At 30.4% G+C, this 263,946-nt stretch overlaps 6 protein-coding genes and 1 long non-coding RNA gene across 10 annotated transcripts; 3 read left to right on the plus strand and 4 right to left on the minus strand.

Moving 5' to 3' along the window:
• Positions 1-32,354: 32,354 nt before the first annotated feature.
• On the plus strand, positions 32,355-95,846 carry LOC114122071 (lutropin-choriogonadotropic hormone receptor-like). Of its 2 annotated transcripts, none has more exons than XM_050207812.1 (16): positions 32,355-33,104; positions 49,764-49,976; positions 54,333-54,407; positions 54,503-54,577; positions 54,668-54,745; positions 55,326-55,400; positions 55,477-55,542; positions 57,943-58,011; positions 58,135-58,206; positions 58,789-58,906; positions 59,008-59,100; positions 59,877-60,067; positions 60,833-61,128; positions 62,940-63,165; positions 69,114-69,497; positions 89,351-90,203. In XM_050207812.1, the coding sequence occupies exons 1-16, from the start codon at positions 32,968-32,970 to the stop codon at positions 89,472-89,474; spliced, it is 2,292 nt and encodes a 763-aa protein (XP_050063769.1). In that variant the 5' UTR covers positions 32,355-32,967; the 3' UTR covers positions 89,475-90,203. The 2 variants fall into 2 exon arrangements, with proteins under 2 accessions (XP_050063769.1, XP_027840425.2); XM_027984624.2 differs by lacking the exon at positions 89,351-90,203 and adding an exon at positions 95,486-95,846 and having other exon boundaries at positions 32,358-33,104.
• On the minus strand, positions 92,224-112,332 carry LOC114122073 (probable tubulin polyglutamylase ttll-15). 2 transcript variants are annotated; one of them, XM_027984626.2, is made up of 11 exons: positions 112,190-112,332; positions 100,055-100,525; positions 99,520-99,980; positions 98,729-98,896; positions 97,505-97,624; positions 96,754-96,983; positions 94,502-94,665; positions 94,247-94,422; positions 94,027-94,136; positions 92,867-93,077; positions 92,224-92,515 (listed from the first exon to the last, which is right to left on the minus strand). In XM_027984626.2, exons 3-11 carry the CDS (start codon positions 99,742-99,744, stop codon positions 92,405-92,407), a joined length of 1,515 nt encoding a protein of 504 aa, XP_027840427.1. In that variant the 5' UTR covers positions 99,745-99,980; positions 100,055-100,525; positions 112,190-112,332; the 3' UTR covers positions 92,224-92,404. The 2 variants fall into 2 exon arrangements, with proteins under 2 accessions (XP_027840427.1, XP_027840428.1); XM_027984627.2 differs by lacking the exon at positions 112,190-112,332 and adding an exon at positions 111,922-112,133.
• Positions 112,333-112,400: 68 nt separating this feature from the next.
• Positions 112,401-116,658, plus strand: LOC114122070 (neurochondrin homolog). 2 transcript variants are annotated; one of them, XM_027984622.2, is made up of 3 exons: positions 112,401-112,968; positions 113,044-113,997; positions 115,178-116,658. In XM_027984622.2, the coding sequence occupies exons 2-3, from the start codon at positions 113,044-113,046 to the stop codon at positions 116,453-116,455; spliced, it is 2,232 nt and encodes a 743-aa protein (XP_027840423.2). In that variant the 5' UTR covers positions 112,401-112,968; the 3' UTR covers positions 116,456-116,658. The 2 variants fall into 2 exon arrangements, with proteins under 2 accessions (XP_027840423.2, XP_027840424.2); XM_027984623.2 differs by having other exon boundaries at positions 112,401-112,958.
• A 1,928-nt stretch (positions 116,659-118,586) lies between these two features.
• On the minus strand, positions 118,587-126,231 carry LOC114122075 (nuclear receptor coactivator 6-like). Its single transcript, XM_027984630.2, has 3 exons — positions 125,519-126,231; positions 121,509-122,388; positions 118,587-120,383 (listed from the first exon to the last, which is right to left on the minus strand). Exons 1-3 carry the CDS (start codon positions 125,600-125,602, stop codon positions 119,794-119,796), a joined length of 1,554 nt encoding a protein of 517 aa, XP_027840431.2. The 5' UTR covers positions 125,603-126,231; the 3' UTR covers positions 118,587-119,793.
• A 1,288-nt stretch (positions 126,232-127,519) lies between these two features.
• LOC114122079 (uncharacterized) lies at positions 127,520-131,707 on the plus strand. The gene is made up of 2 exons (XM_027984634.2): positions 127,520-127,687; positions 130,878-131,707. The coding sequence occupies exons 1-2, from the start codon at positions 127,625-127,627 to the stop codon at positions 131,409-131,411; spliced, it is 597 nt and encodes a 198-aa protein (XP_027840435.1). The 5' UTR covers positions 127,520-127,624; the 3' UTR covers positions 131,412-131,707.
• A 7,056-nt stretch (positions 131,708-138,763) lies between these two features.
• LOC114122069 (unc-112-related protein-like) lies at positions 138,764-228,822 on the minus strand. The gene is given in 11 exon segments (XM_027984621.2): positions 138,764-140,996; positions 141,078-141,121; positions 141,124-141,316; positions 142,222-142,440; positions 142,520-142,757; positions 142,822-143,000; positions 143,205-143,415; positions 143,493-143,677; positions 143,784-144,019; positions 144,109-144,342; positions 228,217-228,822. Coding segments are annotated over 11 exon segments (2,085 nt in total). The 5' UTR covers positions 228,362-228,822; the 3' UTR covers positions 138,764-140,795.
• Positions 228,823-249,417: 20,595 nt separating this feature from the next.
• Positions 249,418-250,024, minus strand: LOC126551952 (uncharacterized). The gene is made up of 2 exons (XR_007605808.1): positions 249,866-250,024; positions 249,418-249,503 (listed from the first exon to the last, which is right to left on the minus strand). It is a non-coding gene; the product is annotated as an uncharacterized LOC126551952 (long non-coding RNA).
• Positions 250,025-263,946: the final 13,922 nt, after the last annotated feature.

A 263,946-nucleotide genomic window follows, 5' to 3' on the forward strand; every position in this document is an offset into this window, starting at 1 on the left:
TTGCATTGAATATTACATTCTTAGTAGGTAAGTATCTAATACAATTAATTGGATAAATACGATTTATTGGTTTTTATTTAATTTAAAATATCATATTAATTTGTCTCAGGGACGCCTGGAAAGGGGGGCTAGTGGGGGCCATGACCATTGCCGCCTGAGATTTTTCGTGTCAGTTATAAAATTGGAAGTATTTTACATAAAGCTAGTCTTGGGTATTTAAAAATAGTCGATCTCATTTATTAATGAATAATGATAATGATAATAATATTTATATTATATAATATTAATCGTGCATGAAAAACATAATGATAAAATCAAAATACTTAGAAAGCATACAAGATTATAAATTTACAATTTACAAAGTAACCAATTTTTAAATTAAAATAATTAAAAATTTTGTCGAGACTTGTAAATATGGATTTAGTTCTTAAAAAAAATTCTTAAACATTTTTTAATCAACAAATTGATAATTTGATAATTTAATTAATTTATTTGCTTCAAACAAAATGAGATTGTCTTTACTTTTTGAATAAAATAATAAAATATGAAGTAATATGTAAATTAAATCAAATAAAGTTGTTTTTTGTTTTAACTTTATTATGTTTTTCTTATAAATATTAAAACTAATTTAATGTGTAAAGTTATATTAACTTGAATAAGTTTTTAAAAAAAAATTAATGATACTATTACATAGTATGAGTAGATGAAAGATGTAGCGGTAAATCTTCCCATAAGTATTTAAATACTTGCAATTCTTTTGTCCCTCCTGAGCAAAATTTCTGCGGGCGTCCTTGGCTTATTGGCATTAGACAGTATTATACAAGGTACCTGAATAAAATATTATCGTTTATAATATTATTATGATATAATAAATACAAAATTAAACACGTCGTTTCCGTCCGATTTGAGCGACAAAATACACCGCACGTCATACGATTCTGGCCGCCGCACCGTTGGGATGATATTACTCCTATTATTAAATCTACTACAGTTTATACTGGAAACCGGTATTTTTATTCGAGATTCACAATGTCGCACAAGCTGCGGCGTTGCATAAGCGTAAATATGTATCCATAACAAAGCCGTGTAATAAAACCACGAGTACGTAACGATAAATTAGTTATCGTTTATAAATAATTTTTAAACTTACGAAACTAAACGTGATCTACTGAGCGTAAATGTTCGAGCGAACGTACACCTACGACTTTAAAATATTATAATACGCCTCACCGCCGACCGACACACACACACACACACACACACACACACAAGCAGACACAATGTACCTGTGAATTTTATTATTGTTATTTGTGTTTAATTTTTATCTGTTCCGTGTATTATATAACAATGTGCCAATTATTATTATGATATTTATTATGATCTCTAACGACGTCGCCGCGCTGGCCAGGCGAGCTTATCGTTAACACGGCCGCCGTGATACTTCTGTCTCTCTCCGCCCGTCGTCGCAGTTACTCCGTCGTGCATAATCGCCTATACCAATACGATTTTGGTTGATATTAATATTGTAATATTATATTATACTTATACAGTTCGCTGTTTTATATTATTATTGTAATTCGTGATGGCGCTAATCGCAATTTTTATGCCCTTTTTTTTTTTATATCTACGTGTGTGCAAATCGCCGCGTCATTGTTCGATTATTATTATATTTTATTCCGTGTTGGAATTTGTCGCCATCTATTTATTTATTTATTTTATTGTAATTATGTATTTTGTCGTTTGTGGATTTGATGAGTGTATAGGTAGGTAGGTAGCAGCTGGCCAGCAGTGCTCCGTCAATCTGTGAGTTTTATTTATTTATTTTTTCTATTTATTATTATCGTTACCTGTTTATCTGTATCATTACGTATCTTCTGTTGTGCCACACGGGCTTGTATACATTTATAATTATTTTGTAGTGCCATAAGGGCCGCCTTTTGTATTAATATTAAAGCTTTACAGCTACAGCTCCAATAGCTGACATATATTATATTATACTTATACTATTGTATACCAGATATAGCTATAATAGCTGCTTATAATATTATTTATCTTGTTCAGCCATAAGGGCTTTGATTTATTAATTATTATATTTGTATACGATTATAATTGTGTTGCTGAGATTTTTATATATTTGTTGATTTATTATTGATATCGTGTATTGTACAGCAATTGATTATTTCCCTGCAACGTGTTACCATTTTAATATTATTTAGTTGTAAGCACACACATACACACGAAACACCCATAGATATTATACACCTTCACACATTCACCACACACTAGCACTTTCTGGTCTTGCTCGGCGACCCCGTCCACCTCCTTTGAGTCGCTATGCATACATCACACACATAGGTCGGTTGGTGAACAGCGGTGTACCGTGTACCTATAACGCGCGAAGTATTTCGGTGAACGGAAGTCGAGTATTATTATTGTTATTATTGTACGCACCCGTCCCGTACAGTAATTAATTTGCCATGTTATACGAGTTTGTAAGACGGAGACAACACATGCAGGTGTTGCGGAATCTTAAAAGATCAATAATATATATATAATATATATATATATAACTGGTTTTGCGTAAAAATTGCCGTTTTTCCGTCATTTTTTTTTTGTTTTTCTCGATTTTTTTGAAAACTGTTGGAAAATGTTAACTTTTTACCTCTATAATGCACCAAGGATATTCACTTTTACATCGGAAACCACCCCCATAGTTTGAAATTGGAGCATTATTTCGACTAGTTATGCTGTACGCAGACACAAAAAAAAAAAAAAAAAACACACATCATTGTAAAATCAATACATTCATCACTTCGTTCAGAATCTAAAACCAAGCGAAAATGATACCTTTGGTATCAGGCGACCATACGAACTAAGTTAAGATGCGTTTACGCGCTATCAACTATATAAATACAATATAGAAATATGTTTATTTTATTCCATATCGATTTATAGAGTACCAGTAGCAAGCGATATGAGCAGTTGGTAAAAATGAGCTGTCTAGTATATATTTACTGTTATTTTTACACGATTGTAATATGTATAATTTAATAAAAAAAAAAAATTATAAATCTGTTTCAATTTATTGATATTAAATTAAATTTACTAATTAATTATACAAATAGTGTTGTGGCAATATATGAAATCTATTTCCCATGCATAATAATGCCGATCGAACGGAGGTGCATATTATGTAAATATTTAATAAAATTGTTAGGTAACTTAAATACAACAACATTATCAAAAAAGTATGTACTGTTATTAAACTGTACATGAAATTAATAAATTACATACGAATTGTGTTATAAAATATATACATGTTTAATATTACTTAGGTATCTAATTTATTAACATAATAGGAACGCGTTTAATTTCAAAATTATAATATAGGTATTAAAATTATAACACACAATTTTCATTTGTTACGAATGTGTCCATTACGTGTTCAGTTGATGATAACAGTACCTATACCGAATATTATCGTGAATTTTTGTGGACTGTAAACCTAGGTAAAATCTATGGACGATGATTAAATTGTTAAGTTGTCTATACTTAATCTATGCAACCATGATTCATAAAATCGTGCATTACCTATAATATAATAAATATCAATATTATATAATCATAATAAAAAAAAAACAATAATAATTAATAGATTACACCATTTTTATTCAACAAAAATAACTTTATTTTACAACATAGCAAATTTTACTTTCACAACAATTTATTTTAATCTTTAATATTTTAAATAGGCACTATTTAATTTTACTTTCTAACAATTTCAAAATAATAAATAATTCATCATCTTATTAGATTTTTACAGTAATCGTAACTTAACCTAGTACCAAAATATCATAATCGAGAAAAAAATATAATAATTGGAAATGTGAATAAAAAGTACAACACTTAAATAATACTACCATATACAGTAAAGTATTTTAAGAAATACTAAAAAAAATTAATAGGTTCATGTTATGGAGAATACTCGATACATATAATACATAAGTATTACGTATAAAATTGAATAAAAAGAAAAACAACATACTCGTTAATAATTCAACAATTTATTTACAAGACTTACAAATAATAAAATGTTTAAAAATTTGATGATAATAATATATATATATACGAGTATGTTGTTTTTCTTTTTATTCAATTTTGAAAAATAATGCTCCAATTTCAAACTATGGGGGTGGTTTCCGATGTAAAAGTGAATATCCTTGGTGCATTATAGAGGTAAAAAGTTAACATTTTCCAACAGTTCAAAAAAATCGAGAAAAACAAAAAAAAAATGACGGAAAAACGGCAATTTTTACGCAAAACCAGTTTTCGACCAAATCGATTTTTTTTTATAGTTGTAATTCAAAAACTAATCACTGAAAATACTTGAAATTTTCACCAAATGTTAATGTCAGTGATATCCGTATATAGTTAAATTTTCAAACAATTTTGACTTTTTTTGAGTTATTTATAGACCACTGAAATTTTCGATTTTTTTGAGAATTTTTTTTTAAAGTGTCGATAAAAAATTTTTGGATGACCAAAAAGTTTTGAAAATTTAATACAAGGTTCTCCATACATTTTTCTTCAAATATCTGTAAAAAAAACTCTACCGGATTCAGACAACAAATTTTTATGAGTGTTTGAAATTTAAATTTTTACAAAACCGCGTTAAATAACAGTTTAACCTCAAACGATTTTTGATATTTGTTATTATTCAAAAAGTATAAGTCGTAGATACTTGAAAATTTTACCAGTTATTATGATTCGCGTTTTCTTTACGTGATTTAAATTTCAAAATATTTTGACTTTTTTTGATCTATTTATAGACAACTGAAATTTTCAATTTTTCTGAAAATTGTTTTTTTATGTGTCGATAAAATCTTTTTGGCCCTATCAAAATACTTGAAAATTTAATACAAAGTTCCTCATAAGTTATTCTTATAGTGATTAAAAAATTATAAGAATACATAGGCACAATTTTTTTTTATTAGCATTTGAAGTTCAAATATTTACAAAAATTCGTCAAAAGCATGAATATTTGCATATTATTTGAAGTTGAAAAATCATAAAATTTTTCGTGTTTATAACTAAGGATTAAAAATACAACACTAAGTTTTCCATAAGTTTACCTTCAAGTATCTATAGAGAAAACTCGAAGCATCATTATAGGAAAAATTTTAAGTGCGTTTGAATTTTAAATTTTAACGAAATCGCGTAACGATAACGATTTATCCTCAAACGATTTTAAATATTTGTTATTATTCAAAAAGTATAAGTCGTAGATACTTGAAAATTTTACCAGTTATTAAGATTAGCGTTTTCTTTACGTGATTTAATTTTCAAAATATTTTGACTTTTTTTGAGCTATTTATAGACAACTGAAATTTTCAATTTTTCTGAAAATTGTTTTTTTATATGTCGATAAAATCTTTTTGGCCCTATCAAAATACTTGAAAATTTAATGCAAAGTTCCTCATAAGTTATTACTATAGTGATTAAAAAATTATAAGAATACATAATCACAATTTTTTTTTATTAGCATTTGAAGTTCAAATATTGACAAAAATTCGTCAAAACTATGAATACTTGCAAATTATTTTGTAGGTATATTTCATAAAAATTGTTGTATAAGTAGCTAAGAGTTGAAAATTTAATACAAGGTTTTTCATAAGTTAAGCTTACAATTATTATAAAAGAACTTAAATTTTGTTGTATTCAGGCCATTAAAACATAAACCACCTTTTTCACCAACCACTAGAAATTATATCCTAGGCTGACAAATCATCTTCGTTCAGAATCGTTTTTCGTATACAATGATAACTATCATTGGATTCAAATTTAACACTCCTATAATATATAATAATGATCCATACGGCACCTAATGTACAGCAGAGCGGTACTCACTTGCCCGCTTTTTTTTTCTTCAAATTTTTAAATTTTTAACGGTTTCCGAGTGCTAAAATGAATTGAACCGGTTAGGTAAGTAAGTTGTAAGTATATATTATATTAACAGTTAAAGTTCAGTTTCAAACATTTTTTTGCAATAATAATATAAATTAAATACCTATTAATACAATATTAAAAAAAGAACCACTTGAAAAAAATGACTGTATAAACTAAATACAAATACCTACATAATATGTATGTATCACGATTCATGAATATTAATTTTTAAAGTTATAAAATGAATAGGTATTATATTATATTTTATATTTATTAATTATTATATTTTTAATATAAAATTATGTGGTGGCCGTGAGAACGGCCGTTTTTCGCGAGCGGGTTTTCTTCTCGTATCAATTAGTTAATTTGTCTGACGTTTTTCGCGTCTTCCAGCCATTTCATGATGTACTTGTGTTTTTCGTCCATCTATCGATTTTCATCTTCCTTCTCTGTGCGATCCATGGTGATGAACTGAAAAACATTAAATTAAATAATAGATTATTTGCATTAAGAGTTTTTTAAACATTGCTATATAATTATTATTAAAATAATCATGTATTAATCCTATGTAATTTTTGTTTAGGTTTTACAATATAACATACTATTCTTCATAAAAAATTGAAGCAAGTGCCATTAAATTCAAAGAAAATTACAAGGTATAGGTATTAGGTAGATAAAAGACGTTAGGTCGCATATACAACTATATACATTACAATTGCCTATATATGTAGGATTAGATAGATTATAATCTATTATATCAAAATAATATAATAATTACCGATTATATCGTAATTCCAGAATGTGTATCAACACAAAATTGTTTTGAGATAGACAAGGTTTAAGTCTTAACTCTATTCATACCCGTCATTATTCACCTTCTTGAAAATAAACAATAATAATAGTTTTGCAGATTAGTATCTATATCTGAATGTGCTAGTATATTTATTTTATGTTAGGTAAATAATATACGGACAATATTAAGCGATATTTAGCTTAGAAATACACCCATACACGTTATGATACAAACAAAATAGTGAAAATTCAGACATTTTAACACACCATGAATTCCAATTTATATTATATATATTATATTATTATAATATAATATTTTTATTTTTATTTATTTTTCGGAGTGAGTGTTTAGTTTTATTAGTCTGTCCTGGAAACGTGTTAAATTTAAATATGTTCAATATAATATTATATAATATTATAATAAAAATCCAACTGCAGGCAAGTGTACGGTCTTCGAGGGAGTAACTAATATATCAACTATATAAGACCACAGAATAGATTAAATCGATTAGATTTAGATTTTTAATCTATTTTAATCTAACATTAATTCTACCATTATCCTGAGTTGAAAAAAATAATAATATACAAGATTTTCAAGAAAAAGAATTCGATGCGTATCGACTTGGAATAGTTATACGTACCGACTCCGGTGCAAACGAATTGCGTCCCAAGATCCCTTTTTCATACGAATTGCGTCCCAGTAAAATTTAACAACTATACTAATTGCGTCCCAATAATATTTAACAATTATACTAATTGCGTCCGATGTAAATACATTATTTTCCTTCCCATTTAATACAGACTTAGGACTGTCAATAGCAATATTATAAATAGGGAACGGAATTAAATGTTTTAAAATATAAGAAAAATGTCCTAAAAAATACGACCTAATGCATTAAAAAACATTAAATTTTTTATTTAATTCGATGAAAACACAATTTTGAACAGTCATGTGTACCTATGTATAATATGGTTATAACTTAAAACTTATAAAAATTGTACATATGCACGTAATCGACATTGTTATAATTGGACACCAATTAGTGTTATATCTCGTATCGTAACGGACATAACGTTATCGAGATTATTTGATGGGAATTACGCCCAGCCGTATAGATAGATATACAATCAGTTGGTCTTCGTAAAAATAACTAATGTATATGAGACAAAATGAAACATTTAAAACAATTTACAAATATATATAAAAATGGAAAAAAACTCTAAAAATGTCAAAAAATGCTTTAAAAATCTAAAAAAAATTGAAAAAATGCAAAATAAAAGTTTTATTTTAAAATTTTCTAATGTATGAATTGAGTTATATACAATTGGCCTATGCTACTCACTAAAAAATGTATTTTGCATCAAAGTCCGTTTCCTAATTATAAATATTAAATTGCTAAAGGTAGGTTAAAAACTTAAAGATATTGTTTTTTATCGTTTCGTAATTATGTACATCAAAAATATTGTTTTCGTCGTTAAATATAAAAATAAAAAAATAAGTAAAAAAAATAGTAATATGTATAAGATATAATATTATTTATGGGATGGTAAAAATTTGAACGATACAGTTTTGACAAAATCAAAACGTGTTATTTCGTTCACGTCGTATTTAATCATTTCTTTTCTTAAAAATTCTTGTTTTTGACATATTTCACGTCTTATTTTCTTTTTATGACTACTACTGCGAATTTTTATGTAAGTATCTTTTTGTACGTTTTTAAGTACATCAATAAACTTGTAGATATTTGGATGAGCAGAATAAAACATACCGTTAAATTTTGAATGGAAAGCTTCACAGCTATTTGTTGTCCGTGTGATAATTGAACTTGAATACATTGCCCATAAAGAAGGAGGATAGTCACAATCGGGGGTTATATATGTATTTAAAATATAATCAGTAAATGCTTCTACTTTTTCATTTCGTGGTAAAATTAATACTATATCATCGGTAAAACAGTTTACTACATCTTCAGGTTTCAAAAAAGGGAGACCAAAAAATATTTTTAGGTAATTACTTATTTCTGAATTTAGCTTATATTCATTACTTAAACCTAGAGCTTGGATTTTTCTCCACCAACTCTGGCCTAAATGGAATCTGCATCAACAAAATTTAAAACCGTTTATAAAAATCAATGTTTTATTTTTTTCACTTGTCATTACCTTACTCACAATTAAGCTCATATTTTTAAATAGAAAAGCGCACAATTTTGTCAACGAGACGGAATCGAAAGACATACTAACCGATTACATTTATTTCATAAGTATCTACTCATATCGATTATTGATTGAGATTATCAGAGTATATCAGATTGCGTTGGGACGCAATTAGTATAGTGGTATAGAAAACCCGGGACGCAATTAGTATGTCACAAATCGCAATTTTTATATCGGGGACGCAATTCGTATGCAGCCATTTAACGTGTATCTTCTTGAACATTCAAATTTAACTCGATGCACATCAATTTCTTCCTTAAAAATCTTGAATATTACATTTTAAATCTAATAATCTTATTTTTTTTTAAAACGTTACATTTTTAATTCTACAATAATATTATAATAACATTAGGTAATCAAATTAATATAACGTTATTTTGAAAATATTCTTTAAATGATTTTTATAATTATAGTTATAATATTGTAAATATAACCAATTCAAAACATACAAAGAATATTTTCAAAATAATATTTAAAAATTTTAAAATAATAAATAAAAAATATAATATAATAAATAATAAATAAATTTTAAAATAATATTATTTGAAGTTGATTACTCTTATGCTTATTATAATATTATTCTGGAATTAGAATTTTAATATTATAAAAAAAAACATAAAGAGCATATTTAAGGAATATTTAAATTTTAATGTTACTTTTATAAGATCAGAATAATGTTGTAATAATGTTAAAAATATAATATTTATTATTTAATTATGTTTTAAAGTTATCATAATATTGATGTTAAAGAATTGCTGTATGGGTATAACAATTTTTATTTTTCTAGGTATAAAAAATTCAGTATTCATCCACACATTTGAAAAAATTCCATTAGAATAAGATATAAATGGATAATTAATATAATATTATCGGGATTGGTAAATTGGGTCCCGGAAAAAAAAAAAGGTATTAGGTAAGTTGAGTCTCGGAAAAAAATACATAAATTAAAACACATGTGGTTTTTATAATATTATGTTCTAAATAAATAATTTATGATATAAATGATAAATTAAAAAAATTTCAATAATAATGTTAATGGTATAAAATATTCTAAATAAATAATATATGGTATAAATGATTAATTAAAAAAATTTCAATAATAATGTTAATGGTATAAAATATTCTTAATAAATAATATATGGTATAAATGATTAATTAAAAAAATTTCAATAATAATGTTAATGGTATAAAATATTCTAAATAAATAATATATGGTATAAATGATTAATTTCAGTATCAACACCATTATAAGTTTTAGAAAAACACTTACATGTACTTTTACAGTAGGTCCATCTCTGTACTTCATTTTTCAACATTTTATGAAACCTAAACTTATGACCATGTTTTATAATAATAGTTTTCTTTTTTTTCGCTAGCCATTACTTCCATTTTCAAAATTTATAAAAAAAACAATAACTGTAAAATTGTGTAACTGTATAGCTGTAAGACACGATATAGTCACAAGTTGACGTTCAGCAAGCTACTAAAAATATAATGAAATAGCCCAGATATCGTACGTATATCTGTATGTAATCATCATCAAAATCGATGATAACTACTAATTGATATAAAAAAAGACAGACAAATAATACTAACACTTGTATACGCTCGTATTTCGTATACTCGTATATATATCTTAATTAGGTTTAATCAAAGTTACGACTTTACGGTATCTCATTTTTGGAGAAAAGTGGCTACGGCCAGTGTAATAAAATCCGCGATAAGAATACCTGTCTAATGTCTATACTCACATTAACATTATGCGTAGAATTAATTGGTGTCCAGGCGGTGTACCGCTGTATGCAATATGACATATTATTGCAACAGAATTATTCAAAAGTAAATTATATAAATATGAAATATTAAAGTTTTAAGTTTTTAATATTTTAGACATAATTGCGAATATGATTTATAGCCGGACCCAACTTATCTATTACCTTTTTATACCCGGGACTCAACTTACCGCTTTCAAAACGAACCAAAATTATCGCGGACCCAATTCACCTAGCTCCAATATTTTATCATAAATAATATTTTTTCATGAGATTTTTAAAAATTGAAAAACATTTTTCCCACATTCAACTCTTCACATCTTATCTTTAAATTAAATTTTAAAATGTAAAAACCAATTAATAACTTATAACAGTTGTTGTACTTTATTTGTAGAGAAATTTATTTGATCGATTTTAAGTTAACATTACTATGAAACAGACGAATACCTACTATCTACAACTTATAAATTATACCTTATACTTTAACAATACACACGTGAATGCTCTCTTTAAAAATGCTTATATTAAGTAGGTAAAATATACAGTAGAGAGCGCCACTGAATGTATACAAAATGTTATTAAGTAATAATTATGAATGAAAGGGTTTCTGTACTGACGTATTTTATTAAAGAGAAATCAATTAGACAACCAGTCTTCAGATAATAAAACATAGAACCTAATGGATTAAACGGATTTTATAAATTATTTAGCTCACTTGTCACACAACACATCTATAATTCACAGTGAAATTGTCTATAAAAATCCATTATATTAAATTGAATGTACTATAAAGACTTGCGAATTTCATCAACGACGATCAAAAAAATGATTTATTATAAATGTTTAAAACGGATTAAAATATGTTATAAAGTTATCTATATATTATCTATTTTTCCATTTCTTAAAATTAAATTTTAAAATCACAATTTGTAATAATTTTTTTAGTATTTTATACAAAGTAGTTAATAAAATAATAAAATAAAATTGAAAAAAAGATGATGATAAGATTTAAAGACGTAGGTACATAGGCGTAAACGGGGGGGGGCAAGAAGGGGCAACTGCTTCCCTTTATATTTTGTAAAATGTATTTATTAGATATATTTAGTCATTAAGTATCTTTAAGTGTATGATATATCGACATAAAATAAAGTTTTCCCCCAATTAAAAAGATTGCCCAAGTTATGCCCATGAAGATGTAACATACAATTATACAAAGAAGACTTAAGTGAGAAGTCAAATATATTTTCATAATTGTTTTTAGTTCATGCCATATCTATGGAACTTATTAAGTTTTTAGATTCTGAACGGAGTGATGAATGTATTGATTTTACAATGATGTACCTATGTTTTTTTGTTTTTTGTTTTTGTGTCTGTGTACAGCATAACTAGTCGAAATAATGCTTCAATTTCAAACTTCGGGGGTGGTTTCCGATGGAAAAGTGAATATCCTTGGTGCATTATAGAGGTAAAAAGTAAACATTTTCCAACAGTTTTCAAAAAAATCGAGAATAACAAAAAAAAAAAAATGACGGAAAAACGGCAATTTTTACGCAAAACCAGTTTTCGACCGAATCAATTTTTTTATATTTTGGTTGTAATACAAAAACTAATCACTGTAAATACTTGAAATTTTTACCAAATGTTTATGTTAGTGTCATCTATATACAGTTAAATTTTCAAAAATTTTGACTTTTTTGAGTTTTTTATAGACCACTGAAATTTTCGATTTTTATGCGAATTTTTTTTTTGAAATGTCGGTAAAAAAATTTTGGATGACCAAAAACACTTAAAAATTTAATACAAGGTTCCTTATGAGTTTTTCTTATTGTAGCTAAAAAAAATTAAAAATCGTTAGTCACAATTTTTTTTTATAAGTGTTTATAGTTCAAATTTTTACGAAATCTGTCGAAAACGCGAACATTTGCAAGTAATTTTGTAGTTGAAAAATCATAAAATTTTTTGTGTTAATAACTAAGAATTGAAAATACAACACCAAGTTTTTCATAAGTTTTCCTTCAAGTATCTATATAGAAAACTCGAAGCATCATTATAAGAAAAATTTTAAGTGCGTTTGAATTTTAAATTTTTACGATAACGATTTATCCTCAAACGATTTTAAATATTTGTTATTATTCAAAAAATATAAGTCGTAGATACTTGAAAATTTTACCAGTTATTTAGATTGGCATTTTCTTTACATGATTTAATTTTCAAAATATTTTGAGTTTTTTTGAGCTATTTATAGACAACTGAAATTTTCAATTTTTCTGAAAATTTTTTTTTGAAGTGTCGATAAAATTTTTTTGGCCCAATCAAAATACTTGAAAATTTTATACAAAGTTCCTCATATGTTATTCTTATAGTGATTAAAAAATTATAAGAATACATAGGCGCAATTTTTTTTTATTAGCATTTGAAGTTCTAATTTTGACGAAAATTCGTCAAAATTATGAATATTTGCAAATTATTTTGTAGGTATAATTCATAAAAATGTTTGTATAGGTAGCTAAGAGTTGAAAATTTAATACAAGATTTTTCATGAGTTTAGCTTACAATAATTATAAAAGAACTTAAATTTTGGTGTATTCAGGTCTTTAAAACATAAACCACCTTTTTCAGTAACCACTGGAAATTATATCCTATAGGCTGACAAATCATCTTCGTTCAGAATCATTTTTCGTATACAATGATACCTATCATTGCATTCAAATTTAACCTACTCTACTCCGAGGTCCACCCCACCCCCTAATGTGTACAGCAGAACGGTACCCACTTGCCCGCTTTTTTTGCTTCAAAGTGTAAAAAGAGCAAGGTCTCTTAAATAAAATAAAAATATTTTAAATTAAATCTTAAATAATTCGAAATTTCAAAATTTGATCAAGATATGACCATAAATTATATTATATATTATTGTGTCTGGATTAAATTAATATTGATTGTTATTTATAACTTTAAAAATGTCGAAGGAAAATATTAAATTTTGTTGTTTTTATGTAAGTGAATTTTGAGATACTTTTAGCTAATGATGTAGGTGATGAACTGTGTATATTGATATAAAAATTTATTCACATAGTTTAATATGATGTATGGGTATTGCGTTTTTTAATTTTATATACTTGATATATTTGTCGGCCGATTGTCAATTATTATGAATGATTATAACTTATAAGCATATTGAATATTGATACGTAAATTTATGTGGTTTAATAATTTAGATAATATTGATAATTTTTAATAATTTTAGATTCTTAATATTACGATAAATGTATTTATTTTACAATGCACTGCCATTACATTTTAAGCTATAGTAAAAATTGTTTGATTTTCAACTTTGTGTTTAGTTTCTAGTTGTAATATTTGTTATATGGTTTAATTGGTTAAGAGTTTATGCTTGTATTTTTTAAAACAACAAGGAACACAAAAATCCGAAACGAGTAAAATTTTGTTTCTTTGGCATAACTTAAAAACAAAATAATTTATTGACATAATTGTATAGGTAATATATTAATGTAGGTAAGATATATTTTTTTTCAACTTTGAAATTCTCACTAAATGTTTAAGTATTTAATATTTTAACTCTTTTTAAGCAATTTATGGACATTTTCAATTTTCAATTTCAGGTTCTGAACGAAGTTATGAATGTATTGATTTTATAATGATGTATGTTTTTTTGTGGCTGTGTACAGCATAACTTGTCAAAATAAAGCTTCAATTTCAAATTTCGAGGGTAGTTTCCGATTGAAAAGTGATTATCTTTGACGCATTATAGAAGTCAAAAGTAAAAAGTTTCCAGTAATTTTCAAAAAAATCGGGAAAAATAAAAAAAAAAAAGTGACGGAAAACGGGAACAGTATTGCGCAAAACCGGATTTTGATAATAACTAATCACTGAAATACTTAAAATTTTCACTAAATGTTTATATTAGCGTTATCTATATACAGTTAAATTTTCAAAATTTTATAGATTTTTTTTTTTGAAATGTTTATTAACAACTGAATTTTTCGATTTAACTAAATATTTTTTTTTTTTTTTGAAGTGTCAATAAAAAAATTTTAGAGCTTGAAAAAACTTGAAAATTTAATACAACGTTCTTTATAAGTAATTCTTATAGGAAGTGATTAACAAATCATAAGAATACATAGGCACAATTTTTTGTTTATTAGAGTTTAATTGAAGTTCAAATATTAACGAATCATCTCCATGCAGAATCATTTTTCGTATACAATGATAGTTGATACCTATTATTAGATTCAAATTAACATTTCTATATACCTAATAATAGTGATCCACACAGCACTTAATGTATAGCAGATCGGTATCCACTTGCCACGCTTTTATATTAGTTTTTTCCTAAATTTTATAACAATTTTAAAATGTTGTTTTTGAGGAAAAACGTATTCAATCTACCGTATCACCATAATAATGAAATATAATATTACTTTAACAGTGAAACAAATATAATAAATAATAGGTATAAGATAATCGATTATCTTCGCTTAAAAAGATTTTTCGTATGAAATAATTCATCCTTATTTAAAATTATAAGGATAGTGGATACATACTACTGTAAAGTGACTTTCAATTATGACTTCTGTACAGAAGAACGATTATCTATAGTTTCCCCCATTATCCCATTTTTCTATTCAACTATTAATCTAATATTTATTACTTATTAGTATTATTAGTATCATCCTTATCAATAGGTAAAATTAATTAAAATTTTTTATGAAATAATATGGTTTACATTCATAAAAATATATTTTAGTCATTTGGAATTTTTAAAAATGGTTAATATTTTAATGCATCAAATATATATTTATTTTAAGTTTTTTTAATATTCAAAACATTTTTTTTATTATTATGAATTTATAAAACCAATTATGAACTACTATGGAGGGAAAATTCCATACAAAGTTTTAACCAATTATAGTAACTATTTTGAGATTATCATGTTTGTACCTATTGTAATAATAAATACATAAAGTTTAAACTTATAATGGCATTATATAATATTTAAACATTGCTTTTTATGCATTTTACAATACCTACATATATAAACACATATACATAGTGATTAAGTGTTTTATTAAAATAAAAAACGTAGCAACCACCTGTCAGTTGTCACATTATTTCAGTTTAGCGTGATCGTATTCGGAAAAAATGTACTTACTTGATTTTTTATAGAATTCAATTTAAACGTATTGGTTTCGGTTTCTATTTGTTCCTGGATTATATTAAACAGTTGCAAAGTAAAATAAATGTGAAACAAAACTCCAACAAATAGTCAAATCGACGCATAATTTTGGTTATATTAAAACTAAAAAATTTTGAGGTGGAGTCGTTGAGTTAACAATAATACTATTATGAGAATCTACCAATGGTCCGCTGCAGACGGACAGTGGCTTCGACCAGATCACCGGGTTGTTGTACCAGATAAAGGACCCGGGACACTAGGTCCAACGTGCACGACTTGGTGGTGAAATTGACGTCCGGTGAGCCGAACAACCGCGGAAGTCAGACTACTTGCGGTTGCTCGAAAACGCGTTGAAAAGCGACGACGGCCGATTCGGCGTCCGGGAACCGTTCACCAGCGCTGCGTCCGTCGATCTGCTGTCGGACCCGATATCGGTTGGCTGTCGTAGTCGTCGGTCGTAGATCGCGAGTGCGAACAGAGATACGAGACCGGCAACAGTAATAAATAATATATAATATTATGATTGATTTTTAATATTTAGACGATAATAATAATTATATATTGTTCATAGCTGACGAGATTTTCCATTAGTCTACCTCGAACACTATACGCAAAAAAATTATACGTATAATATATGTACTCGTATAAAATCAAATTAATAATTTGTATACAAAGTGTAATAAAACGTAGGTATATTGCTATAAAAACATACGTCATATTATAATATGGATAGTATGGACTAATATGATGTACTCGTATACGGAGTTTCAATTTGAAAACTTTCAACAAATTATTTTCGTCTATAATTATATACCTAAACGAAATAACACAAATCTTATATTATTATAAGTCAGTAGCGTATTTAGGGGGGCGACAAGCCGGGCAATTTCCCTGGCAACACTTATTTGGGGGGCAGTAAATGTAACAGGAAAGTTTTGTTTTTAAACTGATTTAAATGGTTGTAAAAAAAAAAATGTCTACTCAGGGCAGCAAAATCCTAAATACGCCTCTGCCATTCGTTCCATTTAAAACGGGATTGTCCTTTTTTCGTGCATCATGTCCTTTTGTGCCGTTTTAATCCCGTTATCTCCATATTATTATATTATTTAAATATGTTATGTGTACACTATACACGAAGCGAATACAAAACAATATTTTTTTAAATTTTATATTGAATATTGTTGAAATTTGTTGAAATTTGCAAAGTTATTAGTTCCTATATATAGTGGAGTTAAGACGAACAATTATTAGCGATACATGCATAACATACTTGAATGGCGTATTGCATAGTGTATGCCCACGACTGTAACCCTTTACAACAATAAACTTCATCTAATAGGTAAACTTATTATCTCAAAAATATCTTTGAAAACATACAAATTATTGAAAGATTGGTTTTTTAAAGTTTGAGAATCCGTATTTTTTTTATTTTTTTTTTGTATACATAAATATAGTTTAACTTAATAGCTTATACTAATTAAAATTAATTAATTAATTATGTCTTAAATGAGTTCTGTAGAATTTAAATTTATTATAATTTATAAGTTTATTCATATTATTAATAAATAATAAGTGCATTTTTAGATTATTACAATTTTGCCAAACATAAAAAAACGCTATTACAGTAATCCGTTAATCAAGAAAAGTTGAGTTGCCAATTAAAACATTTTATCTTAAGTTTAAATTTATGTAAAATCCAAATTTCATGCGTAAAATACCAAATAGTTTTAGATTTTTGTTATAGTTAAAATGTATTAGTCGTAAAAACTTGAAACATTTACCATCACCAGTTGTTTAAATTGGCATTTTCTGTAGATGATTTAATTTTAAGGTATTTAGGTTATTTAAACATAAACCACCTTTTTCATAATCCAGTGGAAAATATAATATATCCTATAGACTGACGAATCATTTCCGTTCAGAATCGTTTATCGTATACAATGATACCTCATACTTACCTTTCATGCATTCAAATTTAACACATTCATTATAGAGACCTACTCTACTATGTCTGAGGTCCATTCTATACCTATACTGTACAGCGGAGCGTTACCCACTTGACCAACTTTTTTTATTTAAATTGGTACACTTTATACTTAGTGGACTTAATTTGAGGAAAATAGTAAAATACTCATTGTATGTTTAAAATATAGTTACGTAATAACAGGGTAAGTATATTGCTCTCTTTGGTTAATATGTCAAAGCCTTGAATCTAGGGTCAATTTATTATTGCACAATCCTGGTACCTACCCTAACATTATTGATTTAAATTAATTATTTTTTTGAAAAAATACGATTTTTCTACTAGATATTTCATAAATATAAATAATAATAAAATATTTTTAAGCATGGTGTAATTATGCTATTTTTATTAAAAATAACATTTAATATAGTATTATAATTAGGTACTTATTAATCTATATGTAATCAATAAGTATTTTTTTTAATACTTAACCTACCAAACTTTAATGAAAAATAATAAATGATTTAGCCGTGAATCGTGATGGAACAAACAAATTATACTTTCACACGTTTAAAAAAAATAAAAAATAGTAAAATTATACATTTTTTTAAATATTATTTTGTAAAGACTATAGAATATGTAACATAAATATTTTCAAAACCGACTGACTTATAAGTTATAAATTATAATTTATAAATGAACTGATTATAATTTACAATTGTAAAGATACTTCAGATTTATATCCTAATTATGTTATATAATTTAATACTTATATACCTACTTATTTTGGTACTAATAAGAATAGTCATACAGGCTAAAGGTTGTTAATTAGTTATTTAGCAAAGTATTCATTATTGTCCACCTTATTCATATTATAACTATTATATTAATTTTAATAATATAATCGTAAATACAACAAATTATAGTTTTGAAATAATAGTTTCAGAAACATATTAATATATGTATTACACTGTTTTTCCTGCAAGCAGGCTATACCCAAAATAATATAAACGAGTGACTTTGACATTTTGACACTTTATGAGTCCTACTTTGACGTCACATCTAGTCTGGCACATAATCTTCGAAGAACATGTCATCATCTCAGCTCGGGGGTGATTTAGATTTGTTTAGTAACTATACAGAACTCTATATAAATACATAATAAAATGCTTGCTTACGAACTGCGCCGCGATAATGGTTGGTTGTAGATTCGCGTCTGACATTTTGTCACACTACCAAAAACCAATAACTTGTACCTATAATATTAATATTATATTATACATTTATCCACACTCGTCGAAATTCGAGAAAACGATTGTAGACCAATTATAAAATTGATCGATGGATAATATTCCTTCATCTCGAGTACACCGTGAACAATACTTCGTGCTTCCTGTATATCGTGACCTATAATTGGATTTAAAACCTCACTTGACTTTATTGGTAAGATTTTTAGCAACAATTTCCTGAATGTGTCTGTCTGTGAATTGTTTTATACTCTTAAGTAAGGGTCTATAAATTTGTAATCCTTTGTATACATCGGCAACTGCGAACTAAGCTCGACGCGGTATAGAGACCGCCATCCAAATTGATAACCACATTTATGAATATCGATAATACAAGTTAGGCGGTGTTTTCAGTATCTTATTTTGTATTGTATTAGATATAGGTTTACGTATTTATAAAGATAGACGTCAAAGGCACATCTATGGTTTTTTAAGGTACATCACGTCAATTCAAGTTTTCATTTTTGTATGAAACTTTTACAAGATTTTGTCACCATTTAGTTATACAATCTAACAACAATAACTTCTAGTAACTTTTTAGGAAATTCATAATTCCAATTTTGAATACTGAGTGATGATATGATGTCAGTATAATAGGTACTCTGGTACCATTTTTTTAATTTTAAATCTTTAAATCATTTTGTAACCGGTTTATAACCAAATATAAATCAAAATTCAAAATGTCTTGCTTCACTGAAATTCCATAAAATCTTTTTATTAAAAAAATACTGCATACCTACCTCTATAATTGTATTTATGGTGTATAATCATTAATTTATGGTTACTGTGGTCATCATACATGATTAAATTCGGTTGAATGGTTTGGAAATTATGTAAATTTATAGGGACATCAAACTATAGAGATGGTTAAAGTTATATTGTGTTCGAGAAAATTTGACTTCATATTATAATTATTAAATTCGTCATAATAATAAAATTATTATAATGCTTGAGCTATTGACTATTAATGTTAATTTGAAAAATAATTAATTCATCAAAATTGAAGTGAGTGTTAAATAATATTTGTTTTAGTTTATGATTTCTAATTTTGCAGAATTAATTCTAAAATCTAATATTTTGTAGTATTCAATTATAAAGTTAATTCTATATCGATTAGTATATTACATGTTACATTTTTTTTTTGTTAATGAACTGAATATACGCTGCTTGAACACAGTCATGAGATACACGAGTTTCGAATACATGCAATTGGAATAGATACTTATTGTATTAATTATTGATAACAGCTATATAAATATATTTAATAAATTATATTATATTGTAATATATATCTATTTTATTGCATATGAATATTTGAAAAATCTGTGTCTGAATTACTGAAAATATGAATAAAAATATTATTTTCTGATTGTAAATTTGAAGTACCAATATGATTATTTATTTCTTGCAATGAGTACCGAAGATTGACAAGACAAAATGTTTCTGAGGAATTTAGTTATTGAGAGACTATATAATTGATATTACAATCCAATTTAATATATGATATAGCTGCCTTTATAAGAATTATATATGTTTTTAATAAAAGAAGAAAATAGTTTAAATGTTGGACATATATAGATACCAAAACATTAGGTTTTCTGAATATTAGCATATAGATTTTTACAAAATTGAGTAATGATAAGTGATAACGATTTTAAATATTCGTTATTATTCAAAAAGTATAAGTTGATAAGTCGTAGATACTTTAAATTTTAACCAGTTATTTAGATTGGTATTTTGTTTACATTGTCTTTACAATTTAATACAAAATTCTTCATAAGTTAGTCATGTAGTGATTTAAAAATTATACACGAGGGATACACGAGCACAATTTTTTTTTTTTTATTAGCGTTTGAAGTTAAAATATTGACAAAAATTCTTCAAAATCATGAATATTTGCTAGTTATTTTGTAGTTAAAAATTTAGTAATTTTTTTTGTATATTTTGCTAATATATATATTATGTGAATTTGAGTTAGTTAAAGGTAACATTTGAAACAAAACAACTAGAACCTTATTAATAACGCATCATTTTCTCATTAGTCATTACCAACGTTTGTTGAGCAACAGTGTTTACTGGTATTATAATATATAATAATATAATATTATATATGCTACATAAATATTTATTTTATATTTGATTTATTGTATTTTGAATTATAATAAGTGGTTTAAGAAATTAAAACATTTAAAACTATTGTTTTGGCGAAACTGTTCAAAAAATTCATTGAGACCTTTAAAGGTAACATTTTTAGGACAACATATTTTATTACCGTGTTTTCTGGATATGCAGGATTCACCACCACCAAGACCATCAAGACAGGGTGAGATATAATATACCTATAAACATTTTTTTTTCATATTTTTAGATATCTAGAAAATATAATGTATTATACGTCTATAATGTTAAATATTATACAAATAAATAGCTAAAGCATTTTAATGATAGCTTGAAAAATTAATGTCTTTAAAAATAAACTAATGCTGGATTAGAATTTATATCATTATATTTTTGGGATGGTTTAAAAATGTATTTGATCTTTCATCATTCACGGGGACTCTAAAAATGTTAATCATGAATTTCCCAGAAAATAAAAAATATTTACATAACAGGTTTAGGTAGTAGAATGAATTTCATTTTTAATGCCGCCCGAATAATTGCTTTTGAAAATATTTTAACGTCATGATAATAGTTCCGAAGAGTTAAAATTATCCAATGGGCAATGAATTCTGAATTACAATTGCAGAGGTGAACATTGGTAAAAAAAATGTGAATTATTTGTCCATTCTGCGTTTTCCCCTCCGTTGTATTATTCCGTTGTGCGACATACATTTTTTCAAGCTTTAAAGTTAGACCAGGTATCTTTAAAATGCACTAACATCCAGACTCAAATTCCATTTTCTGAGTTCTGCTGTAGACTAAATAGCAGTAAAATACTGTTATTAAATTTAATAATATTTACTAAAAAATGATAATTTAAAATAAAAATAAACAAAAGTAGTTTTTGTAAAACATAAAAATAATGTTACTATAAGGTAGATATTAATAATGATTTCATCTCCAACAAGCAATAGTTCGCTTTAAATTACATAAAATTCAAATGTTTACGTTGGAATTACAAATAAAATTATCTTAAAATGTGTTAGTTTTTCAACCCATTTATTCTTTTTTTTAATATATACCTACTCTCGTATGGAGCGTCATATCTTTTATAAGCGTAAAATTATTTCTATAATTATTTAAAAAAAAAAAAATTAACACAATACTCGCTAATAATTAAAATATAATTTGATTTTAACTTCTTATTTATCTACTTCATGGAATTGGTAATACCAACCATAATGCATAATTCTAGTACAAGATAATCAATATAATATCTCCAACTTCAAGTTGTTATATGCATTTTTGATTTTTAGATACCAATAATAACAGTACAGCATAGTGGTACCACCTTCTTTTTATTGCATATAAATAATAGTTAATATAATATGTTTTATGGAAATTAAGGGCTATCGAACGATTGAGAACAATTAAAATTAACAAAGAATTTACTATGCTGGTCGCAAAAAACTCCAAAAAATAATACAATTGTAAACGTTGCCGTATAATTTATTTGGCTATTGAGAGATTTAGTAATATATTATAAGTAATAAATATTCTTTGAAAAAAAAGTCAAAAATTAATAATTATGAACTTATAAAAAAAATATGTACTATAGGTATTTGGTAGTATATATAAAAATGTAAAATACTTAAATACCTATATAATATTTTCTCGCAGTGCATTTATTATTTGAACACTTTCATTTCATCTGCGTGTCTTTGCGTTTACGTATAAAACGATATTTATTACTATCTTATAATACTTGGTCTTCACCTCGTTAACATATAATTTTAAATTCGTTATTATCCATTAATTGACGATTATAGAATTATATTACTACATAATATATATTATATAGACTGACGAATACTTCGTTGACGTTAGTGCGACGACTGCAACGATAAATCGTTATTCTCTCGCGCCAATCTTACCTGATACCTAAATTAATAATAACATCTGGTTAATCTCAACAGATCATTATACTGAAATATTATCGTTCGATAACAATTTGGCAACATTGGAAAAAAATCAAGCATTCTCGTATTTTACGTGTTTTTATTTTATCGTATTTTACGCAAATTAAGTTGTAAGAAAACGTATAGTTTATATCATTGTAATTATTAAACTATTAATTGTAAACCACAAAAAAAAAATCGATTTTCCCATTATCACTAAGTAATGAAAATTGTACACACTGTACGTCTGTTATTTAGTTCTAAACGATCATAACAATATTTCAGGTTACAATTAATCATAAAAAAGTGGGCAAGTGGGTACCGTTCTGCTGTACACATTAGGGGGTGGGGTGGACCTCGGAGTAGGGTAGGTTAAATTTGAATGCAATGATAGGTATCATTGTATACGAAAAATGATTCTGAACGAAGATGATTTGTCAGCCTATAGGATATAATTTCCAGTGGTTACTGAAAAAGGTGGTTTATGTTTTAAAGACCTGAATACACCAAAATTTAAGTTCTTTTATAATTATTGTAAGCTAAACTCATGAAAAATCTTGTATTAAATTTTCAACTCTTAGCTACCTATACAAACATTTTTATGAATTATACCTACAAAATAATTTGCAAATATTCATAATTTTGACGAATTTTCGTCAAAATTTGAACTTCAAATGCTAATAAAAAAAAATTGTGCCTATGTATTCTTATAATTTTTTAATCACTATAAGAATAACATATGAGAAACTTTGTATAAAATTTTCAAGTATTTTGATTGGGCCAAAAAAATTTTATCGACACTTCAAAAAATATTTTTCAGAAAAATTGAAAATTTCAGTTGTCTATAAATAGCTCAAAAAAACTCAAAATATTTTGAAAATTAAATCATGTAAAGAAAATGCCAATCTAAATAACTGGTAAAATTTTCAAGTATCTACGACTTATACTTTTTGAATAATAACAAATATTTAAAATCGTTTGAGGATAAATCGTTATCGTAAAAATTTAAAATTCAAACGCACTTAAAATTTTTCTTATAATGATGCTTCGAGTTTTCTATATAGATACTTGAAGGAAAACTTATGAAAAACTTGGTGTTGTATTTTCAATTCTTAGTTATTAACACAAAAAATTTTATGATTTTTCAACTACAAAATTACTTGCAAATTTTCGCGTTTTCGACAGATTTCGTAAAAATTTGAACTATAAACACTTATAAAAAAAAATTGTGACTAACGATTTTTAATTTGTTTTTAGCTACAATAAGAACAACTCATAAGGAACCTTGTATTAAATTTTCAAGTGTTTTTGGTCATCCAAAATTTTGTTACCGACATTTGGTGAAAATTTCAAGTATTTACAGTGATTAGTTTTTGTATTACAACCAAAATATAAAAAAATCGATTCGGTCGAAAACTGGTTTTGCGTAAAAATTGCCGTTTTTCCGTCATTTTTTTTTTTGTTATTCTCGATTTTTTTGAAAACTGTTGGAAAATGTTTACTTTTTACCTCTATAATGCACCAAGGATATTCACTTTTCCATCGGAAACCGCCCCCGAAGTTTGAATTTAAAGCATTATTTCGACTAGTTATGCTGTAAGTACACAGACACAAAAACAAAAAAACAAAAAAACAAAAAAAACATACATCATTGTAAAATCAATACATTCATCACTCTGTTCAGAATCTAAAATCAGTAAATCACGTATACCATATTTTCAATATTATTTTATTATTATTTTTGCAGAATGCTGACAACAGTATAAATTGAATAAGTCACAAATTTGGCTGGTCGAAATACCACGAATATAGTATGTTTTAGTCATTACATAACGATGTGTCAGTGTACACACATGCATCAGTCTATATTATAATAAATGAATAAAATTCAAAATAAATGGATTTCGAGAATACAATTTTTTCTACTTAATATAATATTAAAAAATCACCATCCATTTGACAGCAGCATAGATATGTCACTTAAGGTTGTTGAAAACAGACCGTTTTTAAGGCGTTGAGTATAAGCAATAACTATATCCACTGGGAATTGCTATGAAAGTTTGTGAGTAGTGACTGATCGTCATTGTTACGTTTATCAGTGAAACAGTTTACCAATAACTTTATTATCGTTACGGCGAGCCACTCAGTGCATTGACAAAACAAGTAATACAACATAGTATTTACTTTATGTACAAAATTTTATTCATATACATATTTATCATACTATAAACATTTAATGAGTAAACAATAATTTATTAGTAATCAACAAAATAGCAAAGCAAATTATTGCTACACAAATATACATTAATTAAAGCTTCTTTTTTGGTGTGCAGGGCGTTATTGGTAGTTCTCGATGAAATCTTGAGTCAGTTAATTCAGACCGTAAAGAATTAATGTAAAATTTAACGATGTTCAATTTTTGAAGTCCAAAATTCATATCTTTGTATTATTTTGTCTATAAAACCTAAAATAAATATATTTAAACTCGAGCGTATATAAATTATAACATTTTAGATTGTACGAACACAACTTTTATATACTATTATAGCTATTAGTTTTCTTGCATTTCGGAGTCCATACAACAAAATAACATTAAGTTCATTTCTGTATTGTTTAGCTGTGCTTGTACTTAATAATAATAATTATAAGTTTTTTTAAAAAATAACGTTTACCATCGGATATTCATATGTATTATGTACTTAACTATTATTTTTTTTTATCAATTGACACTTCTGGAATATATTCTTTTATGTTTGAAAGACATTTTATCTCCAAGATACTCTCTTTATCTTTTAACCCGTCAGGAATCGCTATGAGATGTGTTTATTCTTATGAATAATCAATCCCGCTGGTTTCATTTTCTCTCTTATGGTTTTTTGGGACGCATTTCGGGTTACTGGTTCGTTTTCAATACGATACTTTAGTAGAAATCAGTGGCATATTTAAGGGGGTGCTCTAGGGGTACTGGACTCCCTCTAGAGGAAAAAAAAACGATACATAGTCCTGCAATATAGTTAAGTAATACCTACGTGTAGAAATTGGTATTCTGTGTATTCAGACGACGGTTTCCAAGTTACGGCTAAGTATAATGTGTGATACAGGCAATAGGTATATAGTTATCATAGTTTATACAAATTATTTAATTTTGTGTAAGCTGTGGACCCCCCCGAGAAAAATTTTGAAATTATGCCACTGGTAGAAATAATAACTATAATAAATTATATAAAAATAATAATTTGTACATGTATATTATAATACTTATTGTAATAAAATAAATGAAATATAAATAGACCACAAACTTAGTACTTATTAGTAGAAGAACTTCTTGAAACGTATCATGCAAAATATATTTTATGGAATTTGCTCGCGTGGTGGCGAGTCTTAATTTACACACTTTTATTAAACTCGCTCTTTTATTGACAATGAATCACTGCATGCTAATGCCTAATAATACTATATTGCTGTTGTATTACGGATATTACAGTGTAATTTTTAGTGTCAGTGTGTGTTATACAGTTGACAAAACTAGACACATAGGTTAGGTTAGGTACATCCTGTAATACAATGACCCAGATATACTTAATTTGTTACTGTCTATAAAAAGTAATTATTAAACAATAATTATTTTACTATAAAATCGTCTTTTTAAATAAAACTAAATGCTCACCATTGTATAAAGGTACATATATTATCAATCAACTATTTTAGAGTGACTAGTCACAAATAATGTATTTTAATTACACTTATGTATGTTTAATCGTTAATCATTATTGTCACATTTATAAAACATTCCTCTATTGTTATGAATTTCTTCTAAAAAACATCTAGATATTGATATTCAATTTAAAGGTCAATAAAGGGGAGAGTTATTTCATATAACTTCAAAATAATATTATAGTATCAAAATAAGTTAAATATATATTCAAAATGCATTGGTGTCTATAAGTCTAAAATTATTAGTTATTACTATGAAGGCAAGAAAAGAGTGACTTTCTATCCCCTAACTATCACTAATTACTAATTACTATTATTACTTTGTATGATGTCCAGTACTCCAGTATCGTCAGTCCTTTATCAAAATGTCATAAATTGGGAACAACTATAATATAAACATAAACATCAATAAGGCGCTATATAGTAACTTATAACTTTTAAGTATTTTCAAAATACTAATATGAAATATAATTTGTTTAAAAATATACGAGTGTCAAGTTTAATTATAAATTATTAGAGAGTTTTTTTTCATTTAAACATTTTTTGGATAAACTAAAAATAATATTTACATTCAATTGAAATTAAAAATATCGGTGCATAATAGTATTACAAATGTCCTATTACAAAATTGATTTTAAACAATTAAAATTTAAAAAAAAATTCAAAATTAAATATTTGGGTTAAATTGCTTGAAAATGTAATGTGAGATTTTTCATAAGTAAATCATACTGTAAAAAAAAATATAAACACATTTTTTTTCTAAAGATATTTTAAATCAATATTCTGTTAAATTTAATTAAACATTTAAACAACAAATAAAGATTTTGTTATTTTGTTGTAGTTTAAAAATATTCCGTGTGCACTTAAAACTTTTAACGGTGTTTATTATTAATATTTTTTATACACACAATGATATATTTTTTAAATGTACTGTTTTCGGCAAAATTTAATTCAATCTACCGTATTAATATAGTGAAATAAATTATTTTAATAGTAATTTAAATATATATCATATAAAATATATTTAATAATATAAGCCAAGTGTTCGTATTCGATTAAAATTGTTTCTTAGATGCAATGATTTGTCTTTAAATTCATATTTAGCAAAAAATATATTATTACAGGCATGTACCGGCATATTATATTATAATTTGTCAAAAGAGTAAATTATAAAATTATAGGTAGTAAACAATTTAGATACATTATATTAATATTTCATATTGTATTGTGTATAATTATGTTTTGTAATAATTACTAGAAGATTTTATAAAATCTAATCTGTCAATAGTTTTATTTGTATACATTATATATATATATTTATCTCCCTTATTTTACGGATTGGTATTATAATCGTGTATATAATAATATATGTGAGGGCATCTCATATAATCGGATGAGAGCAACTGATACATTTTTAAAATTCCGAAAATAACCGTTAAGGGGAATAATTGGTCAACACTCATTATTACAGCTAGTGACTAACTAAAATCACGAGATACTCTACTATACTGCAGATTGATTACCTACCACTTTTACTTATCTATTGTTCTTAATGAAATTATTTTTATAAGTTTTGATATACAGGCATTACAAGAGTATACTCACCATAAATTAATTACAATAACAATGTAAAGATTTAATAAAAAATGAGTGTTGTTTATTTAATATTATAATTTTATACACATAATAGTATATATATTGATGGAGATGAGAATACATTTTTTAACTAAATTATTGACTGCTGAAAAACCTTTTAAAATGTCAATATAATTATTTTACAGTACCAAATTTATATATATATATATAAAAAATAATTTATTGTACATTTTATATTATGACTTTGAATAAGCATCAATAGAATACTTTAAAAAATAAAATACAATTATACAATTTCGTAAAACAAAATCATAAAAAAAAAATATTTAATTTTATTAGATATTTTTGTAAAAATAAATACTGTTGCATTTGTTTTAAAATTAAATTTTATTGGTACAACTTTACAAAAAGTATATTATATTTATTATTATACTCGAATATTGTATTCGAGATTTTAAAAATTAATTTATTTTAAATAAAGTAAAATATTATTTGATTTGATTTTACTATACATGGAGCTTTTTCTACTAAATTCAAAAAATAACTTATATAGCTATAAATTAAAATATTGTTTCAAGATGAATACAAAATATTAATTGAATAGATTAAATAAAATAAATTATACCAATACTAATTGTCTATAGGTTGTTTTTGAGTATTATATTTATTTTTTAAAATGCTGAGAGAATTTATAATTTTGACTAACCAGGCATGTATATAACATAGGGAAATTAATTATTTTTTTTTTATTTTGAAATTGAAAATAGTAATTTTTAATGTTCGTTTTAATTATTATTAAAGTTGTCTACTCTAAATTTTTATACAGATATTTTTGTACATGTTATATTACAGGTATTTATTATTTACATTTTTCAATTATTATCCATTTAACAAGAACAAAAAATGCAAACATTAAACATGTATAAAAGGTACAGTTTTACGTAAAATATATAGCTTGCATAATTTTATAATACAAATAAAATAATATATTATTATAAATTACCAATTTTAAAATGCAATTGATTTATAATTGGTAAGTTTTAAATAAAAATAAAGAATACTTAATGTGTATTTTATATGTTACTTAACATTAAGTACTGTCTATATTATATAAAAATATTTATTTGGAATAATTTGATATCTATTTAATGTGATTTTAGATATTATTTTAAATAAACTTTGTTTTATAATAAAATATTATCAACACACAATGCGTTAAAATCAAAGCGGTTTTAATTAATTCATTCTTATTTATATATTGGTGTGTATACACTATATATAATATTATATACGCCTGCTGGCGTTTTGCTATCTGTTATTGAAATATTTAAAAAAAATAAAAAAATATGTGAATCAACAATTAATATATAATAATATTATACAGATAAATTTTACTTTTAAGCTTTGGAGCATAACCCCTAAAGTTAAAACGTTTTGGTAAATTAAGTTTTTATTTTACCTTTGTATAATATTTAGAGTAGAACTATAATTAGAAACTTGATGGTCTATTTAAATATAACTATTTTCGAGATATTTTTAGAAATTCATACTTATTACTAACTTGTTATAGAAATTAAATTGTATACACAGGTATTATAGTTTAATAAATATACGATTTTCTTTATAGAACTGGTCACAAATTAAAACTTTTAAACGCGTTTTATAATTATTAATTCGTGTATTATCTTTAGTACCTAAATAGTATAATACCTATAAATTGATTATCAATAATCATGGTTAACAGTTTACCACGTACATACAAACATTTTATGCAGGGCAGTTTATTAGGGAGTACTATATGAATATTTTTAAATAGATTTTAGACCATTTTCCCTTATATAGTCATATTTGAAAATTTAAAATAGTCAGTCAACTCCCAGTCAGCATTTAGTTTACTTCTAGTCATTGTTAATAATTAGTATCAAGGAACAATAAATTGAATTTATTCATGGATATTTCTCTCTTTACTAATAATGAACTGAAGTAAAAACCCAATAAAAATTTAAAATTTCTTAAAATTTGAAAAGGGGATTCTTTTTTAAAATTTAAAAATACTAATGAGAAATATATGTTTCTTAATAATCGTAGAAGTCATTAGATATATATAATAATATGTGTAGGTACTGTACAGGGATATTATATATATTTGTAGTCGATACATTGTATTCGACAGGGGTGACGAACTTTTTTCATAATAAGGGCTATAATATTCTGTAATCAAAGTTTAAAAAAAGTGCCAGTAATATGTTCGCATCTGCAAACTTTTTTTCTGGTTTACTGGTAAGTTGTGAGACTAAGATTTGCTGAAAAATGTATACAAATAAAGTATTTAAGAAAGTTTTCATATTATTTTTAAATGTGAGTTTCAAATAACTTTCTGAATTTTATAATTAGTACTTAACTATATTATTTATAAATAATAAATATATTTTTTTCAAAAGTATTTTTCATTAAACGCATGATTTAACAATGAATTGAAAATATTTTGTGTGCCATTTAAATTCAGCTACACCGTGCCATAGGTTCATCATCCTTTGTATTATATAGCGTATAGTAACTATATATAACCTCAGTAATCTAGACGATTTCGATTAATAGTTATATAAGTATGTCATCGCTCATCAGTTCTTATAAGACGAACCATAATTTATGAGAATAATAATAATAATAATAATAATATTAACTTTGCACCTTTTGTATACTAAGTATTATTAATATTCACACGCTGCAGGTATCTGGTAGGTATCTAACATAATATAATCAAAAAATATTATTTTTTTATAAAATAAAGTTAATAAATATTATTTGTAATTATTATAATATTAATATGAATAATAAATATTAGTTAAATAGATAAAATGTTAGTGTTGAATACACTATTTTTGGATTTAAATAGGGATCAAAATATATGAATACAATTTTATAAAAACATCTAGAAAAAACTACAATTCACCTGTACACGATCGTCAATCAATATCAATACATTAATTTCAGATCACTCAATAGTAATAATACCATTAGATAAATGGTCAGTTTGACGTTTAAAGAGACATTAGTGCCGCGAATCGCGATCTCTTAATAATATTATATTAACTTATTGAATAACTAATAATTAATTTTGTTTGCTGGGTCTATTTGGAAGGTCTCATTTTTTATTGATTAATCTCGTACGTTTTATTTTTATTATCTATTTTTTTGTTTTTACGTACCTATAGATATTATTTTATCGAATTTACCAATAATAATATACGATGGATCGTAAATATTCAGTTAAAAATAAACCGATTTTTAACGAAGTCAAGTTATTTTTTTTTTCCGTTTAACTCGTGACTTTTACCTTTAACTCACATTTTCCGCATAAACTCGGCTCGACGAGAAACAGAAATGAAAAAATAAAAATATTACCTAGTAGTCGACTTGCCCAGCCTTGAATGTAATAATATTATATAATAACAAATAATTGTCGCATATAATATATTATTGATAACGGTGGAATGTATAATGACGCGTAATGTTACGCCGAATGTTTATCTCGGATTAACTGCGAGCAAACACGCGACACGTGAGCCTAGGATAATATCGTACAGGTAGAACAGGTAGGTATCTATGAAAATGTAGGTAGGCACGGTAACCCGTTCGCGATATGGCTCGCACTCGATAATACATCTATGTACGCTTGTTACGTACCACGGTAAATAAAAAAAAAAACCATACGCACAAGTACCATTAACCAGATTAAAATATTATTATTGTCGTGGATACTCGAGAAGACGGCGGCGACGACGACACCGCCGCCTGCAGTCTTCAACCCGTTTCGCGCGCGCACACTCCGAAAAATATTATTATTATTGTTGTGTTCACAATATTGTCTACAGGTATGATTTAATATCGCGATTATTAGTATATATATACCAATATATCATATATTATTATTATTATTATTATTATTATCATCATCACCATCGTCATTTTAATTTATTATCGTTGACGTGTGAGCTGTTTCGCCGCCGGCGCTCGGTACCGAAACGTTTTATTTATTATTAATATCATATTATTTTTACGTTGGGGTGCGAAAATCAAAACTCATCGTCTCCGTACTAATAATAACTACATCGTGATAACATAAAATAATAATATTATTTTTCGTGCGCGTAATCTGTGCGAAAGTTACGCGCATTACGTACAAACAGTATAATATAATATTATTATTATTAATATTATGCCGTTCGGTCCGTTTCGCACGGCGCGTCGCGCGTCGTCGGACCTAAACGCCGAGTACTCCCGCCCCGGCCCCCGCCCCCACAGGCATCGCGCCGCCGTCGAACGCCATCGTCGGCGGCGGTGACTGACGGCGCGTCGCGGAGGAGGTCCACACTCATCTATTTAAACGCACCGGACGCGTTGCTCGCCGTTTTGTCGCATCGCACACGCCATGTCGCGCACTGTCAGCCGCGATTTTTCGCGGTCGAACGACGACGAAAACGTGACCACAGTATTGTTGGTCGCAGCCAACGGCAGACGAAAATCCGTCGTCGTCAACCTGCGCCGGCACGGTTCCTCGTCCAACAGGTATGTAAAATACGAACTTCCACCGATTCATAATAAATATCTATAAGAAATTGTGTACGTAATAATAGAATGACGATCTCATAACGATCTATGTACGTACCGAGACGTGATTTGATAATATACCTAATATTATCAAACTAATTATTATTAATAATAATTAGCTGGTTATAGGTAAGCGGGTACCTATATATATTAAAAACACTAAAAACAGTAGTTTATAATATTATGCCATGAGTTAAGATAGTTATGGATAAGTTGGTTAGTCGTAGGCATATACTAGGATAGGTACATATTATATTAAAAATAGTTTATAAGGACAAAATGATTTATAATATTTAATATAAATATCGTAACGGTTGACCATGCACGATTAATGGTATTCAAGTGTACTTATAAGTTTTTTCCGCGATTTTCCTCTCTTGTCGCAATCGTTATTGTTATAATGCGATTTGATTTTTGATTCGTTTAATTTTTTGTATGTACTACAGTGGATTTCGTAATTTTTGTAGTGTTCCGTGTCGGATTTGATGAAAAATATACAATTATTTCACTAAAATGTTAGTATATTAAATTAATAACTACTTACAATACTGTTTTATTAGCATATTTAACATACAATTTTTTATTTAAATGATATATTTTACAGTAGGCTAAATTAGAATAAAATTGAATGAATAAAAACGATGTATTATTATATTGTTTGAATATTTTATATAGGTATTTAAGCATTTTTATTTTAATATTTTTTTTTATTTTTTATTTAAATTATTTAAAATTAATTTAAACGTGTTTATACCCCTGTTTATACTATGAGCCAAAATTGGATCACGACCAACTATCTTAGACACACTAATTGATTCATTTATCGAAAAACATTTAATATTCAAAATATATTAACATTTAAAAAAAAAGAATATTTTTATTCGTTATTATTATTTAAGTTTTTTACATTTTTGTATGATGACATACATTTTAAATTTTATTTTTCAAAACAGAATATTTATTGGAGTATCTTGAAAATCATACGAGTAATTTACGAGTATGAGTTATAAGTATTTAAAGTTTAGTTGAGTGGACTGGTAAGGTATGAAGACGCCCCGTAAAATGGTGATCTACTACTCCGCTTAACATAACTTTTAATACTTATAACTCATAAACTACTAGTCCGAATTTCGATTTTTATGTATTGAAATGTGTACTTAAAATAATATTCTGTATCGGAATATAAAATTAAAAATATTTGTTGTCATTCAAAAAAATAAAAATCTTAAAAAATTATAACAATAAAAAGTATTTAAAAAATGTCTAATTATATCGACTGAAAATTAAGTGAAATTTTTTTTAAAAACAACAGTTTTTGAAACATTGAGTGTTCTTCGATAAAAGAATATAAATTCAGATAATAAACTCATATTGGTATATAATATAATAATTTATAATATTTATGCACCTATGTCGCTGGGTAATTGCTTAGCAAACGAATAAAATAAAAGAAATATACGCCAACAATATGGGTGAAAAAAATTCCTGTAAGACTCGCCGAAACCAAACCAGCGTGTACCACGTTTGAATGAAACACCAATAAAAGGAAATTTCCTAAAAATTTTATAATAATATTAAAATATATAAACTGTGCGCTTTCTAGAGTATAATTTAAATTATATTAATTGGGTTGAGCGTTTTTTTTTATGTTATGAGTACGAGTATATCTACTTCTCAGGGCAATAAATTAAGAAAATGTTTTGTGGTAAATATTATAGGTACTTATAATAAGCTGACCTATAGCATTGTTTTGTTAACATACCATGAATTTACGCCTATCTTTCTAGTTTTCTACAAACTATCGTCTTAACATATTGTAAGTTTCACGTATTGTATCAGTATTAAATTAGTTTTGATACGCATTATGAATTTTTTTTTACTAGGCCATTTTTCAACCGATTTCAATATATTTTATGTAGCTATACTTGCATTTTAAATAAAAAATAATACAATGTAAATTTTACTCCAAAAATTATTCATCGAAAATGAAATGATTTTTCATGAATTCATTCTGTTACTCAGCAAATGTGCACGTATATTAAATCCATTTATTTATTTTTTATGTAACTGTTCGTTTTTATCGACAAAAATAATAAGGTTATATCATTATTTTTTGATAAAATATTTCGTTAATTGAATTTGAAAAAATGATTTCCTGTCACGTGTTCATTGAAAACCAAAATCTAATATCTTTAGGTATCTATGTTTTTTTAAACATCCCTCGAGGAGCCACTTATAAATCATACTCTTGATTCGTTCTCAGATCAACTGATACAATAAAGCATCTATAATCTAATTTAAAATAAATCTGTCTCCTATTATTTCTTATTCCTAATTCAGCGCATCCTGCAAATCTATATTTTATTTATTTTGTTAGTGTGGTTATTTAGCATCATGTTACCACCGACATTTACTTAAAAACTTATAAATATAATATTAGAAAACATGGGAGAATGAAGTTTCACAATCTTTTAAACACCAAAAGAAGCTTAAATCGTAGCGTTAATGATGTCCACCATGCATAAATATTATTTCTATTGGTATTATAAGGAGAAAAAATATATTATTATATTTATCTAAGTTATACAACGATACAACTGTAAAAAATAACTAATATACTTCAATACCTGCACTTATAATCAATAGTTAAACATTAAATTAAAAGTTTGGACGACAGTAGCATTTTATGGTAATAGGTCTATTATACTTAAAACTACCATTACCTATAAAAATTAAGAACAATTTAATCAATAATAATGAGTTAACTATAAAATTTAAATTATATCTAAATGTTAGTAATTTTCTTTTCAAAATGTATGAACGTCATAGACATCTAAAATACTACTGTGTATCTAATTCGACATGAACCTACTTCTCAAGATGATCCATAACTAGTACTTATTGTAACTTTTAGTGTACATTATACTCTTTATTATAAATAGAGAAAAGACTTTTATGCACAAAATATCGACTAATATAGATTCAATACTATGTACGTATGCAACAAAAAATTAAAAATAACTTTAAAAAAATTATTCACCCGCATATATTACACTAAAAAATTCATTTTTCTTTCTATATTTTCTTTATTTTACTTAATTCGATTTTTTATATGTATATAAAAAAACAATAATATCTAGAGCCATAAGCCAATATAGACTGAATTTAATCTACCCACTGACCATTCAGATAAAAATATTAGTCTCTTTCGTCTTTATGATAAATTTAGTTTAGTATAGATTATTGACCTTGATTCATGAAAAATATTTACTTAAGTGCTTGATTTTCGATAAACTATCAAAAATATGCACTCAACACTTAAAATATGTTCTTATAATCAAAAATATATCCTTTAAATCTAAAAATGTTAAAATATTAAAAAATATGCATTAAAAACTTTCAGTGTTTGATCATAATAAAGTTGTAAAATGTATTGTGTACTTACTAAGCATACAATAAAGTTAACTAGTAAAAATATTTAAATGCATGGAAATCCTTGCTTTAAATTTATAAATAATGTACAATTAAATACACGATATTGCATGAGAGCACTATAATTTATTTCAATTACACAGTTAACCAAAATCAAAATGACATTTAAATGTTGTTGGGATTTTTATGATATTTTAGCCCCAAAAAATTGACATTTTATTATTTTTGACAAATTTGTCACAAACAAATTTTTACTATAGTAGATTATAGTTGTTTTTGTTATTTAGACTATCAATCATAATAAAAATATGTAAAAACAAAAACAATTTATTGATTGATCATTATAATATTGTATTGAATTGTGAATGTATAATATTAAATTAATTTTGTGAATGTTTTTAATTTGTTTTATTTTATTTGGTTTCACTAAAGAATGAAGTTAAACATTATAGTAGTATTAAATTATCAGATTATTTCCTTTAGAATTTAAATTTTAGAGTTTTAACTTGTTTGGTCTAAACATATTATAATTAATAACTTAAATGAAGCATTATACTTGAATAGTTGAGTTTGCTAAAAAAAAATCAGTATTATGATATGTGTGTAATTTAAAATGTATTATACTATTTAAATTACTGTAACTTATAAGATATTATTTTATTGAAATTAATTAATTCGGATCAGAGGTTTCTATAATATTTATTATAATTATACTTAAGTTATAAATTATATTTCATTTAACTTGACTTTTATAAATATAATATTTATATGTAAGAACATAAAATGTATCAAATAATTATATCTCTTAATAATTATTGATATTATACTGAAAAATAATCAACCATACAATTCAACAATTGTAATAAAATAATATTAAGTAAATTTTTATTTAACATAATTTGTGAAATTAATCTATTTTCTATTTTCTATTTATATACTCAACTAAAATAAAATATTTTTGTATGTACACTGTATAAATTTAAATATTGTAATAATGCATTCTACAGATGTATAAAACATTTTTATTGAATCCACAAACTAATATGATATCTATAAGCTTAAATGTTTCAATCGGTATTATTATAAATATGATTTATAATATTATATATTATGATGGATCTTAAATACTATATACTTAATTAAGTAAACGCATTATTAAAAATAACATTATACAATTTTGTCCATAATTCTATTGGTATAAACTATAAATATTGTTTTGTGTAAACGACAGTATACAATATTTACTTGAAAATAATAAGATTATACACTAAAAAGTAAACAGTAAATATAAATCAATAATTACTGAAGTATTTCTACATTGGTTTATTGTGAAAAAAGTTATGTGATTTAGATATATAAGATATAAAGTCATGAAATAAAAATTAAGCAAAACACATTATTATGAATACTATAATTAAATGTGTAGTCGTGTCGATATGCATTAAATTAATAATAAAATTTTTAAATTGTATAATACTTGAAAATAATTTCAGACATTTTTTAAACATGATACTGAGAATTTCATACTGTCATCAACATTTCAACTTAATATAGTACACACTACACATGATAAAATATACATTATATAATATATATACTATCGAAAATATAGTAAAATTGCTTCACATATATTTTGCATATTATGATTAAAAGGTTATAATTAAAATATTATGGAAATTACTGAAGCAAATCAAATGTTTGTTTAAGTAAGAACTAAAGTAGGTTTTAAAAATTTGATTTTTATAGTAACAGTGACTAAAAAGTTTCATAATATAAGTCCTTAATAATTTAATTACTAAAAACAACTTATGTTAAGAAGTAGTAATTTAAAATACTAACAATATCTTTATAAATGTGATATAATTCATGTGGTAATATGGGGATAGGTTTTGCTATTTTATTGACTGAGTCATTGTAACAAACTATTGTTAACATCTCAACGAGCTTATATATTTTAAATGAAATACCGCGAGATAAGTTGTTCTGCCGTAAGTAGGGTTTGAGTATAACTTGTTATTGAAAAAGCGGCTTATTAAAAGGAAATATTATATTTCGATTCAATGAGAAAATTATTGTTAACACAAATTAATTGTTTTATTATTATAAATAGTATAATAATGATTATATAATATTTTTTTCAAAGCACTTACATAACATATTATATTATAATCATTACATTATAGTAATTTACTTATAAGATAACATACTGCATACCGTAGAACGGTATGAGTTGTAATTTTGAGGTATAAATAACTTAAATTGAATCTAAACATCTTGGAAATGTCTTAATGTATAAACAATAAAAGTTTAAATCTCTAAATTTTTGTTAGTCCCTAAGATTAATATTTTTTGAATAACAATAAAATAACTAAAACCATTTTACGAAAAATCGTTATATCTTGTTTGAATATCTAGTTTTGCCAAAAAATAATTTTCAAAATTAACTAAAAAATGTCAATAATATATATTGTTATATTTTTAGTATATTTTATGAAAAACTTGTATTTTCAACTTGAGTTATTAAAATAAAAAAAATTATGAAATTTTAATTACTAAATACTTTGTAAATTTTGGTTGATTCTTACGATTTTTTTCATCTTAAATGTTATACGCTTTTACAAAAAATAAGTATATTTTTTAATTAAATTGTTAACCTTTGACTTGCATAATTTTCTTTGATCGAGCCAAATTATTTTTCTGGACATATAATATTCAAAAAATAAAATAAAAATGTTTCAAAGAATTTAAAATGTCTATAAATAATTTAAAACAGCTCAAACGTTTTAAAAATTATATCATATCTAGACAGTATTAATATTAACGTTTTTCTATAATTTCACGTTCCTATCTACGGTTCTCATTTTTGTAACAGTTTTTTACAAACAATTTTTAATATCAATTACAAAAGTAATTTGAAAGTTTTTGATATAATATTTGAAACTTCAGTAATTTGTAATTTTGATTAAACAATATAGCTTTAGTTAAATGCTAAAAATACTTTCTATGGACGGGTTTATTATATTTTCAATAATGGATGTTTACATTAATAATAAATATAAGATGTTATAGAAATATACTAAATAAACTTAATAAACATTGAATTTTAAGTTCAGATGACTAAATTAAGGTTGTAAGAGTAGGTGCCTATTTAGAAAATTTGTGGTGTTAATTTTGTATAATATAGGATCATTTAATACTGTGTTAAATTGGCCATTTCTATTATATATATTTATAGCCATATAGGTATATTCAAATTTACAAACATACTATTTACTTATTTATGCATAATGCATCTCTACTATATAGATAACGCTTTTGGTTTCCTGTAATTTCAACTCATTAAACTTATATATGTTATGTTCTTTATGTCATTCGATAGGATAGTATCTGCACATTGTAACAAATTAAATAAATACTAAGTTTAAATTAAAAAATAAATTAATGAATATTTCAGATATTATTATATATTATTATCTTGTTAAAAAATACAATTGGTTATTTGATATTCTAATACATTAGTGATATTATTCTGCATTGGTAAAACACCTTTTTACCTATACTTGACATTTTTTTTAACGTTCTTATCATTTAAAATGTTCGTCATATTTTATTTTATTGTTGCCAAAAAATAATTAGATGAGGAAATTCTCTAAGCGCAGCTTGAGTTAGACTTAGCTTCTATTCCAAAATTAAAACACTTCACTGATAAATTATCGACAGACTATTGGTTATACATATATACATTTATACCATTATATATATTTGTAAACGTCAATTTAATTTTCTTATGAATAGGTAAATAGGTTAATGCATTGGATAAATGATGACACAGTATTTTAAAAGAAGAGTGCCCAATAAAACATTTTAAATTCTTCATAACTAAATTCCCATGGATATCGTTCCAATTTTTAATATTAAATTTTTTAAATATAATTGATTTTTACTATACTTAAATTAATACTAATTCTAAACTTTTAAGATACTTATTAATTATTGAACTATTAGTTTTTATAAAGTTAACTTTTTGTTATTTATTTAGTGATTTATAATATTCCTACATAAGTATTACTCCAAAATAATAAGTATTATTCACTATTAAATTATTTATTATAACTTACGAAACAGAATATTGTTTATTATATTTTTCAAGCTAAGAAAATATTTACAATATACATTCAAAAGATATTATTGAAAATAATTAAATTTCGAGGAATTATATATATTTTGTGACAATGAAATGATACAAATATAAATAACATAATATACTTTATTGATTTTTAAATACTTATTAAAATAATTTTAGAATAATATAGACACACTCAGAGTTTATATAAAAGAAATTTTATGCTAAAAAAAAAATTAAAAGAATATTAAAATACAATGTTTTATTTAATATTAAAAAAAAAAAAAAAAATTAAAAGTACCTAATGAAGAATTGAAAATATAAAAATAAACAATACATTTACTTCGATAATTCACAGATAAATTGTTATAAAACAGTGAATGTATTGTAAATGTAAGAAGCTTATTAAATAATTCAATATTTGTCTATATCCTAGTGAGTTAATATCTTCTAAATTATTTGAAATTATAAGATATCATATTGTTCATTAATACAATTAAATTAATTTTACACCATTTATTTAGTATAATAATATGCCAACATGGTATGTCTTTTAAATTATGAATAAATTATACTTTGATTAAATAATTTTTGTTGAATTTGAGTCTTCTTATTGTATAACATTAAATATAACTATTTACATTTTGATGTATTGAAACAATATAATACGATTCATTAAGGTACAAAAGTTGTAAACTATAACAATAGTTATACGTAGTATAAATAATTAACTTTTCAACACATAATATTAAAGAGTAGGTATAATGGTATCTACCTTACCTACCTTAGAGCACAATAATATATATTTTGATCGTCTGTTGCTGTTAATAGGGTTTTTATTTTTTTAAGAAAAATGTATCTATGTAAATCGGTGTTTCTCAACCTGGAGGTGTTACCTGAGGGACGTCTACACATTACCGGGGTGGCGCAAGCTGTCATCTCGAAGTAAAATTTGTATTTATTTAATTATATATTATATATTATTATGTTAAATTTTTTCATTTTACAAGAGGGGTACTTTTAGAAATTTCTAAATCTTCAAAGGGGGCGTAGAATATAATAGGTCGGGAACTACTAATGTAAATAATCAATTGTATTTCATAGAATCTACGACTACAATTGTAACTTTATAAAGACAAATAGATTAGCTTAAAAATTAAGCAAACTGAGCTAAAATAAGTACGCATAGGATAAAAGTTCAATAGTGATATAAAATTAAAAATATGCAGAAACTTTTAATGGCTAATGGCTATTAACTAATATTTTGTTAATTTCACATGAATGCATACTAAACTATAGTTATAACAAGGACAAACATAGCGTAAAAAAATATATAATCTGTTATATGCATGTATAAAATATTAGCTAACCTAGCTTTAGAGTAATAATTTATTAATATTAATATAAGTGTTTAATATAAAAACATAAATTCGTTCAAAAATATTAAGTTGCATTTCTAGGCTTTTGATTTCATAATATTATACTTTAATTTAAAAAAAAAAAAAACATTAATTAATAATTAAAGTTCTTTATTCTGATATAATTTTCCTGGTATAAGTAAAAGAATATTATACACTCTTATAATATTTGTTAATTTAATTGTTTTAAATTTATTGGTTACTATAATTTTATTCTTGATAATTTTGGTGTAAACCTGCAATTTTTAATACATTTAAAGTTAAATTCTTTTAATTTAAAATTTTTTATTTCTAATTACTTTCTATTTTAAAGTAAAAATAAACTCTAAAATCACTAATATTAGTTATTTTTTCCTAAATATTAATTATATTGATAGAAAAATATACATGATTAATCCTTGTTATGCCAAAGATCTTTGTGAGCTTTGAAATATGGTAAAATATACCTTAAAAATTGTGTTGAAAATAAAAATTTGGTTTTCATTATTTTTTGATAATAGAAAAAGCATTTAACTAAATACATTTAACATTTTAACATAATATTGTTTTATTTTCTTAGTATTCCTCTTTTTAGTATTCCAGTCTTCTTTTTAGATTTTAGACTTCTAGCTTAAATTGAAAACAATATTTTTTTAACGCACGTGGTCTAAAATAGATCAATAAATCTAAAAATATTTTGTTGAAAAGATATCTCATTTCTCAATATAAACAAATGGTAGGTATTTGAATATTTTTAGTTAAGTCTAATAAAATATATTAGAATTTAAATTTTTATACAAGATTTATAATTTTATATTGTATTTTATAATATTGAGTAGCAATTAATAAATTAGCAAAACGTTGAAATCCCTTTATTCAAGTACATTTTTTATAGAATACAACTTTGAGCGAAGAAAAAAAATCTTAAAAGAGTTTATTACTTTATATTAAATTGAATTATATAAATGACAAATCTTTTATTATGTAATAAATATAATAAAACGCAACTTTATATTCACAGAAATTTCTTTAATATCTAAAGTAAAATGTAATGCGAAATTTTACTCAATAATTAAAAGTTAATCTAAGAAATAGAAATTATTGTAATTTTAAAATTATCAATGTCAATAATATTAAACAGTGAAGTTCTATAATTTTAACGATTTATATTCTTTTAATATTACGAACTTTAGATGTTTATTATGTTTACACTACCTATTGGATAATATGTATATTATTCAGGGTATTGTGATATAAAGCTACGATTCACTACTTAGTTATCTCTATCATAACTATATACAGTCATGTATTTTATTCTTTTATTCTTTTCATTCTTATAAGATATATATCTGAACTTTTATTAAAAAAAATAAGTATTTATATAGGCTGTAATAATAATATAACTACTAGCTTAAGAATATAATTTAATTATTTTTATTCAGGACGATATAATAATTTTTTTAAACCTTTAGGTTCAAGTATTACATGATTATTAAATCTAATATATTATTATAAAGACCTACTAATATTATTGTACAAGCTTGTTTCATTATTATTTTTATTTGATTATATATTTAAATATATAATTTAATATAAGAATTTTAAAAGTCTTTAAGTTTTTTTTATAGGTTATATAACTCAATTTGACCAAATTCTGTCTAATAAAAAAAAAAAAAAATACTTACTTTCACTTTTACTAAAATTTACTTTAATGCTCTTCATTGTATGTTGACAAGATTTAAGTGCACGTTAGTGAACATGTGTGACATCCCATTTTAGAAATTCTCATTTACCGTTTATTATGAATCGAAGCCAAGACGGCGATAATAGAAAAATGTGTATAAATTTAGTTCGACTATATTGTTAAATATAGTTAAATATTGAAATCAAGCGACTTTCTTAGAGACGGTTACTATACTTGATATGGATACTGTAATTTGGGGAAAATACAATGTTACGAGGAGGCTATGAGGGTTTTAACCAACCTCCTTCGATAATTTATAAAATATTATTTCTTATATTTATTAGTTAATTTAATAACCGGTGTAAATACTTAAGGTAAAGACTTACAGGTGTAATACTTAATATCTCTAGCATAGTGTGTATATTATGATCTAATACGTGGGAAGAATATAGGTGAGAACTGATCAGTATAGGAAGAGTTTCGCTTTAAAAAAAAAATTGGAATTATTATTAGTATTAATTAATTTATATATATTAATATAATAAATATACATATTAATTTTATTAATATAAATTATGATATTGATTTGATTTGTTAATATTATATAAATAATGAGTTGTGTAAACAAATTCTTCAGTTTCTAAGCCTATATTTGCGTCGAAATATCATCTGTGCAAAAAATACATTTTTCAATGTATTACTAATTTAATTAATTTAAAACTTTAAGTTACGAGTATATATAATATATATATATATATATATATGAAGTAGGATTTTGATACCCTCTTTCATTTCAAACAACACCATTCAGCCCATTAAATTATTATAATTATAAAAAAAATATTTGTACATATTCCATTTTATTTTTGTGCATAAAATACTTAAATTCGTGCATATATTTTTTAATAAGCAAAAAAAAAAAATACGAGATCAAGTGAATGGTATATTGGTATGTAAATAATTTCAAAATATTATGTAGGTTGGATTCTGGTGTAAAAAAGTTAAGAACCGCTGCTTTAATAGTATTAGCAAATAGCAATACTTATATTATGTTTATAGTTTTTTACATTTATAAGCTGCGAGTATTTTATTTATTTTCATTTGCATGACCGGATGTAGATATGTAGGTTATATGGCTTCTGGACCCACATTTTTAGATACAGGCCCATTTTTAATATTTAATTTTCTAAAATTAGTTCTATAGCACCTATGCATAACGCGTTTATGTAACACGTTCTTGAATTAGTTTTTTAGCGAGACTGTAAAAGCTAAATCGTATTCTATTTTTTAAGACTCTTTATAAGGGGTATATAAAAAACAATTTATATATTATAGAACTTTTTATAAAAATAATACACATATTATTATACTATACGTTGGCTCCTAAAACCGCACACTAAAGATAAATACAGGAAAAAACCACACACTTTGGTAGATTAAAACTACACAATTTTAAAAATTGTTGTATCCAATAAGCGCACACTTTTGATTTCAACCCTAAAAAGGTTGATAGTTAAAAATCGCATACTTTTAATGATGTATACTTAATAATTTATAATTTATTCAAAAAAAAAAAGTATAATATATGAGTATTCAAATTAAAAAAAATGTACTCTAAATTTTCTGTACTTAAAATTGTCAAGTGATAAACATTTGCCATCGAATATCGATAATTTTAAAATCCATCATACCTAATTAAAAATATTTGAATAAAAATTCAAAAAATTATTTACGTTTTAAACACTATATTATTAGGTATAATACTCAAGACCGGACCGACTAATAATGAATGGTGACTCTTAAAACGTATTGTCGTGATTATTACAGTATATCTTATAATCTTATCTTATCCGATAGTTAGCTCTAAAATAGTGTGCGATTTTAACCACTAAAAGTTTGGGATATTTTTTTATACAATAAAGTGTACGATTTTTGTTTATCGACCTTTTTCAGCCCGAAATCAAAAGTGTGCGGTTTTCAGACTCGACCATGCTATAGAGTACTTGGATTTCAGGAAAAAATATTATAATATTCATATTGCACTGTCGCACTGACTATATGTTTTACACTTAGAAAATATAACTAGTTATTATATTAGTAAATACAATAAAAAAAAAAACTTATGGAGATAACAGAACAATAAATAATGTAAACGTTTAATAATAATAATAATGTTTATGGACTAACTTAACACTTCTAAAATTAAACAAATAAATAGGTACCTACTTATAATTGAAATAATTTTTGTATATTACTTTATACCAAAAATAGGGAGATTGTTGTCCCTTGTCGTACATTAGCTAGGTGAAAACTTTCGATATGCTATATCATGCTTTATGTCACTGTAATGTATGTGTTAAATTTGAATTCAATGGTAAGTCATTACAATTGAAAACATTTTCTTAGCGAAGTTAGGTTTTAGACTAAATTATTTATTAAGTATATATTTTTATGATATATTTATATTGTTGTTAATAATAAAATAAATTTCTTTAATACTAGTAATATGGTAGGTTGAATTAATTTTAGTCGTTAATATATGTATATAATTTAATTATATTAATAATATTTTAAAAGTTTTAAGTACCCTCGGACCCTCCAATACCATTTTTAAACTACAATAAATTCTAAAATCGTTATTCTTCATTACCTTAATACGTATTTAATAATGCCATCCAAATTTGAACTTAAATGTTCATGGAAAAAAAAACTAATTGGGATATTTTACAAAATTGTTAAATAGAAAATTATTTGTAAATGTTCGTGAATTTTGTCAAAATTTAAACTTCATATACTTACAAAAAGAATTTTTAATACTTTTAAATACTTAAAAAAAGTTTATAATGAACCTTTCAAAAATTAAATTTTTTATTTTTCAACTGAGCGAACATTTTTTCATCGTCATTTTTTGGAAAAAAGTGAGAAATTAGTTTAACGTTCGGCTGTTTAACTAAGAATTAAGTGTAGCTTATCATAGAGTAGGCCACTATATAAGTATGTGTTAAATTGAATTTAATGATAAAACGTTGTATACAATTAACGGTTCTGATCAAATTTTTGTGATTTGGGTTAAATTTATAGCATTTGAAATTCAAATGCTTATAAAACAAAATCGTGCTTACGTATTTTGCATTTTTTTACTGACTATAATAAAAAGTTATGAGAAATTTTAAAATAAGCATTTAAGTTTTTGAAAATATTATTTATCAGTATTTATGAAAAAGTTAAAATTTCATGTGTTTATAATAAAAGCTCAAATTGCTTAAAGAATATTAAAAGATTTGGAAAATTAAAAAAATATACTATGTTCAAGAAATGATAATAATATAATCAGTTAGAATATTAAAATTTAGATTACCTATCTATAGTTATTCATTTTTGAACTACAACTAAGTAAGAAAACTGTTTGATGAGAAACTGTTATTATACTCGTAAACATCTAATTTCGTCAAAATTTAAATTGCAGAAAGCAGAAGCTTATAAAAAATATTTGTGGAATTACGCTCAAATTTTATTTTTAATTTTAATACTCAATATCAACGAGAAATCTGCTTGTATTAAATTCTCAAATCTTAGATAATGAATATTAAAGGTTTCATATATTATATACAAAATAATTTGCTAATATTCGTGATTTTCACGAATTTTGTTAAGATTCTAACTTTAGACACGTATAATAAGTTATATAAAATTGTGAGCATGTATTAGTACGTTAAATAATCAAAAGTTCTACTCAATTTAAATGTTTATTAGTTATTTTTGTAATCGGGTCTCTATAGTTTTTAAATGTATAATATTTATATGTGAATAAGATTCTCTAGCAATGAAGTTGTACTATGTGAGTTCTCGGGTTTTTTTTATTTGAATCTTTAATTAGATTAAGTAAACATTATTCAAATATTTAAATAAATACATTAAACTCTTAGTATAAATTACTTTATTACCATTACTCTTTACTATACATTTATAAATAATTTTTAATATTTGGTTGATGATGCTTTCAAATACTATAAATAATGATGATACTTGTATTATTTCATATCTACACTTTGAAATTGTTTACCTAATATTATAATATTATAATGTATGATAATAATATATATTGCTATAATATTAGACAAGAGATCTAATTTTAATTCTGACCCCATAAAATTTAATACATTGTTTGACGAAAACTTTATTCCTTGGTATATTATATTAGATACTTTAAAGTTTGAGCTATTAATCTAAAACCTTAATAATTACCTACATATTTTACAAGTAGGTACCTAAACAATATTTAATCATAGCTAGTATATAAAAATCAATTTTTTTGGGTTAATAGCCTTACATATGACATCACGGATATTGATAATTTGTTAGTACCTATCTTTAAAAATAAGTATTAACAAATTATATAGATCTTAAGTATTACATAAACTCATCATTGTTTACTACCCATAAAAATACAATTGAAAATATTTTAAAACATAAAATATTATGTTATAATGATTCCATAATGATGTGCGATTTTTGTGTTTGTGTGTTATAGACTTTTGAAGCTGTAAAATTCCTACATTTTCAACTACAATATATTTTTTTTGGGAAAAGTTAATCTAGTTGGTACTTAATAATTTCAAAAAAACAATATGGAATAATGTTTGTTTTTATACAAAACCAGCTTTTGATAAAAACCGATTTTTGTAATAATAAAAAAAAAATAATAACCATAAATACTTGCCATTTTTATAATATTTTCAACACATGTTATAATTTTTAAGATATATATTATATCTTATAGATCTTTTTAAGCTATTTATAGACATTTATTTAAAATATTATTTTTTTTGTCTATAAAATTAATAAATTAATATTAATGTCGATAAAATTTTGAAATTGTACCCATATAAATGAGCAAAAATATTTTGAATGTTTTTCCATGTTTAGATAATGATAAAAATAAATATTTGGTGTTCGAAAAAGCATTGAGAATATCCTATTTTTAAATATTAGATTCTGAGAGAAACGTTTATGAATGTATTGATTTTTTATTGTGATATGAGTTTTTCAGTCTGTCATTACCTTTACGTGCATTAGAAATACTTCGTGGATATTTAAAACTTTTAACACCTTTTTTAAAGTTAAATACATTTTTATGTCATTAAGAATAAATATGAGTTTTTAATTAAATTAATTTTTTTTTTAATTGATCTTATATTAACATCAGCAGCAGCGCCTATTAGTTATTAGTTATTATATCAATTACAGTTTTTTACTAATGAATAAAGTTTGTTAAATTCAAATTCAAATTTAATTGTAAGAGTTTGTATTATTAACATCTTTGTAGGAACTTAAATATTATATTATTTTTCTCTATGTATAAGAATTAAAATACACAATTTTTTATTATTTTATAGTTAGGTACTTATAACCAGTTAATTTCAGTTCATCTTGGTACTCAGAAAGCGTTAAGACTTTTTTTTTTTTAAAAAAAGCAGTAGTTTGAAAACTATAATTTAAATAAATCATATTATATCATTTTTTGCCATAATTTAAGATTAAAGAGTTAACATGTGCATTTTTTTTATTTGCTTAAGGTTACATTATCATTTACTTTTAAGGAACTTAAATTTGCTCTATTATAAATACCTACCTAATAGGAATGTTTTGTTTATTAATACCAGAGCTTGAAAGTTTTATCATTTTTATGTAATACATGCTTGATAAATAATAGAATATCTAGTCAGTGTCTCGAGTAAGACACATTTTCGTTGATTCCCCCTTCTATCTTATTATATGAACTGTTTTTCGCATTTATAGTTTCGAGTGTTATTTTGTTAATATTCAATCTTATTTTCTATTTTTAAATTTATTCTAATGTTTGAAAATTATACACGTTTAAGCTGATTATTATTATAGTACTTTAATAAATAATATCCAATAAATGTGATTTTTTTTTTTTAATTTATTTTTATTAATTCCTATACATTTTTATGTTACAGTTGGATCTCAATGTGGTCGATTTTCGACTTTTTGATGATTTTGTGCGTTTGCATTGTGCAGCTATCAGCGAAAGGTACAGTTATGAACACACCGTGTCCTACTATTGATGACTGCTGTGTTCGCAACATGACCAATTTTTGGAAACATAAAACTGAGTTGCATTGTTCGGGGATTCAATACATACCGGTTGTTAATGAGATAATACACGTGCTGTGAGTAACATATTTTACACCAATTTTATAGGGTTTTATTTTTATTGGGAATGGGACATTTCGGTGCGGCCAATTTGGCGCCGCTGTTTCGGCGTGAAGAGATACTTCAGTGAAAGTAATGTCGAAGCGAGGTTATTTCGGTACAAAGTTTTACTCTTTAAATACAAACAGATATGCATGAATTTATAGATTGAAAATAAATAATTATAATAAACTATATTAGTACCTATATTAGTATAATTTAATAATATAATTGTTTATACTTTAAAAATACCTATAATCACGCTATAAAAAAACATTTGACTATAATATTATAAAGATAAGTACCTATAAAATAGAAAAAAAATGAATTTAACAATTAATAATAAAATAAAAATTATTGCAGTTTTATTTTAATGAAATATTATGTGAGATTTCCTTTAAATAATCAATTATGTTACGATTATTGTAATTACGCATAGTTTTATGCAATCGATGATTAAATTCTATGTGTTTACAAATTACAACGAATAACAACTGGTAATAATCTGTGAGATTATATTATATTGACCAACTGTTTTATCTCTTAGTGATTTATCTTAATTGCTTTACCTAGAGTATTCGATATCTCTTTGATAATGTTAATGGATAAGAAAATAGAATATCCGATGACAATATAATAATTAATAGGCCAAGTTGAAACGACGGCGCCAAATTGGCTGCATCGATATTATGACCATGACGATCTTTTGTCTTGGACCCATTTTTATTATCTTAATAACACATTTTACTGTACTTACTTTTTTTTTTAAATATTAATAAAAATTATTATCAATATTTTTAAAATGTACCTATTCTAACCTTATACGATCTAAGATTCTAACACATGTACAAAAAGTCAACTTGCTATTTTTATTTTTTGAACTACAACAAAATAATCTTAATAATATTTTTATCATGAAAAAATAGTAAATACTCATTCATAATATATATAGGTTAGGTTAGGTTAGGTTAATGCAAATAAATATCATGATTTTTATTTATTTTTTTTACAATTTTTCGGTAACTGTTACAATATATTATTCTATCGTACAAGTATTCATTACAACTATTAATAGCTGTAAATTTTATTTAGGAGTTTAAATTTGAACAAAATAATTAAGCGTGTTGGTTTTAAAAAGAGTTTGTTCATAAATCATTTTTTGTTAAAATAATAAAAGGAGTTAATTAGTTCTATTAACTAATATAATTTAAAAATTCACCTTTAAACCAAAATATTTTAATATTTATAAATCAGCTGAAAAACAACTACATATACGATGAGGATAATTTACTCGTATTTTACTCTTATTTAACTAATATAACACCAAGAATAAATAAATGCTGCAAGAAGAATACGTCAGATATTATTGAATAACTGTTATTCATTACATCAATGTATATAGTGACACAAGTAAATGGGATGGATAAAGGCAGTTTTGTTATTATTAGAGAACATTTCGAAATGCCATAAAAATGAAAACGCCACTTGTAATAACATTTCGATACAACTTTTATGTTAAGCCATAACTATACTTCACGCATTCGATCAATATCTACTTTATTTCAAACATTAATGAGTTTTTAACTATATTATATAAATTAACTTAAAAATAAATATCAGTTTTAAGTATTGTCATGGTCTTAAACATTATCTTCATTTAATATTTTTATAATATTTGTTCAACTTTTGATTACAGAAAAGTCCGAATATCAGTACAATATTTTCATTAGCAACCTTAACTAATTATTTAATTTGGGTTAACATCATATAATATAATGAACCTCATCAATATTTAATTTTTTTTATTTTGAATCTTAAAACTAAAAATTTTAAGTGATTCAGTGACGTATATAATGTATATTTATATTTTAATATAACGGTTGAGAAGTGTTAGTGCAAAAAAAAAACTTAACCTATGCATAAAAAAATGGCTTTTTAAAGTATTCATAATGCCTTTAAAAAAGTTCATTATTAATGTAGAAAAATAATAATTTTAGGTAAGACTAACCACCACCAAATTCAAAGGTCTTAATACGCCTATATTTATGTACATGATTTATTGTCATGATTGTAAACTATCGCGTTTTATTATCATCGTGTGGAACTGGCTACTGATCACAGATTACTTATAGACTATAGTACTTATATAATAAAATAATAACTAATATAACTAATATACAAAAATACAAAAGAGTAAATTACCATAAATAATAATATAAATTGTGATGTTAAGATTAAAAATATGTAAATACACCGTTAAGTTTTAATACAAACTGTCTGGGTTTTAAATTAACAGTGATCAAGTAATATGTATTTGGTAACTTATATAATTTAATTATTTATACGATAAGCTGTATGCAAATTAAAAATTCAACTATACCTACCAATGCTATGTAAAAAAAAAAAAAAAATCAAAGGTTAGTAATAATTATTATTATCGTTGTGTATAAGTGTAACAATATACAAATTTCTATTCATTAAATTTTCAATAATATAATTCATGAGTTATCTTATTAATATTACAAAACACTTTAAATATACTATGATGTTGATGTATGATGTACCTATTATTGTACTGTACATTTATGTACATTTATAATCTATACGCTACATATCTATCAATAAACTAACATAATTAACTTTAATTAAGGTAGGTATGTACTATGTATAATAAAATAATTATATTGTTGAACACATTATACAATATTGAATCAATTATAAAATTATATAGTTGTAATCTTATGTTCATAGTTGTATACACACTTGCATTAAATAATTTCATAATTGAACATTGATAAATGCTTTTTATGATTAACATTAAAAGTTTCTATCTCAAAATAGTACAATATATTACGTTTATCTAGTCATTGTATGAACTTACCTACCTAAATATTTAACAATATTGGGTTGTAATAATAATGTAGTAAAAACTTTCTTTGAACTTGAAACGATTCAAGTAATTGAGCGTCAGCAAAAAAAAAAAAAAACGTTATTAATCTGGTTTAACATCGTTTTGTTATAAGTTTCTTATTCATAATACTAATTTTATATTTGCTCAAGCCCAACTAATATTTTTATGAAGTGTATAGAATTTACAATTTTGACATACATAAAATATTATATAAATTTAATTTTCAGCTGATAAAACGGCTATGATACTCACGTACCACGAATGTTTTTGAATATCTACAACTTGTCTCATTAAGGGATTTATACAATTTATACAACCACTTTAAGCATAACAACTTCATCATGTTATAATAATATTTTTACAATAACTATTAATATGAAAACATTTTTTTTCAAACTTATTTTTGTGACTTATAAAACATTTGAGGATAGGTGAAATAAAGTAAATAGAAATATATGGTATAAAAGAATAGTTAAATTAATTTTTAGTATGATGTGTTTTATGAACTGATTTGATACAAAAAATTGATTTTCATTTATAAAAATTTTAGAGAAAAAAATGCAATTTATAATAAAATTGTAAAATAATTTATATACATATATATATAAAAAAAAGAAGGAAATAAAAGGTAACCGTTCTGCCGTACAAAGATAGTCGAGTGAATCGCGTATTGAATACGTATTATAGGTGTTGTAGTGGATGACTTATTAAATTTGAATTAAATTATAAATCATTGTATACGATGAATAATGATTCTGAGCAAAGACGGATTAACAATTTGGTAACTAATGTTACTAAATAATTGAGTTAATAATAATTAATATTATAATTTCGGCTTTCAAAAAGTATCAACTAATATTAAATTTTCAACAAAACATCTTCATAGAAATTTTGAAATTGATTATCTGAGTATTTTTCTAATGGATAATGTATTTTCAGGCACAAAATAAAAATAAAACTTACATCATTGAAAATTTCTACGTTCAGAATCTAAAATAATATAATGTTTTATAAAATACACAAATACAAAAATCAATAAGTTTAATAAAAAAAAAAAAAAAAATGTAGAAAACTTAATAAATACAGAAATAGTTGAAAGGATTATCTGCAGCTTCTTTTTCAAATTGTTGTACATTAATTTTTAATTTTTTCCCCTCGTTATCTATTAAATATTTTTATTTTTCAGAAATATCAGGTAAATAAATATTTTATCTAAATAATATGAAAATTGTACTTATATTGTATGTAAATAGATAACATATATTATTAAAATTAGGTAGTAGGAGTTTAATTAACTTTTAGCTTATAGGTTGATACACGTATATGCATAATAACTCAATAATATACAAATGTATGAAGCATAGACTAATAGAATAAACATTGTCTTGCGAAATATTAATGAGTTTGATTATTTTGATTTTAGAACTATTGATGATTCAGACGATATTAAAGAATTATCAGAAAAATCGATTAGTCCATATAATAATCTTACAGATATGTAAGTAAAACAATACTATAAAATAATACGTAACTAATTATCTATCACCACTCTTTATTTCTTAAAATAAATAAATAATTTTTTTTTTTTTATAGAATATTAAACAACTTGAAAAACCTAGAACATTTGGATTCGTCAACTTTCAAAAATTTAAATAAATTGCAGTCATTGTACGTTATTCTATAATAATGACCAATTATATTTAAATATATATATTATATTTGAACCATTAATGATTAGTATTTTGATTATATTTCTAGATATATATTGCGAGCTAGTGTTTTGAAAGAACTACCTCCCGATATCTTTCATGGTCTTTCAAAAACGTTTTTAGTACTGTGAGTTTATAAAATACATAAGCTCAAAAATATACAAGATGTAGAGATGTAGTAAAAGATTTAATGAATAATTTTAAAATAATATTATTTGTATACACTACATTTCTATTGACGTATTTGACAATTATTAATTTATTATCATTTGTATTTTTTCGTCAATATTCAACAACAAGATAAATAATGTAGGTATTATGCCAGTCGTACGTTGTACAGATGTTTAAATCTATGATTTGATTAAAACAATAATTATACAGTAAATTTATTTAAGTCTTCTAATTGATTATCGTGTATATATACATATTATTTTTTTTATTGCGCCTAAGTGTAATACGTTTTAATTACTTAACAATAGTATAATCAAATATTTTTGATTAATATCTTCAATTTTCAATTTTTATTTTATCAATAAAACGTGTATTCTTATTAATCCTATCATTAATTGTGTTGTGTTGAAGAAAAATTAAAAATGATATAAAATTGTTTTTTTTTTTAGTACATTTTGAACATAAAATCTAAATTACTTAATGGTTTTATAATTCTTCGTAAAGAAAATGTAATATTTATAATATTTCCTTTATAGTCGTATAAGTAAAGCGAATCTTAAGGCCATTCCTGATCTTTCAGACCTTGGAACTCCGACTGCGATGCACATAATGTAATTTAAAATTATTGACATTTTATAAGATAAATTATAACAGTCAACAAAATCTTTACATTTAATTTATTTTTAGTGAATTTGAAGGAAATCAATTGGACACATTACCAACGAATGGAATTAAAACTCGAGCAGAACAGTTGTAAGTACTATTATTTATTAAGTATAAGTTGTTTAATTAAATAGAAAATTATGAATCAAAATCTATTATTACATTTTCTAACATTTTTGATTAATTTTTATAATTTCATTTTCATGATATATTATTCGTAAGGAATATAATAGTTATTTATATTCTGAGTGTTAATACAAATTGTGACTTTTTCTGATTTTTCAAGTTTTATACATTGTATTTTGTATTAATTTCATTTTAATCTAAGACCTGAAATATATAGTATATTATTATATTATAATATTACAAATAATATAATGAAAATATATTAAATTATTTATTTTATTTACATAGTATATTTTTAATTTAAAATATTACAACAGAATATTTAAAATTATAATTGACGCCTACTATAATAGTATAAAATGTAGACAACTTTAGACTTTAATAATTAAATTTAGAATATAATATAATGTAATTTATGATTATATTATTATTTACCTATTGTTTAAACTGCATTAATTGTCCCCGTGATTGTTTTTGTAAAATAATACTTAGCATTTTAATCAAGATATAGCAAGCACGAATGATAATAATATTAATACTTTTACTTTACACCATTTATAATTTTTGCGAAAAAAAAAAAATTACAATGTATAATAATCGAGTATTATTATCATTTTGTGTGCATTTTACTTTATAATTTTTATTATACTTTATTGTTGGGTGCTTTAGTATAAGTACAGTTATGTTATTGACGAGGATTTAGATGTCAGATATGTTGACGAGGCTACATTGTTATTGGATCAATTCAAATGACATACCACTTTAAGAATAGTGTCAATTCTTAAATGGTTTTGATGTGTAAAAATGATAATTTATTCTGTCCAATATTAGTACGGTAACAATATGAAACAATGAAATAGTGATATTTTAATAAAAATGTATCGGTTGTAATTTTTAAGTGTCTAATGTAGTAATACAATACTTTCATTTGATTAGCGTGTATTCGATAGATCCTGGTTTAATAGAAACGAAAGAGTATACCATAATAATGAAATCAACACATTATGATATTAATGTCTTTGATTATGAACTTAAAAACCTTTTAATTGATAATATAATAATACATCATCATACAAATTACGTAATTATAATATGTTGTATCATTATTAGTGGACGTTGTCGTAAATTTAATTAACGAAGAAATACAGCTTCAATTATTTTTTTCTCTTGTAAGAGAGATATAAGTTAATAATTTATTGAAAAATATAAGATAATAATATTATTTGTACATACATAATCTAAAATATATAACATTTAAAAATAATTAAATTTTTTTTTTCACAAAAATTAAAATAGTCAATATTCATTAATTTATCATTTCATATATAAGATAATTTATTATATGAATTCAACTTTTATATTTTTAACAATAATATTTAAAATTAATATTATTTCAATAAATAAATCAACATTTATGTATTTTAATTCAACTAATCGTAAAATAAAAATAATAGATTAAGAAATCGCGCTTTAAAAAAATTATTATCGTCAAAATATTTGATAAATTTTCAAATTATTTTCTCGAAACAGTCCTTACAATGATTTTTTATGATATTTTGGATAATAAACATAGAATATAATTAAATTATAATATTGGAGAATATTTTAAATTAAATGTCAAGTCTTAAAATCCAAAATAACACATTTTGTCAAAATAAATTAATTCTTAATTATATCAACATAATCAAAATAAATTTAGTTATATGGCTTCGATATAAATTGCTTTATTTATATCATCAGTTTTTCGTTGGTTTTCTGAAAATTACTAAGCAATATAAATAAGTGTTATCGTAAGTAACTTTTTGCTTAATTTATACAAAAAAATATTAGCTAAGTACTCAAACTTTATAAAATATTTAAAGTATCTATACTTGTTCAATCTAAAAATATAATAACAAAGAACGAAGATCATTATAAACAGTTAATTCGTTATTGATTTCTAAGATGTTTTTTTTTTGTTTTCTACAAAAAACCTTTTTGTAGAATTGTTAAGAAAATAAACGTTACCTAATATGCTTTATAAATATTATTTATTTTTTGTACTTTTCTCTTTGTTGAAAAAAATATCAATAACAGAAAATATAATTTAATTTAACATTGAACTTGTTACATAAATTATACTTTACAGTTTATGTTTTTAAAACCGTAAAAACTAAAAAGTTTTCATTTTATTACCTGAAATATAATTCATTTTTGGTATATTATTTCTTATAAACGAGTTTATGAGTAAATAAATAAACGAGTATAGGTACAATGTACATAATACTCCGTACCTATGCTTAATATTATATGATATTTTTAAAAATATATTTTTTTTTAAAGATTTGAATAAAAATATGTATATTTTTTTGTTTAAATTTTTAGATTATTGGAATATAATAAAATAAGTGTGGTAGAAAATTGGGCATTCAATGGTTCTGAAATAGCAAAACTGTAAGTAATTGAAAAATTATAAAATGGATTTTTTTTTTTTAATATTTTAAGATTAAGCTTAGAATTTTATATTAATTATTTTATTATTACAATCACCATCAAATTGTATTAAATTTGTTACAGGAGTTTGAGAGGAAATTATTTAGACTTTTTGTCTGAACACAGTTTTGATGGAATTTTAAACTTACGGACGCTGTAAGTTATTTAAAAACACGAGTTACCCGCGCAAATAAAAATGATCATCATAACTTTTTTTTTAAGTAATAAAAAAAATTTAAACTTTTAACTGTAAAGGCCTAGGATTTTCTTAAGAATATCACTTTATTTTTTCAATATTTTTGAAAACTAAAATCATCTAATAAGTACTTTACTTCAGGTACTTTTAAAGTAACATTACTATTAAACTACAAACAATAGATAATTTGCATAAAATAATTTTTTTATAACTTTAAAAAAATCATTATGTGCTCAGAATTTCATAAAAAATTAATTTATTTTCCTAATTTATAAATGATCAATTAGTTGGGTTTAAAAAACTACTTTTATCTGCACATGTAATTTTTGTTGTTTTTTATCTACTAAAATTGTAGCGCTCTTAATTTATAATTAATAAACATTTTTATAATCAGTATGGTGTGTATTTTTAGAACTGATTATTATATTAGCATTATATACATGTTTTTATTACGTAATTATTTAATTGTTTAGTGTAATTATATTTATATAGTTAATAGTCATTTGGTTTTAGAATTCATGTTATTAATTATTGTATTCTAGAGATTTATCACATTCCTCAATGAAAGTATTACCGACATCGGGATTGAAAAGCTTAGAGGTTCTTCGCATAGAAAATGCTCCTTTTATGACTGTGATTCCTTCAGTTTATTTATTTGGTGTATGTACCAACTATAACATTATTTTATACTTTTGGAGTTAAAATTCATTTATTGTCATATAATAAATTAATAATAAATAGATATTTTTTGTGGTTTTCAGAATTTAAAAGAAGCTTATCTCACTTACTCATTCCACTGTTGCAGTTTTCAGTTTCCAGCTAAACATGATTATTCATCATATGAGTTTCATAAAGTAGGTGTTAATTTATTCCTGATGCTTAAAAACATATTTTGATTAAACTTTTTTAAAATAGCTTGGTACTTACAAAAAAATACCTTTTAAAATTTTGTTAACAAAATTTTCTAAATATTTTCGTTTATTATCACTGTTCAGATTAAATTGTCTTTATTTTTATTTATTCAAAATCATTTACAATGTAAATTTTTCATGGAGGTACTTGAAACATTACTTATTACAAAATTGGGTAGTATAGTAATAGTATTATTATTTATTATTATTATACAACAGCATTTTTCAATAAAAAATTTAGGTCACTATACTAGTTATTTTCATAAAGATGTTTTGTGCTTGTGGATTATAAAAAAATATCGATTCTATAACTTTATATTATGATACAAATAATACTCGTGATAAACATTACGTGAAGTATATATGAGTGAAAAATAAAATTTGAAGTTACATTCATAGCATAGTCTAGTTTTTTGATGTCAACTATATACTCTGTAGACATTTGCAAAATACTTATATAACTGTCTCTGTCTCTCAGAATTTTATCATAGTAAAAACAATCATCAAATATATATATTATATATATATGTATCGATCTAATTTGTACGTTTAGTGTTTGAAGTAAGTAAACGTGAATTTTTGTGTATACTCATTTATTTTTAAAAATTGATCGAGGATCATAACGGATTTGTTTTAAGATAAACTTCTTATAATTATTACTATTATTATTTTTTAATCACTTTATTTCTAAGTATAGTTTTCCTTACATAATATTATAGGAAGATTCACAAACTCCGAGTGAATGCGTTCAGACAAAACAAAATTACGACTTTCAAGTGGTATCAAATGATTTTATTGAAAACGGTTATATAGATTATGCAAACGATAGCGAAGAAGAATTTTTTAACGAGCCAGCCATTACAAATAGAACCCAGGACATTATATGTGGAAATATTACTCCACCTAACATGTAAGTATAGCGTTGTAGCACGTATAATGTTCTCATAGTTTCTCTAAGAATTGTGCCACTATAACAGTTTAAACTCAAAATATGTGTGCTTTTGATAACCATTCATCGAGTTTATTTATTATTTTATAGGTCATATAAAATAAATATATAAATATTTTTATATTAATATATAAATAATATATAAATATATAGAATTTGCGTTTTAATGAAATGGAGATAAAAATTTTGACAGAAGATACGTACGTAGGTGCGGACGTTTGGACGTTGTAGCCGATTACAATAATGTTGTTTTTATGTTATTTGCATTTTAAATTAAAGTTATTCAAGTCTATTGTGGTTAAGTTAGGTTAGGTAATAAACCCGAAATAAATCGTTCATGACAACCACCAAATTCGTTTTGCGCTTCATCCAATTTAAACTGTACCTTTAAATAGTGATAGACGTATAGGTAGGTACTAAATATATTTTCTTAAACAAGTTCCAATTAGAGTTTCAAATTTTATTGTTAATAATAAAAACGTATATTTAATTACATTTAACTATCTAAACCCATAAATGTTGAACTTAATTTTTTTTTAATATTTAAAATCATAATGAACTCCACGAACTGTAATATAATTTTAATGCATCGTTCACTACGTATGGACATAATGAATATTATATTATAATTTATATTCATATATTATACTTAAAAATCCAATTTTCGTCCAATACATTAACACCTAACCAAACTTTGATTGACTTTAGAGTGACGTTCTGTTCTAGGGAATCCGATGTCAAATGTTGGCCACAACCAAACGCCTTGAATCCATGCGAAGATATAATGGGTTTCTATTGGCTTAGAGTGTGCGTTTGGCTAGTGGGAATCGCAGCGTTACTGGCAAACGTAGTTGTACTGTTGGTGGTTTTCCGTAAAAAGTTTAATTACTCCGTGCCCAGATTTCTGATGAGTAATTTGGCTTTCGCCGACTTTTGTACGGCCATTTATTTGTTGCTATTGGCTTACGAGGATTTGGTGTCCAGTGAAAAATATTTCAACTACGCTTACACATGGCAAAACGGTAATTATTGCGCGTCAAATACTTTTTCTTTAAACGCATATACGCAGATAGTGCGAACAACATTTACGACATTTTTGTGGACTTGAGCACTCATACCGGCTTATCGATGTATAGTATATTTTATCTACTATATGTTATTTATGTATAGGTATAAATATATATATATATTAAATGTACGCCCTGATTTATTTGTTACGTCATATGAATACATGTATAGGTTTATGTAAATGGTAGAGTGAACAAAGGTACAAGATAGTCCCTTTCTTAGAATTTATAAAAAAAAAATAATCTCTACGCATGTTTTCAGATGCTCCACAGTTTTGGATGAGCCACAAAAGAGAATGCGTTTCAGTATTAAATTTGTTAGTAATTTTTTTTTCGAACAGATTTCCATTAGTTTTTACATGTACGTGGTTTCTCAAAACTTTTATAAATATAAATTCTGCTTATTTTCTGACTTTTGATATTTTTACCAAGAATAATACTACTATCAGTCTTACATCCGAATATCAAGTCATAATTCCTAAAATTACATATTACATCTAAAAACAATGTGTTCATGAAAAGTTAACATACATTTTATAGTTTAAATAATAAACGTTATTCAAATATTTCATAAAATGATTTAAAATGTTATTTTGTGAAGTAAAGTTATCATAAGTATAGGTTCAGATTAGTTTGTCTCCTTCCGATTTAAACTTGAGGTGAAACTTTTTCTCAATCACACCAAAATATTTTCAACTAAAATTGTTATGCATTTTTGGTACATATGTTTAAAGTTTGTATTTTATAAGTATTTCTTGTTTTCATACTAAATTCTAGATTTTATATAATATTTATGTACAAACTACTATCATATGTGAGTTTTAAAAAATGTTTATGACTTGTGACTTATTGTTACAATATTAATCCGCTTGTTATTGCTGAATGACTAAATATGTCTTATTATAAGAATTACGTCATGTTGTAGGGTTCGATGAATATATTATTGAAGAATACATTATTATTTAAAACATCAAACTATTCATATTTCATATAAAACTAATTACGTTTTTATTGAGTATTCCAATTTTCATCAGCTATTTTACTATATTTTAGTTTATTATATTAATTTTAAATAGAATGTACCTATCTAATAATTTTATTATTTTTAGTTACTATAATATGCTCATATACTATACACAGCAGTGTAATAAAGAGTATAAGTATATGCGCACTTACATTTTTTTTTTTTTTTGAAAATCGCATGCAACAATACACTAAACATAGATAGGTATACGCACTATAATTATTATTCATAATTCGACCAAATTAAAAAAGTAATAACCTATTTCAATCAAGATGCTTTTGCGTCAACTGAAATAAAACAAATCATTAAAGACATTATGTGTTTACATTGATAACAAACCATACGTATAATATGGACCATCATTAATGTCATTTCGTATTATAACAATTATAATAATTGGTTTAATTACGCATATTATGTAATATATTAATTATAAATATCTAATAAAGTTCAAATTTTTTGTGCAATTTCCTGCGGAGTTATTATGTGTGATAAATAATATTATTATAATAATTTGACTAAGAAACGTGTATTGGCTTATAAAAAAATAAAAAATTATATAATATAATCAATAATAACAGCAATATAACGATTAAATATTTAATAGAAGTATATCTATTATTATACATAGTGTAATGTGCACGTAATATTATTGTGTATCACTGAATATAATTATATATTATATCCATTAATAGCTATACTATACGCTAAATTATAGAGGATTTATGATATTTTTACATAGGCGTTGGATGCAAAATCGGAGGTTTCTTGACGGTTTTTTCGTCTCAACTATCGGTTTTCGCGTTATGCTTGTTAACGCTTGAACGGTGGTACTCAATACGCAGGGCACTATACACAAACAAAATGACGTTCGCTTCAACTGTGAGAATAATGGCTTTTGGTTGGGTGTATTCAATTGTAATGGCAACCATGCCGTTATTGGGCATTTCGAGTTATTCTACTACCAGGTAAACATAAGGCGCTCTATCGAAATCGTACGTTAATTGAAAATAAATATATTGTTATAAATAGTTATATGAGTAAGCAAATACGTTTTGAGATTTTGAATAAAATAAAATACGAATCTCTGAGAATACCGTATGTATATTATAATATACGTGTGCGTACTAGTAAGAGAAAAACGCTATTATTATTTAACTAAATCGATCATGTTACAAGACGTCGTTTTAAAAATATTATAACAGGATTTTCCCGTACACGTATAGTTATATATTCTATATATAAGTCAATGCAAACAGTTTTAGTAACGCTATCCTTTTAAACATGCTAATATTATATTACGATGAATTTGTGAAAGTAGTATATTAAATATCATATAACTGACAAAGCGACCCAAAATGCCAAAATTAAAATCGTAAATATTTAAAAGCGGATTGTTTTCAATTTTCGTAAGGATTATAATTTTATAATTTATTCAAAATAAATTTTAGTTCGTGATTTTCAAAACGTGATTTGAATACGAGTATGAAAATAATGACACGTGCCAATGGGTTTGACGTAAACGGCAATTCAAGCCATTGTAATATAGTTAGACATAATCTTAAAAGTTAGGTCAATTTGTGTTATAGTATGCTACATACAATATCTATACAATTTAAAATATGTAATAGTTTCGTAATGGTGTTAAACATAAAATATTTCTTAAATTATTTATAAGAAATAAAAATAATAGTTGAAATTAAAAGTTATTTATATGAAGGCGTATTAAATAAAAACAAATCAGTTAACATTTTAGACAACCTAAGCCTTTAGGAGCTTAATGCAATGAATGATAATCATTACATTTTTTTTTGTAATTTTATGCTTGTAAAATGGTTCATACAAATTAACATTAAAAAAAAGTACAACGAGAAAAATTATTATAATTATTTTGTTGTTATTAAATGAAAAATACGATGAATATACCTAAATTATAACCTAACCTAACCCACTTTAAATGATGTTAAGATCAATATGATGTATTATATTTATGTAATATATGATTAATTATCATAATAATCATAATTATGATTCAAATTTTAATTATTTAGTGACCATTGACGTCCATAAATTAAAAAATATCCGATGTTTTAAAATGAAACATTTTTCACGTATTAGATATATTATGACAATATGTTGGACGATTCTCAAAACAAAGTACCAAATTATTTATTACAATTTCATATTAATTATCATCTATCATGTATTTATGCATAAATAATTGTAAAATCTGTATAATATTTTTTATAGATAGATCAAGTACAACTTACTATTTTAGCATAAATAGTTTAAATTTTAAATTCTAATAAAAAAAATTAATACCCAGTACTCACTAATATTATAAACGTAAGAAAACATGTTTGAAAATTATTGATTAAGTCTTATAAATAATAATAAAAAAAAGTCTTATAATATGATAATACATGTATTTGAAATTATAAAAGACTATCGTGTTCGAAATGTTGTTATAATAAATATTAATTTTTAATTAAACATCTAAAAGATCAGTCAAAACGTTTATTTATTGTAAAATACAAACTAAATTTATAGGTACAATAAAAAACGTTGTTATGAACTGTAAAATAATTAGACGAGTAATTTTCGATACCACGCCAATATTATAGTATGAAAATTAAAAAAAAAAAATGTTTATAAATAAAAATCATGAGACGATAAAAAAAAAATAACTCCGAAAATGGTTTATATTATATTATATTCTCGTCTAGTACTAGTACAGCACTGTGTAGTTATATTCATGCTAGTATTATCATTGCACGTGTCCCATATAATATCTGAGTGGCAAATGCCTAAAATATTACATTGTTAGAATTTGGTTTTATAGGTATAACAATAATATTAACAATGAATAATTCGTGAAATTATAAATGTTTAGTACATATTTTATGTACATACAATAAACTCAAAAGCACTGGGCGTTAAGTATATACACACCGTGTATATAGTGTATACGTCTTATAGTTAACTAAAAGTACTACATTCAGCGCCGACCTTAGTTTTATATTATTATTAATATTATTATACGCCCTACACGCTCATATCCGCCATCGATCACATACGTAACAATAACAGTAACGATATCAACAACAATATTGCTATTGCCGATATGTCGTACGATGTAACAATGATGTATTGGGTATTTAAAACACTATATTATAGTCTGTAGTACGATGGGTAAAATAATAATACCTCATCGAGTATCTGTGCACCTATTTAGTATAACACTGTATGTAGGTGCATCGCATAAATAAATATTATACATATAAGTATAATATTCAAACGCATAATATGTTTAATGTATTTATAGGCGCTTCGGAATAGTGTATTGTTTCCGGTATTGGTGGAATTCGTCATTAGTGACTTTTGCAAGTTGATTGGAGGGATTTTCGGAGTTAAGAGAGGGTTGGGATTGATGATGGTTAGTTTTTCGGAGAAAACTACGGCGACGTTTAAACGTCTGCGGTTAAACGTCTGCGGTCTAACGTCTGCGATCCAACCGAACGGTCTGCGGTATAGCAAGTCGTTAGTATAATGTTTTGTATGTATGTATATATGCATGTATGTATGTATGTATACATATAGGTGTATACGATAATATAATATAATGTTGTTGTTGTTGTTGCTGCTGTTGCTTCTGCTGTTGCAAGGGTGTTGATTATCATAATACCATGAATGTAAGAGGACTCATCGATAGAATCCATCATTCTTTCAGCGAAAAATTAAAAAAAAACTAAAATCTTTGTGCAATGAGTCTCATCCAGTTATCCAAGTGCAGATAGTTTTAAAATAACCTATCCATTCCGTCACTTGCCATATTTTTTGTTATACTGCAGGTTTCTTCTACATTTTATTATTTAATCGAAAAATAAGTTTACAGTCCGAATAGTTTTAGGTATGTATTTATTGAATAATACTATATTTTTTTTCTGCTGCTGCTGTTATTGTGATGAAATTTATGTACTTTTCTGCTTTTTCATTGATCTTCTATATAGCTTTTCTTTTAACTCGGTTATATATAATTTTTCTATCAATCACTTTTTCATCACACTTTTCATGATTATGTTCAATAAAATTTTACAAAATTACATTATTGAGGGATTAAATGAAAAAACCACTTACACGGCGACGAGAACAATAAGTTCACCGAGTTGAAGTTAAATTTATTGCCATTTTTATAAAAATTGATTTTATTTTTCATTTAACATATAATATTATAGTACTCTTTGGTTTTACTTTCGTATCTGTGTGTCGTGTGTTCAGTGTTCACGTATTCGACACAACTGTTACGCATATGCCACCGAGCCTATATTTATCAGTCGGTATCCTCTCCGTACACGACCATTGACCAGCATTGACGAAAATACCTTACTGCAGAGTATTGAACGCCGTGTTCAAGGTCATCATCAATCAATAACCTTACACACATTCAAATATCTTATCTACGAGCCAACTCAAACATATTACAGAAAATACACACCGTATACGCTTTTTAAAATTAAAATTAATTTGTGACTATGGGTGAAGGGAGGTAAGATAGCTGCAGCCCTCTATAAAATTTCAGGAAAGTTTAAAAATACTTTCTATGTATTATGTTTTTTGAACATAATATTACGAGACAATACGAGTAGATACGTAACATAATTTAATTATATGTTATAGGGGTTGTATTATAATTGTAGATCTGGGAATGCGATTATCACTATAACGGGTTATAGGACACTATTTATACGGTCACCCACAAAAAATGAAAACCGCGGACAGTTTGTACTATTTCAGAAAGTAATAAAATATACATGGCGGACAGTTTGTAATTTTTCAGGTAAAAAAAAATGTTGAGACATTAATATTACAAAACCCAAATATATAGTATATGCATATATATATATTTATTTTATAGTTAAAATATATAAATAATAATAATGATAGTTATAGCAATAAATTCGTCAATTTGTGTTTTGTATTTTTAAAACATTCACTGTCAGTTATAAGTCATAAATCATAATATATACTCGTATTATATTTAAAAATTAAAAGTATGGCAAATTATTTCAAGTAATTGTAGGTATATTTGTTATTATTTTATTTTTATGCTATACACAGGCTTCGTGAATTCTGTTTTGTGTATTTTGGTTTTTTTCTTATGTTTTTGTTTAAATAACTAGCAGTGCTAGTCTAGCAAATTCGTCCAATTGCAAAGATCGCAAAACACTCCAGAAACTTGGATAAACCGATCCAACCAATTTATTGAATGAACTGTTTCATACTTCAGTAAATTATTTGTCTTATGTGAATTGTTAATTTTTTGGTGTCTGACATTCCAAATTTGAAGAGGGAATCTAGGTGTACCATTATTTCCATTAATATAAGTTCATAAAGGTTTGTAGTAACATTCCCCGTACACGTAACTTTTGAACACTTTCAATAAATATTTCTTAAAATGGTATATACGAGTTCATACCAGTTTTTAAAAATGTTTGGATTTAGTTTGGTAGCTTGTTTTTGTTCATTTTATATTATTTTAGAGTGAATAATAGGTTAATATTTAATACTTTTAATACTGTGACACCAAACTCATGTCTCATACTGATCACGATCATGATTCGCAATCTAAAGTTTTGAGCAATTTAATTTTATCTCATCTTTTAAAATATATTTCCCGGTTTATTTATACCTTACATTAGGTCCGTGATCAAATTTTACCAATTTATTATCACCTTACAATGTGTCCATGAAATCCAACTCAAACAATAGATAATACAAACTGTCCGTTTACCCTATAATGAGTTATTATTTAGTACAATTTACCTATTCAATATTGTTAAACTTACACACACGCGCACACACAGACCAGTTACTAACGCATTTAAATATTTTAAACAACATATTAGAAGTAAACAACTGTACATGTGTACATGTTAAATTTGAATTGAACGATAAGATATTGTTTACGAAAAACGATTTTGAGTGAATAATAAACTATCTGTTAATCTAATAATCTATATTACTATAATTACTTATATTTTATGCCAGAAATTTATTTTATACTATTAATCCCACAGTAGGTAGTTTGAATTGTTGTCGAAAACATTGCATTTATAAATTCCATTGTGTATGTATATAAAATAAGCCTAGCTTTGATGTTCAATCCTTAGATATAAAAATTGAACATTTTATAAATTTTTTTGATTTTAATGAATTTTAGAAAAATTTAAATTTAAAATGCCTTAATATTTTTAAATGGTTGTAATAAAAACTTATTAAACTTATTAAACTTTCGAGATTTTTGAATCATCGAAAAAATTTGAGTCAACATATTATACTTATACCTATAAAACTTTTTTTCAAATTTCATATGTCTATAAATAGCTCTAACCTCTAAGAGTCATAATAATTATACCATGTTTAAAACATTCAGTGAATATTTCAAATATCTAAAGGTTATTTGTATTTTATTTACAGAAAAAAAAAACAAAATTGATTTTTTTTTTAACACTATTTTTGTCTAAAAATAAAGTGCTCGCAGCAATCACCTAAAACACAAACACACATCATAACATCACTCCGGTCGAAATCTAAAATTTTATAAGAATCATAAGCATTATGCATTAATTTTGACACGAAAAATTAATCAGAAAAATATCTATGATGGTGGTTGACATGAGTGGTTATTATACGATCGTTGATTATGGGCTAGTGTGAATTTTTTTTGTCTCCATTAGGTATATGATTGTGTTCATTATACATAATCATGTTTAATATACAGGTATATACAAACACTATAGGTACCATAATAAACATATATTATAAAAATCATCATCATAATAATAATACAATATAGTCATTTATGTTGTAGTCATTATAATATTATAATATTGTGTGATGATTTTCCCGCGCACAGCATCTGCCTGCCCATGGACACGGCTCGCGCGAGCGGCATGTGCTACGTGTTCACTCTGTTGACGTTCGCCGCTGCCGCATTTCTGCTGATGCTGTTCTGTTACGTGCAGATCTACATGTCGCTGAGCTACGAGACCCGTCACGCGGCCAAGGGGGAGGCGTCCGTGGCCCGCAAGATTTCGGTGCTGATCGGCACGAACTTCGCGTGCACCGCGCCCGTCATTTTCTTCGGCTTCACAGCGCTGCTCGGCTACCCGCTCATCGACGTCACCAAGTCGAAAATACTGCTCGTCTTCTTCTATCCCATCAATTCGTGCGCCAATCCGTTCCTCTACACCATACTCACGGCAAGTTTCAGACGCGAAGCCTTCTCCACCGTCACCAAGTGAGCACGATAGTCATGATATTATTATTATTATTAATATTTTATTACGTATACATAGTAAGTACCTTACACCGTATGGTTATACTTACTCGCTATTATTAACTATTATAACATACGGGACTATCCAAATCGATTCATCCGCAGTTGCGAACGCTTATACGGTTTTTAGTTTTTAGGTTTCCCGGTTTAGTGAAACGCAACAATACTTCGATTCGATTTAAATTCGTGCATAATCTGTTTTATAATTTTTAATTTTGTATGCGTCACTTCTTCGGGTCTCACGAACAGTCGACATTCCATAATAACAATATGCATATTCGTTGTTGTGATTTATACACTGACACTGTGGTCAATGAAAATGGTCACGATCACGTGACCTATAGGGATAGAGCATCGAGTGATTAATTTTAAATAACCCTGTATTTATGTGCGTGTATAAATACGATATATTGTATTGGTTAGCAAACAGTTGGGTAAAGATTCGGAATATTTTTTTAAAATATATTGTATCCCAAATTTAAAAGGCTTTGTATTATATATATAAATATATAGGTATATTATATACATAATATACAATGTAATATTTTAACATTTACTGTGATTTAAAATTTTAGCTAAATAATATACACACAATAAAAACAATTTTAAAAGTATTTGGAATACGTTTGTAGTATTTTAAATACTTTATTCTGAATTCTATTTTCGTGGAATATTGTAATACATATTTGGAATAGTGTGTTTCATAAATATTTTGAAATAAATACCAAAAGCCTTTCAAAAGTATTTTCCATTTTTACTCTGCCCGTTAGCAGTATAGCATCTATTCTGTAATCGCTTGAGATGTTTCCCAGAAAAAAAACATATAACAACTGAACTAATAATTATATATAACTAATGTTTTTTTTCGTTTTGAGTGACTTAGCACGTAGGTATAGTGTTTTTATACTTATGGAATTCCTTTTAAACAGTGTTAATGATATTTTTAGAGACTGCAATATATTTATAACAATAATACTATTTATTCAAGCTAGGTTATTTAAAAGTAATCTATGGCTTGTAATCTCGCTAATCAAGTAGGTATTCCTACAAAAAAAAAAAATACCACTTTACCAAAGACATATTATAATATGACAGTATTTATTGTAGTGGTGTAGCATTTATTTATCTTATATCACAAAAATAAAAATGTTTTAAAAAATAAATATAATTATTTTAATCATGTAATTTTGTATATCATCTAATTCTAAAAAAAAATTACAAAATATTATATAAAATACTTGTATATATATAATATAATACCTTATAAATGTATAAATATGTATTATAAATGTATAAAATACGTAGGTATAATAACAAAGACGTTAGATACGAAATGACTGTTCGTGCCATGCAGATTTTATTAATCAACACTCAATAGTCAATACAATATAAAGAAATATGAATTTAGGAATGAGGTAGTTAATTTCTATTTTAAAAGCCATAATGTTAGTCAAACGCATATCTACGCTCTATCCAAATTATGTCGCTGTTAATTAGTATTTTTAATATTATTACTTATTACTTAAATATTACAGGTCGTTATTGATTACCCACTCTGTATGATTATCAACTACTGTACTCTCACCTTTTCTGAGCCATATTTTAAATTTTCATGTATAATACAAATTAATCCTTGTCATTTAGCCTATCATAGTAAGTGTTTACTGGTATTTCCTCCATCTAATAACTCTTTATATAATTTTTTACCCGTTTATAGGTAATGTGATTTTTTTATAATTTGTTGCATTCATAAAACTTATATAATACAATAATAAAATGATTTTAATAATACTTAAAAACTTAATAATATGATATAATATTGTATAATATAATAACATAATATATTTTTAATTTAAAGATAACTATAAGATATAAGTGATAGTTAAAAAAATAAACATTTTTTCACTAGTAAAAACTGTAGCGCAAATTTTTGTACTACCGTCAAATACGGCTCCGCAGAGTGCTGCGTTTGGGGATTTGTAAATATGAAACCAAACAAACGAAATTATAAAAACTGACATTAACAATAAGTCGTGTATACCTATTTATATATATATTTATACATGTATAGTAAATCTTTTATTATTTCACTCTGTTATTTTTCGTCTTTTCCAAGAGCCGACAAAGCGGACAAAACCCACTTTTTGTCCACAGTTAGTCGGTAACGTTGAGACTATTTAATTGTGTATGTTTGTCAAACGCCGGAGGAGATATGATTTTTCGATTGCGTTATGGTGTAAAAGTAGTGCGTATTTACGTTGCAAATAATTTTTTTGTCGCTCTACTACATAATACGATGTATGAACGATCAAATACTAAATATATGTATAAATATATTTATATGATCGAAATTGTCCCAATATCAGTTGCTAGGTATTTGATTTCGTTGTACTCCATCCATCTGTTTTGTTGCACAAAATACTCTCCAAACCTGCAGAACTATATAAAACAAATTAATATATTATTATAGGTCAACATATTATGACGTTATACTCGTACGTTATTTGTGTAATAGAAATTCGCATATGAATATAATGATTTTATAAATATAGAAAATACTCATCATCCCACAACCCTGCCAATCCCAAAAAGAAAATAATACATTTTTACTATGTAAACATGTATATGTATACCCATATAGAATCCTGTAGGTTAGACGAATAGTCGTCAATCGTCTTGTCACAATCCCACACCTACATAATCGTCTGCACGCGAGCACGCTAAATCTACATGGCTCATCTTCCCTCGGGCGGTAGTACATAGTAAAATTTGTTGACGGTAAATAAACTATAAATTCAGGGTTTGGATTGTTTAAATAATTTTATCACTGAAAAAAAATCGGTGCGCGTGTGTAATAAAGAATAATAAAATACTCAAATTGATTTTTCGCTTTTCAAAGCACGGGTATAATATTATTTCATAACAGTAGAATTGCCAAAAATCACTCGACGGTAGAAAAATATAAAAATTATTGAACCGCCACCGTCTACTGCCCTACAACCTTGAAATGAAAAATGTATAATCTCTATATTCCACTTACGTATTTCGTATGAAAAAGTCTTTTGAAAAAAGTATCGGCGGAGCGTACATAACATTCCTAGTGGAATTTTATACTGATGAGTAGTAAGCGGGGATGCGTATCTATATTACCGTTCAGCCGAATTTTGACCAATGACCACTATTCCCTGACCAATTATTTGCACAAAATACAAACACAAGTCGTTAGTGACTCTAATACGTGGTATATAATTTTATTCAAACCAGAAATAAAGCATAAGTATAAGATAAAAAATTTGACTTTCTGAAAGGTCATAGTTGCTCAACAGGAGGTTCTTCATGCTGTGAATCATATCTTTTTTGTTCATACACGCACTATGTCATCACAAAAATTAGTTTTTGTTCGATTTATTATTTATGAATAGAAGGAACTTTAAAAATAAATTCTTAAGCTAAAATCGTAATAACTTTCATAATTTAACTTTACTCTGATAATATATATGATATAAAACAGTCGAGTTTATAGTTTATTAAGTTTATTTGAATAGAAAAACACAATTAAACTTGTTATGTTCAGTATGCGGGTTACAATAAAATAAAGAACATTTGAAGGGACGTTATTTTTACTCAAAAACATGATTTATAGGAAAACCGCCCATGCCTTATCATAGAACGACCCATTTTCAAAATTCTATTTTCAAACCAAATAATATGACTCTATATATGACCAATTTTTACAATTTTAGATTCTAAGCTGAGTGATTAATGTGCTTATTTTACAATGATATTTTCTTATTGTGTCGTATAAGTATTAAGTACACGATATGTTGTCAAGAAAATGCTTTGATTTTCAACGTCGAGGGTGTTATTTTATAGGAAATTGGATCTAGTTTGTACTTAAGATAATAATTAAAAATTACTAGTAATTTTATTTATAGTCGAGAAAAACAAACAATAAATTAAGTAAAATATGGAAATTGTATGCTAAATCAGAAATTGTCTAAATTTATTTCTTTATATTTCTTATAATTCAAAAACTATAATAGCACAAAAATTGAAATTTTCACCAATTGTTTATGTTATATATTTATTTTCTATGTATGGTATGTTTTGCATGCCAAATTTCCAATTTTTCAGTTTTTTTTATATAATAATATCGATGAAATAATATTGATTTTACAAAATTCTTGTAAATTTAATTTAAGATTCCACACGATTTGTGATAATAAAAATCTAAAAAAATATTTTACTTGTTACAAAATTTTTTTTGAACATTTATTAGAAGTTAAAATTTTGATAAAATTCGACAAAATCGCCAAAAAACTGTAAACTATTTTGTAGTTGAAATTTATAAAAACTTTTGGTTTTGTATCTATTTTGAAATTTTAACACAAGATTTTTTATAAATAGATCATACCGGAGACATAACATTTAAAAAACAAAGTAAAAAGAAAATTATTATACCATTTAGAGTTTTATAGATTTTAAATTCACATTTGTATAAATGTCCTTATTTAAACGATAAATAACGATATTAATTATTTCGTTGTTATTTTAAACACATTAATCATGGGAACTTAAAACTTAAACGTATATTATGTTATTATTTGTTTTATTATATACATTTTGATTTATTTTACGATATTATCATTTTACATCTTGAACATGTGAATATGTTTTACTTTTTTTGGTATCTATAGAAAAATGTTATTCAATTTTGAGTTACCTATATAAATCGATATATAATAATATGGTAAAAATATATACTATTAAATAGTAATCAAATGCTAATAATGTAATGGGTACATAATTTCCGGGGAAAAATGTATATCATTAGAAAAAAAAAACATTCATGAAATATAATTTGTGACACATGCTGACCGCTTAGAATTGTTTTTCATATACAATGATATTATATCTATAATTGAATTAAAATTTAAAACACACAATGTACTGCAGAGCGGTATCCACTTGCCCACTTTATTATTATTATTTTAAGCAAAATAATCAAGAACCAAAGTACAATGTATTCTGTGGAAAATTATCCTGTTTCTAGCAATAACAACAAAAATAAATAACGAAATGAGACCACAAATACTACAACGCGCGAGAGTAAACATTTTCTGTAAACCTTCGTTTTCTTGTTTTGAGCAAAAAATCTTGTTCTTCATTTTTGATCGGCTATAGTGCCGTTGACATGTGCTCGTCTGCAGCGCGTGCGCAGATATCCGTGTACCCGTATAATAATAACACAACCGCATTCGCGTTAATTATACCATTGACGACCAACACAAAGGCCACGGGCAGTGCCGACGACGACGAGATTGCATATTATTGTCCCTTATTAAATATACGCGAGCAGGACCCTTAATTTTCTAATTAATTAATATTCTCTAAAACTGTACACTAATATAGTGCACATTCGCGGCACGTGCATCGTTCGCGGTGTGTTTTCGCCATCTTCTTTCGAGCGGTTTAATGTTTTTTGTTTGATTTTAATTTCGCATAGTCATCAATTACACGCGCCATAGCCGAACCGTCGCGAAACCACCGCCGACGACACTATCGAAAATATACGGAAATATGATAAACGCCATCGTTACGTTTTAATGCGGTTGTCGATGGTGTCGACCGAAATCAAACACTCTGCGCTCTTACATTTTATAACTAAAGTACTATCTATTTTATCCTCCGTACGTCGTCGTTTGAATATTTTAATAACGGTGCACGAGCACCGCAAAACGTTCAAAAAACCACGATAGTATAATACACACACCTTGGTATGTAATATATGTGTATGTAGTGTTCGAAAAATAATTTACGTACGAGAGTAATATTTCAAAAACGTATTCAATTTCGTATATTTGTAGACATGTTTCTCCATTGTTCGTAAAAAGTTTTTATTGTTCATATAGTTTTCAAACATAATTGAGTTGAAAGAACATATATTATATTCGTAATATTAATATAGGTAAAAATGTAATTGAAATCTTTAATATTCCCTGAAAATTTTTCATCGATATATTTGAATTTACGAACATGAATTTAATTGTTTATATTTATTTAATTAAAATTTTATTAAGAACATTTTGAAATTATCGGTGAATATCTCCCTATTTTTTTTTTAGCGTACAAGTGCATATATATTTATAATAGTTTTTTAGTTTTTAGTTTTTTTTACTACAGTATTTTTTATAAACTATATTATCAGTATGCACTGCTGAAAAAAATAGATTACATAAATACAAAAATATAGGGATTATAAATTTATAAGATGCTAATATTTAATTTTTGCTTTCAATACTTAATTAGAGTATTAAAAAATACAACGGACATTACTTGAAGAATGAAGAGTATAAATAATACATAATTACAATAAAACCAATCTAATAAATAATATACACAGATATAGTAAAAATATAAATCAATTATTATTATTTGTACAAATAGGTAATAATAATGATCAAAGTACTTTCTACGTATATAAATAATTGATAGGTTATTAAAAAATAACAATTAATAACTACATATTTGATTATGAATTATGATTATTTGATTTATGTAATTTAAAATTCATATAATTTCAATAGGTATTACGCGATTTAATTACGAAATTTGAATACTTTCATGAATAATAACGATTTTATCATTATAGTTCAAAAACCATACGTCATCCAATATTTTGTTTAGGGTTTCAAAGATTGAATTTTTGAATTTTTAAATTTATATTTTTTACGATAGTGTTGTTTTTTGATATTTCTTTTAAATAGATTTTTAAATTAAGTTTCTTAAATTTTAGATTTTAATAACTTATATTAGTTGTATAAAAATATTCGGTAATTATAATGTATATTATTATATAAGTAGTATTAAATATAGTCTTGAAATATCAATTATATTATTATTATAGTAGTTAGATAATAGATAGTTAAAAAACTTTTAACTTCTATAAATACTAATAAGTAAGTCGATTTTTATCCCGAATAAGTTCGATTTTCGATCATATACATATTATATTATGTAATATCAATCATACACCAATAAAAAAATTATAATATTATTAATTACTATCACTTCTCTGCACTAAAATAATAGCGAAGATACATGAATGCTTATTATGTTCACTATTTTCCTTTAAACTCTCTACTATTTTATCTATCCTATGGAATATATATTATTTTTTTCTTAATACATTTCAGTATTACTTAAAGTCGTACGAAATAAATGCATGAAATAAATGAAATGTTTAAAATCGGTAAATATAACTAATGCGATTTACGTATGTTTGGTTTTTATTTAAAAAATTTATTATTAAATAAATATTAAATTTATCCAAAATAATGGCTCAATTATTATACATTAAGATCACAAAACAGAACTTTGGTTTCAGGCATTATTTCATACATAGCATCTATTTTTCTTCCATTACATGTTATAATGCATGTATTTTATTTGTTTTAGAAAACATTTTTCTCCATTCTACTTCTTTGGAAATTTTTTCCCTTACATTTAAGCAAAAAACAAACAGTGTGAGAAAATCGACAACACACATTCAGAATCGCCAAGTCAGTAAATATACTACCCGTGGAAATATTTCTTTTGAATTCCTGATCTAATTTTGCGAAAATAAATTCAATACTTTAGTACGATTTATGTTTCAAATATATTTTTTCTTTTAATGTGTTCAAGAGTTGAACATTCTTTTTTATAAAAACTTTAAATCGTGATAAAAGTCAACAAAAGTAAAGCATTGTTGATTTTTGTATTTAAAAAAACCATTCGCCTTTGTTGGTACTGTTTCACATATTTCATTAATTTAATAGTTTAAATAAAACTGTTCTAATTGGTGTTGTAAAAATTTGTAAATGTTGTGTTGATTCGTAAAAAAACGAAACTAATGGTTGTATTTTTAACGATTTTAGAAAATTATTATTAAAGTCTAAATAAATGTAGCGTATAGCATCTTACTTAGGTAAGTATGCAGAATTACAGTATCGACATTTGTATTTGACTTTCGTTAAAAAAATTTAAAACTAGCACGATGAAACAAATAAATTTAATTGGGCTATAATATCGTTTTATTTTCAACATAATATGTAATGGTTCGCATATGGTTATTCGATATTATCACATAAGTAACAGTATTTTAGTGTGATAAATAAAATGTGATGCATAAATATTAATATTTAATTATTTTTTCCACAACAAGTGTTAGGTAAATTTCCCTAGCACCACAATGTTCGAAAATCCACTTTTTTTTTGCCATTAACATTATGATTTGTACCAATTTGTACTATCTATTTGAGAATTTATACCAATCAATTTCCTCTTCGGGTGCCAGGAAAACGTTTTTCCGGCACCCGGAATCACACAAACATTCGAATCACACTTTTCTAAGGTTTTTCTGCACCATTAATTGTTTACAAACAACACTTAAAAGTAAATCAACACTCAAGTATCGTAATATCAGAACTGTGAACTTGCAGGATGACATAAAGTATCTATATTAATAGTGAACATGATATTACTTAATATAATATACTGTGCTTTCATACTGTGACTTATTATAATATTGTTATCTGTGATAAAAGTGATGTAAATCTAATTGGTCGGCAACCCACAACAGATTTATAGCTTTATAAGTTAATTATATTTTATATATTTGCAGTCATAATTACATCTCCACCACTAGTTTACAATATGGTTTTATTATTGTCTTTTATTTTTATTAAAATTAGTTGTTGACTAAGACTTTGTGTACACATTAGGTAGGTGCCTTCGGAGTAGTTGTTGATAAACACGATTTGGTTAAATACTAGGAATTGTCAAACACCTCCGTAAAATAACACAAATTGGTCTCCCACGCTTTAATGAAAATCCTCGCCATAATGATAGTTTAGATGGAAAATGTTTAAAAAGTGTTGTAATAAATAGATGTCTATTGTTTTTTATAATAATTATTAAATTTTTATGCCGTTAAATATGATTTAATTAGTAATTAATGGAATTTGTTATTGATATTTTAAAATAAATAAATCCTTTAATTATAAATTTAACTGCAGTATTATATTTATGGCAATTAAAAAAAATATATGATTATTTTTAATGTTTGAATTCAAGACAAAAACCTCGAGGGTGCTCGACTATACTACGAATTTTCATGGTTTAAATATTTTAGGTCGTCTTTGTTAACAACGTTTTACAGGCCAACGTTTTTAGGCCACGTTTTATATGGAAAATATTATGTCATTATATTCATTTTATACTTACCTAGTATCATTTTAGTACACCATAAATTCCGAAGAATTTTTCACAAGGAATTAGTAGTTTGTTTTATTCTTCTGTAAATTTACACACATAATTATAATAATATATTTTATTTAATAAATATTCTATGACCCATAATTTAAGCTCTTTTAGGGCAATTTTAGAGTAGAAAAAAATATGCAATCTAAAATGTATTGTTAGGTGATATTAAAAAATTTAAATGCACTATTTGTCAGTTATGGAAATAGCTTTTTTTTAAAAACTTTTTTCTAAAGCAGGTTCAAACTAATGTGAAATGTAAATAAGTTTTAAACTATGTATTATAAATAATAAAAATATGTACATATATTTATTTAGTTTAATCGAGTAAATTGACAATACGACGTAGTATTTCTACACTAGTTTGGCAAAATACGTTTGTCTCTTATAAAATAATTAAATACCTATAATGATGAGTGTCTGGTTAAAAAAAATCTATTCATCGTATTGCACTCTCAGAATATATTATTAATATTGGTCCTCGAATCAGTTTAATGACTCATGTAATAATAATAATAGGTATTATTATGTTCTCGTATTTGAAATATTCCTCAAAGGTTGTTATTTTGTTGTCGGACGATAATGATAATAACAAGCTTCTAAAATTTTAGCTGGGCAGGTTTAATAGTTGACTGATGGAACTAAACTTATTTTATATACATCGTAATAATATTATGATATATACATGTCTAGCTCGACTCATTTATTAAAATTAGATGCGAACACTTTCCAATTATGTTTAAGGAAAAGCATTTGAATTTTCAATGGTTTCCATACCTATTTACATGTTTATTTGAAAAATAAAAACACACTTTTTAGTACTATGGCGTTTCCTCGATCGAGTCTGTGTATTATGATCACACTAAGGAATTGTACTAAGACGTAAATATAAATTAAACGAAAACTGTTTTTCTTCAGCTTGGGTCATCGTCCCTTCAAATGGATTGAGTTTAATTAACCGTTATTTAGTAGTATAAGAAACATTTATTTGAAAACACCATTGAAATGTTATATTATATTCTAAAATTCATTAAATGTAATATAATGTTTTATGTTTAACATTATTAAAAAGAAAAACTATGGTTTTTATTAGAATAAAACGTATCAAGTTCCATACAATTTAGGTAATTTTTATTTACGTATTTTAATTTAAACACACACAGTTTTATTTAATAATAATAAAAAAAAAACAAGCAAACAAAAAATATTATTATTTCAAATGTCTGTTATTTATTTATTTTTTTACAACCTTAAAATAATTCAATTTCTATTTATTTAATTAGGTATAATATAAACAATATAATATTTATTTTAAATCTGAAATAATAATTTGTTGGCAATACATTTTACACTGCAGAATATAATTTAATATTAATAAAATTACAACAGTTAATTATTAGTCCTACATTCTGTTGATTCTCTGTTGATATGCAAAATAGGTTTATTATAAGGTTTCTTATTTAATTAAATTATTATATCCTTATAGCTATTAATATTATTGATAAATTTAAACATGCGCATTTCGCATGAAAATAGACTTATTAAATTAAAAACTATAAGCTTATATATATTTTTTTTTGTAAATTCTAAATACAGCCACACTCTAACAACCAAAATGGAGTGTTATAACAATGGTTGACAAAATTATTTTTCAATGACATCATATTATATATTATAATTAAAACTTTTCGAAATAAAGATACTTCAATGATTTGCCTTGTTTTATAAGATGTTACTTTGATAGGCTAAAAAGCCTCATATAATACAAATATAATACATATTAATAATTATAATATCTTTTAGAAACACAAATTTTGGGTCGTTGCTTTACTACACTATCACTGCGTCAACCGTATATAAGACACGCGATATCAAATTGTACACATATATCACATGTACCAACTGTTTGAACAACCGTTTGACTGTTGGAAAACATTTGTTGGGTAGCCAGCGGGTTCAATGATGACGGTGGAAACAATGATAATAATAATAATAATAATTACAATATGTCCTGCCATAAGACGGATTTAAACAATAATAACAATTCCTTTAAGTCCCTTCGACTGTTATTTTTCGGGACTTGATGGTGCACTTGAATTTAACGTTATAGTAGCAAATACGACCGTTATGATCAACGAACTGTGGACTAGGTTATGATAATATACACATTTAATGGCAGAACGTTTCGTGAAAGGAGCCAATTTCTCTCGAGAAATAAGTGTACAACTCGTTGTCCGGCCACACTTGAAATAATATTATGTGATACATTTAACAATTTGTAGGCATACGGTATAAAAGTATAATATATAATAATGACACTTTCGTTTTCTGTGCCACAAGTACCATCGGTCGTTGTAAAGGATTTAGGCGCTTGGTATATATTATTTTTTGTGATGGCATAGTTTGTCCAAACTAAACGATTCCTGTGTTGCTATTGGAAAAAATAGATAACTACATAAATCAGAGATTCCCATGGGTCGTGACACAAAATTGGACCACCGCTGATAAGTAATAACAATGGGAATATAATAAATTGATTTAAATTTTAAAATTATCTTTTTATTTAACCATATAGAATTTATTATTTATTATTATTCAATATTGAAAATTGTATTATTCTATTGAAATAACTAAATGATAAAACTACTTGTAGTAAAATTTAATTTATTATTTTTTGTTTGAGCAGAGATAAGAGAACAACTTACAGAAAAGAGATGAAATTTATGATCAGTCTGTACGACAAACCCGCATATCTGTTTATTTCTATAAAAGCTCTCTTATTTGTTATAGTTTGCTATCAATGCCTATGGTTTTGCTGTTGGTTTTATTAAAGATCTTTGCGATACTTCAAAATGACATTCTTTGTTTTTATTTTAAAACGGGAAGATGACATTATTTTTGTGAAAGTTCATCGGTCACTCTCAGCAATAACATATTATATTCTAGATGGTTAACTGTGGTAATTATTTTGTATAGTACTTATAACGTGTACACTATCCTTTAATTAAAAACTTGAACCGCGGTAATTAGTTTGTATAGTACTTATTATAAGTACACTATCCCTTAATCAAGCGTAATACAATTTAAGCATATATTATATTAACGTATAGCGTAAATTCTCTTATTTGTTTATCAATCTAAATTGTAATTTTGTTCTAAAAAATTTAAATCATCGTTGATTATTAAATTATTATTGGTCATATAAGATTACATATTTTGTTTGTTATGAGATTCAAATACTACTTAAAAACATAAAAACTAATAATTATTATTTATTATTATTATTATTATTATTAATTATAATTTGCATTTTACTTACATACGTACTTATTTTTCTATACGGTGCTTCTAAAATATTGAAAAAACATCACTCATGACCGCCAAGTACCTATATTGCCTATTCATAACGCCGTGTGATCACAATTTCATAAAATTTGTATTAAACGTATAAAAAAGTAAATATAAACAAAAACAATGTTTTTTGATGTTATCAAATAACTTGGATCACAAATGATTTTTTATTTAATTAAACATATTTGTAATTTTACGAGTTTTGAATTATTAGTTGCACCTCTTCGTATATTATACAAATATTCTCCCTGCATGCGCAGCCCTATTTAATGCTCGCCTGACAATCATATATATATAAAATAGCCATTTTACAATAAATTCAACATGTGGTGCACAAATTACCTAAATTCAAAATTATTACTCTACTAATTTAAGAATTATTTTTAATTATAATACACTAAATCTCAAAAGATAATAATATGTAAGATTATTAATGCATTTTTAATTGTTTTATTTTTATATGTTTTGAACTAGGCCTCTTTTTTACTAAGTAAAATTACCTTAATAATATTATGAAACAACTTATGTGATTTCACATAAATACTACCTAAAATAAACTAAAAAAAAAAAATTGATAACTCACTCTACTATTTTAAATGAACTTTGATCATATCACTGAAATTAAGGTGTTTAAATTTAATTTATTGGTATTACTTTTTAAAAAAGTGAAAAATTAAAATGTATACGAATAGCTTAAAAATAATCTATATATTTCATATTCTGATATACCTACCTAATACAGGAAAATAAATATTTTATGAAAATTTCAAGTAATTACGGTTATACCTTATTGTTGAGATAATTGCAAAAAATCTAAATCAATTTTGTCATAAACTACAAGTGATGAGTAAATATTTTCATTTTAACTTGGTTTTATTTTTATTACAATGGGAAAAGTGATAAAAATTTATGATTTTGGCAACCCAGAGTACTAGGTATACAATGTTCTAATTTAACCTACTTCTAATATAGTTTGAGGATTGAAGCAAATTTTCACCTCAAACACGCAAAAAATAGACACACACACACACACACACACATACACATATTAATACAAATCACAACAACTATGACCATATAAGCTTTAATATTCATCGTAATGACACTATCAACATTCAACACATATTTGATATAATAATATATATACACATCTAACTTGATTTATTGGTTAAAATACTACGCGATCACTTTCCAATCATAGAAAAACATTTGAATCTTCTGTGGTTTCCATACCTATTTATTTATTTGTTAAAAATAAACATTCTTGACATTACGGCCGATCGAGTCTGTGTATCATTATTACTGGTTCGTTATTGTACTACGATGTAAACAAATGAAAATTAAATGAAAACTGTTTTGGGTCGGCTCGGGTCATTGTCCCTTCAATTGGTTTAATGAAAAAGGGAGACGGGCACGCTTAGTCAATCATTCTGCGTATAATATACTCGTATATATATCGTCTCCGTTACGGATCTTTATATCGATATCACATTATTATCGAATCTGCGTGGTGAGACAACGAGTTATTCCGACTTGGAACGCGAATTGACATTCTTCGTCTCGGGGAAACAGCACGCTTGATCGGCTGCTGTTGTTCAAGAACGCGTATTGTGTCTACATTATAACACCATTATTTCCACTCGCGTGCAATTACACAGCCCGGCGCTATAGTCGTCTGTTGCACAAGGGTTGTACAAAATATATAATATTATATTGCCCACAACGTGATTCTTTTTATAACAGACCACTTGATTTTTTTTTTCTGAAATAAAAACCGTTTCGAGAAAAAATTGTTCTCGTATTCATTGGCCAAAATATAATTATACTTTTTTATAGTTATTATAAATTTTATAAGTTTTCTACTATTTTGAATGGAGGTGTACATTTTTTTTATTTCACACACCGAAGTGTTGAATATTTTTCGGAGCATTTCAATACAATCTTTATTCATAATGGTTTGCGTTTAAAATAAGATCGAACGCAGTCCACTGGCTGCAGACGTACAATCGAAACGACCTAGTTGTAAAACTAATAATATATAGTTATTGTAGCAGATACGTCGCAAAATCTTCTAATTTTGTTTTCGATATTCTACTTTAATAATATAACATATAGGTTAAGTACATATAGGTATGTCAAAAATTTCTGGAAATTACGTTTTCTCTTATTATGCCATTTCCATCGAAGAACGATTTATCATTCTTAAAAAACTGAATCGTCTCGAAAACCAAAAATCGCACCTGTACCGCAGTAATTTCTCCGTGTGGAATGACCTTACTATAACATAAACATATTATATATATTATAATAAAAGACTTTCTGAAAATTTAAGTTAAACATCTGCACAATGGTTATACGATCGATTCAGATACGTAGGCGAAGAGTCGTTTTCACAATAATATTCACCTACTGCAGTCGTATATAATATACTCAATATAATATAATATGCCCACATCGATAAAAAAAAACAAAGTTTCAGATAGATCAATCGGTTCTTATTACAAAACCACAGCATGCATTATATATTCAAAAAAACAATAACAGCTGCTTGAACAGTATTATTTTAATGCCATATTTCTATTTCCTAACGTTGAAATTATCAAACATTCATTGAAATTCCCTCGAAATAACCTGTAGATAACCTGTGCACGTACGTTCATTACATTTGTTTAATATTTTTCTTTTGCGGGCCGTCATTTTAGCGGACAATATTATCTTCTAGCGAGCGAGCTATCCAATATAATAAAAACCGAATGATTAAAATTATCAAGGTATATAATATATATATCGGAAAATTATATTAGACTTGTTCTTCTAATATTTTATTGGATATAATTCAAAATTACAGATTTGACATATTTCGATTGAAATACACGATTCGTAGTTGTTTAGTTCGATCAGTATTTTTTAATAATACAATACACACTATAGTGGGTTGAAATTAAATTTAAAAATGCTCATCATATCATTTTATTTTAGAAGTATGACATGTAACGGGCCACCTACGTTAGCTGGTCGCGACTTGGGCATTCCGCTGTTATATAATAATATAATATACTGATTTTATTGTTTTCTAGAAAAAAAAACTCTAGACGCTTCTTTTTTGAGTTCTGCGAAAAAATCCTAATAAAACGTCAGGTACAATAATTTGAACGATCGTGTATCGAATTACACTGCACATCAAAACGCAGACGAGTCCGAGCATAATAAAATATAATATTGTTGAGTGGAACACCGTCGTGTTCATTAAAATGACATCGCAGAGATATTGAAGGATGTCTGCCGGTCGAAATTTAGGTACCGTGTTTTAGTTACCTACTTGAATATTCTGTTTTTTATTTTTATACGCCTATAGTCGCCTTGTCTTTTTTAACGCGGTTAATAAAAAATACGGTACACCACTGTAGTTGAACAAAACACGTGATATTCACCTCAAGTTTTGTAATAATAATTTTAATCTAAAATTTTATATTTTACTTGAATTTTTATTAAGATACGGTTTTTTTCTTTTCGAGAAACACTAAAAGATACTTTCGAGAAACTCTAAAAGACATAGTTCGAAGTGTTATATAACGCTATATTATTAATGTCGGTGTACAACTGTACCGTCTGTACCCATTCGAAAAAATAAATATCGGAAATATAATTATATTATATTATATGAGTATATCTAGTTTTAACGTAAAACATTTCAATGGCTTTAAGGAGCTCGCGTGACTGCTTCGTAGAACTATTACAATTATAATAACTTGTACGAAATATTTATAACAATAATAGGTACATTGTATTTTATCAATTTTTACCTTTATTTATATGAAATAAATTTTTAATTAAATCAAAAATTTCATCCAACACGATCAAATCACATTTATTTTTTGTTCATAAAATCATTTTCATAAAATTTTCATATAATTTTCATAAAATCGTCGAGACACGTGTATTAATTGCGTTTTATAAAATAGCAATTGAACTTCAATACACCGTCACGAGTCAGTGACCTATAGTGGTAAACACTTTTGATGATGTAGTACGGAATCGGTCTGGAAAATGTTTAGCTATATGTCCTACAGGTATGACTTTTGGCCTGTTGACTTGTAGTGGAACGACATTTTAAGACGACGTAATAGCCGTTAAAATAGTATATCATCAACACAGCTTTTTAAATTTTTATGCTAAACGATCAAATTGATCAATATTTAAATTTTAACAGTGTTAATTTTTCATTAGACTATAATAACTTGTAAGCATATACTAACGGTAATTTAATTAATTTTAATTTGTACATACTGTTATTACTTATTATTGATGTTAAAAATTAAAAGTGACATTGAACTTTAAAGTTTAAATAAATAAATAACAACACTGTGCAATTCAGTCGTATAATATTTTAGATAGTCAATACGAAACGATATCTACTAATGCTTTTCTCAAATTTCCCAGTTCAAATAATTCAACAAACGCGTTACGCATCAGTTTAATGATTGTGTAAAGGTTTTAAGCAATATTTACTCTCTTCGTTTGTGTAACCGAACTCATACCGTAAGTTTTCATACCGATATTTATATTTAAAGTATACCACAAGTATGTGTGACATCATTTTCCGCGTTTTGCATTTTCATAATTATTATTATGACTAAGGATCCGTAAATAGCTGCAGGTACACTTTTCCGTATATAGTTATTACTATATTTATATTGACCAAACGTTATTTAATTTTATTACACGTGTCCCACACGCGTAAGTTAATTTATTCGAGTGCGCACATACGGCACAATTAATCTATTTAGCAAAATGTAATATGTTTTGAGATAATTGCATGCTCGTAAATGCCGTCCTCGATGTTGTTTTTCGTACCGCCGATTTGTTATCGGAATCATTTTTGCGTACGTATGTGTAGACGTCTGGGGAACGGATTTTTCCGTTTTTAAATCGTATATAATAATATATAGTATAGAAAATTATTATCAATCGTAATATTATATATAATTCTACAATCTTATTCAAGTTTCGATGCTCGACTTTGCTCAACTCTCTAAGAAATTAACTCGACGCACAAAACAAAACTTATAATCTGTGGGTGGGCGGGATACGAACAAAGACCTCTATATACCATTACAGACGCTCTCGTCAGACTCCTCTCAGAGTTCTTATCTGCTTTTTATTTTGTAAATAATACGAGTCGCAACACGCCGTTGTTTTAACTCTCAAAACGATCAGCTATTCCAATATTTTCGTATCCTCGGAATTATAACATCTTACCTATATTATATACTCTAAACTCAGAGCCAATCGATTTTTGTGCACATATGCATACGTAATAGTGCGTTTAAAAAGAACATATTATTATTTATTTTTTCAAGATTTTACGATAATAATATAATAATAAAGGACACGTGTCTATATATATTTTGTACATTTCAAGGAACTCTTATTGAGTGCCACGTTATTATTCCTATACATCTTTTCTCTGCTATAATGAATAATTAAAACCGTAATTTCTAATATACTATCGAGTAAAATAACCTCTACTACAAAAGGATTCGAACAATTTTTCTCGTAGGACGTGACCCATAAAATATTTGAAAGTTAGATTGCATAAATATCATATATTATAAATGGAGTGTGTAATAATATCGTAATATATATATTATTATTATATTGTGTGTGTGTGTGTGTGTGTAACTATCAAATTACCCGAGAGAGAGAGACTGTCCTAAATTTCTGGATAAATTACACATAATATGGTGGAATCAATCCGGGTACGATATTTTCGAAGAATTCATAAAATAATGCGATATCGATTTTATTCGTTGTCTGAGCTAGTGTCGCCACTCGCCTGCACGCGGTGCATAAGCTTTTTACAAATAATCATTCATTGTCAATGCGGTTTATAATATCGTCGTAAATTATGCATTGTTTTTAAATGCGTTCGTTGTGTACGTGCGACTCGTGCAAAGTTCGGTAAATACGCGGGATTTTGTGTTAAACGAGTAACTCATTATTAAATAGACACGGCAGATCATATATAATATTGTAATCCAACAACTCGTCGGTACACAGTGACTCGAATATTCGATTGTTACAACTTGAGAAATTTCGATTTATTTCACCATAAATTTTAAGAATAGTAATTTGCCCCGGTCGTTTGCGGTCGTATATATATATATACGACGCGAATCACGCGAATATATAAAGTTTTAAAAACTATATATATATATATATATATAGTGTCTTGAAAAATTCTTTCTGCCATCTTTCACCCCGTCCTGTTTACCAAGCAGGTATTACCTATATAATAATAATAATCTTGCTTTCGACGCGTATGACCACCGACGGTAGACGTCAAATTCTTATACTTGTTCGAATGTCATAAAACTATCTAAAGTTTCGGTCGCTGAGCTCGACGACGAATTATTTATTATATAACAGTCGAACGACGATGGCATAAACGTCATGCGATTTGGTGTTTTATATTATAATACCGAGTGAGTATTCATTGATTCATGGTATTTACGGTTTATACCCACGCTATGTAACAATGGTACTATTTAATATTGAAATAATTTTAAAAAAATAACAATAAACACATATTTTATGCGGTATTATAAGAAAATCTGACCGCATTCGCTCGTTGTACAATTCGAAACCCCGCAAAACTCCCACTAAACACGCCAATGCTCCGAACCTGCATAATACAATATTTTTCGCCATTCAGCTGCATTATTCATACTTACGGGCGCGTACTTGCATGCCGTTTTTTTGTCCTTCTTTGGGAATCGTCAGTGAAACGTTTATTATAACGTGATATTGCTCGTATGACTTAACTGCCTTCTTAACTTAGCTATAATATTATGTATTTATGTATACATTATTACTACAATAGTAATTAAACATAAGATATGTACAGAGCCGTGTCTAGTAATTCAGCGCCCCGGGGCAGAATTTCATTTGGGGCCATAGCGGTAGCGTATTAAGCGCAAATAAAGACGCCCCCTTACTTTTACAAAATTAAGGCGCCTGGGGGCAATTTTAACCCCCCTTAACACGGCTCTGGATATGTAAGACTTGCACGTTACAATAAGTTTTTTATTGTTTTATGATATTTATTATACCTCTGTTGTGTTTTGTTTCTGTTTTTTCTGTTTTCCACTCCACTATAGGTTCGGTCTTTGTTTGGAGAATGAGAAAGAATATAAAGTGATTTATTCAACGCAAACCAACAACACCCAACGCTTAACTCCGGTACACAAACACACATTGTCGTTGACGTTGCCTCAGCCCTGAATGAAAAAAAAACATTCGACAATATAATCTACTCTACTATTATTATTAATTTTTTTTCGTCATAATTATTATTATTATTATTATTTATTATTTATTATTATTATTTGCAGTTGCCATATAGTACGTATTGTATATTGTAAAGCTTATTATTACTGCGATCGTCGGCCTCGATTAAACAGCACGAATGGTATGATAATATAATATTATATTATGTGTGACGTGTGAACGGGCGACTATCAGAGTCGTCGCTGGCGATCGGTCCACAAATAATAACTCTAAACGCGTAATTATCTGAATCGTCTAAAATCTCCGGTAAACGTATAGTATAACATTAATATCAATAAATCAATAGGTACCTACAAAAAACATATTATTTATATTTACGCCTTTAGATTCCAGTCTCGCATAAAATGCATTTTTTTTAGCCATGTGCAGTATAAAAAACATTATTGCGTCCCACACTCTGAGAATTATCCACTACCTATCCGCATTATCCGGCGAGTCTTAAAATTATTTTTGCACTCCGTCAAAACCTTGACATATTAATTGAGCGTTATTATTATCATGTTATTATCGATTTTTCGACTCTTATTTTTCCCGTTTTCTATCGATCATATAATAACATTTTTATGTTTTATTACTCGCACCCACTCTTTCAATATATTATATATTGCTTATGTATATTATATATAGTTAATAGATCTGCTTCCCTCCACCATCCCCCTTATGGGGGGTTGTGTTTATACACACGCGGTCTGACACCGGGTCTTTTATCTCTCGATAAAACACGTGACGCGTACGACATAATATTATTATTATGACGTGTTCCACAGAATTCATCATAATAATAATATACACCGGGCGATTCGACAAAAAACAAACAAAAACATATTCATAAAAACTTCGGCTAGTAATTTTCGATGAAATTCCCAAACGATGCAAACTCGATTATAAAATACACGACGTATCTATATTATTACTAAAATTCTACTATCGTCATATTCTTATTCTTCTTATTACTTTTATTATTGCCTATTAATTTTATTTATTATTATTTGTTTTATAGCAACGTCGTCGTCATCGGAACCACAGCGACGCTGTATTATGTTATTACATTTTTTTTTTTCGTTTTTCTTATTCCTTTATCGAGATTAAACAACAATCGAAAATCTTCACGAGATATCAACGCCAACGATTCGTTACGGTCTATCGCCAAACTCGATTCGTCAAAGCAAAGATCGATCTATAAAACGAATCGAAAACGCGCGATATTGCGACGCGCGTTTAAGCCTTATACGACAATAATGTATAATATATTAGGTATATAATATTATATAATAACGATCAGTGGCGTGCTTAGAATTCTCCCTCTCACCCCGTCCCGTTGACACTAGATAATTAACCGAATTTTGAATTCATCGTATGGCCTGTTTATCGTACAATAATATGATACCAGCACTAAATATGTATATTTTATTGGACGAATAAGACGGTGACGAGCCATCTATAGTGATATCTATATTGGACATCGAAAGCTGTCCACAGATTACCTATATACAGTCGATTCGGAAGTAGACATTTTATAGAATATCAGTATAACTATACTATCGGATATCCATATCCGACGTAGGTACTTACTATACGCGCAATTTTTCGACACATTTCGTTTGGTCGTGATCAACCTGCACCGTCCGTCGCAAACTGCAATCAATTGTAGATATAATCGTTTATAAACCCCGAAATTCGTCAAACGGATCCCTAACGCGAGGATTACGCCACTGATAGAGCAACATCGCAATAATATTATATTATATAATAATATCATACAAAACGTCGTATGACGTGGTAGAATAAGCTGTTAGAGCTAATACTTATAGGTACTTATAATATTAAATGATCTGAAACTACTTAGTCGGACACGATACATTGTCGAGACTACGGTTTTTGATTTTGTTATTGTTCTATAGTTGACGAAATACATCGACCGTCTTCGAATCCATTAAACGGTGTGATTGTTCACTTCGTTCGGTCTTAAACTTATATTATTAAAATATAATATATTATCAAAACGTTCTTCTTTCTCGCGGTTGTATTACCAATAAAGACATACTATATTTACTTATATTTAACTCGGTTATCCGTCCACGCGATGGACTCTATAAAATAATCGGAAAACCATAGTTCCATGCGCCAGAAATGTACGTTTCAAATCTTTGAAATATTTCCGTGGCCGTAAACGCGATTATATTGTATAAGTTGTCGGACGAATTCGATCCTCGACACGTTTATATAACAAATCACTATTACGTTTAATTATTCATTATAATATATTATATTATATTCTCGATTATTATTAATAAAGGGTCTTAGACTTGTGTTAGTGTACTATTATTCAAGATATTGATGTTTTTAAATATTATATAAAATAATATATGTCATTATAAAATAAAATTGATTTTAAAACTACATTATAATTTTATGTGCGTTACCACACGCACACTTATATATATAGGTTGCGAGTGATATAGTTTATGTTTGTAGAGGCTTACAAATTCCTAGAATTATTTTAGCTTAGGTCTACCTCCATATCTTTGTATTATGATATTATAGTTTTAAAGTTTATAATATCGACTGCTGTCGCGTAACATATAACTATATTATAAATTCCTTAATCGCGCATATTAAACATTTTATGACAATGCAGGTCTGGATTTAAGTAAAGCAATTTCACTCAGTAAAATCAACTAGGTCACGTAAATAAATTAACTTTTTGTAAATTTAAATTTAAATATTACATAATATAAAAACAATACAAAAATATATAAATAAATAAATAAATATGGCTTTCGTTTTGATTAAAAGTATAACTATATGACTGGCCTCTTTTCGCGGTTTCTAGGGAAACACTTTTTTACTTTTTTTTTGAATTATTAACACCATTCTGTGTCTGCGATACATTTTCCCTTGAACCATTTGTACATCAAACGCGTGTTCAGACTATAACCGCTGAGATCTACAGAGTTGTTCAAAAAGTTCGGATTCTGAAACAAAAATTAGTTTTTCGTTTATTAATCAATCTAAACGATATACAGGCTATAGTCTTATATATTATAAATAATACACATTTTCGACACTCGATTTCAACATAGCTCTCTATGGCTACCTTTTCGTTTTTTTTATGCGCTGTGTTTTGGTTTTCTCTATTTTATAATTTTTTTTACACGTAGTCTGTGAATCTTTAACTTATGCAATTTCATTGAACACCGTTTGGCGTAAATTCAAAATGTATAATAATATATATATTAGTAGTCGTCGGCGATGCAACAAATCTACTATACAATTCATTAATCCTATTCATAACATATATTATTATTATTATCGTGATAACTTACAAATTTCGGCGGGAATACTCTTTTGCAGTCATGTCTGTCGATATATTCCCGATAAGCGTTTGTTAATTGAACTTTCGTGTACTCGTCCATGCAAGGACTGCACAGTAGACAGTCTTCCGAATCGCACGAATTGCAATTCATTTTAGCGCACGTTTCCGGGTATGCCACGATATTTTTCGTGGACACTGCCATACTAATACTCTTTTCTCTTCTAAACATACAAACCGTACATAAAATATATTAGAAAACGTGTTAAGTAGAAAAGCAGCTAAGCCGATAAAATTAAAAACAGTAATTAAAATTATATCATTTAAACATATTATATATAATAAACAGTGGAAAATTCATAAACCGCACTCGACGACAAACCCAAAAAAAAAATTTCTTTATAATTTATTAAAAAATATCAGGTACTACTATATAATAACGACGATACTTGCCTTAACATTGTACTCCAATTATTAATATTTTACTCTCTTGGTTATACCGATTTACATCACTAAAGGTGTTTAATGTATAGTATTTATATTATTTACGTGTAATAATAGTTAGATACTTATTCAAATTTAAATACAAATCATAAATCATAATATACAAAATTCAATAATAATTTCATCGTTCTTTATAATTTATTAAGTACGTAAAACGAAAATGATACCACATTTTATTTATTCTAAAACTTTCCTAGGAATAAATGTGTTCAACCATTTATTATTAAAATACTTCCAATTAAGTAACGCGTAAGCAAGCATTGCTCTTGTTTACGGTCTCTATAATAACAGTTCCTCTAATTATTTAACCTAACCGTCTTGTAATAATTAAGACTTGAGACATTCTACAGGTACATCATCAATGTGCCAGTCCACTTAATAATTATGTAATATCATTTTTACTACTATTATCAAGTCGTATTTATTTCATATTTTCTTTAAGTATTTAAAAATGTTTATTATTTCTAAATGCCTTATTAAAATTTGCTCTAAAACAGACTTGCTCACATTTTTACAATTGTTTAGTTATAATTGTTCTAAATAACCGTGACAATTGTATACCTAATACATGATTTAAAAATTCACTGTACTAATAGAAACTTTTAGGGTTATTAATGAGTATAGTTATATCGGTACTATATAATAACAGAAGCAAATATACATTATTACCGTTCAAAATGAGTCAGGCCAACAATAGCAAATAAATTGAATAACACTTGTTCGTAAAGTAAACGGTTTGGTCGGTAATGAGCCGATGACAAATTTGGCGACATGTTGACCTGAAAACAAATTTTACAATTAAAATTTAACATAATTATAGTCATATTTATTTGAATTTCACAAAAAAAAAAATTATCATTAGATTAACTTGAATCCGCGATTAACTCACCTCCATTATGTACACCTTTAGATCGTCATCTACAACAAAATCAAAACGTGCCATTTCGAAAAAATTCGTTTTCGACTTATAATTTTTCATTAGATTTCTTATCTTTGATTCTTTTTCTAAACATACAACCCGTATGGCGTCTTCCAATTGGTCCCAAATTTTCGTGGCATCTCTTCCTTTAAACAGGAAAAAGCGATATTTCAATTATCAGTCCAATTCAACCGTATATTAGTTCCGCGGAACGATGATGGTCACCTTGAGCTTTCAAATGAGCTTCGACAGAAGCTTTCATCGAAGCGCCTTGGTCAACGTAATATTTTTTTAGAGACGGAACTTCCCACGTTGGCAAATAGTCATCTCCTATTACGTATTTATCTATGTTGTCGGGATTGAACGGATGATATTTTTCTGGGCAAAATCTAGAAATACGTTTAAAAATATAAATATTAAAACGAACTGCGTTACGTTCTACACACTTATAGTTACATTTTTTTCTCGCAATCAAAACGAAACATATACCTACTCATAAATAATATTATTATAAACATAAAATAGAAAGTAATCGAGTTAAGGAAGTCGTCACATTAATAAGTTTTTTTAAAATTATATTATTTTAGTGCGTCTTAACGCCATCATCGTCCGTTATTAAATGACATTATAGAATTCTTAAAAATTAGTAAAATTTTGTTTAACCAACCTTGAAAATGACCACACGTGATCTGTATTTTTTAAGACATCATACTTAGTTTGCCATAACTTACCTAAAATATCGTAGAATATTCGAACACAGAAACTAATTAAGGCATAAAAGGACTAATTACGGTTGTTCTCCGAGATATCAGGATAAAAAATAATATATAAACCATAAATAGTAAACTGATCTTAATTAATTTTAATAAAACAGTTTATAATCACTTTAAAAACTGACACGTGTAGGTATTGACCTCATATACGTATAATGCGTATTATCGAGGAAATTTACTTATTTCGCCTTATACAATATTATTATAATAATTATTAAGCCTACGATTTCACAGTATAGAATTGAATATTGTTTTTATTTTATATAAAAATAAATTATAAATTACTCAGAATTCTATTCTGTTGTGTGATGATTAATGACAACTATATAATACGTATAATATAATATAGTTTATAGTGAATGTTGTTTATATTTTAATAGAATATTTTATTTGTATCAGCCATTTATTTTATATTATTGCTTTATTATAACTCTAGGGTAACGGCTGAGTATGTATAAAATGAGACTGAGCATCAGTTCAAATCAGAGATTGTATTTTGAACAGAAAACATCGACCGATCAAATAGTCTATATTATCTACGTAGTATTACTATTAAGTTTATAAAATTATTTATATTATTAGAATATTTTATTTTAAGTTACATTTATGTTTGTTTGACAGTTTAAAATATATAATACCTACTCATAGTTTATTTTTTATTTATATTGTAGATTTTAGTCTAAGTTTATTATTTAATTATACATAGTATAATATTATGTTATTTATTTGATGCTTTAAATATTTTATTGTAGTTGAATCTATTAAAAGTTTACTCATTGGAAAAAAAAAATTAAATACCTACATTTAATTTAATAAAATTATAAATGTGTTATTATATTACATAAAATATAAACTTCAAAAAAAAAAAAAAAAAATGATAAATTTCCTAATGAAAGACGGTAAGTATAATACAATATTAATTAAACGTAATTTGATCATATTAAATTATTATATTATTATATTATTATGTTACTGAAATAATATCGTAAAAACTAAAATTAAATTAAAATATTTTAATATTAATTATGTGAACATGATCACTTCATTATATTTATATAAAAAAGTTAATTAGTTTCATTAAATACTTAAAATGCACAAACTTTCTTAATTTTTTTATGTAGTTTTTTTTCTAAATAGTTTGTATTTTTTCAGTAGTTAAATAAAATGTATGAAATAACTTTATTAACTTGATTAATCAAAAAAAAAAATCTTCGTAACATTATAATATAACAGTCACACTCAACTTGTGATCCAAAGTTTTTTTTTTTTTTTTTATTGAGAAAAAAAGAAAATTGAACCCGATTTAAAATATATGATTAATTATCAGAAAACCAACAATTTTTTAGTATTATGAAATTATAATTTCAATTTCAATCATTTTCTTTCTTATTTGTAACCTCAACCCTTATACCGTTCCCTCTAAATAACACGACAAAATCAACAAAATAATGTGTTTGTTATAGTCAAAGAAAAAATATTATGGCATGTACCTACGATCGAATACTATAAAAGTTAATACTCATATCATACACTAATAAATTTCGTGTAAACAAACATTTTACGAAACGAACGCGACGCATACGTACAGGTATGTATACAGATAATAAATGAACACATTTTATGTGTAAGTTCGACCAAAAAGTAGTGTATACATTATTATATAGTTATAAATGAAACCACCTGAAAAACAATAATATTATGTACCTGAATAATATGTCCCCGTTGTATATGTAAACCCTAAGAGGATCTATGGAAGTAATAATTGTGTATACTCCGATATCAAATTTATATCCATCAATCAACAGAGGATTATCAATATACTCCTGGATAAACGTCCCAGTTGAATTGAAGTCCAATTCTTTAATTGATTTAATTTTTATACCTCGATGGTTGTTCTGTTTTTGAACGAACAGTTTATGAGGATATTGTTTGGCCTGAAACAATAACATCCCAACGTATTATAAAACAATAAAATTATTGAGCTTAATTATTATCGAAGCCAATAGCGCTTATTAACAAGCATTAAATATATTATGTAACGCTATAGTTATTTAACGTAAATGTATAAGTGCAGCAGAGAAATCAATAATTGTGCCCTGCTTTTTGGTTGATATCACAAATTATTAATTTTTTTTTTTTTTTTGTATATAAATATACATTTTTTTAAACATTTTTAGATCATAGAACATGTTTTCTGTGAATTTAATATTATTATTTTCTTGTAATCGTGTATGTATTAACCATGTTAGTTGAAAAATGCATTCAAACAAAAGTGCCAGTAAAACTTTAGTTCTTAGAAGTTAATTTCAAACAAAAAATGTTAATTGTATATGTAGTACATTCTAAAAGTTTTTGGTATTATTATAAATATTTTCTATCAAAGTATTATAACGTTATGGTGCACATAAATGTTTAATGGATCCATTTATATTCGAAGATCTGAAATATAACTTACAAATGTGAAAAATTTTGATTTTTCTAGCGGCATGTGAAAAGCTGGAGGTACGTATTTTATGTCCGATGTCGCCAAATCAATTTTATTGGTAATAAAACCTACGCCAGGGAAATGGTTGACCTTTAACAAAACAAATAAACATTTTAAATATACGTATTAACTAAAATTATACTAGCGATTAATGTATTATTTAAGACTTAATTTTAGTTTTAGAAGTACCTATTATCATACAATAACAATAATTATTTATGATGTTATTATCTAAAAACTATAAAGAAAAGCGTAAAAATATCAAAGATTTCCCATAAAACAATGAGATATGATATTCAAAAGTGTTAAAAAAATGTTTGTTATTAATTTTTCATTACACATTTATTTTTAATAACAATTCATAATTTGTTATTAGTATCTTAAAACTCTTTTTTACTACTCGGGTAAAGTACTTAAGTGATTAAAAATATATTTTAAAATCCAAATGTAAGTATACAAAGATATATTAAAAAGAATTATAACGTAAAAAAACACGTAATGATATGAATAAATAATTTCGCACATATTATATTGATAATGATTTACAGAACTTATATGAAACTCAAAACTCGTTTCAAAATAAATATTGATGGAACAGATTAATAAACTGATTATATCATATTATAGATAAGAACCAATCTCTCGATGACGAAAAAATAATATATACCTACCTATAGGGCTATAATGCTAAATATATACCTAATGAAAATATTTTGAGAAAATATATTATAATAAATAAAAATGTTGTACATTTTTATAATATGATAATAATGAGTGCATATTATTATTGTTAATACTATTGATAATTAATATAATATTATGTTGATACAATATAATTATTACAGAAAACTAAAATAATATTGCCCACGTTTTAAATATGAAAAAATATAATTTACTCGTCCCGTCAAATAAAAAAAAAAGTTTACTATAATAAAATCATTTGCCCATATTCTCGCGATGACGGCCAATGGGTACATAATATATGATATTTGAGGTCGATAACGCGTATATCTGAATAAAAAATTACCGTGTATAATAAGTGATAACATTACTGAGCGTGTAAACACGGCGTGTAGAAAGTTTGAACGTATACACACTTCGCGTCATTTGTATTTAATGAGAGATTGTTTTTGGCAGATATACGCGGGCAATATAATATTATAATAAAACGTTGAACATCCACTGATATCTTACTTTTTGGTGAGGTTTCAAATCGGAAAACGTGATCTTGTCGGCGTACGTTTTGAACGGATATTCGTGAGCCCATATAACGTCCCAGTCCACTTTTTTATCGAACGGTCTTCTAGTGTACCCGTAAACGTTGAACACGTCGAAAACGTGCGTCAAATGTCCAGCATCGGCCTGAAAAACGATCACAAAATCACACTTCTGACAGACACTCACACAATATATACATGACAAATGTGACGATTGTAACGTTGAAATCGTATACATAAACAATAATACTCGGCGATTGTAGCACGAATGAACCGAAAAATATCTTGGAAAATAAAAGGAACTAAATCTGTTGATTTTTATCTCGAAAAGATATAACAATACCGATATAGTGCGTATATTAAAGTACGTTTGAATGAAATCTTACACGTCGCCGTACATTTTCCGAGACTGTCGTGACGGTCATTATCGGTTCGCGCGGTATAAAAACACCGGACATGTAATGTGATTTTTTATTAATCGTCTTCTACGCGATTGTTAATAATCGTGAAAAAAAAGAATCCTACGCGCAATCCGTAAAAAGTTTTGTACCCGGCACCGTCGCCGGATATCGCGTTTAAGTCGAGTACTGAAACGGTAGGATTCTTTTTTTTTAGAAATATGCGATTTAATCGAAAAACCGAACACGACGATGAACACGTGGAAAGCGCATACGGTAAACGCGCGGGTCGTACACAGACATTCGATAATCTAGGTAAACCTATTATAAAATTATGATATTATACGCGTGGGAGGGCGAAATGTCTCACGTTTTTCGCCAGGACTATGTACGAGGGCCTTTTCGCCGCGTCCGCGTGCCACTGAGACGGCGGCGGCGGCGGAGGCTGTACCGCAAACGGCTCTCGTCCGTGATGGAACTTGTTGTGCTCGTACTGGATCCAGTTGAGTTCGAAAAAGTTGACGGCCAACAGGACGACGCACAGCAGCAGCATGAAGCCGACGGCCAGCGGCATGGAAAACCATCGGAGCCTCATCCTGACCGCCGAATCAGCCGGCGAAAATCGGAAAATCCGTCCGAGTCGTCCGGCGAATCGAATGTCACACACACGCACCACAGCGCACACGTCCGTCACATCGCACAGTCGTAATAGGTATGTGTCCACCGCCTACCTGTTGACTGCGGTTAGCGACGCGCGATCCACGTGGACCGGAGAAAGTAGGCCGACGACCGACGACCCGACGACCGCGCTCATCCTTTCACTCTCGTCGACTGCAAGTAATACATTATATACGTACATTGTATATATATATATATATTAACATAATAATATTATTATCACGAACGCGAGTGTGTGCAGGTTATTCGTATTCCGAGTGCAGTGCGCGCTGCTGAGTTTCGTATAATATGTAAAATTACTATTATACGGACGCGCGACGACGTCCGGTCTGAAACGTATTATTACTGTTTTACGATGCGATGACGTCCGCGTCGGGCAGGTGAGTTGGCCGTGAACGGCGACGGTCAAAACCGTATTCGGGATGGCATAAAACGCGAAAATCGTAAACGATTTTTTTTTATTCCGCGCACACCTACGGACGAGTTGGTGGGAACTGGGAAGTGGTACCGCGTTTGCAGGTTGATTCGTCTGCGAGTGCGAGTGATGTACTTTCGTGGCGGTCGACATCATTCCACTCGTCTGCTCCGGAGGTATATCGTTTATTATAATATTATCGACTCTCTCAAAACGAAGTTTCGTGCACGAGCGTTTATTCGTTCGTCGTCGATAGAAATCAGGAATTAGACGTAGTTGAAATCTATAAAATAAACATCGTATTATATTATATTATACGTTTAACGTTCTATAGTATCATTATCAAGCTTGTTTCCCCTTTATTGTTATATTCACAGTCTGTGCTTCAAGGGTACAATATAAGAGCATTGGTTAAAATAAATTAAAATACACGAATAAGCTCGATAAAAGCAGCCACCCAGTGATGACACTTTTAAGTGAATTTAAACATTAATTTTACATATTATATCTCTACACCAGTTGCGTTTTAAGCGCCTCGAAGGATTACCCGGAATAACATTTGATGAATAAGCTTTAATTAGAGGATTGGAATGAGTTTCGAGCCGATTATGGAATCTTTTATAACATAAGTTACTGCTTCTTCTTTTTAAGCTTAAAAGTCAAAACCTCCTAAAAAAATCACATGCCTGTAGTTATAAATGTGGTTATAATGTAACGATGTAACGGTATAATACATGACATATAATATATATTATATACATTGATATTCATACTAGGTTATACGATAATATGACGCACATTTAGTCTGTATAACGTATACGTCGTATTGTGTACTATATAATCATATTATATTATTATACTACTAATGCACATTGTGGGTAGATATTACAGAAAATAACTCGGCATACTATTGTGTTCGTTTCGTAGACATTCCAGTAGTCCTGCCCAAAGGTGTATAAATAAATAAATAACTGGAGGATATCCACATAGTCGGTTTCTCCGTATACAAACCCCAAGGCCCGTCTATAAACACAGATGCGGATTTTAATTGTACCTATACTATTTATACAATGGCAACAAAGGCCCAGGGCTGGAATAACCGCGGTATAGAAATAATAAGCTCGCCGTCTACAAGGTCTACAGTGAGAAATAACCAGGACTACGACTCACAATGGGAGACGGCGCATGTACCCGGCCAAATCTTCATATTTGGTGTTTCTGCAAGTTTAAAACCAAAAAAAAAACACGCTGATTGCTGCGGTATAACGAAAATCTCCGATTTTGACATCGAGAGGCTTGCGAAGTGTACGCTTTATTGATTTAGTCTCGTGATTTTCATACAGCTATATATTTAATACGTTTAACTATATATTATAATGGACGAAATAATGAACGAAAAAACAAATGTTTCTAATATTTAACATTTAGAAACTATGAATGACAGTCAGCTGAGAGTGCCAAAATCGAAACATGATAAAAATCGTTCCTACATAATATATGAAAACCGTAAGTCGACAGTACAATAATAAGCGATGCGCGAAGTGTTATTGCCAAAAGGATACACGTGCGAATTCCTGCAACAAAACATATTAATTATTAGTTCATAGTATAAAAACTATACAATCTGAACTATTATTATTATTTTTTTTTTTTATTAAATAAATATTAAGAATTTAAAAAAAGAAAAATTAGATCAAAACTAATAATTCGTAAAGTAATTATTAAAATTATTTATTTATTAATTTTTTTTTTTATTATATTAACACCTTTGCTACTGAATAAAACCATATATTGTTTTTGGTATTACGAGAACGATAAAATAATATGCTCGCGGTATGTCATTTATTAAATATTTAAACAGTCTCGACGCTATAATATTACAGCAGTGTGTGTAGAATATTATTTTATTTTAGAAGTGTACGAATTTGGTTTGCCCGTTACGGTGCCACTACATGTCAGCAGTGACCATATTATAATACCTACGCGTAGTCGGTATAGACGGTAGCTGTTTACATTTAAACATTCTATTTATTTCAAACGTAATTTATTAAATTATATTGTTACTGCATGGCGGAAATAACGAACGGTTTTTTTTTATCTCTAATGTATATATTGTATATGAATACAGATGAACACATAAATATTTGTGTAAAAAACCCTCGAGAAAAATAGTGCAGGCTTTTTATAAGTCAAACTCGAATGGTTTTATTAACGACTTAAGAATATTATCGTATACATGTTATACTATTGAATTCATAATATTGTATTATTTTACGGACATAATACGAATATCGTTTATTCTGTATAGTATTTGGCGATATAGCGAATGTTGATTAACGTTTGCGGTAATCATCGAATATCGATCGTTATTATTGATTAGTATTTTGATTTCACGTACAATCATCGTTCACACGTGCGTATCAATGTATAATTACCATGAAACATAAAGGCTTGGACTCTTTACAAAGGTTTATTATATGCAAATTATTTAATGCGTATTTTACACGTAGGTCGGGTACCTCTCAAAATCCACAATACGATATAATATATAGTTCAGTTTTCACTCACACTATTTACGTTTACAAAACTAGCACAATAACGTGAACAGCGGGGCACTCAATATACCAAACCCATGAATACGATCGTTTAAAAAGACGTTTTAATCAATACCTATACTTTGTCTAAACATATCAAATTTTAACAAAGATGTATCGAATTTGAACACATTCGAAAAAATGAATTTTATTATTTTCACGTTATATATAATATATATAATGTATACGCTTTATAAAAATATATACTGCGACTGCAACGGATTAAAGTTATTGAGTCCGATATTTTATACGAACGCTATGTATTCCTAAATCGAATCATGGTATACAGCGTGTCAAATTAGAGTAATATTTATTTTAATAAACTTGAGTGTTTATAGTTTCCATTAGTTAATCAAACAGTTATAATAAGAGTCTTAAAGACGTTTAAACAGGAAACGATACAAGTAAAATATTGTATTGACTATTGTCGTGTGACCATTAGCTGTGCAGGTTTTACGCCGATGGTTGCAGAATTCCTGATGGAACTCTCCGTTTGTAGATTTTTCTACAAACGAGATAGTATTTTTGTTGTATCGCATACTTCAGCTGAAGTTAGCCGCAAATGAGTTTTCGTCGATACGAGAAAGAATAAAAGGAGAGGACGTATATCGATGATGCCATACTGCAGTATAATGATGTAAATACCTAAGCGCTCGGAGGAAATATAATCTCATCGAACACGAATAATCTCCTTTCTCGTTGTACGCTCCGTTCCGCGATGTTCACGAGTTTACGTGCTCGTCACGAAATGTTACATATGTACTATGTTTTATGACTATCGCTACTTCGGTATTGTTAAAAACCACGGTGTGTTATACGCGTATTACGTGTCACTTCAGATATATATACATATAAAATACCGAACGAGCATAAAATAATATAAAGATTGCTGTGTGGTGTGTTTTAAGTATCTACCGAGCATAAAATTTGTCACTAAACCGAGTCCCCTATATATATATATATATATATATATATGCACTTAACATTAATGATCTAAATGAATGTGCCAGATTAACTAGCCTGCAGCTCGACTGGACAGATAATTCCGTAAATATAACGCACAAGGCGTTGCACTAGTGCAATTCAGCAGCATACACATATACTAAACGACAGAACCTTTAAAAATTGTTTCGTTAAGTTCGAGCAAAAAAATACGAAGAACATATTATTACTGATCAAAACGAATGCGTCATATCATTTTTTGTTTGTTTTTCGATTTTTCCTACGCACTTTAAAAGTGCTTTATGGTACCGAACTGTTGATTACAAGGCAATTTTGTAGTGATTTTCAAATTCGTATTGACTTATATTTTATAATAGCCAACTACAATCAAAGTCTAAATTCAATTCAAAAAGGATTCCAATAAGTAACGCAAGTACTATACGCAAGTGTATTATATTGGTACACACTGCACACTCAGAATTTTTGTTTGTGGCAATGGTAACTATTATAAAAAGCTCACTCATTTTTTTTAACTTTAAGTCTAACTAAACCTATGATCTATAACTTTTCTTGATTTTATTTTCACAGCGGACGCCACAACAAAAACCTTTCTAATAGATTTTTTATAACTACATTGCATATTTATTAGAATGCATACGTGTATTACATAATATATAGGTACCACAATAATACGTAAAATATATAAATACCTTTAATTTTTTTACGAAGATTATTTAATCCTTAGAAATTGTTTTAGTTCTATATTATTATATGTTTATAAATGTATGTATACATTTAAATTAAATACACTTTTTCTTGTATTTAACGATAAATAATGACATAACTATAAGAGCCTTGAACGACAGCCTACTCATCAGCCCTCGACTATAAATCCGGACCAATTCAAGAATATGGCATGTAATAGAGTATAAAAATTTTTAACGTATCTAAAAATGTTCAGTAAGAAGAAAACATTTATCGCCCACTCTTCACAAACAAATTAATTTATAAAAAGAAAATGGTAATCAGTCAAAAATGTAAACTAAACAAAGTTCTCGATTATAAAAAGATTATTGAATATACAGTAATTAAATTCATATTATTTTACATTGGGCACATAACATACACTCTTGAACTCTTCAAAATAATTGAACACAAAAATATATAATTATTAATTAATTTATAAGCAATCAAAACACAATAAATGCAGTCGATTTAACTTTGATTAGGTAACTGGTCATAAATAAATTGATTTTAAACATCCCTAAAAATGATTTTGGCTTTCTATAAATATAATAACAATACAACGTTTTTTTTAAGTAAAAACAATAAGGCTAAAAGGTTCCATTTAACTTTTGACGTTTGGAGGTAAAGTTTTAAAAATATCAAAGGTTACATTATAGTTATAATATTATATAGGCCTATTGCTCTTGTTATATAATCGTGGTCATGAGTCTAATCTTTCATTAATCATGACCCATGGTAATGTACTACATACATTTTTGTTAGGTTTCGAAATGATTCTTTTTCATATAATGGACAATACTCGTTTCAATGCTATCAAAACATTCGAAAATATAGTTTTTCTTTGTAAATGTATAAAAAAATAACTACATTATATTCAATTTATAAGATTGGTCAACATTTATTTAGAAAATTAAATTTAATAAATATTGTAATAACAAAATGTGATAGATAATTAAGTAGATCTCGTGTTACCTACAAACCTTTGTAAAGTAATATTTAAAAAAAAACAAATAATTTATCAATCAACAGATCTTACTAACATTAAACGTCACGTATAAAACAAAATAATTTATTACTTAATAGTTATTACATATAGTATACGTACATATTTAAAATAAGAATTTGTTTTTATAATATTTCATCACTTGCTTTTTTTTTTTTTTAAATAAAGATAGAAATAATGTATAATATTGTTTTGTTATATTATTTTTTTTAGCTTATGAGAATAATTTTTATTATTTCGTTTTGTTTAGTAAATGGGCATAGCACTTTGCAACATTAAAATTATTTATAACTTTTGAATTTAATTATAACTTGGGTTCACGTGTCATGTATTACACAATATGCTCCGGTACTCGTACGCCATATAATATACTTATATACCTACAGGGTCGGAGAGTTTTTTATATACACATACATGCAATATACAAATACCTATAAACACAATAAAATAATTAAAATAAATTATAAAATTTTCAAATGTATACGTCATAAGTGTACTATTTTTATTATTTATTTTTTTTTTGTGAGCGAACTAATGATTATTAAAAGTTAAAACGACAGTAATTTTCTAGAGAAAACACTTGCAGTATTTTTAGATTTATTTATGTTTTCATTAAATGGACCTCGTAATCGTCAAAGAAACCTTGTCCCGTTTTTGCGAATTTACACTAAAACATTATAATGTCCTCTCACATCTCCGTCGACCACCGTGTAGGATGTCTTTTGATGGTCTTTTGATGTGCATCGCCACAGTATGTCATATATGTACACACACACACGACACTCACACAATTATATCACACTTAATACATTATGTATGTTATATCGTATATGATAGGTTAAATTTAATTAACTTAGTATTTATTGATTATATTTGATTCGTTAAATATTTTTTATATTTTTATACTATATAAATATATAAAATATAATATATATTTACTAAATATTAACCTTTAATAGTATACGTTTAGCAGTATTACGATAATATATTTATATATTTGTTTTTAAGTTTTACTAGGTATAGGTAATTATTAAATTGCAATTCTTAGTTTATTGTGCAGTGTTGAATTTAACCTAATTAAATTAAATTTTACTCATTTAATAATGAAAATGTATTTTTTAATAGGCATTGCATTTTAATGTTTAAAAGTATAATTTAAAAGCTACTTCAACAGAGAGCATCGAATAACATATTTATTATTAAGTACCTAATAGCTAAGCGTAATAAGTATATGGAATATTTTAATAATTTAATTTATTTATAATTAAAATTGAATTAAAGGTAAATAGAATAAGTTAAGTTAACCTAACCTAATCTATATCATATATAATGTATTCAATGTAGCAAATATTATTATTTTAAATTAAGTTGATGGATATACTGATTGATATGCTTACAGGAGTCAAGGGAGCAAAAGCATGGCAAGCATATTTCAAACCCTAGCTGCAAAGTATTTAAACAATGACCCACCTACTACCCACCTACAAAATATAATATATAATTTAAAACTGTATGTTAATTTAAAATTTTTATTATAGGACATAGGTCATCATCAATTTAATACTAAAAAAATACTATACGATAATTAATTATACATTAATCCACACAAATTTTAATTTTAAAGTTCAAGATAAATTTCTAGAGCTAAGCAATTGCATTAGGTACACGTCGTTCACCGTGTAGTCATTACAAAGGAGTATAAGGATCGGTATGACAATTATTATTTTAAATTAAAATAATTACCATAACTATACCTACTAAACAACAAATTCAAGTCACACGTTGGAATTAAATTAAACAATTTAAATAAAAGTAAATTGGTCTATGGGTAAATTATCCAAATAATATTACATTAATTTAAATCCAATTTTTGATAAGAATACAAGATTAATATTACTAGGAGTCCCTTAAGGCCTTAACCGAGCAATTCAATTTTAAATTAAAATAAATACCTATCTGCCCATTACACAACAAATTAGTATTCACTATTCAGTATTCAGATTTATTTAAGATCCTTCATAAAACGTATTAACTAAATATTAAAAGAAACCACTTTAAAAAAAAAGAAAAAAAGAAGTAAAAAGATAATTGATGGTATTGATCTATGGATTATGATCTATACTTATCTATAACCTATTGATTCAACGCACAATATTTTGTTTTCTCTCTGAATCACATGCAATGTACCTAACAAATTTGCATTTGGCTGAACAGAATTTGTGTGTTATTTAATATTACAGTAAATTGACATTAAGCTACTACTTATGTATTTATGTTAAAACAAAGAAAATAATTTATATTTTATAAGTTGGATATTTTACAATATTTAAATTGTTATTAAAATTAAATGAATATGTAAAATATTACAATTTGTAAATGCTCACTAAATCGCTCACTAAAAAATTGGAATAGGTACTGTGAAAAAACTCAATTAGTTTTTTAACTTTAAGTTTGACGATAAGCAAACTCACTTTAAATATAAATAAAGCTGATAATCTAACCTAATCTACTTTGAAAGCTTTTTTGGAGAGGCGTATCTATACAAATTTAATTATATTGTATAAAATGTATTTTTATTTTTATTGACACTCTGTTGTACGGTGAAATAAATATATTACTATTATTATTTTTATTATTAACACGATATTCGTTATTCAGCTATTCTGAACGCTAATTCGCCATGTCAATTGTTGTTTGTGTGTGGGTCGAAGAGAGAAAACCAATAGTTCGCTTACATCTGCATAATATAGGTAAATAAAAAGTGATTGAACGTCGATACGCAATAATATCCGCATTGACGTTTATTATTAAATTATTATTATTATTTTTTTTTTTTTGATTTGAACTATGTAATACACTATCAATATAATATATATAATATATAAATACTATTTCTTAATAATATTAATTGTTTGAAAATTTGTTATTGTTACTTATGTTTTGTTACAGATGATTGTGTGATGGTGTAATAATCCCTTTGCACTTAATACCTATCCCTATTCGGACAAGCCTGAATATAATTATTTTTATTTTTATTTCAACAGAATAATGGAAATTTATGGAATGAATTCCACTAAATATGCTCAAGTGTGATTTATTTACCCAACAAATGTTTTTTAATATTCATTTAATATTTACATAAATCTCGATAAACATTAAACATATACTACAAACATAAAAATACCTAAATGAAACACAACGATTAAAATTAAAATCGCGATTATATTTTCATAAAGTCCGCAGTTTGTTGCATTAACCATTTATTACTATTTAGGCATACTAGCTTATAGTTTACTAATTTCGGATTTCTACGGGGAAATAATAAACACGTCGAATATGAATGGTATCCACTACGATAGGGAGTAAAAATCTTGCACGATTTAAGAATTTTTAAAACCTTAAGCGTATCGCTAAAAAAAAAAAAAACCTCCGACAAAATTTACAAATTACCTATAACATTCAACGTTCAATTGGAACTTCAAAATATAAAATAATAATAATTACCTATAATATTTTCCAAAGTTTTTTCATATTAAATAACGGTTTCTTACAGTCGTACTCTTTTCATTTCTATGTTTATATAAAGCCACTAATATAGTAATATCTTACAATATAGGTACTTACTACTTACACTTATCGTAAAAAATATTTTCTAATATTGTGTATTGAAAAAATAGTATTATATTTAATAATTATAGTTGGGTAGTAAAAATGCAATTTATTGTAATGAATATTGTATACCTCTATGCAATGAACATATTATAACAATTTATGTAAATTAGGTAAGTAGGTAACTAAGTATTAATATGAACAATATAAATCAAGTAAACTGTACTTTGGATAAGCCAGTCATAATTTCAGTTCAAATTTGGATATTTTAGGGGCTAACTATGTACTGTAAGTGTACCTATAGGTATAGGCACATATCCAACAATATAATTCAAGTAAACTGTACTAGGTAAAATAATCAGAATGAAAAAAAATTATCAATATACCTGGGAGTTTAGGTAATAAAAATACTATTAATTATTTTATTTATTCAAATATTATATTACAGAACATTCATGATAAATGGTACTCACGAGTGAAATTTTATATCCGTGGGTATTTTTTACGATCATCGTCTTAAGCCGATAACATTATTCTAAATAAGTGGTGTACTTGTTATACATTTGTACAGACTTTTTCCTAGTAAAAAAAATATAATAATATAAAATCACGTCAAGGCTGGCCGGTGCTTCGTTTTTGTAACATTGATTATGGCAACAATCGTGTTTTAACGGAAGTACGCTAGGAGCATTCCTACTACTAGGTACCTACTTTTTTTCCGAAAATATTATCAGTAGGTGAGTTGCGTCCCGCAAAAAAAGATTCAAAAAGGGACCTAGCCTATTTGGGCGAATGTAAGTTCCTACACGATAAAATAAGGTACATATGTAAGTTCCTACACAGTAAAAAGCAGGTACATATGTAAGTTCCTACACAGTAAAAAACAGGTACATATGTAAGTTCCTACACTAAGTATATTATAAGTTATCAATTTAATATCAGTTATATCATATTATAATACTGTCATACATTTTAACCCTTTATTCTATATAATAAATAATTCTTTATAATATTTAATAATTTACCTAATAATAATTCATCATTTATTGTAAAGAAAAATATAAGTAGTGCATTTTATATAATATTTAATAATTTTAAAAATAATAATTGTAATATAATAATAATTCATCATTTATTGTAAAAAATATAAAGCAGTGCATTCTATACAATATTTAATAATTAACCTAATAAATATTATCAATTTAATAATTTTAATATAATAAAACAATAAAAAAAAAATATATATTATATTTTATGAGGTTTATTTCTGAAGCTTATAGCTTTAACGTAGTCATATTGATTAATTTGTTTAGTTGAATATTCTTTTATTTTTTTATTTATAAAATTTTTTTTCGGCATGTTTTTGACTTATTTTAATTACTAAATTACTCTCAGTTTTTCTTATTTTTATGTATGTATTAACTTGAAATAATTTGAGAATTTCGATAATTTTAAAAATATGCGGATGTTGATGATAAAAATTTGAATTAAAATCCGAATGAAAACTTTCGTATGCGTTTGTCGTGTGTATTCTATCAGAAGATTATTTAACCCATATTTTCGGTGGAAAAATACTATTATTTGTAATATAATTATCAATTAAATAATCACAAAATTCTGTGATTGCTGAATTGTCAGGTTTATCTGCCATAAAATTATCTGTAAAACAATCCTTCACTTCCTCTGGATTTAGAAAAGAATGTCCAAAAATATGTATCAACCATTTTCCTATATCGTAAACTGAATTAAATTGTGATGCATAATCTATATTTTGTATTTTACGAATCCAAGCTTGGCCAAAATGAAATCTACGGCCAAACACCTCTGTTTTAAAAACTCTATGTTTGTGTTATATGAAAAAATAATTATTTCACTTATATTTTTTTTTACAATTATTATATTGTTATATTACAATTATTATTTTTTAAATTATTAAATTAAATTAGATAGATAGCTAATAAATTATATTATATTATACAGAATAAAGGGTTAAAATGTATGACAGTATTTTATAGACGTGGATTGATAGCTTATAATATACTTAGTGTAGGAACTGACACGTGTACCTTTTTTTTACCCTGTAGGAACTTACACATATACCTGTCTTCCATCGTATAGGAACTTACGATTCCCCGCCCCTTTGCGTCCCAGTACCTATACCTTTATTTTATAACCTAATTTCGTGATATAATTGGCGTTCTGAAAATATCGATATTAATATGTTCATAAAAAAACACATTGATATTTATTTTAATTTAGGTATAATACAAAAGTTTCATAACATCATATTGTCATCATAGATATGAAATACATAGTGTAAGCAAGTTGTCATATTGTAATAATAGTTAAAAGTTCAATTCAAATATGGTATACATTTAAATGAAAAGTTTATTATAAAATTTAATGGGGAAATTTCGGTTTTTTTAACTCGATTTGTTTTTTTAAGAATTCTAATTTTAAATGCTTTTTTTATAATATTAATGCTAATTAATTAAGACATGAATATATCATAATGTATACAAAATTTAATTAATACGATAAATCACGATTGGTATAGACTATAGAGTATAGATTATAGATAAATATAAATTGTATCAATAAACCGAACTTTCTCTATCCCACAAATAGTGAGGTTTATTATAGAATAGTTTATGAACTATAGATTTTAGTGATTTAAGTAGATGGGTAATATCTATAATAACTTTACTATACAGCCGACTTGCGTCCCCAAAACGGAACGCAAGTTACCAGTCAAATTTTACTATACCTGAAAAATATAAGTACCTTTTTTTGGTACGCAAGTAACATGCATCCGGTACGCCAACAGCAAACGGTTTACTAAAATGTTTGCTCCTATAGCTAGCCTATAGGCTTTTTCGACGGTTTTGTGTTTCTGGTTTTCATTATATTAAATCACTTTTCGGACGCATCAAACGCCGCCATATCGGTAAACAGTTAACAATTTTACAATAATAAATAATAATAAAACTTCACGAAACTCACATTTCAATATTTTAAATCGTTACCAACCATATTATAATAACCGTCTTACCGAAAGTATTAGGTATGCGCCGTCGTCGGGTCTCTGATTTTCGTCCCGCCGCCGCGCTCGCGCCACTCGAGATAACAGCCGGTCGGCGGCCTACATCGTTGATAAGTGATAACACGGTGTTATCAGCCGCGTTTGTGTTGTGGACGCGCACGTGCGCACCGGCACCACAACATTGTAAATTTGTAATTCGTAATATTAAATAATAATATCGCGAGCTCTCGGGCCAGACGTTTTCCGAGGAAAATATAGTAAATAATATATTCGGCCGGTTTCGGTTGCAAGGCGTAACGGGCAAGACCGACGAAGACGACGATCTCATCGTCGTTGGCCTGCGCTCAAGTCTAAGCACCAATAGGCAATGATGACGATAATAATAACGACGACGCGTACACGTGCCGACCGTCTCCATCATTCTCTCGCGATTCACAAGTGTTCGCCGCCCGTTGTTTGGCCACCGGCCAGTTCGTCGTGAGATCCGTAGCGTCTTTTTTTTTATTATTATCGTTAAATTTTTTTTATAGCTTAACAGGACCCGATCGGATCCGAGTGGAGAGGAACTACTGCTGCCGCCGCTTTATATTATTATTAGCCGTTATGTAATATTGTTCGAAACCTGGCACGGTTCCCGGCATAGCTGCTGCCGCCGAGCGGTGGTAAACTTCCGAACAGCTAAATATAGAAGTAGTCGACTGAAGAGTCGCACCGACTTGCTCTCCGCTTCGGAAATTCAATACAATCGCTGTCGTCTCCCGAGTGTGTGCGTCCGGCAGTGCGTCAGAGTATTTATAATACATCGTAGATACCTATACAATTATTTTCTGTTCGTTTTTTTAATTAACTTTTCGTTTCAAAAGATGAGCGACGAAGTGCTGGAGTCGGTCAAGAAATGCGTGGGCGTTATAAAAGGTGCAAAGACGGACACTGAAAAATTCGCCGCACTGTTTATGGTCACTAAGACAGTGAAGGCCGAGAAATGCAACCCTCGCTCCAAGCTTGCCCTGTTCGAAGCCATCGAGTTCAAATTCATCAAGCGTTTGTTGCTCAGCGACGAAGTGCCAGCCGGCTGCCCGCCGTTTGTCTACAAGTCTGTGGCGATGAGCATACTCACAGCGCTGTGCAGTGTCCAAGAGGTTGCCACTCATCAAGAAATATTACAGAATGTTGACGTGTTTCTAGATATTGTACTCGGCGAAGGCGATGAAGACGAGGACGAAGCAGACGAGGACAATCTCATGCTGGTTAATGAGGCTTACAAGTGTTTAAATTTTATTGCAACATTTGAACAGGGCTTAAAAGCACTGTTTGATGTCGACACGGTAGGAAAAATGTGTAAGGTGTATTCACAAAAAAGCTTTCAGACAGATGAAGCATTGTCATTGCTTGTGACTATCGTTGAAAAGTTTGGTCCACCTTCCTGGGAAAACAATGTCGAAAACTTTAACACACTGATGAACATCTTGGCTGTAGATTTTGAAACTGACCACAGCGAACGAAAATTTAAACTATGTTCAATACTTTCGCCTTTATTAGGCAATTGCCCAGTAGAAATTGTACAAAATTCACAAAACACTTGCGATAATGAAATATGGCCTTCCAAATTATTCTTAGGACTACGAGACATATTAACTAGTAAGCTTGTTAAAGCACAACGAGATCCAGCCATCAAGTTAGCATCACAGATGCTTACAACATTTGGTGCTGAATGGTCTCTACAAGATGAAGCCAAACCAAAAGTATTTTTCTTGATGTTAATACATTTGGCTTCGATTGAAATACGTATGCAGTTAGAAGATAAAAAATTTGAACAGGTACTTTTACTAATTATTATTTATTTATTACGTTTTATTATATTTTAAGTATAAATTGTTAGGCGTATACTTAATTACATTCATGATTACATTTTAGTTTAAAAAAATTAATTTGGTTTCTAAAATGTATGATATGTTTTTTAAATACCTAGGTACTTTTTTACATTAGTACATTAACTATTCATGTACAATAATGTTTTAATAATTGATTTAAGTTTTTCATAACTAATTTATGGTATTCAAGTATGAATAATATTTTAAACATTAATTGGATAAAATAATCTATTCAGTAATATAACTATCTAATTATAACAATTAAAAAAGATTTTTTGTAAAAAAAACTAACTGGCAAATGTTTACTTTTTATTTATTTTTTCTAAAATAATTGAAAAAAATCTCTATGAACCCATAACATTTTACATTGGATGTATTCCAATAAAGTATCAGTGCTGTGTAAAATACTGTAAATACAATTTATTACTATGTATTTTTGTGAAATTAATTTTATTTTTTTCTAATTTTAATACCTAAATATAAAATATAAAAGGGAAAATTAATGTATGGGTGAATTAATAACTAAAAACATTTTGTTAAATATATTGTTTATTATGCTTACCTATATATTTTTATGTATTAATTAATTTTAACTAAAAATAATTATTTATTTATTTTCAACCATACTTAAATTCTTTGTTTAAACTTTCTATTGTAAACTAAATCATATGTGTATTTACAGGGGTATTTAACAATGTCATAATAATTTTTGTTCTAAGTGCTTATAAAAATATAAAATACTTACTGTTTGGCTAATGTTTAGTATTTATATGGCCTATAATTCAACTGTAATATTTTATGAATTAATTTTATTAAATTCTTCAAGGTTAGAATATAAAATGGTTATTATGTTTTTAAGTAGATATTCAATATCTATAGACAGCATTATCATAATAATAATATATAATATTCATTGATGAATTGATATAGAATTTTTATTATGTTTGCCTACAATTTTAAAATAAATATTAATTTAGATAGTTAAGTGCTTATCATATTTAAAGCTTTGCCAGTATATTTGTTTTGTTTTTATATCAATATAATTTTAATTAATAATAAATTTATGAAAAAAAAAATGTACAAAATGTACAACCATATTTTAATAAATAAATTTTATTTTTTTTAGGTGTTGGCTGCAGAAAATTTACTTGGTTCATGTTTCACAATTCTAGAAATATCAATTGCTTTTCTATCGGCAGACACTTTAGATTTAGAACAAAAAGAAAAACAGCAAACATATACGGCACTTAAAGGAGCATTTACAGCAGTATTAAACGTTCTAAAAACATTGTCTGTATCTAAAAAACCCTTAGAAACCAAAGAAAAATGTTTTGTATGTTTAATGCTCATGTCACTTTCTGCGTGGTTGACATTAGAAACATCTGCAATGAAACCTGCTGTAAACAATATTTTGCCATTTGCTTTACAGATTGCCAATGAATCGTTTTTTGCATATCGAGCACGTTACATATCTGAAAATGTCAAATCTGAAGATAAACCAGTAACATATGATCCTTTGAGTTCCGTAGATGTATTGAGAGCATTTTTACCAGCGTTATGTCATATAACAGTAGATGACAAGGGCCGTGCTGTATTGTTAAAAATTAAACAAGAAGAGGTATTGCAAGAATGTTTGGCTTTTCATTGGTCAATTGCTCATTACAAAAAACCATTGATACCAAAATCTGAAAGATGTAAACCCAGAGGACCAGAACCCGAAATCCCAGCTGAACGTCTGAAAAAAATGGCTGACTCTAGAGGAGCAATTATTAGTATATGTAATACATTTATGAATATTTGTGTTCTAGAAGTAGATCATGTGAAAGATAGTCCATTATTTTTTACCCTTATGAAATTTGTGTTTGATAATCTACCTGAGTTAAAGAACAATCATGACAACCTCGTTGTATATGGCAACATGGCCGTTTTGGGTTTATTACTTCTGAAATTGAAGACTGCGTACATTAAGAAAAATGACTTCTCTATTTGCCGTTATATACAGTCAACCATTCGATTTTTATGGGATGCATATACAGTTGATGAAAACAGCAATAATTCACGATTTGCATTAGGCCAGTTGGTTGTGACTATGACTTATAAAGAATCGTGGATGGAGTTGCAAGAGTTGTGGTTTTTAGGCATGCAAAATCTTAGTGGCATCTTAACTCTTGTTCCATGGATATCAGAATTTGCAATCGAAAGTGGTTGGGCAGAAGGTATCATAGACATGTTAGTGAAAATTAAGCCGGGCTCTCTTCCAACCAATGTAAAATATGCTTATGAAGATTTACTATGCCGCCTCATTGATGCAAACAGTGATTTGGTAGCCACGCTCAAGAAAAAAGATGCTATTACTGCTTGCCGGGGTCATAAATTTATGGAATTAGGTAAAAAATTATTTTGAGAATAATTATATTGTAAAACCATTTGTATTTTATTTTCTATAGCATTTATACTTTTAAACATTTTCATTTTATTGTAAACAAAAAAAAACAATTAATTATATACTATAGTACTTGAGTCAAAAAGCATATTCAATTAAAGACTAATATTATTGATAAGGATAAATATTTAAAAATATATTTTTAATTTTATGAAATTATGAAACGATTATCATTTTTTATTTCTGTGTTTATTAAATTATGGCCTATACATCACTTCAAACGGTAATCTTTAATTAACTATTATTCCAGGTTAAAAATAGTTTTCTTTATGAAAATGTTTAGTATATATTTTTGAAAGTATTAGATATATTTAGTTTATAATATTATTATTATTATTATTACTATTTTTTTTGGAAAAAACATTTGTAATGACTGATATTATGTTTTTGTTATTTCATTCAAATGAATACAATTACATGAAACCAAGTTGCATTTCTATGTCAATTTGTACGGTGTTATTATTATATTTATGTCGCTGTACAACATACGTACCAAATAACTATAACTCATTATTGATTCTAGTCATTAATAATATTCTTACCATTTTTTGGTTAATTTTTACTCGTTAGACATATTATTATTATGCAGTTTATATTTTACTTACCTTATCCATTCAATATTGTAATCCAATTGTTGTAAAAATACCTGTGTAAATCGGTATATGAATAGCAAATATGAGTAACATTTATGAATCCATAACACTTGCTTTTTGAGTAATAAAAAAATTTGATGTTGAAACAATTTGATTACTAAACTTAGCCATTTATAATGATTATTAACAAACAATGGATTGAATAGTAATTCATCATAATAAATGTAGTATTAATATTTTTAACACATTGAAACAGCTGTCACACACAGATATTTAATACATTTATAGATTCACATAATAGATTAATAACAGTATTTTATTCACATTTGGCCAATGACATTTCTTCACTCTTTTTTTTTTGTATATACATTAGTATACTGTTTCTAAGTTATTTATATTGATAAATATAATTTTATTTTGAATTATATAATTTAAACACAACACTTCACACACAAACAACAACATACAGTCAAAGTACAGGCAATACAAATTATTCCTTTTTAATCACTTATCATTGTGCAATGTGCATATAATTTCGCTACAAAAATATGAAATACACACATCACACATGTTTACGAATAATTTGTCTAACAATATAAGACATTTTATCAATATTAATTAATTTATTTATTTTTATAAATCAATTATATTATTGCCTATATTAATTACAGCATTATGATACTTGGTTGTATAGTGCATAATATTAATAATATATACATACATCGTTTTGATGAGAATCTAATGTTTCTTATGTATATGTTACCTACTATATTAAAATAGGTATTATATTTATTTTTATGTTGTATAATTTACTGGTATCTATGGGTTTTTTTAAAAAAAATATATTTTGAAAAATTACTGAAATTCTAAATTTATCTTTTGAATTAAGGAACCCATAATTTTATTGAGTTGTTTTTTTTCTTTTACGTCGGTAGGTATTAATCTGTACTTATTTATTTATCCACGCATTTTCTTATAAAAGGTACGAATACTTCAAAATTTGTAACTTATTAATTAGAAAAGAAATTTCATCTATTTGGTAAGATGTACTCAAAAGTTCATCATTATTTGACTGGTTTCCACAAGCCCTATACTTTTCAACCTAAATCTACCTAATTTGAATATTTTTATACGTTTTTAAATTTTTATTTCAAAGTGTTAAACCGTCGGTCAACATGACAACAGCGTTCAACACTTCCAATGTAGGCAGGTACTATTAATATAATATGATTGCACATGTCTTGTTAGTGTACACTGTAATCTGGGTAGTTACCATAAACTGAAATATAAATCGTACAGGTCATTTAAATCGTACCTATATTATGCGGACACCAGATTAACAATAATAATATTATTATACTCGGTAACTTTCTTCTAAAATCTATAGACAATCGCGGTGCAATAAAAATGTGCTCTCCCAAAGTCCTCTTATGTTTTCGAATAAACTATTTTTAATATTATTTAGGTACTACGAATTAATAAATATTTAATGCACGCCATAGTAACTACGTGATATGCTTTATATTATACTTATAGTTAGGTACATATATTATTATAAATGTGTTATGGGTGTATTATTATTATCTTATAAACACTAATTAATACTAATAACATTTGGACGCGCAATACACCCACCTTTGACGTGTTTGTGATTAGGTATACAGTATAGTTTAACCAAGCTAAACGTGCAGTTAATTCATAAAAAGAGAACTTATATTAATTTTACGATTCGTTTTTTACTCAAACAGTTGAAAAAGAAAAAATGCAAAAATAGAGGTATTTCAATTGACAACATCATAGCGTTATTGGAATATAGAGATGCATAAGCTACTGATTTGATGGTCTGCTGCTGCTGTAGGTAGACAATAATGTATATTATGTACATATCTATGTATCTATGTATTATATTTTAATTTTATATCGGAAACGATTGCTTGTGCGGTGGGCACCATTGCGCGCGTTAACTAACTACCTACGAAAATATAACAATAATATTAAAAATACACTATAAAATACAAATAACAGGTGCCTATCTAAATATAGGACCATAATATAATCGCGCGTATAATATTATGTACCTACAATGATATGATTAGGGCTGAGATTTTGATACAACGTAATTTGTTTCTCTAGTGTTTTAAAACTTACCTAAGTAGCTTTTAAAGTATTAATGTGAAGCGGTTTATTTAAATTTTGCTTTTTCGACCAACTCATTGATAAAATTTAACTTTTAAGGTAATTTTTTAATAAACAATCCTACACAATGTTTTGTTTCATCAAAGTAAACGATAGACTACCTATAGACATGCGCAACACTCGTCGACCACCGTTCTTGTATCTACAAATTGTTAAAGAGACTGTAAAAACAATATTATTTTAATTTATTTTTTTTCTTCATATTTTCTATTATCGTCTATCTGTATGTATTGTTATATAAATAATATAATATGTATACTTTTTTTTACTTCCTAAACTCAAATAAGAATTACGCACTCTTTGAATATAATATTATCATGTCTTTTTATGCTTATTTATTTATTTTAAGGCATTTTAAAATCCCAGCCCTAATATATAACAATGTATTGTTGTATAATATATAGTAATAGGTGATGTATACGAGAGGAATACGGAAAAAGAATGAAAATGCGGAGGACCGGTGATTTGAGCCACCAATATAGCACTCCAAGACGACACTGCAGAACGTCCTTAGTTAGGAGGTTGGCCGTATTGGACGATTGCCTGCGGTGGGTTGACGGGATAGGTCATGCCGGAGTTTTGCATATTCTCATCCTGTGACCCGTACTCGGCGTTCATCTGCGAACCGGTGTGCTGCACTGGCAACTGACCGTTATTGTTGCCACTCGCATACTGCGCTGCACCCGCGTGATGTTGCATATTATTATAGCCCGGTACACCATAGTTAGGGGATGGCGCATAAGGGTTATAGAGGTAATTTTGAGGCTGCATGTTCTGCTGCATCAAATACCCGCCGCCACTCGAGTTGGGTAGAGTTCTTAAGGTTCCCGGCAACAAAAATCTCCGTCCTAAGTTAATGATCGAAGTGGTTCCGTTCAAGCCTACTCCAAAGGCTGTTTTTGCCCCCGCTTCGGTTTCGTCAAGTATTGTGCCAACTACACCCTTCAACGCGGTGCCCACGCCCTCCCTTACTCCCTGGGTGTACCTGCCAAGCTTGTCAACCGTGTTGAATAGCATGTCCATCGGCTTCTGTGCAAACTGCATTGTATTCGACGGCATCAAATGATTCAACATATTCGTGGGCTGCTGCAACATATCTCCTGTAAACAACGAGTGCAGTTTAGTATAATAATAAATTATCATACTACCCTTCTAGACAGAGGTTCTTTAACTTTTTTAGGCGCTACCTTAGGGCACTTATTATTTTTGACAAATCTCGCGGGGCTTGTTTATAATAAACAAGTGTAATATTAAATTTGGTAAAAAAAATGTTTATTAAAATATAGGTAGATACGTATAAAAATGCATTCGTAGGTTCCAAATAAAGATAAGACGGTCCGTTGGTTGAAGACCGTTCGGTAGAATAATATTGCTCTAAAATTGTTATAGTCGATACATGACAATCACAAATATGATGTTTCATTGGACTCTATCCGTTTAAATAAATATAAATATACAATGCTCCACTCTGAAGAAAAATGTATACCCACAAAAAATTCTATGAAAGTACTATCTGCGTAAACTACGTGTGATGCGACATGTTCATATGTCGAATGAGTTATCGGCCGATTGTGAGTAATTGTATGCATTAGACAATTATATAATACGAAAGTTCCACTTTGCATAGTTTCAATGGCGTATAGTGATTTAAAGTTTCCACACTGCAGAAAAATAAAAAAATTGTTTGAAAAAATTATAAATTTTTTTTAAATTCTTCGTATACCTAGAACCTATATCAACAATAAATGCCTATATATTTACTATTAACTGTACTTATAAGTGACTATGTGTAGTTCAGAAATTACATTGAAAAATAATTCTTTCTAGTTGATAGACATTTAGAACGGATTTATATTAATATAGTGGGCAAACATTTTAATTTGGTACCTACCATAATATTCCAAGACCACATACAATTTATATGAATGATAAAACTAGATAATTCCGTTCTTAGTAAAGGGAGAGGCAGTTCTAATACACATAATATGAATACTAAAACAACTAATGTTTCTAAGTCACATAAAAAAAAAAAATTATTTATTACTTGGAAGTACTTAACTTTCTTAAAGTTTCACGTAATTATCTACTATTAGTATTATTAATAATCATGAGCATCGCAAATTCTAAGGACAACCCCGTTTGTATAGGTGTCAGATACAGAATTGACTTAATTTGTCAACGAATTACTGTTCAGGATAATTGAAATTATAATTGTAGATACCTACCTATGTTAAAGTTTGAAGTCGACTGGTCTGGATAAACTGGTGAATTACTTAACGTTTGGCCCTCATATCCGTTATCAGCGTTGCCGTTTGGATAATATGGATGCGGGTATAGTCTATGCACTTGTTGATCCATGGGCAGCTTTCCGGGAGCTAAATAGTTCGGTGGTAATCGGGGGAAATGTTGCAATATCGGCAAGCCTTGTCTTTGTGGCATTTGTGATGAATATTGAGTATAAGGAGGATTTAGCGCGCTATTCATAGAGTTTTGCTGGTTACTCAAAGGAAGTTGTGGGTTAATCGTCTGTTTGTTCATCTGTAGAAGAGGTCTTCGTCCATTTTGGCCTGGTGGTGGTAGCATTAATGGTGTGTTTGGGTTAACCTCTTTAGGTAGGTTAGTTTCAGCAAAATTTGGTGCCCGTGGCGGACCATCAGTCTGCATAGTTGGAGGTTGTTGAGAATTAGTTACCATAGGTAAACTTCCAGAAAACATTGGTACTCGACCATCACCCGGAATGTTTAATTGACCTGCACCATTCCTTAGCTGTTGTTGTAGATTCGATCCACCAAATTCAGCATTCATGGTTGTTTCGGCCATATCCTTTAAACCTGGTGGCAATTCATTTTCAATTCTATTCATCGGACCCATCACCGTTCCTAGTAATTGTGGTTTTTGTTGTTGTTGTTGTTGTGGTGGTGGTGGTGGTGGTAGTGATGGTAGCTGTTCTGGTGGCAGTAGCTGTTGTGGTGGTCTTGGTTGCTGATCTTGTTGTTGTTGCTGTTGTTGCAGTTGTTGTTGCAGTTTTTGCTGTTGCAGTTGTGCATCTTGTTGTAATTGTTGTGCGCGTTGTAGCTCTTCTTCTTCTTCACAATATACACAATTCTAAAATATGAAATTAATTATGTTACTAATAGAACTCGAAATAAAATATTTAACTTCGCTTATGTTTAGATATTTGTAAATATTATAACATGATTGGTTATTACTAACACTAACATTCAAATATCCAATAAATTATAAAAGTATAAAAACCTGTCATACACAATTTACGCTACACAATTATAATACTATATATTGTACATATTTAATTTAAGTTTTTCCTAATTAGAATTAAAATTTACTCGAACAAATCTTTAAATCATTTATATCATTTATTTTAAACGGCTAAGTATGGTAGGTACCTATTAAGAAAAATACACTATAAAAGCATATAATATTATTAATAGGTAATAGGTATTTCAATACATATCAACTTTACCATTTTTAAATTAAAATATTTTAATTATAATGATTATTGAATAATAATATAACATTATGTAGTTTTGATCACAGCCGTGGCCAGCACACTAGCGGATGACGCGCTATACAATATCAAAATTATATTTCAAAATAGAATATAGTACTAGAAAAAAATAATAACATTTGATACACAATAAATATTTTAGTCTTATGCAAAAGAGCCTTATATGTTTATTAAAAAAAAAAAAAAAAAATATTTTATTGAAATATACTATGACATTTTCAAACTTTAATAGTAACACTTCACCCGTTAATACGCCTATATGGTTTGCTTTAAAATTAAGTTTGTTTCAAAATAAATCTGAATTTAAAAATTGTTAGTATTTATTTTAATTATTTTTCCACGGAGCAAAATAATTAATTAAACATTAATATTGTAGTGCGGACGATCGTGAGAATGATATATAACTTCAAGGAGCCACGAGAATATTAAAAATTGTATTTCCCTTGAGTTAATCATTAGCACGTTGATCATAAGTGATAAATATAGTATCGATCCTTTGGATTTTTGAGTGAAATATTAATAACAACAATACGCTATAACTTATTATTATTAATGTAATTTATATCCTATTTACTTGTAAAAAGTTATTTAAAAATTGTATAGATTATTTCACATAAATGATAAAAAATAAATACATATTTATTAGTTTATTACCTATTACATTTAATTATGAATATTTTTGTAATTAAATAAAAGCGTGCTAAAAAAGTAATAACATCAATACAATGTAGTTAATACATAAATATTACTAGCAGTAAATCGAAAAAACCTACCTACCTAATTATTCAATTAAAATAATTTAGTTTTCAAATGTTACAATAAGTTATGTTTGTCGCATTAACAATCGTCGTATATTAAGTTAAATTAAAATGAAAATTGGGAACTCGTTCTGTTGCATTTCTGCTGTCATTGAGAGCGGGTCACTATACAGTATACATAAATTCTGAACAGACGAAGCGAGTGAATCAGCCACATACAATATTTCTAAAGATAATTTATGTTACATTATCATACAGACTGCAAAGAGTGACAATATATTATATATTTATAATTGATGGTTAAGTACGGATAGGTACAGGAAAAAGTGAGTTATAAGTCGAATTAAAAACTAGGTAATTAATATATTTTTCACAACTTTGATAAGTTGAAAATTAATGGATAAAACAATTGACTAAGTAAAGAAAAAGATTTCATGTTTTTAATCGGTAAGAAAAATTAAATACCTACTTACTGACTAGAATGATTAGCACCAGATGAATTTGGATATTTTTAATGCTAGAAGTTGTGTGTCCTACCTTTGGGGAGCATACGAGTATTTTCTATTTCCGGATATAAAATACTTATAAGTCAATGCACTGAATGATAATTATTATAATACATAACCTTTAAATAACTTATTTATGAAATGAAAAAAAAAAACTCATTTTACTTATTTCTTTTACACAATAATATACTCAATAGCGATTTTTCTTAGTGATAACTGATAATTATAATTATAATTGATTGTACAAAATAACAACTAGGTATATTAAAAAGAGAGATTTATGTATAGATAAATTGCTGTTATTTCGTGAGATTTTATACACATATATAATTTGATATATTTTGTGGTGTCAGTGCAGGTGTCATAATGATTTACCGATTAGAAAGACAAAAAATATGTAATACAAAAACATATGTGTGTATAAGATTAGTCTATATATTATTACATCCCGGATATTATATTTTAATTTAATACCGACAATCCTTAAAGTGACCGACGCCCACCTACACAACATGTCAAACTCAAACTGGTTTAATGGTTACACATTATATGACTTGTACGAGAATTTATCGTATAATATAATTTAGACATTTTTATGATTTTATTTAAATATTTATCTGAAGTATATGAGTAATAATTTAAATAATTTGAGAGCCAACCCCAACATCCTACTATCCGACGGTATAACGAAAATAAAAAATATATTATTCCTTAAAGTTTAAACTACAAATTTTACCACTGTATAGCAATACAACAATAACAGCCACGACACCAACGACTATTATAATAATATTATGATTAATAATAAACCGATATTTCTACATATAATACCGTAGTCGACACGAAAAAACCTCATAATATGTGTCGTATTTACGATGTTGAAGTCCCTGGAATCAGAAAAAATTAAGTTATAATTTTATAGCATAATATCCGATATCGCTAATGTACTCGTCGTAGAATTAATGAAAAATAATGAATAAAACCACGTGTGTGTGTTTCACCTGCTATTGATTTACATACAGATAGATCGATTACGAAATACTTAATTTTTCGTGCGATTATAAAATTTATAAAACGATTCCGACACTGTCGTTCAAGAAAATCTTGGCAAAAAATATGACCTATATAAATATATTATACGATAAAACCACCAACATGGCAAGACATCGTTACCACATAAATAAACTTTAAAAAAGTAAATATTGAATTTTAACAGCAATTTTTCTCCACGCATAAATAGGTTCAAAATTAGCTTTAAAATTTCTCTCTGTAAGATGACAGACTGTTTTTTTTTTCAAAACGATTATTCGCGCGTCTTAACGGAGGCTTTTCCGTGTCGTCGACTTATAATAATATACTACATTATTATCGAGGTGCTCGGGCGCCCTCGCGAGTGCACGACATAACGCGTAGTCTTTAATATTTTTATATATAGGTACACCGACCTGATTTGCGAAGATCGCGACGAGCAGCCAGAGGCAGGTCGCAGCGGCGAGCCGGCCTGAAGCTTTTTTACCGTCGACGGCCATCGTCGTCGTCGTCGTCGTTTCAGTGACAATTGCTCGACTTGACGCTTATTAACTGCGACGGCGAAGAAACGAAAAAAAAAATGTACCGAAATAGAAATGTCTTTGGGTGAAGTATTGTGCGACACCGGTGCAGTGCTGGTACGTTATCGACGACACTCGATCGGTATCGTTTTTATATAGGCCCGAGCTTCGCCGATCGTCGAGGATGGCGTGTTGTCGGAGCGGATCTTTTGTGTTCCGCCAAACCGCCTAGCAGATGTGACAGATCGCGTGCTCGTGACGCGTTTGTTTTTTGCGGCAATAATAAAATAACAACAATGTGTGTGTGTGTGTGTGTGTGTGTGTGTGGGTGAACGAATTATAAAAAAATATTATTTGAAGCGTATATCGTACATTACTGTATTATTATTATTAATATTATCGTCGCATCGTTATCGAACGACCGAAGACGGTCTCGACCGTGTACACGATTTTGGGAGGGGGTTAAGACGGTGCCAAACCTAACTTATTAGACTTACGACACGGACGGGCTCTCGACGAGAGACGAATCGAGAGAGGTTAGGGCTTTATCGGCGTGATCGACGATTCAACGGGCGCACAACGGTCGTTCGACTTAACAGCGTCATCGGGATAGCGCGTATAATAGTACCTGTCGGAGCGAGAAAAACAAACACGCGACGTGATTTGCCCGCCCGTCGACGTCGGGCGGGCCGCGTGTGTTGTTGACGCAACGTACATACGAGCCGACCCATTCGTGTACACATTATTGCTACAAATTATTGTTGTAATACGAATTATTATTATTATTATGACGATGGAAATTTGACAGGTGTCGTTTACCGGTGGCAACGGCGGCCGTGCGACGAGGTTACAATATTATACTACCTCCACCGCCTCCTTGTTGGCGTGTAATGATTTCGCGAATAATGTCGAGTACCAAATACTTATATATTATTATGTCACGGACAGAGTAGACATTTGGACAATTTTTAGATTGTACTGCCCATTTATGGTGGGCGATTTAGTTAAAATCATATACTGCCCGAGCTGTATAGAATTGCAGGCATGCAGTTTGAAAATTTCAAATCAATCAAATCGTTTTGAAGGGTATCAGGATGACGGGGTGACATCACGCTAGCACCCCGAATTAGAGTTTGAAATTCTGAACTTCCTTGTAAGTTGCAAAAAGTTTTCGCGCTGTTACATTTCGTTACGTAATGATTACATAATCTTGTGAAATGTTGGTGTAAAAGTTTACGATTTGGGGTACTGGAGTGACGGACCTTATCGTCAAGTATTAACTATTTACTTTTACAATTATGATGTTATAATCTTGAAACGACAGTAATTGACGAAATAATAATAAGTTAATGGCGTAAGTTACAATGTCCGATTTACTACACGCAAAGTATACTTGGACCGGTCAAAGAATACCTAACTCTGAGTGGCCAAAATGATGCATTTTCGTGTATTTTTCACGTACATTAAAGTATTCATATAGACCGGGCAATCTAAACATTGCCCGAAAGTCTACTTTGCCCGTAACATATATATAATATTATGGTACAATATGACATACCGTCGTGTGCACGCGTGATGGTAAAAAAAACAAATAAACACTCAAAAATATATTATAACGTATAATGGGTATATAATATATGGATGGCGTACAAATAATATACACGCCATCGACGTTTTTTCGAATTTTTTCGGCGAAAAAAAGTGTATAAATAATAAAAACGACACTTATACCGCGGCCTCCCAATTATAATAATTGTTGCTGTTTTTTTTGCCTTTTCCACATTTTTGAAAGGTAATTTTCTTTTTTATGCACCTTTGTTTCCATTGTATAATAACCCGTCATTAAAATAATCATTCCATACAATTTTCGTCACAAAGGGGGCGCGCGTCGAGTATAAATTGCTAGATCTCCCAAGCATTATAGTCGTTTTCTGAATCAATGCATTTTTTTTAACGAAAAATACACTTATTTATCTTTTATAGAATTCGATTTCCAGAAAAATGAAGAGCTATTCCGTAATCACCGTGTCAATCGTTTTGGCCTTTTTTGCGGCCAACACGTCTGTGAGTATAATACATTAAGCTAGTGTTTAACAAATGATATAATATCCTAAAAATTTGCATTTTTCCCTCCGTCATAAGACATAATAATAAGCCATTAACGTTTTAATCATTCCAATATTGTGCCTTGCGATCGTACATATTTAACCATTATAGTTTGTCCTTAAATGACAAAATGTTGATTCGTAAAACTCATAAAAATATAGGCAAGAACGATCATATTTTTTGTCAAATTAGTCATAAAATTGAAATATTAAGCAACGTGTACTTGACTTCCAAAATTAAGGAGCCCCACCAACCTATAAACCTATAATTTTTTTGATTTTTAGTGGAACAATATTAATATTATGCAGAACATTAATTAATTAAAAATTAAAGATTGAAAATTTAACAGAAGGTTTTCCGTAAGTTTTTATATCCCATTTAAAATATCCAATGAACATATTATAGTGACAATACATTTTTATAAGCGTTTATAAATTTTAAATATTTATGAAACTCATCAAAATCACAAATATTCTCAAATTATTTTGTAGCTCATACTCTATGACGTTTTTAAAACTTAAATCTTGAAAATTTAATTCAAGATCTTTCAAAAGTTATAACGATCCTAATGATTTCAAAAGTACATAAACTCCAATAAAAATTTCGCTGGAATTGAGTCTTCAAATGAAAAATAATGATTTATTTATTTTGTTCTAATCCCAAACATATTTTTCGTACTAAAAACTTTTCACTCTTACCTACGTGGCTACGTATATTTATATTGTTATTTTTAGTGTTTAATTTAAGCAATACTATATTTAAAATATTTAAACTAATTTTAAGATATTTATACCACGAACCAATTCATATCGGTTTTAGTTTACGTCGTATTGACGACTTAAAACTTTATGAGACTATAACTAGTAATATTTTATGAAATAAGATGATGATGCATGAATTTGTTTTGATAAAAATGTATTTAATCTAACGTATTACTAATGGAATTAGATATTATTTTATAATATCAATATAAATACAAAATAATATATCTTTAGAAATATAGGCTGATAGATCATCTCTGCTCATAATCGTTTTTTTGTTTACACGAGACTATTAATATTCCAATGAATCAAAATTTAACAACACATTCATTGCAGTGATCTAATCAACGACGAGGTATTCTCGAAACTTACCATGATATAGCATAGCGAGTCACTGACTTTTCAAAAATAGGTTTATTGGCTTTTATATAATTATTTGCATTTTGCATAAATATTATAAACAATAGTTACCTCTAAATAGTACAGACCGCAAAACCTTTATACATTTATAATTAATTTGATATTATCTTCAATGCCTAACAATATTCTTTTTCTATTTTTTATATGGTAATTATGCATTATTATGTATTTATGTATACAATTATAATATGTACATATCTTAATAAAATATTATGTTTTCGTGTGAGTGGAGTGTCAAAAATAACAATAATTGTCTGAGTCATTTTAATACAACAATTTAAATACATCACAATCAGCAGAGTTTAATCAACACTTTATATATACGTACGTTTTATATTGCTCTATTTTTAATTAAAAAGTATGGTAACTATAACTAATGGTATCAAATTCTTGAGTTATGCACGTATCTCTACAATGAGTAAAATACAGTGTATACCCAATATGTGCGAAACTTTAGTGAGTTTTTACGATTTATTAAATAATTATTATTGTTTTTAATATAGTGATAATAATACGTACTTAAGGTATATACTTTCTATTACGATTCAATATTAATTTACAATGCCTTATATATTTCATTTAAGTATTTGTTTAGTGAAGGATTAAATAAAAGACAATAATTAATGTTTTACGGTATACATGTCATTAACTATAGTATAGAAGATAATTATTATGTCAGCTGTCAAAAGACTGAGAATCATCACTCATCAGATTTAGTATAATTAAATCAAACCTTTGCACAATTGATTGGAACGGTGGAATAATATTATAATTTATAACAGCTTTTTGGCCTTAGTTTATAAGCCCTAAATGGGCCCCATACCTATGTTTTATTAGAAAGTTAAAATTAAAAAAAAATAAATACACATATTTCTTTGAACAGTATTTTATAACTTTACCATTTACAAATCTGCTGTATATTTAGTTTTATTTTTTTATGATTTTTATTTTTATTTATTTATTAGCAATGTCAATGCTCAAAGAAAATTTAATAATTGCTGTACTTCTTTTGTTTACTAAGTATAAATTGAAATGTTAGATTCAATACTCAACATCACGAGTTATGACAAGTAGGGTTTTATATTTTTAATTTTTGTTTTAAATAATCGTTTTTATCCCTAGACAAAATTGCCTAATTAACAATTGTTGTTGATTAAATAAAACCTATCTTAATTTGTATAATTTGTATTTAAACGTGTATGTCTTATACTTAAGTATTAATTTATCGCTATTAAATAAAAGCGATTAACAGGCTAACGTGATTAGAAAATCTTTTATCATATTATAATGTTTAATCGTTGAAATCGTATCACAAAAAAAAAAAAAATCATTAATAATCTGTTACTGATTGCATAGCAATAGGTAAAGAAATTTCAAATATATTTTAGTAATCATTATATAAATCTAAATGTACACTGCTTTTGATCAATGTGTGTTGACGTGATGTAAATATTGTATCGAGTGACACTTGCCTAAGTATTAATCATAGAAATATTGTAAACGAAATTCCCTTTCATAAAGAGACTTTGACTATACGTTGTAGTATTTTATCCTACCAAAAAGAGCCACTACTGACTTAAGAACAAATAAATAATTTCGAGTAATATGCATAATTACCTATCTCGTGTTGTTCAAATGATTATACATAATTTAATTTTTCATTTATTTTTTATGAAATAAGAAAAAAACTACTATTAAATATTATAAGCACTTTTATCGCAATATTTATAATACATTAAGAGACGATATGTAGACGGGTAAAATCATTCCGTTGTACTTTTTAACAGTTTCTCGTTATTACGTTTCGTTGATTATAATACCTACCTACCTAATGTGCAATTAAAATATTAATCGCGTAACGACACAACGGGTCAAATTTGCACATTTGTGACGTAAATCGGTTGATTAAATATTATTATTATTGTTATTATGTTTCTCCTTCATTCATTTCTTTTATCGATTTTCAGGCACACAATTCGTTCCTCGGACAAGACAGTTGTGACATAAAGTATCACTTTCACGAAAATTTGGCTTCGATCCTCGAGAACGACGTAGGCATAGCAGCAATCAATGAAGTGCGACAGAACTTAAAAGATATTTGCTTGGACCCGAAAGCCCACAATGCAATCGTTTCCCTAACCGACGCGATCACCGACGTGACGACGAACACCAATGTCTCGCAAACTCTGGGAAATGTATTCTACTGGGCCAGGAAGGTCATGAAGGACCCTAACTTCCGTATCGTTTGGCACGAGTCAATGAAGGGCGTAAACATGTGTTTTGATAAACTCCCGTTCACCAAGCAGATAACAGACGTGGTATTAAATAACTTTAATTTATTGTTGACACATCCCAAATTCGACACCGAATTTGAAACGGTGATCAAGAATATATCCAAGCTGATCAACTTCCGCAAAAACTTCATGTTCAAAGCTGCAACTGCTTTCCTTCCCAAAGGCCGACCGATGAGACGTTCAAACTCCAGAAATGGTCAACAATAATTGCAATAGAGTTGTATGTGTCCACGCTGCACCGAAAAAAAATATAATAAATTTAAAAAAAGAATAACGAAGCGATAACATATATAAGCATACAAGTAAAATTAAAAATAACTTAAAAAAAATTGTATTCCAAAATGTTTTCCATTTATATAAAACAAATAATTATTGTAAACCACGTTTGCTCCATTATTTGTAACCATAAAATTATTGTACATAAAATTTAATAGGATCCACACCATCACACGACTGTAATACGAATTATAAGACAATAAAATTACAGTCGAATTTCTCGTTAACCGATTTAATAATTTGCGCATTACAACAGATAAAGTAAATCATAAATTAGATAATATTTTATCGTACTTTTATATGTTTTACGACTGGGTTGGGGTCGTCTGAAAATAATAGGGAAAATAACGATTGAATCCATTGACCAAATAATATTATAATGATCGGTACGATTATTATTTGAATTTCAATAACAGAAGACGCACTAAATAGCGCTTAAGTCAGTTTAACGTTACTATATTCGATCGTCTGCCAGAACTCTTTTCTGATCGATATTTTCGTTTGAGGTGTTTCTCAACGTCTTCCAAAAATATCGGTCGTAAATCGATAATGCATAATAATATAATAATGAGTTAACCGGCCAGTGCGTATTGGACTTGACGTTGCGTATCATAAACGTAAATAACAATAAAATTGTTGTCGAACCGATCGCGGTCAGCGGTGGTGCCGGGGCAACATCGGATAACGTGCCCCTCCCCCCCCCCTAAAAAAAAAAAGCAAATCATTGAAGATTTCGCTAATTTTGAGTAGCGTTTTAAATTCTGGACCGCGTGCGATACGAAACACAAATGTTATATTATGTTCATCAATAATTATAGGTACCTTCATCTCTACCAGGTACATTATAATATTATATGTGTTGCGTCGTGTGTTATCGTGTTAAAAAATAATATGTTTACGTACAATGCGCACTGCATTATATTATCGTTTATCGGTATTCTAATCGGCTAACGCTTATTTTAATATACGTTTGAAAGTAGGTCGTCGCCGGTTATGTGTGTTATAGTTATGCTGTTCAGGTACCCATCGTCTATTTACAAGAGTATGGAGTATGGCAAAACACATGTCGATAATGACGCGGTTGTGTTAATATTACAATGTTGACATTTGACGCGAAGTCGAATCGTCGAATGTAATAAATGGTTTTACGCATACCTATTAGGCGCGTGCACATGTATCATTCGTGGTTTTAGTCGAATACGATGTGCGAAAAAAAAATTTTTTAAAAAAAAAAAACAAGGTGGCAAAACAATATTGTAATTAATTTTAATTTACATTAAAGTTCACTACGGGTTTACAAAGATAAACTATGTATTGTATACGTTTTAGCGCAGAATTAATTTCGTAGTAAAAACATAAATTTACTACACACGTTATTATTATATTTTTGCACGCACATGTCGCCGCCGCCAGAAGTCGTCGCACTATACAATAATAATAGAACCTAAATTTATATTATATTATATACTGCACACTATCTACTTTGATACCTGACTCGTACAATACTTTTTATGGGTATATGCGATTGTCAATCGACTATGCGAGTTATTATAATATATAATAACGAGATCTCATTTGATCCCGAACTGTGATCATTCGGTTTTTTTTCAGACGGCTATAATATTATAATTATCGGTATTTTATTATATTTCACTTATGCGTTTCGAATATACATAACGTATATTATACATACCTTAGTTTAGAGGTTTCCAATGAGGGTGTCGCGAACGTCTTGAGCGCTGTGAAATTATTTCAAATATAAAACGACATGTACGTCATATATTTTTTGATAATTCGGAAAAAATAATTTTATGAAAGATAAAACTTGTTTTTATTATTGTTAATATTGTTGTTTAAATATACTCCTCAACTTCTAAGGTTATTAAGGTTTCTGAAATGTATTACGTTATTCAAAGTTTATACAAAATATTTTAATAATGATACATGATAAAGAGCTTGAGTATATAGTTTTAATTACACGTGATATAATCTATATATAATATGTGTCATATTTTCCGGATCAGTTTCATCTCTTTGAGGGATTAATGAAGAATTGATGTCTTCTGGTTGGGTGCTAGTATTTCACATAGGTTATAGGGCAGGGATGGCAAACCTGTGGCACGCGAAGATTTTTACTATAATATATTATATAATATTATAGGTAATAGGTTAACATATTTAAAAAAAATTATTTACAATATTGAATATAATATTCAATATTATAGCAATATAATAATATAATATTTTTCATGGCACGCTCTAAAAAAAAAAAGGTAAATTTTTGGCACGTAGTGTTTAAAAGGTTTGCCACCCCTGTTATAGGAGGACATCAGTCTATCTTTGGAATCTTTCGTCAGGAGACGTTCGATTAGTAGCAGTAGTGTATTTAGGGGGCATGGGTGGCAATTGCTTCAGGCAGCACTTGTTTGGGGGGCAGTAAATGTAACCTAGAAGGTTTACAAAACAGATTTAAACATTTGTAAAAAAAAAAATGTGTACCCAGGCCAGCAAAATCCTAAACACGTCTCTGATTAGTAGTCGTTAACTGTTCTGATAAGGTTTGTGTGTTTATTGGTAATATTAATTTTTAATTTTTTCTTACAAAATATACAATTATATATTATGTGCACACGCGTGTGCATAATCTGTTTAGTTATATATAGTGGGCTAGCTAAAGAAAACCAAAGTTTCGAAATATAAATTTAAACACACGATGTACTATAATATGATAATAGTGTATAGCAAAGGTTTCCAAACTTTTTTAGTCATTTTCTAAAAATCCGGAGGCACCCTATGGACTACTTCGGTTTTATTTAGCAGTGCATAAGTATAAACAAAATCAGTGAGACATAGCTACCTGTATAATATATACAATATACATATATTATATTTTATAAAACAAATTCTATTACATTGAAAATTAACTATATATTTTTATTTTTAATTATAATTGACTAATATTATTTGATAAATAGGATTAATTAAAAATTTCACGGAACCCTAAATAAAGTTTGCGACACCCTGATAGGGAATTTCTGTTGTATATAGAGTACCTTGGGATTTTTAGAAGTCGCCTTTTGCGCCGAGAGTCAAAAAAGAACGGAAACCTCTGTCTTAGGTAATTATACTATTCGTCTATTCATATGTATATGTAGTTCCAAGTATGTTTTTCTAGTGATTAATACTCGAACACATTTTTATATCGTTATATTTAAATTGCATATATTATAATATATTATATTTTATGTTAATCATTTTGTTCTAGTGGTTGCGCTGCGGAAGATTGGGCGTATAATTATAACGTATGTAGCTAGTGCATTCGTCTGAAAATGTTCACTGAACGCGTTAGCCATATTACAATGTTATTATTTAAATAATATGACGTTTTATAAATTCAAACGCCAAAATATTAATTAAACAACACAGTAAAATATTAAGTCCATTCACCATTCACCTGTTCGTTTGTTTAGTTTGTACAAACAATTTAAATAAATTTGATACGGTGTGACCGTCTAGTGGTAGGCATATAATAATTATATGTATGCGAATAATTGGAATATCAAGAGAGGTGGCGGAATGTACAGTAAAACATCGACGAACACGAATTTTCTCAACAATTTTGAGTTATTACAATTTATTATAATAATAATTATATAAGTCAAATTATACAATACAATGTAGAATATATAATAATATATATATATTATGTAGAATATACTTTAGATTGTTGAAAACAAAATATTTTATTTGTCGATGGCAATTGTTATTGACACGCGCTTCGTCAGAGAGAACATATAATATACCTAACAATGGTAGGTATACTGTTCATATGAACATAATATATACATATATATTGATAAATATAGATATATAAGTATACGTGTAATAAACAACTCTGCTACTGGTGCCCAAAATGAAAACGAAAACAACATTGACGCGTGCGTGTCAAAATTTGATATTTATATAATATAAATACTTTATTTTACCGAATACAATAAAACAATATGACTAAACAAATAATTACCGACATCAGTAGCAGCGTATATTATAGCTGTATGTCAATTATTTGCACCTTATTTTTTATATTCATCTGTTATTATTATTGTTGTTGTATAGACTTGATTGACGTCGATACGATATGCGTTATAATAGTACCTACCTATGTATTATATGCTATATAAGTGTGGTTATTTTAAATAAATAATGATTTCAAAACATCTGTACACAAATATCTGCAGTACGAGTCGTATAAGTCTCAAACTCTCGACATAAAGTTTTGATGATTCGAGGAGATCTAAATCGCAATAACGACACTAAAAAGCCTTTCAAATATAATTTACATTATTATTTATTATTATAAATTATACATAGGTCATAATATAGACTATGTAGTTAAATGTGTACTGTGATTATTAAATCGATCGAATACATTATTCCATATACCTATTATACTTATATACCTACTTTATAAATATATAAGAAATATTATAATATATTAATCATTCTAGATAAAGGTACAGAGCATGAAATGGTCTTGGCAACAAAAAAAACCACAAGGCAAACATATAAGTAAATAGTAACCTGTTGTTTACTTATATGTATCTATACATTATAATTTGAAGCGTTTTGTGCAATCAGTTGACATCACTAGTTGAGAGAATTCGATACCACCCATTTTTAAAGAGTTAAATATAGGTAGTTTTTAAGTGCATAAATTCGTGAAGTGTGAATTGTAGTAATTATATTATAGTACTCATTATAGTGTATGTGAGTATGACTATAGTGTAAACGATATTGGGTGTACATCCACTGTTCACAGGCTTGTCACGATTTGCGGGTCACTAATCTGTGAAAGGCGAGAATTATATTTTTCACCAAAAAGATATATTTTTAACTTTGCCCATCGTACTTAAAAAATTACTAACGTGACAGTAAGTCTGAAAACTTTTTATATTTGTTGTGGAGTTTACAGTTTACATGAAGATTATCATCACACTTTTTTCAGTTCTGTATAGGTAGTAAGTAATAATTAAAAGTACCTAGTAGTTAAATAGTTAGCGCTTTAAAAATTGTTCACCTTTTAAATTTTTAAGCCAAATATATCTAAGGAAAAGATAATAATCGAAAGTTAAAAAGTGGAATAATTGATCACGAGTAAATTGTATAACAAATTCAAAAATGCATACTCATTTTTTTATCTCTAGTTTATTCAGTTGCGATGGACAAGAATAGTTAGTCAAAAAAATCTGATTTTAACATAATATAAATATGAATGAATTTTGTTTTGTAAATAGTACGTCATATTCTCAAAATGCCTTCTTTTTTTATTGTTAAAGAAGTTGATAAAAATGAAAAATAACAAGTTACCTACTGAATATAATTTTTTATTGAAGGATCAGGTATAAAAGAGTACATTTTAATAATGTAACTTTTATGAAATAATACTTTAGTTTAAAACAGATATGTCAATTTTCAGCTATTATATAAATGTTGTAAAATGTACCTACTTATTGTATTTTTTTTTTTTTTTTTTGTAGGCATATAAGTAATTGAAATTGATAAGTTAGGTAAGTTTTAAATTAAAGATAAATATTTTGTTTGAATAATAATTTATGGATAATATACATGGTACCCCAACTCTAAACAGAAAAGGAGAAAAGGGAGAATTGATCTATTTTTAAGTATAAAATATCTATATTTTACGATTTTAAAAGTTGAGAATCATTTTTTATTGATAAAAATGTTTGCTCCAGTATAATATAATTTAAATTATTTTAATAGTTTAATTAAAAAATTGAAATTATGAATAGGTTATAAATATTTTTAAAAAATAACTTCAAATATTTAATAGTCGCTGGTACATCAGTGTCTTGTATCAATGGACAATGAGTATACAAATTAAACAATGCATTTTTCATTCTCATCGGTGCTGTATCTAACAGAAAATTAAGTTTTATAATGTCCAAAAAAATTTCATATATTACTTTTATTTTTTAAAAAAAATCGTTAAATTTGGATGATTAAAAACTAAAATTTTTGATGGATAAAAATGAAATAAAATATAAACGATTTTTTTTATCATACAATGATAAAATATACACTTTAAAAACCTGCCTGTTAAAAATTTGTTAACAATTTTACCTTGTTTTTCATTACAATTCTATGCCCTAATATATAATTATAAAAAAATGTATATTGTAAACAAAATTTCATAATTATACAAAAAATAAAATATTGTTTAATGATTATGTGTATCTTTATTATAATCTATTTTAATTTAGTTTTATCCATCTCTATGTTTCTGATTGAAAATATTATTTTTTGTAAAAATAAATAATCTAATTTGTATTTTTGGTATAAGTCAAAAATAATTCGAAATTCTGTAAGTTGTAACTCTATATTTTCGCCTCAAGCGTAGCTTTTAAAAGGTTGATAATTCATGTTTATAATATATAACTTGTATATTTATTTTAAATTAAAAATAATTGATATAAATCTCATAAACTACTTAAACGTTTTAAAATGTTTTAAAATCAATGTGATATATCTTAATATCTATTTATTTTCAATATATTATATACCTAAAGTAAAAGGTCGTAACATTTGAAGAATAACTAAAATAAAGAAATTAATATTAGAACAGATTAACTATTATGACTATTATTATTATATGTATGTATATCTTGTCACATTCTATGTACCTATAATAAACTGATAATTATATTATTTCTGTCAATTTATCGGTACAGTCGTTTATAAAATTATTAATTGTTATCTATGGCAAAATTATATAAATAGTAACTAAATAGGTACCTGTGTTACATTTATTACCTAACAATTTCACAACATTCATTTTAGTGTTACACATGATTAACATTTGTGAATAACATTGTGCACTTGGTCAATACAAGTATTATATTAAATTTAAATTTAAAAAAAAAACAATTTTCATTTAGTAGTTAAGTTTTTAAAAAGCACAAAAGTTGTTCCAATTAAACAGTTTGCATTTTTTACAAAGCGCCTTTTGAAAAAAAAAACAAAAACATACTCAATACAGAAAAAACTGACAACAATTACTGTACTCATTCAATTGTACCATATGTGCATATGCGATGATATTCATATATATTATGTTGATTTACAAAAACATTCAAATATATATGACAATATCATCGTAGAGCGTATCATCAAATTTTTGTAACTCGTAAGTGTACGAGTTACAGATCATGAACGCTTATGAATTTAATCTCAAGTTTTGAATAAATCAATAATTACAATCATCATTTATTTAAACCGTTGAACTATATTTTGTGAATTAAAGCATATACAATATACATTATACATTATATATATTACAATACACATTTTGTTAATTTATGTTCTGCTAATTTATTAAATCATAGAAAAGTATATAATATGATGGTTTTTCATTAATCGACTTAGCAGTTCAATTAAGTTCCGTTTACACGGTACATATATTTTTTTTTTTTAAGTAAATAAATTATTTGCTAACTTACTATCTAAACATTATCGGGACTTCAAGCCCACTAGCTCGGTGAACAGTAAAATATAGTGAACTAACTATTGCGAAATCGATCATCACCTATTCTGATTAAAAAGTATTGTTTTATACAACCAAACAATATGGTGAGCAATAATGAATTGCGATTTAATTTTAGTTATTAATGAACGATTTGGACATTAAATCTTGAAAATAAAACGCGTGATTAAAAGAAGACTTTTACTTGCGTTAATTTATTTTCCTTTTTAATAGAAGTTTTCCAACATAATATTATAAAATAATATATATTATATATATTATAGCCTATATACATAAAAAAAAAAAATTCACAAATTAAAACAAAATTAGGACAACAACAATATTATTAAGTTACAATGTTATAACAGTGTTATATAAAGACAATTTTGGTATAAAGCACCGTTGTAATTATAAATTTATGTTTATTTTTTTTAACTAAAAATAAAATATTATATTTGAATTATATAATAGTAAAATCTATAGAGAAAAAAATAACTTTTAATCTATTATTGTATGTACGTATGAATATACAAACATATATAAATATATTATATATATTTGATAATAAAATATAATATAAATATAACAAACCATTATAATATATATTATATATATTATATAATATATAAACATACAATAACAGGCGAGTGTATTTATGAAACTATACTATATAAGTACTACCGTTAAATTAAATCGGATGAATAAATTTAATGTTTTTAACAATCGATAAACCCGCGTATGACTGTGGTTTTGTCGTAAAAATATAAAACAGAAATATTATAATATTATATAAGGTATCGATCCCTGTTAGTAAACGTCTGACTTAAAATCGTAATAAAAATATATAAGTTGATCACTTTACACGATAAAACGAACTAATCTTTCCGCATTGTAACGTAGTATAACGTCGGACCTGCGTTGTATTATAATATTACTGTAACATAATAGACATTGTTTTTTGACAATACATATTATTTACACACTGATAATAATAAGATAATACAACAGCGGTTGCAGAATGTTGTAAATTTGTTGTTATTATTCTTAAACGATAGTATTACTATTTAGTTATTAGTAAGAACACAGAAGCCAAACGAACAGAAGAAACGTTTCGTGTCGGCGCCAACCCTATTTAGCATCTGCGTACATTTTACATAACAACATACATAATATTATTATTAACCTATTATTAGCATTTTATAATATAATAATTATTATAATATTATAAATATTGTATATATTACATAAAACATGATAACTATATTTCGCCTACACGCTAAGAATTGTATAGTAGTAATTTTAGACATAATAATAATATTATTGTTTTATAACTATTCTTACTATACTAAGTGTTTTAATACTTTTTTTAATATTACGCAACGAAAATAAACAATATTTAATATTATGTAATCGTTTAAAACATGTTATATCAATAAACGGGCAAACAACATATTATTAACGCAATCTGTTATAATATATATTATATAATAATTTACAGATAAAAAAAAAAATGTAAACAAGGAAACAAACGAACCTCCCCTCTTTGTCACCCTTAAAACTTGCCGCTACACGTTTCGATGTAGCCGGCCAAATTCGAGGGAAAATAAATAAATATTATATATATTATGCGCAATATATGTACATCGTTTTCGATTTCCATCCGTATCTCGTTTGTTCGTTTATTTCGTACGAGGATATAGGCACCGGCGAGACGAATAATAATATTATAATATCATTATCTCGTCCTACGCCGGCCGACGCCATACCGGTCCACGTTATGACCAGCCACCGGTCAATTTGTGGAACAGCTCCTCGTTCAGCGTTTGATTCACCTCCTTGGAACGCATCGACAAAAATATGTAACCGCCGATGAATTCGTGTATGACTTTGCAGTCGGCCGACTGGCAGGCGAATATTATGTTTCCCTCTTCGAACTGCACCATCATGTGTTTGACTTCCCAGTTGATGTTCCACGCCTGCGACAAAACGAACGGTGGCGTTAAAGCGACGACGACTTTTGTGATCGAAAACACAATATTTATTATCGCTAAACTCACCTTCATCGTGTTGTATCTCCATGTTTTTATGTGATCGCCGGTCCGATGTCCATGCGCATCAGACGGTTGTACGCTATGCCCAGCAGCTCTTCTTTCTTGTGGCCCATGAACTTGACGACGAACAGTGAGATGCCGAACTCGGGTAACGACTGCCACGCTTTGATGTAGTTCATCTTGGCCTCCATCAAAGTCAATTCCTTGAGGTTAGCGTGCGCTTCGAGTATGCGCTGCTGGACCATCTACGCGAAAAATTATATTACAATATGGTGGCGATATTTTTTTTAATGACAAAATTAACTTTGGTCAGCCGTTACTTGTTCAGTTAAGTCGTCGACGTTTAGTAAGAAGTTAATATAGCTAACAGATAAAATAATATGTATTCGACTTTGAGAGAGTTCAATTATTAGTATGGAGTTGTCAAAATATTCTTTTTTACTGACTATAATAATATATTTTTACCCAATTCAGTCGAAAAAAAGTTGATACATTGTTATAAATATTTACGACGTAAGTCATCATATGATACAGTGATTGTGAAACTTTTAAACAATAATAACTCAACATAACGTTAAAAATTCATTCTAATTTATAGTTAGGTACTTGTTATAGTTGTTACATACTTTAGAGTAATAGTTGTTTAGAAAATTACACGTTTTTACTAAATTATTTGACTAATACATTAATATTGTTTGTTTATTTGTAAAGGTATTTGAAATTAAATAAAAAACATCTAATTAATCAGTTTTAACTATAAATATAGAGATCTTGACTTAATGTATTTTTTTTTTTTTTTTTTTTTTAATACACCTGCGGCAACTTAGGCCATTGGGGATGGATTAGGTTTTTAATCGGTTATTACTGTAAGGTTGGGAACGGTAGGGAGAAACACGTGTGTGTGTTGTGGCAGAATTTCTAATGGGGCACCCGTAGGTTTCTGCCATGCCCCGGGGTGGGGGATGGCGCTTAATGTATTATTATGCAATTTAACTGAAAAAGTCGAGTTATTGCACTTTTAACTAGATAATAGTAGTTAAAACTATGAAGTTGAAAAATAACTTTATTATTTAATGCCCCCCCCCCTATGTTTATAGGTAGGTATTTTTATGACCAAGTGTCATGCGTGACCACCGACTGTAGTGCTTACTTTTCCCTTGAGTTTTCTGGAAAACTTGTGTGGTATGTAATCTTCGACTGTGATGTCCAACGAAGAAGGGCTAATGACTGGTGACTGAATGATCGATGGATGTTGCATCTCGAGGAACGCTTTGATCGATTTGACTTCGGACTCGTAAGAGTGATCGGACAACGGGCGTCCTTTTGCTGCCAGTCTACAAGCAGCCATCCATTTTGCATACTGCTCCTCCTATACGAGTACGGTGAAGAGTGATTACACGGTCAGTTATTATCGCACTAAATATATTTAGTAGCAGCTAAGCACTTACGCTATCGCATTTAATACACATCTCGGTCATGCCATCGGAACTGGGCACTTCCAACTTAATGCCGAACTTGTTCTGCGAAATATTCACATCGGGTGTCACCTCGCATCCCTTCAGACTGACACTGTGCACGGGAAGTGCGCCGACTTCAGCGTCTTCCGCCGTTTTGTACATCCGCAAATGCAAATCTCGGCATGTGAACCAATACCGTTTAAACGCTTTCAGTGTAAACTTTTTGGGCCTATACAGGGAATCACGAGTTAGAATAATGCTGGTTTATGTCAAACCAGTCGAAGTGTACTCACTTTAAAAATCTCAAGTAATCAGATAATTCTGGCGCATGGATCAAATTGCTGACATTGCCCTGCGGCTGGAACCCTTCAAGCGTAATCTGAAGATCTGACAAAGCAGCATCAATATCGTCGTCTCCGCCTGACGTTTCTATAAGTGGTTGTGGTACACTGGCTTTTAGATTTATTTGGACCTGAAATCCAAAAGTAACATTAGATTTATACGCGGTATATCAACAAAAATTTTCATTGTGACCAGTGAAAATTTGTGAAAAACACTAATAAGTATTTAGGCCATTAATGATGGTTAACAATAATACACAGTAGACAACTGCTATAAGAGTACTTGGATATTATATGTATAGATATCATTTTAATATATTTTAATCGTGACGTACTTGTAGGGCTGCAAACATCAAAGCTTCTTCTTCGGTACAATCGATTTCACCACTCAACAAACTCCATTTTGCTTGTTCGTATATTTGGTTTATGCGTACAGAATCCAACCTGGGATTCAAATCGTAGAAAGAATAGAATTTAAACCGTAATTTTAGCAAATCGTATTCTCTGACACCTTGCTCCATGATCGACAGTGACGAATCCAACCAGCTGTATATAAAAAATAAACTTTTTAAGTAACTTTCGACGTTACTATGATATATTATATGCTTTAAAATACTACTCACGCCACGTTCATTCTAGCTTTCTCTACCAGTGATTTTGGTTTCAAGACTTTGTTTCGCACCTCTTGATTTAGCGAAAGTGGGCTGTTGGCCAAAGACGTATCGAGGGAGCCGTTTAACATTTCCAGTGACGTTACGTTGCCGTTCATTTCCGGTTTGCTGTATCCTTTCTTCCAAGTGCCATTTTGCTGTGGAATGAGTAAAAAGAGTAAAAAAAACCGTAAAATACGTACGCACAGATATATCTCGTTTATAGCTTTTCGATATTCTACTCAACATAGTTATGGTACTCACAGACACGGGCGAACTGATCGGCGTAGAATGATGTTTCAGTGGAGCGCATATGAACGGCGAAGACGACATGTCGAGGCTTCCGGTAGAGCCGGATGGGCTGTGGCTGTTGACAGCGAACGAGTTGGTGTCAGCCGATGGCGTTTGGCCACCGTTGTATTGCATTTCTTTCATGTTGTGCTTCAGGTGATACGGTTCCAGTGGCTTGCTCAGGGACAATTCTTCCGGGTGTCTGATATCTGATGGCGAAACGAAAAATACATTTTTGTAAATAAATAAATATTCACTGCACCATAAGTAGTAGGTAAAATAGAAATCAGATACTCACTCAGCTCTTTGCATATCTGTATGACGGCGTTGAACGTTTTTATAGAGAAGTCCACGCGCATGTCCACGTACCGGAGGTCGGGCAACTGGATGCGTGCAGTTTTGTGCATTCTGGTGAATTGCAGCTTGGCGTCAGCTTGCACTCCATACTGATCTAATGTCGACCGGGTCCTGGTAAGCCACGAGTTACGGTTGGGCCACCAGAGAGCGTGATCCGACCAGTCCATGGCTATATCTGTGCGGAAAAAAAATCAGTTTTATTAATATATAGTTTTGCAACTTGTTAGTTGGCCTAAAAAATATTGTATTCATGTTGTCGTATTGAGCGTCTTTCGTGTTTATTTGTAAAACCAAACGATTCACTATGTATATATGTACCTATGTGTAATCAGTGGTCACCCGGTTCCTGCAATATCTGGTTTCGTAATTATATATTATTATAAACGTTTACTGCAGTTATTCGCTAATTGAACAAATATATATGTATACATACAGTGTACACCTATAAATACATATTATTTTCTATCTAATTTGTATTGGTTACGACATAAATAGTTTAGATTTATTATATATACATATAAACATTGGATTTTGATACTATAAAAGCACATAATACGTGGTCATTTATGTACGAAATACGTATATTATACCTTTTCCTTTTATGGGTTGTGTTTGAGTTTAGTTATATATCACACATAATAGAGATAATATTGCACTGCAGTTTAAGAGTCGACACAAACGAATTCAATTAATATCTTGTAAACAATAGGGTTATAAAATACATTCGCAGCTGCGTGTAACTCAATGCCTAATCAATTGTAAACGTTTGAATTCTATACGGCGATATTCTAATACATAGGAATAAATTTGTTTACGCGCAAATCAATAAACTTATTTCAAAACAAATTGATCGACGATTAATTGCGTGGCGTGCTCAAAACAATATATAGGCGTAATAATAATAACGTTCATTGCTATCATGTGCACCGAGGTCATCGTTTTTACGATAGGTGAGAATCCAAGATTTTTATTTTTGTGCTTAATGACCCATCACGTTAAACATTTATGAGTAATACGCTCCATATGTTTCGAGTCTTCTCTCGACTGAATATATCATACGTCGATTGTGAGACTGTCATAAACAGCCCAACATTCCGAGCAATACTCATTAAAATGTATTTTATCTCCGTGGAATGTACGCGTTAGATTCTTTTTGAGTCGAACTCGGTAGGTACATACCGTTTTCCAGTTGAACGTAATTAAACAATCCTCAATAACAATAATATAAAAAAAACGAATTTAATATTGTTTTTGTTTCTACTCGGAACATCGTACACGCTCGTATAGTTCGATTGGACCGAAAAGACACTTAATTGTAGCAGTACTTTTTTTCACTTTTATTTGGAATTCGATCGAAACGTTTATTTTTTTTTTTCGAAATTCAGTTCTTTGCGAATACTCGAGACGCCACGGCGTATAAAATAATAATATAGGTTTTTACCCGTACAATGTATACATATTGTACATAAATAAACTACGATAACCTAATTAAACACATCGCGCGCGCGTAGGTATGTATATTGTATTATACGACGGTCGTGTCGACTTTCAAACCGATAGACGGAATAACAAATAGGGCAGATGGTATGTGGTTGTTTTTTAGTGTACAACACACAATAATATAATCGGAGATTTTATACAGCGCAGCGGTGTGTACGATTATCATTGTTTATTATATCTACTCGAGTTTGATCGGGCGCGTTCGGTATCGTCGGGAAATTTTTAAAATCAGACGCCCCGAGAAGTCGTGACCCGCAGAACAGAACTCGAGTTTTTTCAGAACACCGCCGGCGGTAATCCGAGAGGAGGAACACACGACGAGGGACTGCGGTCCGACATGTCGAGACGACCGCGTCGGTCGCATTGCGACAATATGCGGTTTTGCGGTCTCGTCGCCGCCGCTGCAGGCGCCGCAGACGGCACGCAATATTTAATGGCACACCGTGAAAACGACGGCGTGAGGACCTAAGACCGTCTGTATCGCTCGCGAAAAACCGCGCAAGTCGTCGTGAAAGGCTGCCTCGCAACTGCACGCGGGGATGCGATATGCGTGCAGTGCGATGGCGGCATTATAATAATAATATTTTATCGCGACACGTCGACACTAATACAACAACAATACATAATATTATTATATATAATGCGTCATCCTCATTAGGTCTCGTGTCGTCGACTCGTATAGGTATACGAAAATAATAATAATGTGTTTTATCGCGTCAGCTGCGGCGGCGGCGTATATACTTACGTTTCGCTTTGGAGATATATATATATATATTGCAGGTACCTACCTCCTATATATACATAATATCGTACGAAGGAAAAAAAACCTGCCGCGTGACACGGAATAAAATACGTCTTTGGTCCGGCAAGGTTATAATAATAATATTGTATGTACGCCTTATAACAATTTACACACACATGGTCGCGCGCGCGAGGCTGCCGTTGCCGCCGATTTTACCGTAAGCAAACGCCATGTATGGAAACTGAATTCTTCGTTCGTTCGGCCGACCGACCGACCGACCGACCGACCGCCGCCGCTCGGCGCGAGCAGCATAGCTACGGCGAGCCGCCACCGCGGACTTTCTCTGCGTTTCGTGGCGGTTTCGCGCGTCTTCTCCGCCCGTCGCCGTCGCGGTATAGTGCATATTATTATTATATTATTACCATTGTAATGTATGTCTGCAGTGGTGAATATTGGCCGGACGGTCAAACCGAAACTACGCTACATTCCGAGATTATAAACCTAGGTAATAATTATATACCCGCGGAGTAATAATTATCGCGTGGTCCGAGACGTCTATAAGTATTAAACCGATCACTGTAATAGTCCTGCGTTTTTCGATTCATTCACGATAATGGATTTCCTTCAAATTTTGATTGTCGAATCGTTTTTAAACGTATTCGCTAATGATATACGACCAAACCTATATAGGAAACGCTCTGTGGAAGTGTCCAGAGGGGTGGATTGTACTCGATCGAACCGTCATCATATTTTATTTCGATTTTTGCACCCGGCCGACCAGACCTAATATATAAACTATAAAATATATAATTATATCGTCCATATTTATAATACCTTTCTTTTAAACGCATATGACGAGTTTGACATTTTTCGATATTTTATTTTACTATTATAAAACATCAGATAATCAGATTATCTGAATGCGATAACATATTTGGACAAACTAAAAATTAGACGCACTACTCGCGCGATCGACCCAAAAGTCTCAAGTCGGAGAGAAAAACAACAAGCTTACTTATAGGCTACTTATACAGGCGCATCTGGCAAATTCTAATAACTATAATTTATAAGAGATTCTATGTAGGATTCCGGATCGAAAGAAGACAAACAGAAATAATACTATAATATTGTACATATATACGAAAAAACTAAAATTTACGGACGTCAACGCTGAATCATATGAAATAATATTATTATATGAATTTATATTTGTGTAAACGATGCGCTACAGATGTGCTCCGCGATTTACGTTGGCGTGACTAGGTCAAATCGAAGGCGAAACCTGACGTTTTTGCTCGCACATAACCATAAAAGCCAAACTTCTCGCCTTCGGCCCGGCTTTTGACCGTCACCAAACCAACCCGTGAATAGTATGCAATATACAGACATATCGCTGGCGAGTATTAAGGTTTCCCGCGAGAGACGTAGTTATTGTCCGGAATATTATACATATTCGCGTAATATAATAAATCGCGATGGTTTCTTTCTTTCTTTTTTTGTCTTCTGCAGCGTTCCGAGGACTCGAACGTGTTATAATAATCGTCATCGTCGCGAGAGAGCGCGATCCGGCCAATGGGAAAGCTGCCCGGAGACCGGCCTTATATGGGAGTCAATCCGGCGGTTTCGCAGCCGCGTTGTCCTTGCCGGCGTACTATTATTTAATATTATACGATGTATTATATATATTATAAGTTGTGATTTTTTTATTTTTATTAAATTATAAAGGGAAAAAACCCAACGAACATCGTCGTCCTCTCGCGCGACCACAGCCTTGGTAAAGTACATACCTAGCTACTCTTTATAAATTCACAAAATATAATATACACACGTCACATGCAATGATATATACACATGGGAATAGGTATTGTACAGTATACACGTATACGATATATCGCATACTGCCACGCCATCGCGAAACGCGTTTTATGCACATCGACCGAGGTTAGGAGGAGTTTTTAAGACGCGTTCGCGGACCTAGGTATAGGTATATATACCATACGTAATACTGTAATATTATTATAGCATTGACTTGCATTGCATTTATATAGATCGGACGACGATGTGTCGCTCCGCTTCGGCGAAAAAATGTGTACTCGACGATATAACTCGATCGATAATATAATATATAATACATCATATATAGGTATAGGAAATTTATAATAATAACGATGACAGTATACGATTTGCGCGCCGTCGGCCTTGAACGAATCATACGCGATTTACGACCGGAACCGAATTCGTCATTTGGCCGATTGGTTTATAAATGTAAATGTATACCGCGGTGTTGCCGGACGTCCGACTAGCGCTCCCCATCGCGGGCTATAATCTGTGCGATTGATTCACGACGTCTGTAAACGCATTTTATTATACGGGGTGTTCGATAAAGCGCGAACGACGACCGCCCGGTTCCAAAACGGTAAATTACGTATTAAAGTATATTATAACTTTTCGGTCACAAAAAAGCGATATGTGTCCTCAAAAGTCCCATATGGTTCACCTCAAGCAGGTGGTTAAGGAGAGGTCACCACATCGACCTCGCAGGACGAGACGGAGCGCGGTGGTTTTTTTTGGAGACTCGTTCTCTCTGCTGCTATAACGGCTCGTATTTTCAACAAGTCGCGGCAGAGGTGCGGAAAAAACTACCTATAGGTACTATTGAGATCCAAATCTGCGGATCTGCCATGATTTTCACCCTGTATACGATTATTTCGAACCGTACCGACGGAAACGACCGCGGACACGAGGGACTGTCGCCGGTGACGGTCCTCGCGAGATATATTATCCGATCGTCAGAGGGACGAGTGCGCTGTATAAATAAACATCGTCGCGAGTCGCCCGGCTGCAGCGACAGGCCCGTAGTGATTCGTCGTACTTGTCGGCTGTGGAAACGAATGAATGTAGGACGCTTATAGGAATAGTGTCGCACAAAGGTCCGGAAAAGGGATGATAAAATATGTGTTGCGCGGGGAGACGCGTTATACACACACACGCGCGCGTAATAAATAGAATCGAACGCAGTTATAATAATATTATATATATATATATACGGCGATAATCAACGGAATAGAGCGTAATAACACGCACACGCCCCGAAAAACGGGACCGTTTGTGGGTTATATTTTCTACCCGCTCGCGATTTCTTTAAGGGACCGTATACAGGACAGACATTATATTATTATTAGACGCGATGTGTGTTATTATGCGTCATTATTGTTAGATACTATTATATTGTTATAAATTACGTGTGTACGAGTATATATAATATATAATATAGACCGTTAAAAAAAAAAAAAAAACCTTTCGATAATGACACAGTAACGAACTACGATTTTCTTTGCAATCGCAGCCGTGTGTGTGTGTGCGTCTGTGAAACGCCTTTATACGATACGTATATTTTGCTCGTACTACTGAACCGGAACGCCGTTGCGGTTTCAGACCGAATCCCTGCGCGTTTCCGAAAAATGTCAATACGCTCTTAATTATATCGACGCCGTTCGTTTTCGGGCGTTGTATATATATAATAATACATATTATACGAAATCATATTTGTGTATAGGTAGGTGGAACTCGAACGAGTTTCGTGTTGTAATTTCGTTTTTCACTATGGTTTTATCACAATGGACCAACTAATAATACTTCATATACCCCCTATTATTACATATATATATATGACGCGTAATATACGACTTCGATGCGTAGTCACACGCGTTCAACGGAACGGGTATGCCCCGGTACGATGTGGGTACCAAGTCGGAGGTCGGAAACGATTTAGAGACGAAAAGCGCGTTGGGTTCCCGAATCGTTTCAACCGTCACTACAGGTACGAAAAAGTATATACAATATTCGTTATGTATCGTGTACGTTATTATTGTTGTTGTTGTTGTTGTTATTTATCGCGACAATAACTGCAGCAGCAGTCGTTTTAATATATTTTTATTATTATTCATTCCACAGTCGGTACGCATACACCTCCTAGCTATCTCGTCTCGGTTCTCCGCTGGCGGTCGCCCATTGTTTTTTTTTTTACGGTTTAAGTCAAATTTACTTCTATATACATAATTTACAGCGATGAGGTACTTGTGTACGCGTCAGCCGTACAGCAATAAAGTCGGATCTGCGCCGCGTCCACACGATAATAGGTATATAATATTATAATATTATTATTGTGACCGGTCTAAACATTTCTACGGCAATATCATATTATATACGCGATATTCCCACGAAAAGGTCAGGAACCCGCGGGGGTGCCCGGTTATCTTGATTTCGGATTTACCATGAATGGGCCTGGCGAGATTCACCGCGGCCGATTTCTATACGGTCGCGGCGACGTTTTCGTATGCAAAACCGTCAGCGGCGACTTCACAGGAGCGCACACAGTATGGTAGTTCGTGAACGTCTTGCATGATAATATTGCACTCGTATTATACGTTTTCGGCCATGTCAAAATATCACGTAGTACTACGATTGAATGTAAAGTGCAATGTGCATTGTGTATTATGTATAGTTGTATAATATAATATGTCGGACACACTGCCAAAAAGTTTTACGCGTTGTTATTTTGCCGTTTTTTATATTTTGATTATTATTTTTTATCGACAGTTCCGCCGGAAACGCAATAATATTTAATGTTTTTATTATACTGCAGTTGTAGTGCGTCTCAAATTTCAATTTCTTTCCGTCTACTGTCATAACAGTAGGTGTACCTATACCTATACTTTATATCCGTCGTAGATGCTATGTCATACTGCTGGCGAATAGTAATTATTCGGAATATTACTCGAAGATTATCGTAGATGTATTTAAAAGCGTTTAAAAAATTATGTGCGAATGGTAAAAACGCATTACTCATTATTTAATAATACAATTTATACGTCCTCGAAATTATTTATTACTTGCAAAAAAAAAAATAAAAAAAATAACGTCATATCAGAGTATTACATCACGATAAATTGGTTGTGGCAATGAAAGGCTATTGAGTAAAAATAACATGCATACATTCATACATATACACTTATGATGTATATATATATATGTACAATTAACAAACTAATTATATACTGCAACGAAGCCGTTTAATTTGTACACAAATATTGTGTAAGACAGGCTTGAGGAACGATTTATGCGCCGATGAAAAATCGGTCGAATAAAAAATTACATCTACTGCAAAATAGTATATATCGTAAAGTATGCGAGTTAAAAACGCGACGTGTATACGACGCTTGTTGTGGAAAATGATGATTATTTTTTTTTTTTTTTATCAAACCCGTTCGAAGAATGACATCTTATTGTATATATTTTAATATTATAATGGCAAAAGAATAAAACGCATTAAAAACAAAATAAAAACTCGAGCGAGTAGGTGGCAGCAGGGTTGTAAGCATATTATAAAGTATGATGCTGCAACAGTACAATATGGTCGTGTTGTTTTGAGTACGTATTATATTATATCGACTGTGTGCGTTCATTATTATTTCGTTAATACTATGGTTTTTATTTTTTATGATTACGCACGTCGCGTGTACACCCATTAATCATCCCTCGAATCACGTTATTGTTCTCAATGGATAAATCGTATATTGTTGACGCGTGTACTGTGTATAGGTATTTGATAACTCGAATGGAATCGTATTATAACGACACACACACGTTACGATAAATCATGTGCGCACAGAAACGAGATTATACTTATTTTCGTTTGAAATCCGACTAACCCACTCGTCGGACCGAAATCCGATAAACGGCGTTTCGATCGGGATATTTTCTCGTTACAAATGATTTATTGCCCTACATATACAATACACATAATAATTCCGTCTTACAAGCTCGCGTTTACGGTATACGCGGTATACCGCCGGTACACATTACGCAGTTGTAGACGCACTACAGAGATATACGACGACGACGACGACGATGATAATGTCAGGAACGTTTGTGTACGCCGCAATTACGTCATTTCGATAACGATTTATAGTTTTTTTTTTTTTTTTTAATAATATTCGTGAGGTCTCGTGAACACAGCTCGCGACTCGGAAACGAAAATAATCCTATTCGTGGCGCGTGCGGATAGACAATTGCATACGCGTACCTATATTATTTTTTAAATCATTTGCAAACTATACGGCCTATACGCTGCGCCTAACGCTTCATTGTGGACTTTTTTCGAGGCGTATAAACACACCGGCCGCATTCTACGCATATATATCGAATAATAACAAGAATAATGTACGTTAAGGTATATATTATACGTCGTCGTCGCCATGGCATTAAAATAATAATAATATACGTACACACACGCTGCAGTGTTACCGGTTTCAGCCGCGGAGACCCTGTGCGCGTGCGATTGTCATATATTATTATTATTGAGATCGTCCTATTGTTCGCGGGAAAAGTCTTTTTTTCTCTTTTTCCTTCTTAAGCCCCACACACACACACACACACACCGCCGACCGCCTTGTACTGCAGGACTCTGGCCGACGGTCGGTCTTTCGGTTTATATCATGATATTATAATATATAATAACAATAATAATATATTATGCAAACATATAATAACAATAATATACGAACGTTTAGAGTCTCAATATACCTGCGCTCATATAAATAATAAATATATATCATTATTATTATATGTATATATATACATGATATTATATGGACCCGACGTACTCGGTCTCGATCTTCGGTCGCTGCAGCCACCCACGGCGACGACGGTGTTTAAACGCGCCGCTTGTGACGGGAGAGTCCTCGCCCGCGGAACGGGCGGCGGGTGACGGTCGACGGATAAACAAAGTGGTTTTTTTTTTCTGTCGAGGGCGGATGGAGGTAGGCCTGTCGGCTAGAGACGAGTGAAACTGCAGTGCGCATAATACGATATTATATTATAGGTAGTATATGATAATAATAATGATATAATGACGGGTCACCGCCGCTAATAGATAATAATAATATAATATCATAATAATTACGGCCCGGCATTATTTATAAATATAACAATATAACGTGTTGTAGGTGTATATTATTATTATTATTATATCACGAGGCGCGAGCGGCGGCGATGCGATTATCTTCGGATTTAACTACGTCCACCATATACGCGTATAATATAGGTACATAATAAAAAATAATAAGCGCGAGCGACCAGCCGAAACGGTGTTTGTTTCGCGTGCGATAAACGACAAAATATTTTCCGGCCAGTCGTCCGACGAACCGAACACTATAATATATATATAATATAATAATAACAACAACAAACAACATTAATAATAAATCATCACTGCAGTGTGCAGCGCAGCATTGTTACAGGTAATAATAGGTGTACTTATTATTGCGAAACGCGTTTTTTTTCTTTCTTTTTCTTTGATTTTTTGCCTCCGAACGCGCGCGCGTCATCCGATTATTAATATAACACGCGGCCGTCCGACGAAAATGTAGTTACAATTTTTTTTTTTATTTTGTCCATCATACCTGACATTCGCAGACGATAAAAACTAAAATAAAAAGTACATATTATATAATTGTTCGTACACGTGTATATCCTCGTTCGTTAAACGAATATAAAAGTATAAATTATTATAATATTATTTTATTACATGTTGTACACGAGGTGCTGGCCAAATCAATTAATAGTGCTGCTGCACCTCTACAGACTAATATCATACATAATAAAGTAACGCGCATCCATCACCGGTTATAATTTATTTTTCTCGTTTTACTGGAAATCGTACGTAATAAAATATGTATATTATATGCATTATTGCGTACATAATGAGAATATTATATGCATTGCACAACTATATATTATAATATATAGTGTTTAAATCACAAGACTCGTACTTATAAACGATAAAATGTAAAAAGACTTCAATTAGAGTCGAGAAGAAATCGACTGAAGAACAATACTACTATAATGGATTACGATGATAAACGTATAGAGTTATGTTTTCTCTATTATTCTTAAATTGAGGGACGATTAATCAGTTGAAGTGATCGGTCATATAGAAATCACCGAGTCGAGATTAACGACAGACCGTGATTGAGCTCTAAATAATAGTTTGTTCGTTTACTCGTACGAGGAGAAATTATTGTTCATGTACACTGTACACCGAACTATGAATATAGTGGCTGCTGTGTCTTCATAATTCGGGACGGAAATCGCTTCCCTTCTCGAAAATATATAACTACGACGGGACGAAAGGACATCTGCAGCAAGAGACGAGATCAATGAGACGTCATTCATATTATTAGGTATATGTGTGTGTACTTAATAAAATAATATTACGGTCCTGTCGTTTAATATAGGCGCATTACCCTATTACTACGTCGAAAAATCATTACCTAGCCGACTTATTTAATACGCTTATATTACGCTAACAAATTGATTGTAAGTGAATCAACAGAACGTCGTTTGTTTCATCGCATATACGAGATCCACGACCGTCGTAGGTTTCTTAAATAATAGAATGACTACAACAATACGCAGTTTAATCATTTTGATTAGGATTAATTCTCTAGCCGAACACAGTCGTCTTCACTGTGTACGCGGTTTCTATGTCGCGTATATATATAATCACGTGTTCCATGTTTCTACGCATATGCACTATACGTCACAGCCGTAGAAATACTTGACGACAGCAAGTCTGAGTAAAATGTCCGGAGAGGGAGAAATCTATAAAGACGACATCCGGTTAAACGTGGAAAAAAATTCTTAAAACGTTTTCATTTTTTAACAATATCTCTACACACGGCTTATACAAATAGAATCTCATATTTAGTTATTAACTAACTCTCCATTAATATAATATAAAATTATTATACACCATTATCGTCCTGCGTGTAAGACTATTCTGGTTGGCCAAATATGAAATTAATCACATGCATCACTGCACTTGCAGCAACCCGTCAGTTATTACCACCATATAATATAGCACGCGAGATTTATCTGATCAGTGTCGCATCTTTTTTTTATACGCAATATTTTTGTACTGTACACAACCATGGTGTCGGATGCACCGGAAACTCAAGGCTGAGGTCGTTTTAAAGACCTCGGTATATGATGTCCTAGTTTTTTCTAATCTCTGTAAGAAAATCAACTATTGACCATGTAGAAATGGCGGTCGCGAGCAAAAATTAATTTTAAGAAATATTACTCTATCGTTTATTCTAGATCGCTATAGACTCAGTTTTTTCGCTACTCGCGGCTCGATTTAAAGAAACCCGCGAGCCATGTGCGATACCCGATTGAAATGTTTTCTTTTTTAAATCTTCGAACACCTCGAACAATGCGAAAAACATACAATATTGATACATCATAATCGCCGGGACTTCACCGATGGATTACTTTGAATATTCCGCGAGTTCAAATCGTCGGACGAAACAGAACACGAAACATCGTTGTTTTATACGTTATATTTAACGGGAAATATTCAATATAATTCGCATTTTTACAAACCGCACCTGCTTGTCGTATATACCGTGTGCCTAACCGCAATATAGAGAAGCGAGGTACTTATAACACCGGCTCTGAAGCATAATATAAACGATTAAAAAATATAATAATATTATAATAATAAGCGTTACATTTTCGTGTCCGCGCCGACGTACACATCACACGCGCATTATTACAGTATAATAATAATAATAATAATAATATGATAATATTATGTACGTCGGCGTCGTCCACCGCACATCGCGGCGTGTGTGTATTATTCTCGTTTAGCATTTTCTGTATGGCCTCATTACGGCGCTAAATACATGGTCGTAACAAGCCGGATAGTTATTCGGATAGCTGCTGCCGGTTGCGGAATCCCATTGACCCGGTGCATAATAATGACGTCGGCGGCACGCGGTCGTCCGCAAACAAATCACGACGATTACACGAGCCGTCCCGCGACCGTATGCGTTATTATATACGATTTATACTCGATTTTTGTGAGATTTCGTCCCCGACGTCTTCGCTACGTACATTCAAAAAAAATTAAATTAAATTATTTTCTTTTTAAACTGCGCAGTTAAAACGCGAAAACGGTTCGGCCTAAAACGTAATGTTATGCGACACTACGACTGTCGCGAGATCGCGTTTAAGCATATATTATAATATTATATAGCCCGCAAAACGGCGGTGTACGTATATTATACATATTATAATAATAATATATGATACATAATACTATTCGCATAACAGCATATAACGCGTGTTATATAATATCGTTTTCGTGACGTGGACGGCGCTGCGTTTGTTAATATCGTATAATATAATATTGTTATAATATTATGCATATATTATACGATGTGACACGGAGTTGCCTAAGCCGCGCCGGCGCTAAGTATAAAGTTTAAACGCCACACTATAGGATTATTATAAACAGCGTACATTATAAGACGTATAAGGATATAAGGAGAATAAATTTATGATAATCGTTGCTCACTGGAATCGCGTATTATTATTTCGAATTTCAAACGGAACGATAATGCTAATAATAAGCCGTTGGAATATACGTATAATAATATTTTACTGTCTGCACACACGTCGAGTTCTGTGCGCATTACGTTATAATATATTATAGACGCGATTTCGTCTACAGCGACCGGCGCATGTAGATACGTACGTCATAAACACCGCTCGCGACCTCGTACGAGATCGTGCGGGGGGAAAAAAAACGAAAAATATTGGCAACGAGTTTCGCAAGTAATCGTCGCGATTTTGAACGTTTCCGACGCCACTGACCGACCACTCGTCGGCGGCGGGAGAGGGAATAAAAATCTGCACATCGACTGCGCTCGGCAATAACCATCGCATCGCACGAGCAATAATATTATATTATTACACGATAATATAATAACGATATTTTAAATATAAACCCGCGACAGATGTGCCGCCGATATTGAACGGTCGCCAATAATGTTATTATATATACAAATTTCGAACAAACAAAATTCATATGCGCTTTCTAAAACTGGGTTATTACCTTCGCGGACAGATGTATAATGTAATACGTTGGCGAGTACATAATAATATTATTATTATTGTCGTCGTATATATGAGCACACATCGCACGCACACACACACGACTTGTTGTTTGCTCGACGCCGTTTGTGCATGAATATTATTAGGTATTGTATTTTTACTCTAGCGCGAGCATACACGACGAGCGTGCATGAAAAAAATAAAAAAACGATTCGAAACGCAAAAAGAAGAAAAAAAAATTGTAATATTTGCGGTGGCGAGAGAAAAAAACCGTACGTCCGCACGACCTTGGAGATAATTAATGTCATTACCGACAACGGAGCGGTTATGAGCTGCAGTGTATACCTAATATACACACACACGCGATATGTATACGCCGAAGCAGTGTTCTCGCAGTACACCGCGGATTGTTGTAAAAAATATTAATTACCATAATTATTATTATACGATATATGGCTGGCGGTCGAATCGTTCGCCGTCGGTACACGACGTGTTTATATAAGTTTAAATATAATATTATTATCGTTATTATTATTATTATTTTGTTTTATTCCGTCACGTGCCTCCAATATATATAACGGTCTTGTAACTTACAAACACGACGATATAATATAATGAGACGTTGATTGATACGGAAAATCGCCGTGCGCAGAAACGCGTATACACAATATTATTGTTATCCTTAATGTACGAAGAATATATAGGCTCGTGCGCTCGCAAACTCTACGGCCGTACGATGATAATTAGGTATATACGTGTGTATCACACACAATGGCCCGCAGGACACGCGCCGCAGCGTTTTTTACGATGTATACCGCAGACCGATTTTTCGTCCTGCGATTTTTGTTGCTCGTCGAATGTAATTCTAGAATGACTTTTCCGTCGGCAGGTATATTATTATTGATTGAGTTGAGTTTCAGTGTGAAATGTCCGAAACGTTTGTACGCCGATCTCAAGCTTTATTATATATTTGTTCACTGTACAACATACGCACGGTAGGTACGTCGGGATTTACTTGAACTGCAAGTAGTTGTACGCGGTGGTTATTTTTAGAATACGTTTTAAGCAGGCTATGCGCCAAAACCGACAAAAAAATTATTCACAGTCGTGGGCAGTGGAACCCTCCTCCCGGGTGGCCCTCACAACCCCAAATCCGATCGTCCTGGGTATAAGTGTGGTTTAAAATAATTCGTTACTGCGCCTATATAGAAACATAAAGGTACGCGATGGAAATCTAACGATTTTATTTCACTACCCGCTTCAAGCTGACGAGTACACGTTTTACCGCGTTCAATCCTCCCGCAGCAGACGATCGGACTTGAATCAACCCCTAAAATAGTTTACCACAATGGTCCCTGTATGAATGATAATGTTATAATATGATAATGACAATAATATTTTAATAATATAATAATTTATGCGATGACAAAATACGCAGTATAATACAATTATATAATAACGTATTGTGCGGGCGGCGACTGTTGAGTGTACACATACGTATAATAGTGAGTTGTATACCGTCGTAGTGTATGGGTTTTTAGACGTGTGACGGTCCGTCTTTCTGTTCGCCGTAGTGTTAAAAAAACGTCGATCGCGGGACGATTTAAGGATGATTGATAACGGCGCGCGCGCTGAACTCGACTATACACCTATAGTGTACTACCCTTCTCCACCCTTCAGGCAACGACAATAAGACTATTGTATATATATATATATATACTCTCACACATCTTATTCGTACCTACTTATATGTACATATACTAGCTATATAGACACAAAACGGAAGAGCGTGACGAGAGATTGACACGACGTCCTTGACTCTCGTTCGATAAAAAGGAAATTGATAACGCTATTATATATATTGTTATTATTATTATTATTATTATTATTATATTATAGACAACAATCGGGCTCGAACGAATCGCATTGTTATCATATTGTCGTTTATACATAATAATAATAATATATATATAATATTACCTATATAGATCTACGCGGCAAAAAGTGTCGTAAAAAATAATATTTTTTAAGCCATTGTCGACGAGCAAATTGATATTATTATTATATCATCATTATTTTCACGTTTTACTAGCCGGCTTCGGATGTATATGTAATAATATTATGTGAACATAATGTGTGATAATAATGTAATCTGACTGTACCTGCGAGACACATAATATACGTATTATATAGTTACGCGAAATACAGATATTATAATACATTATAATATATTCTCCTATATTACCCATATATAGGTACATGGCGGCCACGACACCAAGAATACCAGACAGCGTTTTGGAGTTAATAAAATATGTGCATAGGTATGGATTATTATTCATTTTTAAACGCGCAGTTTGTGAAAAATGCAAATCCAATGAACGTGTTTTAGAGGGTACCGTATTTTTTTTCTTTAGTCCGACACGAAAAAATAATGATATATCGCCCGCCGTCTTCGCGACTTTTTTTTCGATGTCACATATACAACGCGTTAATTAATGCAAATTAAGTATAATATAATATGTTGAATATTTTAATATACACAACAGCGGGGAGGTACGTCAGTTAGACGCTTTGGAGTAGGTTTTTTTTTTTTGACTAATGCGACAAGTATGTTGTATAATATTCGGGTAACCTTATCAAAATACAATTTTTTTTTTTTGTTTAATATATTGAAAAATTGTTGTATGTTTGCAATAAAATTAAACGACAAAAATTATTGAGACAACGACGCTATGGCCCCCCACTAGTCAATTCAGAGTTTAATGTAGGGTATTTTGAAAATCGATAGGTTTATCTCACTCCAGCCGTCATAAAAATAACGCTTCGGTAATAAACTATAGTAAAATAATAAAAAAAACAATAATTTAGGCGAGTGTTATACGTAACGTATCGTTATTATAATGCATGCGGTTGAAAACCGATTTAACACTCCAAATCGTTTATATACACTTATTACGACTTAATATACGGATCACTCGAATTTGCGTACGCATTTCATCATATATATAATACATAATAATAATATATATGTATATAACGACGTCTCTATTACATTATTTATGTTTTATCGTTTTGTCTTTGTTATATTACGACACAAAACGTATAATATATTATAAAGACCGCCCCGCGTAGAATATCGTCGAAATCTTAAATCTCTTCGAGTGTCACCGCCGCGTGTATAATATATAATATATACACAACATAAGTACCTATACGTATAATAACACAACGCACGTCAACACTCGAGCCACATAATTGCGCATAACATAATATATTATCTCACATTATTATTACGACTTTGGTGTCGAGCCGTAATGGATAATAAGGCCGACGATAAAACGACAATTGAGAACGGTCAAAAGTTTCAATAAAAACACCGTACACAAAATACTCGAGTATCATCATCGTATAGTCGCGTGTATCGAGCGCATTCACGCCTAACCCGACCAGCAGTGTCGTAGTAAGCCTATAATTTACCTACGTGAGGCCAAAAATACTAGTCCGCTGCTTTTTCTATTCTTCGATAATATTATAAGCGCAGTTATTCGAATATCGATTTTTTAGAGCTTTTATTGAGCACGCTCGTTGACTATATTATTATACTCTCAAATACACATATACGATCATTTGTATTACACAAAAGGAGTATCCCTGCCGCAGTGAAGATAGATACATCGAACTTTTATGAGTTTTTATCACCACTGCAGCAGAACTTTCGTTGGGCAGTATACGTTTGTATACGTTTGTAATTTTTGGGATTGTTTAATCCCAAACATTTAAAAATACCTACACTAAGTCATTAAGTATACGTTTAAAAATTCCGAAAATCAGATTTTAAATAAATTTCATCGTTAATTTTTTTTTTAAACTGCGGGTATGAGCGTGCTCGGTGAATCACCCTATTATATGGTGTATATATAATGTTGCAATACGCACAATGACATTTTATATACATTCAAATGTGGTGATATGATGTCGCTTATTGCGGCCGACAAGACGTACGTAACGAGTACCTACCTACTGTTTATACATATTATAATCGCGTTCTGAAGACATCAGCCGACGTTCGATGTCGTATATATTATATTGCAGCGCGACGATTGACGGAACTTGTGCGTCGTTGCGATATATAAAGGCGCAGCACGTCGCGTTTGACCTACATTAAAAAGTCTAAGCGATTTCAAACAAAAGGGCCTACATCGCGGCGTAAAGGGCGAGGTCCCGTGCAACGAGTTAAACGAAAGTGACTTAAAATTATTCGGCGCGTGCGGTGTGTATAATATATTGTGCAGGCGCGGGTAATCGTTATTGATGGACTTACGCGCGAATTATGATTATATATATATATTGCAATACTATTATAATAATACGTACGACCCATTGCGAGTTCGGCAGAGTCGTCGTGGCGACGGTATTATTATATAGGTATACTGCAGTAGTCCGGTCCGCAGGCTTATTCAGTTTTTACCAAATGCGCGAATTTGTAACGCAAACGACTACAATAACTACGAACGCGGAGCGGCGTTTTAGAGGCAGAATATTATTATAATTTCGGTGATTAGCCATGACTTCTCGGAAAAGGGTAGTCGGTCGGTCGTTTTCAAATGCCAAGCGTTTTAAATGTCAGATGTTTGATGTGTAAACTGTTCGTTAAAAAATCTATCGTGAAAATATAATAAAATAACTATATACGTTATTATAATGGTATACACGCGCGCGTTGCAGCCGTTGCACCAGTTATCTTTTTATAATGTACCTACATTTTATTGTTTATTATTACTATCTACAGCTATAAATCGAACATAAAAGTACACCGCAGTGGCGCGTATCAGGAGGGATATGACTGTTGGTTGGTATATGAACAAGCATCTAATTGTCTCTTTAATTTTAATTTTCGATGAATGTGAATTATGATGTTGGTAATAAACTATTAAACATAATAGGTACTCAATTTTAAAACATTAAATTTCGTTAATTGTATTCATTATATTATAATATGCATTATATGCGTATACTGTAGTACAGGCCTTTGTTTTGAAAATGCTTGCTCGGCATTGCACTATCAGTACTATGTTATATAAATTTGTGTAGTGTCTTATTCGAAAAACGAAAAAATAATTCATATACGCTGTTAAAATACTCACTACTACACTAAAATACTCTGTTTTACTGCACTCGTTTTCAATTACCAAACTGAACAGAAACGCCTACGTTTATAAGAAATAACGTTATATTAATATTATATTTGTCATTTGGCGTATTATAATCGATTATTAAAAATCTTTCAAAATAAAATCCAATCATTTCAATAGTAACCCACGGCGTGCCTACATCGACCGATCAACCTCCTATACATCATCATAATATTAATATTATAATATATATTATACTTGTGGTAGTTGTGGACGCCCGCCATCATGCACGCCCGCTGGTACCAGTATACATAATGATTTCAGACGTATATGTAATAATATTATATGTTATTATTCACGTTGACGTAGGTTTTATTATTTTTAAACGGTTTGTAAATCAGTCAAGAAATATCATTTTTTTTTTTTTATGAATAGCTTCGAAACTCGATTTTGTCGGAGGGTTAGTGCATATATGGTTGTAAAATCTATATGTAGGTACGTATATAGTGACGCGTTAGGAAAAAAATAGCCTATTTTACGACTATTCATAAAAACGATCATATAATATTATAATACACACTAAACAGCAGTAATCAGAGACGACTCGAGGTGAAGTTCGAAAAGTCAGTCCAACGGTACTAAATAAAAAAATAAAATAATTACGTGTGTATATAAAATATTATTATATTTTTTTTTCTTCACAACCGTTTCGTTTCGACGCATTTCCATTGCTATAGCTATAGTTAATATTATTATACTACACGTGTAGTACTTATATTATAGTACATAGTATAGTTACATGTATATACACGTTTTTATTATCGAGTCGTGATCTCGTTTCGAACTCGATCGAAATTACCGCGTAATTTTAATTTCAAAGAGTTTTGCAATCACCGCTGTCGGGCACATAACACAAAAAGTAGGAGGAAAATCATCACAGCCGTTACAGTAGTGTACCTATACACAGTGCTCAAGGCACAACCGCGTTGTCGAGGAAGAAACAAAGTATATTTATATACACTGAGCTTGTGTGTGTGTATAATATTAATATAATATTTTATAGGTTGTACACATTATATATTGTATATAAATAATAGTATTATATATACCTATTTTACATTGACCGATGCGATTCGACTTTCTTTTTACGTCAACGATTTCGAAGTCCATCACCCACGCCTATATATATATTACACACAACCTTCGGTTTTTTTTTTGTTCTGTGCGGCTCTTGTAATCATGATGCATGGTCATCGCGACTATCGGAGCAAGAATCGATATAATTATTTGATTAGCCGACCATTTCGTGCTTTGTGTTTGGATTTCTTGTTTCTCATATACATATATAGCGGGTAGGTTTAGAATTTCGACTAGTTATATATAAGTTCGGATACGGCCGGTTTACAGCTTACCGGCAAGTAGGGTCAGTGTGACGATGGATATTACACTATAATATGTGTTTAGGTAAGACGACACACAACGCAAAACATGACGTTTGATCATCGTTTTTCAGTAGTTAGGTCATGTCTAAATGATAACTTTCAGTGTCGAATGAGTAAATAAAGTGCATATTAAGCATGTGCATGTGCATGTGCCATGTGTTAAATTTGAGGCTTTGCGGGCAAATTCCACCAACCTTCAACAAACTTACGTCATGTTATTATTATATTTGATTATACAATGTATTACTGCAGGAAGCTGATACGTAAATCTCGGGCTGAAAATGTTGTCAATCCGTCTCTATATAGACGACGATCGAGTTACCTCAAGAGTCTACATCCTTATTATTTGTATCAAGAGTCTCGTAAAAGTATAAAATCCGTCGTCTCTCATCCTCTCCTAATTCATGTTATATCGTCAAATCCAAGTAGGTAAATTGGTAAACTTATCAATTCACGTCCGGTACAATGTTAATTATAAACAATATGTAGACAGGACGATTCATATCACGAGCATTATATGAACTCAATATACGTTATCGTTATAGTTTTGATTTTTGGAAGTTGTAAGTTTATTTAGAGACCACGTTGTTTTCAAATACTTTGGTTTTTGGTAGTGTATACGTATTTATCATCATTTAAGAAGGATATGTACATACACGATAGGTCGGATGTATAATATAATTAATAACTGTATAAACGTACTGCTACGCCGGCACGCCTTCGGGTGCGATCGGCGGCCTCCGGTAAACTTTGGTCGGACGCTATTTCATCACATCGCACGCCATCGCACTACAATTATGTGTGTATATATGCCACGATGATTACTACGGTGAAAAAATAGCTAGAAAATAACGAAACGCTACCACTTATATATATTATACAATCACGCAACACCTTCGATGACCGCACAGCCGCCGCTACCCGAGAGCAGGAGACTTTGAAAACGGTGCGACGCGCTTTGAAAATATTTATTATTTTTCAATCGATATATTTAGGTGCGTCGTATATGTACCCGTTAATATTTCATATTTTACGTTTAAGATACACGCCCGACGTACTCGAGGCGGCTATTAGGTACGACAGACTAATTGCGACGGCGGCGGCGTACACGCGTGTTAATAATTATTATGTACAGTTAATTATATATTAAATATATATTATTATTATGTAATTACACGGCGGCCGAGCGGGTTGAAACGACCCACGAAAAACCACCCGAATAATACAAATAATATAATACGATGTAACATATACACATTTTAATTTCGCGTGTAAACGTCGCGTGACGGCGGTGCGAGAACAAAAAGTACAATACATACATAATAATATAATATACTTATTACGAAGGTATATCGCTCGGACAAATCGGGTGCGGTGGACGTGCGCTTGAATATTAAATATTTTTGTCAAATTCAGTTACCTGTGCATAATACGTACGTTGGCGCCGATGGAAATAGAATAATTTACAGTGAAAAAAGAGGGGAGGAGGAGATCTGATTTGAAAAACAAAAGTTTGTATCGCCACTGGCGGCAGGACACTCATCCTTTGGTACGAAAAATCTCGAGAATTCGGAAATATGGTACTTAGAACTTTTTGGATCAGATTTGATTAAATTCTAAGGTATATTATAAACAAATATGAGGTCGAAAATACTCGGTGAATCGGTTTGTGGTAGGTACTGCGATGCTCGCTAACCATGGTATATAATAATACACCACTGTACCGGTGCCCGTCGTACACACACACACACCCGGCCTCGTAAATTATGTAGTCTTTTTGAAAACTCGGTCCGTTTGTTGTATTGTTTACCGCAGCAATGTGCACGCAGAGAGTGGTTCATTGTGATGGAACTCGCGTCATTGTGGCGGGTACCCGCGATTTTTCGAGAAGACTCGTCGCGTAGATTTTGCCCAAAGCCTCGAGATCGCAGTGTAGTTTGCGACGTGTATAAGACGTTTCCTTTTCATTAAAATATTTTTATTTTTTTTTTTATTAATAATCGCGCATTATTATATTATATATAGTGGTAATATATCATGTTTATGCGCGGCGCTGCGGATTTTACTAGCTCTTTTGTCCGACAACTATGACAAGTATACTTATTGGGTAATAATAACAATAATAAGTGTTCGTGTGCGTACACTTACAGTATAATAAACAATATATATATAAATGAACACGCAATATAATATAATATATTTATCATAATAACTTCTCGTGATGTGGACGGAACAATATAATAATACTATTTCGAGCCATGACGAGACAATATTATTATATTCGTGTACCGCGACCCAAGATCGAGCACGCGTATATTCGTTGTGTTCACACGCGTCGGATGCCACCAGCAAATCGTTTGGTATTATTATATATGTATATGTGATAATCGATGTGCATAATAATATTAATAATAAATACAGTTACAAAGTATACGATTTTTTTTTTATTTTTTTTTGTTTAAAGCAAAACACGCATTTCGAGAATCGTCAGACGTGCTCGCGGGCGACGAAAATTAATCGATATTAAAAAAAAAAAAAATACATAGTATATAATAATAACCAACAGAGCAGCGTGTTACGTAATTTTTTATTGTGACGATCGCCAATGAATGAAAGAGAACCACAGTGGAACAATAATAATATAATAATCGCTGAACGAGCGAAACGGCCGAATTACAAAAGTGCGAAATCATCGTTTTTTTCTCTGTCTCTATTTATCTATCTCTCTTCATACATATCGCGTGTGTACGTGTAGTTAGCTGTTTGTACAATGGCCTGCACATTATTATTACCAATTCAATGATTGATTTGTGTGTTTATTGCGTCTGGTTAATAATATAATAATAATCGAAAACAGGCGTAGGTATCATATACGCGAACGTCGAACAGTGGATATAATTCGACTCGTAACATTGTAAGTACAATATAATATATAAATATTTTGTTGTCAGCCGTGTTTCGCACGCTGTTCCGTGTATTTAAACGCGTGTACTTTATACCATTTTCCCCGTGCGTACGGCAGTCGCGATTTAATTGGATTTTAAATGACGGAAATGATAATTCTATTACTGAAAGACGCACCATAATTATGTTAATACTATCCGAAATTCCCACGACTCGACGTCGTCGTCGGCTTGACAAATGTCTTTTATATAATAATGTATACAAATAGTGTGTACGGCTAATCGTCCGCCGGTCGTTTAGCGCGATCGCAGACGCACCAGACTTCATTGGATTTAGGTAGTAAAACAACGGGGGAAACGTCTTTATAATACGAGATTAATTGCACGCCATTGGAAAAACGTGAACTGTTAACGACCGACGCCGGTACGGCGTGTACATAACACATATTATACTGTTGTAGTAGCAGTCCATTGGCGCAGACATAGGAATTCTGTATAATGAGGGGTTCATTATTATTATCTATTTTTTTTAAAAAATGATCTTAAATTATGGTAGACATTTTTAAAGGGTGGTTGGACACACTTACAAACCCTCATCTCATTTCTACGTCCTGCTGCTTACACGTTTTTATTACGTTTCCAGGCGGTAATATATATAGGTACATTGCATACGTATATGCATACCAAGGAAAGTAAATTTTGAAAAATCGAATAATTACTGTACAAATCGTAATACAGAACGATCTATATTATACATTCTAAAAGTATCGAACCCGAGACGCAGAAAATAACGATGCGGATAAAGGACTTTTTTAAAACACCGATTGCATTTTTATGAATTATATAAATGTCACTGTCAATATCAACTTAATGCATCGAAAAGACTAATGTTAGAAAACAACTATTCAACTTTGATATTATATGTACGTTCGACACGTTCTGACTCATATAGTTCATGTTCATTATTATTATTATAATAGAAATTTTCTCTCTCATTTATTCGCTTTAATTTCCCGTCGGTTCCTGTGTACGACTTCAATAATTGCTTTTTATTTACGCGCATGCAGAGTGTAACCACCGTGCAACTATAGACTATACATTAAATTATAAAATGCACGTATTCTTGACCTTTATCGTGCACCTATATAATTATTATACACGTGGAAAGAAGCAGTTAAACAAAAACTTATAGTGACATAAAACGCAAGAAATTTTTCGATCGACACTATGGTAATAATATTAGTATCTAACTGTAAAATAATACATTATTCGATATTCATAAATACCTATGTAATTATCCATGTAAATGCTCTGGGCCGCTTCATGCGTTCAAGTCGCGAGCATCATTCTGCAGGGGGCGATATATATACGAGCGGACGGCCTCGGGTGGGCTGCGTTTAACTTGTACGCACCGAGTATGTCGCCGATTGGCAAAATGGAGAACAGGGAAAGGGAGGGTTATGTTAAATAATATACGTTTTCAAGTTTTTGTACGTATTGAGGGAAATCCAAGGGGGCCGGGGGAGGGTTTATAACCCAAATGAACCGCGGTGTACGCGCCACCGGCTGCAGGGTGGCTGCAGCAGCCTGCACTCCGCGACGGAGATGCGCTGCAGCAGTGTGCCGCGGTAACGCCATATCGTGACCCACCCCAACGACGAACGGACAGTCAGGGTTAGCCCCGAAAACAGCTGAAGCCGGACACGTTTGGCAGGACTACGCTAAACATATGGTTTATAGGTCTTTTGTGTCCGGCACACGATTCACCCTCGCGGGCCAATCGCGATGACGTCAACATTTATCGATATGCGCGAGCGTTGTTAAATCTGCACCTCGTGTGCCGTCCCCGAGTTCCGCCGGAATACGTCTACAGTAATAAATATAAATAATATCGGTGGCATAGGTATTATATACCTTAATATTGATGCGCGTACACTGTCGCGCACACCCGGACTTTGGTGGCCCTCCGCCTGCAACAGAGCAGGAAGAGGCACAATGTACACACAAATTTTGTATTTTACAGCCCACGACAATAAAGGGCACACATTATGTGTGTGTATTATGTATGTGCTTGTGTGTGGATAATTCGGCGTAGTATTGTCTGCACACACATACGCGCGTGCGCCAGCGTATATTTTGGTCCGTGCCCCGACGACGACCGGCCAGGTGAATTTTATATTATTATGCTTCGCGCCATCGCCGTCGTCGAGGGGGTTGTTAATACAGCAACGCGTATATATATGTGTGTGTGTGTGGGTATAATAATAATATATGGTATTGTGTATTTTTTTCCCCGTTTTTATAAAGAAAAACCGAGTTTACCCACTATAGCGTGTATATTATACCGTACATATACCGGGCGGTCACCCCGTCATTATATTATTTACCTTATACATAGGAAACACCTTCAAAAACCGATTTCTAACCGACGAGTGGTTCGTACTACTCTTATATGCTAAAATAATAACTTTTAATGCACACACGTATACATATAATATGATAATTAGCTGCACTATCCTAGCCGTACAGATACTTTGGGCGATTAATTTTGTGAAATTGAATAGGTAAGGCTGTAATAAAAACGCAAGTACACTCGACGTTTATAGCGCAAAGTGTATAATATAGACAATGAACACGACAATTGACAATATAATATTATACCTATTCGTATTTTTTTTTTTTAATGAAAATGCATAAATTTTTAATTGCATGTCGCGGGGCCCTTTGTGCGCGTGCGACTTCCAAAGCACATTATATAGGTACATAATGACTTTGACTGTGCATCATATTATTACATACCAAGTACGGACGACAAGAAATTTCACGGTCGATTATGTTAACTCATCAGTCATTTTATTGCCTTTCGGATGGTTCAGATGCATAGCGAGAACGCAGAGACGCGAGAAGATATAAATAATAATATTGTAATATATCATATAGTAAAATATATAATTGAAATCCGGCCACTCCACAGACATTGAGTGTAATATTATGTACTCGCACATACATCATCATACATATAGCTGCGTAAAAGAAAAAAAAACATGATTTCTATGATAATACAATGTCAGAGGCGCATTATATTGTTATCGACCGTATATATTATTTATTTTTCCTCTTTCTTGTGTCTTGTCAGTATCGATTTAGAGCACTGCAGAGCTAAGTTCCCGGAGGAAATATAATACGCACTTAAGCACTCACTCACACACACACATACACGTAAAAAAGCGGGTATTATTATTTTTAAGAAGTAGCCAGACAGATCTTATAAATATTATAATATAGGTATATAACAGAAAGGAACACAAAAGATATATACAACGGACGTCTACGGTCCTGAAAACCGTTTAACGCGCTATAAAATAATAATTTATACGTATTCAACGGAGACAGATTACCCTTTACCGAGAAAATCAACCCTTAATTTGGCGTGAATAATGGTAGTCATTATAATGCATTATAATAATGATAATAATAATAATAATAATATTGTTATTATTTTTTTTTTATTATCATCATCGTCATCGTGTCGTTGAATTGTCGGTAAAATGTGTTTGGAGCCTAATACATTTCGAAACCAGTTTTATTTCTTACCTACAAATACAGAGACGGCACAACATAAAAATCGTCTCTCCACCCCCCCATCCGCTCCTTTGCTTCGTCGAGCCGCCGCCGCCGCCGGTCAATACTCGTCCAAAGCAAACACATCGGTAGGTACGGATAGTAACGGGCGGCGGATTTTCAATAAATCATTTTTATTGTAATCAAACGTCCGTCAGCCACACTGTATAATAGGCGTACGTACCACCCAAGTGCAAGTGGCGCACCGTGCACGACGACCGGTGCATAATATATATGCAACAGAGTTTTTGTGTCAACACCAAGACGACTGTGACGAGAACGCCGACCGGATACGACGTGTATTATACAGTTTTTTTTTTTATTTTTTTGGTGTACGTATAAAAGCGCTGGGCCGTCTTAAACGGTGACAAACGCCGCGGAGCAACACGATATCGATTTCATATATCCTGCACACGAGACAAATCGTTGGTAAAAAACTCGTGGATTCCGCCGGACGCGGTCGTCCGCGATGAAGCAGTATATTTTCTCTTTGGCAGACTCGCGAATAATCACTATTATACGTATATATATATTATGCGTATATAATATGCCATACAGTGTGCCGTACCCTGTTGAAACCGGTCCGGGCTCCCGTTTTTCCTGCGTACACGACACGACCAATATGTATATAAAGAGAACCTGTTCTTAATGGACGATTTTTTTTTTCCATTCCATTTTCGCCTAGCACAAGAACACTATCGCAGGTACAATGCGCGCAATTGCAATCGCACTATCGTTTGTTAACAGCACCGAGTTGAGTACCCCTGAACCCTATAGCTGCTGCTGCTATAGCCTGTGCGTATATTATTATATTGTTGTTAAAAAGCTGTCGAACAAATTGAACACACACAAACGTGTGCCCGGGTGGCAAAACCGGTGTTGTTGATTTTCGTGTATGTTTTCGAGTGCGTTCAATAAAAAAGCGACAATAGAATAAAAACAAATTTCCCGCGACGTCCGCCGCCCGCGCGGTATATCATAAAATAATGACGCGTTTTTTAACCCTCGCGACCGCAGGAGCATATATATATTCGATACATATGTCTAGTGTATTTGTGTTATTAACTACTAGCCTCAAGTGTGAGCCGAGGGAGTGGGGTGGGCGACGGCTGTGGACATTATATGACTCAGTATATAACTCGATGAGGGTTGGCCGCGTGTTTGTTTTGAGTATAATATACATTTTTCCCCGACCCCGTTGACGATGTCTAATGGTGTTCCAATAATACGTGCAGCGGGCACGCATATATAGTCGTCGGGCTTAAGTGGTAATCGATGGATCTGAATGAGGGCTGGCGTTATTGGCTTTCGAATAAGGGTTGTCTGCTGTCGGTGCATACAAATGCCGTCGTAAACCCGTCGAAATTAATACGTCTCAGTTTTATACGCTGACCTCGTGCCGATGACTAGGGACGAAAGCTGTTTTGTTCCGTCCCCAACAATCGGCTTTTGTACGGGCGTCGCGGGTAATCGAATTTCGCCACAAAAACCAATAAAATAAATATCGATTTTGGTTTTCTCCGCCGCCGCCGCCGCCGCCTAGGTTGCTTAAACATCTCTTATATACGAGCCGCACCGCGGGCGCGCGAGCTGGTCACGGAACCTGTCAAACGTACGCGCCGTATACGCCGTAGAGGTACGTCTTTGAAGTTTTCTTTTTTGACCTTTAAAAGTGATTCTAATTGTCAAACAACCGGTGATTATCGTTGAATTATAATGTATAATATATTGTAATATGTATGTATAGTGAACGTACGTATTATTTATTGCGACACAATCTATCGTGAATGATCTATAATTGAGATACGTTAATTTTGTTCGTTTACAAATGAAAATCGTTGAAGCGGAACAACTACGCTATATACATATATATTATGTATATGTTGTAACGATTGTATCGATTCGCCAGCGTATATAAACTATGGGATTATGCCAATACACTAATATTTACTTATATATATATACATATATTATAATGTAGGTACACCGTACACGCATTATGTTATATTATTTTACACCAGTAAAAACGTATGGAAGTTCAATAAATAACTGTAGGTATACGTGCCAATCTGCGACGCGAGAGATTAATGGAAATATTTCTCGTGACTGTAATAATAGCTTAAAATAAATAACACTTTAAGCTGCAGGTATGAGAATAATTGAAAGAAAAATGCATTTCTTAAATTGTTTTTAAGTGAATTATAGCCGCACGAGCGTCGCGCGCATACTATGTATACATAATAATATTATTATATAGCAGCAGCAGCACTATATTATACACACATAGGCTGTAAAATACAAACGTAAAAGAATGCACATAGCTCGTAATTAAACAACAATGATGGTGATGATGACAATAATAATAAAGATGATAATTCCGACACGTGCAGTGTGTATACACGACGACGAAATATCACACTGTAATGTACTGTTATTTAATGACGACTGACGTACATATTATATTGTTTGTACAGTGATTATAGCGACGTACGAGAGATAGAACTCCAAACTTTTGGTACCGACGCCTGTGCATGTATAGAAAATATGTCAAGTGTGCGGTAACCGCCAAATCGAAAAATATTTCTATACATAGGCTAGCGACTTGCTGCAAAACACGAATACAAAAATGTACACCGAGATAACTGACAATCGGGACGATATTTTCGTCGGTGGAGGGTACTATCATTTCGATGTGATAATAACAATACGTTATTATATTATTTGACATTAAAATTTCACAGCATTATTCATAATAATGTATAATATGCGATGGAGACGTGAAGCGATTAGGCGCGTTATATGGTCGGATGTTTGCACGTTTTGAGCGGAATGGAATGTCTGTATGATGCGAATTTCAGTGCAAACGCGCAATAAATAGTCATACGCATAACAGGTACTTATATGTACTGCGTAAAATATGCATAGTGAAAAAACGTGTTAAACGATTTGACTCGCGGTGTAACGTGAATATCATTTTATTTTTTTCGTTTTTTTTTCCGCGACTTGCGAATCACTATAGTTATTATATAGTGCATATATATACTTAGATAATGTGTAATACTATAATTCATCCACGACGCCCGTTTGACATGGGTACATGTTAAAATAATATATACGTCTTTAAGCAGAGTCGTAGGTACCCGACCGGAGAAACTCGATATTATTGGCGTCTGTTCAAAGAGCGATCGATCAGCGTTGGACGGACAAACCGACCGATTTAAAAACCAAGCCAGCGTGTGTACGAAAAATCGGATTAATACGACGAATTAATATTATACAGATCAAAAGAATTATACGGGAAAGATAACCTAGGAAAACCTAACCTAACCTTCAATCGCAAAATTATAGGTTGCATTATGTATAACCTGCTCGTATAACGGTAATAAATATATTCGTAATTTCCATAAACGATTTAGATTCACGATTTTTCCACGTACTTGCACTTATTTTTCGAGTTTGCTCGAGTTAGAAATGATATATTTTTGCGTTATGGTCACAAATGTCACATTTGTATGGTACACAAGATAAACGTTTATATACCGCAGAGTAAAAACGATGCGAGCTATACTGCTGTGTATTAGCACTTTTCGTCGATCCACTTTCGTTCGTCCGAGATATATTATAATCATAAGTATTGTGCCGCGTGAATAATGACAAAATGCACTTATATCCACGATAAGAAAAAAAACTCTATTTTCCGGACATCCCCTAAGCTGCGGCGGAGTTAAGCGCGATATATTTATATGATATATTATACAATGTGCTACATAATAATATATTGTATTGTATAAGGTTGTCAGTTGGTTTAGCGCCAAACCGGCGCGTCTTTAAAGGATTTGGTCGCCTTTGTGTACAATTTTATACATCGAATTCGAGGATTCGAGTGCTCACGACAATGATGGGGGGCCAACGGGCTGCAGCGACATCAAAGGACTCCTCACACACAAATTTTATAATAATTATTATTATTATAACATTATACAAATAATATACGTTCTCGGATAAAAGACCTATTGTATACGACGTGCTGCTTTTTTCCGACCAAACAGCTGACGACGACGATGACGACGACGACAATATAATCCCTTTTCGTCTGCATTGCGACCCTTCTCTGACGTTCCTCCACGGACCGTAACCCACTGTTTTGACAAAATGCATAATATATTTTATTCCCGAACACGACGCGCGCACCCGTAACACTCTCCTCACTCGAGTGTTATATTTGCACATACAAGACATAATAAATAATATTATAATATTTATTATCTCCTATCGAAGGATATTATTATAATATACACACACGTACGTCATATTATTATAACACTGCAGTTATTCGCGTGAGTACGATTTTATACTATTATATACCTGACACTTATTCATTTTTTCACACCGTCGCTGTGGAGAATAACGAGATTTAACGCACCACCCTTATACGAAGCACTCTCGTTCATTGTGTACGTATTATTGTTGCCGATTTAATCTTAACGTAATCGAATATTGTCGTCGATGCGCCGGTGAGTGGCGGCGATGGGTCGTATCGATAACGCTTTTAATAGTTTATTTTTGTATTTTTCTATATCTTCGCGGGGACATCACTCATCGAGCGCCATATTGAAGTGTGTCGTTCAGATCGGGAGGAACGGGTCCTGCAGGGGAGTTGAGCTCTTTTACAACCAAAATATTATACGGGAAAAATATTTGTACGATGTACACCGCTGGGCCCTAAATAGACGTCTTCACTCTGGACCGCAGTGTGTACCTATACAGGTTCTGAATTTCGATCGAGCTGCAGATTTTTAAACTCTGTATAAATTCCATCGCGTGTGTAATATATTATTTTCATAGATTGACAAAACGAATTTCGTAAAAGATTTACAAACAGTTAACCGCAAAGATAATAGGTATATTATGTAGGTACTCTATATGTTATATATTCATCACTCGACCGATACTTCGCGTTTTGTAAAATATTAGTACTCCGTACCACTTTTTTTTTTTATGTAGGTACCTACATTCATTTTTTTTACACCCGTATAATACGCACACTACACGAAAAAAACCTTTTAGTGTAATTTTCGCTCGCGTGTTCGTTTCACTCTTGTTTAATAAATATAATTTATACATGTACACAAAAACGGCGGGCAAGAGTGATTGGAAAACGTGACCGTCGGCCTATTTTTTATATTCATCGCGCGGCCTATATATTGTGTATACGCCTTTACGTCGCTCGTGTATCGTACCCGTCGTTTGCGGTAACGACAGCTCCGGGAGTAGCATAATAATAATAATAATAATATTATAATAATATAGACACGAACGGCGTGTCGAGGCGAATTCTGGAGCGACTGCACGCGGATCATGCCCGAATAGGATCGTTCGTGAAATAATACACAGAGTCATCGTCATTGTCGTTATTTTTATGTATTGTCGCTGTTTTCCTGGACAAAAAAAAAAAACCTATAGACGCGGTCGCGTGATCTCGGATCTTTGCGGTTTTGGCGGTATACCGACGACGGCTGCAGTCGCGGTATAGGCGTATATCTGTGCCGCAGCCACATCACGACAAAACAAACACTCGACGTGTACGTATAATGTGTCTTACACTTCAACTCTGTACACAACAGCACACCTAACCTGCACCCTCCCACGATATGCGCGTATATTATTATTACGCGTCACACCGTCGAGACAACGGAAACACACGACTTCTTTCCAACGCACGTCATTCATAATAAAAATAATAATAATAATAATAACAAACCGACGTCGGGCGACGTATACGTGCGTATACGTATATATATCAACTGCGGGCGTATTGATTAACGAGCATCCATCAGCGTCAGCAGCAGCAGCAACAGCAGCGATGCGATGTCAACCCGAGACTACCGCGAGTCGTGGTCTTCCGACGGGACACATAGATGATAGTTGACGACTATATGCGCTTAATGGATTTCGTGTTTTCGACGACGACGACGACGACGGAGAGAACAGAAAAAAAATATATAATCGTTCCTCCACAAAACGCTATATTATGTGTATACCAACAAATAGAGTATTTAAGTATCACAGTAAATGTAGGGCACATATACATATTATATACAGTGTAGGATGTTCCCGGGCGGTACACAGAATACGTATATTATCCGTGATGTTGCTACAGTCGTGACGTGAAAACCGAAGGCCGTTAATTATACCTATTATAATGTTATACGACATTGCAAGCGAGACTCGTTCGCGTCATTTCCGCACCGACAGCCGGTGGTGTTCCGGAAGGATGTATTGTACATCATATAGATACATAATATAATACGCACGTCCGTTTTGGCAGACGACGATGACCGAATGTCGAAGAAGACACATATCGTGCGTGGTCTGCTGGCGAGTTCGCCGATTGACGTCAATATTAATCGACGCATTACTTATTCTGACTTCTATGTACCGCGGTAAGAGTGTACTTTTAAAACAGTAGGGTGCCCGCGATATATCATGTATAGCGAATTAAGTTGTCAATATCATAACGATTATAATAGTATATATGCTAATGACAAGTGCAGGGAAGTAAATTAATTGCATTCGTTGTAATTAGTATATTTTGTTTCCGTTTAAGAACTTTCGTAAACGGGTGTATTATATTGTTCGTGTACCTGCCACTCGCGTCCGCACGGCCATAAATCGCAGCGTATTTCGTCCGAAACTCCGAACACGCGATGGAGTGCACTCGTGCGTAGTTGTATATTATAATAATATTATTGTCATTTCGTCGTGCAGCTTGTGCGTCAAAACATTTTTTACAAAAGTCGAGAGCGCTGTCCTTTTTTTTGTACACCGAACTTGTTTTTTAACCTTCCCCACGCCCGTCGTTTTGGAGAAAGTTCCACGTACATGACGGTAATATTATATACATAATATTGTTAAGTACCTGTATATAATAATATAAACATATTCGTCGCCGGCTCTTAAATTATGCGTAAGAATTTGTCGCTCGTTTCTATATAGATTATACTAAAGCGTCGTCCGCGGTCCGAAGTCGCGGCGACTCGTTTCGGTCGTACGCGTCATTACCATAATATAATATAATATCGTATATACAATATACATATTAACATATTATCATGTTATGAGGGCGGTGGCGCACGGCCGGCGTTTTACGAGCAATCGGGTTCGGTTTTTTACGACCTCGCGGTTAATTTTGTTTTCCCACACTTGTGCAGGGCGGTTGTGCACCCATACCAATAATAATTGAAGCTGGTAACGTAAATTATTACAAATTATGTCGTATCCGAAAAAGAAAAAAAACGACACCCGCGAACGCTTATCGCCGTGACGCGCATAATATTATAATACGATCGGCGCCAATTACTGTCTGTACATGATATTCCGTGTACAATATCATCGTTATTATACATTATAATGTATTAACAAAGAGGTACACTCGACGCCAATTAATAACGGATGTTATTATATATTGTTATTTTGAGTGCTATATACGAAGCGATACGATCTGCCGACGTACCGACGTTCGAATTTTACGGTTTTCGTGTGTGTGTGTTTTCTATCGTATCGTCCTCCCGTACCCACACACGTCATATACATATATATTGTTATTATCGTGTAGGTTCCTATATCTACACACACACACACACACGAATACGTACGAGTCGTGGCAATCGCATCATGTTCGTGTACATCACGACTGACGTTATATCATTATGTTTGTATACGCGACTTGCCCCCGTCAATTTCGAACGCACACGCTGTCGAATAATAATTATGTCTTGTTTACACACGGCGCACATATTATACACATAGGTACGACGTATAGGATACGTAGGTATGCGCAAACAGATATTTTACCCGCAATAGAAATCGGACACCGCGCGCGTTTTTCGGTCGTATCGAGGTTGTAACGAGTGGTAAAAAAAAAAACCTAAGTGCCGATATCGTATGGGCACGAGAAAAAAAACGGTATAAACGTATTCGGTATATATATATATGTGTATAAAAACAAATGGCATTCAATAACACGGAGATGATGTGATGCACATGATAATAATATATTGTTATACATATGTATGTATAAATGCGCCGTCGATCCCACACGCGCGGTACGTCCGGTCCGCGCGGCGAATTCGACGGGTTACAACAAAAAAAAAAAATAATAATAATACTGGTTGTGAAACGGCATGAGGTCGTCGTATGGGTGTTTCAAGGCTTACACCTCGCCGTTTTTATTTGATTTTTTTTTTCACTACGATCGAAAATGTATTAACTATTCCAACGACACGAAATAGACGATTTTTCGTAACCACGTCCGGCCGCTGCAGAACGATCGTATTTTGAAATATTAACGAGCAACGCGAGTTTGTGGTACATAGTTGAAAGTCGAAAAAAGATTCTGAGTTCGAGAGATACTTGAGTAAGAAATGTCACCGGAGACGAACTACACGCCGTCGGCAAAGGCAACATTTTATTACGAAAAAGTAAATTTCGTACTTTGCGTGTCTTGCGCAGTCACTCGTGTCCAATCGAACTCGGATATTTCGAAGATTTTCAGCCACTTCAGCACTTCGATGTTTGACAAAAGATTGTCTTTTACATATATTATGTAATAGTGCGACGGTAGTCACTGCGATGGTTTAGATGCAGTCAGTACTTTTTTTTCCGCGATTTGAACACACACATCGAATGCGTGTATACGATTGTTATTATTGTTATTTCATGTGCTCGCCGTACGCGAATGGAGTATACGATAGATAACCATCGTAATAGAACTCTGCACGGTAGGCGACTTGCAGGCGACCCGAGAACGCGCCAGACCAGACCGGAACGCATTTGACGATGTAATCTTCTCCGAGGAAACTGCACAGGACGCGTATACGGTGCATATAATATAAAAATATAATATAGTGATGCAGCGACTGACGATAATGTTATTGTTGTTATTATTAAGTATATTATTAAATACGTAGTGTAGGCGGGGAAATCGGAGAAAAGACATCGACATTCGTGTTTTTATATACATTTCGATTTGGATATTTTACGACGGCTCTATATTTACATATATATTATAAAATTGTAACCCGAATATATTTTATAGTTTGTGATATTATATATATATTATAATATTATGTATACTGCAGTTTTGAATAAATTATATTTATATAGATCATTAAACTCGATGTCCCGAATACGTTTGATCGTCTTTCGAATCGTCGCACTATATATTATATATTATAATTATAGGTGCGGTTTCAACTGTATGGGAAAAAAATAAAACGCTCTTAATATGCTGTTCGACTTAGAATCAAGAAAAAAAAATGATCACACGCAGCACAGGAATAGCCTGTATATAAACGTAGTAGATATTATTAAATAGTCGCCGTATATTATATACGCACGTATAACCTATATAACTCGTCCGTGTTTGTATTATCTCTACTCACTGCTGGCAAACGGATTCGCAAATATTGTAAAAATAATATACTCCCATCTGCGTCACAACGCCATATGTTTATGACACATTAAATGCGACGATCGGCGAATATTGGCCGATTTCGTTGTCCGCAAATTCTGTGCAAACGGAAACGAAACGCGTTAAGCGAGCGTATAGTTTTCACCTTTTGGTTCGGCAAACGAAAAAAAAATAATTTTTAAATCGCTGCTGTATGACGTTGAATAATTGCAGTGTTTTTTTTCCCTCCGTTTTGGCGTGGTCAGCGCGATAACAATATTATAATATACGAAATGAAAAACATCGGCGAGCTGGTCGAGCTGGTGTATATACCTAATACCTATGTAATATATTATACATATTGTGTGCGGGTGTTGCGGGGTACGCCGATCGAATGGCTAGATATGCGCGCGTCGTCTGCTGTACTGCGGGCCGCGGAATATAATGTATATTACAAGCTATTACTTTATAAGGCGTTTCCTAAACGCGCGCCACACGACTGAATTGCGTCGTGTAATTTTCGGATTTCCGGCCAATAAAACGTACGCCCACCACGGTATGCACGAGAAAACGGATCGCAAAAAAATAAAATAGATAATAAACCCGACGTACCTATATATATGAAATTACAAGGCACGCGGCAGTAGATACTGCAGATAAAACGTTGAGATCGTATAGTATAATTGTAATTGTAATTATTGTTGTCCGTGTTTAAATATCTGAAAAATATGCGCATCATGACGTGATCGGCGGCGACGGACCTCGAGCCGCGGTATATAAAACGCGGTATTGCGCAAAAACAGCACGAGAACGCGTACGAAATCTATTAATGTCACCGTCGTATAGCGCGAAACGTTATAGAAATTGTTGTGAATAATTAAGCAGCTGTTGCTGTCGCCTGTGCGGCGTACGTAATGTCGAGTTTGACGTAAACGCCGACGGTCAACTGGTGAAAAGCGAAAACTCGAAACGTTCGATAAAATGTATGACAATATATACAAAATATTAAACTCATCGTGGGACCGCCGCGACACGACCAGAGTCGTACGGAAATAAATTCGCAGTGGATGGTTTTATACTGCAGCAAACTATAAAACGAATATCGATTACAAATTAAAAGTACCTATAATCGATCATATATAATATATATATATACATTCTGCACGGAGGTAAAAAAAAAAAACGTTTTCGTAAAACTTTCGCAGAGAAGGGAGGGCAAACCCTAGGGTCATAACCATCTTTAATGTCCGTACGAGCGCTATTCGTACGTATATACGTATAGCTTGCTATCAGACTCATTCTGTGTGTGTACACTGTTTGTAATACGAACCGCACACAAGGTGCGAGTTAAGCTGATATACTCGGTTTTAATAAGTTAAAAAATATATATATATGTAAAGCGCATATTGCTAAGTATCGCGTTATTAATTATTATAATTATCGAGCAGGATCGAACGAGAGGATATTATATACACATTATTATTATTATGTAGTTGTGAATAGGTTACCTATATATATTTATGTATAATATCGGAAACAACGTTGTCTTTGGGTGTGACTCGTGCATAAGTATATTATATACGTACATGTTTTCATCATTAAAACGTCGTTAAACGCGTATAATATAATATTCCATTTAATCGATATTAAATGTGTTTTATCAGCGTAGTTATGTATCGACATGTCGTATAAGTAATAGTTTAATAATCATCTTTTAAATGTATTTTGTACGTATCTTTTCTTCGTAAAAACTATCGCGTTAAACGGATTATAACTTTCTTTTTTCAAACAACGAACACGATTTTTTCTCATGGTTTATTATACGTATTATATATATATATATATATATATATATATATATTCTACCTACATATACAACATTTGTCTGTTTCTGTATCATCGCAATAGACGCCTATAATAGTGATCGGTATAAGGCCGTCGTCTGCGGAAATTTCGCAACCGCGTGAAAAGACTTCGCGAGCGCACAAAATCAATCGAAAAATAACGGCCGATCGAAAACGTCGTGGGAGAACTCCATTAAACGCGTATATATTATTATGTGTGTGCGTCGTATTAATTGAGCTGTCGAATGTTGGTCGAAAAAAATCGTTCGATAGTCTAAAATTAAAGGTGTGGATACACTGCAGTAATATGTATAGTGGGCGTGTGTGTATTATATAGCTGCTCCTCGTTTCTAGTGTTATTAGTCGCAATTTTTATTTTTATTTTATGTACGCCGAGAAAAAAAAAAGGTCAAACGGTTTAATACGTTTTCGTGTACATCATAATATTATATACATCACCAGCAGCCCAGCACTCCTACGGCGTCGATACGTGCAATTTAATATCGTTTTTCTCTCTCTGTATCTATCTGTCGCCGTCTGTCACTGTTGCGGGTCGTTCCTCGCCCAACGGAGCTTGAAATAACAACAGCGGCGCAATATCTGTGCGAGATTTGCATATATATATATATATTTATAATATTATTATGCGACAGAAAACTATGATATTATTATAATAATATATAGGTACGCTCGAGCGAAGAAAAAAACCGTCTCTTGTTACGTTCCCACATATTATTTTAACCGCGGCCGTATACTGCACACGCAGACCTGCACGAGGGACAGTGATATGATTTCCGTACGCGTCACTGTAAAAAGCGAACTGTAAAAAAAAATTCGTACATAAATAATTACTTTGCGAGGAATGCGCACGACGTAAATGCTTATATAAGACATATAACATTGTATCGATATTACAATGTTATGGGAACATAATGTGACGAAGTACAAATTGGCAATAATTTTTTTTCCGTTCTTTCTGTCTACTCTGCACATATTATTATGTACCTAATACGTACGGTGCGTAGTCGCAATCCGACTTATCGAATAAAAAAAAAAGACCTCGTCCGAGCGCACAACACTACTAAGACACCTGACACGTGTGACACGTATGCACGCCGTCAACGATTATTCGTTTTGGCAATATTCCTCTACATAATATATTGTATATAGAAATTATATAGTATACATTGTACGCCTTATCATATAGATACTTTTTATACTTTTTTTTTACTTTTTATTCAAAATCCATTGCGATTATAGTTGCGAGAACGCGCCGAGCGGGTGGCAGCTGCGCCGCGCCGTGTCATAGCGATTTATCACGTTTAATTAAATTTTATACCGACTAATAAACGACCGTACATGGTAATAATAATTATAGTGCCAAGTGCCACGATGTAAAATATAATAATATGGACTCGGCGTATCCTTTTACGGCGGTCGTCTCCTCTCCGCGGCTCTCCCAACTGGGACGAAAGTCTGTTATTATACGATCCAAACGATACGAACTTCGCTGAACCCCATAGAGGTGTATCATGCGGGATAATACAATATGACATCGTCTTAAAATCGACTGTAACGACGCGATTTTTAATCGATCGTTTTTAACCTTTATAATATAATATAATATGACGTGAGTACGTTATGGACTTTACGATGACTTTATAGTTACGCACCTATATACGTTCACATATTATTAATAATACTCCGTTGAAGGTCGATGAAAAACGATGTATTTCGACTCTATAAAGTATAAATAGTTATACATATTACACTACTTCAGTGCCAATCGATAAAACATGTGATGTCGTTCGCGAAAAAAAAATTGCAAAACATTGCATTTTTTTTCTCGGTACACAAAATAAAATCGTACGACTATAATTTAAACGTATTATACGTATACGTGTGGTTGTGTACCTAATTAGTGAGTGTTTTTCGATTAGAAGGCACACCGAAGAAATATGATTTTCGTGAGAAAGATGTTTTTTTTTTTTTTATACAACATAATTCTAGATCAAATCAAATTTTTTTTCCATTTCCCCCGTTTATCCGTCGTCCCGAGTGCAGCAGCAGCAGCAGCAGTGTGTGTGCATACTGCTGCATCGCACGTCGGCGAGAACAATGCACTAATGGGGTGTAACGAACAACTCGGCGGCCATTTGTGGTGCACACACACGCGCGTAATATAGAATAAGAAAAAAATAAACAAAACGATGATAAGAAGAACTCAGCGTGAAAAAAAAATTAAAATCGCGTTTTAACCGTCATCGAACATGTTTGTGTACACATAGGCGCATAAAAAACACGCTATAGATATATAAGAAAAAAAAAGTATCTCGACTCAGATATTATACATGGTATTATAATATATAATAATATATACTAATAACTGCTTGTAAAACTATTCAAATCTACTTATAGGACTATTGCCGATGTTATTAGGATTTAACGGTCTAATTTTTTTTTATTATTATTACTATTATTATTCCGGAGGTCGAACGAGCTCGTTTATAGAATATTATTATTAAATTATGTTATTATATTTTGCTGCTACACACACCGCGGAAAGGAAAAAGAAGGAATACATAAATATATATTATATGAGCTCTAGCAGTCTAACCGTGTAGTTGTCGTCGTGATTTCCGAAAGTGTGGGTTTGTTCAGGTCGGAACGAGACACGGGTCGAACCCGGGCCAATAATAATAATCGGCCCACCGCGTATTTATATGCATATATATTATTTTTTTTGTCGACGTCCTACCCGAAGGAAACGTTAGCTATAATATGATAATCCGGACGCCCACGGGGTGTACACACACTCGCTATACACACACTACGCTTTTGTGTGCGCGCACAAGCTGGGCGAAGGGGAAAAAGCGTACAGGTAAAAATATCAACAAGCCATTTATGTAAATATCGTTGGCCGGAAAGAGAGGCGAACAAGTTTTCCCACCGATTATGTACACACACACACACAGCGTTGTATATATAAATATATATACAACGCTCGCAACACCCGACGGCGGCGAACCGACGACATATTATAATATGATTTGTTTTTTTTTTTTTTAACTCTTTTACGTAGGTATCCCGGTCGGGTGTTTATAACACATATTATTACAACATGAAGCACGGTTGTCACAAGTATATAGATGTATGCCTAACGGACACCAGCCGGTCCACCAACGACAGGAATGTCGACGATTTTCCACTCTCGCGCTCGCCAGCACAGCACACACATGATACGCGTACGAACAATTAATACAGATTTCGGACACGAAAATATGATATAGATACATACTGTTTTTTATTTTTTTTTATAACGAAGTATAATAACGCGCATAAAATTAAATCGATAGTGACGGCAGAGCGCTGCGGGAGATATCGACAATCCAATAATTATAATATTATACTTTCCATAACGATTTCCGAACACGATATATGTTTATATAATATTATATTATTATAATACACGTACCAAAAGCTGTTTTGGTGCAGTGACATACCATGCACTCGTGCACGTAATTTATACGATTTGACGGCAGGAGCGACAAAATATTAACACTACACTAACTTTAGCGAGTGATTATTGGTATATTGTAATATTATAACCACTTCTCGGTCGATTTTTGTGTTTTTAAATTTTTTTTTGTATGACTATTGAAAGCCGCAACAAACTGCGGTATAGTATATACTGCGAATCCATAGTGGATTAAGTATTGGCTGTGAGAACACTGTACATGTATTATAGCGACAAGCACTGTTGCAGAAGGATGACGATTTCTATTCATTTGCAAGACTTTATCGCCACTTCGAAGTAATCTCTTCGATCGTCTGCGAGATTGACTACTCGAGTGTTCCTATAAATACAGGCCCGAGGCACGTACAATGTATATAATTTACGAAATACTTTTACATAATATATGTGATCAGTACAATCTCCTCAATTATATGGTGTACATCACACGGCAATTTGCAAACGAATAAACGCGTGTTTTCAAGTATTGCGTGTGATGTTTTTGTCTGTTCGCAAAGTTTTGCTGTATTTAGAATATAACTTCGATTTTGACGATTCCGTCGGTAGGCATCATACTCAGTATGTCTGTATAATATTATTACGAGCGTCTAATGAAATAACCGCTACAGGTATGTACAATGCAATATACGTGACCCGACGAGACGTGTAATTTAAGCTAGTTACACCCAACTTATAATGATATTATTATACGGCCATAATAATGTGCTATTCTTTTAATATATCGTCCCGTGGCACGCTCGTTTTTCCGTAAAATCTGACTTGTAATAACTTCAACGGCGCGATTCGACCATTCATATACGACCGTAGCCCGCGACGGCTCATCCTCAAAAACCGTCGGTTCACGGCGTCGTTGTTATAATATGTACCATATCATAAGTATATATGAGTGTACGACCGGTGTTTTTTCTTACTTCTCTTTCATCATACAACTCTATACTATTACAGCATTATTATTATGATTATGATTATTGTTTATGTACGACGTATGGATTGAAAATAATGATAATAATATATTATATCCGTCGTCGGTTTCGTTTGAACTAATATAAATCAAACGTTTGAAATGTTTGAATGATATACAATATTCATTAATAAAAATATCAATTAAAAGTCGATTAATAACGAAATATATATTATACTCGATTGAACGCTGTAACTCGTAATGTATTTATATATGTACATTGTACAGTATTAAATGTCTGTCGATGATGAGTGTATCAATTTCAACGGAAACATAAATCTATACATATATATATGGACACTGAAACTAGATCGAGTTTTTAAGTACGCTGTCCGAGAAGATTATTTCGTCTCGAGGAGGATATTTTTTGATTTCGTTCTCTGAAAGATATTCGGCGGCCGTTATATACACAGTCCATTGATGCCGCTCGAGAGTATTATAAATATACCATGTAGAATAATAAATAATATCAATAGCACATATTTGGCCCTGTACGTCATCAATCACGACAATTTAAACGATAATAAATTAAGAGAGAGAGAGAGAGAAAGAGAGCAGCGCATGTGCGCTAGTAATGATACAAGAAGAAGGAGGAGGAGCTGGACCCTCGGGACTTGCGCGTTTAAATATACATCATATTATGTACGTATGTACCAGAGTGTATAATATAGGTACTATATGTGTGTATTAGACAGAGTGCTGCGGGAACAGATGTTCAAAGTCATATTATATAAATTTAGGACGCTTCGGCATTTATACGATAATCAAACCGTCGATGATATTGTTGTATATTATACGCGTATACACGAGAGAGACGACGGAAACTGCGAAACGGATTGCCCGAGCTGTATAGTGCTGTACAAGCTGGCAAAATAAAACTCGAGCATGCATATGGTGCGCGGAGAGAGAGAAAGAATGTTGCATGTGGTCGGGTTGTCGGAGTCGGAGATTGAAACGTTTTCAACAGATTTACACGTTTCGCGCAGCGGGTCACGTGTTATAATTATACATTTATACGATATCGTTTTGTTCGAATGCAGCAGTCAGTCATTTCGATTCGTTTCGGGTTATTATTATACTCTCGCATGTGCTGTGATCGATCAGATCGGACGTTAGTGCACGTATTAAGAGTGCGTGCGTGTTTCGCAAACGACCGGATAGATCCTGCACGCCGCATCGCATCGCGCCTGCAGTATTTGCGTTTATACCCCCGCAAAGTATAACAACATCGCGTCGACTATACACGCCATTGTACATACGCCGACACGAATTTCCGTTATACATATAATGTATAGCTTCGAAACATATTGCGCGTATTATGTTTGTTTTTTAAATGCCGGACGAGCGTTTGATGATCGCGGTTCTCCGACGCTCCCGCTCCCCCCTAAACTGCACACGACAGAGCGCTTTTCGATTGTATTTTTTCTAATTAACAATATTTTTTTTCAGTCCTCATAATTTCCGGCGTAAAGCCAAACGACAGTAGTGGCTACTGCTGCGAGGAGGGGCGAGCGGGTAAACACTATATACGCCGTGCACGCCGTCTGCGCCACATAATAATAATATAATAATAGTAATATTATTATAATAGCATCGTATTACGTTCGTACTTATTACACGCACACAAACACATATACGTAACATATATACGTAATATTCCAGACGTCGGTAATGGAACATAAAAAAAAAAAAAACATAATTCAGCTGTCGCGAAGGGGTTTCGTGTGTGATGCGTGTGATGGGGTTTTTGTTGTCGTTTTATATATAATTCGTATAAACGCAACACCGATCGCACACGATAAAATAATATATCATATAATCCGATATCGTATTAATCATTATCGTTTATAGAATATGTTATGATCGGCGAACAACCCCAACGCCGCAGAAGCCCACGTTCGCCGGAGAATTTCAGACGTCCGCGACTGGGAGGAGATGGTACATGATGACAGATGACATTTAAAAAACGCCCATATATACGTTATGCAAGTTCCTGTAGACGAGACTGACTCGTGAAATCCCGAGCGCGCGTTATTCATCCACGTCAACAAATTGTAAATAATCTTAATTATTGCGGAAGGCTGCCTACACTGTGCGTCTACGCAAAAATCTATTTTTTAATCGTAACTAATTATTATTATTGAGAAAAGACTGCAGTTACAACACAATATCGCAATAACGACCATCGCGCGTTGCGGCCACACCAACAACACACATGTTAGGTATAATAATAGATTGAAGTGAAATCTTTTTTCGTGTAGGAATAATATTATATATCGACGTACCTATATGTACGTTATTTTTGTCACTCGCAGTCGACTACTCGTATACGTATTTTAATATCACGCGGGGGACTTACAAAAAAATCTCACTGTTCACACATACACTCATTTCATATTATATTACCATAATATGTCTCGTGTCGGAACTTACTGCAGCTGCCCATCGGCGACCTAACCTAAAAGTCTACCGTCCTCTTTTCCTCCGATCCCTGCACCGTCGTCGCCATCTCATCGACCGCGGACGTTCCGGTTCGTCGATCTCGCCGCGTCAGACATCCGCTGTATTATATATATATATAGAGTATATACGGGGTCGTATGATTTATACACCATACACGTTTATAAATATGATATTATAAAATATTATATCTGCAGCTACGCGTCTGTGCCGCACAGCAGCGTGGGCGGTTTGTCTTTGTCGGCATAGCAGGTACGTCCGGACGAGAGCAGCTTTATATAGAGTAACGGCTAATAATAATATATTAATAGGTGAGCAACCCGCCCGGCGAAATCCGCCTTTGGAGCAATTATAATTTTTTACGCCCAAACGTTTTGCGTCGATGCGATCCCGCCGCCGCTGCAGTGGATTTAGGGACGGGTCGTCGAACACAGTAATTAAACACGATGATATACTATTATATTAGATATATTAAACAATTAAATATAATAATAATATGGAGCACGAGGATGCGTAAAGGTGTATATTGTTGTCCTGCCACAAAGTATACGTATAGTGTAAAAAATAATATTGTACGACTGCTCTGCCGTTTTCTCTGAGCTCGCAGTGCTTCTCAAAATGTCGTCTATATAATATTATTTATGTAGACCTAATCGCCGAGACACCTACACGTCCGAACTCGCCGACTCGGTTTCATCTGCAGAGGTTGCTGTAGGTTCGATCACATCCTATACATACTTATAACGCGTTATACATAACGCCGCCGACCAAACCGTTGTCTGTGTAAGCACAATATAGACGAGGACCCACGTCGGCGCATCTCAAACAGATTAAACCTGCACAATATAACCATAACGAGACGTGTATATAATTTATTATATTATTATAACAACTCGCGGACAATACGCGCGCGACCCGATTAGAACGCGTTACCTGACCGAGAGCACCTTTAACAATGCTTGTATATACCATATACGCAATGTAAACTTTTCGTTACACGCACAAGGACGTCCGCAGACATTTTTCAAGGAAAGGAGTTTCTATTGTACAAATGATATACGTGTATTTACAGGTACACTCACCCCCTTTTCACCTTCAATTATATTTAGTTATATTCAATACATCTGATGTTCGAGATTGAAATATACCGTATTATAAAAGTATTGAGATTTTTTTTATTATAGGTACTGTTACTACACTTAAGGAGTATTCCGTGGAAATACGAAATATTTCTTTTTTTCCAACGAGAACCTCCTTTTCTATTGTAAATTATTTAGCTTCAGCGGATAATTCTTTTGAAAGCGTTATTGACACGTTATTGTGAAAACGGTAAAACCATGTTTAAGGACTATATTATCGTTAACACAGACATTTTAAGATTCTCGTTTGAAACAGAAGTTGATATAGTCACAGGATACTCATTAGGTCGTACGAAAAATCTCGAGAATTTGAAAATGTGGTTTTGAGCTAGGTATACGTCCAAAAATATGTATTAAAGAATCGCGTTGACAGATAAACGCACGCAGTATAATATTAATTAACCATTCGTATGAATAAAACAAATTATTTGGACTCGCAACAAGTATACTCGTCCCACTCGCAGACGCCCTTGTACGATATTATTAACGCGACGCCACAGTATGTAATATTGTCATAGGTAAGTCACATTTATTTTTTTTTGTTTTTTCCGAAACAAACGCGTATACGACCACACCATCGCGGGTCTAAAAAAAATATAGTATTATTCGTCGGTGTTGGAAACGCGCGCAGCGCAACAGCGGCAATAATATACGCGAGTTGTACGGTTTCGCCGAGCAGAGTATCGCGCGGGGCACGGCAAACTATATGGTCCGTGAAACCGGATTCGGAATCGGCACGAACGAGACCAATAAAAAAAAAAAACCATCCCAGCGCGGCGAGAAACGATATGTATACCGTCAACGTGTATATAATATAATATATAAAAGCGAGTGTGACGTGCACGGCTTTCGACCGCAGTGACGACGATATTGTCACATTTAGACCGATCCGGCGCGGAATTTCTATGCCGTCCGTCCGCCGGTCGACTGTGCAGAGTTTGCGGCGCGAGTCGAGTGTAAAATCTATACGGTGACGAAAAACGACATCGGATCCGACGGCTCTTCCCAGTGTAATATTGGCGATGCGTCGAAATGGCCGTCACGTCGTTTTTAAATGTTATTCTAATTTCTAATTTTCATCCGTTGCGTTCCGCAGTGGGCAGAGGACGTTTTAAAGGCTCTCTTCTAATACGATTCCGTCTTTGAGCCGAAAAATACATAATATAGCAATATTATACGCGGTCTAATCGACGGATCGTTTGGCTAAAATATGGAAATTGCCATTGCTATACAACCATTTGCTTTGTAAGATGCAATTTTTAAATACAATATAATATTTGCGAATGATAAAAATATCCAAATTTCTCATTGCGAGTATCCGTGTGACGTTGCATTTTCGGCTTGTCAAATATTTTTATTCAATTTATTGCTTAGCGTCGTACAGCTGATATATTTTTGTATAAATATATATAATTATAATAACCAGCTAGAGCGTTATCGTTTCTATACTGAAGATTATATTATTATACACATTATGTTATACAGAATTCACGCCGATATCACGAGTTTGCAGGATGACCTCGGTTGGTAAATTTCGCAAAAATTTTTCAAATCTCTGTGACTATATTTTCATACAATGTCGCGTTCTGCTCGTCGAGAGTTCCTCGCGATTATTCGACTCTGATCCCGGAAAAACTTTGCAGGAACGGATCTATAATAATGCGCGGTGTTGTAATGGACAGCGTGCGTTATGAATAATAATATGATGACGATTCAGACCGACGATGGTCGCAGATGTTAATATTATTATTTGCATCGAAATAATATAAGTATTCTATAGCAATCGGAAAGACCGCGCCCGCGCTCTGAATCATATACATCGTATTTTATGATAGCAACAAATATTTTACAGTGAGAAGATCTGTCGCATACAATATATATAATAACGCGTTGAAAATGAATAAAAACCGTAGCACCGCATAAAAACGATACCGATTACGAGTTATGACATACTCGCGTTATCGAACAATATATAAATATATGATTTCGTGTATACTTTTTAATAGCATATCATACGAGCGTAGCTGCTGCTGCTGCTGCTGCGGTACGCGTAGGCGGTGACCTGACGTCGACAAAAACCAACTGTGAAAATATACACATCACAATAATAATAATATATATATTATTATAACAGGTTTCATATATTAAATTGTTTTCTCCGTTTGAATTTTTAGTATACATAACGACAACGCGTTCGGTGCGTATCGCGACCAAATCGTGCGTTTTCCCCTTTCCAGCACGGCGTCACTATACCGCGGTCGATTTGGTGACGAAGATATATAATTATTCTATAACAGTTGACATCACTCGTGACACATAACATATTTTATAATATTGTTATTATTGTGTAGCGCGTGCGTTCGATAAACGGTATAGGCGCATATACACGACGAGTTTATAATAATGTATATTATATAGTCTCACATTGTGTTTGTATAATAATGATTTTATTATAATATTATATTATTTTGTATTCCGTTAGCGCACCGGCGCACGGATGAATGTATATAATAATATTATTTTTATGATACGAGTCTCGTCGTCCTCGTCACAACCTACCCCGCCGCGCGACATACAAATAATAATATATTTTAGAGATCTTATATAGGTACCGTTAAAGTTGTGATAATAATATATACGTACAACGTATGAAAAATATTACAATAACAGTCGACCAATGGCATAATAATAATAATAATAATATATTATTATAAATTGCTGCCGTCGTCGAGCCGATAAAAAATATATATGTATGAAAAAAATGATGACAAACGGAGTCTCGCGCCGGCCGCCGACGAGTTTCCTAAAGGGGCCGGATACCGGATGTGTGCCGCCACGAGGAAAATCGACCGGTCGCGGCGGTGAAACTTTTTTTCGTCTTTCGAACGCGACGCACTTTACAGCTATGACATCCGACATTCCGGCGCGCCCGAAAACGGCAGTTTTGTTTAACATCACAATAACTACATGTTTTTGTTCGGAAAACCGCCGGAATAATGGTTTCGGTGATTATCGCGACTTTCGGTCTTTTTCTCTCTCTATATATATATAATCCCAGGCGAAATGCAATGTTCTCTGGTCGTTTCAACCGAAAACCCATTCCATAATCGTTATATACGTTCCGGATTCGTCGGCGATACTTCTATTGTAATAATATATTACATGTCATGTTTCTTTATACGGATCTCATTGTCCGAAAGCCGAAGATAATATTATACCATATACAGAGTAATTTAACAAGCATGCTACCCCATTCGTCGTCTTCGACATTTTAACTATTCATAATTTGATTTTTATAATTTTTAAAACGTATATTGAAGACAATAATATTTTCAAATTTTTGAGATTTACTTCTTCAGGGATCCTTACTACATATTGTATAATATTATAACCGAATACAATTTCTGTAAGCTTTCCAAATTCGAATTGTTGAGCTATTCAACTTTACGTATTTGTATATTGAAAATAGAATACTTGATACATAACAATTTTGGTTTTGAAGATATTATATGAGGGCCATATCTATATAGTGATTTGAACATTTTAGTATATAATATTAAATTCAATCAAGAATAATATTTTTTTTAAACTTTCCAATAGTATAGTAAATCTTGATTGGTTATATACTAAATCAACTTTATAATTTTTAATGACTATTATTATAGATAGTAGGTATTATTTACTTAGTACAAACGTTGAATAACTGAAAAACTATAATACATAATAGTTATTTCGTCTAAAACGTATAACAAAATCACAATGCGATTATTTAATATGGGCACGTCTTTCAAATTCGGGTTGTTTCGATTAGGCGCTGTATTTATAATTTTTTATTATCCTTTCGAATCCCCCGGGCGTTCGATCGTCGTCCAACCCTGTAATGGTTTAATCCTCGACCGCGCGTACAATAATAATAGGTTTCACACCCTCCTCCACTCGCGCGTGTGTAATGGCTCGGTGTACGCTTATAATATAATATAATATATAGTAAAAAGTAAAAAATAACAATGCACCATGCGGTTTCGGACGTATATATAGAAGATAAAACGATTACACGCAGTAAGTATACATAATATAATTACGGTATGCGCGAGTGTAGAATATGTGCTGTGTGTGTTTGGAATCGGAATGACCGTATGTCGTATCGTCATCCGTATTTATATGTACCACGTCATTTGAACACACATCATATTATTATTATTATGCATTATTCGCTGCAGTGGGCGTCAAATCGTCATTACATAATTATTTTATAATGACGTAGGTGGATTAGCAATTCGCGCACAATACGCGAATACGATCGAATATAATCGGTGACATTAATAACAACATTACGCGATATTACAGTGGCATAATATTTTTAATAGAATATATTGACCGTCGTCGTTTTGGCCGCCCGGCAGAACCGATTTTCCATTATAATACATATGTATATTGTATGTATGTACTTAAATTTTCTATATTATTATATATGTCGTGATATACGATTTCATTTTCACAGCGCTCCGATGACCGTTTTCGAAACTATATTGAATTGCATACACCTGTGATACCAAATATTTTGCACATTCACAATATATACACCACCGCGGCATGGACGTCATGTATCGAATTTCCGAGCGGGTCAAATTATTATTTTTTACTGACTTTGATACTTTACAATGACGTATTATTGTTTCGACGAACGATGAGTTTTCGTTTTTTTACGAAGCATGTATATTATAGCTTTCGTGGCTTATTATTATGCCACGCGTTCAATATACATACCGAAAGGCTCTGCGGTTTATCTATATTACTATGTGTATATCGACGCCAACCACCAAAGAACATTTTTCGACGTTTTCTGCAGATATATGGAAAAGCGAAGTAAATATTAATTATACGCACAGCGAATACTCGTCCAGACGTAGGTAACTATATAGCATTGTGGTCGTTTGTCCAACAGAACGTAGTGTCGCTCTTTTACTATAGTTCGAATCCTGTCGCGGTGCAGCGATGATAAAATCGCATTAGTTTCGGTGTTGACGATGAATAAAAAAATAAAACACACATCACACCGCACCGCGGGACGTTTTCATCGGGATTTCACGGGGCGAAAGCAGGTGAACACAATATTATTATGATAAATTATTGTTGTAAAGCATCATCCCGGCACGAGTAATTATCACGAACGGGTGGCGGACGACATGATACGTACAATATAAGAGATCGGCGAGCGGATAACCAGGGCAATGGTAATATAATTTATGGTAGGCGCGCTGTGACCGCGGTATACCGCACGGTTGGTAATCGCGCGTATAAAATAATAATAATTACGACGATAATAATATTATTACGACACGGTTAACCGCGACGACCGATCAAAGGCGATCGCCGCACAGTTCACTTTCTAATTAAAACGCAAAACGATTATACACGCGATGTTATGATAATAGACACACGCGTGGTACGGGTGGGTACGCGTATTTCGTTTAAAAACACGTTATCGGACGACGTATTTAACACGCTATATACCTAAGTTGCAGCAAAAAAAAAAAAAACTGCCCCGCGCGAATAGACATATTACCCATAACGTTATAATATATTGTAATCGAAGCATTCGACAAAGTCTCGACGCAGTATGTATATAACACATTGTAAGGTAAGATATTATAATATATATGGTGTGGACATAATATGGTAAAGAAATGCTGTGTGTGTGTGTGTATATAATGCAGGGCGTGTACGATATATATTATTTATATTATTATAATAGTACGCGTGCGTCCGTGTGAGAGATGCGTTTATATGGTGGTGTTCGTCTAACGCCCACGGGACCGTTTTTTTTTTTTGTGATATATGTCATTAATCGTTGTCGTTGTGCCGGTCCTTGTAATGGATATATATTGTCACAATAACGCGCGTTGACGTCGCGCATATACAACACACGACTGTAGCGTTTACCTAAACCTACGAGTAGGTATTATTATCGTAGGTAAACTAAATAATGTACGTACATTATATATATAGGTATACCACGGTGTTGAACACTGCGTGTGTGTGTACATAAGTATGTTATATACATAATTTGGTGAGTTTACTGAACGCGACGTGATGTACATCGTATTATGGTACACTGCAGCGATGCACCCGTATCGCGCTGCCGAAGCAACTGCATGTATATAGGTACAGCGCAAAAGGACGTTTCGAATTTTTCGTTTCGGTCGGCAGAAACGGAGCGAAAAAAAACAGCCGTACGAGGACGTAGCGGCAGGACGGATCGGACGACGCGTTTTCGATACGAGTACGTTTCATCATCGTTACATAATGTGCGCGCGTGTGATCGATATATTTGTGTTTGTGGTAAGTTTGTGGGCGAGGGAAAAACAAAAAACGAAGACAGTCTAAAATATTATATTATACGCACTGACGAATTCGACACCGGCGTCTCGGAGCGCTGCAGTTATTGCGCGACACGCGCCGGTTAACCCATAAAACCGTGGACGTGCGGGCAACGGGCCAACAGAACGATATTGCGTTTTGGGTTTCGAGTCGAGCGGGTGACCGTAAGTGCGGTATACTATACGCTATTTTTTTTTTTATTATTATTATCCGCGAGTACGCGAAAAGACAAAAATGAAACGCCAGAAAACCCGCGACGCCCACAGACCCGCAGTCGTGTACGTATACGACACGAATCGTTACAGGACCTAAACCCTCGTCTCGATCTCTTTCTCCGTCTCTATCCGTACCCGCACCGCGACGATTCCCATTCGCGGGCGTCCTCTGCAGCGGGTTAGCTGATTTGAGAGCTTTTCGGCTGAGAATTGTGTACGATGATGAGAATCGACCGTAGCGCACGCCGTAGTTCGTCGAGACGTGTGCGAGAAAAACAGTAGGGTTTTGAGGGCCGGCCAAGTGTAGTGGCGGCGGTGGCGGTTAAAAATAGTCGACGACGACGACGCCGCCGCCGTTGCCCGACGTGGAAGTCCTGCAGCACAGAACGAGTGGCGCGGAGGCGGATTGCCGCACTGCCAGGAAATCATATATATATATATATAATATACGAATAGTAATGATAACACTATATATTATATATATATATATTAAGGCGTTCGGCGGAGTCATAAAACGAAAGAAACCTTGGAACTTTGCCTGGAAAGCTTTATAGATTTCGAAAAAAAATAATAATAATAAGTAAACACATTTGTGATGACCGCCTTCAGTTTATAATAAAGTGTTAGCGAATAGTGGTCTTCTAGAATCGGATCACTAATGCATATGTATGTACACTATACGTGCGTGAGAGAAACGCTCGCGTGAGAACTGATCTATATATTGTATTACATGTATCGCGTATATATATGTATATAATCGATATAGATTAAGATCGATATAAATAAAACGCGTATAAAAGCGGCGTGCAAAACAGACACGATGAGACGTGCGTAATAAAAACATAATTTTAAACAGAAACAATAATATATACATAATATGACATTATATATACGCGCGCGAATGTATACGTTATATTTATATGGGCTGCGGCGCGCGATGGAACAGAATCGCATCTGTTAACGACGATCTTTGATCTGACGAATTAAAAGTCAATCGTTTCAATTGCTGCTGCTCGACACAACGTAAACATTTGCGCGTTATTGTTATTCCGCGGCGGCTGCAGCATTCGTTAATTGATCGAAGTAGTAATGATTGCGTTGGTAATTTGTAGGAAACCACATGCGTAGAAATACTCCAGAGCGAGGGACAGAGTGTGTGTGTGAGAGAGAGAGAGAGTGATCGAGAGAGTCGAGCTACGTATTTTTACAACACTATATACGATATATAATAATAATATTTTATATTATAATTATACACGTCTTTATAGTATGATATTATTATGATAATGCGTGTGATGTGTGCACGACAACAGCTGTAAATAATATATCATTGAGTTTGATGTGCAGATAACGTTTATTACTGACACTTAAAATGCGACTAAAATACGTAATATTATTATAATAATGTTATGTTTAAAAACCTATATAAAAGATTTATCGGGTCCGCATACTCGACAGTCGATGTTTACCTATGTTATAATTCGTATAAATCTAAGCGTTCTATTAGTCTGTAAATTAACGAAACGAGTCGTGTATCTACTAAATAGATCTTTAAAATCGTCATTATGTTATATATTATAATATGTTCAAGGATTTTATATAGTTTTTTATTATCTTTTTCCAAACTCTCATCCCCTCTAGGACGTATAAGTGTATAGTATATTGAGATAATTTGATTTCATAAAGCATTTTATGTGTCATATCTGATGTTTATAATGTGTGTGTTTAAAAAAATAAATAATTTGTGTTATTATTTTTAATAACATCAGGATAGGTACTCATATATCCCGTCGAATGGTCTCTATGGAATTTTCGGACAACCGTCGCTTCGAGAACCGGTCTCATTCAATTACCGTATTCAAATTATACGAGCGCGTTATATACCCGACGGGGTGATATTTCGATACATTTTCGGACGTTTCTTTCCTTCCACATAATATATCTTTCAATCTAAGATATAATAATGAAACAATAATTCACGTCTAACGAGTTGGGACAGGATGAAGGTATATGTATGTATCATAATGTACATACCAGAAGTTTATATAGTATATACGTATGACCAAGATCACCGGAATCTTGTACAGGCACCATATTTTCACTGGATTCAAATACTAATAATACTATATAAAACCTTCGATACGTATAAAGTCACACGTGCCGCAGGTTTAAACATTTCCAGATACTTAAGTCGAACATAAAATCCATGAGATTTTTTATATTTTAATTATCCCTGGACACACGTCAAATATACACAAACTGTGAAGTACTGCGAATAAGACGATGAAGTATTGAAGTCATAAATAATATGTCGTATAATATTGTTAGGTATATATAATATGTCGAACAGATTTTCATTTTCTGGCATTCCACGACGATCGTATTATAATATTATATTGTGTATCGTTCATCTATCACGCACAATATTATGGGAGGTAGGAGCTGCTCGACACTCAACCCACCGAGGCGGTATATATTCGGTGCACAGCATCCTCGTACAGCCGAGGTGCAAAGACCTAGAGAATTTTTGTTTGTATTATATTCTTAGCACACGATCGAAATAAGCCGGACGAGTCGTATTGTTCGTCGTGTCTGCATCATGACGTACAATAACATACCACTAATTTCTCGACTAGGTACATAATATTATACACATTATTATATGCAGACAACGTGTACATAATATATCTATAGGTACTGACCCTCGACACACACAAAAACCGTAAGTCCGAGAGACGTGTTCATGTATACGTACGTATATAATATAAGCATCAAAACACATTGTCCGTGTGATTCTTATATTACTTCCGCAGGGTAATGGAATTTTAGAACGTCACAATATAATAATGTATAGTATGATCGCAGCGATGGCAAATGCAACACGTGCACAGATGTAAGACTGTAAGAGTCACCTATTGAATAGGATTCTCGAGACGGAGTACTTTTTATTATATTCTCGTTGTCATCTAGTACATATAACATAATACATAATAATAATATGGCGTGAGCGCACTCCTCCGTGATAGCGAACTTTTTATCACATCGATTGCACGAGTCAACACTTAACTCCGACGAGTGGTGATGTATATGGCGAATGCACTCAAAAAAAGGTTCTTCGGGTTTTTAAATATTCCTGTTAATTTCGACTGTGTTTCCAATAATTCGTCAGCTTAAATATTACAAAGACCAGTCAAATAATATCTACGTACTATATATATATATTTCCTGTACATACATAGACATAATATATCGTAATAAATATTATGTGACATATACGGTCGTATTTCTTGCGAATTCGATATTGATCACGTTTCGTCCAATGACCGCGTGGGTGAAAATCTGAGATTTTTTCAAAAACTGGTTTCGGAAAATCGTATTAGGTACTCGCAATGGGAACACGCATATGGCGCCTTTATACGAAACGTGTAAGCACATTATAATAATAATATAACATACGATTTGTGTTTAAGACCAGTGAAGTGGTTAGTTAATCAATTTACACGCCACGCACAATCGGTAAGTACACGTTATATATTATATATTTTGCACAATATATCACACAATAGACGTACACGCCGATAGATATTACATCGATAAGCGACACAAATGCAAACTGCCAAGTTAACGTTTTGAACGTGAACAATATTATAATAAGACAGTTCTGAATGACGTGATGGAGAGAGAGAGAGAATAATATTATATACGTATAAGTATATTTTTTTCGTATCGTATTATTTACTCTGTCGTTTTTTCGTTTATATTTTTTTCCCTTTCATTCCGTGAACTCGTAATTTCAAAACGTCCTCGTGGGCACGGCGGAGTACCTCGTGCTTATGTTGTATATATATATATTATGTGTACATGTTGTGTATATAAGCGTACATGGTAATACTGATATACCGCTACGGATCGCGGCCTACGAATTATATCGATAATGAAGTACACTGCAACGGGAAACACGATACACAGCGACGACACCCGATACTATATAATATTCTTGCATATTACATATATATATCATATTATTGACGAACGTTTTTTGAAATGGAATAATACAAAGGTAGAGATAGCAACGGGTGCTTTTTCGTAAAAACCGTAATAAGGACGAGATACTGCGCAGGACAAAGGCGCGTGCATCATATTGTGTGTGCGTGTGCATATCGTGTAAGTGGTACGATATAATCCGACACCTGCGACAGCATTATTACGAAACTTTCTATACAGAGGTGAGTGGATGATAGGTATGCGATGTGTAGGTTTGGCGAAAGAATGCTCTGCCGTGAGGTATACCCGACATGTGCACGTATAGATAGGTATAAATGTAGGTGTATCTATCACTTCGTGTCTACATTGAAAAAAATATGTTTATCGGATGCAAAATTCGACGCGGGTAATATAAAAACATAATAAAACCGTACGTTTTGATACAAGTCTTAATGAATACTCTCGCGATTCAAAGTGCAGTTAGAGTATATGAACGTCATATATAGACAATATCGGAGCACGTGGTACGTAGTGTAATATTATATAGCAGATATACATACGTATATTATATGTACGCTCGTTCGTAAAATAATGGCAATATGCGAACTAGACGATTGTACTTTTCAAACGTGTATAGCGCGTTTTACTTTGATAGTATTAAATCGTGTGTGTGTGTATAAACGCTCGCGGTATGTCCTACTATTATAATGCAACCGGTGGTTGGTTTATCTAGAGGTCAACGAGTCGACCATATGTTATATAGGTACGCGATGATGATGATGATGAATCACGGATAATACATTATATTGTTATTATTATTATTATATGCCCACACGTATATATTTATATATATATTACCTATATAATAATATATATGGGTACAATATGTGTGTAATGTATATAATCGACTCGGGTAAAGTATGTTGATAACTTGTACCTAAAAAGATTCGAAATAATACACGCACTCCTACTGTTTAATAAATATATTCCTTACAACAATTATATATCTATATTTATTACGTGAGCTTTTTCGGTCCGTGATGTATGTCATCGTTTGTATCGACCTTTACATAACACACACACACACACACTCATATATTATATCTATAATTACAGCGGATGTGTACAAGTACGTGAATAATTGTTGTACTTTTGTGTGTGTGGAATTAACACGTCTCGAGTCCACCGCACGCTCCGCCATCCGTTCGGCTTTATACTTATCGAATATTAGATAATTCTTTAATTGCACTATATATACACAGATAACATAATTAACGATGCGTATATTAATATAATATAGGATGTACCTGAGCGTATACTGCAACGTATATTTGTTTATTGAAAACTTATTCATTTTCCACGGGCAATGCTCTCCGACGCGGGTCAAAAACAGCGATATGTGTTCATCGACCTATATACCTACATCATCGGTCGACACGCGTTAATAATACGACTTTGCAGTTTTCAAGTCCCAGACCTTATCCGAGGAGACAGCGGGCAACGAGATCGGTCGACAAAATACTACAGCTGCGTAGACCATCATGGCCACACACACTGCACACAATAAGACCGAGGTGACATAAGTGTTTGATCTAAGACCGGCGAACAAAATAATAATATAACAATATTATAATATATCGTACGAGTGCTCCACGTCTGTAATAAAATATTATTGTCGTCTTCGTTATTCATAATAATATTATAAGGATATATATTACGTCGTGTGGTTTTTCGCTACGAGGCAGCATCCTCGTCTCAACAGTATTGTACGTCATCCGAGGCGGAGATGGTGTCCAGCTTGACGATCCGTTGCGCGCGGTACATACAAAACAATTCCCGCACGACAGTTTATTGGATATTAATTATTGTTTTATATACGTCAGCGGGAACCCGCGGTGGTCGGCCTATGGGCATCGGCGGCGAGCATTATATAATAATGATAATAATATATTATGTGTGAATATAAGCGTATTATATTATTAACGTCGCCGTATCGGTTCATTTATCGATGCGATAATAACAATAAAAAACAATAATGAAAGAAAACTGGCTCGTCATTAAGAACAATGACAGATCACGATCGCCATACGCACTATTATGCTATCCATATTATTATAATAACGTCGTATAGCCGCTGACGCTCTGGCGGGCGCGCACCGCCGATCGCCGCCGCTGAGATGCGGGGAGCGAAACGTTTCGGTTAATTACCAATGTACAAACGATTCCTCCGCGCGCTTAGGAGATTGTAGACCCGCAGAGGGTTCATTTTTTTAATCCGAAGGTTAACGAATCGAATATAACGTAATATACTAAATAATATTAATATGATGACGCCGGTCCGGAAATACGACTGCCGTTGCAGACGACGATGGTGTGTGTGATATGAAATATCGAAGTAATAATATAATATTATTTTGACTTGGGCGAGTATAATATAAGATGGACGAAAATCGTTCAAAAAGTCAGACTTCCGTGATAATAATTTTATATTATAATGTTTGTCATAAACGTATAGCGTCAACCCATACGATGTTTTATTATTCGATACCGTTATTATAATTTACGCGTTCCTACCTATATATACAACGAGAAAAAAGCGTGTAGGCGCAAAATGTGTAATAGTGAATGACTCGTTAAAAAGAAAAATATAATTTCGTCCGTTCCAGATCAACAGTAATATTATAATACGCGCGTTCGACGTAGGCAAGGCTTGACGTGTTTTTTTATTATCGTTTCCCCGAACTTTCCGCGATGTCGACTCCGCTGGTGCTGTTATATTATATAGGTATACATCATAAAGTGAGCGGAAAACGTAGGCTGCACGAAATGCTGTTCAAAAGAACACAATGTTTTCTTGATAAATATGATGAGATCATCCGTTTTTGCGTAAATTGCAGTCGCGTCTGACACCACAAAGAAACTCGAGCAATGTGGTTTTCAGATATACGTATATACGATGACTGCACCCGGAACCCGTCGGACACGGAAAGTTTTTCAGACGACTCTGCAAGTTTTCCTGTACTCGCGCGACTGGTTCGTAATAATATATTACCATGTGCATATATAATATCGACGTTCCGTGCGAAAACAATTATCTCTCCGAACAGCATCACGAAGTATAGATATATATACGATCATAATCCATAATAATACATATAATGTCCACTGCAGGCGCATCACGAGTAAGGGTAATAATCATACACCGCAACTGCAGCAAGCTTCCGTTGCAGGACACACTGCAGTGGCACGTTCTCGTCATCATATACTATAATTTGTAAACTTACAATAAAAAAAAAAAAAAAATAAAAAAATATAAAAATATAACTTACTCTACAATAACATTTCGCCGTCGCGCCTTTACGACGTATATCGAACGACTTTGCTTTTTACATTAAAAATCGTATTCTTATTACTTGTATTAATATTATACTCTACGCGTGTGTTTTGTACGCTGTCGGCCGACGACAATATATTATTAATGATTGCAGTTAATTTTTTACACAACAAACACTCCATTAACTCTATATAGAGCTGCACCTGTGTGTGTTTATACACCAGCAGTGCAATTTACGCTGCACGCTCCGGTCCAAATACGTCGGCGGACATTAATCGTATATTATAATACGAACGAATTGGATTATATAAATTGCTTCCGCGAGCGCGTACCTATATATTATTATGTAGGTTCGAAATGTTGTGCCTACAGCTACGACGATCGACCTTCGAGAGGAAATTAATTCGGCTCGTGCGGTTAAGTTCGTTTAATCATTTTTCTTTTTTGACATTCGGTGATTTTTCGACCGTTTTCATAATAATAATAATAATAATAATAGTATAACAACGGCACGCGTCGATAAATTGGCGATTTCCCTTATTTTTATTGATAGCTATTTCGACATCGACGAGACACGTGCAACCGTCCCCGCCGTCATCGACCATGATCTGCAGAATGATGTATTATAATACACACATCATCATTACGTTACATAGTATATTCTTGTGTCTGTGCGCACAATGTCTACACACGCGTATATAATGTATACGATAAAATCATCCGTTTGTTTATAATTTATTATTTTTTTTCGTCAAATTACCACTTTTTAGTCGATACACAACATGATATTATTATAATATCAATGAATAACTTGACACGAATTGAAATATATGTATATTAATGATCGAGTTCCGATTCTAATTTTTAAAAGTTCTCTATAATGTGAGAGATAAACAAGTACGCGCATTGACGCGAATTATATCTTCTACACCTATATATATATATATATATAAACAACGATTATCACAAGTAAAGGCTAATCGACGGCCGTCCACGTCGTCATGCTATGCAGTCGACCGAAGACATCGATCACGGCTTGACGTTGTAGAGCTTTTCTTCGGTCGACGTATAGCGGAAACGTGTCAAGTCTTGTCTCATCTGCCAGGCACGAGGACAAACTAGTACAGCATAAAATCACTTCAGTCTGCAGTATGCTATAATTACACAGCTATTTTAAATGAGTTTATGATGCATACATTTGCATATAGTTTAAAAATTATTTGATAGTTATAAATTATTAGAAATAATTGTTGCGATAAGTATACATATAAGTATTATATATTATTAATTGTTTCTAATTCCGTTATTATCTCGATTTATAATCCTAAAAATTGAAAATCATCTGTTTATATATATAATTGTCAACATAATGCAATTATACGACGTTAATTAATTCTGTAAAACATTTTACGAAAGTGTTTGAGGAGTAGCATTTGTTTATATGTATATGTGGCGTGCATATTTCTAAGACTTATTTCGTAGAATTGCGTAGGTACATACAAGTCCTTGCAGAAACGTATTGATGATCGTGAGTCTGATTTTTGTGCAAATTACTGAAATCTCGAAAAGCATTTATATTATATTATTATTCACGTGCGTACACCTCTACACCCGTCGCCACATTGATATTCAACGCCTACACGATATCCAGTCTGTCAATATAGTTGTAAACTTATAAATAAATGTGCAAGTCGTATATAGGTATATATCACAACCCCGATAACCACAGCCAAAAACGTAAAACGTTTTAACGTGTATTACAAGATATATATATATTTATCTATTTATTATACACGAATAATGTACATACCAAAGCTTTAACACATTATCGTAATTGCGTTTATCAATTAACAGAGTCGGTAAAAAAATATAAAAAAGAAATGAAATAACCCTCGCAAAGCAATAAAATTTCTTGAAAATAGAAATATGATAATAAAATCTCGTTTTGGTGTATAATAATACATTTTATATATTTATATATACATACATATTTAATGAGTTTTCAGTAGATTTACGATGGACATTTGTAATATAGTATCGAACACCATCTATATTTACACGCGTTAAGTCAAATAATAAAACTCAACGCCTTGGCTAATTGTTGATGATATTTATTTTTACGAACACGACTATTATATTATCACAATATATATACTTGTCGAAACGTCGTGTATGTATATATGAGTATATTATTATGTTCTAAACTTATGTACTCGAACCGCATATAGTTATATTAGTTATAATAGTCGTTGAGGATTAATACAAATTTTCACGCTTAGTATAAACATAATTTTTGATCCTTTTACACATACAATATTCCTCAAAACCGAGATTTCGTCCAAACTTTCGAGTGGCGCTCGTTGTGCGAATACATCCATAAATACGAATATCGTCGAGAAAACCTTCACCTAAAAAACAATATTATGCCAGAACTTTTCGGGTCGTACGTCATCTACGAAAATGGTCGATGGTGTGTGTTTGTGCCAAAATAAAGTCGTCCTTTCGTCTTGCCCCCGTATATATACCTGGAGAGTGGAGGCCGAACGGTTTTTTGTAAATGTTAAAACTATCATGTTACAAAAATAACGGAAGTGCTAAGTTTAGATTATTTTTTTTTTTTTTGAAAGACTGCAGACATCGTGTATAAGTAGACTGTAATCTATTTGATATTCAAGAAAGAAAAAAAAACGTCTACAAGATTTAATTTATTTTATTTTATTCGAAACACATGTTTTAATTTTAAAATCGTATATTACTAAAAAACGTAAATACTATATACGCGCATTAATTAATCGTCCGTCTATACGGGATTGCGATGATTTCGGATTCGCGTTAATTATTATACTATTTATTTAATGTATATATTATTGAATTGTACGTATGGACACTCAAGGCAAACGACTACTGACGACTATAATAATAATTAATAGTATGTACATATTGTAGTAATACTGCCTATAAAGTATACATATTATATTATATATATATATATTGAATATTATAGTACACAATGGGTAAGCTAATGTGCGGGTTTTACTTGATGCGGTTTACACGACTTAAATATAGGTACGTCGTTGCTTTATGTTGAATTACATATTATTATCACGAGCAACTATACATAATATGTATCGGAGACCGCAATAAAACATATAATATTAATATATTATATATCAACCAGCTATGGGTTAGGGATTTAGTATTTTCTTTTCCGCTTATATATAGGTACACGTGCAAACGCGTACCTATATGTATAATATAATATACGAGTAGGGACATTCTGCAGATATTATGTCGGACTTGGACTGTAAAAAATAAATAAATACATATATAGCGGTTAAGTCCTGCCCCGTAAGCGCGTATAATATATATATAACGTATGTGTGTAACGGGAAGACCATACAACACGCGCTTTATCTCGAGTTTATTTTTTTATTATTATTATTATTAATTCCTTTGTTTTGATCGGCGTAACGCGCGTATTGTGCGGCACAAAACGTGAGGTATATCGATATTTTTTCTCCCATTCCTGGCGGTAAGCATATGGACTACTCGCTATATTATGCTATACAGACGGCAAAAACGCGTCGTATTCCCATGAAAACGTCCGCGCACAGTAGCGCTGCAGAGCCCGCGGTGTGTGCATTTTACGAATTTAATTAATGATTACTCACGGCTAATGACGATAATGATTATAATACTGCTGTTTCTCTCTGCTGCAGCAGTGTTCGAACGGCGCGTGATGCAACCGTAGTGATACGGGCGCCGCCGGAGTCACAGCGATGTTTGAAACATATGGAAAAAAAGGGCACACGGCGGCGGGGCACGTCCGAGATGCGAATCAGCCGACGGTACACGTATTTTATGTGTGCCGTGTGGGGTAGCTACGATATATATATAGTCTTCCCCCGGCCGCCGTTCGGTGGGTAGTCTGAAAACGATTCCATTAGACGCGGACACGACGAGATCGAATCTTCGAGAATATATCTATAATATACACGCGAGCGGATTCTCGACTCAATTATAGATATATATATATAAACGTCGTTCACTGGCGCACAATACATTATATTTGACCGCGGGATCCAACACTGCAGATCGAGGGTGTACGAGGTACCTTTTTCCGATGCGAGTTGACGCCGACAGAAAAATATCGCTTCAAAATAATAATTATTGTTATTGTCGTTAAGACCTTTTTATGTTGCAGACGTGCTTCGATTCTACACATAGCTGAGCCGCTTATACTCTCTCTGGCGTCCACGACATCGGTATGTGTGCATTACGCGTATTATAATATATCGTTTTTGAACTTTTTTTAATATTATTCAATCCGTCGTGGAATTTCATTTAGGCACTCGCCTTCGCTGTCGATATATAAGCCGGGTCCATAATATATATTTAGATCACGAACCCACACGCGGCGGTTACGCGTCGTGTGTACAAGGAAAACTACTACGACGTGTTAACAACAATCGGACCATTATTATAATATATTATTACGACAAACTCTGTTCCACCGCTGCACCGAACAATAAACACCGTTCGCCTGTAATTCGTTTAGAACATACAAGTGTGTTATTATAATAATTACGATATAGTTAAACAATCGTTTCCATTCTAAGAGGGCATTTCGTCGATCGCGTCTACACGGCATAATGTACCTGTATTATAAAGCGGCGATTTCGGTTTCCGGATCGAAGAGTTTCACGTGTGTACAATATATTTTCATTATTATTATACGTATAGTGCGGCGGGAACTGGAAGTTCCGATAAGAGGAAATGCGATTTTTTCATTATTGTTCCGAGTCGTTCATCATCGTGTTACATATATCATGTCGCTATAAGCACTAAAATATATTATTATGTTTTTCTACTGTAACGGTTTGGTCATAGGCAACACGGCTCCGAGTGCGTTCGACCGACTCAAATTTATCGAACGGTTTCCCAAAAACGCAGCAAAATAAATTTCTTTTATTGTCTGTGCTGCAGACAACACACGCCATTGGGGAGGGAAGGGGGCGTTTATTATCGTCAACTTTACGACATAATAATGCAATATAATATATTATTATTATTATGGACTTCCTTCCGACCGTTATAATTATAATATACACTTTCGTTTGTGTTTATTTTTCTTATTTTGTCTTCTATTCGGTAAACGACGAATCGTTTGTACCACAACAAACTCGGTATAATAATAATAATAATATGCATATTTAATAACGTGGTTAAACAATAGGTGCACAAGATAGAGAGAAGAAAAAAAAGTTTGACAATAATAATAACTCCGCTGCAGTCGCCGTATAATCAGTCTTATAATTCCTATTACGTTTTGTACAAATGTTTTGGCTTCATTATTTTAATGCGGTTCTTTTTTCTCTAACCTCGGAATGATTAGGTTTAGCCATACGTGATTACACATTTATGCGCGTACAACAATGTAGTACAATCGTCGTGAAGATTGTACATAATTTGACGTCCATATCACAACATATTATTTTATGTGTTTAGGTTACACACATAATACTATTTGGTTATTGTTAGCTGCAGCACACGTGAAGTCCTCGGTAAGGAATGAAGCCCGTTTTGACCGTTCTAGATTTACACTCCTTATACGCCTACCATAATACCCTTATTAAGGCTTCGTCCGAATTCACCAATGTCGGCGAAATGTCATTAAGAAAACGTCAACTATCTCGGAGGTCCGGTGACAGTGATTAAAATTAATCGATTCTGAGGTTGTAAAATATTATAATGACGGCGTGTCAGTCGTGTAGTATATATAGTGTATAATGTTTTTTCAACGAAAATTATTATGTTACACGGTTTATAGTGCCTCGGACGAATCTATATAGTAAAATATAACTCGGACAACAACCGAAATATGTACCTACGCGTTTTCTGTATATTGAGAACAAAATCAAATCAAATATTATACGAACAATTTTCGTTTGAACTGTGTACGAGATAATAATTGTTATTATATGTTATCTCTCGATAATATTATTTGAACAGAAACAATAGTGATGGTACGTGGTCATCGTATTCATATATTATAAACGTCCCACTAAAACGATGCGTGATTATCTGCATATTATTATGATAATATACACGTGTCATATATATTATAGTGTCGCACACTCAGAAGTCATAATATAATGTAATATTTCAGTATAACACCAATAATAATTGGATTATACCGATAAAACATCGGTCAAATATGATTAAACCGTAAAATATTGTAATAAGTGAACGAAAAATATTCTCAATCACGCAAAACAAACACTACAGTATAATACTGTATATATGTATCATACTATTTGCGATGCGATAACAAGCCGCTGCGATGACACCGTTTTCGTTGTAACTCGTAGGCAAAAATATAAAAATATAAAATAAAAATATAAATATAAATATAAAATATGCATATAATATAACACGATAGGTTTGCACACTTGATTTTTATGTAAAAGTGGTAGATACGTATAATGTACCTATACAGACTTAAAAATAATATTTACGTTTACCATATTTGTGTTGATTTTGTCAGCAAGATTTTAATACGTATTTATCAAATATTATTTTTGTTACGCGTTAATAAATAAAATATTAAATTCAACACAATGTAATATTGAAGATGAGTCCTCTCTCTCTCTCTTTCTCTCATATTACCATTAATGAATTATCGACAACGTTAATTTCTATAATATAATCAAACGTATATGAGAGCAGGCACTCATTCCAAAATATACGAAGAATTTCGTAACGAGATGACTCAGTGCTGTAAAGAATACTAATGTAATTAAAATACTTTTCAATTAATGTAAAAATATATATTTCAACTTATATATCATAATAATAAAAGTTGTTTTTTTTACTCGGTATAGTTCTACGTGTTCATCCGTTATTTGTGTATAATACCAATAAAATAATTAATATCTGTAATAATTTTGTGAAATAACATTATGCGACTTTGACGTTAACATTTTAAATCTCGAGAAAATAAAAATGAAATATTCAAAAATATATTCAATACTGAATACCGAAACACTGCAAATACAAGTTGTTTAAACTTACAAGTAATCGTTATTTGCTCTTATATAACACGGATGAATCTAACATTTTACAATGCTGAGAGATGTCGTCGACGTCATATAATGGGATTATTATCTCGCTGCATAAACTTTCAATGATTTTTTAGATGTAATTCCATTATATATTTATCGCGACTCGACCGCATTATAATATAGTCGGTAGCTATATATACTTGTATAATGTTATATAATATGACAGAAACGATACATTATTATCACGCCTTATATTCACTCCTCGCGCAGCTGTAGCCAGTGACGGTGTTAAAATAATAAACGCCAGATTTTTATAATTATTTATTAAATCGTTCGAGCTCGCAGCGCACGGCACACGCGTTAGATATTTCGCTGCTGGCCAATACGAGAAATATTGTAATGATAACGATAAATAATAATAATACATAATAATATTATATACCTCCTACATACACGTCTTGCGGACCCGCCTTGGCGAGTTGCGGGGGACGACAAGCGAAACGAGGAGCGTATAGTATATATTATATACACTTCGCGTAGTAGGAGACGTACGCGGAATAAGTATTTATATTATATACAGTGTGATTCACCAAGCAAAGGCATGTAGTTATTTAAAAATTTGATATTTTAAATTTTGAAATATGTTTTAATGCCATATTTTCAAACTCCTAAGAGTTTGAATGCTAAGAAAAATAGGTCCATATGGCAATATATAATTTTGAAGTATGAAGATTGTAGTAATTTGAAAATTTTAGTGATTGATATTATTCTATCAATATTTGTACTAGATATGATATTACATCTTTTTTATATTAGCCATTTTAAAGGACTTTTATCCTTAATATATAAACATTCTAATAACTGAGAAACTGCTGGTCCGAATTTTGAATTAAGTAAATAAATTAACAGATAAAAAAAAATTATGCACAAAATAAAATTACATATATACCATACAACAGTTGGTTCTCGTTTTAAAAACAGACGCCTTTTGTATCACTATATACAGTTGTACACTCATCCTTATAAGTTGTAAGAAAATACCGCAAGAATTTAAGAACATGATGACCCTAAGTATTTTTAAACGTTCCAAAAATCAGAATTCAAACGAATACATTATTAAATAAAAAATATGGTTAAACACTACGCTTGGCGAATCACCCTGAATGCGAAAAAAACACATAAGCCGGACGTGTGCGCCGTGCGCAATTTCCGGTGCACCTAGAAAAAAATATTATTGTTTTTTTTTTTTTTTTTGGAGATTTGCGAATTTCTTTTTATCGTTAATTTATTGTACACGGGTTTCACTCCATCTCTCGTTCTCTCGTTCTCTATAATATACTGGCCCCCACACACACACCGCACACGCAAACACACGCATCTGCACACACAAGGTCTGAGCCCACGCAACACAGCAGTTCGACACCCGAACGGCATAATATTATCATTACGAATTCATATAATGTATACCACAGGTATATATAATATAATATACTTCAGCCATACATACGACGACGACGAGGTTCTTGTGTGAGTGTATAATATAATACTGCACCGACGACGTACATTTCGAATTACGCGCACGAGACGAAAGTTATGCAACCGGCGCGGCGCGTGGGTCGCGGCGGCATATCCCTTGTACGGACACACACACACACAGCACACTACAGCGGATATTGGATATACACGCAAACATATGGTCGGTATTTCGAATTATACGGCATAATAATAGTAATAGTATTATTATTTAGTGGCAATAATATAATAACGCACGCGCGTGTACTATATATTTGTATATTATTACTGTGTTAATATAAATATATGTATACACTTATGCAGAAAACGCGAGCCCCCGAAAAAAAATAACCGTAGCGGCAATAAGGCGTGTACGAGGCGGCGACGAAGGCGTATTATCATTATCATTATATTGTTGTTGTTTTTGTTGTTGTTTTAATATCGTAACAATATAATAATATTATTTTACGTTGTGTGCTCGCACCTGCGGCCGTCCGCGATCGACTCGTCGGCGACAGTACATACGCGTATATTACTATAACGTCTGCAGTGCGCGGCGTCACTGGAAAATCGCGAGGACTATACGTTTTCTTCGATGTCCTTTAGGCGCGCTTATAATATCGTATGTGCCCGCTGCAGTATACCGTCCCGAAGGTTTGATTTTATAATTACGTTGTCGACGAGGTAGGAGGCGACGATGGAGCAATAGAGGTGCTTACGATACAAATGCTACCGCGCAACATACGCCTACGCATAATACGAAAATTGTGATTATAACATCACAGGTATATATTATGATGATAATTTAAACCCGGATCGTGCGAGCAGAAGTATAATTTCCCGGGAGATGCGGCACGACATCGTGATGACGTCGCACAAATACGTTTACCGCGCGGGGCCGAATTTCGGACCGTCGCGGGGGCAGACGAGCCGCGGTCTCCTATATACGCCCGCTGCAGATCAAAGAAAAGCCGCTCCTACCAGTGCCGCCCGAGCAACGTGACTCCGTCTGGACCCGGCCTATTAGTAATATTATACGCGTCTAATTTGAAGAAAAAAAAAATGTGCCGCACAGTAGTCGGACCCGGTCTTTTAGACGATCGTCGTTATATACCCGTCTATATACATATTACAAATCATGATCTATGTGTAAGGTCTTCGATGAACTGCGGGAGTGATGACGGCCTGCAAAGCGTTTTAGAGCACGCGTCCTTGCGTATAGACGAGAAGTCAAAGCTGCAGCGTGTAAACACTTTATTATACTTAGGCCCGCGTATAATACACTGCATCATCTCTGTCGTTCACGCCCGACTGCAGCCGCGATAATAAGATAATATTATATTACCACCGTGATAAAATGTGTTTACACTCACGCGCGCGCACACGTAACAATAATGATATAATAATATGTACAAATATTATGTGAACAAATCTGTGGGTATACGCGTGTCCGAGTAGCTCTTATAATGTATAATATGAAATGCATTATATACTTAACAATAAACGGATTTTATGAAAATCTAAGATCAATTTGTTCGTCAACTGATCTGAAGATACGATACATATATGTATACTATATACGTGGAGTAAAACAAAATTTGAATTATTGCAGAGATTACTGAGGGGCCAATTGCAGGTGGTATATACCAAACGATCGCTCGCGACACTCGACAGACGTTCCTACATAAGTACGCATCATATTATGTCCATCACTTCTATATATTATTTACTTAATGTGTAATATTATGGCTTCGATGCCGTAACAACAATATTACACATGGATTTTGTATAGAAAATAATATGCGTTCGTACTACGAAATAAACATAAACTCAAATCGACGACTGTGCAGTAGATTGGTTCCTACGTAGTGCGAACGCGCTGGTTTTGTTATAATATTGTTTATATTAATGCAAGAAACGTTATTTTTTTTTCTGACATACGAGTGTACGATGACCAGAACAACATTCCACCATATGGGGACAAAAATAATAACCCAACCCTATAACTCTGTTTATGATTACCAAATAATAACGCCTCGACATCATATTACATTATATAAATATTTTTCTTTTCCGGAGACGTCGAGCAATGTATATGGAAACCCAAAATGGCCATAAGTTCTTGGAAATTGTACACGTGGTCGAAACGCGCATATGAAGAAAGAACTATTTGTTTTTAACATCAACAGTTTTTTTCCCACGTAAAATCGTTCTAAAATTAAATTAAAGAATATAATAAAGCCTCGCTAAACTTAAATCCAAAAATGGCGTAAATAAAATATAAAGGAATTACCGTTCACGATAACGGCAAAAAAATTGTACAGTGCGCAGAAATCATAATATTTAAACGTTGTGAAATTTAAAATGTTGACGAAAAACCATCACATACGTTAATCTAAACATCACAAAGAATTGAAAATAATGCCCGCGGAAATTGTATCTGAGGTCAAACGCACGCGGTTAATATTATTGTATTGTTAATTTCATTCTGCAGTGTAATCTCTATTTAAATATTAATTTAATGCGATTCAAGGGAGAGCTTATGAATGAGTTTCGATTTGCTTCGCGCCAGACAAAAACTCATTGTACACGAAATAATTACAATAATATAATGATAATACAATACACGAAGGTATGTTTATATTATACTCTTGCGACGATGATGCGTATGCAGTGCATATATATAGAGTGGTGATTATTACGACGTGTCCTCCGACATCGATTTCCGGGGATAAAACATCGTATGTATACAACACTATAAGTTCTAATCGATCACAATCTTACGCGGACTCTTTTTTCGTGTACAACATAATATTGTATAATAATATAGAAGAGAACGTGTGTTATTTTTCTTTCATACAAAATATTAGTTTCAACTTTTCTATAGTTTCGGTTCACTGCTGCAGTTGTCCCGACTTCCGGAAATTGGGAGACTGTACGTGGTACTATACCTAATGTATTATGTTTTCGAAACCCATACGTTCCACAAAGATTTGAGTTGGGTTAGGTTGGGTCACAAACGCGCGACCATCTTGAGAGTAAATCTAAAAGTGTTTTACAATAGTACAATATCATAAAAAAAAAAATCTGCTCCGACATCTGGCTACAGTGCACACGGATTTCCAATAATAATCTGATGTCTTTATTTTCGATTTCTTTGAAAACAGATTCCCCGGAGATTTATACGCCGAACCCTCTCGCCGATGACTGTATAGTGGTGACGGGAAACGCGTGTGGTTATCCTGACAACTGCTGCAGCACGTGTGATCGACATCCTCGATCGTATACATAACATATTAATATAACATATTATATTATTTAGTGGGTACGCGTCGTATGGTCTTTGTTTCCGTGAACAAACACACACACACACACACACACACGCTTAATGTATTCTAAATAATTATACTTATTATACGTATACAAACCCATTATTGTAATTTACGTTGTTTATACGTTGGTTTTAAACCGACGGTAGCGGTGGCGGTGGCAGCGGTGCGGTGCAACACATGACCCAGCGAGCACGACCGGAAATCGCGGGTAAACGCGGCGGCACATCCACGACTATGTTCCGTGAGGACAGCGCAAGCGATACGCACGCTATACTTTTTCGATATTTTCGATCTCGGCATTTCAATACTAAGAGAGTTAGAGAATAAGGTTCGAATAGGCACGATCGGATGATTTTTAAGGTGGTGATGGTGATTCGATCGTTGATGGCACGCTCGTCGGAAATCTGACGTCGACCCACACCGTAGACTCCCCCCGAAAACGATGAAAATATAATAAATCACACAGTGGCGGTCAAGTGATTTTGTCATATAATGGAAAGCAACAAAACTGCATTTTTAAAACCATTTTAAATACATGTATCCTATAAATGATTATGTAATATTATCACTATTGAGGCATATAATTGAAATATATCATTATCTTAATTTATTAATTAAAAACTTAAGTTGTTTCATTATTATACGTTTTTAAAATTGTTTTTATAGCCAAAAAAGACATTATTAATATTCATATTTTATCAAATTATAAAAAAAAAATATTATTATTGTCACACTATTTTCTTTATACAAATATCAATATAGTATTGTTACAAAAATTGAAAAAGTTCACGGGGACTATATTTTCATAATTCATTTCTGTTTGATCGCCACTGATAGATAATCTGTATTGAAAATACACATCAACAAAACAATAAATTATTATTTTATCGAAAAAATTAAAACTTTTTTAATTAATCGTGACAGTCAATAGTGTCAATGTATACTGAATAATCAACATAAAATAGTATTCGTAAGCGCAACATTATCATGTTTCATATCCATATCATGACATCGTGTTTAATATATAATTGTATAATATATTTGGCATAATTACTTATCACTCACCAATTTTTATTTTTCTGTTGACCTCATTGTTTTTTTTTTTTCAAATAAAGGAGAAAAACGCTAACTAAGCACTTTGTACATACCGCACATAAAATGTAATGTGCACGAGAATACACGTGTGTACACCGTAAAAATATATATGAATGACCTATCTCATATTAACAGTAAAACATATTAACAAATGAGATTAACGATTTTTTTCATAATAATAAATGGGTGTATATATATATATATATATATTATATTGTATGTCTTAATAATTAAAACGCATATTATTCGGGTGATCAGAATTTCGTGTTACGAAAATTACAGAGATATCATAAGAATCGTATTATATTATCGTTTTTTATTTATTAAATATTTTTATGATAACCCCGTAATTTTTGTAACACGAATTTTTAATCACTCCTCCGTATATTACAATATAATTTCATAGCACCACTGTTGCACATCATTTTTTTACAGTGAATATATTTCCTAAAACTCGCGGATCGTAACTTATGAGTTGGGTACGATAATCACGGATATTATATTTCTTACGAATTAATTAATCTTCACAAACCAATTATTGCGGGGGGCCGTATCGATGTCGCGCAATATATCATTCGGTGACCTTGCAGGATTTTATGTCAATATATCTCTTACAAGATCTTCTTTCGGTTTTAAATTTAACCCCTGTCCGAGCAGTAAAAATGAATAAAATCTACCACAATACGACGTATGTACCATGTATTATATTCATCGCTAAACTAGTAACGTTTACCGACATCCTGTCGATGCATCCTCGTCAGTAAAAGCTGAATAAATAATATTATATAACTGCAATAAGACTATATTATAAGATGATATACGATTTGTGTTCCTTTCAACCGTATTATCGTGCAGACTTCAAAGTGCAAGTACAATCGTAAAATAATGAAATAGATATAAATACTACTGGAGTACAAACCATATATGACATAATACAATTTTTGACATTATAATGTCAATGGTTATGGTTATTCCTAATTGGTTATAAACTAGCGTGTGAGGGGTAACCGCGACGGTAGGCTTTCATATTAATTATAATCCGTACATTACCAAGGTATAGTTAAAACTATTAAAAGTCATAATTTAAAACTAGCAATAACTACACTGCTGGCCGCACCTATAAAAACGCAGTTACAAAATAATGTGTTCAAAAACGAATGCCGTTTGTTCCGAACCCTAAAAAAGAAAAAGCCAGAGTCGACTACTTGCAGGTTAATGTTTTACTACCGAAAATTATATTACGCCGTGGACATGGTTGCTGAACATCTGGCATAGGTCACGTGTCGATGTAAATTGAAACGTCGGGGACACATATTTATTCGTCGTAGCTTACAAGTATTTTCGATATACGCGACTTGTTTTTTTTCCTTCAATTTTTGACGTCTGTGTTTTGTTCATTCGTAAAACGTTTCGTGTATAGACGCGTCTAGACCAATTATATATTATTATTATTAAGTCGCGATGGCGCCGTTTTACGCCGTATAGGTATATATAATAATATAATGTATAATATATATTATGCACGTCATAATAATAATAATCGGTTAATTGAACTGTATATATATATACATGTAAATTAATTTGGTTATTAAGCACCTATGGCATTCGTACATGTTTATACTGTTTAATAATATATTTATGTCATAATATTCATAATATGTGGTTATGAATATTATTATTTACTTAACGGTATACTTATAAAACGAATAGAAAAAAAAACTTACAACGACGAGCGAGTTGTAATTATAATGCCATATTAATATAATATTATACAATCGTGTATGTGTACATTGTATAATATATTATTACGTTGCACTTTTGGACGTCGTAGGGCGTTATAAGCCGAAAAATCGTCGGACGGAAAAATAAAAAAACGTCTTTCCGTTTTGCCCCGGGTCACGGGTCTCATCGTCAACCAGTCGGTTCCCCGTTAAAATAGGACGGGTTCATTTTGCGTATAATATTATAATGACAAAGCCGAATCGTAGTATGGTACGGTATAAGTAGGTATTATATTCACTGCTGAAGGCATCATATGCATACAGGACAACCGTCGTCGCTCGTACAGATATTTGGGCGAAAACCAGTTCGAGGGGTACTAATGTGCTGTTTTCAACGCCATTATGATATTTTAAATAGACGAAAACCGAGCGCCGGGTCCCGGGGAACCGTGATTAGCGCGCTAAACATCGCTAACCGAATGATTAACGAGACATGACCACGTACAATGTGAGCAAACAAGTATCTTATTATTATTATATAGTATTCATTTTTTTGTTTTTTTTTTCAACAATCATAATTACCTACACAGCTTTGTACAAGGTATAAAAGTCTCGCTAGACGGAACAAACGCGAGTTTTCAATTTTTTTCGATTTAAAAACTGAGCATAACATTATAATTTAATGTTTAAACCTCAACAACACCATTCTCATTTATTCAACAAACCAGCAGCTGTAAATATTGCTTTTATGCGTACCTATACGTATATACGTTACGATATCATTATTTTTATTCTAATATTATTCACGACTGTGCAGGAGTAACATAATATATTATACGTATATATGTACACGAGTTAATTAATCGCAGTAGTAGTCCAACTCAAACACATTACTACAGTCTTACTAAGTCGTCTAAGCCTAAGAATATAATATAATATACACTGCAGTCAAGTAAATTATTATTATTACTATCCGAAATTATAGTCAAACGCGCCAAGTATATCACGACCTCGACGCGAGCACATATATAATACGATTGTATATAATATATAAGATTTTAAAATACCCGCGACAGAGCTGCTGCGGCCACATATTATAAGATATATGTAAGTTATATTCATAATTTTATACCGTTGAAAACCTCTTTTCTTTTTTAACCGTCGACACTGGTTTTTTATATTTTAAAGCGTATATAGTGGCACTTGTACGTAAAAAATAACAACAACAACAACAACAAAACAGCACAGGGCTTATAGTAATTCGGGGTTCGGGCGGCGTATGAAGATGATGACTTTCGTCTGCTGACAGAGTAACAGTGACAGGCCATCTCGGCGACTATGCGATATGTGTGTGTGTGTATATGACTATAATCCCGCACTCCGAAGTCTTCTAATTTAAACCCCGTCACGTGCATAACATCCCCTCATCCCTTCAACCACTACTCACACATTCATCACCCCTGTACGCCACTGTTACTCGGCTCGATTCAAACCCAATTATATTCAATATGATGAGGCACACGTATATATATATATTCAGTATACACCTATAGTGTGTACACATTACACACGGTTTCTCACGAACACGACACTGCAACTACACTCACCGTTTTAATTTAATATAATACATTTATTATATACGTATATATTATTTTTATAATGCATCAGGAACGGTGCTGCGCGTAAAACCTGTTGGGCAATATAATAATAATAATAATGACAAACGACATAACCCCATCGGTCGGCCGACTATTGTGCGGGTCATGTGCGCCCCGGCCGGCAGACCAATACACGCGATGTATCCTCTCTCTGGAAACGTTCGACGGAACGCTCAACGGTGTACAAGACGTCCCGTATTTCATTATTATTATGGTTTTATTGAGGTACGTGTGTGTCGAGAATGGTATATTGCAGACGACTTATTATTATTATTATGTAAAGCACTAAAGCGTACAACAATTATTGTATTATACCACTAACCCCGACGGCCAATACAGTAGCCACGTAGGAATGACGTCGATCATTATTGTATTTTTATTTTCAAAGCTACTGAACGTTGTAGTATACGAGTATAATACATCATATCATTAATCGTAATGTACTATCAATAGAGAAAGAGAGAATGAGAAAGTGAAATAGAGGATCGTTCGGACAAAGCATTTTTTTTAATTTTTTTTTTCTAAAACGTACCTACAGGATTTATTGGACCGTATAGAGCGCATTTTATCATTATGTCATAATAATATGTATATATATACATATTGTACGTAATACCCAATAAGTGTGAACCGTGTGCCTCCGAATGAGGTTCGTCCTCTCAACGGTAGCGAAACATATAATATCGTTATTTATTATTATATTATTTTATGGCATTTACAAGAGTGTAAAATGTGCACAGAATTACAGGTCGGGGTATATTACTACCTCGAAGTCACGGACGCGGTGCGGCTTACAAACGAATATTACATAAATAATATATAATAATATATGTTCGTTTCGTATATATATAGGTCGTATAATAGGATACATTGTGACCGACGGAGTTGGAGTGAAGTGGATCTACGGGGGTCGGAAATTGTCACAGTTCGATGGCCAGATGGCCATGTTTCGGGTAAAACTTTTGAAAACGTGCGGACTTGCGGGAAAAGACGACGACGACCGCGACGGTGGTACATACGACGACATGAGTCGCGCTATATATTATATATTATGTGGTAAAGTGAGGCCAATTTGAGGGGGGGGGGAGTAAGTTAAGGTTTATTTTTACAGCCGTGCGGTGGTCAGGGGTGCTCAGGAAAAAATAAATATATCACGAAAAGCCGGTCGACTGCGTATATAATCCCGACCACATGGCGCACCCGCAGAGTAGCGAGTCGGTGGATACATATATATATATACATATTAGGTATACATTATTATTATGTACGGTACGACACACACATTATAATATATAATATACATGTGTAGCAGCGGCAGTCGTATATAACCCGCCGATGAGATATTTATTGCCCGCGCTGTAAGCCAGCCCCGGCTGCACCCGGCCAGCACGGTTTTTCGAAATTCCAACGACCTACAATATAATATTATATTATGTATAATAGCTAACGACCATCTGCGCGGCAACGTGCGTTCGTCCGCCGCCGCTGCCACAGTTGTAGACTACGACTGCGACGTAGATTCATCTCCGACGACTGCGGACACCGCGAGCGTCTTTCGCGCCTGCACAACGCACTTCCTTCCGACGATCACACCACTCTTCATAATATTAACAATAACCATAATCAAAATAATATAAAAACGTATATATAACTAACGCCTCTCACTGCACCCCTACTGCCTCTTACCGGATGTAACGGTCCCGTGTATTTATTATTATTGTATTATATATACTATATAGTATACCTACTACGTGTGCGCCTATTGTATATGTCGGTGGCGGTGGGTTGGGCTCATCGCCGCCGTCGTCTTATAGGTACAGGTGATAGGGTTAATAGAAAACGATAATAAAAAATAATTTTTTTAAAAAAAACCACTTTTTATACACACACTCACGCGCGCGCCAGTTTTAACGCGTTTCCAACGAGATTGAATTAAACATGTACGTATACATTACCGTACATTATATGTTATATGATGAGATAAATTGATACAATGCGTTAAATTATTATTTTCACGCTTATAATGTTACCATGAATTTTGATGTACAATTAAGCCATCTACAGACCCTGTGTACGTTTCGACGGATTTACGGTTCAGCTGCAGGCCTGCATGCTGCAGATTTATATTAATTGCAGGACATTTGTTTTTAATCAGTGTTGCCGCGAATCCGGAATAGTTTCGGTGAATATACAACATACATAATAAATAATAGCAAATTATATTGATCACAGTTTTGGGAAATGTCGGCTCGGTGACTCGCATTTTTGTCTGCCGTATATAGTAGCATATATTATAATTGTTTCATCCCTCCCGCGAGCCGGTCATGTGCAGAATACGTATACTACATTTACGTTAGTCATCGTCTATTATAATCTCTCCGTATCCGAGTCTTATTCCGCAATAATTCACTGTAGTAAAAGCTAGTATTAGCTATTAATAATAGTTACAACTAGCTGTTAAGTATAGGTACCCGCGGTGAAAACGTTATTTTTCATAAGCAGCTGCTTATAATAATAATTGTGATTTTCTTCAACTTTTTCCGAAATGTTTTGAAATGATAATTCGTGCGCTTATGTAAATTCTGTAATGTAAGTACCTATATATCTACTACGTCTGCGTTTTACTAGTACAGTGTTATGTGTGTATATAATAAGATATATATTATATATAATACCATACGCACGCGTCTCTTCTTCAGTCCTACACAAACATGCTATTTTTAAAACTACTAAAAATATTTTTTTCTCATGACGGTGAAACTAATTTATGTTAAATTAAACCGTTAATACGAACTTTCTACGTTTTCTGCCTGTTATTGGCCATATTGTTCAAACTTGAAATTAAAAATAACCGTATAGAAACTCATCGAGGTGTTTTGATTATAAACGCAGTAAAATATGAAGCTTGATGTGTTTATGTACCTATATACCATATACCTAATAATAATACAGTCATTTTATTACTCAAGATTCGTAAAGTGCTATTATATGATTTTAGAATCAAACTGTGTAAAAGTACCCTTTCAAATAATTCGTATAGGCGTGAAGGACGAGGGGAGAGTAAAAATAAAAACGAAAATTAAGTCTGATTTTTATTTTTTACGGCACCAGTTTCCGTGTTTGGACACAAACACGAAGAGGGTCGTTCGAGTGATAAAACACCCTTGAGGAGTAAAGAAAAAAATATATAGTGGAAACGCATTAAACCGGCGCCCGGCGCGGGGCGCCACTTAAAATCAATCCTTGTTCAAAGATAACTTCCCACAGACTCCCGCACACCCGACACGTGACATGAGATGGTACAGCGATAACTTCGTTTTTAATGTAATATAAAAGAAAATTAAATATTTGGTTGGAACTAAAATGTTTGAAAAAATTATTGAGTTCCAATTCTTGAAACTAAATTTATTTTACAAAATGTCATAACATCAAACTACGTCTTTGTTTATCTCTATATTATACAAGCTTTTTCTTTTTATATGATATTAGATATTTCAACCGTTATGAAAGTATATAACATTAATGATATAATATACAATTTTCGGTGATGATTACTTTTTAATATTTTATTGAAAGTTTGAGTTTGTATAAATTTAAAACGTTATTACGTAAGGTCTATAACATTATTTTTTATCATTAAATAAATATTTACAAATTATTATAGTACCCTGTACATCTATATAGTTGTATAAGCTATATTCTACAAACATACCAATTAGGTATATCTTCCTACCGATAAAAAAAAAATTAGTAACTCATTCACTAAGAAATGGATATACCTACTTCGAACAATAAAAAACATCTGTTATGTTTAGACCTTACACGTTTGATATGTTACAAAGATGCATAAAAACGAGGGAAAGAAGAAATGACTATAATATAGGTAGTCACATAATACATGGTACTTTGGTTTCGAAACGTTATTATTTTATCATAATGGACCTATAGACTATAATAACAGTATAGATTAAATGTATAATTATAAATACGAATAAACAATATTAAATAAACAATTGTTGCATTATATATTATAAGAGCTGTATAAATAATATAAATAATATACATGTACCTATACACACCATAAATTATTATAAATCTGTAAACTTAAAGTTTAGTTGATTAATAAGTCAAATGTTTCAAGTATATGTAGTAACTAAATTAAATGTATACATAAAAAAAATCATAGCAACTAGGTACTCACAATTTAATAATATTATTAGGTACACATGATTTGAATAAACCTGAATAATTAATTAAACATAAAAAAAATAATAAAATTTAAAGGCTATTAAAGTTGAATACAAATTATCATATATTACGTGACATTGTGGCAAAGCAATATGAATATTTTATGAGTATACAGCACTTTGTGAGTTTTATCCGTTCCACGAATAAACTAAAACTACGGAAATACTACAAAACCAAAATATAGTATATTAATTGGTCTTAGTGTGATAATACTCATAGAAAATAATAAGTTAAAATATAAAAATTAATTTTTCAAAGAGTACAGATAAAATAGAGTTTTAAAAAACACCCAAGGTGGCATTCTATATATATATTATAAATATACTTATGATGCTTGACTAAGAAAAACTTTAACATGCATATAGATGCTATTTCTGTTTTAGGAGGTTGACACATTTTTACGGCAATCTACCAAATATGTGCTCTAAGCAATACAAACACGGTTAACGGTAAAGTGACTAAAGTATAGTAACTAGTAATATAAATTTGTTTTTATTTTTATGATGTTTGGTTAGTTCATTTCCCGTACGAGAAACAAACAATAAATTCCTTCTATAGTTAGTGTCTGTTTGCTTTAATTATTGTACTATAGAGATGACAATATGATGTGAGATAGGAAAAACAGTATAATTATTGTGAGAAAATCGTGTTGTAATCGTCAAGAGTGACACTGACGGCAGTAGATCATAAAACGAAAGAACAACGAAAAAAATATCTTGTTAACAATATAATATCGTTATTACCACGGGGGAGCTATATAACAGTATATATTCTCGTTTAGGTGCGTGTTCGCAGTGACCAAGAAGTCATAAATTTATCATAATGAAAATAAACACGTATCGGTACACGCAGGCTTTCGGTATGTAAAAAAAAAAAATAATAATAATAATAATAATAACAAGGCGAGAGCTGACCGTGCAGATTTAAATTTTTGCATGTTTTTTTCCGTCTACAATCAATCCTGCCGTTAACATAATTCTTCGTATTTTCCCTCCACATTCTTTCGGATGTTTTTTTTAACATTCTGTCATAAAATGAATAAACAACTTGACTTAAATATACATACAGTCAGAAAATACATAATATACATTGTCCGGACAGTCTAGATAAGGCATTAATGCAAACAAGTGCTTGTAATGTTTTGTTGTAATACATTCTTTCGATTTAAGTATAGGTCTAACCTCTATTTAGATACTTATTGCACGTTCTTGACGTCTCTAATTTTTAATGTGTTAAATTAAGGAAAAGCACAAAAAAAAATTATCGAGTTGAGAATTGTCCAAATTGTTCATAGAAACGTTAAAAGTATTTAATAGTCAATAATGAAATAGTTGACAATTTTAATTTATTTTTCAAATTAAAACTTTTAGTTAGTAAAACGATTATTATGTATAATATTATACAATACTAATAAATTAAAATGAATTAATGAAAAAATACAAAAAAAAACTTGCACATTACTAGAATAGTAGTAGACAATAATTATTATTACTATGTTATTGAATAATATACTACTGCCGGCATATAAAGTAAAATATTATTATAAGGACAACTTACAGGTAATGTTCATAAAATTATTTATTGTTTTTTTTTTTACGTGCACCGTCAAAACATTTTAAAACTTATAAGCTAAATTATATACATGTGTACACTGCGAGTTATGAGTCTATTGTATTCGAATCTTTTTTTTTAATGCATAACACATTAGATCGAATTTATGTTGATTCAAACATAATTCCAAAAAGCAAATAAAAGACTAGACCAGCATAACAAATTTGATTCCAGTTGTGGTAGATGACAATCGGTTACTAATCGAGTGCCATATTAATAATAATAATTCAAGAGGAGGTACAATGGAAACGAAAAATAAACATAAGTATATGTAAATAATGGAAAAAAATAAAACAAATAAATAAAAATTGAATACCTATAAGTACCTAGTGCATAATAAAAAATATAATATTTTTGTTCGCTGTTATGCGACCTAATAAAACTTTTTTATAATAATACAAATATGCCACACATTTATGTAATATAATATATTATCTATATTTCAACTTATAATATTATGAATGGTGGCAACCATAATAATATTATTATGGTTGTATTATTATCGATGTTCGTAGAAAATTTTACATGCATGCACGTGTTCATTTCTAGGTATCCTTATATTTTATCTGATAATTATTGATAATATACAAAACGAAAAACTGCGAAGTAGAACAATCATAATAGCTAATAGGTATATTAACTAGTAAGTAATAACTAATAACTAATAACTGTACCAATGGTTATAATGGTTGGTATACACGTATTGCACGTATGTATAAATTATACTAAACTGTGTTTAATGACAAATATTAATATTTAAAACATGGGAAGGTAATTAATAAAAAAAAATTCATTGTTTTTCTTATTTCTTCGAAATTGTTTCATAATAAGTTATATTATGCTGTATAGCTATTGGTCGATTTACAATAAAATAAACATAAATCTCAAACATAGAACTATGCAATGCAGTAAAACATTTTTACGAGGTCCGTTTTACATTCTAGTATTCTACTAGAAATTGTATATTTATTTTGAGATTAATATGAACAATTTTTATGTATTAAATATTATTTAAAAAAAAAATGTATTTAATATGTTGACGAAATTATAAATAACATTGCAAGTAGTAAAGTAAATGTACGTAAAAACACATTTTGTTTCAATTTTATTCGATATCTCCTTATAGTCTATAGAAGTCGACCTATAGGTTATAAGTTATATCTATATAGATATATATAATATAATATAATATACAATATATATATATATTACTGATTGAAAATCATAGAAAATTATTCTCGTGAAATGTGAATAAGTAATCAATTATCATTAACCAGCTTTGAGTCTTCGACTAAACCCGTGATAACCAAAAAATTTTATTGTTGTACACTTATTATACCTATTATGTTGCAACTTTATTAAGTAAGTTAATTTTAAATTAAAATAATAATTGAAACCTGTTCTTATGTAATAATAAAAATTGAATAAAAAAGTTTTATATTTTTAAGAGTAAACTGAGATTATTACCTAGTAAAACATTGGCTTAGTAAAGTTGCGAAAAGGAATGAGAGATCGAGAGAAATGATACAGACTAAAATTAACATCACAGCCAACAGGTATATATTATTCGCATTGCGCGCCACATGTCTCATTCAACTATTTTTTTTAACCAAACAAACAAAACATTTTTTTTAGTTTATTAACCGTTCGAAATGTATAATTAAAACTATTGCATCATAAGCTTAAACATAAAGCTTTGGAAGTATAAAATATAAGCTAACCTAATTATAGATATTTTTAATTTTAAAGAAAATTTAAAAAATATAATATAGGTAGCCTTCGAGGTGTACCTATTTTTATTCAGATGCATGGTTTTGAAACGGATCTATTCCTAATATAAACCAACGACCTAATTCCAACCATACTTCTTTATTCATTAGTATCGACGATCAGATGTTTTCGGATTATCACAGAACAACTCGAGTTGATAAGTAAACAATCAACTTATTTAAATACGTCATGTTTAGATCGTCAGTAAACGGTAAATGTTTTCAATGAAAGATTGAAAACGATACTTATTGTTATTGAATAAAAAAAAAAATGCAATACCAACTGCCTACTTGTACCTACCTACTACCAAATATGGTATACATAGGTACAGTAACCGGGTCCACGTTAAGTGAGAGTTTTGTAATGCGAGGTTTTGTGTATATTATTATATATAGATAGACGTATTACAAAGATAAGATTCCATCGACTTACCCAAATCTTCGACGAGTCTGAGCATGACCCCTCCGATGTGGAGGTCACCCTTAACCCGCAGCGTCCGTTCCACCTGCAGATCGGACACGTAGATCTGCAGGTTCCAAGAACCGTCGCCGATGATGAACCCGTTGGTGGCGGTCATATCGTTGGTCGTACGAAAATCAAAAATGTAAAACAAAAAACAAAAAACAAAAACAAATAGGAATTGTTATTAAATATATTTTTTTTTTTTTTTAAAAAAACGGTACGCGATGTCGGCAGTATATTGGATCGGGGGTGGGGTTAAGCGAGGGGCGGTAAAAAGTTCGGTCGCGCCGCGGTCAACGGCGAGAGATCGGCCGCATGGTCGAAAATCGTGTCTGGGCCGTCGGTGTCGTGGTGTCTCGCGATCGCGAGTTTTTTTTTATTACGATTAAAAAAAAAAAGAGAAAAAAACGTACTCGAATAATATCGTTTATAAATAAAAAATACTGTGAGGAGCGGCGAACGCGGTGTGCGAATGCGGTTCGGCACGACGTACACGACAATCTGCGGCGGCGGCCGTTTGCGTACTGAGCACTGGCGGAGCACTCCTACTCGGCGGCGGTCGTAGTGGTCGTGGCCGTCGGTGCGGCGCGGCGGACACGTGATAACGCGGACGTCTACAAACATTTATTATTATTATTATTTATTTTTTCTCCGTACCGTCGGAGAGAGCGCTGCCGTCGTCGGCACGCCGCAGCCGTGCTGTGTGCCATAGCGATGGTACGGTACGCCGTGTCCGGAGGTGGAGGGGAGGATGGCACGAAACCGGCCGCCGACGCGGCGTCGACCGTCGCGGCCAAAGACAAAAATGTGACCTCGACCGCATCGCGGAGACCGCCGCCGCCGCCGCCGCCGCTGTCGTCGTCGTCGAAAGACGCTCTACGGTCGCAGAAGACGACGACGGCGGCGGCGGCGGTGGACATCGTCGTCGTGCAGATGGTCTGCCGCCGTGCCCTCTTCGCGGTCGGTATATTATTATTATTATTATTATAGGTGTGTATATAGTATACCTTCCGCTTTCGGCGAGATGCTACCGGACCGACAGACGTCTTGCCTATCCGCAGTCGCGCACGGGGACGGTCTCGCGATTTTCTTTTTCGTCTCCTTTCCGTCTGCGGCAGACGGACGTACTATGCGACGGTGCGGGGCGCGACGACGGACTGGGTGTCGCCGCGGGTGGCAAAGAGCCGCGGGTGGGTGCTGTACGGTCGAATCGCACTCGAGTTGGTCGAACTGCACTCGGGTAAAAAACAGCTATAGTGGTCGAAATGCACTTGGTCTCAAAAAAAATATTTCCGTAAAAATCGTGCATTTGTAGGGATTAAACGTTTAGAAAACACTCATTATTCCTTTCCCACTTACTGCAGGCTTAGGACTGACAATGATTATTTTTATCATTATGGACTGTGGTTAAAAACGATAGTTTTATACGCACGTCATGTTAATATAATATTATATATATATATATTTTAATTCGTCAAATTATTGTCATATTTCGATCATTTTTTGTAGTAATAAACTAATAACAAACTTCAAACAAACATTTTAGCATAATAATTCGCTTTCGAGCATAAAAGTTAATATATTTTTCAATGTCATTTATTTTTTCTGGTACCTACCGTGTAGTTGAAGATCTTGTATCAGTATTCTGCAACAAAATATCAGTATCTATTTTTAATTGTGTTAAACATCATTTTATGCCGCGAGACGGGCCTTCGCATCTCGTTTCAAAATATGTAATAGGTAATAATGTAATATAAAATAAAACGATTTCAATATTAATTGAATAAAAATAAAAATTACTATACATTTTCCTTCCGATATCACCATATTAATATGATCGTTTTCTCTTTGTAATTATTTAATGCGACTACATATTTTAACAATTGTCCGATTTTACGGTCTTCACCGTTTTATGCTACAGTCGTTTCACGATATAATAGGTATCTATAGATGAAACGATGATATTGCAGATGAGAGTGAGCAATGGCTTTGTGGCTAAGCTGTACAACATTCATCTAGCAGGAAACAGAGCTCAAAAGTTGAGTTTTGAAGAATTGATGACGTATTTTCGGGAGGGCGGAGGGAGTAAGGGGAAGCTAGAAAGGAGCGATTTATAAGTTTTGTAATAACACTACCCGACTACCCACCTACAGTACCAGTAATAGTACCTAAAATAAAATCTATAACTTATAAATATATTTAATTTATTTTGATTTAATAAATATTTTTCTATTACACACACGTCACACACAAATAAATAAATAAATTACAATTATAATTTTTTGAGTGGACGCGGATCGTAAAAATTTGTAAAAAAATAGCGATTACTTATATTTGTACTGGCGACCGTTGCGTACCATGTCACTTGTAATGAATTAAAAATATGATATAAAGTTAAAGTATAGGATTATTAGGATTGTATTTAAATATTTGTTTCTTAACCTATCTTCAACTCATCACTTTATGAGATGTAAAATGGGGGATGGGTACGAGAGTCTTTTCCTTCTAAGAGGTGGTAATGCATAAAAGATATTTATTATGTATATTTTTCACTTACCTTTCAAATCACTTATGATCATCCGCTGTATCTTGTCCGACTTGGTGTAGCAGATATTAAATAGTCAGAAGAGAAAAAGGTATATTGAAATATTATAATAAACAAATCCAGTGTTGAATCTAGAAAATTTTTCCGGGGGGGCTCACTTTTTTTTTCATTGGTGAATGGTGATACAGTCAGTAGATAGTCCCTATATACTAGCAATACGGTATAAAAACATTGATATAAATAAATAATATTTTATTGAACGCCATTAGGTGCGATAATCGTAACGAATATTGTGCATTTAATAAATAGGTATACATTTATTGTTGTATTTGTCAGGGGGCGAGAAAGAAATTTCGGGGGGGGGGCATTCGCTCCCCTGAAGTATACCTGGATTCAACACTGAACAAATCGTAAGATAGAGTTACAGAAAATTACATTTATTACATTTATAAAAATAAACAGAAATTTTGAATATTTATTGAGAACATGTTGGGTGAGCTACTGGGCGTCGTGTTGACTGTCGTAACTTTTTTTATAGATGTTAATATACCACCTTTGTACAAGAATTTACAGATAGCGGCATTAATCATTCATATAAATAGATATTGTTATAATATGTACCATTGTTATAATAATTTGTGTTTATACACCTTCAAAGATTATTAATATTTTTAACTCTAAAATCAATAATAATTATCTTTAATTAATATTTGTGCAACTATACAGATAATATTCTATTTAATTTTCTTAAATCTAAAAATAACCTAATTAACAATAATTATCTTTTGTTAATTATTGTTTGTGCAACTGTACCGGATGATATATTTATTTAATATTCTTAAATTTAAAATAATGATATATCATAATGTATACATATTATATCATTACATACTGGTTTTCTCATTTGCTACTGGTGATGCAAATCCTAGTCTTACGCCACCTGCACTGCTCTGTCAGATAAGTGTATGAACACAAAAAATAATAATAATATCGTCATAATTTATAATAACACCCGTGTAATATAACAATCGCTGTGGCGCTATGTAGGTATAGAATGAGTCGCGTGCGGTACAAAATATTTTGTCGGCGGAAAACGCATACCACAAGCTGGGAATGGAATTAATAATTTCGCGCGGTTTTATACGAAACGTTGGCCCGCGCCCGCCCGCCGTGCATATACCGCCAAAAAAAACTACCTGGCCGACCGACCTAAAGAACGGGCGTGCCTCTCTTTCGTTTTCCAATTCCTTTAACCCTTCGTCGTACGCCGTTCTTCGCGTACTATTATTATTTTGATTTTGATTTTTTTATCCCGCGAAACGAAACAACGCGTCGAGGAATCGCGTATGCGCGCAACAACAACAATAATAATAATATTGTGCAGGTTTGTTGTATTCACATTCCGCGTGTGCACCGCGGGTTCTACCGCGGCGCCTATGATGCGACGAGCTGCGTGTTCATAAAACGTATAATAAAATATTTATTTGTGTGTGTGTGTGTGTGTGTGTGCCATTGTGCCGCGGACTCGAGGGGTGAAAAAAAATAAAAAAATATGTCAGTTAACCCATCCACTATACCTACATCGGCTTACGGCTAAACGGTGATTATGATTTTCAGTCTTCGATTGTCTACACTCTGCAGTAGTATGTATAACAATACGTACCGACTTTTTTAGGGTATATAATATTATATAGATATGTAAAATATTATAACTTATAACATTGTCCTAAGATTTATCTTGCCCGATAATATGTTTAAAACTGAAGGGACTACTAATCCGCTGCCTACTATGGGTACTTAATACTATTTTCGACGTTTCATCTGTCCCGCTGTTTCTTCGTTGTGATGACTACACGTGAGCTGACTCGAGTCTGGAGGTGGTCTAAGGGAGAGGTAGCACGATTTAGGGACACATAATATCTTTCTATAAAACCATATTTTAATGTACATTTATAAAAATACATTTTAAAAAATAAAAAATGATCACGACAATACAATGCAGTTGAAAAATACAGTAAAAATGGGAGTGAATAATGTAGTTTGAGTAGTTTGATGTGCTTCTACTTGATAGTCGTAATATTTAGGTAGGTACATCAATAATAATTAATAATTATATAAATAATTAATTTGCATAATAACACATTTTATATTATTATTTGATATTATAGATGTTATTTTGACTTATTCGAGTGAGGTAGCAGTATTTTATATTAGTGCCTAAGTGCTTAAAATAGACTATTATTATGCGTATATATGATATATCATATGATATTATAGTACAATATATATTATACAGTAATAAATTATTATGTAGGTCTCATTATATTTTTTTTCAATGATATAAAATTTAAAAATAATATAGGTACAATTAAATAAGTAAAAACAAATGTATTGAAGTTAAAAAGTTTAAGTTCGAGAATTTAAAAGTGTTTGGTAATCTTGGGGACTAATGGAATAATAGATCTTTAAATCGATTGATCCGGACCACTTCTCGTGTTGGTTATTTTTGTATATACTATGTAGGTATTGTAACAAATTCGATTCAAAAGAAATATTTTCGGAGGAGAAAGAACTGAAAAATTCGATATCATCATAAAATATTATTATTTTATTAATTCATTCATTGTAAATACACTATGATGTATACTTCGAAATTTTAAATAATAAAATAAATTAGGGCTATAAATTTTATAATTATGTTTACAGATGGCGGGTGGCGATATTACAATCCTTAATCAGTGAAAATGTCCCATATTTTAAGTATGATTACGAAGTGTAATTTTTACGAGTATGTACTAACTATAAACTATTAAGCGTTCGTGTATAATTTATTCTAAATTAACGTATTATGAATACATTTAAAAAGTACTTCATCCAAGTCCTGTTCGTAAAACATATAACAACTGAAGTCTTAAGGATTTATATCACGCCGAATAGTCACTATATAATATGTATATATAGGATATATAGCTTTCTCGATGGTTCCAAACACGACTACATCACACCTTCAAAATAGGTCGGCAGGTTTTTTATAGATAATTTACCAACTGCCGTTTAAATTTCATTAATATGGAATGTTTAGCATACATGATTATCATAATAAAAATTTGCATATTTTATTGTTTGTGTCCGACTATTTCAGTACGCTCGTTTTTTTTGCATATAAAATATAGAAATTAAAAATAAGATTATCTAAGTTTTACTATTGGACTTTGTCACAGTGTCGTACGTTTAAAATAAGTTATGCAGTAAATATTTTATTTAATCATACAAAATATGTGATAATATTAGAATATAAAAAGTCACTACTTAACTGTAATAACTTGTGAAACACATTTTTGTAAGACATATACATATATATATATATACTATATGTATAATATGCTATACTTTAGAATATAGATCAGCATTTCTTCACGGTTTTTCGTTCAATTACTACGTGTTGTATCACTTGTCTCCATTGATTTCTAATCACTAGAGTAGGTACCTGTAAATTCGGAACAAATTTTATACAAATTAAAATAATACCTATATTAAATCATAAAATCACAAAATACGTATAATTATTATAATTATAGTAAGTCTTAATATTTATTTATATTTATTTAGTTAATAGACATATTTTAATCACTCATAAATTAAATTAAATAATACTACAATAGAAATAATTATAAATGTTGATCAAAGATTTGAAGTTGCTAGATTACTGAGCGTTCAAACTCATCGAAAGTTCTACCGCTCTACTATACACTCGAGTGTATCCAGCTCATATCAAACAACTGTATTTTATTAATAACATTAAATTTTTAAAAAATATTCTTTTTCCAACTATTTTATAAAGATATGATATAAAATATTTTAGTTAAATTTTTATTATATAACTTTACTCTGCATAATTTGAATTATAAATTCCACTTCTTTTTCAAGCACCAACAGATAAATGCTGATATTTAATGCACTATATTATGTCTGTATAGTTACAAAATGTTGTTAATGGTTGTATATCCAGTATAATATGTAACACATACGTATATTAATTAATCATGAATTACATTTTTTAATGTTGTTATTTCAAATAAATATGATTTGCTTTTATTTAAATTATATTTTAAATTTTAATGTGTTTAAAAAAAAAAAAATCGATAAATTCATAAATGATAATGATTTCTAAGGTTGATTAAAATTAATTTAGTATTTAATTTTACTATCAACAAAGGTAAAATATAATATTTAATCATTAAAGATAATATAATAATATTAATACCATTAGTTCCTATTAGTTAATAATAATGATTAATATTCATTAATAACTTCAACCAAAAATGTGTTTCTTTTATAACTCAATTCATTAAATACATACTTTATTGTATTTATATAATTAACCTAAGTTGTATAGAACAAATAATCTTTTATCATTTTCAGCATTTGGTTTTTTTTCGCACCGACGTCTACTATTTAAATACCGATTCAGGAAGTTTTTATTTTATTTTTATGTGATGTAAATATTAATGTTAATAGTTTATAATGTGTAAATTTATTCTATATACTTAAGTTAAACTTTTAACATTATACTCTTGAGTCTTGATCATAATAAAAAATATCAGTGGCGCTGAAGTCCATTTGAAAAATATGGCCGGTAGGCCACTTTATATTAATTTCATATAACTTTTATTATGAATACATGTATATTTCACACCCCCTCCCCCAATTTGAATACTTTTTTTACGCCAATGGATATTGAGGCCACGAAGTTTTAAAATTTTAAAAACATTTTAAAAACTTCGGCGCCACTGAAAAAGATTATAATCGTTAATATGACATGTCACGGATATATTTTATACGGATACAAGATGATTAATCAACTGATGATCACTTCATTTTATCCATTAATAGTATATATAATTATATTTATTAAAATTATAATTTTTTAAATTTTTCAAAATTCTTTTAATGTTTTTATGACCATTGACCATAGTACCAGATAGTTTGTGGTGGAATGCAGTGGCATGCTGAATAATTTTCAGACTTAAGGCAAACTACCATTAGACCACCTAGGCACACAGAGTTTAGTGTATATTTTTTTTTTTATTAACTAATATAAATATTATTACTAAGAATTTTTATCGCACTAATTCCATTACCCAATACCCACCCACCAACTCATTTCGGTATCGAGGAAATTGCCTAAAAAAACCTACTTCGGCATTCCACTGGTAAAGGATTTTAATGACTATACAATTCACTGTAACATAAAATAATACTTTTTTCATATAATTTATATTATACGTAATAGATATAGGTACCTACTTTGATATAATTTATTTATTTCATTCATTTTAGATAGGAATTATATAATTTTTTTTTAAAAAAATTAAATACAAAATCAAACAGTAAAAAAGTATACAGATATTTTTTCTGGTGTGCTACAATCACTATTAGAAAGTATAGTTGAAATATTAAAGTTATTAAAACATTAATTTTTCTATATAATAGTCAAAAACAGTGACATTTTTCAAAAGTACATTTAAAACAAGTGACAGTAAATTGTTAAAAACCGTAAACTATGACGTCTGAATATGATTTTCAAGTCCGAGAATTTCGTCAAATAAAACAAAACATTCCACTTAAATTTTGTTATAAAGACAATATGATGTACAAATCCCGTAATACATCATTATTTTGTTTAAAATCATTTCAAAAGTAAATATATATTTTATAATTATAATCTCAAATAGTTTGTTTTTCAGTGCAAATAATTTTATAATTATGAAAAAAATATATGTATATATTTATTGAAAATCGATTGGACACAGTTCTAGTCATTTCTTTTAGCTTTCATACATATATAAATTAACAAATAAAAGCAATGAAAAAAAAAACTTTGTACAGCATTTAAGTTAATACTATAAATATTGTAATTTAAATGTAAAGACTTAACTCAATGAATATAAGAATATATATTATAATAGTATCACATTCATTATTTCATTAATCATTATTAGTACAGTTATTACTATTATGATTTACGTTTCCTTATAATTAACAAGGTAAATATAAGCTCTATTTCATGTATTTGTAGTTTGTACTATAACAATGTAAGTATAGTCATATGACTTTTCAGTATTCAGTTCAAGTTTTAAGTTAAGTATATAATATGAAGTCCAAAATAAAAAATAACTTAAAATTTTAGTATAATATATTTATAGTTGAAAGAATCTATAATACCTGTAATATTAATCATAATTACAGACTGTATCATTATGCCGATAATAATTAATTATTTAATAATGAATAATTTAAATTAAATAAATATATAATCAAAATATCTTTAAACTTAATTAAATGCAATCAATCGTTATTTATTTTTTATTTTAGAAATCATCTGAATTTATACTCTTCGACACAATCTATCATACAACCAATTATATGTGTTCTATATTTTTAAATTAAATAACATTTAACAGATATTGCTTATTTTATTTTATTAGTAAATTAAACCATAAACAATATTTATCAAATAATTTACTGTTCATTAATTCATTAATAATTGCTACCATCAATATAAAATTACTGATATATGGAATAGTATGATGTATAAAGTGTAGTAAATAATCCAGAAATAAAATAGATTTAAAAAATGAATAACCATTAATAATAAGTATAACGAAATTCAATGGATATAGAAAAAAAGATAATGTTTAATTAATTAAATAAATACAATATAAATTATATGTAGGTCAACTAAAGGAGAAATATAATGTGAGAATACAATATAAGGAATAATAAAAATCAGGAAACATATAAATCTCTTGCAATAGCAGAACGTGTCTTAAGAAACTATTCATAATATGAACACAATAAAATACAGATTAAAACAAGTCATAAATAAGCGAAAGTCAAATATAAAAAAGCAATATAAATGTCAAAAAATTAAAACGATCTGTTAAATTGAGATTTAAGTATTTCATAAAAATCATTAAAATATATATATATATATATATTTAAGAATGAGAGAAGGCATCGTAAGGAAAAATAATTTATAAATTATTAACTCGTTGATCAATGATATTATATTCTCTAAAAAAAGAAGTGCACATGCAGAAACCACGTTACAGTCTGCAGTGTTTGCAAACCACACCGATGACCACATTGTACTAAAACTGTGACTTGTGTATTTGCTAAAACAATATTATGTGTTTTTAAAAAAGTATTATGTATCTATATTTTATAAGTTACAAATATACAAATAGTCTATGTATCAACATTTAAAAACGGTTTTCGAAGTTCAATATTTAAAATTGAGGTTTAAATGGTTTAATAATCATAAAATAGAAAAATCGTCTATTCGATGTAAACAAATATTAAATAAGAAAACGCATATAGTAAAGCAATCATTCCAGAGTTGAATAAAATAAAATTATTAAACATTAGATAGAACTCGGCATTCATTCAGCGGACTAACACTCTCATGTGACAAAAATTATAATAATATATATGCTTGATATCAATAAACATTCTTAAACTCTTTAACTAGATATCAATTACATTGTAAAATGATCTTGTACGAATATATACTATGTTACTATAATACAGCTACTATAACATGATCGTTGAAACAAAATAATGAATTAAAAATATTATAGTATCATTTATTTATTTTCATTCCAAAATAATACTTAAATATAATATTTTAGACTATTTCTCATTAATTTCAATCGAAAACAAAAAGTTGAGCATGATACCGTGAAACTTCCATGTATAACGAACTTCCATTAAAAAAATTATTTTTGAGAACCTAGACCTTTATTGTTAATCATGCTTTAATTCTATTAAACGAATTTCTTTATAATACAAATATTTTTTGTTCCCCACGAGACTTCATTAAATAGAAGTTTCACTGTATTATTAAACATTTAAACTGGTTATAGATATTATAATTCATTGGTTATCAGTAAGTCCCGGAACTTATTGATGATCTAAAAATATATAAAAATGCATAAAATGACATAAAAATTTTCAAAAATGACACGAAAAAAATGATATTAAAAATGTATATTTTACTGTAAAAATTGATAAATAGGTATTGTTTTGATACGAAAATTAAAATATTAAAATTATTATATTATATTATTATTTTATTATTTATTATAAAATTATTTTTATTCAACTAAATAAAACTATATATTAAAAAATACTACTTTAAAATACTACAGATTATTAAATAATCGTAGATCGAGACAACAACAAAAAAAAAAAATAATAATGAACGTTGATAATCGACAAGCTAATGGAAACTGCATGTGTTACATTAAAATATAACTTTCAACAAGAAAAATGCAAATATGTGTAAAAAAAAAGTACAAAAAGAATAAAATGCACCAAAAATATTAAAAAATGACCGTAAAGCATAACATTTCCTAAAAATGCGAAAAATGCGAAATAAAAATTGTGCCATTAAATTCTATACTTCATGAATCACATTTCTGTATGGACGAGCATAAAATGTGAGCATTAGAAAAAAAGATGCAAATGCATCAAGTTCTGACCCCTAGTTATCAGTTTATCACTATAAATGTAGAATAATTAATTGATCAAACTTTCGGACTTATATGTGTCAACACAAAATGGATAAGTAGAGTATAATACCACGAGATGATGACATTTTTAAATGTTGGTGCATTATAATATATTTAAAACATCTGTGCGGGCTTAGCTTATGGCTGTATCTCTAAAGTCAACACGAGCTGCACGACTACACGCATTGGTTGAATTTATAATGCATTTTGGATTTATGTTTTCATCATATATTTTCCCCTGCTGACTATATTTAATAGGTCAATTGTAAAAAAAATAATAATAATAATTCTCTTTCCGAATGTAATGTCTATAATATTCCATCAAAGACAATAGTGAAACACGTTGAATACTAATGTTGTCTATTTTGAATATATCATTATAGAATCGTGATTATTAATTGAGATGATGACGGCTGTTGTTATTTTGTTATTCTAAGCGTAAGACATGAACGCATATTAAACTTTTATTATCATACGTTTTGTATTAACCGTCGAATTATTTTTCGAAAAAAATCCAATTAAGTAATATACCTGTGAATTTAATGGAATTTAAACGGTCAATATTCTTTTAATAGATACATCTACTTACCATTAAAAATCGAATTAATACCAATACCTACGAGATTTTTTCGTACATTTGTTCACGGACTATTAAAATAGTATAAAATAGTCGTTACTAAAGTGGACATGTATATGTAAGTATAAGTATACATTTTATAACCACGTTTATTTAAAAATACCTTATTTATTATTATTATTATTTTTTTTTTTTTTGATCATGAATAATTTATAAATATTTTCCTTGATAACAGTACATACGTTTTGAAGTCAAACACGATACACGTTTGTATACGAATGCGTGTACTAAGAAAAATTCCAATATCGGTTGCATACTTGCATGTGATATATGTATAACAAACATTTTTTAAATTTCAGTCTTTGAGTTTTAAGGCATTTCAAGTGAATAAATCACACGAATTCTTCCAAGAGTTGAAAACAAAAAAAAATGTTAGATCAAAATGTGGTAGTTTATCGTATATTTTATTTACTAATGTTTAGGTACTATTTTTGAATATAATTACGATAAAAATATTTAATGAGAGAGTAGAAACAAAAAAATTAATTTAAAAAATACGATTTTATCCACTAATAATGTTTTAAAAATTAAAAAAAAAACCATTAAAAATATTGTTTTCGTGTTAAATAGTGTTTAATAAAAATCCTTATGTATTATATTTAACAAGTATCGTAATACTTGGAATTATCACAATTTATCTAAGTCGTAAATGAAATGACCTATTTATGTATACACGTGTAATTTATTTCAATTTGTATAAGTAACGAAAATTTCGTATGTTTGACTGTTATAATATAGTCGATGACGTTTTAGTCTGGTATGTAAATATAAAAAAATAAAATAATCAGTAAAATAATTAAAATAACATGACAAATTATAAGATAAACAATATCAATTTTTTTTATTATTTTTTAGTGTGATAGTTTATGATAAATTGTTATCAAATGTTATGCATTCTGAAAACTGTATGAACAATGTACTTAAAATATAAAAAAATATTTTAAAATCTCAAAAACATAAAAAAGTTAAAAAAAATGTTAAATAAATGTTTATATTATATTTTATGATGAGACAAGTATTAATGTTTGAAAAGCAATGTTTTAAGAAAAAATTAAAGTTCCATTTAAATTCATGCCTTAATAAAATGCTATAGAAACCATAAACATTTTGAAAATTAAAAGATAAACTACACTACACTTAGTCCTATACAGCAAATGCAACAATGTTGTTTGTGTATTATAGAAAATACTTGAAATTTACTGTTCTCTAAAATAACATCTCGTTATAGTAAAATCAATAAATAGTCTTATTGTTGATGTTCAGAATCTAGAGTTCAAACATGCGCAATTGGTGACAAACATCAATCAGATTGCTTTTGTAGTGATGTCATTTCCAATTTTACAAAACACTATAAGGCTAATTTTCGCTTCCATCAAAGGACTAAACACGTTCGTCTGCTATATTATGTAAACACAACACATTTTGAAACCGGATTATTAGCTACATTTTAAAGCGTAAATGTTTACGGAAGACATCTTTAAATATTCATTTGGTCTCAAACAGACCCTTTGTTGTATTTACAACTTAAATTATTATAAATAGACTAACGACACACCCAAACAACAGTTGTTCACCATCAATATGTCTGTTAATAATAATAATATATATTTCAATATAGTACATAGATGTTTACAGTTATGAAACAAATTTAAATCATTTCCAATCAAAGTCAATGGCGTAATATTATGTGTATATTAAATAACCATTCCAAAGGTTTTAAAGGATTTTTTGAATATATGCTTATAATAAATAAAATGTAATATAATCGAGTGTTAAATTATATATACACAAAAATGCGAAATTAAACAATATTACTATTTAGCAGGTAGATATTTACTATTTATAATTTATATAACCATCATAAGGAATATAAATTATAATAAAAAATGTTAATATTACAGTGATATTGTATTTTGTATCTAGCTAGAAAAAAAAAACTATAAAATGTTAATTGCATATTTGTTGATATATTGCCTATTTTGTACGCCTGTATTTGTAATTATCTCTATTTAACTTGGATTAATAAACACTATTTATTTTATCTTATTATACTCGACTAAATTTTAATTGTATAGTTTAACAAACAAAATATTAAAGCCAAAATATAATTTATCTGAAGTATATGAACACTTAAATGTTTTTCAATTTAATAATTATTAAATCTTTAAGTACCTATCACATTATTTTAATTAATAAGGTTTTTTAGCTTATAAATATTATTCACGGTCTATAAATACATTTAAATTTTATTCAATGCATTTATCATACGTTATTCTAATTATTATTTTATTTAATATATCTTTAACATTAATGTTAACGCGTTAAGTTATGCGTAATTTAGTACTAATTCTTTAACCATATTTTAGATGATAATATTTTGACTGAGGCATTATTAAAAATGTATTTTTCGTGATTAGCATACATTTCATTCATTAGACGATTAAATAAAAATGAATTCAAATTTAGATAATACTATCACGTCGTATTCGCAGAATTTGATAATAACATAGTATAATATTTCTAATAATTAAAGTTTAAAACTATATAATTATGAACAAAATTAAATTTAAAAAAATACCAAGATTGTACACAGAAATATTATATTTGATATTTAAATTTATATTATAATAATTGATCGATAATTATTATTGCATGCAATAAAATATTATTTTTAACTTACAACGTACAAACATATATACGATATTTTTAAATCGTTGGTACAATACTTTTAAAAAAAAATTCAAAATCACATAAAAAGTTTAATGAAAAATAAATACAATATAAACTAATGCGTAATTTTATTCTGTTTAGTATCTAAATAAAATATGTCAACAATAATTATAGTTTATACACATCGAGTAATTAGTGTATAATTTAAAAAAAAAAATAAAAACTGTTAGGTAATTGAAGTAAATCTATTAAAGTTTTAAGAAATATTTTCAATAAGAAAATTTGTGATTTTGTCAATAGAATAAGAATAGGAAATCATTCAAAAAATAATAAATATTTTACAGAGTAACACCGCTGATTTATATTTAACATTTACACATCGTCTGCAAAACATTCATAAAATAAACATAAGTCACTTTAGCTGTGTAAACCATATCGTGCTTATTATGTGCTACTTAATACTTAGAATCATTCATGTTTATAAATTAATGTTGTACATATTTTAATATATACAATAATAGTAACACTGAGTTATGTATTATTCACGTTATATATATTATTATACTAGTTAAAAATATAGTTTTTGAAACATATATTAGTAGTTAGTAGGTACAGACTACAAAATATGGCATGTTTTTACTACGAAAATATTAACAAGACATAAACATAAATATGAATCTATAGACTATAACATAGTTATTTAATTTATTTCACCGTAATGGTCATATAGGTATACTTTACCTATTGTACCTATACTTATAAAGGTAGTCATAAAAATCGCATATAATAATTATTTTAAAATTTAAATATAAAAATATTTATGTATACAATACATGCAATTTTTCACTTCATGGAAACAATCAACGTTTTAACAAAATATTTTCTATTGTAAATATTTAATACACACATATAGGTATTATACAATATTTATATCAATAAGAACTGTTTAAGAAATGAATGTTATCGTATTTAAAATGTAAATAATATATAATATTATGATATAACATAATATCAAGCACATAAATTACGGACTTTAATCCTCAATATACTGCATCCAGTGTCGGGTATTGCGATGTATGTAATTGCTGTAATGCTAATTATGTTCAATGTTGGTATAATTTAATACGAAAAAACATTGAAGTACCTACCAAGAAAATGTCAAAATTATTACATATACTTTTGAAACGGTTATAGAAATTTTATAAAATATACTTTCGTGTAAAACAATATTATGATTTATGAAACTGTACCCCACGCGTAATGTAATTTTTGAATAGGGTCGGTAATTAAATAATGATTTTTATCTCGAAAATGATTTCAGTTGTTTTCTAAAGTATAATATATACAATTGTAGTGACTAACCGGAACGCCACGGTAAAATATACGAAAAACCACGTAAGTGGCATACGAATGCGCCTTCAATAATACAAATTATCATGGTAGTTTATAGGTAGATATTGATGTGCCTGTATTGTAAGTATTAAGTGGTACTAGGAATTTAGGGCGAACAGCGGATGTTATGAGAGATTTTAATATGTATAAGTATGAAGTACAATAGTACATATTACTATGGTACATAGTTTGAATATATTATTATTGAAAAACGCGTCTGATTAGAATTTATTTAAAAAGCATAAAAACGATTTTTTTATTATTGTTATTGTTTTGAATACCAATATTATCGTCTTATTATCGTATTATCATAATATTATATTATTGATACAGTCAGTCTCGATAACTCAAATTAAAGGAGGTAAAAATTAATTCGATTTATGTATTTTTTGAGTTACAAATATTGCATTGAGTGTATAGGAATTCCATAGGGACGAAAAAAGATTCGAAGGTTTGGATAAAAAAAAATTTATAATTTGACGCATGTGTCAATATTATAGTAGTTGACAATGTTCATACAACTCATATAAGAGCTGAAGTAGATTTTCCACAACACCTGTACCAATAAAATCCAGAAACTGGATTCCGTGTTAAATATATATCTATATGTACCATAACAATAATTATTATTCATCTTGACTATTTTAGGATAAGCCTTGGTGCACTCGACAAGTTGTTAAGATAGGTTGATGTGTTAGGTAATTTTATTTTTGTGCTTCCTATCGTCTTTAGTTAATTTGTTATAATAACTTTTTATTTTGGGTGTATATTATCAATATAATCGATAACACCGACCTTTGTACTAGACACACTAACCTAATGCAAGATGCAGTTATGATAATAAATTATAATTATTGATTGTGTACGATTAGTATAACATTTATAACATATAATAAGTGTTCGGGAGTTGAAGGAGTTGCATATTATTCGATGTCCTCTCGGTTAATAGTGGACCAAACTTTACGATGGTAGGTTGAAAAAAAAAATTCGTGAATTTTAAGGAAAAAGTGTATATTTTATGGCAAATTTTCATATTATAAATATTTAGCATATTTTATAAAAAAATTCATTTTTTCTTAATCTATATATTTTAAATAATAATTAATATTGAATATATTATAACTCAATATTATTTTTCTTAAGTATTTGCAGATGTCATCGAATATTAATTAGACGATAACGGTGCGATGTGCAAGTAATCTATATCGCGCTAATATGCCGAAATATTATCTTACTGGTTATATCGACTATCGTATGGTAAATGCGTTCATTGTTTATTCGTTAGTAAATTTGTTGTTGGTACCTATACAATTGAAATTTTACAGTATTTTTTTTTTTTTAAATATGATTAAGTTTAAAAATATTTCAAAACGCCAACTAAAGTTTTCAGTCATATTTTAAATATTACCTGTACATTTATTTTCCATTTGTTTTTGTACACATTACAAACAATATTAGACGGATTATTTTGCATATTTAGTATTTTTTCATGCGCATATTTTACAATTTTTTAATGCATGCATGTTTTGCCGATTTTAGCTCTCACAAATCGCTACTTATAATGCTCCTACATTTGAGGTTTTTGGCCTCTTTTAAAGCATAATAATAATAATAATAACGTTGTAGCAGTAGTACAAACTACACAATACGTACACATACAATATGTATATGATGTACAGTATACATAGATTCAACAGGTTGTATGTTGTGCTCTGTAACACCGCGCGTATTCGGCGATCATCTCATCATCACTCTCGTCCTAGTCGTCGATACGATATTATTGCGATTCGACACGAAGCCACAGGAACAATGCATTGATTATAGGTATATAGCCGCCGCTTTCATTGGAACGCTATTGTCTATAGCAGATCTAACGCACCATAATACGGCTAAATAATAATAATAATAATAATAATAAGACAATTTACTAATTAGTAATTATACTAAATATAATAATATCGATGCGAGTTCCGACTGGAATTCTGCCACGTTGCAACTACACACTACATTATAATAATGCAGTAGAATAATATTATTATCGCATACCTATATATATGTACAGAGCCGCTATACGCATTATGCTAAATATCCATGCACAGCATACAGGGTGTGCGTGGCGATCGAACCATACGGCAGTTCGTTTATACATACGTATAATAATTATATTGCACGCACGTATCTATAAATAATATTATTCCGCGATGCGAACGGAAACCTTCGAAGTCTAATTCCGTACGATATGTGCACCACGGTCCCGAGTCTAGGCCGACGTGCTTTCGTGCGTGCTATATGGACATAAATATGATATAATATTAATTATTTATGGTTCGTTGTATCGATTCCGATGAAAACGTGTCGATCTCGAGCGCACAAAAAAAACGCGATTCGGCATCGGGGAAACCAAATATAATATTATCGCATATTATACCCATATTAGTATATTATATTATATTACGTCGACGGGTATGGATCCAATGCATAATATAACGACCGAGTTCGATCCGTCTGTTGCGGGATGTCGGTTGAGATATAGTCAACGGAGGTGGTCAACTCGCGAGAGTATGAATATACTATACATGGCTTCACAACGATTTTTATTTATTTATATTTTTACGTTCTACGTCCTTTGTACGATCTACCTACAGTCATCTTATCATTATACACCACAATAATTACGCAGTATAATAACGAGCCAAGGGCGTATTTCTGAGGGGGGCGATGGGGCGATCGCCCCCCCCCCAGAGCCTCTGTTTTTATTTCTATTTAATAGTACCTACTTTAATATTTTCGTAATTATATGTAATTATGATACAAAAAGTTTTTTTTTAAATTGTATCAATAAGTCGCCCCCCTTGAAAATAGGGCCAGAGACGCCCTTGTAACGAGCTTCGACTTATATTTTTCAATCAACAAATTTACATTTTTTTTCTCTGTGTTGTTCTCTAACAAACAACTGACATCAACTCTTTCGATAGAAAAATTCAGTCTTGTTGCAGTATACAATGAGTATATACACATTCTATTTTTTGGCCTCATCGTCAAACATTTTTCGTACGACTATTATTATAAAATATTATCCAATACATATTTGGGGGTGCTATGAAAGGGGAGTTTACCAATTGCGCTTAAAGTTACCTTTTCATATATCAATTGCGCTCTAAACATTTTAGGGTCGATGTACCAAATGCGCTCAATATATTTTACAATACCTAAGGAAAACTTATTAGTTAGTTAATAACCGATTTTTTTGCGAGTTAAAAGTAAAAGTCTTCCAAGTCGGTGAAACGTATAGGCTTTATACAGTTAAGTTAATGAAAACTAAAATAAAATAACATTAATAATAATAAGAGAATAGGTGGTTAAATCATAAATATATAATAATAATAATAGTTTAAGCTGGTAATCATGATGTTTGTATTTTGCATGCTTTTTAAATGTTTCACCACGAGGTATAATAATAATTAATAACATTATGATTTAAAAAAAGTATAATACAAATAAATCAATAGGTACACTATAATCGGTCACAAGTTTGCAATTACGTTAAAATAATGAATTCGGTCACAACGAGGTATAATAATAACATTATGATTTAAAAAAAGTATAATACAAATAAATGAATAGGTACACTATAACCAGTCACAAGTTTACAATTATTTTAAAATAATGAATTTGGTCACCACGAGGTATAATAATAATATGCTGATTTAAAAAAAAATATATATAACACAAATAAATTAATAGGTGGGTACACTAACTGGTCACAAGTTTGATTGTCAATTATTCAAAATTAAATTAATAGGTACATAATAATATTATAATTCACATTTAAACGTTTTTACAATAATGATAACACACAATTTTTAAAAATTCGTTTCTACTAATTTCGCCAGATTTGTATTTATCGATATATAAGAATTAATTGTTAATTTTTTTTTTAAATATGCTCTATTAGAAATATATTTTTCCTGTTCTATACTATTTATTGCAATGTACGTGCTAGTCTGCGTTTCAATAATAACTTTTAAAAAGACAAAAATATTTGGATGGGGAGAATAAAAGTTTGTAGAAAATGAAGCGTGAAAAGCTTCACATACATTATAGTTGTACATTCACAGCTTATTGAATTGGACGCCCACAGTTTTGGAGGAAATGTAGAATTAGATGATATATAGTTTTCAACGAGATAATTAGTAAATTTAGTTAGATTTGAATTAATTGGTTGAATCGTCATTAGTTCTTCTACAAACACATCCTCCACTTCTTCGTGTGAAAAAAGTGATAAACCAAAAACTAAATGAAGCCATTTTCCTACTTCAGAATTAGGATTTATATACTCTGTTTGCAGTCCACAACTTTGAATATTCCTCCACCAAGCTTGTGATAAATGAAATCGACACCCTACTAAAAGTATTGAAGGCCAGACTTGTTTTACTGCAAAATGTATACCTTGTTCGAAATCGGCAACAACTGTTTTTGGATTTAAATCAATATTGAATGTTGCACATTTACTAATTAAAACTCGAAATAACTATTCATATATACTTGGTAATTTATTTGGCAGTAAAGAAAATATAAGTGGAATATAGTGCCCATTTTTCAAACTATGTATGTACGTAATAACTAATAATATTAGAACCCTTAAGTTAATTTTTTTTTAATTTTTTAAATTTGAATAATTGTAAAAAATATATATTTTATTCTAATTTTATTTTATGATAACATAAAAAACTCGTAGAAATAATTATACTTGAAATCTCATTTAATTGATTTAACAATTAATATAATAAATGTAAACATAATTATTATTTATTACTAGTTAATATTTTTAGTAAACAATCACTGCCAATTACCTATAGGTAATTCAAAGTATTCTATTCTTGTTGAATGGATAAATATAACCTACTTAATAGATAATATTATAATCCTTACATTCGCAAAAATGCGCCAAGAAGAAAAATGGACGTTGAACAAGCGCTCACTGCCGCAGGTATAGAAACGAAAGAAAAGTGGTTGTGGTACAACATACATGCAGTACAACGCCGCCGAATGTGCGCTGAGGAGAAAATTGTACGTGGAAAAAGTGCTCGATGGCATAGCAATAAAATCGAAGGAAGGCAGGTTGTGGAAGGTGAAGATGGCTCAGGAGGTGAACCGGTCCTCGGACGTGGTTCATTACATGTGTAAGTTGGCCGTGTGCGGGAAGTCCATGACCAAGGACGAGGAAAAGATGCTGGAAGCGGACACGATACAGTCGTCCAGGAGGACGCTGATGACGATCGAGCAAAAGGACGGCATCCACGATGGCCCGGGAGTATCGCTCGCACGTCGACGTTGACTTGAACTTGCTGTGCGTCAATGCGCAGGACGTGGTCAAAGTGTGGCTAGCGTCCGACTGGAGCCACAAAAAATGCATATGTAGTATTATACATTTTACCTAATAATGAAATAATAAACAAAAGTCTATAATTTGGTTAGGCAAGTTCACAGGGAACATACCCAGATGACAAGGGCGTCTCTGGCCCTATTTTCAAGGGGGGGGGCGACTTATTGATACAATTTAAAAAAAAAACTTTTTGTATCATAATTACATATAATTACGAAAATATTAAAGTAGGTACTATTAAATAGAAATAAAAACAGAGGCTCTGGGGGGGGGCGATGGGGCGATCGCCCCCCCCCCCCCAGAAATACGCCCTTGCCAGATGATACAATGTGTCGGCTATCTTCAGGCAAGACATGGAAATCTGTTCATGCTAAAACAACATATGAACTAAATAAAGTTAAACATTTACTTACATACATGCAATTGTCACTGAATATTTAAGACTTTTTATTTGACTTTCATTATTAATAGTGCAAATATTCCTTTAAACGAATTAACAATTCTCTTTTTTGAAAACGATGAAAATATATGTAATAACTTAAATATTAGTCATACAATTCTAAGAATACAAAGTATACCTATTATATATTTAGGTGTTACCATGGTTAAATATATAATATATTTCAACCATGATGGGTGTTATTTTCAATAATCATTTGAGGTTAAATCTACGTATAAATTATTTAATAAATCGCCCGCGCATATCAGTTCATAATTTTTATAAACTGCGTTTCATTTTACCACAATACCGCATGAGAATTGTATCTATATTTGTCTTTTTATCAGGCAGTGTTCCAATAAGACATTAGGATCTGGGGTAGCACACTTGAAAATGTAATCAAACCATTTCAGTTAAGTACAACAAAATAAAATAATAAGAATTTGTCTGGGTAAACATAGCTTTGTGGGGTCAACATTACTCAACTAAGTACAATAAATTAAAAGTGTTATACCATTTAAATTAACTTACAAAAAGTTTGCCATATTATGGGAAGTTAGATAAATGTTTTTATTTGTTCATTTATTTTATATCTTATTTTTATTCTCCACACTGTTATTATTTATCATGTTTTTATATTTCTATATTAGATGGTATTTTTTGAACCATGTATTGTAAAAAGTTGGTAAAAATATTTAGAACAAAATTCAAATGTTCCATCGACAAATATTTTGTCACAACTACATAAAAATTCTAAGTTTGATTTGGTGGAAAAACATATTATATTCAACATTTGTCGTTTATAAGCAATAAATTCTCACCCTCGTATGTATTTGTATCCAAATTATTTAAAGCTGTATGCACTTCGGTTACATTTTTCGGTAAAGGTGGTAGCGTTTTTCTACGAGTACGATAAACGCTTCGTCGTATAGAATGCACATCGTTTAATGTTAAATCTAACGCACTTCATTGCACTTCATTCCGAATTAGTTTTAGTGGTCGTGTTGTAACTTGGTCTGTTGCTTTTATTTTTAGTGAATTAGCAACAATTTATCTATTAATATTTGAACTCCCTTCGTGGTTATGATCAAAATTCGATTTTAAAAGCACCGTTTCACTCACATCACATAAAAAATTCGAAATACACGATTTAATTGTACATCTCTATTTTATTCCATTTTTTGAAATAGTACATTTTCGGAACTTAAACTCGTCAAGAACTAATAACGGTTTACCTTTTTCACTAAAAGCTTTTGTAAAACGATCCATATTGTAACGTCAAACAACTAAAACGTATACTAAACGATTAACAAGACATAAGTATTGGGTACCTATCAATATGATTTATATTTATAATGGGTATCATCAATGTGTTCTTCTATTTACAGTATATTGTGTGCAACGAAACAATGAGGCTGATAAAATATATCCGATGATAATGAAAACTTGTTTTCGTCCATCACTCAAATGCGTACTTCCGTAATCAAAATATGTGCGGAATAATAATAACGTTTCATAAAATTCCCTATATTAATATATATAATATTACACTGTTAAAAAGTATATTAAAACATAAGACATAAAGTAATAAGATTTTGAGTTTATGGTAATCATAATATTAGATTCTGAACGGAGTGAAGAATGTATTGATTTTACAATGATGTGTGTTTTTTTTTAATTTTTTTATTTTTGTGTCTGTCACCACGTTTTGGAGCAGTAAAAGTGCTCCGATTTTAAAAAGTGGACCCTGTTTCGGATAGGAAAGTGAATGTAGTTTGTACTTTGGGGGGTCAAAAGTAAAAAATTTTCACAATAGTTTTCAAAAGCGCCGGGAAAAACCAAAAAAAAATGACGGAAAAACGGGAATTTTTACGCAAAACCAGTTTTTGACCAAATCGATTTTTTTTTATGGTTGTAATTCAAAAACTAATCACTGAAAATACTTGAAATTTTCACTAAATGTTAATGTCAGTGGTATCCGTATATAGTTAAATTTTCAAAAAATTTTGACTTTTTTTGAGTTATTTATAGACCACTGAAATTTTCAATTTTTCTGAAAAAATATTTTTAAAGTGTCGATAAAAAATTTTTGGATGACCAAAAAGTTTTGAAAATTTAATACAAGGTTCCTTATGAGTTGTTTTTAATGTAGCTAAAAAAAATTAAAAATCGTTAGTCACAATTTTTTTTTATAAGCGTTTATAGTTCAAATTTTTACGAAATCTGTCGAAAACGCGAAAATTTGCAAGTAATTTTGAAGTTGAAAAATCATAAAATTTTTTTCTTTTATAACTAAGTTTTGAAAATTTGGTACAAGGTTCTCCATAAATTTTTCTTCAAATATCTGTAAAAAAAACTTTACCGGATTCAGACAAAAAATTTTTATGAGTGTTTGAATTTTAAATTTTTATGAAATTACGTAACGATAACGATTTATCCTCAAACGATTTTAAATATTTGTTATTATTCAAAAAGTATAAGTCGTAGATACTTGAAAATTTTACCAGTTATTAAGATTCGCGTTTTCTTTACGTGATTTAAATTTCAAAATATTTTGACTTTTTTTGAGCTATTTATAGACAACTGAAATTTTCAATTTTTCTGAAAAAATATTTTTGAAGTGTCGATAAAATTTTTTTGGCCCTATCAAAATACTTGTAAATTTTATACAAAGTTCCTCATATGTTATATTCTTATAGTGATTAAAAAATTATAAGAATACATAGGCACAATTTTTTTTTATTAGCATTTGAAGTTCAAATTTTGACAAAAATTCGTCAAAATCATGAATATTTGCAAATTATTTTGTAGTTCAAAATTCATAAAATTGTTTGTATTTATATCTAACGTTAAAAAATTCAACACTAAGTTTTCCATAAGTTTTGCTTCAAAAAGCTATAAAGAAAATTTTAAGAGTCATTATAGGAAAAATGTTTTAAGCGTTTGAGTTTTAAATTTTTATGAAATCGGAATATTTGTTTCAAAATAGAATATATGACAATATTTAATTATAATATATTATAGACTGACAAATCATCTCCGTTCAGAATCGTTTTTCGTATACAATGATACTTATCATTGCATTCAAATTTTATCTACCCTAGTCCGAGGTCCACCCTACCCCCTAATGTACAGCAGAGCGGTACCCACTTGCCGACTTATTTGTATTTTGCATGTTTTAACAATAATAATAATTTTTCAAATAATAATTTGAGCATGGCAATTTAGAATAATATAATTAATTTAAATTCAAGCGCAATTGGTATGTACTATATTGACCGTAAAATATAAAGAGCGCAATTGGTACACTAACCGTAAAATATATGCAGCGCAATTGGTATATTGACCCTAGTATAAAAATTTTGTTTTAGGCGCAATTGGCCCATGCCCCTATGAAAGTAGGTATTATGGAGGTTTAGACCCCTACCCCATTTGCAGTGTTTATGACGATAGCCGTACAAAAGGGCGTAGCCCGTTTCGCCCAAAAATGACCGTCCCCGTTTCGCCCGGGTACCCGTTTCGCCCAAATTTTGTTTTTATACGATTCCCGTTTCGCCCAGAGTAGTTTAGACCAATTTAAAATTAAGTTGGCAATAGTTCAGTCAAATATTATATTTTAGGGAACGTTATAAAACTTTTAGTAATAAAATTACGGTAATTGAGTTAAGAAAATAAAGCCAAAAGAAATATCGTTTATAAATGATAATATATAAAATTGATAGCAGATAACACATAAGAAATCCAGTCGTTATCGCATTGAAATCGATCAAAATCTATAAAGCGCACCGAAAACAATGATGCCTGCGAATTTATGGATGCACTACATCATCACCGTAGCTTATCTTATCTAATATTAAAGGTACCTAACCATAAAACAAATAACATACCTACTTACAACTTATAAAAGTAATGAACAAAAAAAGATTATAAGCTTTGATCGTAGTGCGTATATGTGACATCGACGTGTAAACATATCACGAATTTTATTAAAATGGCTGTGTTTTTAAAATGTAAAAGAGACAAAGATATGGTAATGTTTAATAATTATAAGTACAATTTCGGTTCAAATAACGTAAATACATGTGAGGTTCGTTGGCGTTGTGTAAAACGTTCGTGTTCTGCCACTTTATATACCTTTGGTTCTAAAGTTGTAAATGAAGAAAATATTTTATTATCAGATCAAGATCGCCACAATCATATGCCATGCAATGATTCAGATATAAACCGGCAAATGGTGAGTACAATTTGTAAACGAAAAGCTTCGGAAGAACTTTTTATACAACCAAAAAAAATTATTTTAAAAGAATTAGCACAGACCTCTCAACTTGCTGATGGCCTAACATCAAACGATTTTAATACAATTAGAAAAGTAATTTATAGAAGTAGGCGTAAAGTTCTTCCTGTGTTGCCAAGTAATATAATCGAAGCACACATGGCTTTAAATACATCTGAAATTGTAACCTCAAAAAACGAACCATTTGTTTTAATAAATAATCAAGAAAAAAATGTTATTATTTTTTCTTGTAAGACTAATTTAACATTTTTAAGTACAGTGGACACAATTTATATGGATGGAACTTTTCAATATTGTGCGCGATTTTTTACGCAAATGTTTACCATTCATGGTTTTCAAAATGGACATTATATACCGTTAATTTTTTGTCTACTTCCCGATAAAAAGTATGAAACATACTTCTATACGCTTAACGCAATTATTGATAAATGTAAAGAAATTAATTTAAAATTTTCACCTAAATATATAACTATTGACTTTGAACTGGCTATACACTCAGCTGTTAATGAAATATGGCCTCTGTCAAAGAGGGTTGGATGTCGCTTTCATCTAACACAGGCGTGGTATAGAAATATTCAGCAGCATGGTTTAGTAACAGAATATAAAACAAATTCGGACATTGGCAAATGGATTAAATACACTTTTGGTTTATTATATTTGGACCCCGAAGAAGTGTCTGATTGTTTTGTAGAAGATTTGATGCCAGAATGCCCAACTGATGAAAGAGTCACCAAATATTGTGATTAATTAGTAAACAATTATATTTCTGAGGATAGTACATTTCCTCCTTCTTTATGGGCATGTAATTCAGCGAGTATTCTGCTTACGACGAATGCGTGCGAGTCGTTTCATTCGTTCTTCAATGACCATTTTTATTCTAATTCTCCATCTATATTAAGCTGGTTAAATGTTGTGAAAAATTTCGTCCAAACTGATACGTATATAAAAATCAATAGCGTTAAAATACCAAAGACATCAAAAGATGCAAACATAATTAAAAAGAAAGTACACAATCAAAAACAAATAACGAGGTACCAATCAAATGATATTACTCGTTATGAATTCATAAAAAATATGTGTAATAATTTTAAAAATAAAGTGTAGGTATTCATAAATATATATTTTGAACGATTAAAATCGATTTTACGAGTATTATACGAGTATATGTAAATTTTTATTATGACTTAAATTTGATTTTTTAATGATAAGTGTTTATACATGTTGTGGACTAAATTTTAAATTTTAAATTTTAAAATTTTAAAATTTTTTTGGAAAACAAAGAGTATCGCCTCCTCGTGGTGTTTTCTGGATAACGCTAAATGATACTCAAATATTATAATCATTGCCAACTTAATTTTAAATTGATCTAAACTGCTCTGGGCGAAACGGGAATCGTATAAAAACAAAATTTGGGCGAAACGGGTACCCGGGCGAAACGGGGACGGTCATTTTTGGGCGAAACGGGTCCCGCCCGTACAAAAGGCCTATAGGTCGTCGAATCGTACATTTATACGACAAATACGCGCAAATTCGGTGCGTCTCATTTGTACAAAATATACATATACGAGTAAACTCGTATTATATATAATTATATGCGCGTGACGTGACGAATCGCAGAAATGTCGTTGCCGACTCGCGGGAGGTATTTTTATACTTCTTTCCAAACGTATACTGCAGATAATATCATATTTTTGTTCATATTTTCGTCACGGTCAAAGCGTTAACGGGTTTTCTTTTCAATCGCTTTTGGCCGTTGTTGACGACGCGCGACGACCGTTCGGAAATTTACCCGAAAAACAATAAATACCTATATCATGCATATACTTCTAGCGTATATGTATGTACACGACGTGTAAAATCATAAGAAGGTAAAACGATAATAAAATACGGCTATAAATACGTACCCATATAATATATTATGTGCGGGAGAAGGGGTGTGGGTGGTCGACTTCGGGTCTGCGGTCAATATACAGGGGTGTACGTATAAGATCCGTGTATATACTGCATGCGGCTCTTTGAACGGCGGTCTCCGCGGGGTGTGTACCTACCCATGTATAATATTACGTCACAATGTCACATATATACATATAGGTACATACGTATACGTATTACGAGCTCGTACAGTGACGGTGGGTCTGCAGACGTGTACAAACACGCGGGGGTAGGCGGAGGTCACGCGTTTATTGCGCGCCCCGTCCAAAGGTGTAAAACCTCGCGAGAGGGTCGTAAAAAGATCCGCGGACGAGGTATACATATAGGGAAAAAATAGTATATAATATAATATGTTACGGCTATATACCCCACGTCGATACGTATAGGTACGCGCTCGCGATTGTAACTACGCGTACAATGTATAATAGAATCGTGTGCCTGCGGCGAATCGTAATAATAAATATTTTACGTGTGACTTTGAGCCGCGCCGGGGAGTCTGGCACTGCAGCAGCCATGCACGGCCTGCCCGCAGCGATAATCGTCCTCCGGCCCGCGGACCGACCTTTTTGTTCGTATACACAATGTTACTTTTGCGGGCACGCCGCTTCTTCACGATTCCAGTCGGAAAACTGCGTTGGACATGTTCGGCCGGCACATCGACAACTGTATATATATCATTATATATTATATACGACGCGCATAATATTAGGACGGCTAAGGGACCACACGTGCGCGCGCGAGTTGTCGCGTATAAGCGGGTCGAAGAAATTCGGTGACAAAATATTATTATTGCCGGTGTCGTACCCCGCGGTAACATAAATAATGATGTATATGTACGAATAGCTTATCGGTGTGCGAGATAACTGAACGAGAGAGAGAGAGAGAGAAAGACGTTAGCAAAGCGTATATATAAATCCGTACGTCCATGTGTATTATATCACCGCGAATCGGAAGGTCTGAGTCGTCGTCGGTTCGTTCTACGATTTGGGTTCCACGCACCTGCCGAGTGAGGTCGATCGCATTAATTGATCGCAAGCCCGTTCGCGTATTGTGTTGGTGCGACGAAAATGCGTACACTGTACCTATACATATATATATACACCGGCTACTTCCCCTCAAGGCCTAAAGAATATCATCTATTTTTCTCACACCTGCTAACCCCAATCGCTTTGGGCACGTCCAAGGTTTGATGATTTAAATTTAAATCACTGCAAGTATATTACGGCAGAATACGCCATTTTGTATTGTGCTTCGCTACGGACGTTTGATATCGGTCAAGTCCGATATCGGACTTGTATAGGTGAACACAGAATACATGATTCATTGCTGTTTCCATCACAATATATTTGAAAACTTTCGACGAGTATTTGAACCGTACATATAATGAGTACGGAAAAGTACAGAAATGCAATATCATACATCGATGCGCGCGTTGTATATACCGACTATACAATATATTGATGATCGTTTTATTGTGATTTCTAAATTTTTATTTTTTATTTAAAATACTCAAGAATGATTGCATGCAACTACACGACTGTGGGCCACGGACTTAGGCTTTTTTCTTGTTACTCGCTGGTGTTGGAAAATTTGAAGTGGATACCTTCTACTATATCTCACTGTGTTAATGGCATGCCTAGGTGTTTTGAAGGGTGTGTGGGAATATGCATTTTTGGCTATTCTAGAGCCACATAATTATAATTTATAACAGAAAAATAAAATAAAAATTGCATTCTTGCATTTATCTGCAGGTGTTATGGTTAATTATTATAATAATATATCATGTTTTTTATGTAAGAGGAATATTTAAACATGCATATTATTATAATAACATCTTGAAGTAAATCACTCCGTGATAAAATAGTAATATGATTTCATTATATTTTATCACAAAAACATCATATAATTAAAAAAAAAATTCAATAATTTATATTATGAAACACAGAAAAACACACCGAAAAAAATGTTGAAAACACAAATTTTTATTTTAACAATATAAAATACAATTTTTTCTATGTCGATGAAAAATCAATTAACAAAACCGATTTAAAGGGCGAGGTAATGTAACACATCGTTTATACATTTTATCGACAATAATTGAAAATTTCTCTGTCTATAAATACATTTTAGTGAATATTAAGTTTATTTGTTTTTGAATTACAATAAAATATCAAAACACGATTTTAAAGAAATTTTTTTTTTTTGTAGATGAATAATAAATATTAAATGTCGTAAACATATTAGATAACTTCAGACACTCTTAAAAGGTTAACACGAAATTTCGATAAACTTTTTATTTATCAATTTATTATAGGTAAAATATTAAAGCGTTTATGAATTATTTTAAGCTCCCAAAGTACCGATATATGATAGCGAAGTACACTAACAATTAATTTGATTACTCGACATAATATAATTGTATTTACAATATCACGGGTCGCCCAGTGTGCGCCGCACTGCTGCCGGTTAGGCAATTTAACTGTCAGTTCACAATTTTGCTTGTTATACTCCATTACTAAATAGGCTTAGGCAATCTAACTGACTAGTCACCCATCAAAGGAAACGGTGACAATGACGACTACGAGAAATGATAGGAGAAAACTCCTATAAATGATAGGAGTTGAAATTAAATTAAAACGATAAGTTAATTCACTCAATTTTTTTCCAAATTAACTTTTAAATTAATAAATTACTTTTTTTAAGATTCACGTGTTAACTTCAAGTTAATTTTATTCAAAAATATCTAAATTAAGTTAATTTTCGTCCAAAGAAGAATGCAAATTTCTGAATGAGATTTTTAGAAAAGTAGGTTTTTTGATAGATAGTCAATATTTTGATGTACCATTTTGAATTTCCCCAGTAATTTTCTTGTGCGTAAAGAAAAACTATCTAATAAACATTATTATGTGTCTGGATTTTTTATTTTGCAAATTAAAAAATTTTAACTTTAAACAAAGTTAACGAAAAAAATATGTATAAATATATAACTTTTAACTTAACTTAACTTTATTATTTTTAAAAAACTTAACTTAACGAGTTAAAAATATCGTTAACTTGCCCAACCTTGTGATTTTTCATATTGAATTTGTAGATATTACCTATTTATTCATACTGTATTACGATAAGGTTGTATTAACTCGAAAGGTAATAATAAGATAATAATGGTGTAAATAAATATTATTGTAATAATTAAGTATATTCAATATTTTTAACAAAAAAAAAAAGTTTTTAATGATTTATAAGAACATTAACAATTTAATGTTTTATCATTATTATGTATTGAAATATTATAATTCATAATATTCGCTAAACAATGTATAGGTACAGGTATTATAACTAGCACAAAGTATCCCAGAAAAAAAATAATTCTTAATTCAAGAAATTCGATTAAAAACTTTTAAGTCAATACTACGAACTGTGGTACGATGTGAATGAGTTAGTGGTACACTGGTGTAAATAACATAAATATATATGTATAGATTCAATACTTTGAAAATTTCATTACACATAGAAAAATATAATACCATACTTAAATATTAGTAAAAAGTTGTTAATCCTTTAGACGAATATTATTAATTTAAACTAAAGCAAAATATCTAATATCGTTATTATTTCGTCTTTCATCTCACAATTATGAATTATAAATGAAAAGGGTGGTCAAGTAAGTATCGTTCTACTGTACAGTAGATCACCATTATTCATGTGTTAAATTTGAATCCAATGATAGGTATCATTATATATGAAAAACAATTCTGAACGGAGATGATTTGTCATCCTGTAGGATATATATTTAGAGTGATTAGTTTTCCTGTTATAACAATGTAAAAAAAGTTTTTTGAAAACGGGTTTTACGTAAAAATTCTTGTTTTTCGTTTTTCCGATTTTTTTGAAAATTGTTTAATTTTAACCCGTATTATGCATCAAGTATATTCATTTTGCCATTGGAAACCACCCCAAAAGTTTGAAATTGAAGCATTATTTTGACAAGTTATGCTGTACACAGACACAAAAAAAAATTTTTGAAAAACACACATCATTGTAAAATTAATATATTCATCACTTCGTTCAGAATCTAAAAGAAAGTATTTTAACTTTATTATAATTGAAGTTTTAGTTTATATGCACTAATAATATACTATATATTATTTACTCATCTAGATAAAAACAAAAAGTCATTAATGAAAAAAAAAAATAAAAAAATGCTTAGATAAATATATAAAGTTCACATTTGTGTGTATCTTTATCTAGATAAAATAATAATAAAGATAAGTATTAATTGTTATACTGCAGGTAATCGGCGATGCAGCTTTCATTAAATTAATATATTTTACCGTGCTTGTAATTTACATACGTGAAAAAAGATTAGGTATAATGGACTTATTAGTTATTAGGAAATAACTTGTTCAAAATGCTAAAACAGTAAAACGAGCCAACCTATAAATGTAACAAACTTTGTGTACGTGTAAAATCAAAATTATTGTTAGTAGGCACCTCCTTGCAACTTTTATGATTTAACATTTATACATAATGATAGATTTTTTTATGCAGCAACTCCGGCATTATCGATAGCGGCTGTTTTATACAGTTTTTAATGTCTATTAAAAATGTTAAAAACAATAATCGTTATAACAGACAACAAAATGGAAGTTTAATGTGATATAATTCTTACAAAATAAGGTGAATTAAATTTATAAAATATCTATAGGTATAATTATAGGTATAGATTAAAATTTGTCTAAAATAATGTCCAACAATACTGCTCGGTTGTATTGAAACATTGACTATTGACGTAATGTTGACAATATAGAAAAAAAATAGCCAATAAGTATAATAATAATCAACAAACTATATTAATTTAACTAATAAATTGAACTAGACACATTTATAGTTTTATCTATTCTTTTCGTAGACTATAAAACGATGTTAAAATATGAGTAGACGTTTAAAATTGAAATATCTCAAGGAGGACTTATTGTGATGTGACGAAGCTCTCCTAAGCCAGCACTCCGTATTTAAGCCCCGCCTAATAGTTAAAACACTATTTGTTTCGACCGTAAACGTCAAGACGTTTCCGTGCAATTATATAGATGCTTTTTACAACTTAAACTAATAGCTGATACGTATTACGCACAGATAATATGTCAAAAACATTACGGCGGCGTTTACGCGTGTCAAACTACGCGATGCACGTCATGGACCACAGACGGACGTTAATTTAATAAAATATTTAAACAATAAATAACGCTCCCGAGTACCGTCCCGGATGAATATACTCGTCGTGACTTGCATGTCGCGTGTTTCGCCATTTAAGAATACTTAACAGCGCTGTCGCATAATCAGGGTCGAGATTTTATATTATTATACTTAAATACTTAAAACTTTTTACACTTAAAATATGCAAGTAAAAAAGGAAATCTTACAGTAGAAACCGGCAGAAAACCTCCAACAAAATTAACAGATAACAAAAATTAGAATCAAACACGTAATACGAAATTACAATTAACATTATTATACATAATAGTATCGCTGTGATTGTACGGCGTTGCATCAGCGTAATCGGCCTGCTTACTTAATCCATACATTTACAATTTAATTGATAATTCGATTGACAAAAATCTAATAACGCGGTTTGCTTAAATATAATTTCATAAAATAAGACCGATTTTGATTCAAAAACAGGTAAAAACGCAAAAAAGTCCAAAAACAGTACTAAAAATTAAAAAATATGCAAAAAAAAAGCAAAATAAAATTTTTAATTTGTGTTCTCTGTATCATGAAACATATTTTTAGCTTACTCTGCTATTTTTTAAGCATCTCGACATCTCATAAGAATATGCAAATTCTATAAAATCCCAACCCTGCAAATAATATAGGCCGTCGAATAAGTATTGCTTTGATAAGTATCTATCGCATCCTCCTAAGACTTAAATAATTCAATCCAAGATTATTACAACGCTATCCACCAATAAAAGCATAATTAACATGCTAACATTGTTTGTTTTAATATCGCGCTAACTGCGCCATGCTGACCAACACCGGTAAAACATGATTGAGCATAGAATATTTTAGGCGACGTTGCCACAGTATTCAAAAAAACGCTAAACCATATTTTGACTACCTAATTAATGTATTTCTTTATTCTATTATAATTCAAATGTGAATAACCACAGAAACTTGAAATGTTCGTCAAGTATTTATACGAGTATAAGCATTTTCTAAATATATATCATATATTATGATATTATGGTACAATGCTATAATTTTCAAAATATTTTAACTTTTTTTAAACTATTTGTATACTTGAAATTTTCTATTTTTTTCTTATATAAATGACAAGCAATTTATGAACGGGTGAAAATACCAGATAATTAAACACAAATTTTCTAATAAGTGATTCATTTCCCAATTCAAAAAAGTCGACAATTTATTATCACAGTATTTTTTATAAGCATTTAAATTTAGAATTTTGACAAAACTGGTAAAAATCTCGAAAATTAAAATTAATTAGTAGGTACTTAAAAATTCATAAAAAAATTTTATTTTTAACAAAGGGTTAAAAATTGAGTACAAAGTTCTTATGAAAAACTTTTCTTATAAAAAAATGTACCAGATATCCACCTATCCAGATAAAAATTTTCGAAGTTATATTATATTATCATGAATTTTACTATACGCAATAGCATTTTAATTAATTTTTAAATAATTTTCTCATAGATTATTGATTAACCTACTTCCTTAGAGTACCTTATAATATATATGAGCATTAGTAATGAACAAGGGAAATATTTTAAAATGTCATTAGATTTAGTATTTATTTCTTGATTCTTCTGAGGAAGTAAATTACCTACATCTTTTACGTGTCGTCCACAAAACGACAGTTTTATATTTTCCGACAAAATTCTATATAGGTATAATTACTTATAATGCAAATTACTGTCAATTGCCACAAAGTATTTAGGCTAAAAAATCTTTGCCAAACCTGCAGCAATTTTTAATTTTTTTTTAAATTAATTAATTAAAATATATATATGTGTTTTGTTATTCAACTTAAATTGTTATTACTATTTGTTTTTATTATTATTGTTAGTATAATAAAATTGTGCACAGATGTACAGTATTAAAGTAGGTATACCATAGTCCATAGCTATTGATTATATCAAATCGTTTTAAAAACTATAGTCTTATATATTATATTATAGATAAATATGTTGTGTAATTTATTATCTATTTTATATTAATCTTTTAAAATGATTACATTTTTTTCAATACAACAAATTGTTTTAATTTTAATAAAAAATTACTATGTTTTAGAGTTTTTATAAACTATTATTTAAACTATTAATGTTTTTGATATTATTGTTTTTACATAATTGAGAGTCATTACAGTTCAACAATAAAAAAAACTGTTCACTGTTTGTATCACTGTCATTTTTAAAATTAATACTTTTTTTAAAGACAACATACATTTTAATCATAGGCGCCCGCAGAAATTTTTCAAGGAGGGAGCAATGTTAAGATTTATATTTTGTTATAATATAATGTGTAGTAATTTATCTTAAAACATTCAATTTAAAAGATATTTTTGAAAAGCCAGAGGGGGGCAAATGCCCCAGCTTGCCCCTTTTCCGGGCGCCTATGATTTTAATTCCATGTACCAAAGCAAAATATTTTTCTGATACCAATTAAGACAATTACAAAAATGTAATCTCAGATCAGAAAATTAGTTAGTATAGTACGAGTATATGAATAATCATCTATACAATTTTTTATGAGCGTAGTTTATAGGCACATACACCGCAGAATGTTTTCATCTAAATTTTAAATACTCA

Source organism: Aphis gossypii, chromosome X (genome assembly GCF_020184175.1).
Source record: "Aphis gossypii isolate Hap1 chromosome X, ASM2018417v2, whole genome shotgun sequence".
Classification (NCBI taxonomy): domain Eukaryota; kingdom Metazoa; phylum Arthropoda; class Insecta; order Hemiptera; family Aphididae; genus Aphis; species Aphis gossypii.

What these genes read in the sequence shown, in the direction of transcription:
- LOC114122071 (XM_050207812.1), top strand. Translation starts at nt 32,968, where the DNA reads ATGTCGCGCACTGTCAGCCGCGATTTTTCGCGGTCGAACGACGACGAA. An exon ending in TTAAATAAATTGCAGTCATT is followed by an intron (nt 54,578 to 54,667) that starts GTACGTTATTCT and finishes TTATATTTCTAG; the next exon opens with ATATATATTGCGAGCTAGTG. An exon ending in CTTCAGTTTATTTATTTGGT is followed by an intron (nt 58,907 to 59,007) that starts GTATGTACCAAC and finishes TGTGGTTTTCAG; the next exon opens with AATTTAAAAGAAGCTTATCT.
- LOC114122073 (XM_027984626.2), bottom strand. Translation starts at nt 99,744, where the DNA reads ATGAGGCTCCGATGGTTTTCCATGCCGCTGGCCGTCGGCTTCATGCTG. An exon ending in GGCCTGACTCATTTTGAACG is followed by an intron (nt 93,078 to 94,026) that starts GTAATAATGTAT and finishes TTGTATGTTTAG; the next exon opens with AAGAGAAAAGAGTATTAGTA. An exon ending in GAGTATTCCCGCCGAAATTT is followed by an intron (nt 92,516 to 92,866) that starts GTAAGTTATCAC and finishes TTTTTGTTTCAG; the next exon opens with AATCCGAACTTTTTGAACAA.
- LOC114122070 (XM_027984622.2), top strand. Translation starts at nt 113,044, where the DNA reads ATGAGCGACGAAGTGCTGGAGTCGGTCAAGAAATGCGTGGGCGTTATA. An exon ending in AAGATAAAAAATTTGAACAG is followed by an intron (nt 113,998 to 115,177) that starts GTACTTTTACTA and finishes TATTTTTTTTAG; the next exon opens with GTGTTGGCTGCAGAAAATTT.
- LOC114122075 (XM_027984630.2), bottom strand. Translation starts at nt 125,602, where the DNA reads ATGGCCGTCGACGGTAAAAAAGCTTCAGGCCGGCTCGCCGCTGCGACC. An exon ending in TCGCGATCTTCGCAAATCAG is followed by an intron (nt 122,389 to 125,518) that starts GTCGGTGTACCT and finishes TTCATATTTTAG; the next exon opens with AATTGTGTATATTGTGAAGA. An exon ending in GACTTCAAACTTTAACATAG is followed by an intron (nt 120,384 to 121,508) that starts GTAGGTATCTAC and finishes CGTTGTTTACAG; the next exon opens with GAGATATGTTGCAGCAGCCC.
- LOC114122079 (XM_027984634.2), top strand. Translation starts at nt 127,625, where the DNA reads ATGAAGAGCTATTCCGTAATCACCGTGTCAATCGTTTTGGCCTTTTTT. An exon ending in TTTTTGCGGCCAACACGTCT is followed by an intron (nt 127,688 to 130,877) that starts GTGAGTATAATA and finishes ATCGATTTTCAG; the next exon opens with GCACACAATTCGTTCCTCGG.